Source organism: Vidua chalybeata, chromosome 2 (genome assembly GCF_026979565.1).
Source record: "Vidua chalybeata isolate OUT-0048 chromosome 2, bVidCha1 merged haplotype, whole genome shotgun sequence".
In the NCBI taxonomy this organism is placed as follows: Eukaryota; Metazoa; Chordata; class Aves; order Passeriformes; family Viduidae; genus Vidua; species Vidua chalybeata.
The window spans coordinates 83,147,799-83,436,156 of NC_071531.1; the positions used below are offsets into that span (position 1 = coordinate 83,147,799).

At 42.4% G+C, this 288,358-nt stretch overlaps 3 protein-coding genes across 6 annotated transcripts; all 3 read right to left on the minus strand.

The window, feature by feature from the left end:
* Positions 1 to 11,433: 11,433 nt before the first annotated feature.
* MAML2 (mastermind like transcriptional coactivator 2) lies at positions 11,434 to 222,642 on the minus strand. Its single transcript, XM_053935768.1, has 5 exons — positions 222,205 to 222,642; positions 75,281 to 76,729; positions 24,552 to 24,755; positions 22,006 to 22,117; positions 11,434 to 16,190 (listed from the first exon to the last, which is right to left on the minus strand). Exons 1-5 carry the CDS (start codon positions 222,598 to 222,600, stop codon positions 15,208 to 15,210), a joined length of 3,144 nt encoding a protein of 1,047 aa, XP_053791743.1. The 5' UTR covers positions 222,601 to 222,642; the 3' UTR covers positions 11,434 to 15,207.
* Positions 222,643 to 222,812: 170 nt separating this feature from the next.
* LOC128784298 (multifunctional 2-oxoglutarate metabolism enzyme-like) lies at positions 222,813 to 224,470 on the minus strand. Of its 2 annotated transcripts, none has more exons than XM_053935770.1 (2): positions 223,723 to 224,470; positions 222,813 to 223,390 (listed from the first exon to the last, which is right to left on the minus strand). In XM_053935770.1, exons 1-2 carry the CDS (start codon positions 224,037 to 224,039, stop codon positions 223,375 to 223,377), a joined length of 333 nt encoding a protein of 110 aa, XP_053791745.1. In that variant the 5' UTR covers positions 224,040 to 224,470; the 3' UTR covers positions 222,813 to 223,374. The 2 variants fall into 2 exon arrangements, with proteins under 2 accessions (XP_053791745.1, XP_053791744.1); XM_053935769.1 differs by having other exon boundaries at positions 222,813 to 223,537.
* A 4,025-nt stretch (positions 224,471 to 228,495) lies between these two features.
* Positions 228,496 to 241,600, minus strand: CCDC82 (coiled-coil domain containing 82). Of its 3 annotated transcripts, none has more exons than XM_053936009.1 (8): positions 241,459 to 241,600; positions 240,702 to 241,274; positions 240,016 to 240,250; positions 238,821 to 238,913; positions 236,742 to 236,866; positions 236,033 to 236,203; positions 231,772 to 231,957; positions 228,496 to 231,213 (listed from the first exon to the last, which is right to left on the minus strand). In XM_053936009.1, exons 2-8 carry the CDS (start codon positions 241,251 to 241,253, stop codon positions 231,148 to 231,150), a joined length of 1,428 nt encoding a protein of 475 aa, XP_053791984.1. In that variant the 5' UTR covers positions 241,254 to 241,274; positions 241,459 to 241,600; the 3' UTR covers positions 228,496 to 231,147. The 3 variants fall into 3 exon arrangements, with proteins under 3 accessions (XP_053791984.1, XP_053791983.1, XP_053791981.1); XM_053936008.1 differs by having other exon boundaries at positions 241,436 to 241,600; XM_053936006.1 differs by having other exon boundaries at positions 241,401 to 241,600.
* Positions 241,601 to 288,358: the final 46,758 nt, after the last annotated feature.

Consider the following 288,358-nt stretch of genomic DNA (forward strand, 5'->3'; position numbering starts at 1 on the left):
GGGCAGTGGGCAGGCGATAAAAGATTCTCAGTGCCTTGGGAAGGGTGGATTGTCACTGGTGAGATCCCACTGTGATGTATGATCATCAAATCACACTGGAGGTGGCATGTGTTCCTTTTGTCAAGCCCCATCAGCTGATAAAGTATGAGGTCAGAAACAGCAACAGCACAGACGGAGAGGTTGATGAAGAACAACTCACTGTGGCTGTGATTTGGAGCTAGAGCTGCTTGTGGTTGCAAGAACATCTGTTACAAGATGGTCATAGGGTACATGCACAGATTTGGTCCTGCTGATGCATAATGCCTGTGCTGTTGAAGTTGGAAACTAGTCAAAACAAAGAGAGGGACTTAGGACTTACAGCTACACTGAAATTGTCATTGTGCCTCCAAAGTTACTATACTTCTGGTTAATGTGATCACAGTGGTTACCTCAGCTCACCCACAGTCTGGTTCTGTACTGGCTATGATGGCACCCTGACAGTGCTTTTGCTTTGCATCCCCTCTGTGTTTGACAGAAACAGAAGGTAATGATCATGACCCTTTAACACTTTTTTTTGGTCGCTTTTTTTTTTTAATGCAGTTATGCACGTATTGATACAAAGTGCTACAGACGTGGGGCTCTGGACTCAACCTGGACCTAATCCTGTACACTATAGCTTGTTACCTGTTTATGAAGCACTTTTGATGGGCATACTGTTTTGTTCTTCCTGCTACTCTGTCTGTATACTGCTTTCTTGTCCTCACTCCCAACACCAGCTCATGGCTGCCCACAGAACAGCCAGGCATTAAATATGCCACAGGCTAATCAGGTTCCATCCATGTGTGCTCAGCGTGCACAGTCCGCTGGAGTCACCATGCAATTCACCTGGCTTTTAATTGCCTGATGCTTTTAATTCTCAATGGCCTGTGCATTATTGAAGTGCTCCGTAGCCTGTGTTTGCTTACAGCTATGTGATGGTACCAGCACAGTCCAAGGCACGGACTGTAGTGCTGAGCAGACAGGGAGCCTGAGGGCTGTGGGCACCTGGAGAGCTGCAGGCCTTGGGCTCTAGGGGCAGGACTTCCACTGCATGCTGCAGAACACACAGATCAATTTTTTGTGCCAATTCAAATAAAGCATCTTTTCTCCTGAAGGACTAAATACATCACAGCAGCTGTCTGGCTGTTTGGGCTGTTGTACTCCAGCAGCTCCTTGGCATCTGTGTAATGGTCTTCAATCTGGCAAACATGAAGTAAGAAAGAATTACTCACAGGAGTTAAACTTGAAAATTATGATGCTTGTTAAACCACTACTGCTGGAAATAAATGCATTTCCAGAAGTTGTAGGGTGATCAGGCAGGAAGGAATTATGTGGGGGTAAGAATTGGTTTGGTACTGTCAGACATTAGGAAGGTGTCTGAAGTCTCAGCACTTGCAGTCTCTGAGATGGGAAAAGGTGTTCATATGGAGGAGAAAAATCTCTGTACCTCTTAGATCTCAAATTTGTGTTTTAGAGTCCTGATTTATACACCAATTTTCAAGAAAACATTCATTTAGAATTTAGCAATTTTATGTCTACATTGTCTGAAATACTACTGTCTATATTGCCGATGTGCACACAGACTCCTTAAAGTGAGATTTTAATCTGCAGCTGCTATGTTTAATAGCTACAATTAGGGAAATGGTTAAGAACACTTGATTTTATTGCATTTATACTTCCTTTTCTGTTAAGGAAGATGCACATTTGTGGTAGTGTTTTAATGAAACACAATAATGTTGATGGTAAGATCTAGAGATGACATTAAAATGAGAAGGACACTTCTAGAATATAAAACACAGTAGAAATTAATTCATTTTGGTTTTCCTTTTATTTACCTTGATGGCTCAAATTTCCATGTGGAAGGCTCATACTTTCTTTTAAAAGCAATAAGGTGTTATACTCTAGTGATGAAAGGGCTGGGGAGTTGCAAGCTTAACAGTGACTGCAATAAAAATGAAGTATCTGAGAGTGTTTGATTGTCTGCTCTGTGTAAGTTACCTGTCTCCAGTGAGTGAGCTGTAGAAAATGTTCAGGAAGCTACTGAAGACACATTTAGCCTACGGATGCAATGAGGGAAGAAGCTTATTGCCATTTCCAATGGAACTAAAATCTGGAAAAGGCAGATCACAGGGCTTTAATGGGGCTGGAGGAGAACCAAGCTGGGTATTGCAGGGATTAGGCAAGACTGCTCCGGAAGGAACTGGTTCTGGTGTGAGCAGAAGACAATATGCTCCACCTGGCTCCATGGCCGGCGTCCCCCTGACCACTTTTTATTTCAGCAATGTGGATCTACCCATGGAGTTGTTTCTCATTGACTCCAGAACCATTACACGCCCACTATGAGGATAGTGGGCAATGTTTCTCAGGGCACCAGACAGCTGGAAAGGAGAGTGTGCACTTCTCCCAAGAAGGTGGTAGTGGGTGGCTAGTCAGGGAAGTGCACAACTGCAGGAGCCTGCAGTGTCCTACAAGTGGTCTCAGTCTCTAATTGTGACATGAGCTGAAAGCACTAGTTGCTGTTCTTGTTCTCCTAGGCATGAAAAGCACTGCCCTCCTCTTGAAGCTGGCTTTAGACCATGAAAGGAGCAGACAGCTTTTATCCATTCTGCCACTTGTTTGATTGATGAAAACATCAATCTGTGTTGTATTCATCAAAGTAATGCATGAAAGAAATATTCAGGATGCAATGCCACGTGTACCAAAAGTTAGGAAATGCCTGGTTCTCAAATTTCCCTATATAACCTAAAGGGATCCCACTCACACATCCCATCTCAGTGCTGGATGCAGGGAAAGCAAATATGCCACTTCTGGTCATAGTTCAGCATTTGGTTATCAACTGCTTTTACCTTGTACTGAATTATAAGCTCCTGCAGTTTTTGAAGGCCAAAATTAAGCATTAATTATCTTACATGAATGTAATAAGTTACCTTGCTGTTATCTGCAGTGAGTCACCTCTGAACCTTCAGTACGGTAACTCAGAGACTTTGATGATCTTAATACCCTCATTCTGCTTGTGCACATATGTATGATCGGGGTCTGGGATGTTTGAAAAGGATTGCTATCTCATGTGTTTGGCTCAAAAGATAAGGAGAAGGAGCACAATCCAGTATCCTCTTTCCTGCCCTTGAAGGACAGGGGCCTCAGGTCCCTGCAGTTTGGAAATTAAGAGGGACATACACTGCTGGTGGTGAGTGTATGAAGGAAATTGCTAGCCCTCATTTCTTAGCTGGGGAATTTTTGACCCTGACAAGGAAGGAGAAGGGTGAGAAGTGAGTTTTAGTGCTGGATATGTTGGCACTGCTGTGGAGGAAGAACAAAGAAGCCTAAGGCAATTCTTCTTTTTTTTTGCCCTGCTCAAGGATGTCATGGGGGCCCCAGGGTGGTGTGACAGGGTGGTGACATGATGCCCAGTCCTCCACCATCTCCCAGCTGTAACTGCTCTGGCAGCTCGGCTGTGTCTCTGCGCAATATCTGCTGCTGCTCTGCCAACAGGTTCAGCCCATCCTCAGCATGCTGACAGACAAGCTCAGGTGGTTCGGGAGCAGAGACAGTTTGGAGGCTGATGCTTTGGCTGGGATATGTTTGCTTTGGCCAGCTCTGCTACAAAAGCAACTGCAGAGAGCAGAGGTGTTTTGTGGTGTTGGCAGTGCCTGAAGTCAGCAGGAATTCAGAATGAGCCCTGACTTGAACCATCAGCAGATGCCTCATAGCTCCCTCAATGCTTCAGTCATTCTGGAGTGTTGCCAACATGCTTTCCAACTTAAAGAAACTGAGAAGTGAAATAACAGAGGTTTAACATTCAATGTCTCAACCAAAGCAGAGAGGAATTTCCAAGTCAAAGATACTTTTTTACCCCAAAGGCATTCCCTGTGCAGCGTATGAATATGTGCTTCCAAAAAAATGGAGGTCTGATCCCTTCACAGAAAAGGATCACAAGGGTCCATTGCAAAGGCAAGGGTTAAGTAACCCTAAAGTAGGATGGACCAGTGTCCCCAGTAAGAGATGTTAATTCACTTTTAAAAAGGAAAAGATGGAGAGAAATGTCCTTGTTCTGCTCCAGCATTCTTTATGGACACGGTATAAGGCCTTTGGCTGTATGAACATGGTGCTCAATAACCTGAATATCTGTTATCTGAGTGCACATTGTAAAAGTACTTGTACAATGTTCTAGGGAGCACATTCCCACTCTCATTAAACATAACACAAACCCGAATGAATACATTTCAAATTTATACTATGATGACAGTGAAGATGAATAAAGTTACCTTCTTCACTGTGAGGCCTCTGAAGTCACAAATAATGCAGCTGTTTTAGGTGATGGTCAGCCTAGGAAGTCAGGGCTGTGTTTGCTCAGAATGAGATTTGGTGTTACAAAGAATTTTCCTTTATTCTCTAAGGATGATATAAATTGCTACTAGTCCCAATTAACTGTTTCAGTGATGACATCTTTCAGAGAAATAGGCTAGAACAGGAGAGAAGAAATATATAATGAGTGAGGTTTTTGCCTTTGCTCTGCCTTTTCTATAATGAATCAAATAAGAATGAGTAGTGAAGAAGAATAATCCATAAAACTCCCAAATGCAGTTAAGAGATGTTCCCTCATGCAGAAAACAGCCATCGGTCTGCCTTCTAAAGATACTTCCAGAAGCACTGGACCTGGAATTTTGAGAGGATGATGCTGGAGACAGAAGGGCCTGGAGTCAGAGTGCAGCCACAGCCTCAGTGCGGAGCAGAGTGGCTGCCCTGGGCAGAGCTCTGGTGCCTGAGGGCAGGTACTGCAGGCTGTGAGGCACAGCTTAGCTGGTGTCCCCAAAGCTGGCTAAGCTGTGCAGAATAGTTTGGTATCAGGGGCATGCCAAGGTATCTTAAAACCCCTTTAGCCCTATTTGTGGAGCTGCAAATTTCTCAGTTCAGTAAAAAATCTGATTTAATGTCATAACCTCTCTGAGAAAGACTCTCCATTTCTCCCCTTGCCAGCTAAGGCACTGAATTTACTTGAATCCTTAATTAAGCTTTCCCCCAGAAAGCACCTGCTGGCTGAGAATCCCTGCAAAGGTATTTCTCTTTCAGACTTGCCTTTTCCTAAAAGGTTATAGAGAAAGTTCCCAGAAACTTGAGAGCTTTGATTATTGGTACAAGGTAGATTTAACAGCAGCAGATGAACTGGTGACCACCCCTGGCTGCTCAAGAGAAACTGCTTTGAGGAGAGGCCATGGCAAGCACCTCTCTGCCCTTGGCCAGTTAACCCACAGCCCAGTGCAGAGGGGTGAATTGAAACCACCAGCCAGGGTGCTTGCCTTCTGTTTCCCAGGAATCCTGTGCCAGCTCTTCTGTCCATGTTAGGGATTGTTCACCAGTGTTTGAAATTGTGAACTTCATATCACTATTTTATACTGCAGAATAGCATGCTCTTCACCTATCCAATAAGAATCATCCAGCATCTTTGTGTATAAATCTGTTAGGTCATGCCTGCATTTCCCTGCTATTGTTTTAGGAGTCTCCTTCCGGTACTTAAAGACGGGAAATATCTTCTTTAATATCTATCATCTTCCAGCTTTGGAGCTGTGCTGAGCAACAAAGACAGACAAACATTTAATTCTCCCCTAATCCTTTAAATACCTCTACAAGCACATGGCGTTCACACGCTGTTAAGCCCCTCTCCTCCAGCAGCATACATCTTCTTTTAACTCTGCCTCTAAAGCCTGCAGCTTCAACTGGGGTGGAACAGGAGCCTGTGGTACCCCGTCATCCTGTGGTGGCTGTCTTTCTGGGTGGTATAGAGAGGGATGGTTTTCCATAATAAAGCAAAAATCTGGATTGAATTGCAGATACCTAATCCTCTCACAAGGTACTCCTGTTTAGTTTTGTGAAGTGAACAAAGACATCAACTTAGACATGCTCCAGGCTGGATTCGGGTATCTCTGAGAGCTTCTGATCATTCCTGTGATTAGCCAGCCTGATCTGGTAACTTTAACACAAAAGTGCAAGCACAGGATCAAAATTTTTTTCTTGAGGAAAGGGAGCTGAAATAGAAAATTTCTTTAACTTTGCTCCTCAGGAAAACATTTAAAGGAGCAGACATGACAGCTTGGACAAACCTATCTCTCTCAAGCCTCCTGCTGTTTTTTTATGGGGTGAAAGCAGAGTGGGATTTGAATAGTTGCCTTACAGGATGGGAAGTCGGCTGGGATGCATTGCTGTTCATATGAATTGGTAAGTATTCACTGACTTAAGCCCCACAAACCATTTCCCCCCTCCCCCCTTTCCTTCCTCAACATGAAAACTTTTCACTTCTTTTCAATATTTTTGTTGCCTTTCTGTGAGGACCCACAAAGACATTTAATGTGTTCTGCTGGCTGAAGAGAGAGAACCACACCAGTATAATTTCTGACGGTTGCCCAAAGCAGGTCCTGAGGACCTTCAGACCCCATACCCGCCTCAAACAGTCCATCCTCATCCTTCCTGTTACAAAATTCCGCCTGGCATCTAAACTGAAGCCATGATTTCTTGGCCTGTTAGAGATCATTATGGAAAATACCCAATTTTTTTTTATCCTGGAGCAGTGCATTCAAAGACTCTCTTTCCGCTTCCCACTCAAATCTCCTCTCCTTCAGGCTAAAGAACCTTCTAGATTTCTGTTCATTTGCGTTGCTTATTTCTGCCTGGACATCATATTCCCAGGGTGGCACTATTCTACAAGCTAAAAGCTGAGGGCCAGACATCATCATTTCGATCAATGTAGGCATGGGAGCTGGGTTTTGGGCTTCTTATCGAAAATCTTGCCTTTTATCAAAGGCTGTAATAGCCTGGTGAAAGCATTCTCGGATGAAAGCTTAGATAATTTAATAAAAAGTAGCACTTCTGGAGCTAATCTATCATCCAAGTGCACAGCTACACTGTGCTGCGGAGTTGGTGGCCATTGGGAAATTTTTCTTTATTGCACACTCTTACTTGCTGAAAGCTAAAACCGATCTAATAGCAGGAGGCTTTGGAGGCACAGTAAAGTGTATAAAAAAGACTCAATTCTAAATTTTTTGTAAAAGAAAACCAAAAGGGGAAGCCAAAATAGGCCACTACTGAGGGTTAAAAAGACAGATGTAACAAAAGAATATTTCTGAGGTTTTGTGCTGTTTTGTGCACTTGAGTCACTTATGAAAAGACTATATTCAATGTTGAGAAACTAATGAAATGTTCTTCATGAAGGGTTTTAATTACATTTTTTAATGGTTTATTTCTTTAAACAGCACTATCTTGTTATCTGTTGAAAGCTTCTCTTTGTAACCTTCTAAAGCACTCCGTATATTTTCTGTGAGAAGATTTTAAACTCCCCAGTATAAACAGATGGTCTGTTGGTATTTGTATGTCAGAAGCTAGCAGTTTATATGGTAAAACACACTAGATTAAGTCTTTGGCATTGGAGGGAAAGTTAATGAATAAGATTATCATGTGATGGCTTTACTCTGGTAAGATCCACACAATTAATCAAGACCAGTGTGGCTATAAAAACCTAAAGATGCCATGTAACTATGGACAAACTCTTTGGTTAGTGGATTTGTTACTGAAATGAAGGGAAAAGTTGGCTTTCAGGGTGTGTTATGCACAAAATCCTGATTTTAGCTGTACTAATGCAGTTAACTTGTGGCTCATGTGTAAATGGGGACACCACATAACCCTGCAGCTCTCATCAGCCTTTTGAAAACACACGTGGGGTGCCTGCCTCTGCTGTACACATCCTGTGAGCCTGATTATCCAACAGGCCAAGGCTAACATGTTCACACTAAGGAAATCAGTGGGAGTACAACGGGTTTCTTTACACCAATTTTAAATTTAAAATTAAATTGCTGTAGAGTTAGGTTATTCATAGAGTACTATGAATAACATTATGCTAGCTAGAAGTCTTGCTGAAGGACAAGTAACATGGAAAAAAAGCACAATCATTAAGAGGAGAAGAAACTCAATAAAGGAATAAACTTTCATTAACAAAGCTGTTGTGTAGATTCACAAAGGGTTATATTGCCCAACACACGTATTTTTAGACATTCTTCAGTATTTACCTTAAAGACATTGCTAAATTTGAGGAATCAAGTAATATGTCAGGTGTGTTCTTACACATTTCTCTTTTTAAAAACTGAACTTTGGGAAAACTCATCAGCTTCCTTCTCAAATAAATTTGAAGAGATGCAGCCAAATTACAGAATTCCCCATACACTTTTCTTTGAAAAAGTTAGATGTCTTTCACTGATGGAAATTTCATTGGTATACAAATTATATATTAACCTTACTGTTATGTGTGCCCACTTGTTCATGAAATCAGCTTATGGAACTAACCCTATAGGCCACATCTACAAGAAGGAGCTTCCCATATCAGATCCTTAAACAATACCACAATAATTTCTAATAAATATTTCTCAGCAGCTAGTACTCTAGATCTCCTCAGAAACTAATTAAATTAAAAAAAAAAAAAATTGTAGGCCTCTAGATTGGAACGTCCCTGTTGTACTTATAGGCCAGGTAAGCACAAAAGGTGATTTGAATACATTCTCTGGTTTTATTTTCACCATGACACTCCAATATAGTGGTACCAAGGACAAGCCCTGACATTTGACCTTCACAACAACCAGGAACTTTACCTTTCATCTCAAATTGATTTTGAGGGTTAGGTTTTGCCATCAGATCTGTTAACTTCAACAGGAGTGCATGGATGCACCTATACTCAGCATTTCACCCAAACACTGAACAGCACCACAGGGTTTTCCTCATGTTCCTGGACAAGAAGGATAAAACAAAGCACCTGTGTCCTGTCAAATAAGGCAGACCAGTCAACCAGAGTGAAAACATGTCGGGCAGCCCTCCAAAATAAGATTGAGCATCTTTGTTGTCTGAAGCCACATACAGGAATGCAGGACAAGTCTGGGGAGGGCGAGCTACTTGCCAGGCATGTGGCAGCGCAGCCAAGCGGGGCTTTATCCCTGCTGCTCTGGGAGGCTCAGGCTGCCCCTGCCACTGCTTGTCCTGAGGATGCTGGAGCAGCTCATCCAGCCTTTGTACCCAGGCACACAGCACACCAGCAACACAGAGATCCACACGTGTCCACCCACAAGGGCTGTCGCTTGCTGGGTGCTCATTCTTCAGCACACAGGAGGCTGGGTCGTTACAGGAAGAACAATCGTCTAAGTTTCAGCTCTTTTAAAGAAGCTTCTTGTAATGAAAATGCCAGTTTGCCAAATGAGACTTCATGTTGAGCTTCTTTTGTTTGTTTTGGTTTTGACTTGGTTTTGTTTTGTTTTGCTTTGTTTGTTTTGTTTTTGTAGGTTTTTGTGGGGTTGTTTGTTTGTTTTTTGCTCCATTTTGTTTGGCTTTGTTTTTGGTTTTTTAAAGATGAAATTTCTAAGTCCTAATCAGACTGCTTTTTTCAGCTTGCTTGACCTTTTCTGGACCCAGAATGCCTAATTTAAAAATTAGAATAAAGCAAGCTTTTACCATGGTTGAAACTTTTATTGTGGCAGGAGGAATCCTGTCTGTGTCATCCCTGTCCCTGCAGCTGCCAGATGTCCATGCTGCCGTGGGAGGGAGCAGCGCTCTTGGCTGTGCTGCCCAAGCTGGTAGTGGTTCCCACCAAATGATTTGGATGCAGTGGGAAAGGTCAGCCCTTGCCTGGACCTGGTGCAATTCCTGCTGTGCTGCATCTGGCCGGCAGGGAAAATATTCACTGCCACTCATGTCTCACACCCCCTCCACATGGCCTCACTGGCTGGATCTCCCTGGGCACAGGAGACAGGCCTGGGGACATTTTCTGGCATGGAAGCCATGTGCTAAGGGTGACTTGTATTTTATACTGTGTTTTCCCTCTTGTTCCGCACCCACAGTGGGAATGGCTTTTGATTGTGAGACCTGTAGGAGGGTGGTCACAGCCCCCAAGCACTGCCAGGGACTCAGAGCCTGGTGGCACAGACAACCACACTCCAGGGACAGGCAGGGGTCCCAGGCTGTTTTTCAGCTCACTGACAAAGATGTACCTTCTGCTGGTGGGCAGCAGCCCTGCCTGAGGCTCCCACGTCCTGCCTGCCTTGCCTTTTGCCTTTGCAGCTGAGATAGAAAAGACACACTTGTAGGACATGAGTTTCTTGATTTGTTTCAGATTCACCTTTGGGTGAGCAGGACTGTGCCTTATCTTCCCCCTTGAGTGCAAGGGAAGCACTTTCCATCACCCTTGCTGGAAATGCTGAAGTGAGGAGAGAGCCACACATCTCCTGGGCACCTCCTCACTTCAGCATGTCCACCCAGGATCGGGAGGATGGGCACAGCCTCTGCAGTGGGACACCAGACATCTGCCAGCATCCTCCCCCATCCCTCCTGTGAGAGCACCAGATTCCAGGGCAGGACAAAGGAGCCATTTGTGGGTAGGAGTCAGATACAATGGAGGCACCAAGCAACATAACCAAATTACCTGAGAGGCCAGCAGCCAGTAGAGTTGGTGTTGTGAGGGGCAGCCAAGGGAGGTGCCTTCCCACTTACCCTGTAGGGGAAGGTGAGCAGACGGCTCTGGGTGTGCTGCACGGCAGTCACTCATCATCACCACCAGCAGTGAAGCAGTTAAGATGTGGGGAGCCCTATTTTTTTCCTACATCTCAAAATAGCACAAGGCAGCCTTTGAGCACAGGCAGTGATGTGCTGACATTTGTCCCTTGGAAACATCCCCTCCACCACCCCTTCTGCTCAGTTCATGGGGCAGGAAGAGCCACCCATTTGGAGATAGAGCCCGGAAAGCCTCTCGAGGAACAGAACACTTCCTCAGGGCTGACCTTCTAAAAATAGCCTGGTAGGGATGAATGCTTGTGTGAAACATCCCACAACCCAACGTGATGTTGTACATGCTGGAATCTCTATAGGCTGGAATCTCCTTAGGCTAGAACGAGGTGTAATGTGAAGGAGGCAAGGAGGAAAGGAGAAGCCAGTTGTCTGATTTCTGGCTTCTCATTAGGAGTCTCTGATAGTGAGTGGAGTGGGGCAAATGTCTCCAGAGTATGATCCGGGGCAGGGCACGGGCTTGGGGACCTAGCCAGCCGTCTTGGGGTAACTGACTCTTGGGGGTACACAGTTCTCAGCTTCAATTTTTACAGAATCTCAGAGCTAATTGCTCTGCTAGAAGATTCTATCAACCCATTCACCAGGAGCTAAAATAGCATTTTTTGTTGACCATTATTTGTTACCCTTTCTGGTATGTCTTCAGTCAGTAAGAAAATGTCACAGCTCTCTGGCAAAGAGGCAGGCTGAGCTCCTGGAAGCTGCCAGATGTTCTTTTTTATCACCCCCCCACTCCTAAAATATCAAAATTTTAATTTACTCAGATGAATGAGCAGTTGACTAAAGAGACATTCAATATAAAATTCATAGTAAGAAAAGAGACACTTGGGATAATTTTGATTGATTTACTTGGCAGAGTTTTGATAGCTACTGAAAAACATACTATTCATGTTTAGGTGAAAAATAAATGGAGTCAAATAAGTGTCACTGCATAGTACTAGGAGGTATATACAGCCACATGTAAAAATGCATAAACACAAACATTTCTGTACAGCAACTTTTCTTTTCAGTCTGTATAGAGAAACACTGGTTTATAATATGGGGAAAATATAAAGCAGACATACATGCAACAAGGACATGACAGTTACATAGATCCCACCTGCCTCCCAACAGCTGAAATAACAATAATAACAATAATTATAATAATAAAAGCCTTTTTTGGGGAAAAAATTTGAAACCTGGAATGTTTTCATATTGAGGTTTCCAGAGAGCTTCAGATGTGAAACATATCTGAAGGTGATTTAAAGGCTTGATTCAAAGCCCTGTGAAGGCAATGGAAAAACTCCATTGGTTTCAGTGAGCTTGGGGTCAGACCCAGCTATTTAACCATGATCCCGTTCTGCCCTCCCCCAAAACCAAAGTTGAAATCTGCAGATAAAAATAAACAATCATATCATACAAAACTTTGTATATAGAATACAAAAGGTAACAGTTGACTTTTTGTATAAAATACAACTTTTTGATAGTATATTTATTTCACATATGTATAAATATAACCCAAATAATATGATTTTTATTATTCCTAGCAAAATATTATTACTTTTCGTTGCTGTTTTTACAAAAGTTTACAAAACAAATAGTTCTTTATATTTACAACCCAATACTGTGAAGAGTGCCCAGTCAGTGATGAAAAATAGACTTTAGGGGTAGTGCACTTAGCCATTGCAAACAAAGGAAAAAAAATATACTAGCTCCATTCAGATGCAAGTGTTCTGAAGAAAAGATACTGAATTCAAGTTTTGGTTGCAAGAGTCTTTCAAAAGCTCGCATTTCAAATGCATCAGGCAAATATATACAGGACTGGAAATGGCCTCTACCTTTTTTGAATTTACTCAAGACAGGATGTAATTTTGCTTCCAGGGATGGCACTCACAGCCCAGGGTCTTTCACACTCCAGGCTGAGGCCAACAGGACAACATTCAGCATTGAGTCCACCACTGCATGATATCATAGAACCATAGAATCGTAGAATATCCTGAGTTGGAAGGGAGCCACAAAAATCATTGGGTCCAACTCCTGACTCCTTGGGACCAGCTCCTCAGCTGAACATTTTTTTTACATCATTTGAGGAAATGATGGAAAAACTGGAAATCAGTCTGGCCCTAATACAGAAACCAGTGGTGGCTTTTTCATTGGCATGTGAGGGTAGTTGAAGTTACCAGACTACAATGCCCATTGCTCATGGTGATACTAACTCAGCCATGGCCTCAGTGCCATCCATCGCAGTTGTCTGTTCCTACCCGTGCACTGACACTCACTCTTGACCTGCTCATAGACAGGGAGTGTGTGAGGCAGAGAAGCCAATCTTCCTTTCACTTCAAACTCGTGCAGCTACTACTTCAGTCTAGTTTTGCATGATTTACATGGGACACATTTGTTATATCACATCTGTATCTCTCCAAGCTTAGGTGGGACCCCCGTGGACTGAGCTGAAAAGCTCTTCAAACACTTGGCAAAACTTGTACTGACATATCCAAGAGACTGCATGCACCCCAACCAAAACTGGGGAGAAGAGGGAGCTTTCTGGGCAGCTGAGTCACCATTACACAATGCAGAGGTGTGCAATGATCACTAGCTGGGTTGGCAGAAGGGACTCTTCAGCAGGCTTTCTTGTTCCTCTTATTTCTCTGGGAATGAACAGTCTCAACTGGCATATCTAACTAAATGCCCATGTTACACCTTTTGTGCAGGTGCTGGTTCTCGTTTGTGCGACAATGCTTCTTGAAACATCCTGAAAAATTGTGCCCATTTGAAATGACAGGGTGAAATAACTGGAAAAGCCTTATTAAATCCTCTCACAAGAAGTAGGTCAGATAAGTGCCGAGGCTATTGTCAAATAGTCTACTCATCCCACTGCCACTAACAAGGATGAATAAAGCACTTGCACGGGCTGAGCAATGCCTCTTAGCACCAAAGCATGGGAACGTAGGCATTGTATTCCTTTGCCACATCTAGTTTTAGCTAATTCAGAGGAGGCTGTGAAACACATTGCACTGCATCATTTGAAAGAACAGCATTTTCATTTGAATTTCCAGGTCTCATCCATGAATGCTGTCTGAATCACTGTGCAGCTGTTTTATAGTGACATAGCATATCCTTCTGATGCCATTACTGACCAAATCTATAGCAAAAATTTTAATATAGTCAAGACTATTTCCTGGCAGGTGTGGGACAGCCTGGATGCTCTGTGGGACAGACTGCTCTGTTCTGAGAGCCTTCAAGGCAAGGTGGCTGCAAACTGCTCATGGGAATGGTCCTTGCCCCAGTATATCTTCCTAGTGATACACAGAAATTGCTCAGGGCAATATTAGCTTGTCCATCCCCAAACCCAGAACAGATGATTGAGTCCAGTGCCCAGAAATAATCCCCAGAACTTTTTCATGTACAAGCACAGATGTGGCTGATGGAGCCTCCCGCTGTGAGTTATAATTGATGTGCATGCTAGTTTCAGGGGCAGAGCCTCTTGTACTCCAGAGAGAGGCTGTGGGGACCTGGGCCATCACCAGAACTCTTTCAACTCCCTCCACATGGCGAAGAAGAAAACAAGATGGAAGCAAAATGCTGTGCAATCAAAATGGCAGCTTCCCCCCAGGCAGGTAGATGATGGCATTTTGTCTGGGCTAAACCTGTTTGAGAGAAGATCAGGCTGAACTACCTGATTGATACTTGCCATGATTTGAGATGAAAACAAGGACAGTGGCTTAGCTGAGCCACTTTAGGTATTTGCCCTCCTCTAAGCTGGACTGAGAGAGTAGTCAGGGACAAATCATGAGCACCCTTCTCACTCAAGTTTCTATTAAGCCACTGGAGTTCCTGGGGAAGGGCAAGGTGGCAAAGTGAGGATCCTGAGCTTTGGTAGTAGTTCATCTCATGTTTCCCTCAATGCCCAGAATGACTGTGCTGCTGGCAGAACAGCAGCATCCTCTAATACTCACTGCAAACACTGACAAAAGGGAGAACACAAATGCTAGAGCACAGTGAGTAACACGGTGGATGATCTGTTTCCTTCTTCCCTTGGATGAGACTACTTACCCTGCTGTGTGCTACAAAAGGTACAGGGTTTATAACAAAATCATTGGGAAAGCAAGTGTAAGTTTGTACTGTGCAGAAGTAAACAGTTTTTGTAATGCCATGAGATTTACACAGGGCCTTGATGCTGTCAGGGCTGAGCAGTCCCAAGGAAGTTAAGGGCTGTGAACATGATGACTGAAGAGCTGTGGACCACTTGGGGTCTTACTTGCACTCAGAGAAATTATATTCCACAGCCCATACCACTGTCTGGTGCTTCCATGTGTGGGAAGATGAACACGTTTTTTTCCCGGAGCCCCTCTGAGAAGAACCAATGAGTTTACAATCGGCTGGGCATAGGTGTGGGGAACAGACCCTTCACATGCTTTCACTCCTTTGTGGCAGGCAGGAATATCACTAACACTGTCACTTCAGTTTTGTTCCTAGAGCTACTCTTCAAACAGGGCAGTTGCTCTATGTTGTATTTTAAAGGACAGCCCATTTACTGGAGTGTAAATTAATGAAGCAGGTTGTTGGCATCTAAAGAGAAAGCTAATGTCCTTGCTGCCTCTTCATCTGGCTCCCTTCATCTGTCACTTAGGAGTGGTTCCCTAAAATTTCATCAAGGTTGATGTCTTTCATCCAGTCATCATTACCAGGTTCTGTTTTCAGTAAAGAATCTATAAAATCCGAGTCACTGTTGAGCGCAGGTCCTATACTGTCACCTTGCTGGTTCAGAAAGTCAAACGCTAGGTCATTACCATGGTCACTTCCTTGGTAAGCCCGGGAGGTTTGGTTGGTACTTGTGAAACCTGTTGACGGCAGAGATGACGGCGGTGTCATACTTGTTCCTGGCTGATTCAAGGTAGGCACAGTCTGTCCTCTCAGCTGATTGGGTCTTATGCTGAGCCCTCGTAGTGAGCCAGCAGATTGTCCATTTAGAGTCTGGTGCATTTGGTTTAGAGGGGGCCTCATTTGGACTGCCGCCGTTAACTGGTTAGGAGGTGCCAATGCACGCTGAGGAAAATGCTGGTTGCCTACATTGCGCTGCAAAGACTGGTTAGGATATGGAGTGCCGGTAGGGAAACGGACCCCTGCAGGTTTCAGTGCATCCTGCTGCTTCACTGCAGCCTCCTGTGGGGCCCAATTCTGGGCATTGGCAGTAGCCGTGATCATCACATTGGCCGGCCGTTGAGCAGGGATACCTGTCGCTCCATGGGTCAAGCTTGGCCTTATTTGCTGAGAGTTGACCACTGACCCCGTCCCAAAAGCTGCCCCGTTGTTCCCCTGTGTCATGGTTTGCTGTCGAGACACCATGGGGTTATTCTGGCTGGGCAGAACTTGATTTTGGTTTCTGTGTGGCTGCATTTGGTTCATTCCTGAAGTCACATTGTATGTGCTTGGTTGGTTGCAAGGAAGGTTCCCGTAGCAGCCCATACTCCGAGCAGCAGGGACGGAAGGCATTCGGGTTCCAGCAGGGGTGGACATGAGGCTGGAGCTCTGGGGCATAATGCTATGAGTTGAAATTGGGTTGGATAAGGACATGTTGTTGGAGCTCATGCTCACAGCTGGTGAACCACCTGGAAGGAAGAAAACAGAAGTGTTACAACAAGCGTGGGTGCATGAATATGTGGTGTCATTCAAATACCAACAGCTCAAAAATCTAGTTTTCTATGAGCAGAGTTTCTTGAAGAAGACACTTTGCTCTTAAGAGGACTTATATGAACTTGCTCAAGGCCTTGAAGATGCCTCTCATCCAAAGGGTGCTTTGGTCTATACTAATCTACCTGTGGGCTTTCCATCCCTTCAGAGGAGAGCACATGAGTCAAGACTGGTGTTCACTGTAAGAGAAATATTGGAACAGGGAAGGACAGACAGAACCACTGGGCAGGAGAGAAGACTTTCTTGCCTTCCTTTACAGAAGCACTAGACACATCAGACAGGACAAAGCCTCTCTATGTGATCAGAGATCAAGAACTCTACTGCATCTCACACATTTGCAGCCATTTGCTGGGACAGGAGCTCAGTCCAGTCTGTGACGTGCCTGTCCTGCCACATGGTGGCCAAGCAGGCATGAGGACATGACTCGGTGCTGTGCCTGGTGACCCCCACACATGCTCTTTCTGAACTCTTTTCCCAGCTATTTGCCCCTGCAGAAACAGACTTCCCAGTGAGGGAACCACACATGATGTGCCAGCACTTGCTGCACCTGAACATCCCCTTTTGTGCATCAGAAAATAACAAGTTATGAGTTGGCACGAATTTATCACTCCTGGCTGATTCTGTCTTATGGAGGATTTTCCTGTACTTAACATCTGCCAATGGATGACAAGAAGAAAGGATTTTCTTGCCTTCAGCTGCCAAACCTCAACACAAACTCACTTCTTTGGCTACACAGCCTCTAGTTTGAGGCCACAGTAGGTCATTTATACCATGAAGTCTGAGTGCTTATGCAGTGCAAGACTGAATTAATCCCTGAGAGACTGGTTAAAAAAGGCCAACCACTTTTTACACACAGCCAGTGTAGATGGCACTGTGGAGAACCCTCTCTGCACACAATCAGCTGCTCCATAGTGTAATTCCCTTTGCTACTGTTGCTTCCAATACAAACCCTACAAGAAGCACAGCTTGAAAAAGTCAGGTTCAAGGCAAATGAAAGGAGATGTTTCTTCACACAATGTGTGGGTCAGCTGAGGAAATCTGTGCCACGTGGCACAGTAGAAGCTAAATTCTCACACCTCTTTGGGTGGCCCCCAAAGTGTGAGAAAAGCTGTCAAATGAGCTTGCTACCAAGGTACCACTGCATTTCAGGAATTCTCTGAGCCTTTCCCAGAGGAGGAACAAGGAGATCTGCTATTTCATAGGGTGCAACTAATAGCAATTGTTGGGCATGAGACACTGCCTTGGTTTGATCCTTCGTACATATGGCAAAACCAGATGGAATTTGACTAACTTTGGCTTCATCACCAAATCTTATATATTGGTCTGTGTGACTAATTTTATTAGTTGGTCCATCATAAATTCTTTCCTACTACACAGTGTTTCAAGACTGTCATGCTTGCAGCATTCTCCAAATACTTCAGTCTCAGAGTGTGGCATGTTTTCCAGTCCTTTGGTCCTTTGCAGCTCCTTTCAGAACTTGACAGTTTTTGATGTTTGATTTCAGAGCTGTATATCATAGCTTGTCACAGTAATAACTTTTGCACATCTCCAATGTGGATGTAAAGTAAGCTCTATTTTTCCAGTTCAGCATCATCTCAAACAATGTTTGCCTATCCAGTTTCAATCACACAGCCTGCTTACAGTGAGTGATACCTGGAGACCTGTCAGCCATTTCCTTTGAGATATGTTAATTTTGTGTCACTCAGGTTTCTTAACCAAAATAGGCAGTAAGAAATCAGATGCTTTAAGGGACATAACCTGAACAACTATTGCCTCTAAGTTGTGGTTTCATTGAAAGAGATACCATGTAAGTCTGGAAAGATTCTTCTAACATTAGCTCATGTTGCTTGAAATTAATTACATCTTCCCCTTCTGAAATTCTTTATTTGGGCTGTATCTGCTCCCCAGTAGTTTTGCTGAACTCTGCATTAGGCTACTAGGGCTGCTATTACCTACTTAGACTTTTAATTTTTACCATGGCATTAGCAGTCTCCCTTGGTATTTCAAGACTAAATAAAAGGTGACACTAAGAATTTGGAGAACCTCTTAGCCAATTCTTTTAAAATTCTTTTAGACAAATGATGGGCATACATATTTAAAAAGTTTATGTTTAGGAACATCTGTTTATTATACTGCTCCTGTTAAAATTTCACCATAATGATGTTCAGCTCCCACAGACTGGAACCAAAGAAAAAAATTGTATATTTCTGCTTTTTCTGCATTATTTTTATACATATGCTATTTCCATTTAGTAATGGATGCAAAAGATGTATTTTTTCCCCTTAAGGACTTAAAAAAATAACTCTTCCCAAATTATTATTAACACTGAGTGTGACTCCACAACTAGAGTGCTTGTTTCAAATCAATATAAACATAGATACCTAAATTAAGAAGCTCCCCCTATCCAGGCAGCCTGTTCCACAAACAAGCTCCAATTATCCTAAGAATTGTATTGTTCTAACTTAAGCACCTAAATTCAGTCCCTGAGCTGGGCAGCCCCTGGGACAGGATATGTTATGGGGAGTCCACCTGGTTTCAGCCCAACAGGGACAACCACATCCCCACAATCAGTGCTCAGTTGGCAACCACATGATTAGCCCCATCTTTGGCTTTGCTGCTAAACTGTGTGTTTTTGGAATGACTGTAACATCTCCTATGAAGAGAGGCTGAGAGAGTTGGGGTTGTTAAGGTGGGAGAAGAGAAGGCTCTGAGGTGATCTAGTACTTTCCAGTACCTGAAGGTGGCTACAAGAGAGAGAGAGAAAAAGGGACTTTTTACTAGGATATGCAGTGACAGGACAAGGGGGAATGACTTTAAATTGACAGAGAATAGGTTTAGATTAGACATAGGGAAGAAATTTACTCAAGGGTGGTGAAGCACTGGACTGAAAGTGAAAGAGTTGTGAATGTCCCATCCCTGAAAGTATTCAAGGCCAGGTTAGGTGGCACTCTGAATAACCTGGTTTAGTGACAGGTGTCCCTGCCCATGGCAGAAGGTTTGGAACTAGATGATCTTTAAGGTCCCTTCCAACCCAAACCTTTCTGTGATCCTGTCATTTTTTTTCAGGGATGATAGGGATGGATTTTTTGCTCCCATAAGGCCATATTAAAGAGGAGGAATGGTACAGAATTCAGTGGCATTTCAAGAGATGGTTCTCTCCCTCCACCTGAACTACAAGTTTGTAGAGTCACTTCATTGCCACTGGGATGAAGCCCCTCCTGCGGTGACCCTGCCAGCTGTTGAGGAGACCCCAGGGCTACCATCACACTGCCCCTGCAAATACTACACTTTTTAAAGAACACAAGTGTTTGGGAAGGGGTTGTACTTGTTGCCAAAAGACAAAGCTTCATCTTTCTTTGTTTTGCTATTTTTATGCTTTTATTTTTAACGCAAGTATTTTCCATTCTTATTTTTTACAGATGGGAAGAAATGCCTTCCTCAGAAGCACTGTGTAAAGCAGCTGGGCACCCCAGGCTATGGCAGTTTGGAGAAACAGCTTCCCTACCCCATTCACCTGCTCCTTTCTTGGGGTTTCTTGCCATGGCATGTCACTGTGGGGAAAAGTATAGAGAAATAAAATACTCAACCAAGCTTCTCCAGCCTGTGCAATTTTATTCAGCTTTTTGTTTCTTCTTCCCTGATCTGAGCAAAGCTATTCCCAGAAAAATGGAACAGTTTCCCTACTGTTACTCCCTTATGCAAGAGTTTCCTAATCGCTCCCTCTGGTAGCTTTGCTGGAAGCTCCCAGCACAGCCCCTTTCTCCCAGGCTTGCCTGAAAGGCTGCTGTCCTCCTGGGGCTCACTCAGCAGGGACTTGAGATTTGAATGGACAAGTGCTGCCATTCCCACATGTTTCAAACTGAGGAGATGGGACTCCAAATACCACAAGATTGGCAAAGAGTCCATCAGATTAACAACAGGAGCCGCCACATAACAATGGTGATCTACTCACTTTGGCGCCTTTCACACATGTGGCTGCACTCGCTTCCATTTTCTCTCTCAGGCTAGAAATGGATTGTTTTTAAGTAAAAGCCAAGAGTCTCAGTTAATCATCTGGTTCCAGGAACAAACCATTAAACAATACAGCAAATCACAAGATTCCTCAGCAAAATGCTGGGGTTGCCAAAGCATTTATTTTGGAAGTACAGGAGGTACCAAGCTAGCAAGCAGAACCCTCACTGTGGGCTATTACACTTGAGCCAGTTTACTGGAGAAGATGAACACCCAGGTCCATTAGAAAGCAGCAGTTTCCAGCAGCAGTTTCCAGGTTGCAGCAAGCTTATCACTGCTAGAAATTGTAAGCAGAGCAAAGGAGTGCATGAATGATGCTTGAGCAGCCCAACCTGGCCCATCCCTACAGAGCTGGGCTGGGCATCCCACATAGCCAGCAGACTGGGCAGAGGGGTGGCATGTGAGTAAGCTGCACTCCAGAGCTCATTAAAATCATAATAGAAGCTGAAAAAGTTGTGCTACAAAGGACAGCTAGGAAGGAAAGACTCAAATCACTAGCTGAATCTGCAGAGCCAACAATTATGGGAAAAAAAAACCAAACCCACCCTCTTCTTTTTCTTTAGCATGTTGCATACAAAAATATACTAGAAGGCAAAGAATTCTTTTTATACTTACATGCACAGACACTTTTGCACTATAGAAAACATCCTTTGGTCCCATCTGCTGCATTTCCCCCACCTCCTCTCTCCTCAGCATTTTTTCCTTACTCTGCCTTTGCTCTCTGAGTGGCCTTCAGCCAATCAGCAAGGTGAACAGTATGAAAAGCCAAACAAATAATCCTGTGCTTCAAAAACTAGATTCTCCCAGGAGGCCAGGGCACAAGAGCTGAAGCGAAGGACTAATCCTGAAGTGTTGGGCATTTCCTGGCCTGGGCAGTTCTGGCAGAAAGCAAGGGCTTTTTATCTACTGTTTGACTGATCTGTTGAAATGCTGCTTGTAGAGCAGCACTAAGGCCACAACCACAGCCTATTAAACAGACCAAAAGTACCACCCATGATGGTGCCATGTGGGGTACTTAAAAATCCTATGAGGGTCCTCACACTGTACATGAACTGCCATTTGAAGGGAGGGATGGTTCTCATGTCAGTCTCTGAGCCAAGATGCAGCATATATGTGAAAGAAGCATCTGAACACAGTGAGATTGCATAGTCAAGAGGACACCTCTGCATCAGGTATTTGGGTGCACATCTGCCCCAGATAGTGCTAATGGGAGGGGTGCCAACTCCTCCTTCCCTAAGTCTGAGGGAGGCAGTATCAGCCTGGATAAAGCACCAGATCATACACCAGCACTTCTCAGTGGTGCAGGACAGTGAGGTAAATAGCACACGAGGGCAGCAGCCACCCCTGACTGCCTCTGCAGTGATGGAAGCAGATATCCAGAAAATCATGCCCCAGTCATCCCATGCATACACGGCTCTTACAGGTGGCTTTTGGGAAGGGAAGGGAAGGGAAGGGAAGGGAAGGGAAGGGAAGGGAAGGGAAGGGAAGGGAAGGGAAGGGAAGGGAAGGGAAGGGAAGGGAAGGGAAGGGAAGGGAAGGGAAGGAAGGGAAGGGAAGGGAAGGGAAGGGAAGGGAAGGGAAGGGAAGGGAAGGGAAGGGAAGGGAAGGGAAGGGAAGGGAAGGGAAGGGAAGGGAAGGGAAGGGAAGGGAAGGGAAGGGAAGGGAAGGGAAGGGAAGGGAAGGGAAGGGAAGGGGAGTTGCATTGAACCCATGGATACTTACCAGGATATTGGTTTGCTTGTTGCATGTTGACCACATTCCTTCTTTGGTCTTTATAATCTGGTGGTGGTCTTGTCAAGTGTCTGTTCAGCTGGTCTTGTGGAGTTATTTTCTCCTAGAGGATTAGAGTAGAAGTACATTAATTTGCTTTTCTTTATGCTTTCCTGGTTCTGTGTTTTGCCAATCTCTTTCTTTTCTCAGTAGGTAAAAAACTGAAGTATTTCTTCCTTTCAGTCTGTCTGGTCCACAGGACAGTCACTTGTGAAACTGTGCCATCACCTATTGAAGTCTACATGGAAATCTTTTTGCTGGTTGCATTGTGTTTGAGCCTGGTTCAACTTTCCTCTCAGCCTCTGAGAACAATGTCCATGTCTGCACTGCAGTACAAAGTGTATTCCAATTTCAGCTTGTCATCTCCATCCACAGCCATGCCCTTCCCTCCCTCACTCTGCCTTCCTACACTAGAGGGGTGACCACAAAACCCAGAAAAATCCTTGCTTTTTCTCCCCCCAGGTCTCCTCAGTAGGGATGCCAGCAGGATACATGGTTTAGCAAGGATGGTGCTGGGTTGGCTGTTTCCATGCCACTCAACAATGCCCTGTGCTTCCCTGTACATGTACAGCTCGAGGTGCTGACTTTCCTCTTACATTCGGAGTACAAGAACTGGGGCAAGGACAGCAAGGAAACATTGCAAGAAAAATATATTAGCTGGGGAGTTTGTTTTTTTTTTTTTTGTTGTTGTTTTGAGCTTGCAGGGACATGTCTCTGGTGAGAGGAAGATAAAAATCCAAATCCTTGAATGGAAATCTGACTAACTGCCCTGTGCTCATAAAGATCTGGAAAGAGCAGGCACCAGAATCAATGCCAAATCTCTCATCACCATCACTGTGGATTAATGCCTCCAGAGTGCTACTGCTCACCCATGAGACGTGGTTCCTTGGAATAAATGCCCCCATGGCAGAAAATTGTGAGTTTGGTACACATGTGCCTTTATTGGACAGCTGCTGGGACAGCATCACACCTCTTCTGCAATGTGCACAGGTTTTGGGCTCAACTGCCAGAATGAAAAATCAGCTTGTCAGTGTGAAAAAGTCAGGCCCTGGCTGATGATGCAAGTCCATTGGAGTAATTTGGGGATAATCTGCCTGAAAACAACATGCATATGGACTTTCTAGTGAAAAATCTGTATTTTCTGTGGCAGCAGCTCTCTGGCCACAGAGAGCAGGCACAACTTTCCCAGGCATTGTCCTGGAAAAGGCTGTGAGAAGATCAGAGAAAAGAATGGTAAACAATTCTTATCTTCACTTGCTGCACCTGTTGTTGTGAATGTGTGGAATGTGTTATGGAGATTTGTTTACCAAAGGGTGATTTCTTAATTGGTCAGTGGTGATGGTGTTTAGATTGAAGGACCAGTTGGGTCCATCTGTATTGTGACTGTCTGTGAGTGCGATGGGTTTCTTCCTAAGTATAGTATAATAAAGTGATTGATCAGCCTTCTGAGAATCATGGAGTCAATGCCAATTATTACCTGGCTGGGGGCCTGCAATGACAATTTTCTTCTCCCAGGAGCACTTAAAAACACTGGGAGGAGACCCCTTCTTGTGTTATTTAGGGCATTTCCACAATTCATGTTGGGAGGGAGGGCTCTGATTAAGATTTGTAAGGTTTGTTTTTATATCCTACTCAACTTGAATCCTTGTGAGGAAGACAGACTCCCATGAAATCCCCACAATTGATGTAAAAATTGTAGGCAAACTTTATGTGTATTTCTGTGCACAAAATACAAAAGCAAAGCCAAGCTGATTAAATTTCCATTTTTGTTTAAGAGAAGATATTTGAGCAATTAAGTTTTTGCTCTGCTAAAACTTCTGACAGAAAACTGCAGCACAGAGAGCTGACTTTGAACTTCTTTTTTCTTCTGCATGAATCGAAAAGTCAAGAAATATTTCCTCTATAGAATCCCCCATGTCTCCTAAAATGACCAGAAACTCAGTTTCTCAGATACCAAAGGACAGAGAACTGGCTACAGATACCTAGAAATGCAAGAATAAAACCACAGAAAATAGGACTCATATGCGATCCCAGTGAAGCACAAACAAACTTGTGAAGCACATGAACAAACTTGTGTTGAACCCCAAAATCAAGGCACCTGATCCTTGTTTACACACAGGCATTTTACACTGTGCTGACTTGGTGACAGATCCTGGAAGTAAACTTTCCTCTGAGGTGAAAGTAGCGTAGCAGTGCACCTTGGTTTATCTTGCAAAGAAAACTATGGACAATATTCATATGCCTCAAAGCCAAGCATATGCTTGGACCGTTCTTGTAATGAAACTGCAGTAGCTTGGAAACTTGTTTCATACAGATTGAAGAAGGTTTCAAAAAGGCTTAGAAAAGTGCTGAAAAATACAAGGCGCACTCTTGAGGTTCTAGGCATTGCCAAAACCACCTTGAAGTTTTAGGGGGCTTTCTTCTCCCTGTCTTAGCTTTCTTTTCTCTTGTTTTTATGACAATATTTTCCATGTAAAATAAGAAATTAGTAAACTTACAGCTTCTGCCAACATCTGCTGCTGTAGAAGGAGTTGTTTTTGCTCCATCATTTGCCGTTGCAGAGCCTGTTTCTTTTCCATCAGCTGCTGATTCAACAATGATTGCTGGGATGAGTTCATGTAACCACTTCCAGTGTTTGGATTTGAGCAAGAACTGGAGCTTGGAGTGGAGCCAGCTCCCTGGCCTACCACAGAGTGCTGTTCCTGAAACAGAAGAAAAGGCTCGTGAAGGATGAAAATAATAACAAGCATCAAGAAAAGAAAATAATCCTTTTCATGTAATTAGCTGAAGCTCAGGACACAGCCCACAGACTCTCAGGACAAGTGACCGATACAAAGGCTATGACAAAGTAAGAAGATGATTAAGTAACTTCATCCCTCAGGAAAGACTCTGAAAATGTGACAGGTGGTTCCAGTGGAAAACCTCAATATTGTACCAGGAGCTTGGGAAACATTAACAGAAGTAACAGAGCTGTCCTGGGGATCTTTCAGGGAACGTGCATCGGGCTGTACATCAGTTTGTTTGACCACAAGGGAACAAACTCGGCGTCTGCTGGTCCCTACCATCTGGTGAACAGCAGCGAAAAGCTGCAGACTTATTGGTAGAAGTGGCATCTATTCTTAGAAAATACAGAGGTGGGAAGTTAATACTTCACAGTGGGGTGAATGGTGCTGCTTTCATTTGTCCCGTCATCTCCCTGACAAGAGCAATCTCTGAGAGACTGCTAATTGAATCCCATTAGTAACACGCTTAAATAGGCTTAGAGTGTATAAACTTCCTCAATAAAATAAATGTGTAACTAGGAAGGACCTTGAAGAGTGTTTTAGGGTCTCTCTGGTCTTTGTGAGGGATCTTGATCTGCTTCCTCTTCCCAGTGTGCAGCTCCATAATGAAGGGATGGCAAAAAGTCATCTTAGAGGGCAGTGGGGAAGGTACATGAGAACTCAAACCATGCTCATACAAGATGAGAATGTACATGGAATGACAGTATGCTGCTTCTTCTCCCTTGGCCATTATTCCCCTTGGCAACAATGTGTTTTTTGCCTACTTGCTCTAGCAGTGCTTAGTACTTGGGACTTAACCAAATGTAGCTTTCTCAGGACACACACTAAAATATTCAGCCTATGTTGGATCACTTGATACCCACGTATTTCTTAGCCACACAGCTACAAAGAAAATGGGATACACTGAAGAGGTCACAACAGTCAAGAGACACATCCATTCTCTGACCCCATTTGGCTGCAATTCACCATAAGAACCAACCACATAACTCTGTATAACTTAAGAGGCAGCAGCATTTTTGCCTTGCAACACAAGACCCCACAGCAGGAGTCTGATGCTCCCTGTTGCACAGTGATTCTCTCAATACCGAGGTGTAGAGCCAGGATCTGGGCTACTATCCTAGTAAAGCTCTGCTCCATGGCCATTGTCCCCCGGGGCATTTAGGCAAATACAGACTGACCAACACTGAAACAAGGATTGCTAGCCTACCCATGTCCTGAAGACCATGGAGCACTGATGTTTAGCACTTTGGAAACTCCAGGAAAGCTCATTCCTGTGCCTTAGCTTTTGCATCCCTCCCCTCCCCAGTAACACACAGACTCAGTACAGACTAATCCCACTTATCTTTTTACCATCTGGCATGGAAGATGCACAATGATTGTTATGGGTATTTCTTTTTTAAAATAACTCAGTGGCTTCTAGATGGGGCCACATGAGTGCGTAGCTAGTTAGATAAAGTATTCAAAGACTGTTACTGAAATAAAAACCTTGACTTTCTTCTGGAGCCACCTGCAGCCCCCAAGGCAGTGTTACAAACCCACCCTTCAAATTTATTGGGCTCTTACACAATTATATCCTGCACACTTTCTTTCAGTTCCAGAAGGAATCTAGGATTGCTCGGCACTGCCACATTTTTCAGCCCTTATGTTAGCTGCAAGATAGAAAATACCTCCTCTCAACAGACCTGCTTGCCAAGTTGTTGCGCAAACTTTTTTGTCTTTCCTAAAATATTTTGAAAAGAAAAATATGTTACAATAAATTGGCTTTGACTTCTATATTCAAATGACAACTCTAGCTTGAACCCAGCCACATGTTCCATCCATTAATAGAATTCATCTGTTGTGTTTTTGCACAGATAGTGCAGGCTCCCCAGAATGTGCTTTCAGTCCTACGTAAAAAAACCAACAAAGCCTAAGTTTTTCTTTCTCTCATTCCCTACCAGCCCATATAAGCAGTGGGGAGGATTTTGTTTTAAGATAAACTGTGTAGTGTTCATTCACAGTATCTATCAAAGAAAGCTCTTCTGTAATAGCCATTGGCACAAAACACCAGCTGCTTGGCAAACAGACCCTGAGAAAACAGTGTAAATCATCAGCTTGGAGCCAGGTTGGGGTTTTTTGCATTTGGTCCTTTCTCTGCTGTTCATGAAATGTCAGTGTGATCCTATGAATCTACGATGTGTTACTTCTCCTGCCTGCTGATCTTCCCTGTGCAATAGGAGAAGGAAGAGCAGTTTCCTAATAAATCAGGAGACTAGCAGCACAGCAGTTTGACCCTTCATGAACCAGTGCTATCGAGCCTTGCTCTCACCCTGTGCTCCCATTGCTGCAAATCAGACAGCAGAAAGGCTACATTGCTGTCAGGGATGTGGGGCTCTGCCCCTGGGCAGGACAAAGTGCACCTTCTGACATCCCTGAGAGGAAGGGCAGGTTTGGATGGAGTTACCCTGCTTTGTTAAACTGTTTCATCCTGCTCTAAGCCCAGCTTTACTGCAGCAGCTTTACTACAACTCCACACATCTAGAGCTGCTGGTTTTTAATGTCATTCCTGGGTTCCCATGCTGCAGTTCATGTGGTTTAACTTTAAAAAGCCCTGACCAAAGAAAATCTGGAGTGGGACATGCCTGTCCCCGTGCTCAGGGGCACCCCTGCCCAGCCGGCTGCAGAGGCAGCCCAGCATCCTTGCAGCTGGGGAGCCCCGAGTGCTTGCCTGCACGGTGTCACCACATTGTTTCCCTGCATGAGGAAGGTAACCTGTCCCCTTGGTCTCCAAGGAGGGAACATGATGGGGAGCACATCCCTGCAGCCAGCCAGGTGTCAGGGACAGGCTGGAAGCATCACACCTCCAACAGGTACAAATGTCCACCTGGGTTTACCCCCAGTTTCTGCCCCACTTGTTGGCATCACTCATGCATGTTCCATGTTCTTCCAGCCCTGCAAATGACCTACAGTCCTTTTAGGCCCATCCTGGTGCCAGCTAGGGCTGGGTTAGTGTTCACCAACCACCACAAAACTCCATCTGCACTGCCAGAGCTGAAGCTTCAGCATGGTGATGCTCGACATACAAAGCAGATGTGTTGCACCACATTATCTGATGTTACAGTGACATATAAAACCTATGAGATGCAGAAAAGTAGACAGTGAGAGCTCCTCAGAGCTGGTAGCACAACTGCAGTTTTATTCATAAGCATCACAAAGAACATTACATTCAAATGTTTAAATGAGCAGTAAAACAAAGCATTGAAGACCGAGTTTGCCTTTCACTACCCCTGCTGCAGCTGATTTGTCCTGTCCTGTCCTGTCCTGTCCTGTCCTGTCCTGTCCTGTCCTCTCCTCTCCTCTCCTCTCCTCTCCTCTCCTCTCCTCTCCTCTCCTCTCCTCTTTCCCTACAAAGCTTGTCATGAGCTCTGAAAGCCTTTTGCAAGCTTATGTCTCTGCATTCTTAGTTCAGAAGTGGTTTAAGGACAGCTGGCTGGAAAAGGATGTGCAAACCTTTCCCCTCTTTCTCCTGGAAATGCTTTGAATTGATGAATAATTTTGATGGGACAGAAGAGAAACAATGGTCAATTTTGTATGAAACCACAATGCCCGCAGAGGCTGTTTTCTTCCCAGCCAGGAGCCCTGACATCTGTGCCACAAGATGAGCTTCTGCTTCTTGCAGATTTTTTCCCTCAAAAGGAGATGGGGAATCTTTCCATCTTTCTGTTCCTCTGTGGGGCAACTCATTCTGTGCCCTGCATCAGATCGGGAGTGACAGCTCTGACTTTTGCTCTTCTTTTGCATCAGTTCTGGCTTAAAGAAACAAAGAATTAAAAGAAGAAAGCAAAATTCTTCAGATCCATTTATGGAAGTCTACTCAGTGACAGATGCCTGCCTTACAAAAAGCTGCTTCCAGGGGAAAGGATGTGCAAAGGATGTCCTCACCCATAAGCAGTTTGTGTTAATTGGCATCATGGGCTTGTACAGCTCTTTACTGCAGGTTTAGAGTGAGGATGGTGAAGGAAAAGGCTCCTCTGTGGGCTTCTCCAAGTGATCAGTGGCTGTCCCCACACTGTGAGCTTCTCAGAGGCTTTCTGGTTTGACTGCAAACCACCCTGGACAACTGAGCACTTTGAAAAGGAGAAGGAGGAAGAGGGAGAGGAGAAGGATGAGGAGGAGGAGAAGGGGAATGGTTCAACCATGTCCTGCACTGTTTCAGAGTAGTGCAAGGCTGATAGCAAAGCCCAGATCACTGTGAGCCCCTGATGCGAGCCTCCACAGCCCCAGCTGGCATGCTCCTTTCCACAGGCACAAACTGAGGCTCTCCTGCAGCTGCTGGGCCAAGCACTTGGGCTTATTGAGAAGAGCTGGTCTGACTCATGCATCTTTAGGAAGCTGAGCACAGGGTGCTTTGCTGAACAGCCAGTCTTAGTACCTACCAGCCCTCTTCTGAGCCACCTCCTTTTGCTGCATCTAATGGAAGCAGATACACCCCTTTTTGCTAAATACTGGGCTTTTCATGGTTGTCTGAACTCCAAGGACTGCCTGCTTGTGTCATTGCCTCAGAAAAGAAAATTAAACTCCATCAGGACCACAGCAGAGTGTCTGTCAAGTAAGAACTCTTTCAGCTCTAGTGAAAAAGCTAGAGTTTTCATATTTTTAGGAATAACTCCCACTCTTGACTGGAGTGCAGAGTGCTGCTTTCTATGACACTGTGAGAGCACCAAGAAGTTCCTGAGGTTAAACTCATCTGCAACGGCTGAGGATATGATCTGTCTATAAGGAAACAAGACAGACTGGGGAGAGACACAGCCAAGCAGATTCTCCCTTGCCTTACTGCTAGTCCAGCTTGATGGAAGTGAAAAACAGTATCTTCCTGAGCAATGCAAACTCATTCAACCTTTTTTCATGTCTGGAATACACAACATAAAAGTGAGTCTCCTCAGTTTAGGCCTCTAACAAAAAACTTAGAGCAGATTCTCTCTAAACTGTCTGCTGCAGCTGTCCCTTCACTATACCGGGAGATGGGGCTGTATAATTAGGCTTCAGATGTTTAATTTAGACAACTGAGCTAGGAACCCAGATTAGATGATAGGAACATTCCCTTACACTCCTCATCTTGGATGCTTCTAGTCACACTGGAGTAAGATGGCTGGAAGAGTGAGTGTGAACACCCTATGATTTGTCAAGCAAAAGTGGATGACTTTCTAAGGGTGTTGTATAGAGTGACCTAAAAGCCTCTCAAATTAACCAGGTGGAAGATACTATCATAAGCTGAATTTCCCCTAATATCTGTCAGAGAATGTTTTTATGCATCCCAGGAAGATCACTTTTATATGTATGGACAGCATTTGAAAAACCTGAATATTGTAAGATCCCAAGAGCTGGTTTTGCTGTGTCTAATATCCAGAGATACAGCTGGGTGAAGGCTGCAAAATAGTTCCTTTCAGTAATTTTGTGGTGTTTATAAGAAGCTGGCTCAGCCACATGGGACTATCTCCTTGTGTTTTTCTCCTGAGAACATCTGAGCTCTCAGGACAAAAATTTCAGGCCCAACCATGTTTCCAAGGCACATACACAAGGAAACATGGACACTAGCATTGCAATTTCACAAGCCCAGGCTGTCTGCCAGAAAGACTTCTGCCTTCATCCAACCAGGGAAAAGAAGCAAATGCACCATTCAGCAAACTGAATGGTGGAGCCCGAACAAGAAATGCGGACTAATCCCTTCAGACACTGAAAGTGGAACCGCTCCTGATGGTAGGGAGCACACACCTGATTTCTGCATCCTCATGGTGTAAGTCACCCATTGGAGTAATATGTTTGGACATCAAGTGATGCAGCAGGTACTCAGCATGCATAGGAATAAGTATTGCAGCAAACCCAACTGCTGCAGCTCTCACTGGAAGATCCAGGGAGTTCAGGCTTTTAAAAAATACATTTTTTTGCACATTGAAATTTAAGTGCACCCCAGAACTATTTTCAGAAATAGGTAACACTGTGCACAATCTCAAACTTAAAAATGAGTGAGTAAATCCCTGAAAGGAACCAATCCTTACTTTGACAGATAGTTAATTATTTGTGCAATTCTTAATAGAAAGCTATTACAGCACTTTGCCTGTTCAACACCAACAGGGAAGCTGCTTATAGCCAAGATCCTTGTGAAAGTATTTTCAGATTTATTTGTACCCCTGCCATAATCCTCTGCCAGAGAGCTGCACAGCCCCATAGCCACTAGCAGGCACTCTTAGAACAATGTTCCCAACCCCAACTCCTTAACTTGGGCCAAGTGGGAGCTGCATCTTGCAGGGTGTAAGGCTCAGATTCAGCCCTTGCACAATCACATAGCAACAGACCCAGGAACAGCGCCTCATTACCAGCCTCGTCTGACAATCAAGTCTTTAATGAGAACAAAGGTTGACAGTGATTAATCATTAAGACATTTCTTGTTCCTTGCTGCACGTGTTGAAGGCAGACTCCTGCCGAGGCAGTCTGGCAGATTTCCTGTCTGCTCTATACCAGGGCCCATGTCCGGACACACAGGGATGTCTTTTCCCAAAGCCAAGCACACAGATGAATGTCTTGTCTCAATTTCTGAGCACGGCAAATTTGGAATGCATGTGCATTCTGCAAAAATAATAAACCCTCAGCTGTAAATTTGATTGCTGTATATTCAGGCAAAATGACCTAAAGGAGATTTATTCATGTCAGAATTTTTCCCAGATACATCAAGGATGGATTATTAGTATTTTACCATGTGCACCATGATGAACTTTTAATGTCATCTTCTGGCATACTGTATATATGAAGGTGTGCATTTTAGAAATATTTTGTTTATTTGTAATGAAAATAACATGCACGTGTTGAAAGTTCAACAGAAGAGGTTATTGTGAAATGTCTGCATCAGAAGAGGAATGTTGGCTCCATCAAAGTCAATGGCAAAACTCCAGCTGACTTCAACGGGGCTAGAATTTCCTCCCAGATCTCCATCCAGCCACAGGGGCACAGTGGCACTCTTGGCTTGCAGTGACCTCATCTTACATTTTTGGACAAAATACCTGGTTCAGAGAGACCAGTAGAGAGCCTCCACTGATGTACTTGTGCAGAGGCTACCCTGCGCTCTGTATGGAGCTCTGTTTTTGAATGCCTCATGAGCTCTTATTCTGAAATAAGTTTGCCAATAAGCACGAATGATGAATACTCCTATCTGGTTTTGGACAAAACCAAACACATAATGATTTGTTCTACTTCAGCATTACAATTTGCAATGGCTGCAATATGCAATTTCTACACTACACTAATCTATACTACAACAAGCCAAGCCCTTTAGTTTATCATCACACAATTGCAGGAAACCAAATGAGGGAGGTTTAAGAAACTGCCCCTCCTCCAACTGGAACAAGGGTTGGTGTGAGGGGACCTGTTTTGCCTAGTACTACAGGACAAGGTACGTGCATACTTGCAGGCTCTGTGCTTCCACTAAGGAGTAGTAATTTCCAGCTGAGGCAGTGAAAACTTCCGAAACTGGTTGAATTAGACACTTGTGATTATCCATCTGTATCTTTACTATGAGTATATATTATCTGTGTATATATGTATACCTTATTCATCTAATAAGTGTTCTTGTCTCACTGCCATATGTTTATTATCTTTCACAAAAATTAGCTAGCCTGAGGTCAATACAGAAAATTTCAGCCCACTTAGAAAGCCATAATCAATTGAAACAAGAGTATTGCAAGGGGAAGCACTGGGTAAATTCAGTAATAGGTGACTCTCTCATACATACATTTCTATTTCAACGTTCAGTTTACAAAACATCACTAAGAAAGACACTAGTAGCAGGCTTATATATAGTGTATCTTTCTTGGCATCTTGCCTTATCCTCATGTTTCCCCCTGGCAGTGACTCTGACAGTCACAGTAAACCAAAGGGTATGTGGGCACTGTACAGGGAGGCGTGCTCCAGAGGCTGCTGTGGAGACCCGGGCTGGGATTCCATGGAGCCAAGTGAATGAGGTATGTCATATATGATTCACCCTCCCTATTAATTGTCTGTAGTTTAAACAAATGTGTGTCACTTCTAATTAACAAGCACCAAAAAAAAAGAAAGAGAGAAAAAAATGATGGTATAATATGGAAATTTTCCTCAAGAAATAAAAAAAGCAAAGCAAATACCATAAATGCCAATTTTTCTGCAGGAGAAGTGAGCAGGCAACCTGAACAAAATATTTAATGAAGAAGGAAAAAATAATTAAACACACAGAACAATAACAACAACAGAAAAACCACATCATTGGGGCCAAACACTTCAATTCAAATGAGCACAACATGGGTGACATGACTGTCAGACACATACTAAGATCAAAGCTCTCCTGCTGGGAATACACAGCAAGAACATGAGCATCCTTAAACTGGAGCCTCCTGGGATCAGCTTTCTAACACCAACAGTTCCAAACTCTGATGGCAGACAATGGCCAACACTGAAAAGCAATGTGTGAAAAATGGCCTTGACCTGTGTCTCCCTGCAATGATTGAAGCTGCAGGAGTGACATGCCTCAGGTAGAACTGGATCTCTTTGTTCCCAGTTACCTGTCCCAGGACAATGACGGCTGCTAACCAAAATCAGCATCTAGGGCTGGTAGCCAAGTGTCACTGGGCACAGAAGCAGGGAGTGGGATGAAACCAAATGGTTTCCAACTGGGACAGTCCATGGCACTGGTGCAAGTGCACAACACATAGTTTAACAGGGCAGCTTTGACTGCCCATTTACACAATTTTAAATGAGTCCTTATCACACAACCCCAACTATGGTCTTCCCTCTCCTTCTTTTATAACAAGAACTGTTTTTGTCACAAAACAACTTAATTTGATGGGAGTTAATTTGCAGGAATTGACATAAACCTAAGCTCCTGTCATCCCCTCACAGTCTTGATGAGTGTGATAAAATGGTGCCAGTGGCTGCAGCACCCTGAGGGTTTGACAAATCTACCTATCCCTCATCTTTCTGTGCCAACAGCAGTTTCATTAAAATGTGAAAATACTAGGTTTCCTAAAAAGCACTCCTGGAATTTGACTGATTTTTCATTATGATCTCAAGATGTAGGAAGCAGTGTGGTTTTCTCAGGTAACCCAGCAGTTCCAAATACTTCTCTGGGTCAGGCAAAGAGTAAAGTCAGGACCCTGAATTTTAGGAAAGCAAAATTCCATCCATTTAAAGGGTTAGTCAATAGAACCCCATGATAAACTACCCTCAGGGACAAGGGAGCACAACAGAGTTGGCAGATCTTTAAGAAGGCTTTCAAGAGCTCTCAGTCTCCAGATATAAGAAGTCAGGAAAGGGACGTGAGAGACCAACATGGATAAGTCAGGATCTGCTGGTCAAATTAAAGGGCAAGAAAGAACTGCACAGGTAGTAGAAGCAAGAACAAGGATCCCAGGAAAAGTACAGGAATGGTTCTCAGCTGTGTAGGGATGGGGTCAGGAAGGCAAGTGTGGCTGGAGCTGAACTTGGCAAGGGATGCAAAGAGTAACAAGAAAGGCTTTTACAGCTATGTGAGCTAGAAAAGGAAAGATAAGGAAATCTTTATCCCCTCAATGAACATGACTGGCAAACTGGTAAGAATGGATTATGAGATACTCAGCAACCTTTTGCCCCAGTCTTCACTGGCAATCTCTATTCGCACTTCTAGTTTTAAACGAAAAGAGTGCAGATTCAGTCTAGATATAATGAAGAAATTTTTTTATGAGATTGGTGAATCACTGGAACAGGTTCCCCAGGGAAGCTGTGAATGCCCCAGCCCTGGAAATGTTAACCATCAGGTTGGACGACACTCTGAGCAACAAGGCCTAGTGGAAGGTGTCCCTGCCTATTGCAGGAGAGTTGGACTAGATGATCTTTAAAGGTACCTTCCAACTCAATTTTATGGTACTAAGATTCTTTTTCTTGGAGGGGTAACAGAGTTAGACAGAGCTTCTGCTTTCAGTCCTGCAGAGTTTAGGTCTTTGCCTGGCCCAGGATCCCCATCATGGGAGTTGATCTGTTGCCTCTTTACCCCTCTGGTAGCATTACCAGGCATGGTGGTTACCTGCTGCAGGAGTAAAAGGTTATTTTAAAGGTGACATAGGGCCACTAATACTGTATAATGACACAGGCCCTTCAAGGAGCACCTGGCATCTCACTAAGCTCACAGAAAAATGCAACTGTGCTTGGATATAGTGAGTTGTTTCTTCTGTTATCTCCAACCTTTACAAAGCTGAAATGGAGGCAGCTAGAGAGGTCAAAATAGCTTGATCCACCAGGGACCAGTTCTGCCTTGGACAGTATGCCTGGGAGGAATTATCTGAGGAAAGTTTCCCTTAAATCAGATGAAGTAAAAAGTGAATTATACTTCTAGCATTTATTTAAGCTATTTACTGCCCAAATCTTGCAGCGTGGGAAAGAATAACAGACTATCCAGAGCCTGCCGTATGCCAGCTATCAGATAACGCACGATTCTGGAGAATGGGAAGGTTGGTGCCAACAAAAACTTTCTTGGACAACTTCTGCTCATTTTGTATTATTCTTGTGCAAGAGCAGTAAAAACCTGTTTTGCATCCCTGTTTTTAAAAAAGAACAGGTGGACAGGGTATCACTGTCCTGTTTTCTTTCTCTGAGCAAGGGAAAGCACAAATGCAATTGCCTTTGCTAAATCACTCTCATATTTTACTGTGGTATTTCCCAAATTTGGGATATGGCAAAGGCAAATACCCCAGAGAGCAAGGAGTAGGGGGCTCTGGATAGCCTTTTATACTCACACTGTCTGCCCTGACAAGGAAGCCCTGGGCTTTGCTGAGTGGGGACACTCTGCTGTCTTCCAGCAATACTTTGAGGAGACATTGGGGAGATGTAAGTTCTGACCTCATCTTCACATGGTTGGTCTCAGCTACACAGTTAAATAAACACATAAACTAAGAAAAGACCTTGTTTATTGGTATCAGACTTTTTAGGGACCAGAGTGTATCCTTCTCACTGTCTGGTGGCAGACCTGAGGTGATAAAAAGTATAGTAAGGAGCTTTCACTGGCACCTGCAATGCCCACTGAGCTGTGTTGGACCAGACAGCTCAAACAAAACAGTGAAATAGAAACACCCAGCTGACCACTTCACTTACAAGGAGAGAAAGCAAAAGGGGAAACCAGCTGAACTAAATGAACTACATGAGTTATACCACATTCTGCAAACAGTTGGTTAGATACCACTGAGTTAAAAAAAAAAAAAGTAATTGGCTTGGTTTGATTTTAATTCCCTGTAGAGGTCATCCCTTTGCAGTCCTGGCAGTTGGACAACAATAGAAGCAAGGGAGAAGTGCTCATTTATTGCAAGCTTGGATTATTTTGGATTTTAGATATTCTAAACCCGCATATTTGCTCTACAGCAAAACCATCTTAATCTGTGACATCCTTTTCCTATCCTAAAAAGCAAAAGTTGGATTCATTCTTGGGCCATAGACAGCACATGTCTCCTTTAACTTAAAAATAAGGTTTAAATGGAACTTACTTGGCTCACTGGTTTGTACTATCTGGCACAGAGAAACATTTTATCCAATGACTGCTTTTTGCAGGCTATTCCTGCAAGTGACCTTCCCTTACCAGTTTCTGGTAAATTTTTAGAACTCATAGGCAGGAGAAGCCTACCAGGACACTATGTGGATTCAAACAATAGAAGGAGATTGACACAGAAGGCTTTACTTACCTTTGTTAATTAGGAGAAGGGCAAAAATATTTTGATGGGTCAAGCCGTGGATTCAAATATTCAAAATATCATGGCAGAAGTTTGATACTGGATAGCAAGGAGTTGTGATATGACATTTGTGGGGCTTGACATCAAAACTCTTGATAAATTGTACTGAGGTTACAGTACAGGTAACCTAGAGGTCTTGATAAGACATCTCTAAAATACTGTGTCCCTCTTGTTATTACAAATCTAGCAGTGATGGAAAATAATGAGAATTTTAACCAATGACATAAAGTGTCTCAAATGGGTGTTGAAATATGTATGATCATGTAAATTAGATTGCTTGAGCTAGAAAGGGCAGGGTTACACAGTAGTTGGTTGGTGGGTTAAAGAACTCTTTCCATGTACATCTTGTTCTCCAGACAAAAGAGGTGTCAAATTCAGGGAATAACCACTTACTACCAAGGTCTTGCTCTGTAAAAATGCTTCCTTGAGTTTTAATAATGTTAGTTATGCCTCTTGATTTCTGCCCCCATTCTCTGTAATATTTTTTATGTGACTAATCAGAGTTGAATCTTACAAAAACAAAGTGTTAATTAAGCTTTATCTAATCTCAATCTAATCTGACAGCAGCAACCCCCATCTGCTGCTCTGCTGTGCGCTCTTATTTGGACCACCTACTATACATGGATAATTAGGTGTCGCAACTACTATGGCATCTGAATTCAGGAGAGTGCTGAGTGATTCCGACAGCCATCTTTACAGTGGGCCACCAGTCCTTGCTTTCCCAGACATGCAGTGGACAGGACTTACTATATTATCCCACCTAGGAGCCAGAAAAAGGCTTGTTTCGTGCCATCAGAAAGTTTGGTACCAAATCCAATCACCAGGGCTCTCCTGGCTGTTCATGGAGTGAAGGCAAATCATTGTCTCCAGAGGACTACTGGCCAAGTCCGGCCTCTGAAATGAATGGGATGACTCTGGAGGTGCCTCTCTTCTCCTGCTGACTGGCTAATTTTGGGCATACACTGAAATGAGACAATTCTCATCTGATGGTAAGAAATCTGACTAAGAAAGTACATGGGCACCAAGTCTGTAGTAACAGAGTCAGGATCCAAATGCAAATGCATTGGAAAGATCCCACTGGGCTTTGGACCAGGCTCTGTCATACAGACAAGTTAATGAGTGTGGGACATGGAGAGCAACGCACAGAGAAGTACAAATCCAAACACCTTCATGGTTAGACATATTTACTTCTGGCCTGCACCTCTCAAATCCTCTGGGGAAATTACTCCAACCAGTGTTCACCTTGTACACACAGTCATTTTGCAAGGATAAGGGATGATTTAATGTAGTCTTCTTCCTTGCCCAAATCAGTTATCTAGTCTTTGTCCACACACACTGCATGACCTGATTTTCCTCTCTGAGATAAGTCTTCCTAAGCTGCTAAAAGCTAGTCTGAAAAGCCAGCTCAGAGGTCAAGTGAGAAGGATTTCATCATTTCACTGGATATCTTTAAGGAGAAAATGAAAACTTTGTGTTACACTGATAGTCTGACAGCATTAGACATAATCTAGGTCCAAAGAAATCTTGCAATGCTCACTCCACTGGTGGAAAGCACAACTTCTTGAAATATCAGTGGTTCCCTAGCCAGGGCAGCTATCAGTTTAAATAAATAATAACAAACAAAATGAAAAAGAAACATTAAATTAATCATAAGGGTCAGGTAGATACCGTGCAATCTAGTTTAAGTAATGGTCCCCAGGTAGCCACCAAAAGGACTTTGCCTTTTCTTTGCTCCATGAACTCAGACAGAAATTCTCTGCTGAAATTAGGAGCAAAACTCCCAGCAGCTTAAGTGGGGCCATGGGCTCCCCAAGAGTTTGCACAGCTCTGCATGCAGAAGGATATCTGGCTTCTGCAAGGAGCAGACGTTTAAAGGCACGCATACTGAAAATCTGTGGCATAAATGGCACAATGGAGACATAGATAAGCAGACAGCAGCTGATCTATTCCTTCCTAACAAAGAAGGACAGCCCTCTTTACAGCTGAGGGACCTATCAGCATCTTTGATATCATTGTTCTTGGGGGAACTGCTGAATAAAGGGTCTCTGTCTTTTTGAGCATAATTACAACTGATTTTTTTTTCCCTGATAAAGAATGTAGTCATTGAGCCATAATGGCATTATTTGATGACTTAAATTCATCCTCTAATCTCTCCAAAATGGTATAAATTATTGAACAAGTCACTCAACCCTATAAAAGCACTTTAAAAACATTTTGTTCAGCATGATAATGATCAGACAGAATGTAGCAAGAGTTACAGTAAATTAGACTCATGCTCCAAGCTGGCTGCCACTCAATATACTCATAACTAAATTCTCACCTACTGAGTAAGACACTCTGTCATGGATAAATTAAGACATAGTCAGTTCTAAAGTGTGTTGGCAAGGACCCTTAGTTCCTTCCCATTTTTTTACAGAGAACATCCATGTGATTTCTGGAGGTACTATCAGAGACCTACACAATGTTATGCCTTGAAGAGATGCTGTGGTACCTCTGAGCAAGCTCAGAAACAAGGAAAATTAGTTTGGGTAGAGATAATGTTCCCAGAACACCATTTCCAGCAAGATTAGCTTCTCAGCTTTTGCCTGAGTTTCTCTATTGCCAGCCTCAAGTGGTGTGACAAGTTAACCCTAAGGTGCCTGGAGGTGAACCTCCCTGCTTAGCAAACCACCCCCACCAGCCTCAGAGCGACTCCTGCAGTGTTACTGTGCTGTGAGTGAGCAGATCTACCCCAAATCCAAGGCCAACACCAATGAAAGCCTTGCTGTGCAAGGCTGTGGAAGGCTGATCATGTCTCACCCTACCACTTGCCCTTACATGGCAACCATGATGCCCCAGTACAGCGAGGCCTCTCAGTGTCATGATACTGGGATAAAAAAAGTGGGATTCTCATCTCCACTGATGTCCCTCATGATCACATATCATTGGTGATCACAGCAACTGCAAATAATACACCTGAAATACTCAGCTGAGGACATGGTTCGACAGTGCTTGTAATCATCCAAAATTTGTTAGTTTTTATTAGTAATATCAGTGTGACAAAGCAGTTATTCATGATGCTGCTTAACCCTGCTTGAGTGTTATCACTGACAGTGACAAATAATGCATACCAATAATTACAACAACAGTGCTGCAAAATCTGCATTTCTCTGAATTACTAATAGGTGGCTGGCAATTTTACAAAACTGAATTGTCTTCACTAAGCATCAGAATGTGATTCCCTGTACTCCTGTCTAGGAGAGGTGCTACAATCCTTAGATGTAGCACTGTTCATGGACTAGCAGATACTTTTGAACCAGGTCAATTTTGAGGAATTTGACCTGGAAATCTTATGAAACACTGTCTAGGTTTGTTCCTCTGCTGGAATGGAGAGCCAGTGTGCTTGAGAGCCAAGCCAAAGCACTGATTCTGCCCAGTTGCCAATGTATTCTGGGAAATTTCTCCCCAGAAGCTAAACTTCATCTTGTTTCTCTTCATTGTAACTGGTGCCTCAGCAGAAACTCTGGTCTGACCTACTCTGCTGCCCTTAATTCTTTGCAAAAATCAGTGATACATCCACAACACAGCAAGATCTAGTACAAGTTTCCCCATATGAGTAATAGTGGGTTACAACAGCTTTCTCCTATCCCAGATTCTACTCTATTCTATTCTATTCTATTCTATTCTATTCTATTCTATATAAATGAGCATAAGGGCTGGCAAACAGCTCCAGTTACCTGAGTATCCTGTTTCCAACAGCAACTGGTAATAAATACCTGGAAACAGAGGGCAAATAGAATGCTTCTTCCCCTCATATAACTTCTTCATGTCAATAATACCTGCATGCCTTCATCAGGCCCTCCCAGATTTCTCTTGATCACCTTTGCTGCCTTTCTCTGATCCTCTTCTAGAGAGAACAGAACTGTACTGCAGCAGTCAAAATGGGAGTGAATTGTGAATCATGGGTTGAAACACTGGGGTAATAATGTTTTGTAGTCTGCTTTCTAGTCCCTTGCCAATATTTTGTACCTGCTATTTGCCTTTCCACTAACTGTTGACCTGATATTTTCAGAGAACTACTCATAACAACCCAATATATCTCTGTGCAGTGGCAGTTAAGTCAGAGCTCATGATTGTGTACATAGACACAGGATTGTTTCTTTTAACCGTATCTATTACTTTGTATTTCTAGACATTAGGCATTTTATAGTCATCTATTTGACAGGAACCCTTTTTTTTCTTTTTTCTTTTTTTTACAGCTGGCTTTTAGTTTTACACTGAGTAATTTCTCCTATGAGCAAATTTTTCACTCTGTTATGCCTTTTAATAGATGTATTTGTCTGTTACACATCAAAGATCTTGGCTTTAGTCTCAATGATAAAATTCCTTTATTAAGAACCTGACAATTTATTCACACAGTTTTTTTCCTAACTTGATTTGGCTGTCTCTTAGCCCATTGATAGTCTGCACTTTGTTAGATAAGAGTCTCCACATTTCCATATTTATATAGCAACCAAAAGGAAATGGAAGTTCTTTTTAAGCGAGACAGGGAGCAGAAAACAGGTGTATGCTAAAACAGACCCAAAATCCACCCACACTGACTCTTCCAACTAACATTCCTGGCTCTACATTCTCTAACCAACCAGCAGACCACATCCAAAACACAGAGAAAAGACCCAAGGATCCCAATATCCATATGTTCTGGTACTTAGAAATGCCCAAACAATCCTACACAGCTGGAATTGTCCTGCAGGGACCTACTGGCTCTGTCCAAGACCCTCCTGGAGTGACCCTGTCCATGAACCGGCCCTGTGCGTCCACAACAGCGGAAAGTATAAACCTGGTTATGCTGGATTTGGCCTACTTGGGGATGCCTGTGCTTGAAAATTCTCAGTTGCCTTTTGAGGACAAACGCCCATAGCTTCCATAGGATTGGAGCAAGACATTTAATACTCTCTCTCCTCATCTTCCACTTGGAAGCCAAGTGAGGCACTGACACAATGGACACAATCCTAATGTTCGTATCTTGGGGAGAAACAAAGCTATCACACTTGAATTATTACCTTAAGGCTTAGGTTAATACCTTAAGGTTCCTTATTATCACAAGCATGTTTTAGGAAGAGAGGAAAATAAAAGGATCATAGAGAAATTCCTGTCATCATGATCTTTCCTGCAATCTTCTGGGGACCAAAACAAGCATACAGCTGGTGTCTGTGCAGGGAAGACATGGACTGGAGACTGAAGCAGGGTCACTTTCATAAGCTCTGAAAAGGTAAAGACTGACATAGGCTTTTTTTTGCCTCTGTAGATATATCAGACTGGAGCATCATTGCATTCAGAGGAAGAGGTGAAAAAAGAGATTACAGATTTATAGGAGAAATGGAAAGATTTGGAAGGCAAGCTTCTGCCTCTTGGAGAAATAATCTTTCAAAGAAAGCTTACAGTGATAGTAATAGAAAGGAAAACTTCTGGATTTGCTTTCTAAGACCTCAATGAGCTTTTCCTCAAAAGACAGAGTCCCATATTTCAAGGCCATCACAAGACCCAGCATTGTTGTACCAGAGGGCAAGGTCAACCTAACAAACACCTGTGCCAGACATTCCCAGCATGGAAGTGTGCAGGACCTTTTTACTGGTTGCCAGACATTTCATTTAGGAAGATTTGCTAAATGACCCTATCAAATCCTGTAATCAGGAATGCGAGGCACCAGAACTATACTTTTCTGTGGCTTTTCCTGGAGTTGTGCTGTCCGTAGCTAATGCTTTGACCTGGCAAGGAACAAGCTTTCTTTTCATCATTTCTCTGATACTTTGAGATTTGCATCAGTAATGCTGGGAGAGCAAAGTGTGACTCATATGAAGCAAGAATGGAAAACTGGCTGTGCATCTCCTGGAGAAGACAGAAGTCATCTGATCCACTGTGCTCACCCTTGCTTTCCATCAACCACCTGCTATCCCCTCCCCAGTTCTGTCTTGTTCTACCCTGTTGAGTTTTGAACATTCTTCACATTTAGATGGGAGAGGATTTGTTCAGTGGGATATTCCCTGAAAACTGGCCTTTGCTAAAGTCCTCTGTGAAACAGCAGCACTCCCCCCTTTCTGTAATGACTCAGATGAGTAGGCCCAGTGACTCAGTGGCTTGGAGAGCTTAAATATCAAGGGACTATTGACAATAGCCTTCCCTAGCTTGAGTAAGGATTACAAATCTCAGTGCTTTGGGATTGAAAGATTCCCTCAGCACCCTTATGCCTCTTTAAGTTGTTTGTACCCTCCCTCCCTTGTCTTGCAAAGCCATAATCAGGTAGTACACCAATAAAAACAGTGGAAATAAAAACTTTCTAATTTCCTGTGGCTGCTTAGGCATCCCTTCGGGATCCTCAGGGAACTAAGTTAGCATGAAGAGATAGATGTTATCCCACAGTTTCTGACCTCACAAAACTCAGAAGTATTTCAGCATTTTCTAAAACTGCAACTCCTCAGTCTGTTTTCTCCAAGAAAAGAGACTATATGCTCCTAAAATTGTTGCCATATTTCTACTGAAATGCAAAGGACTGAATTGCCATAAAACCCTGGACTAACCAGCAATGGAAGTCTGAAAGCTGCAGATGAGAGCAGCATGCCATTGTCTCCATGCCAGGTCCTCCCTCCTGCCCACCACAATGAATGCACATGGCAGCATTAGGCTGCACTAACAGAGAACAGGCAGCAGAAAAACAGATATCCAGGAGGTGGAAAAGCACATAATGGAGATGAGAGACTGAGCAAAGAGAGAGCGGTTGCTAAATGGACCAAAACAAAAAAAATGTAAAGAATTACTATTGATTTCCCTAATGTCCCTGTCCATATACACATGGGAAGCACCCAGAACCAGAATTACATTTTTATGAAATAAAAATGCTATACAGATAAATACATGCTTACATGTTTGTTGTGATGTAGGTTAACAATAAGGAGAAGAGGGGATCAAAACATTCTCAAATAATCACACTCTTAAAAGATTACATTAAGCTCTGATACACTGTTGATACATTCAGGCAGGAAGAAAAGATTATTTAAACTGAATGTGATTTTTACATATGTAAGTAATTTCATTTGTGCACATTTTTGTTCTGCTTTCTTGGGGAAGGAAAATGTGATGCACTTTGAGTGCCTAAAGACTTCGACTTGACATTTATCTCATTTGTTGAAAACAGATCCCTCTGAACTGATTTAATAAAAGCTTCTAATGCCAAGTTTCCTGCTTGGAGCAATTGTTTTAAATAGTGAATGAAGGTATTTCAGTACCCTTCCCCCTTTTTTATTCCAGTCCCACAAAATCCCATTTTTTTACTTTCAGATGTTGACTCTGGATTATTTTTAAAAATTATCAAGTTTGACAATGTGATTGTGACTACTTTGTTTTGTCCTAAATGCTGTCTATTCCTTCTCCTGCCAAACTGACAAGCAATGAAATGAAGACGGGAAAGAATTATCCCCAAACTTTGTTGGAGCTTTTTGGCAGTATGTGTGTTCACAGTGAAAGTAAAAAAATATTATTTGTACGTATTTGCAAAAAGCTATCAAATTTTATGACAATAAGAAGGCAGCTGCTTAACTACTCCCCTGGCATTCCAGACAGGATTTCAGAGCTCTTGGACTGACTCACATGTCACTTAGCACATTTAGTAGAGGGTACCTTATTTTTCACTAGGAGGGTGGTGAAGCGTTGCAGCACTGAAAACAGCAATATTGATCAGTGGCTCTGAGTACATGCAGAATTCTTCAAACAGTAGCATTTACAGCCTTACTTCTTATTCTAGCTACTATTATTATTTGAGCTGTAATTAGTATTGTAATTGTTTAATTTAATTACATTTAGGTGTATTATTGCATTCTGACAAATAAGTCCTTGGGTGTTTTTGTCTTCAATGGTGTTAAAGTATTGGGACAAGTACAAAGAAAACTTTACAGGTATGAAAACTAAATGCATGAAGCTTGGAGAGCTTTGAATTTCAGTAGTAGTTAAATCTCAAGAGACACAAATTTGTCCTCCCTCTTCTTCCCAGAAGTCCACTTCCTTTCTCTGAACTGGAACATTCCCTTAGTTTCCCAGGGTTCTGCTATCTGGAGCTCACTTGAAATTTATGGTGACAAGAATGGTGAAAATGATCTTACTTTTCCATCTTCATATTTTTGGAAGAAATCACCCAAACTATGTTTCCTTGTTTTTGAGAGGAGCTGGCAATGGTGCTTCTGATAGCACAGATTCCCTCTGCAGGAGCAGGTCCATCCCCTCACCTCAAGCAGAGGAGTAGGTGTGCCCTTGCCCAAGGGTGAGATGCTTCATGGAGTGAGCCCTCATGGAGACCAGCATAAAAGTCCCAGCAAGATGCAAATCCTTCAGTGGCCAGTTTCAGGACCCAGTTAAGGGAGAATAGATTTGAACTTTCAAGCAAAGGAAACATAGGTCATCCATGTTCTTAAACCCCCTGGCCAACTGGCTGCCTGATTAGCCACTTATGCATCCATCTACCCAGCCACCTCTGTGACTGCTTATTATTTTTCATCACCTTATCTCCCCTAGGTCTTTGAGAAATGATCTTTGAAGAACTTGAACGGTACAAGTCTCTAATGATTCGTGGTCTTGCAAGTCATTACTAAGTCCCTGACTGGCTTCCTTGTAGGTCCCCTTCAAATACTGGAAGGAATCCCCATCAATATGTGCATTCTCCTTTCCTATGACAAAATGATACAGATATCTTTGTTACTGTCAGCTCATCCAACTCCAGTTTATAGAGAACTTCTCTTTAATGACTGCAGCTCAATGACTCTTATTTAAATGGGCCCCCATGTGTGTTCTGCTTGTTTTCTTTTTCTTTTTTAATCATCTGGCATAGCCCCAGATACTTCCTGATAAATCATATCTAATGTCTGTCTTGTGGTTTTCTGATGTGAACAACAACAACAGCAAAATAAAAAATCAAAGTGGTAAAAAGCAATATTAAAAACACATTTAGTGCAATCATGCACTGGGGAGAAATGAAAAAAGCACTAAACTCTACCTTCTTCTCTACAACCACCTTGAAAGTTTGAAAGTTACAGTGAAAACGCAGCGGGTTGTAGAGTGAAGCAGTAATGAGAATCAGAGGATTAAATCAAAAAACAATTAACAGTTTTATTCCTGACATGCTGTTTCCTGCTTTTGGTTTAAATTTATATTTATCATTCAAGCATTTGCATAACTGCTTAACTAAGGTGTTAGTAGCATTACTCAAGGAAGTTCAACATTTTGCTGGATTAGAGACATGCATTTTTCAGTCCCCAATGATGACAATTATTGTTATCGTGGTTCCTGCTATTAAGAGCTTTCCCTTCCAAAGCTTCTTTAGGGTCATTTATCTTTCCACTTACTTACATTTCTAGATTTTTAACCTATTTTCCTTTATACCAACTCCTACTGATTGCCTTAAATCTTCCTGTTTGACCTTTTTCTCTCTTCCCCCTCACATGCGCCTTCCCAGCCTCATATGGCCACAAAGAGCAGTGGTGGCTGTGATTCAGCAGCTGCCTGGCCAACAAGGGCTGGACAACCATCCCACTGGGAGGAAAGCAGTCATTTCAGTGCTCCAAGCTGCGGAGAAAGTGGGAGGTGGCATTCACCCCTAGCTAGTGGCTAGACATAGAGCATTAATTTAATCTTCCGTATCATTTGATCACAGCTGCTTCCAACGCGGCTTTTCCTTCTGACAATGTCTGCACTTCCCAGCAGATGGCATCTCTTCCCAACTTCTACCTGAGCTCATCATGTGCCCAAAGACAGAGCCTGCACCCGCTTTCTTTTGAAACAACCAGTTTTACATTCTATCTGTGCAGGAAACATGCCCAAGGGAAGTGCAAGCAGGAATGAATCTACACCATTACATGTTTATTTTGCAGCTCAAGCTACTTGTGTTTCTCTCAATGTTCAGACAATTACAGATTTTTCACCACTGGAGAACACCCAATGTTTATTTGCAGACCACCTCTAAAAAGCAACCAAAGAGTGCAAATAATTTGCATCTATTACAACAGGAACTCTAAAATGGAGTACCATCTTTTTCTTGGCAAAGCCAAATGGAAGCTACAATAACAAGGCCAATGAGGCTGATATACAAGACCTTTCCTTTTAAGCAGCTGCTGGAAAACTGGAATAGTTGCAACCCTCAACCATTAGCCAGACACTGCATGAACACATACAGTAGAAGAACACTTCCTTGTCCTTCCCCATATAGCAGCATAGTGTCTTTCCATTTCATCTCTGAGGACAATGTGAGTGTGACTGTATGACACCAAGACCTTTGTCCTAATGGTTTGGTAAGTTTAGATAGGCAGGTTTTGGATAAAGCTTTGACTGGCACAGCCATAGCAGCACTGTCACCTCTGCACATCTGCAGGTCCAGCTCCAAATGCTCCTCAGAGCCCAGTTCCTTTGTAGGTTGTGAAGTAAACACGGAGGGATAGGTGACAGAGAGCTGAGGAGAAGAGGTTTGGAGGAGGATGGTGGGAGATGCTTTCAGGAAAAATGTGAAGGATGTACTGATGGAATGCACTGCAAGAAGAATTTAGGACAATACCTCTTCTTGGGACACCATGCTGGCTATGTCTAGCTCTATTCTATCTCTTCTTGGCATTGCCTCACTGACCAGTGAAAACCTGAAATGGCTACCAAATGGACAAACAGAAATTATGCTACTGGGCTCATGTGACCACAAATGAATTAGCTATCCCAACTTAGCTGTGAAAAGCTGAGAATTCTACATGAATAGTCCAAAGTTCAAAACATGCCTCCAGGTAAAATAAAGCAAGGCAATTATCTGATATCGGGATTTGCATCAATGCCCTGCAAACAGAAAATGAGATAAGCATGTAGAGCAAATGAGCCACTTTCTCAGATCTAACTTTTGACAAGATCGTCCCCCTGAATGCAGTCTGCTGAGAATACCAGTGAGTCACTGGTGTTTCATCCATTCAGAAGTGGATTTAAGAAGTAAATAAAACAACAAATACAGAAATTATAGTAAATGAGGAGCTGAATCAAAGACAATTTTTTTTCCTGCATTAAGGCTTAAGAAGCCTGCTCATATGAAATGTGATTAGCACTGGCACATTTATTGTGTTTTTTATATTTATTATTGTTAATAAACTACACCACTTGTGTTCACAATGCTGCAGAGATGGTGATCTTAGAGTGCTTTCAGCTGCAAGTTGACCTAAAGCTTTTATAATCAGAAGTCTCCTTCTTAGAAAGGCAGACAGAGCCAAGACAGAAATTGAAGATGAAAACTATATGCATAATTTAGTTCAAAATCTTGCAAAAATAAAATCTATATATATAGCATATAAAGCTCTATAGCTTGTTGGTTTTCTGTTCAGTCACATTTCTAGGTAACAAGTGAGATTTAATAAAAGCTTGAAACAGCCAGAACCTGTTCCTGTTGCAATCACTGATCATTTTTTAAGTTGAAGAGGGGCAGATAAACTGAAATTCGGTATTTTTGAAACTACCACCTTGTCATTTAGCTGGAGTGGCAATTTCCTTTAACATTTTGGACATGAATTTCATTCTCAAAGAGAGATCAGCCCAGCAGCAAGGCCTGCTAATGCAACACGTGCCAGTTTCAAAGCACCCTCATTTGAAGTAGTAGTCTAAAATCCCCTGAATTTCTGGGGAAACTCTCTCAGTGAGGAATTTCAAAACATAAATTATTATTTTCGTTAAAATGTGCCTTTTTCTCTTTCTTAAATGTCCTGTTTGAATTCTAATTAATCTCAAATTTCAGATTTCATGCCAATAGTAAATGGTCAGGAGGACATTCATTTGCTGGGCAATTTTCCCCACCATAGGCAGTTTTGTGCCTTAGGCAAAAGACAGAGGGGAGGATTAGAGCACCACAGGACCCTTTTTCATCCCCCAGCAGAACAGCAGGAGGTGGTGACTTGGTGCCTGGGTCTCTGAGAGAAAGGCAGGCTGCAGCAGGGACCTTCGAGAAGAAACATGTCTGGGAGGTTTAACAGAGAAGGCTACAGTCCCCAGGACTCTGGGAAACAGCCACAGGTTTTCAACAGCCCTTGGTTTGGGCTTTTCTGTGACATCGAGAAGACTCCTACCCTAGACTGGCACAAAGCTGAGCGGTTCATGCAGGAGACATGGCAGCAGGAGACTCCAAATCCAAGGGAAGCCAAGCTCAAGCCAGGGGCTCACGTGAGACAGCAGTTGCTGAGCTAGGGATGACAGCCCTGGCCCAAGTGAAGTCCTACCTGTTATTTATGCAAATACATGGGGCTCTCAGTTCCTTACTGAGGAAACAACCAAAAGCAGGGTAATATGGAACTATGTAGGCTGTGCATGTGTGGGTGTGTGTGTGCTGCTACCCACCCAGGTTCAGCATCCACCCCTCACCAAGACAGGGTTGGCAAGGTCTGGAGCACTCAGGAAGGAAGAAAACCACCAGAATCTCAGCCTCTTTTCCCCCCAGGCATTGGCTAAAATCCAAAGACACAGGTTCGCCTTCATTCACAGATGTGGTGGAGACCATGGGGGATTTCAGTCTTGGACAACTAAGATCCCCTTCTGCCTATTCACTAAGACTACAGGCTGCTCTGAGAAATGCCTTTGTGCTGGGATTGTAAGGGGCAGCCTTAATTATTCCCGTTCCTCTTAAATCGTCTCTTTGTGCTACAGGCTCAGTTGTGATGATTTTTCATTTGAGAGGATTGCAACACATCAGACTTGGGGCCATAAATCCCCCTGAACGGGCAAACTAGTGACAGCACTGGCCTGTTTTACAGCAGGAAAGTGTAAAGTTTATTGTCATTTTTAGAAGTGAAATTATTTTAAAGTGACATAATCTTAAAGGGGGAAAAAACCCCACACCACACTAAGAGCTACACTGCAGAAAGCTAATGTCTTCCCCAAACAAAGTGACCAGGTTATGGGAAGGGGTGGGAGTGGGTGGGTTGGTGGAAGTGGCCAGAGATTAATGAAAACAGGAAAGGAGAGTAACTCTGATGTGGCTGCGATGGCCTGAACTCCTTAACCCTTTGTTGTCCCTTTCTGACACTCCTGTGGCTTGGGCTGCCTTGCCTAACAAAATCCATGAGTGCACTCCATCTATGAAAAGGACAGGCTCAATACCCCCCCCGCCCCCCCGCCCAGGAGCTACATCCTGGAGCATATCCCTCCAAGGCTGTCCCTTTCTTGGGGACTGCCAGCCATCAACACACGGGAGGCCCTGGGATCATGCTTTATTTTGATGAAATGTTTAGAAAGGACATACCGAGATTTGGTGGGAGGGATAGCAAAGCACAGCCCAAAGATCTGACTTGGCACTGTGCCTGGCTGCAGTGTTTCAGATTTAGAGGGGGAGGATTTTTCCCATGTGCTCTGTACTGGCTTTGCGCTGCTCCTCTGGAGCCAACTGCCCCCACCCCACACTGAGAGCTTCAAAAGCCCCAGCTTGGGCTTTCGGTTCCCTTGTTGCCCAGCCATGCTGGATGGGAGCATCTCCTCTGTCACATGGGATTTGCTGAGCTACCAAAGTGGGGAAAGAGGTGGCCCAAGGAAAAGCAGGGGCATAGAGGAAGAGGAACTGGCCCCTGCTCTGCTTTCTCCAGTATCACATAGGGAAGTTGTGTCCTTGGTTGAAAAAGAATTCAAAGGCTCTCTTCTGCTGTGCTAAAAGTTGTGTCTAACACTCAAAGGCCCTTTGTGATCATAACACGAGAGCAAAGCAGGACTGAAACCTCCAAGGAACTTGCTACCATCCCAAAAACGCTGACAGCAGTCCTGGAGGACAGCACACCAGTCGGTCTGAATAAGCAGAGCAAAGCTGCAGGGTCTTCAGGGAGCCCTGTAGCCCTAAGCGTTCCAAGCAATATTTGAAGCTAATGATGGTATCAGAAAGGAGTCTGTATTCTGTGTGTCTGAAGAGATGGAGCCCTGGCATAGAAATATTTCCAAAGCCTGCTCTTGGGGACAGCTGCCCACATAACTCCACAGTGCTCCTGCAAATCCAGCTCCTTGCTCAGTGCCCATTACCTCAGTTAGCAACATCCCAAAAGCCAGCTTTCCTCATACACCCTGCCTCCAGTCTGCGAGAGTGGGGTTGCATTGTCAATTCAAAAGGGCTCATGAACATAGGTCCCTTCTCTAAGCGCATCACCCCCGTGTCTCCAGAGGCTCTGGTGTCTTGTGATCCTAACACAAATATGTCAGTGTATGTCCTCCCCAAAAGGCTCGACTTCCACGCTCAGAGCAAGTGTTTCAGTAAGTTACAAGGGACATTTCTGTTCAGACAAATGCATTTCTGCAGCCAGCTGCAAATCCATCTCACAGTAATGTTTCTATTTCAGTAGGCAAGTCTATTATGTCAGAAACTGTCTAGCCACAATCGTTCAGAACACAAAAGCAATCGCATAATCCCCTTACTCTGTGCGAGATAAGCAAGGCTCCAATAAATGGAACACTTCTCTTGCGGATTTAATCCCCATTTGAGGTTTTTTTTTTATTGTTATTATTATCCTTTCTAATCATCCAGGAGTAAGCAAGGATTTCAAATGAAAACTGCACCTAAAGATTCCTCTCTTTATATACATGTACATATATGTAACAAATATGCATGAATAACACATAAAGATACACATACACTTTTGCCTGTATATATCAATACATTCACTGGTGAGATTCACAAGAACTTCTTTTATTCTGATTCCACAAGCAGGATTCCTTCCCAGCAGAAATATGAAGTGCCGCAGCTTCGTGCCAGTGGTTTCAAGTTGCAGGCTTTAAGCTTTCTCTGACCTTTGTACAGAATTTTAATTCTTTCTTTTCTTCCTTGCATTTCTAGCTCAAGGGTGATGAAGGAGATCTACTGACTCATTGGGGTCCCATCACCCCAAAAAGCAACTAAAAAAATAAAAGTTGTGAGCTTCATAAGAATTTTCACCCAGCCAGCAAACTAAGTAATAAAACAAACTTTATGGAAAATAATTCATCAGATTTCTCTTCTGTTTTGACAGTAAAAGGGGAGATCCGTTCTTCTTCTTAAGCAACAAGACATTTGCAGCCTGGGAAAGACTTCATCTCCTCAGTTCTTGTCATGGGCTTGAACACATTTGTCCCTGTTGGGACTCTGTGTCTGACACTCAGCAGTGAGTTTCTGAACTTGCTTGTCCTGTCTGCAGGCTGGGGAGAAGGAAAAAGCAGCTTCATACCATTTCCTTTGTCCTGGAAAGAACTGCTTTTAGGATAAGTAGCAGATTGCTACTTCAAATGAGGAGTGAGATAGAATAAAAAGTCTGGAGATGAGAGGGTGAATCCAGTTTACAAGAAACCTCTTGGTCATGAATGATTAAGTGAAAAGTTATTCCTTGCTGTACTAATGCCTCAGAATTAATGAAGCATTTAAAGGATACTTAAGACATGATATATATGAAACAGATCTTACTGGGAATGCTTTGTCTTTGGCTCAACCTTCAAAGCCCAAAATAGTTTTGCTTAGGCATACATGGCTGGCAGGTAGACCCTGCTCCCTCATCACAGCAAGAATATGAAAGAACAGAAGTAAAGAAATGCAAAACACTGAGAGCCACAGAGTGCCTGGGACCACTTCTAAAAGCTACTAAAAGCAGGAGTGCAAAATGAGGGTAAGAAAAATCAAGTCATTTAAGCTATTTCCCATAGCTTGGGAAACACACAGATGCCAGAGGGGGCATGGCAATAGAACAGCAGTGCCCTACAAGAGCATCTGGTCAGGCCATGGGCAGACAACAGGTAGCAAGAGATCAACTTGCTGCTATTTAAGAAATTATTGTCCCCTCAACTGGATACCACCTCAATGTTAGTTTTAATGAGGTGATTCTATTTGCCATTCCCAGCTGAGATCTTGGACTCCTGTGGTTACTAAATACAAGCCAAGAGATCAGGCTGAAGATGTTAAAGAGCTATTTCACAATGGAAAAGATATCAGCCTTGAAATCTGGTTGAAGAACAACTAAGTTAAAGTTGATGAAGAGCAATCTTTGGAACTGTTCTGACTTGTCTTGTAGTTTTCTGTAGGTAAAAAGTAACATCAATTTTTTTGCTCTAAACAAGTGTATTTGAGGCACTTTCCACTAAAGAAATATATGCATGAATAGTTCTAGTTGTTACATACATATGAAATATCACAATAGCATGTCCCAGTTTACAAATGAGAAAAGAACATGTACCATTTTTAGGCACAGACAGCCTTTTACTTTGTCATTGAGTGCACGGAGGACAACACATCTGTGATCTGGCTTGCCTTTATCTGCTTTTACAACGTAAGTGTGAAATAACTTGCAATAATTACTTACTACAAGTTATACTGTGAACCAAAGAATTCTGATAGTAGTTGGATTATTCTTGGGGGAAAGTTAGCTAAGTGTAAAAATACTAGCATGAAGATATTAATCACAAGCTTCCAGCCTATGTGCACTGATCCATGATTCAGTGATGTCAATGGGAGAGATAAGTGTCTTGCCAGATTTTGGGCTGCTACAAAAATAAAAGCGTAGGAGTGAGGTTGCACATTTTGAAAGGGTCAAGCATATTGTTTTCAAATTATCAGTGTTTTGTGGAGACACTGATATTTTAATTGTTTTTTTTTTGTTGTTGGGGGTTTTTCTTTAGTCGTTTTGGCAGGACTAAATTAAATGCTTATTAAAGTGCAGAAAAAATGCAGAGTGAAACTTCAAATTCTAGTCCTGAGAGAAAGGAATTTTTATTTTATTTTTATTGCTTATTCAAACTGTATCTAGATTTGATAAGCATTAGAAGAGCTCAGACATCATGGATGCTTCATTTGGTTTGATGATAGAATGAAGTCTTTCATTGACATATGACTTTTAGGAGTAGAGTGAGCATTAAATTTAAATTCAGAAAGCATGAGATTTTTTTTCCTGTGCCAGAAATCTTTACTACAACTAAATAAATTAAATAAATATAATTAAAAAATGTGTTTTATAGAAACAAAATCATTGAAGTCACTGTATGGGTTCCCATTGACTCCAATGGGTCTGTAGGATTATAATGCAGATTTAAGTGCATTTAATTGAATGAATTAAAACCTTTTTGTTAAACTAAATTAAATAACTAACAAGTCAAATCCTATCCTGCAAAGGGAGCTACCTGAAGAGTAGATTTGCCTGAGCTTCACTTCTAACTGATTCTTTAAGGAGCTACTGGAAGCCTCTTCCTTCAAACTGTTAATTCAATGGATGCACAGCATGAGCTCTCCCATCCCTCCCCGCTCCACTGCCAGAGGTCTGGCATTAGCTGAGGAGGAACCACGAGACAATAACAGTGACAGGAAATGATAAATGCTTTTTGTCTCCATCCCTGTTTTTGCCTCAAGGGCAAAACTTTTTATTGCAGCCTGGTGGTTTCTCCTCTGCTATGTGCTGGCAGCACACTCAGAGCAACTCCACTGGGAGTGCTTCCTTGTGTGTGTAAGTAAGTGTACATAGCATACACGTGAAAAGCTCTGCAGAAACTGGAGGGAAAAAAGACTGCTGGCACCAGTATCCATCCACACGTAATAAACTTACAGAAAGCTCAAATGATAGAAGTAGGAAAATAAGTATAGGAGTATAAAAGGTTCATGCAAAATTGGCACCTACTAGTCCAGCATAATTCCCTGGTTAAATGAAATCTGTTTTGGTTAGCAACAAATACTAGAGACAGATACAACACTGTGAAATGCATTGCCATAATCCCAGTTTAGCAAGCCTGTTGGATTAAATCTTGTTTTCTGACACTGGAAACAGACTGGAGTATTTGGCCCTTAGGCTTTTAATGCAGAGTCATGGCACATGTAGGAGACTGAACAGGATTTCCTTGGCATGAACTTCCTCAACTGACAAATCAGCCAAACAGTTATTTTATCATTAACAAAATCATTTACACAGCCCAAATCCAGCCAGGGTGATTTTATTGTGAAGGGAGCAGAGGGTACCCTCCCACAGCATGTCCCAGCTAGTGATGCCTGGTGTGGTGAACAAACACCTGGCCTTGGGGCAGTAAAACTCCATGTTTTCTATATGGCCTCTTGCTGTGCCCCACTGCCTTCCCTTTCAGCTTTATTTCTGTCCCCCAAGACCACATCTCCATTCTCAAAAAGGCCTTGGGCTGGCTTAGGGTTTACTAAGGGTCAGACTTGTTCCACAGTTTTCTTTTTTTCTGAATAGTCTGTTGATATGACCATGGGGTTTTTCAGAGCCGTGCTTTTGTATAGCATTTGCTGTGAACATGGACACTCAAAGGGCTGGGCTCACATTTTCTTTCCATTGCAAGACCCCTCATTTGTTTCTTCCAGCTGCCAGGAATGTGAACACTACCTGTGGCTTGAAAGTCAGGCTGTGTTCTTCTAGGCTGTGCATCATTGCAGCAATAAAAACGTAGTTAACTCTGCTGCTAGTGACCTGAGAGCCAGAGTGTGGGCCATCCAGTCCTCCCTTAGCTGTCAGTGCTATGTGTTGCTAATAGGAAGGGGAAACAAAGAGTAAAAACTTGTTTCTTACAGTGAAATGAGCAGCTATGACTCAATGCACACCAGGGACGGATCAGTTGAGTAAGAAGGTATCTTTTTCATTCCCTTCTTTTCTCTCCAGAACCAATGACACTTGGCCTCAAAATGAGTATCACAATAATGCTACATAGAGCCAAAGGCTTATCTTTGATGTTTTTCCCCAAAAACTTTAGAAGTTGGAAAGCAAATGGAAATTTAGACAAAACAGATATTCTTTTTATTCTTCTGCTCCATTATTTTACCTACTCTTCTCCTCCTATGCTTCTGACAGATCTCAGTCTAACTAAAAGGGATAGAGGTGAGCATATCATGTTTTGATAGAGACCTGCTGCCAAGGGCTGGAATTGATTTATGTTTTGACTTCAAGATTCCTGTCAGCTTGGATCACAGAACTTTTCTGGCTGAAGGAATCAGTCAATAATCCAAACCCCTCTCTGAAGGGACTTCAGTGCAGTCCAAACTGGGTGCTTAGGCAGCAGCAAGTAGTCTGTAGCTAATGCCTCTGTAGCAGTTCTCAGTTACACGAACCAATCATCCATCCACCCTTTCAAACTGCAGCTACTCAACATCAAACCTGGGATGACAGCCACCAGCAACTCTCAAAATCAGATTCTCAAAATCCCCCATTTTTGACATTTGGCACCAAAGTCTTTGGAAAAGGTGGAGGTGGCAGGTGCATGCTGACTGCTAAAATCAACTTACATGCATCTGACAGACAGCTGTCAAGTGAAGAGCTTTAGAATACCTGACCTCCAGCTTGCCTAAGCAATTTCATGAAAAAAAATGTACTGTCTGAGTTCTTGTTTCTGCAACTTTTAACACAGAACAGCTCTCATGTTGTGCTCCTTCCATCATTAGCAGTTCTGCCGAGCTGAATCATGCAGGACTCATCTGGTGTGTTGGTCATGTGCCTGAGTCACATGGAGGGAGGAGGCTCGAAGCAGTGACCCAGGTCACAGAGATGGCTCACAGTGCCAACTCAGGCCATGGCGTGGCCTCTGACCAGGCTGCTGGAGGAGGCAAGCTCACAGTGTGGAGCATCCCCAGCAGCACAGCTTCCCTGGGGCTTGTTTTCTGTCTCAGACCCTCTGGCCCACTGTGCAGACAGGCCTTGAGGGATCACAAATCCATCCAAGCCACTCTGTCAGGCATGGGCTCTCCTGAGATATGGCAGAGGCCACCACGGTCCCTGAAATGGAGGTCTGCCTCTAAGAAAGCATGACACAGAAGCTCATAAGACTAGTGAGGGCTAAATTTGGGCATCTCTATGACACTGATGAGATGCAGTAGGTGCTGTGACCCAGTGCCCTGCATTGTTCTAGTGAGAAATCCAGTGGATCTGAGCAGGATTAGGTCCTAGACAGGCATTTGTCAATTCCATTGCACAGCCTGAGAAGCTGCTTCTGGAATCACAATCACTTCTGGAGATCTGGCTACCACCATGCAAGCTGAGGGCTTGGGAAGTCTACCTGCACTTTTGCTGACTTGGACACATGTTGAGATACCTTCAAATCCCTCTATTGTGTATAGGAGAGGGTGATATAACCAGGGAATGCCCCAAAGCTCCTTCAGGATGGCAGAAGGCCTCCCAGGCTTGCCCACAGCAGGATGTTTCTCTTGCAGCAGACACCCCAGCATTGTGTCCAGTGGAGACTCACTGTATTCTGACAGGAGTAATTCTGATAGCAGCATTACTGCTGCTGAATGACAGAAACGAAGCTGATAAGAGTGCTTGTCTGACAGCAGAGGTGTGTCCACCCCAGGGCTTTAGCCAGCTCTGTGACCAGCAAGGAGAGGGAATGGCAGCAACCACCCACTCCTGCAGCTGGGACTGCTGTGCTGTGGAACTGTGGGGCAGGCCACTGTGTATGTGGATTTCATGGGTCTGGGTTCTTTATTTCCCCTATGGCACTCTCATATCATTCTGGGAGCATCAAGAGCTGTAAAAGGAGGAGTGACTGTGATTTCTACAACAATTTAATGCCCTTGTACATGGTCACCATGGCAGCCTCAGTGTGGATACTGCTGGGCACATTTCTGAGTCATGGCTTTATGTCATGACACAACACGTTTGGATCACCTATGTAAAGTTCTTGGGTTACAGCCACTAGCAAGATGAACAAGAACAAATTCTCATCCTTCCTCTCTGGTGATGTTAAGGGAAATATGCCTTTTCTTCAGTAAAAAGTGAAATTTCCCACTAGGAGAACAGGTTTTGTGTGTATGAGTATTCCACACAGCTTTATTAGCTGTCAACTGTACAAGCTAATCAAACACACTTTCATAACAGAAATTATTTTTTAATTGCATAAAAATTATAAATTTGCATGATGAATGTGGAATCATATTGCAAAAGAGACAACGTTCAAAACATCATTTTAGATCTCATCCTGCTCTAGCATCTTTTTTCTGGCATCTTCCATGAACCTAAGCTCTTTGATTATTCCCCCCAAACACATGGTCACTAGGCTGCAAATGGGACCTGGTGCAGCTCCAGCTGGCTTTCTGCCATCTACATCCATGGGAGCAGAAACAGCCCTGTTTGTGAACGTGTTTGAACACAAGAGATACACTCTAGTATAATTAGAAAAGATTAACACATCACTCAATCCTACAGGATCATATAATAATTTAGGACATGGGAATGGTGTCAATTCCTGATTTAAGGGCCTCAGTTACAAATATGACAAACTAGCTGTAAAGTAGCAGGAAAAAAACCCCACAGTGCAATCTATCTTTCTTTCTGAACCATAGCTGCCAGTAGGTACCCAACAAAATGTCCACCAGAACATGTAAAATTCATGTCTGCCAGATCACACTTGGGTCCAGTGCTTTGACTGTGCAGTTTCATTTCTGTTCTGTGTAAGAACACAGCCCAAATTCCACTCCAACTGCTGCTACAGCAGCACTAAACTAAAGGCAAAAAAGGATTTTCCCCATATCCTGTAAGCATGGTAAGGACCCCTTTTTCCCTCTCCAAAGACAATGTGGTCAGAGAAATTTTTAGAAGAGCTGTATTTTTCTGGCAGATGTACCCTTTCTCCTTCAGATCTCCTAAATCCTGTTTTCAGCATAAAATCAGATGCCCGGGAGCCTACAGATTACTTTTGAGGGTCAAAAGGTAACTGAGGAAGACAAAGGAGGGGAGGGGAGGGAGGGGAGGGAAGGGAAGGGAAGGGAAGGGAAGGGAAGGGAAGGGAAGGGAAGGGAAGGGAAGGGAAGGGAAGGGAAGGGAAGGGAAGGGAAGGGAAGGGAAGGGAAGGGAAGGGAAGGGAAGGGAAGGGAAGGGAAGGGAAGGGAAGGGAAGGGAAGGGAAGGGAAGGGAAGGGAAGGGAAGGGAAGGGAAGGGAAGGGAAGGGAAGGGAAGGGAAGGGAAGGGAAGGGAAGGGAAGGGAAGGGAAGGGAAGGGAAGGGAAGGGAAGGGAACAGTCTACACTGGATCTGTTATCTGTGAATAATAAGGGCAGTTACGGTGAGAAAACTGTCCCTTGCAATTACTAAGTGCACCTTTCATCTTCATCACAAAACTTTGGTAATGAGATTATGCCATTTGGCTATGAAAAACATCATTTTAGCTCCACGGTATCCTTTCCCTGAGGATTTCTGCAAACATTGCCTCAAACATCAAACATGCATATTTTAATGAACTGTGTTAGTCTGCTTTCTATTAAACTGCAGTTCAAAACACTAGTGTTAATGAGTTCTCCCCATTTCTGATAAAATAAAAATAGCTAGGGAAAAAATTACTTTTTTCTGACAGGGGGGTTGAAATGAATTGTGTTTAACAAATCAAACAAAACTAGTTTTGTTTTTACACTCATTTCTACTGTGTAGCTTGGGAGATGAAGCTCAGTGCTGGCATCAGTGAAATCTTCCTGATTTTCCCCTGTAGGGACTGTCCAGTGTGCCATGTCATGCTGTGCTGCCTTGTGTGTGCAGGTTGAACTCTGCTCTGTCACAGCAGCCTGCAAAGTGCAAGTGAGAGTGAGTTTCAGTGTGATTACTTTGGATCTGCACCCAGGTATAAGTGGGAGCAAACCCAGGCACTGGAAAGAGCAAGCAGTGGTTTGGGCAATATTTGCCGGCATGTGAGGGCAGGGACACCAGGCTGTCAGCCTCACCTTGTGCCAGGCTTGCTGCATCTGCTGCCAAGGGTGGAGCTGCTCCTCCATCCTTACAAACAGGCTGCCACAAACGCGCACGATCATTCCTGCTATCTGCTCTGACTGCTCACAGCAGCTCTCTCCATTCCTTCCATACTAGGATGAAGTCCCACAGGGGAGCTGAGGCATCTCGTTTTTGGCAAAGAACCTCATTCCCATGAAAGTAAGCACAGTTTTTACACTGCCATTTAATAACAGGGCAACAATCTCATGCATTAGACTCATTTTCTTGCTGCCATGACTTGGGAAATACACACTGCTGCAAAGCAAACTTTCAAAAAGTGGAGTGGTTTGTCAAACTTGCTATCTCTTCTGTGACAATGGTTTAAAAATACCCAAACATACTTTTGCCTGCAATATTTAGTGCAGACTCTGCACCTTTCTTCAATATACACTACACAATATCAACCAGCTTAGCTAGAGGGAAAAAATTCCTGGGAAGCAGAAGCGTATGTGTGCAAAGTTTTGTCCTGGCCAAAGTGCACAGCCAAAAGTGGAAAGAGTTCACACAGATAAAGACAAACCAAACTGCAGGAGTCTAACTTGGGCTTAAAAGACTGTGCCCACTGACGCTGGGTTTGAAAGCAGTTTGAAAAGCAGCCTGTGAAATACCAGCCAGATGTGGTTGCATAGCCTATGCTGGCTGCCCAGGTCTAAATTTCTTCTCCACCTTAGCCAGGGACCAAACTCTCGATGTTCCTTTCTGGTTGCTCAGAGGCCAGGACTGTGCTCACAGGCTGACCCCACAGCTGAGCTCATGCCTCTCTGTTCACCACCCTGATGGGCCATCCACCTCACCTGCCTCAGCTCTCTAGAGCAGGGTAAGCCTCTTGGCACATCCTGGGGGACAGAGTCACTCATTCCCTAGAGGTTCTTGTCTCTCCTATGGCTGCTGAGGCAATGGGGATTATAAGCATAAGTGAGAAGCATTATATTTAGGTAAGTATAGTTCAGTGAGGCAGCTGGGAACCTGAGTGATAAGTAGGTAAAATTCTTCCTCCAGGCCTTTTATATCATATTCTCTGAAATGCAGGAAATACCAGAGACCTTCATTTGTTGAGATGAAAAAGCACTGCATAAAGGTTCTACAGCATCAAACCTTTCAGTCACCATCAGAGTGTAGTGACAATTTTTACTGATTTTTATATGTATGGCATATAAAATTAACAAACATAATTTATTGCCCTCTCACACTGTAGCTGAATGTTTTACACAGAGGACCTATTCATCACTCTCTAACTAGAACAAACAAACAGGCTTCCACAGTGTTGATTGATGGATATATTGGGTTTCTTTACTGCTGCTGCTGCTCAGACTACTCTTGAATTAATAACTTGGAGTTTACTTTGCACATTGTTATGTTATTTTTAAAGAGCATTTGGAACACCTAAAGCCTGATTCTTATTAACACTAAGTCCTTGTTACACCAAAGTGGTCTGAAGATGTAATTAAAGTTTTCTTCTACTAAAAATTCTTTCCTATGGTCATAATGATATAGAGGGGATCTCCACGTGATTCAGAATCAGAGTCAAAATTTTTGCTTAAAAACTTGCGATGGCAGGGAGGAATAAATGGTTTTGTTGTCACTATTTCCCCAGATCACCCTAGTGATCAACAGAAATCTTTTGAACATAATGCAAAAAAGCAGACATTAGTATTATGGTGGCTTTACATACTCTCCTTGAAGAAGATCCTGCAATATTTACTTTATAAATCTAATTTCCTTCATTTCTTGCAAGAAATATTTGGAAGCGAGCAAGGCCTTGACACTATTGCTTTTGGCTTCTCCATGACATGCCATTCCAGTTTGGATAAGGTATAAATGACTGAAAATCACTATTTCCCTTCTGTTGTTTGTGCTCCTTAGGATATTTGTGTCACCCTGTGAAAACAGTCATTAAATTTGCCCTGAAGACAGCAGCAGAAAGAGCACATAAGGCAGTGTGCACATACTTCTGGGGCTGCTGAGCTCTCCTAGAGCTGCCGTCTCTGAAAAAACTTTCCAAGAGGTGCAGCTCCTGAACACATCGCTGTGCCTGCTCCAGAGCTGAAAAGCCAACAGTACATCTACTTTCACAAAGTCTGGGGCTGCTGGGCCAAAATGGACCAGGTCAACTTGAGACCAATCAAGTGAAAAAAATATACTGCCACAGTGAGGGTCTGGTAGCTCAGGTGATTGTAAACTTCTTTGGGGGAGACATGGCTAAGATAAATTTCCTCCAAACCAGCAGACATTGTATCAGTAATCTTTTCTGCTGTGATCAAGCAGCCTTATTTCTGTGGCTCCAAACAGAACTGTGTGTTATAGTGGTCACTCTCAAAGTGATCAAGAGATGTTCAAAGATGGACGATAGGAACAGAGCCACTATATGCTGGGACTGTGTCCAATTCATCTTCCAGATTCTGCCATGTAGGCATTTTGAGTGCAGCTTTGCCTCTACATCATACTGTCTGACTGCCCTCCATAAATATTTCTTCTGAATTTGCCCAGCTCCAGGTTTCAATCCATGCTGACTTTTTGTATCCACAATGTTGTGTAGCAAAGATGCCTACAGGAAGCACTCCCAGATATTAGGGATAAGATGCCTTCCTCCTGCTTGTTTTGCTGCCTTATGATATCAATAGGTGCCTACAATTTTCCTGCTGGAAGACAGTGATAATTTCTTCACAGTTTGTCTTCCCCATGTCACTCATGATCTTTGTCCACATGTCCTCTCTCATACTCATTGTCTGAAAAGTCTCAGATTAATTGCAGGAAGACATTTCTTCCCTGCCATGTGTTGCCTGAGAGGGACCCATAGGTTGTGTGGGATGCAAACACTTAGAGGTGCAGAATATCTATGTACATACATGTGTGTTTGTGTGTACACTTCCCACTTCTACACACTGACTCCTGCCCTTTATATCACTGTTTTGAACAAAACTGGGGAGGGAATTTGAGGTGAGTACAGGCTTTGTTTCCTTCTCATTCACTACAGGACGTTTCTCACAGGAACTCAGTAACACTCTGAACCGATGGCAAAAAAAAAGGCAGACCTGAGTCTGAACAGGAACAAAAATCTGATTTCTTCCCAATGTTTGAGAGCATTGGCTAGGAAATTAAAATATTTAAATGTACCTTTTGTTTTAAACAGTTGCTTATGGAATATAGCAATTATGAACAATATTTTGATTAACATTTCAATAAAGACAGAGTTGCCCTCTTCATCATCACACATGAAAATATATTCACTTTTGTGTAAATAGACATACATGAAGTAGTTGAGATGCAAATTCAGAAGCCTTGGTGTGAAATCAATTTCTCCTGTGCTCTACATTTGAAGTATAGCTCTTACCTTGCATCTATTTGTCATTTTGTGAAGTGCTAAGGTTCTACTGTAGTGTGCATTAGCTCATTTCCATCATAGACAAATATCAACAGATACAGCCTCCCTCAGCATAGAATGTAAACCTATGAAATTTTAAAATGGTTTAAGCCGTACATATTTAAATATTAATGAAATTAAATTCTGACCACTTTGGCTGCTGAAACCTCTAAATCTTAAAAAGGAAGTTTCCTCAAAATACTTTGACATTTGTAGAAATCTTTGCCTGTCTGTAGTTTTAACAGGAGAGTGCTTAGTCAAAACATTTTAATTTGAAGAATTTCTTTAAAACCTGCAAAATTTATGCTAATTTTGAATCCAACCCTATTTTGAACACCATAATTAAAGTCTTTAAATAGTTATGTATTTAAATTGATGGCCTGTTTTCACAAATACTGATCTACTTCATCTCTCCTCAACTCAGCCACCTTGTATGAAGACACCTTTTTAGAAGCACCACATGTATAGCAAATGCTTTCACTTCATCAGCTGTGTTAGAAAAAATGTTGATCTCACCATCCCAATTTTTAACCTTTAAAGAACAGTTAATAGTTGTTCACTTCACAGAAGATTTACGGATGCATTAGTGTGTAGAAAATAATTAGCAAATATTACATTATTTCATTACTTCTGCTATCACTACTATCTCTGTTCCTACTGATATTTGTGCATGAACTCAACTTGGTTTAGTTTTTGCTTGTAGCATTTGCATGGCTAAAATAACATAAAATCTGGGCATTCTGTCTTTTTTTTTTTTTTTAATTGTTAAGTAACATTTAGCCTAATTCCAGCTTCTGCATTGTTTTGTTGCCACAAAAAAAACAGAGATGTAAGAAAAATTTGGGAAAAGCACAATAATGAGTATTCCAAATATTTACCCTGGGGGACAGAGACAGCAAAAGGCACCTTGGAAACGTCATTCGAGAGGACATGGGGCAGTGACCATTTGTTTGCTTCCTGCCCTGAGAGTAATACACTATGTTGTCCAGATCCATAGGCTCAAATGCAAATATCAAGACAAAGTTATCTAATTAGCAGCCTCACAACTGCCTCTGGGTTTTATATGTTGTTTTTCTCAGGGTTGGTTTTCTACAGTAGTCTCCTCTGTTTGAAAGAACATAATGAAGGTGATTAAAATTATTCATTAACATTGTGCCCATTTGAGCAAACAGTCCAAACATTTCTATATTCCTGGGTATCAAGCACAGTGATCTTCACACAAATGTCCAAAGTTCTTTTAGCTTTTAAAATTTTTCCTCAGCTTGACTTTAATTAATGTTTCATGTGCAGATTTATATACAATTACTGTACCAACTGACTAGCTTTCGATTTGATTTGGATTCTTTTGGAGGAGGAGAGGGAAGATATCCTTACAACAGACCGTATATTTAAATGAATAAATAAATAAATGCCTATAAGTCTATCTGGTGTCCCATAAGACATCTACTCCTCTTCACTTGGAGGAGTTCTCCACAGATCCCCACTTCGTTCCAACAAAGAAAGGGACATATGAGGTGCCAGTCAGAGGACTAGTTTGTATTTCCAGTCAGAGGACTAGTTTGTATTTTGCTGTGAAAGCAGAGGAGTAGAAAAGAATTCCATTATTAAACTGAGTGCCTGGCACTGACATATCTAACATTTATTCTAAATTTTACCTTAAAAGCAGTAAGATTTTTGGCCACCAGCACTCTCCTCAGGAAAGCCAAACAATTGGGAATGTGCTGTTAATTTTGAGCCTGAGTTTACTTATTGCTAATATCAAAAGTGGTTACTAGGTGCACTGGTTGGAAAACTTGTCAGAAGAAAAACAGATATGGATATGTTAAAGCTATATGGTTTTTGGATGAACATTCTCTAGATCTGCATAAATAATTTGGCTATGGACACATAAGTCCTGCTCTGCAGCTTTAAAAATATAGAGAGATGAAGGTTTGTACCTCCAAAAATTCAATTTCCTTAGTATTTTCAGATGGTGAGTCCAACACTCCAGGTAGCATTTCTGGAGGATTAAAAGCCTGAGGCCCTGGAGTTTGGCCCACCAAGAAGTGCTTCTGAAAAGGATGGGTGGCCTTTATATAATTTCAAATACGAAGCAAGATTTTGACCACACAGCTGTACTTAGCCCACGAACAAGCTTTCATATGGACCACAGAAGACTGTAATTTGTGGACCAAGAGTTATTTACTTCTCTTAAAAATAAACTCAGCAGTGAAAGCCCTACATGAAGAAGAGAAAATGCCAAAATCAAGGACTATGGCACACTTGGGTTTCCTGCATAGACGTGGTAGGTGCTGCTGTTTTCTCACTGTGTTCATCAGCCCATGTGGCTGTGAGATATTTCTCGACGCTGTTTCAGCTCTTCAGCTCCCCAGAGGTGGGTGCTGAAGAGGAAGAAGGGCTGAAAAGGGACAGTCAGTGGGCTGGAAACACAGGATGAGTGCTGCAGGATTCACAGTAATGATAGGGCTGAGAGGAAGACAGCAAAAGAGGACTTTGCACGCTCCTTGTGCCATGAGGCTGGCATGGCACAACAGGCCAAAATGGAAGAGTATCTTTGGTTGTTTTTTTAGGAATCCCTTGCCAAAGATAAAAAAAGCCAGTTTGTATGCCTTTGCTAGGAATATGTTAGTGAAACAAGTGAGCTGGTCATGCAAACAACTTGTTTGACAGAAAGCAAACCAAGTGGCAAAAGCCAGGCAGAGTTCAACAGCTAAGCCTGGAAATGAGACACTCAGATTGCTCTGGATTTGCTCTGGTTCAGTTGATGGAGCAGATAAACAGTTAATGCCATTAGTGAACAAATGGCAGTGATCAAAAACCAACAGGAAAAGGCTACCTCTTGCCATAATGTGAGCGAAATGATTGCGCTGGGAGGTGGCAACACTAGATAAAAGCAAATGGAAAAAAGAAGTATTTTGGAAAAAAACTCTCCCTGCCCCAAATACATTTCTTCCTGATGGAAATTTTTAAAGTCCAGTTATTATTGTTAAGCCAGCTTTGTTCACAGGAAAAACAGAGAGTGATGGAGCTGAAGAAAGTCTCAATTCTTAGCCTGTGAAATACTCATAAGACCCACTTTAGTGTTCATAGATCCCATGCATAACAAGACCCATGGAGTCTGTTGTAGGGAGAAAACAGTGAAGACAGACAGGTAGCATACTTAGCATGCTGCAGAAAGGGTTAAGAGTGGTCAGTTCCTCACTCTCCTGTGTGGTGCCTTGGAAGTTTTCACAACACCAGATGTGTGAAAAAAAAAAAGAAGAAAGCAAGCCCAGTGAGCACCAGTAGACATCCTGGTGCCCTGGAAGCAGTTAAATTAACACCCAGCAGGGACAAATTTGCAGCTTTGGGAACAAGCTTAAAGTTAGTCTGTTTTCATTCCTGGAGTGAATTTGCAAGTGTATGACAGTGAAGTACAGCCTGGGAAGGAGCAGGCGGCTTTGGATTAAGGATGGATAGCCAGAATTTGCTCCCACCCTCCCTCCTCCCACTCTGTTTTGCACTTAGGCTGTGAAGCTCCCAATACTTCTGCTAGTCCCTCTGTCTTCCCATGTCTTTTACCAGTTCCAGTAGGAAAGAAAAAAAAAATTTTTCCCATTCTAGATGAAACCAGACAAGACTGGAGTCACCCCAGCAAAACCTGCTTTAGCTGGGATTGCAGTTAACAGTCCTTTGGAGAAATCTAGTTCTGCAATGGATAAAGTTGGATGCTTTTCTAACTAGAACCAAAGCACTAAATCCTTTAGTAATTCATCACTCAGTTGGAGCTGGGCTGTGGCCCGGCTTGCAACCACTGCAAATTATAGAAAAGACTGGAAAAAGAAAAGTCTGTGAGAGTACATCTAAACCATCTTCACAGAATTACAGAAAGCCCTCACAGTCCCTCTCCTTCATACAAGTTACATAACAAATTGGATCCACAAAAATACCATCTTTCCTCATTTTCACACCTTGGTTATTGCAAATATTTTGGCATCAGTCAATCACAGGGAACTTTTCAACCAAGGTGAATTACACAGCTTCTTATGAAGGCCTGAGAAGGCCAATCTCCATCATTCTTCCTTGTGTATATCTTTAGCAAGGTAGGAAGAAACTTCAAACCCTGAAACAGCCTTCTCAGAGAGGTGGTTGATACCCCAAGCCTGTCAGTGTTTAAGAGGAATTTGAACCTTATATAAACGTTGGTCAGCTCTGATTTGGTGAGGCAGATTTGGACTACATGATCATTGTAGCTCCCTTCCAACTAAACTGTTCTATATATTCTATTCTGTTCTGTTCCATAAGTTAGTTATGCAATGGCAATGGCTACACTTGCAGCTGTGGATGGTGGAGGAGCTGTAGGGTCCCCTGAAGGAAGAAAACCAGAGAAAGGGTTGTATTAGTTGCTTCCCAGTGGGGCATATATGCTGCTTATTCTGTCTCCCTGACTGATGGAGACCGACAGGATGAACAGCACGGCCTGAAATGTGTCATGTGTCCTTTCAGCTGGCAATTTGAAAGGCTCAGGGCTGCATTTTCTGCCCTGTTCTGAAGACTTCCTGCAGACACTTTGGGAATTACTGGACACAAAGCCCTTATGCTCCTTCACTTATTCCTAGCATAGGATACAGAAACAGTTCTTAAGTGTTACCAATCTTCCACTTCCCCATTCCAAAGACTGTAGGTTCTTGTTCCCTGTGTATCAGTAGCTCCTATTCTGCTCCATTTTCTCCCACGCTATTTCCCTTGGATGCCCTGTCTTCCTCCACTTTCACCCAGACTCACTCTCAGCTTTCTCCTCCCAAGCTCCCAATCCTTCTCTCTCATTCCCTCTCACCCAAGCCCAATTTGCACTCTGTATTACCACCTTCCATGGTTCTTCCTACCCTCAGACCCTCACTCTTCCTGTGCTTCACTCCTTTACCACCTGCTCTTACAGCTCTGTCCATCCCATCCAATTGCTCTACTCCGGATCCAGTCTCATCTGGCAGTTTCTTTCCCTTGCACTAAACTTTCTGCTCCCTGACTCTCCTGAAGCAATCCCATCTCTGCTTCTGGCCTCCACCTATGTGCTCCTGCCTCTTCCCTTGTGCTGGTGTTGGCTTTGCCTGACCCCACAAGCTGAAGAAAACCTACATAGAGAGAAAAAGGATAGTTCTCTGCTGGCCTTTTGAGAGCTCAGACAAGTGCCAGAGCTGGTGCCAGAGGAAGAAGTGGACACAAGGCTAGGGTGGGGAAGGACTTCTTGCCACTTTCTGAAGCTTCTAGTCTTTAGATCAGCTCTTCCACCCTCTGAAACCTCACGTAAGAGAGTTGAAAGCCTCTGTCCTACCCTTCTTTTGACATATTGCCACATAACTCAATGTGAGAAAGCAAGTTTTAGTCTGCACACGTCTTTCAGGCTGAGTAGCAGAGCTGGGCTGACAGGTGCTGAGAGTCTTCTGCAGAGAGGTTATTCCCCACCATGTGCCTCACTTGGGTACTCTGAGAGAGCCTTCCTCACTGGTTACGTAGAAGGCTTAGGGAGTTCACATGAAATACACATAACTGGTATGAAAGAGAGGAATAAATATCCTTCCTTTTACTCAATTCCTGTGTTTTCTACTGATTCACTGGGTCTGGTTCAACTCCAGACTCTGTCAGAGGATTTTTCTGCAATGGTAAGTGCATCCAACAACTCCAGTGGATTGATTGTAATGGCTTTGAATGACATCTTCCTTCTTTCCTTCTTTCCCCAAATGCATAAGAATATATAAAATATACAGTAAGATTTCCTTCATCTCAAGGTTTGGCTGGCTTTCTTATTTGGATTATAAATTCTTCAGGGCAAAACCTGTCTCTTACACTGTGTATGTACAGTACCAGAAACAAGCATGCAGCAAATGAAGCAGGCAGATGGTTCTGGAATAGTTCTGTTGGAGCATCTGGCTGATTTTCTGGAGCAGCATCACATTCAAATGGTAAACTCACCCGTGAAAACTCACATTAAAGGAACATTACTAGGTCTGTTGCTGTCTTAACAACAGTCATCTGTGGCCTGGGGCAGGTCTCCACCATAAAAACACCAGCAGTAAAAGTGGCTGAGTGGATGAATAAATATTTGCCATTAAAATATTCCTTCATTCTGAACCCCTAGAGAGACAAATTACTGGGACTAAGCACTCTTGAGCACTTTGGGGAATTAAAATAATAGGAAGACTCTAGGGAGAACTGGGGCTTGTTAATTTTTTTTGTTGTTCCTTGACTTCTTGAGGTATTCATAAATTGCCTACAAACAAGTAAAAACTTACAGGAAAGGGGTTTTCACCATGCCAGCTCCAAATGGTTGTGGAATTACATTGTTTTTCCAACCTGCCTTTCCAAAATCCCTGCAGGAAGTTGACTCAGGGCTTGACTCTGGCCTCAGATGCATGCACAGCAATAGCAGGAATCCTCGCTTCAACCAGGTAAGAAGCCCTGGCGGACATCATAACTTTGTGGACAAGTTCACAGGTCAAGATAGACAACTTGCTCCTTAGCAGAGAACCAGACCTGAAGCATCCTTAGCCCCTTTTCTTCTGGTCAGCATGTCATCTTCACAGTTCCTTATCTCAGACTTGTCCTGTTACACTTCCTTTCCAGTTAATCTAATAAGCACAAACTCATGTCCTGTTTTTAATGATGATTCCTCACTTTACCCTAGCACGCTGGGCCTGTAAACTGTAATCTCAGCCACCAGTACTGTGGATCTTCTTAGTTGCCATTTCTTCCTTGCAGCCATCCTCATCTTCTATATACACACTCAGTACCCTGGCTGTCCCTCTGCTTTCCTTCCCTAGCCCATGCCTTCCGGGTGGTGGTGGAGTATAATCAGAGGGCTGAAGCAGCTAACAAGCTTACTGTACCCTCTGTCTCCAACAGCAGTATTTTCCCCCCACACCCGAGACAACTAAGTTATGAAGGGTCTCTTGGATCATTGCAGTTCTCAAACCAGCATCCTGAGACATGCAGGTAGGGAGAAGTTCATATCTATCAAATTCTTTCCATAATACCCATCTTATCTTTGATCTTACAGAAGTCAGATCAACACTATCCCATTGAAACAGGTGCCATTTTTAATCCGAATTTATACAGTTCTTCACAGAATTACATTTTGCCCTCTCACTGGACCTCCCAGGCACTTTCACAATGTTCATAGACAATGAATGAGACTTCAGGTGCACTGACATTAGCAAAGAACTCATCCAGGAAAGCTCAATGATGTTTTTCATTGATACCTTCATGGAAGTACCTTCAAAAAGCAGTTCAAAAGAGATGTCAGGAACTGTCTCATCTACCTCCCAAATCCCCCAATCCAGAAGACTTTGACCATGGATAATAAGCTACTATTCTTCCAGTGTAAATGCTTCATGGAACCTTATGGAACTTGGAGTGTCTCTGAGACTTTGAATTACAATATCCTCAGGGACTTACTGTCCACAGTGAGACTGTGTATGTTTTTTGTTCAGCAAACTGAGCATGAATGATATAAGGCACCACAAAGAAAACTGTCCATAATGACAATACAGGAACTTACAGCATTTTCTCTCTGGTTTCACACTCATAAATCAGCTATGACCCTGCAATTGATGGTGGTTACTGGGACATGCTCAAATTTTTATCCAGAGTATTTAATTCAGAAGTCCTCGTACGAGGGAATGTGACCAAAATGGAGCTATCAAGAAAAGCTGTCATCTAAATATTATTTTTATAGAGAGCTTTGAGAGAAAGGTCACATTGTTATTTTCTTACAGTATGGAACAGTTTCTATTATTACAGATTCCAAAAGCCTGGAATCATTGTCATTTATGATCTAAGTCAAATTCAAGACCTGGTTTGTACCAATTACCAAAAGCTACTCTAGGGTTTCTCTCTTAATTTCACAAATATTTGTAAAATACCTCCTTCACACTTGAAAAGAGAGAGGCTGCCTCACCAAAATGTGTTCTTCTTTTCTTCCATAGTGATAAAAACAGAGGTTTAGGAAAATACTCTTTTGATAAAGAACACACATTTTCTTTGAGAAATTTCAGGGGCTAAATTAGAAATGTAAGTTACTACTCAGCAGTGAATGGTAATAAGAGTTTTTTTATATCTGCACTTTCAAAAAGGACATTAGTTCTTTTGGTCCTGGTGCTTCTTCCTCACATAGCATCCTAACAATATGAGAGTTTAACATATACTTTTTATTGAATCCACATGGTGCCCATGCTTTAAAAAAAAAAAGGTAGAAGGTCATATTCTGCTTCTTACTGTGAGTTCAGTTACACTCTTCTGAAAATAAATGAAATTTCCCTGGGTTTACACCAGAGAAAATGAGAGGAGAATCTGTTTCAGGGTCTCTGCAGAGCTGCCAGTTTAGTTGAAATACCACCTCTGTCACTTGGAGATATTTCAGATGATGAATGCATATTAAGCTGTGGGCATTGGAAGGGCTGGTGTAATGGAATGGTTTGCAAGGAGGGGGGGGGTCACATGAGCACCCAGAGCTCCTCTGTGGTGGCACATCCCTTGGTGCAGTGCTGATCAGTAATCCTACAGGGAAAACACGCTGGGGGCTGGTACTGGAGAAGGGACTGCTCAGTATTCAGTAGGAAGGAAGACTGGTTGGACTTAAAAGGAGCCTGTTAAGATCTGGTAAAGAAAATTATCTAAGGTGTGCTCCAATTAGGACAAGTAAGGGCAAATACCACTGCCACCCCTTAAACTGTGACTAACCACAATTCTTGGGTTATTGAAAAAGAGTGTAGAGATGTGAAAATGGAGAGGGTGATCCCATCCTCAAAGCATCTCTTAAAGAACAAGGATTAACAAGCCCCTGAGTTTTCCATAAGCAAACACTGTTGTGGGTTGTATCTACACAGGTGTATCCAGAGCCTTAAAAAAAATGGACTACTGGTTGTTCATGTAAAGTGGGAGGGAAGCTCTCACGATCCCTTGCCTCCAAAGCCAACACTAAATAGGACACATGCCCCCATGTAGCAGATGGAGTGGCCTTGCTCTGTTAGTGTTCCTGTTCTCATGAGCTCAGCCTTCTATTCTCCCTTCCCTTGAGCAAAAGAAGTTGAATAAAAACAATTGGAGAAAAATTCAATTTGAAATCCTTGAGTTTAATTTGGCTTTAGGTCAAAACCAGAAGGGGATAAATAATATTTTATTTAGTAGATACAGGCCTTTTTGTTGTTGTTGTTGTGGGGGTTTTTGTTGATTTTTTTTTGTTTGTTTGTTTGTTGCATTTTTAATTCTTCACAGAAAAGTAATAGATCTTATTGAACATGTATAATGGCTGATCAAAAACTTTGAAAATGTGTGTGGAATTTCTTGGACTAGTTAAAAACATCAAGTCTTCAGTTCAAAAATCTTAAGTCTTACTTCAGGAGCATTTCTCACTGACTGCACTACATTCCTTCAAAAGGGTAAAGGTAGATTTCTACCCAGGCCCAGTTACAGATTTTCAACTGAGGCTCTGTAGAAGTATCACAAACCTGATTAAACCTGTATAGAATGTGGAGCTTCTAAGTATTTCCTAAACAAAGAGTGTTGAATTTCTATGAGTTTTTTCATGACTGTGTATGTTTCATTCAGATAGACAATAGAAAGGAATCTTTCCCAGAACAATGGAGAATAAAGGAGAGATGCAAACAAACCCTTCATTCAGATCAACCTTCCAGGAAACCAAGATGATTTCCATCATTTTTATGACTTTTCCCTAGAGGCAAAAGACATCTAATTAGCAAATCCCTCTGTAAATCTGTTTTGATTTGACATACAGGGAATATGACAAGCAGAGAAATTATAAGCCTTGCATTTCCAGTTAGCCAGTTTGGACTGACAAAACCAAGCTCAGATGGCTTTTGGGGATCTTAAAGCTTGGGGAGCAAAAAATCCAGAGAGTGAGCTAGTTCTGCTAAAAATGTGAACTTACAGTGTTTCAGTTAGTGATTTCTGATGGCAGTGTCACAGCAGTCCTTTGTGAATGTGCCCTCACATTACCAGCTACAAAGCATTGCAGTGAGTTGTGAGATGGTCCTATAATGATCTGAGGAGGAGTTGAATGATACCAAGCAGAATCAAATCTTGATTCCTCATGCAGAAATAGAGCATGAATAAAACAAATATTAATCATGAAGTTAATTAGTAAATGCTGGTAATTAATCAAGCATTACTTTTAATGATATACTAATAGAAATACTCATAGGTGGGAGATGATCCTTCAGGAAAGCAGGCTGTGCAGCCTAAATGAGATAATGTCCCCATTGCTAAAATCAGCAGCAGTCGACCCACAAGGTCGCTTTGACCTTTGTTGTCTTTACTGGAAGATAATACTAGCAGTGTCTCCTCCCCCTCTGATTTAATATCTAGATTTATGTGGCAAGCAGGCGCTGTCCAATGGGTTAGTGGGCTCTTGCAGCAGTGCAGGCAGGTGCTAAAGGGTCCACAGGACTCATAAATACTGCCAGGTAAACAGTTACATTTAAACCTCTTAAAAACCCTGTAATTCATGGACCAATTATACTTTTAAGTATTGTTCCAGCAACTACAAAATACTCTAATTGAGAGGGACATAATTGATGTTCTGAACTTCATCAGCACTTTGGAACAACTGCTAAGGATCTCTAAAAAAACCAGTTATCTCTCTAGAGCATAGAAAAACCAGCATCCTTACTGCAAAAGCCCCGTAATCTCTGTCTAAAAAGCTTCCAAGCTTCTCAACTGTGCTGTGGGTCAGGTAGCCACATCTTGCAGAAACAGCTGTGAGAAGTGGTCAGATGACAAGAAACACTGGAAAATTAGTTGGTAGAAAGAAATCTGTGGTGATAGGCAAAACCCCTTCCTTGGTGTGATATCTAAAGTTTGGCATTCAGCAAAGTTCACTTAGGACAAGTTTCGTAAACCAAAGATCTTGTGGCAGTACAGGTGAGAAATCCTGCTACACTCATGGTAATTCATGCAAGTACTACTAGGGCTGAGGTGCCAAGTCTCATCTTGTTGGCTGGCCCCCCTGAGCAGCAGCCCAAGAGGACACAGAGCAAATAGTCAATACTACCTCTAGCGTAGTTGCTCTCATGTTTGTTTTTTTTTTTTTTTCTTTTTGCCTTTCTAGACTGTGACCTTGCAATTTTTTTCAGAAAAGCAGTAGTGTTTGCAGAAGTCTTGCCTGTCTCCCCTGTGGTGACAGATTGCTGGAAGGTTCACGATGGCTGAATGAAGAAATTGATAAAATTCATCTGTCTGCCAGTCTATTAAGAGAATGGGAAAATGCACCTAAAAAGAGAGCACACAGTGGCTCAAGAAGAAGAGGAACAGCTTGCAGACACCTCCCATAAAAGAGCAAAACTGTGCTTGCATCCTGCAAAAGCTCATTCTACAAAGCAATTTCTCCCACCTGTCCATAGGTTTCACCTGGTACCTCTTGCTAAGGGACTTGTTGGGAGTAAGTGATGGTAAGTTGCTCAGGAATTTAAAAGAGTTAAAAGGAGAAAGGTGTGCAGGTATACAACTGTATTTACTCTTTTTAAAGCATCCGCCAGTTCACCCAGTTTGGAGAAGAAACTCCAGCTCGGAATAATTAGTTCACAGTGCTACTTTCTGGGAGTCCATGGAAAGCTTAGGCTTTCAATTTTAGGTAGCTTCTTATAGCTTTTTTTCACATCTACAAATGATCTCCACACCTATAATGCAATTACATATCTTCAAATATGCTGAGACGAAATCCCACCTAAACTACACAAAGTTGCCTAAACATTCCATGGTCAAATATGTTTTACTTGTTTTGCACCCGGTTTTCAGACTCTGGGGTACAGCAAATTTGCACATTCTCACTTTGATTGGCAGGTCTGAAACTTGGGATCTGAGACCTGGGTGCACAGAGACTTGGCATAGCACAACTAAGCTAAAACAGCAGATCTTGTCAGTGTACTGTCTCATGATAACACAGTGGGAGCTGGCTACATGGAATATAATTGTAGACATATCTGTGGCAAACTTCTCCTTCATCTCTAAGCATGTATTTTATCCACAGAATATTCCCAGAAGTGTGATGGGTGTTTAGAAAGCTCACAGATAAATCTTAGTTTCTCTCTGCCAAAGCGATAGCAAATGTGCAAACAGTATTTTTTGTCATATCAGTCAAAAGATATCTAAAAACAGAATTTCCTAACCCTGCCTCCCTGAGAAAAAAATGATGGCATGAAAATTAACATTGTAAAACACATTGTCTAAGATAACATAGGAATTCATTAAAATTTTTACTTTTAATAGACCCTAAATTTTTGAAGCTAGAAAAGCTTAGATGGGAGTCCAAAATACACTTGCATCTGCCCTACTATCTCACCTTTCTGACAAGTATCTACATAATATATAGCAGTGACATATTCATTCCATTGCATAAAAAGAAAAGGGTTATGAGCATGTGTTTCTTGAAATTCTTCTAAATGTGCATCCATAATACACCTGAATAAGTGCTAAACGTGCCATCACCAGCTCTGCATAAGTGCATGCTGAGAGGGTCACTAAGTGCCACCAGGACACATTTCCTGCAGGAATGAAGCCAGGCTGGAAAAACCTTTTTATTACTTGGACCAGAACAATTCTGTAGCAAAGAAGAAGGAATTTGTCTTACCTGTCTGTGCTGCTGAGAGACTGGATACTGCAAACCTGAGATTTGCTGGCTTTGCTGCATTTTCTGAAGCATCATTTTTTGCTGCATTGCTAGGGTTACATTAGGTGGCCTCTGGAGAGACTGGTTTGGGAGTGGCGGAGCAGCTTGCGGCTGTGGCTGTTGTTGCTGCTGTTGCTGTGGCTGCTGCACGGGAGCTGAACCCTGTGCCTGCTGGGTGTAGTGCAGAAGGGCAGGCTTGTTTTGGGAACCCAAAACCGAAGGCATCTGCTGGTTTGTTTGCTCTGAGTTAAAGTGAAACAAAGGCTTTGTGTTGCCATGATGCTGCTCTAGAGGTGGCTGAGCACTGTTGATAAAGTTTCTGTTGAGGTCCTGAGGCTTCTGTTGCATGATTATGTCCATGGGATTGCTCTGGGGAGTGGTTGGTTTATAAACATAGTTGTTCATCCCTTTTGTCTGGTTTCCATTCACTGGCACCCCAAGCATTGCTGAGCTTTGTGGGCTGAACTGCTGCTGGCGAAAAGAGGGACTGGGGATTTTCTCTTGCACAAAGGGTCCAGGGGAAGGTCCTGATGGAGACAGAGTGGACCAGTTGGCTGTCTGGTTCTGCTGCTGCTGTTGCTGCTGAATCAAGGCATGCTGCTGCCGATTGGCTGCGATCTGTTTGAGCTGCTGTGCATGAGACACCTCCTGCCAGTTAGGCAATGGCCGACTGGATGCAGAAGAAACCTGTGATACCTGTGTTTGAGGCACCGAGGGGATGGGTGAAGAGGCAGACATGGCAGTTGTAGCCATAGTGAAAGCTGGACCTGTAGAAGAAGGCCTCATCTGTGGGGAGCCCACAGGAGCCTGATTCATGCCTGCTGCATACTCACTTTTTATCACCATCTTATCCATCTGCAGAGATCTCACGGGGCCCCTCTGGCTCTGCTGCCCAAGGTCAATGTTGAATGGCTCATCTTGTTTTATCGTGGCATTTATCATATTCTCTAGCTCGACATCACTCATTGGTGGCACCGATATGTTAGTCAGTTCATTAAACAGCTCCTGAAGCTCAAGATCCATCATTTGGTCCCATGAGTCTTCCCCATATCTGTTAGGGAACATGTTCTCATGGGATGTCTGGCCATCTAAGTGTTTGCTGCAGGACATTGTTTCTCCTGGTTCTTTCTTTACCTCTTTCAAAGTCATATTAAACATGTCATTCCCACTAGCATGGGTATTGTTTGCTAGGCTGCTGACCTTTCTTTGTGATCCTTGCCCCACAGTCATAGCTCCTGACATTGACTGGCTTTGGCAATTGTTAACATGTTGTCCACCTTGTCCCACTGGGATATTCTCACCCACTCTTATCCTCTTAATGTCAAGGAAAGAGCTCTCTGAAACACCATTGGGCCTCTTGTTGACAGGCGACAGATTTACCACCAACTTTCTCTTCAAGGAGCCTTGAAGCTGAAAGAAGCAGAGACAAAAAAAAAATCATTAGATGATACCAAAGATATAATTTAATTGCTTGAAAGGCAACAAGCAGGTAAGCATTGCTTAGTTCAGAAAGCTCCTCTGGGCTTTTTTTTTTTGGTCAATGAAGCTGTGCAGAACTGTAGGCAAATAGGCTTTAAGAGGTGAATCTCCCTGCCATTACCACCCTTGCCATTTTTTGAGCACTGCTGCCTCCTGTTCATCACAGACTCCCTTCCCCTCACAGGTGTGATGAGGGAGGGAGGTAGCCAGAGCTGTAGTTGGTAAAGCCCCTTTGCTCCAGATCTACTCCAATCTAGCTGTGCCAGACAGATCTAAAGTATTTTAGACATCAGAGACAAATGCAGTCATGAAATCTGCCCTTGTGCCTATCCGGTGGTGCAGGTTTTCATTCTCACAATTTTGGTATATGATCCAAAAAAACATTTTTGACACCTGTAGAGTACAAGAGTCCATATTATGATGGCACATACAAGATCAAGGCATCCTTAGCTCAAGTAGGTTTATACTGGCCAGAGATGTGTATAATTAAAAATGTTAGATATTAACTTGTTGAAAACTGAGAATGAGTTCACTGGAGCCATGTCAGGTTATGTCAGCCAAGGGTCTGACCCATTATGTACTGACAGATGATTTCCCAAAGATGTATATTAATACATTAAGCCCTTGTTGTTTATGTTCTGAAACATCTCTTATAAAACGTACAGTCCACTCAACACTGCTCTGAGAGTTGCAACTCTATTTTCTTTTCCTTGAATATTTACTTCCATTTGCTCACCAGACCCGTGGGCCTACTGAAAGAAAAGAGGTTCATGGCTCTGTCTGCCTGATCTACTCATCTGCTGTGGTTGTACACACAAATTCCCATCCCATGCACAGAAAACAGAGATGTCAGTCCTATGAGCTGAAAAGCCTGGACTTGGTACATATGTCCTCAAGTAAGATTCAGATGCCCTCAAGAAGAGTTGCTTTGAACACAGTTCATAAAAGAACAGATCACTTTAAAACAAGGGCAGCTGTCCTATATTTAGCCCTGTACATTTGATCTTAGAGGTCTTTTCCAACCTTAAAAATTCTATGATTCCATGACCAAAGGGGCACGTAGTGAGAAGCAGACACATGCACATGCAGCCCTTGCAGAGCCAGCACACATTGTCCCTTTCAGCCATGAACAGTGCCAAGAAAATAAGCACAGAAGTACGATGCCCGGAGGCATCAGGACAATGCCATCTGAGAAATAACTGTGTGTGCCAGTGAGAAAATAATGCCTGTACAAGCTGCGATACCTTGGGAGGCTGCGAAGGGCAGAGAGAACTGAGAACTCTAATTTTCCAGAGGAAGAATGATTTATGAGATCTTCCAGCCACATTATTTTCATCATGCTGCTTCAGGTACAGAAGTCCATGGACATGTATGTACAGAAGTGCCATGGACGCTCTGTTGTGGCCTCTTTGCCCCTTAGTTTTGGGCTTACCTATAGGTAAAAGCTCTTTCCAGATAACTTCAGATGTGAAAAATTTTATTCTGGTGTGAATATCAATTAATTGCTTGAAAAGAGTTTAACTGAGAAATACATATTTCCTCCAAACCCACATATTCTTCCATTGCATCATCAGGCCACTGAGTTTAGCCCTTAAAAATAAAGTTTGTAATTTCTGTCTCTGATACTAAAAATCCAATTTCATATTTCAAGTTAACTTTCCAGTATAGCTTTTAAATCACAGATTCGTGTTTTCATAAGGACAAACATGTTGATGCCTTTTTGTATAAGTCTACAGACTGTGTGCATGCAAGAGTAATTAATTGTCACTAGGTGTCCCTCACTGGGGAGAGGTTTTGGTGGTCACTGCAAAGAGCACAGACTGTCTTGGATTAGCATGTTCCTTCTGACGCATGAGTCACTGTACTTTCCTCTGGAACAAAAAAAAAGGTAAGTTGCACTTCCTTTTACCATCATCTTTGCTGTCAATGTGTTTATTAGAAACCATGCTTGTACACTCAAATTCATCTTCCTGGGAAATGGGGAAGTCCGCAGGTCATTAGAATACATGACTTGGCAGCACATTTTGCTTTCAGATGTGTTGCTGACAGAAAGCCTGAACAGATAATGAAGAGTACATCCCTTGCATATGTATATGTTTTATGTGGTTAATATGACTTTCTGAGTTCATTTGGATTTGTTTGACATTTTGAAGCAGAGGGAGCTGTTTAAAAAACTCCACATTTTCAGGGCACCTGCACTAAGCTTTCTGACACATGTAAAAATGCAAGTGTTACATTGTGCTGTGTGTAGTATCTGCTTCTCTCCTGCATTTGAAGTAGCTTCTAGCAGATAGCAGCATGAGGTGGGTGAGCTGGGAAGTGGTTTGCCACACACAAGTCAACAGCAGAGCCAGGCAGAGCACCATGATCTCCAGACACATCCCTTAACCAAGTGCTCCCTCCCTTAACATGGCCTGGAGCACTCCTGGTTTCATGACATCTGCCCACCAGAAAGGGGACTGTACATTTCTAAAGAATAACAAGTGCTAACTTATTACATCTCCCCAAAACCTTGCACACATAACCCTTGGAATGCTGACAACACCATCAGTCAATAGATGTCCACACCTTAAAGCAGAAATGAGAGCAAGTGAGGCTGCAAAGGTGCAGGGAACTGAGGGGACTTCACTGAGGCTGCTACAAAGGTCCTGATTTCAACATCCCCCATGGGAGAGGACATGGGAAGGATGTGAGCAGCCCACAGGGATGAAGCCCCCTCTACCTCCTTGCACTGAGCTGTTACCAATTATATGTCAGGGAGGGACTCCAGGGGACTGGTCTGTGTTTGCTCAGGAAGATGAGCAGCATTCATCACAAGCCTCTCTGAACACTGCCTTTTGTGGAGCACTGCTGCCCCAGCATTATGCCTCTTTTGTTTTTAGAAGGGAAAGGACCAGGGTACCATCACTGAAATCTTTGCATTTTTCTAGTAATCACATTTTTCATTTTCTGACTAAAAGTCAGTACACAAGCCCTTTTTACCCAAGCAAAGCAGACTCTTCAGAAGGAAAAAAAAAAAACAAACAACTTGCCAGATTTCAGGCTCCATCTCTTTCAATTTGCAAGCTAGGATTGATTTGGGTCAGTAAACATAAAGCAAAAGTTCCTATAACATACACAGGCACATTCCTCAGATCAAAGAGGCTTGTGATTACACATCTCAAACTGCTTGAACTGTCTCATACTGGAAGACCCTGTGATGGGAAACAAGTGACATGACAGTAAGTGGGAGAGGAGGAAGCCCTCCATGCCCAGCTCCATCCCACAGGTAGGTGGGCAGCACTGGGTGAACCATCACAGAGCCCAGGCATTTCCTGGCAGCATGTGTTACTGTGAGACCTTTTGCTGAGCAGGCTCTGGTGAGTCACTGTGAGGTCATGTACTTACAGCAAGGCAGTGCTGGATGATTGATCTTCTGAAGGTAAAACTGAGCCTCTGGAGATCATTTCTATGAGACAGCCCAGTGATGTTCCTGGACAAAATGCTTGGGGACAGCACAGGGTAAACTCTAGAGATGAGTTGATCTAAGTGACCCAGTGCGATACCATGTCCTTTGCAGAGGGACATATATAATATTTATAAGTTTTGTATTTAAAACTCATTCAGAGTCTTAAAGGAATTTAAGAGAGGCAGTTTTTTGTCTAATGCTTTCTGACACCAGGCCAAATCAGCAGGAAATCCACTGAACTAATAATTAGGGCTCATCAAATCCTGGTACCAAATAATTTCTCTTTTGGGAAAACAGAAAAGCTTTTCCTTCACCTTTCTTTCAGTTGATTTTTTTTACTGAATATAAAATTAGAGATTTTGCTGATTTTTTTTTTTTCCTGGCTTATTTTCTTTTTCCAGAAAATGGAAACAAAGAAAGTTTTGGTACAAAAGCACAGCTTGTCAATGAGAAATTTTACAGATTGTTTTCTCAAAAATATCCATCTCTAACAATATTTTTATCACATCATTGATACATTTCTGACATTACTCATGTGTATTCACCTTATATATCTTTCCACAGGGTCTATCCAATATGGGCAAGAAAAGAATTGTCTGTGTCAGCAGGAAACAATACTGCCTATCAGGTTTCTCTTTCAATGAAAATCTTATTTTTTGTGCATTTCATACAACTTCTGCAGTTGGACTTCCTTTAGAAATTGCTCTTTATGTCATTTAACACTGTGTAGGAAGGAGCACAGTGCTCAACAGAATTCCTAGACTAACCATCCAGCACCTTGAGTTTCACAGCTCTCAGGACAAGTAAAACACAAGCTGTCCCTCTGACTTGCCCAGGTAACTCCATAGTGCCTGCAGATCAAGGCCTTGTACAGAGATGTTAGTTCTGTATCAGACTGTCATTTTGAAATGTTTATAGCTGGTCACTTAAGACTGGGCCAAAACACCAGAATACCCCAAGGAAACTACAGAGAAAATACCACAGCTTGATAGTCTTAAGTCCCCACTAAGCCTTTTAGTGGAAGACATAAAAGGAAGAATCCTCCCACTTTTGTTCTCCCAGCTCTCACAGTTTCCTACAAAGGTTTGCAGTGTTCTTACATTGTGTGGTGGAACAACAGGGATGAAACTCCCAAGGTGCTACTGACTGAGACCCCACACTGTGAAGCAGGCAGTGTGGTAGTGCTAGCAGTTCCTGTGGAGTGATACCTCTGATGATAGAAAAAACAGCTCTGGATTTTGTGCTTTAGATGTAGAAGCAGCAAACAAATCCACTTTAAAAGGTCCATTTTGGATTATCTAGACTTTCTCACAGTATGTGTTGACTGCGCTGGAAACAAAACACTCCACATAGCTGGGGAAGCAAAAGGATAAAGAAATTACAGGAAAAATATGAAAAATATTCAAACAATGAAAATTGGGGAAAAAAATCCCTTTCAAAGGAGCAAAAGATGCTGAATGATACTTATTTGTGCTGGACCTAGCAAGCCGCTCTTGAGGCTTAGAGCCTGATTCTGAATGGCAGCAACTCTCAGTTTTTAAAATAGTGGTTGGCAGTGTTTGCTGCCAGCAGTATCACTTCCTGTGGTGTTCAGAGCTGTGCCAAGCTGGGGAGCACCTTTCCAGGCAGGGACCAGGGCACACCAGTGCAGAGCCTCCCTGTTGCAGGCATCTCCCAGCATACAGGAGGACCAGATGCCTCTGTCCTTTTTTTCTTACCCCTTTAGCCAGACAGGATGGTCATGGTGACTCACACCATGGCCAGCTTCGAAGCCACAGAGGCACCCTGGGGCTGACACAGAGATGATGAAGGGCCATCTCTGAGATGCCATCTCTGGGGCCACCACAGCTCCTAATGCCACAATCACACAGGCACCCTCAAGGCCCATTTCTGACTACAGACTCAGTTTTGAGGGTTCCCATCACCACTATTTCTACACATCTGAAATCCATTGGCTCTGATTGTTCCCCCTCCTTCCCACACCCAAGAGAATCAGGTTCACCCTGGTGTCTCTCCTGAAAATCTCAGTAGTGTGATCCTCTTCTGAGAACCTCTCCCCAGCCCTTCTGCTCTTCACTTTCTCTGTACTACTCAAGTACATTTATTTTTAATATTTTGTTTTCAGCTGCAGTATCTACCTGACATGGCTGAGGATGCCATGTCAAATCTCTTCAGAGAGATTTTAGCACTCTGAGTTGACAAAGCCCAATCTGCTGGATGATGCTGATTTGATAAGGACCATTAATTTTTCATGCAGGACTGAGTGACAGAGTGGAGGCCTGGGCACTGCACAATGGAGAGCAGCCCTGAGAGCTGGCATGTCCTCACAGCACCATGGCTAGGACAAGGTGGCTCTTCCAGGGGTGCAAAGAGCTGTGCAGGGGTAGCAGAAGCTGTTTCTTGCTCTGGTCAGGTTGCAGAGGCTCAGCTCCGGGTGTCCTCTGCCACCCACCCTGTGTTCATAAGAAGGGGACCAATTGTTCTCTCTGAGCCTGACGAGGAGGAGGCACAGGTGCCTTCAGCCCCACACTGTTGGTGAGCATGGCAGCTTGAGACAGCTCACCTCCACTCTGCCTCACTCGCCTCCTATTTAGCTAACCAGCTCCAGGGACCACTTGGATGACCAGGGTTTACTGCCATGAGAATTTTGCTCTACACATCCCAAACTTCCCCACTGTCCTTGCCTGTCCTTCTGATCCAGGTGTCCATACAGACCTCTTGCAGTGGTGTCCTGACTCTGGTTCATCCTTAGATGTAGGCACCACTGGCAATAATAAAGCTGACTGAGAGGCAACACAATTTTCCTCCCTGTTTACTGCAATGTTTAGTGCCACTAAAACTGAATTTATAGTAAAAAATAAGGATGTTCCTTGGCTGACAAGTATCCACTTAATTTTCATTATCTGGGACACGGCTGGAATAGCAATCAGTATGTTAGAAATCCCACAATTTACCTTTGCTTATTGAAAAATTATGTATCTTGCCAACTGAACATACCAACCTAAAAATGCATCCATATTATTCACAGTGTATTGCCTAGAAACATAATGTCAGGGCTTTGGTCCAAGTTGCTGAAGCACAATAATTATATTTTTTATGCAGATTTTACATCTGATGGATTATAAAATATCATGTCTAGTCACAGTCTTTTAGAAAAATAGGAACACAGAAAAACAATAGCATTTTAACTAGGTCAAGATTGCTAATCAGAGTGTAGCAGTCATTACTGTGTGCAAAACAAATAGGCATAAAAGATCTGTATTTTTTATCTTGCAAGCTGTGTATCTGTCTTCTGGAGGAGTCTTTTCTGCTTGCTCTTTCTTTCTTTCTTTCTTTTTCTTTTCCTTTTCAACCATGAATAAATTAACAATCACTTTGTGTGAAATCTACAGAAATTTATGTCAACGTTTATTACCATGAAATGTGGAACAAAGCATAATGCAACCTGAGCTTTGAGAAATAGGACTGCTTAACTGATCCTATCCTGATGAGAAGGAAATATCAAATGCATTATAAATGCTGACAGGATGATCAGGCATGTAAAAGAGGTCATCCAATACTACCCTCCACATTGTTTACCAGTTTCATAAGTCAGCTTAAGGTATTAAAAACACATACTGTCTTGCACAGGAAGCTCCTAATCCTTAAAAATGTGGCTGCTGTTATTTGATTTGCCTTTTAGAGATCAATAGCACAGCAGATTTCACCTAAGGAAAGACTGCTGAGAGCAGTTTGGTCCTGGTATTCTGCTCAGCGCTGCTTCCAAACTGTTGCTCTGTAGGTTCATTAGAGCACATATCCATGCCCACATGTGGGCTTTTATTACCTGTCTAAGCAACCATCCCCTCTGCAACACTCTGTTATCAGAAGTCCAGTCCTAGGAGGACAGTAGCCCTCCATCCAGACTTGGAAAATAAGGAAATATTTAGACTGTTTCTCTCTTCCCGCAAATCAATGCGTCACACAGGACACTCAAGTCAACTGTTTGGCCTTGAGGTCTTCTTCTTCAGGGTACATTACAGTTCACAGGAGATACAGTCACCACTTGTCAATTGGAAAAGAAACATCCCTTCAGCTTATTACCCAGTCATGCTTCCAGCATCAGACTCCATCAGCCAGGACAAGGAGGGCCCACGTCAATGAGAGCTGCCTTCCATCATGCATCAACTAATACACTTAATGAGCAACTGGCAAAATGGCTTCTTGTTAGAAAGAAGGAGTCCTGACCTTCTGCCAAAACTTTAGTGAGGAAGTGATATTTAGGATCAAATCCAGGCCTGTGGTAAGAGGTCTTCTACAAAATTGCTGCACTTACTTGATGGTTGGGTTTGACCTGTATTAGCATATTCCCCCTGGCTCTCACCCATCATGCACGGTCACCCCTCTAAGGACATGAAGTAAGAGCAGTACTTAAGAGCCTTTTTCAAAATCTTCAGCTTAAACATTCAGTGTCAGGACAGGCCAAGATTTGGACATATTTGAGCAAAACGGGCAAAAATTTCAAGGGCTTTGGAGGGTTTTGAAACAACAATTGGAGAGCTTTTAAGATAGTCCTATGAAGAGAATGGACAATGGAAAGGACAAATAAAAGAAAATTATGAAAGTTTATATATTAAGACTAACTGATTAACTGCAGATCAAGAGATTATTTAGCAAACTTGAGCAGCAATAAAATTCAATCCCAATGAAATGATACACTTTCTTATCCAAAGTGGATAGAGTCTGAGGAACTGCATGAGAGATTCAGAGCTCATCAAGGTCTAAAGAGGGACTGGTCATTTTTTAGGAAATGGGAAGATGCTGACTTATAAAAGGTAATGATGACTTAATTAGAAGGGGATGAAAAATATGAAACATCAAGGCTCAAACTAGTCTGTGGTTACTGGGGACTGGTGGTGCAGGGGAAAAAAAGAGGTAATGGGGTGGAGTGGTGATCTTTGTAGGCATGTCAAGGTGACTGTGTATCTTCCCCCAATATATTTGTCATTGATATTGATGAGATACCTCCAGGTTTAGTAAGGATATAAGTTCACAGCTCCTCTATTTCTAACACTTTAGGAGTCGGGAGGAAAACTGTAAAAATGGGATTAATTTGACCAGCAACTAGGTCATTCTGGAATATGAAGATCAATATGGAATTGTGATCATTATGGAAGGTCATTAGCAGGTTACAAGAAGCCCAAATGCTTTGTTATCTTGGACTGGCACATGTTCAGGTGAATTTTTGTTATTTGGTCTTTCGTTAAGTACCATCTTGATGAGAAGGTTGAAAGAGTCCAAACCCATGAAAATGGCCAGAGAGACTGAATGGAAAGATTTGGAACCAAGGAATCATGCAGGAAGGAAAGCTTCAGGAGCCGGAAAAGGTCAGTGTGAATAGAGGGGACCAGAGCAGTGTAGGGTAAGAAAAAGGCACCTATAAGCTAAAAGGAAACCTCAGCAATCCAGGTACTGAAAAGCTTACAAGATCATGTTTAAAAGGAATGTGAGAAATGACAAGCAGAGTGGAGAGGATGAATTTGCACAGGAGGCTGAGAGGATGGTTGCATAAGTAGACAAGTCAAATGCATGGAGACATCTCTGAAGAAAGTGAAAATAAGTTTTCAAGTTTTCTCTCTGGTTAACAATGAGAATATTTTATAGAACAGATCAGCTAGCAAAAACCTGGTTTTTACAAAAAGATTTGATTTGGCTAAAGAGGTTCAAGGAGATTGCATCTAGGCAGGACTTTCAAACCTTCTCAGGGATGGGGTGATGCTGTTTGTACACTTCAGCCCTCAGGTCCTTTGTCCTGCCCCTCTGAGGCAAAGCCCAGCTGCTGAGCACCCACTATGGTTTGTGCTTGGAGCAGCAATGCCAGTGACTGTTGGCGCTCTGGGTAGCCACAGTCAGCAGCCCATCTCCACCAGCTGTGGCAATAAATGACAGTCACCACAAACTTTCAGGTATTTTTGGCTGCTATGATAGTTTTTGTTTGGTTTTTTTTTTTTTTTTTTTTTTTTTTTTTTTTGTGAAAGAGGTGTGAGTGGATTAATTACCACTGATGCTTCCTATATGGCTTATTTCCCTATGTGCACCGATCACTTGTTGAGTGAACTCATGCAAATAGAAACAGCACTGAAAAAGTCAATAGTTCTAGGCCTTTCAAATATAACAGACTATCTCAATGTCACATTTTCCTCCACAGCAGCCTTGAATCTGTTTCTAGTCAATTGTGATTGTTGACTTTGAAAATTCAAAATGAGAAAAAAATCCTTGTTTGGAAATGACTGAGTAGAATAGCATGTCCTTCCTGACACAACACACTGTGACAAGGGGACACATGCCTACAAGAATGGACACAGGTACCAGAATCATCCCAAGAAACAGCATTCCTCTGGCTATTCAGTGAAAACATCTCAGCCAAAGACTCTAAGGCTCTCTAAACTGCAACCAAGATTCGTTGCATCACAGCTGCATCACTTTTGTAGAAAACACACCAATGATGCACCAAGTGTACACAAGCTGAACTCTTCAACTCTGCTATCCAAGCTCTGCTGGCTTGGATAAGGGAGTCCAGGCCCCTGGAGTAAGTCCCCCACCTGGATTCACACAGCAGAAACCCTCTGCAGTTGTACAGCTCCAGTGCTGTGTCCCTAAACTTGATTTCTGCAGGCCATTAACACAGTAAAGAGTTCACTAGCTACTTACATGTTCATTTACCATGTTACTCACAGAATGAAAACAGAAGTATTGTGGCAGAGGCCTTAGTGGAGAGTTTCCTAGAAGACCTTTGGGATCACAAAATGATGGAGTTGTGAAGGGACCTCTGAACATAGAATCAGAGAATCATAGAATGGCTTGGGTTGGAAAGGACCTTAGAGATCATCTTATTTCAACCCCCCTGCCATGGGCAGGGATACCTTTCACTAGATCATGTTGTTCAGAGTTCCACCCAACCTGGCCTTAAAAACGTTCAGGGATGGGGCACCCACAACTTCTCTCAGCAACCTGTTCCAGTGCCTCACCACCCTCACAGTAAGGAATTTTTTCCTAATTTCTAATGTAAATCCACTCTTTTTCAACTCGAAGCCATTCCCCCTTGTCTTGTCACTGCATGCTCTGCTTTCAGCAGAGCTACCAACAAAGTTACATCAGGTTGCTCAGGACATTGTCCAGGCAAGTGTTAACTGCTTCGAAGGATGAAGACTCCACAACCTTCCTGGGCCCCCTTCCAGCTCCCTTGTTTTACTTTACCTTTGTATTCCTTCCTTCTCACCCTTTTGTTGTTCACTTCTAGGATAGATCTGGTATGTAACTGGAAAATTTTGAACATACAGCAAATTGAGGGAATGTATAAATTTGACTTGTCTCCAAGTTAATGACATATATGATGAGGGAGGAGGAGGAGATGAAAGCAATAAATGACAATGTACACGAGAAATGTCAGTCTCTGTTTCTACAGAGATTCCTTCAGGGAAGGTATCAGATCAGTAGTTTTTAAATGACATAAACAATCAAAGGGTTGACTGAGCAAAGTGATGCTCCATCAGATGAATCTGAGTTGCTAAATAATGCTTTTGCCTAAGCCTGATCTAAAGTTCATTAAGATATACAGGTCTTTAAATGGACTTCGCTGGACTTTGTTTCTCTGTTCTTGATTATAAGATTCCATGACAAGGACTTTATCTCTATATATTTTTTTGAAAAATACTCTTCATGCATTTAGACACTGTCAAACACATTAATAACGAGCCCTATTTTCCAGCTAAATTTCAAAAGACACTGATGCACATTCAGCACCTCTGAAAAGCAGACATCTATTTAGGTGTCAAAATATGGATCCCAGCATACTTTTGAAAATACTAGCCAGGATAAATATAATTTTCTATTTTATAACTAATGTGAAACCTTTCACCTTTACAGTACCATTTAATGGTGACTAGAAATCATTACAGATGAAAGGCTGTACAGCAAGCTACTATATTTGAAACTCTGGAGGTAGCAGACTGGTTCCTAGTGGACAAATGGCCATATCAATCTTGGATCTAATTAGCTCATTTTGCCCTTTGTATGCTTTTCTTTCCTTCATAGTCCTTAGCTAGGAAGCTCTGGGTCAAATGTGCTCAGAGGGCACTCACCAACTTCCCACTGTCAGAAAGAGCAACCAAAAACTCAGGGTTGTCAAAGCACTTCAGTGAAACTTTCCTTGCATATTACTTAGACTAGGCTGGTTTTGGTAGATACATATTTATTCTCATTTATGGTGTGGAAATAAGCATTTTACAGTCTATTAAAATATCTGAAAAAAGAATCAAAGGTATTTCTGTCTAGAAATAAAGTCATTGTTCTCATTCTGTCTATGGTGGTCTGTACTTGGGAGAAGCCTTTGGGAAGGACATGTAGTCTTTCTTGGGATATGGACCAAATCAGAGCAGCCTCCAGGGCAGCTCTTGCTCTGGCAGGCACGGATGAGTTCAGTCTTTAAGTCATCCATCAGGCACGTTTCACACACACTGCAAAATACAGAGGTACATTCCCCAAGCAAAATTCAAATTCCAGGGACCCCCAAAATACTGATGTTTGTCTGCATATATGACCTTGTTTGTGAATCTGTACTGAAGCCCAATACAACAGTGAGCCAAATCTTCTGTTGCTGTAAACAGATGCAGCTATACTGACCTGTATCAGTGTTCTATTAAGAACCAACCCTGAAGCCTGAAATCTGGATTACAAACCAGCATTTACTGGAAGCGCAGATTGCAGCAGGAACTTTTGTTGGATGTCTATTGCAACAGATTCCTCACTCCTTTTCAAAGTGCCTCTAGTGTTGCAGTCTTTTACTGAGGGAATACAATGGAGCTGGCAGGAAAGCCATAGCTCTTCAGCATCTCCGAAAAGCAGGGAAAAAAAAAAAGAAGAAGAAAAAAAAAAAAAAAAGTCCAGCAGTCCTTAAGGATACAGCACTGCTAGGTAGCTGGGACAATGAATTAACAAGGACTGACTTTTCCCTCCCCCTGTTTTCAAGGATAGTAAGTAACAAAATCTGGCAGGCTGAAAAGCCCCTGCTCGGAGGAGAGAGACAAAGAGGCAGGGCTGAAATTCATCGTGTCAGTTTAAAAAGGCAGAGTTTTGCATTTACACAATATGCCCATTCTTGTTCTCTTTGACTCATGGAAAAATATTGAACATTGGACAAGAATGTAGGAATGTGTCTGGTGTCTGATCTCCACAAAAATCTAAATGCTGTTTGCATTCACGTAAGAAATTAAGACTGGCTGTCCAGGCTCCATTGATGTGTAAAGAAAATAACAGTAGTGATAGCAATATCATTATAATAACAGCAGTAACACAATTTTTAAAACTGGCTATGTAACTAGTACAAATAGAGCACGAACCCAGGCGCTCCCGGCCCTTAATCCCAAACACAGCTCAGTAGAGCTTTCTAGACCATTTGCCTGTCACAAGCATCACAAAGGCTCCTCTCCACCAACAGCATCTGAAACTACTGCTAGTTTTCCTGGTTAGCAGAGGTTAAAGCTTTTTATTGGCTTTTTTTTGCCTTTAGATGCTGCAATAGTTGCAGTGCCTATACTACCATCTATGGCAGACAGGCTGTGTGTCTGCCAGCTGTCAGGCAGCCTATTCATCTCCAGTTGCCTTTTGCCTACTTTCTGCTGCAAAAGAATTTCTCTTCACTGGATTTCATGTGCTGGAGTCCTGTTCCTGCCGACGTTCTTGCTGCTTGTTTTTAAACCCCAGCTGGCTACAAGCCTGGGGAGCATGGGAGCCCGCAGCCCTGAAGAACCTGGGGCTCCTGTGTCACGTGCAGCTTGCCAGCCAGCCAGCTATGGCTCTGGGCCAGGGCAACATCATAAAACTGGCACTATGTGAGTGGGGGTTGCTGGCTAAACCCAGTCATTTTCCTCTCTTATTGGCTGGAGGGAGAGGCAACCAATAGCGTCACCATGGCCTCCTCTAGGGTACACCAAAACACCCTCCCTCTGTGTGTCCCATGGCAGAGATGTGTAATCTGGCTTCTTATCCTCTGCCTAGAACCCCCTCTTCTTTCCTCTTCTCATCTATCTAAGTTATGAGGTCTGTGTATAGGGAATACATGTAATGTCTGGCTGCTCCTGACCCAGATGTTCCTAGAAATTCCCTCAGGTACCCACCAGCATCATTAGGCACCGGTATACCTCTACTACTGCGGTATTTTACAATTCTACCAGGGCCTGATCTTTAAGTAGAGCTGTGCAGGAAGATAGGATGGCCAGGTGTCCAGGCCATAAAGTCCAGACCCTATAATCATAGCCCTATGCTATATCATCTTTTGCCTAAACAAATCATGTTCCCATTTAAGAGACGCCCTGAAATCATGAGAGGCAATGATTGTATCTAGTGGTTGCCACTTTTTTCCTCCCAGAAGGTTAGTGATCTGAAAATCTGCAGACCTGCATATTTTCTGACCCACAGCATGAGCTAGTGACTCACTCATAGGAGGTGGAGAAAGGATGAAGAGCTCTGCCAGACCTTGTGACAGGGGTAAAATAGATCATTCAGTTGCATGATGTTTGTCAAATTGGTGTGTTTATTTTAAATTTTCCTAGGTGTGACCCAACTCATCACCTCCTTACCCAGGCTGTGAGAAACCACTTGAAATTTTGCTTAAAACTCTAAGGCTCAGTCTCATAGCTCACAGTTATCAAACCCTGAGTCATGGGATGCTCTTCCTACCTTTGCTGCTATATGAAACGCCTACAGAAGAGAAATGGCACTCCCTCACAGGCCAGCCAGGAAGCCCACAGCCAGAGGTATTTGCCCACCTCCTTGCTCCCCAAGGAGCCTAGGTTTTGAGCTTCTGAATTTAACAGAAAGACTGCTGTAGGCATCAGTGTGTCTTGGATCAGGCTCCAGCTACCCAAGAGAAAAGATGGGCTTTGCAGCCCATCCAGATGGTTAACAGCTTTACATACAACCACTGCCTTATTAAATCTACAGTAAATTAAATGAACACTTAAGACACTCAACTGAAAGTGCTATTGACTGCAGTAATTAAACTGAAATACCTAATTAACCACACCAGAATAGGAAATGAATATATCATGGGGCACCACTCTGTAGTGACTGAGCCAATCAGATGCTGTCTTTACCTTAATTTGTGCTGAAATAATTTTTAAGGGGTGTTTATGATTACTTAAAGATGTGTTTATATAGCACATGCATATATATGTCTATATATATGTGTGTGTGTATATATATACACATACACACATACAGACACATATTCTATTATTATATTTAAGTCTTCTGTCTGAGTTTTTAGCCTTACACTGGCAGAGACATTAATTCCAGGTCAGCCACCATCCTCCAAGATAAACTCACACATTATTAAAACATCTAAATCAGAAGAATTACAAATGTCCTGCAGCGGATTTTTTTTTCCTTTATTAAGAACATTTACATGAAGGTGTCTGCATTTTCAAAGCCATTTCAGACTGAGGCCAAAGTGAATGTTGGGGAAAAAAAAAAAAAAAAAAGAAAAAAATAAAGAGTCTTTATTTCTCTCTATTTAGCCTGTGCTGTCAGGTCTCTCTGCCTGCTGCTCTAACCACAGCCGCCCTAAAGGAAAAGTTTACATTTAATTAAGACATCTAAGTGTTAGGATTCTTAGGCTCTGAGCCTCTCTCCCTTTCCTCACCCTCCTTTTTTCAGTCAGGAGTGGAAACTTTATCTCACCTACAAAGGCACACTTTGTGCAAATCTTGATAGAATGCAGCAATAAACCTTCACTCCAGAGGAGTATGGAAGGTTCTCAGCCATACCCTCTGATAGGCCCTCCCCCAAAATGTGGTGATTTTGGGGTTGCCTCAGCTCAGAGAGAACTTGGGCATGGCCACTCTACTCTGCTCTCCCAGACATGTGCACAACACCCTGGCTCTGGTTTTGCCTTTGTTTGGAGGGGAATTTGCTCCCCACAAATCATGAAACTGCAGCCTCACAATAGTAGTACTTGGAATGACAAAAGGTCAAACTGGGTTACAGTCACTCAACCCTACTGAGTTATTTGGGTAGTGGCAAGAGGAGTTATTTTTATTGACTTCATGTCTTGGTCTCATAGACAATAACCAGAGAGTGTCTATGAGCCTGCAAGTCTTAATCTTCAGCTCAGGAACCAACAAATCCCAGGAAAACAGCAATATGACAGGGCAGAAGGCATCTTCCAAATTTGGAGGTTTCAGCAGGGAACACATTTCCTTTCATTTCCTCAGTCATCCCACTCATCCTGGCATTGTCCATGGCATTTCCCCTGCCTTGTCCTGGGGTGGTGACCAGGTTCTGTTCCTGCCTGGTGCTGCTAATGGCTTCATTATCCTGATAACCAATGGACAAAGCTGAGGCACGTGCTTCTCCTCAATGACACTGGACCCTGCATCCTTGTGGGACCACATTCAGAGGGTCTGAGATGCTGTCCTCCCACCAGGCTATGGGGCTGGGGAAGACAGAGGTGACTCTACCAGAGTTCTGCAGTATTTTGGAGATATCATACAGGTACCATTTTTGTAGATCCTCTCTTTGCTTTTGTCATGCCTCCATTTTATCCACTTCCATATGTTTTCTGGACCAAACTGATCTCTTATTGTTCCTCTCCTCATAAGTGGAATTGCAGCCCCTGTGGCCCTCTGCCACTGTTTATGCTGGCAGAGACCAGTAGATATTGGCAGGCAAACTTGGATGGGATTCACACAGGGAGAGGGCAGGGAGGGAGGAAAGGGCACACTGTGGCCCTCAGTGCCTTTGCCTTCTTTGCAGAGAGCATGCCCATGGACAGAGGGAAAGGAGGTCACCAGGTGGGGTGAGAGCTCTCCTAGCTGGTCAGGACAGGTTTTAAAGTGCTTAGATCTGAAAGGTACCTTAGATCCTGTCAGGTATCTGTAAGACCTGTAAGACCCTCTCTGTGGAAGTCGCTCAGCTGGCCCCAGAAGCTTTCTTCTATTTATTTGACAACACTTCTGAATACATTGTGCTGCCTACCCCATCTCATGAAGAAGAGGTCATACAGCCAAGTACAAAATGTGTGCTGGAACAGAGACAGCTCAGCCTTCAAAATACATGGACATGCCTGAGCAGCAGGGCAAAGCTGTGCTGCTTTGGCCAGTCCTCCTTCACTCCACTGCAGGGAGAGGCAGGAGAAACGAGTCTGCTGCTGACCAAGGTGTCCCGCCTTTATGCCTCTGAGATGCCCAAGTGACCCAACCCTGGCTGAAGCCAACAGAAAACTTGTAAGAGGCCCTAAGGCCCATCCTTGCTGCATCAGAGCCTAAAAGAACCTGGCCTGGACTGCCTGGCTACTATTCAAAATGGCTCTTAGTTATAAAGAACAAATTGTAAGTTCCTATGTAATGTCCCTGGCAGAATCCAAACTTGTAAAAGAAAAGTCTATAAACATCATTCCCACTCAGGAACTGTGCAGGGTTATTTTCTGACCCCAATGCACTTTGATATATTGCAGAACTACACAGGTTGAATCTCCCCCTGATGGTCTTGAATGAAAAATTTTAAAAGGCTTCTCTCCTTTTCACTACCTCACAACCTAATACCAAAAAAAAAAAAAAAAAAAAAAAAAAAAAAAAAAAAATCTCATTTTGCTCATGTAGATCTAAAATTATGACATATAGCTTAGAAAATACTTCAAGTGCAGCATGGGGATTACAAGCAAAAGCAGTTCATGAGCTCTAATTCTGCATTTACCTGCTGTGAGGAGCAGGTCCCAAAGCCTGTATCTCTTCGATGAGCCTCGGGAGTGCGTGAGGGATTTGTTTACATGCCCGGGGAACAAAGTCATGTCATAGAAATTCTGAAAAAGGCTTTGCTGAATTTTACTTTTCTATTTTCCAGCCTAGTTGAAAGGAAGCACAGCTTCTCTGAACCTGAATCCTCCTCCACTGGCAGATTATTTATTAAACAGTGATGGTAGGTTGGAGCTGTTTTCACTTAAGGACAATTCTTTCAAAGCCTAACAGAGAAGCAGAGTTGCCATAGTTACCTGAGCAAGCCCTCAGCACAGCACAGTTCCTTCCTACAACCCAAGACTTTAGGTCAACTTGCAAGTTTGTCAGACAAAGCTTAATGGTTTGCTATTTCATGCAAGTGAATTGCATTTATCAAGCAAGAAGGTGACATGCAAACCACGGATAGGATTGCCCCCCTTCCCCTCTTCCTTTTTGTGCTGATCCAGAAGCCCATGGGGTTCACACCAGCTGGAAATTCTGCAGGGTATCTGGACAGCTGGGGAGGAGTTTGGAGTAAAAACACATTTAGATCTTGGCACTGGTTTCAGCTATCCAATCCAGACCATCATTAACAGCTTCTGTACAGCACTACTCTCCTCTAGGGGCTGTAAAAATGAACAAAACCTTTGTTCAACCTAAACTTCCTTTCCTTGTCTGCTGTTCCTGCAGACTTTCCATTCTAGTGGTCCTATTGTTTCATTTGGAAATGTCAGAGAGCTGCACAGTGTGCCCATTTTATAGGGAATATGTTCCATTTTAGGATGCCAAAATCATACATTGTGTTGTTCCACAATTAATTTACTCGAAATTTGCTTGGGTTCACTATGGCTTGTCTTTCTCTTTCTTTTTAATTTTTTTCTTTTATTTCCTTTCTTTTTTTAGACCCCAGTATCTGTATTTAGACTGATGGCTACTGCAGACACTTGTTTTGCACCTGAACAAATAGGATTGCTGAGGACAAGATTAGCTCTTCGTGCAAGCCAATTTGGACACTGGGCATCCCAATGAATGGGCATTTTGCTTTTGAACATCCCTTACTGGAAGCAGTAAAAAAGAGCAAATACCCTGATTGTATCATCTGCTAAGTGGGTCATTCCTACAAAGGGAACTGGAAAATCTGCCTTCCTACTCACAGTTTCCTTCAGTTCTCCTTGTTGTAGTGTTGGACAGAGCAAAAGGGAGAAGAATGTGCATAGAGACATAATTCTTCTGAGAACCTGCTGAAATCATGCAATCCACAAACTGGCAGTCTTTCATCCCCACAGTGCCCAGGTTTCCATATTTCTCTGACCTTTTCCCCTCTCAGCTTCTTCCCCCAGCAGCTTTTTATCATGGTTTCAGGCACAAGTACATCCCCACCAATCAGCACAACTGCAATTTAATTAGGAAGCAGGCAAGATGGTGTAAGCCCAGCAAAAAGGGGCTACATATATTGGCCACTTCTGTCATTTATAGCATAAGTTTTGTGAGGGTCTTGCTAAGGTGCTGCAATGTGGGATGGATAATGTTGCTGACCTGGGACCAGAGGCTCAGAGGGATTTAGACCCCTTAATCCTACTCAAAATTAATGGGGATTAAGTGTCAAAGCTGAGCAGCTGTTTAAACTCCACTGGAAAACTCGAGCCTGAGTTAATATGGTGCCCACTCAAGCAGTCCTGTTGGCCTCAACTCCCCTTTCTGACCAAAACAGATGAAATGCATTTTAGAAGGCATGAGTTCATGCAGGCATAGTGCAATTCAAGTAGAAGATAGCAAGGAGGATCAGAGGACAGAGAATAAAAGAGTAAATTATGAGGCAGGGAGATAAGGATGAGAAGGAAACATGACAGGGGTAGAAGAGCAGAGAGAAAAGAGGAGATGATGACAAAGTTGGACATGGAAGGAAAAGGAACAATATTAAGGACATAAAAAAAGAAAGGATGATCCATCTCAGAAAATGAGGAGGGAAGATCAACAGTGTATGATTTAGTCTGAAGAATAGTGGAGGACAGAACTCAATCTGTCCTTCATCAGCAAGATACTGGTGAACTAAAGAATAAAGAGAAATTGTAGCAAAGGAGTAAGGATGTTTTTTTCTCTCTATTGTGGAGCTTTAAGGGGCAGCTTATATGTGAAGTAGCTTGTCATTAGCGAACTTTAGCAGGATGCACCCATATTACAATCTACTTTTAAATAAAAGGTAATATTCAAATAGCATGTTCTTGGCTGGGTGATTGACACAGGGGACATTCGATTTCCAGAGACAATAAACATAAAAGAGCCCCACGCCATTGGAATTTGGGTTACTGAGGGTCTTTGCATTTTCCTCCTCTTCCTGCCAACACTGAGTGCATGCCAGCCAGATTTGACAGACTGGCAGGAGTCTCAGCAAAGCAAAACTCTTACAGTTTTCATGAAAATTAGTGTCTGGGAAGAGAACATCCAGTAGATAAGGGAGGTGCTGGTTGAACCCACATATATTTGCTCACCAGAGGCTGGCACAGGTACAAAAGTAACCCAGCTGGCATCTAATATCTTTTGCCTGGTGGTGATGTTATAGAACACAGAAGAAAGAACTGGGTGTGTTGTGGTTGGTAAAAAGAAGGAATGCAAAGGGACAATAATTCTAATCTGTAAGAAACCCAGGGTATTTTTTTGTTTGTTTGTTTGTTTTGTTTGTTTGTTTGTTTGTTTGTTTTCCTATTTCTTTACCATCTCAACTTTCAGAGGTAAATTACCCTGGATGATTTAGGCCATAAAAGCTTTTGAGTCATCTTCAGTATTTAGCTGTGAAAGATGAGACAGTTCAGTTCAAATCACTCATCTGAAGACATGTTAAATAATTAACAGTATATAGTTTGCAATGCCATTTACCATCCCACGGGGTTGCTAGTCCTCTGACCTTGTAACAGCCTTATTTCATAAACAACGCTCTGCAGGACTGCACATTGACAAAACTTCTTAAAATAAGGAACTGTAATTCAATATCAGCCTAATCAATATGTGTGGTGGAGCAGGTAGTTTGTGCCTGTTCTTTTGGGCCTCAAGTAAATAGAGTGAGTTGAACAATAGGGAAAACTGCAAAGGAAAGAAAGGGAATGTGCTATACACCAGTGCCAAAGCCTGAACACATTCATACTATGTAGTAAACTAAGGTCACTGCCTTTGTTAAGAAAATCTTGGCAAATTGCATCTGCTGTAGAGGTCAGGCAATTATGTTCACAAGGAAACACAAACTTGCACGTTATTTAATGTTTCCAGCCTCTGTAGCACAGTCCTACGTCAGTTTAAATATACAACATCCCTGATGAGTAACAGATACTGCTGAACAAGCTGCTTTCCTCCAAGCTCAGTTCTAACAGCGGTAGAAACATTTACAGCAAAGTTGGGTTTTCGCTGAGAACAGCAACCTCTTTGAAATGGAAAAATATTGATAACAACTCAAAATAAAATTGACTGCTTTATTTTGCCTCTTTTCAAGTTTTCTATTGTATGTGAGTTTTATTTTGCTTTGTTTCCTGATTACTGTTAGCTTTTTGTCTTTGTCATTTCATTTTTGGTTTCCCAGTGCTTGCAGCACAGGTTAGCTTCTCTACTCTCTGACTGGCCGAGTGTCCTTTATCACAATATTTGTCAAATAGTGAAAAGATAAACTAGCAGATAATCACTAAATGTTAGGGGTTGACATTAGCTGCAAACGAAAATGCCAGGTCATTCAGAAACTTGCAGAACTAAACTCTTTTCCAGTAAACTAAAAATAAATTTTTAAAAAATCACTATTTTTTCTGCTTCCATCTTTGTTTAGCTGAACTGCTACCTATAATGTGCAGCTGTTGGCTGAAAATTATCTTGGCATCAGAACACTGGAAAGTGGCAAATATGGCACCATTTTTAAAAAGGTTCAAGGGAAAACGCTTATACCAGGCAAAATGTATATATAAAATTTTTTTTTTAAAGAATAGCTTTAGGTGACACTGGGATAAATAGGATCTACTGGAGAGGTCTAGCTCAGCTTTTGCAAAGGAAAATTGTACTTCACAACTCTAGTAGGGATTTTGAAGTAGATAACAAGCATGTGAACAAGAGGTATTCATTTGACATAGCTTAACTGGAAAGCTTGTGCCCAAAGGCACTCAACAAGATCACTTGCTAGAGACGCTTAAAGAAATTAGGCTGTTGTGGGTAAGAGGGAAGCTCTTCACATTGCTTAAAAGGCAGAACAGAGGGTAAAAGCAAATTATGAGTGAAAACTCACAGGCAAAGAAGATTACCAGCATGAAGGTGAGAGAAGAGCAGACGAAGCTCAATATAGACAAATATAAAATCCAGCACATACAAAACAGTCCTTACTCTGCCTACAGTACTAGACCTAAACTCAGTCCTTGGGAATGAGATCCCAAGGTCAGAATAGACTGTGCTATAACACCATCTCAGTACTCAGAAATGCAAGTGCTCAGACAGCAAGCTGAATGCCAGCAAAGGAACAGAGAGCAAAGCAAAGACACATCATGCTGGCAGTGTCTAAAACCACCCCCATCGCAGAAAAAAAAAATAGTAGAAAGAAAAATATACAAAGAAGGGCAAAAAGGACTCTCAAAGGAAAAAAAAAACCAAAAACCACCATCCATAGAGGAATAAGTTAAATAGACTAAGATTTTTTCAGGCCAGAAAAGGAACATTTGAGAGAGAAATATGAACAGAAATCAATGAATCTTCCAATTCAGGAGTTGGAGAACATCCTGTGAAATGAGCACATGGCAAGGCAAAAGCAGACAAGCAGGTCCTGATGTGAAACACAACTACAGAACTATTTTTAGCAGGATGTCATTCATGCTGTAAGTTTAAATGTATTCAGAAAGCAACTGGATAAATTAATTGACAAAAAATTCATTCCAGTTATTGAATGCAAATACTCCATTTATTGATGCTTAGCCACAGATGGTTGGAGGCTAGGACAGCATTGTGGAGAAGGCAGTGTTTGCTTATCTGCTCATAATAATGACCACTAGGAGTGACCACATACAGAATCAGACAGACTTTTGATCTCAGCCAGTCCAGACTTGAAATCTGTGTTGTTTATGTAACGAAATGAAAAATTGTGCTTTTTTTCCACTCCCTCTGTTCATCTCAAGCTGCTCTTTGTTTGGGGATGAGTACTTAAGAAATACATTGGGAAGGAATACAAAAAGTTTTTTAAGATCTCATGTCTTCTGGTCTGCAAATGTCATTTGTTATAGTTATGTTCATATAACAGCCATGAAAATTGAGCTTTCATGTGGTAGGTATCATTGGCTGCTGGTGTAATAAAACAAACACTAATGAATGCTTATGGGATCTGTTTCTGGGTATTTCTGTCCCATACTGTTTCAAATGAAGCTTCCAAACTCCTCTCTCATTACTAAGCCCAAATTCATCCACACAGCAAACAAACCACTAGAAAACATAAGCACTGATCTGTCAGAAGCATCCCCCTACATAGTTCTGAGGCTGAGTCTACAGTGTTGCAGTCTTCACCTTCTAGAGAGCAACTCAGCCAAGACTTCCAGAATAAGCTGGAATGTTATTTCCCTTGGGTGAAATCTGCTGAAACTGACGGATATGTTGTTATTGGAAATCCCAGTGGGGCTGAGATTTTACTCCCAGTGCTAAAGTTTTGAGAACACCAAATTACTTAGCTGTAATTGTGCAATCCTGAACTGGAGGCAGGGAATGGATGAACTAAGAACAGGATTGTCATCTCCAGGCTAACTAACTAACTACTGGCAGGTTAAAACTTACTTTAAGCACAAAGGATAGAGAAAAATGTATTATTGTTCTGCACTAAAAATGAGCGGGTAGATTGAGCTGGGGGGAGAGGGTGGTCCCCAGCTCTCTCCTCCTAGTGGGGAGGAACTGACACAGTCCTTGGTCTCTCTTCTTGCCTCATGTTTTCATCCTTCATGCTCCCTGTTTCTCCTGATAAAGCTAACAATGCCACACTTGTTTTGCTCTCTGCCACTGCTGAGGGCTCTATTTTTAATCACAATTAATATGGAGACCAAAACAAAGCAAAACTTATCTCTCCCCCCCCCCCCCCCGCATTGTTTGTAAAGGGGCTGTTTAGTCTGAGGTCACAGGACCTGCCTCTGGCCAGGCAGCTTCCCAGCCTCCCCCAAAGTCAAACCATGCTCAGGCCCTGCATGACTCTGCCAACCAAAACTGCCTTGCAGCTTTACTTTAACACTACAATTTTTTTTTTTTTTTTAATCACTTGAGGCCTTCCAGATACTCCCTGCAGCTGTCTGTGCAGGTGTGTGGCAGGGCATGGGTGGATGGTGGGGAGATAGCACTGCTTCTGGACTGTCTGTCCCTGCCATGACCACCTTGGACCTTTTGGGCAAGAGTCCATTTTTAAGTAAGGATTCCTTACATAGACATCAGCAGCTCCTCTCCTGACCATGAGTTACTTTGGCAGGAATCAAACCACCTTGACCACTATAGACTTAATGTACCTGACAAAGAGGGATGCAGATGGGTTGACTAAAGTGACATCTGACTTGTGATGATGCCTAAGAGCTGAAGCTTCTGAGAATGCATTTTCTTGGGTACCAAAGGCTCAGTGAATATGCCCCAAAGAATCCTAGTGCATATATAAAAGCAGAGATCTCAGCACCATTATGATTTCAGAGAGAGTTCAGCTTTCTGTAATTCACTACAGAGTTCCCTTCAGTTCATGTGTCCTGGCCTTCCTCACATACCTGATCAGTTCTGAATACAATACAAGACATGGCAAACAGCCTTCAGAGTTCACTATGCAGGCAGGCAGCTTTGGTATTGCACCACCCTGCAGGGAGTCCTACAGCAATCTCAGAGGAATAATTATAATATTTAATCGTATTTATTCATTAAATATAAATATTTTCCTTGAATCTTTTTTTATTATTAATTCCTAAACTGCTTATTTATCTAATTTACAAGAACTGGTTGTATTCCAATTTTGTATACAAAGAAATAATAAAACCGTCTTAATTTCAAAATTTGCTTATCAAATGCATTTTTCATAGATTTGTTGAGCATTAGTATCAAGACAGTTTTCTGTGCCTGTGCCAACAGTCACTTCTCCCTCAAGAACTGAATGTATTTGAAATATTTTTAACCCCCACTTTCTGCTTCATTTGCTAAATAATTTCACTTTTTTTTCCCAAAAGCTGATATTCTTTCATCAGATAGCAATCCATATTATTGCAACTTCCTGGAAAAGTGGAATGCTACTGACAGAATGAATATTTGGGTACCGAAGTAATTTTTTGCTTCTTTCACTGCAGGAAAAGGCTAAATTTGCACAATTCTAACTAGCATATGTGTAGATATGCACTTATTGCTCAAGCTGCCCAAACCAGGTTATGTCCTAACTAGTCCTCGGGGCTATTTTCTTCTACTTGCTTTTAGCATACCAACAGACAAAAATACAGCTGAAGGTCAGCTTTAACAGACTTCCATGCATTTGACTTTCCATGTATTCAGGCAACCTTATGTGCATCACTAACAGATTCTAAAGGCATACAAAATTGCACAAGGGAAGTTTTATTAGAAGATGCCTATACTATTAACTGCTTGCAGCTGCCCTGTTAAGAAACAACGTTATCAGCCTCAGAAATTCTGAAGCTAGTTACTAAAATGGTTACAGACTAAGCTGTCTACTTAGTTTGAGTATATATTTTATTTGAGCAAATGAAGTGAATAAGCTTGTGTGCAAATGATCAGACATGCTAATTTGTGTGTGATTACTCAAGTCAAATGTTTAATTTGCATAACTGAATGCAAATTAGATACAGAACTGCAGGCTAATGTGAAGCATGCCATTTGGCGCCTGAGAGTTCTAAAAATCAGACTCAAAACCTCCATGCCTAGTGTAACTAAATCAGAACAGTGGAATTCAGCACAGCAGATATCTATCATTTGATTCTACTTAAAATTATTTACCATTAAGGGAGGTGACACATAAACAAGCACCAGAACCACAAGTCTGCTTCATTTTCTATCTCTCCAAGAGAAACCACTGTTCTCAGCTTCCAGCATATTCTTTCTTATCTTATATTTTAAACAAAAATATCTGACAAAGGAAAACCTACAACTATACAAAGATTTGAAAGGGCTTCCTCAGAGTAGCTTTTTGGTAGTTTTTTTGGAAGTGGAAGGTTTCCACTGTACATGGTCCTGAAATTATTTTTAGCTTTGTTTGTTTACAATCTGGAATGACATATTCAATGTGATTTGATGTTTCCTAGTATTCTTGATCCACTCTTTTCCAAGGGAAGCAGTGGAAAGTCTACACTGAATGCAAGACCTATGAGGAAAATATTTGTAGTGAACAATCTGACAGGGATTGGGAGCTGAACTGGATGATCTAATGGGCATTACATTGCTGGAGCCTAATGATTCATAGTAGCAGAATGGCAAAATGGCAATTCTAATGCTATTTAAGACCACAGTGAATAGGGTTTTCTGCTGTATTTGAAATTCTGGCTTACTGTAATGTACAAGAGATCACATAAGCTCTGCTCAGGATGTCTTTCTATAATGTTTATTGGTTTCTTATAAACCCAAACATTTCAAAGGCCAGACTTGGGAGCCAAAATATAGTCAAGAGATCAAACAGTGGCTGAGGAAACCCCATAGCCCAGCCTACACATTTACCCCAATTTATTGCCTTATATTTGAAGATGCAATCTGGCTGAGACTGCTGCTAAACATGGAACTGCTACCTGCTTAAACTGGGAACTTCAAAAGAAGGTTTTAAAAGGAGACACGCTAAGCTCCTGCAACCTAGGAGGCAAAAGATACAGAGCTAAAAAACACAACAGCCCTAAAAGCCCCAAATGGCATGATTTTGCATGCCCAATTAACGACTTATGAGTGAAGGAGGTTGGCAGCACTAAGGAACTGACTCATGAATGCTCTGCTTTCTCCATCAAGGAAAAAAGAAGCAGAGGGAAATGTCAGAGCTGCCCTTTGGCTCTCTTCCTCACAGTGGGCAGAGCCCCCTGCCACCCTGCTGTGTGGTGCACAGGGGAGAAGGAGTGAGCAGCCCTGGGACGTCACCGGTGCCACAGCACACATGTGGCCTTAAAGAACTGCTAATTCACTGCCTAGGTGGAAACTGAAGTCTGTACACGTGCCTTGACCAGATGATAACTCTGGCAGTGTAGCCACTGGAGGAGCAAACATGGAGGAATTCTGGAGAAAGGAATTCTCACTTATCTGCTGGACAATATCAAGTCTCATGCACAAGTCTTCTAAGATAAAATCCAAACCGTGAAAACATAAACAAGCTCTATTTGTTCAAACATGCTAAAAATATCTCTTACTACCATTCCACATAATGTGAAAACCTAGAAGAGAGGCAAGTATTAATCATGTGAGATTCACTGGTAGAAGTTTTCTGAGAGAGCTGTGTGAGCCTTAAACACACATATTCACTGTGCACACGCATTTTTGGGAACACACTGTATGCTAGCCAGCAAATCCCACTGCTTCACTCTAGGTGAAACCGAGCTAACATCAAGGACAAGGATTGTTTTTCAATACCAATAGAGTAAGCAAGTCTGTTCCTGAAGGACCAAGATATTACCAACTGTGAGAGAAATGCAGATATGCCAGGGAGTAGCTGAAAATTAATGGAATCGCACTTCATTATAAATTAACTAAGAATTTGACCCTCTGTCAATACAAGTTCAGTGGTAGATTCATAAAGATCAATATTTATGTACATATACATCACATTCAGCCTGGAGATGGATCTGTCTCAATACAGTTTCCATCCATTACAGATCATTCTAATGCTGCCTGTGTGGCTGCAGGGCTTTCTACCCATCTGTGGTACCTCATGCAGCAGCACACAGGACTAACAGAGCCAGTGCTCAACCTCCTCTTTCATAATAGAAACAGAATGAGAACCAAAATTCAATTCAGGAGCAGTTACTTCAGTTTTCTCAGACCCAGCATGGATATATACTGATTCTCCTCCAGTAGAACATATCCATATGAGTTCACATAACAGCGTTGCAGCTTGACACATTGGCATGTGCTGGCTCAGTCACGGCCACTCCGTATGCGTGTGTTTGCATGTGTGCATGTGGTCACAGTCCCTCACAAATGGGGTATAACTCAAGTCATCGTAAACTAAGTTATACTTCAGTGGCAGTGGGTTATGCTAAGTCACAATTCCATGTATCTGTCAGGAACTGGGAGTGTGTGCACATGGACTATTACCAATGGCAACCAGAAGAGCACAATTACTGGAGTTGTACTACTTGAGAGCCTAAATTCACAATAGGTAACAGGCCATGGAAGAAGTGTTTGATGATATAAGTCAAATTTCCCTGTCTTGACAACTACTTTATTCCTTTTTCAGTGATAATACACAGGTCTTCAGCAGTTGCCAAATTTCAAGCACTGATTGTAACCTCACTTACAGAAAAAAAAAAAAACCCAAAATTCTTTTGGCCAGGAACTGCTAACTGAAATAGCTCAATGATTTCAGTGTACTTTGTTAGGATTTATAATCCCCAGAGTAAAACACAATCAGCATTTGAAATGCAATGTAAGTATACAAAAAAGCAAGTAGAAATAGGAATATTCCCCCAGATAAGAATTCTTCCAGGCTGGATCTGCTGATGCGCTGGCAGCTGCAGAGGCTTGCAGGCAAGGGGCTTGCAGAAGAGCATGTAGGATGTCTGAACTCCTAGAGCAGGAAGAGACAGACAGCCTGGGAGACTTAATAGAGGCAGGATATTCATTCTGGCATTTTCAAATCTTAGGTTGTGGCTCTGTAGGGAAACTATTCTGATTTAAACAATAGTCACCACTGAAAATGGTGCCTGCTCCTCTCCTCCCACTTTCCCTCATGCACTGGCATTTTTCTGGTCTCAGATGAGCCAGGTTGGAGATCTAAGCCAGCTGACACCTCTCGGCTCCTTTCTGTAGGGCCAATTTTCTGCTTATCTAGCTTTCTGAACACACTTGCTGGTGGGGGCAGAACACTCAGTGCCAGCAGAAGGGGAGTGGTTGGGGGACAGACAGGGGAAGGGAGAGAAGCAGAGCCCTCCTTGGCTGCAGCAGTTGAGCACTGAGTGGCATCTAAGTATGACACCATTAGCATTCCTGTCCCATAAAAGAATACCAATCAATTCAACTCCACTTCTTATGGCTTCAAATCTGATTTTTCTAGCAAATAGTTTGCTTGATTGTGAGCTACTTCCCATTGCTTACTGCAAGTAGAGCTGGCAGATGATGCTGCAACAGGACAGCACTTTGAACCTTTCTTTTCCCGAAATCCTGTTCCTGGTTGCATTTGTGCAAGCCCTCTGGGAACAGTGTTATAGGGAAGAGACCAGCCATGTTTGTACATATGGATCCATGTGGGTGCCTTGGTCCTGGGCAGGTGGGCCAGGCTTTGTTGACCCTCTGAGATAATCAGCATAGCCCAAACTGCCACAAGAGAAGGACAATGAGGGGAGGGAAGACACGGGGAAGGGGAGGCATGAGGTCACAGGGCTGAGATGGGAACTCAGGCATCCTGACTGCAGGCAACAGGGCCTGGCCAAGCTGTCCAATGGCTTCAGCGCACACTATGCATTCCCTTGAATGCAGAGGAGCTGTGCTGTGGACCTGTCATCTCATGGCCACAGTGACCTCAGAAAGCTGTTTGTATGGGGCCTGGCCCCCTCGGTTCAAACACTGCTTTAAACAGGTCCAAACAGCACAGAAAGTGGGCCAAAATTAACCAAACCCAACCAGGCAGTAACCATCACTCACCCCTTTCTCAAGCTAACCCAGCGGAAAGGCTGTCTAATTGAATTCCCATATGTCTAATACAAAATGAATACAAAACTCCAGCTTCAGAAACACAGAGGCTGTAAGTGATGTAAGGCATCTGGAGATGAGTTTAGTGCTGCTCTCTTCTCTAATCTACCATGCTGTCCTGGTCTCACCCCAACGTGTACACAGTCACTTTGGGGGTGCCAAGACTATTCCATTAGCGCTGCATGGTGCATGTGGAGTGGTTTCAACAGGGCGAACTAAGAGAACATAAATCATCCCTAACACAGCAGCTAATTAGGCCAGAGAGAGCCAAACAACTTCAGTGAAGGACCACATGAACAACTTTGTTTTATTTTGACACTCCAGGCTTGTGGGTCTCCTCAGCTTCTGTTGAGCTTTCTTAGCTCAACAGACTTTACATGGAGCAAGCGGCACATCAGCGTCTACATATCCAACAAATATAAAACCAGAGAATTAAAAGGTCCCAAGTCTCCACTCTGCACCTTTATTCTCCCCCTCCCAGACTGTAATACTATTTTTTGTTATCAACTGGTAATTTGCTGACCTCTCAATTCTTCCCAACAGCTGCAGCTTACAGACTTCTTCTAATGTTATTCCAATGAAAGTTTAATGAGATCTTTGCTTTAAATAACCTAATGAAATAAGGGTACCAATTAATCCCTTTGGGCTAAAGTCAGTTCCTCTTTATTTTTGTTCTCTAAAAGAGGCTGTAAAAGTCCCTCCTGCAGACGGTGGTCCTGTGGAACTTCATGGAGATTAACCCATGAGTTTCAACTCAAGTGTGGTGGTGAGTTTGAAATTTTTCCGTCAGAAAGAGTTTTCCATTGCAGAAATGATGGTTTGTTAAAAGCCATATATTTTGCAGGAAGTATTTCCAAAGAAAAAATAATTACAGAATTTCAGCACTACAGGAAACCAAAAAAATCTTCCAAAGTAAAATGAAAACAAATGACAAAATATAAAAATTCACCATGACATGGAAATTCCAATTTTCAGCTGGTGTAGCAGAAATTTTCAACTATGCAAATTGCTTGACCTTCAACTTCTGAGTACCTTCTCCACAGGTGCTCAACAGTGTCCATTTTATGTAACCATGCAGAATTCCCAAAACCAGAAAGGGCTCTTCATGTAAAACCTGTCTACATCTTATGTGCAAAGCAAGACACAGCACGCCACTCACTAATTTCGGCATTCCTTGATGAGATGTTGCAATATTCGCTGGACGTGCTCTTGACAAGGCCAGGTTGGAAAGGGCTCTGATCAACCTGGACTAGGGGAAGGTGTCTCAGCCTATGAGAGGGGGATGGGAACGAGATGATCTTTAAGGTCCTTTCCAACCCAAACCCTTCTGTGCTTCTGTGACATGGGCTACGCCTCCAGTACAGATCACAGGCCAAGATCTGGGATGCTTGGTGAGGCTAAACGCTCGCTGCATAGCTGGGAATGGCTGGGCTGCAGTAGCATGGACCTCTGAGCAGGCTCTTTTATTCCCTTGAGCAATATCAATCTGGGATCTCCCTGCCACTGCTGTTGGATGGCTTTTGCTCTCTGAATTAGCTCTGAACTTAATGTTCATGTATCTTAACACTGCACTGTAATCTGCAGTGTAGACAGAGCATTACTTCTCATCTAAATTTATCCAGCTTCAATTTTCAGCCGCTGGATCCTGTTATGCCTCTGTCTATCCATCCTAAAAACCTTCTATTATTAGAAATATGCTACAGAGTTGAACAGATCACATCCATCATTGCTTTGTGATCCTCCCACCGTTTTCCTCACTTTTAAACCACAGTCCTGTCTCTGCATAGGGGTGTTCTTTTTTCAGCCTCTATTTTACAGTGGGGAAGCAAGTGCAAGGGTGTGAGCGTGGCACAGGTTGTGGATGCAGCTCGTACTGGAAGAGGACGATCAGAGGGCAGAAAATACTGGCAAGTGCATCTGCTGTGTTGCTGTGTCCAGCATCACTGCGGGCACACTTGCATTATGTCAGTGTTTCACATGGTTGGCGTTGCCTGAAAGACTATTCTGGCTTTGGCTTGATCTCTCACCTGATAGGTATTTAGCTTCTGTCCTGCCCTGCTTTGTTCTCACAGTTATACACCAATGAAAGTACCTTCTCTTCTCCTCTAAACTGTTCTCCAAACCTTTAAGTAAACCAGCTACAGAAAACAGGCTCTGTCGTTCACCTGGCTGTCAAATCACGGCTGGTTTTGGAAAGAGCTCAGATACGGATCTCATCATGCATGATCAGGTTCATCCACAGGGATAAGGAGAATCCTTTGTCTGCAAAAAGCAGCTTTCAAAGTTCAGTGCAAGTTTCCTGCTTAGTCCTGACGTTTGTGCACTGCCCACACAACCGAAGTGAACAATGAACTGTGGGAAACATTCCTCTGCCGCTCTTGCCGAGCTGTCAGAGCGGGATGCAGAGCTAGGATTTATAGAGTTAAGAATTACACAAGGTTATACTGCTATATAAAATGCAATTAAGATGCAAAGAATATTTTATAGCCTGACTGCATCAGTGTCATAGAATTTCATAGCTGACTGTGTGTTTTTCCATTTCCTAGAGCACTCTTTAAAAGCTGAAGGAAATGTATTAAAAGCCAACAAGATTAAATTATACATAGTTCCTATTACTTTGCTCTTATAAAAGGACCTCACATGGACACCTCAACCTAAAACACAGGAATGATGAGGTTATTTTTGCCATAAGCCAAACATATGTCCTTTAGATTATGTAAGACATATTTGTGGTCCCTGCTGGTGTTGTCAGAATGTACATCATATATTAGATTCCCGAATACACAGAAATACCCTGCTATTAAAGCTAAACAAAAGGGATTTAACTGGTTGGACTAATGAATTTCAGGAACTGATTATCCATGGCAGTATGATACTGGCTGATGTGTTAAAAACAGTGAAATCATGTAGGACCTTGCCTAAATAAGATTTCTACTTAGTGCCAGCTAGCTGGTAAAAAATAGCAATAACCTTTTAAAACATTAATTTAGGCTTTTATTAGAATACAAAGAACCTCCAGTTTTTGAAAGCAGGCATTGTCTCCCCTTTTAATTTCAACAGCACCATGGCTTGAATACAACACAGCAGGGTGTGTGTTTTCTAAAGTTGGGTTATTATCAGAGTGCTCAACGCAGTTTGCCAATAAGCCTTTATTTGGCAAAGCTTAAAACTGCTGACAAATGAGATTCTTCCTCCAGCAGTAAAACAAGGCACAGTTAAATATGCCTAATTACAAAAACACACCGAGAACCACTGTGAAGTATGTACATCGCTGAAAAATCAAATGATCTCTGCATCACAACCAAGGGGCTGGCATCCCAATGCCATCTAATCTCATGGAATAAAAATCTATAAACACAAAAGACCGAGAGACAAGATCCTTGGTTTATTCCTTAGGCCATCCCATTACACTCAACAGACTCCATCAAGTCCTTCCTCAGAGTGCAGTGATCCACTGCCTTAAGACAGCCTGCTTCTGCTCCTGCAGTCACACTGGCCCTTAGGAGCCATCGAACCATGCTAAGATGAGCATCCTGTAAGATCAGAAGCAAGTTTTAGCTTATAGAGAGAGAAATCTGAAAATAAATTTCTCATCTTGAACCACAAATTCAGTGAACTGATTGTTTGCCTACAAAAGGATGGCAGTGCTTTTTCTTCAGTATCTCTGCTACTTTCTCTCCATTGGTCTGAATTGATGCAGAGTTGAGGGTGCAATAAAAACCTTCAAACTAAATGAAAAGATAAATCTGTTTAAAGTGAAGTAGCTATTTATATCTTTCTCCAGCATAAGACTGGATCACTAACAGACTTGTTTCTTTTCTCTAAGAGTGTAGGATAGTGTGCACTTTGAGTTCAGATGTGAATCTCATTCCATGACAACTATAAGTAGGCACCAGTAGCACTGATGAACTCTCTTCTAATTCCAGTGGAATTAGTACTGGCCTGTGGGAGATTAATTTGACCACATGGGCTAGAGGTTGTTTCTAATGTACATCCATCAGCATTTCAGTAGCTCTTCGTGAGCAGTATGAAGAACCACAGTGAGCAAGACAGAAAAACAGAAAATTATTTTAAAATTGCATTTTCATTGAGGAACATAGATAATTTAGTTGACATAGTATAAAACTTTTGAGCAGAAAATTCTCTTGACCTCAATTTCATGGTACTTAATAATATTCCCAGGCAAAACTCAGACAAAGAGGAGTAAATTGGTAGTACCATAAGCAATATTGCTGTTTTGTGTATATGGTGCATTTTGTTGCATATTTTTAATATTTTAAAATATGTGCCTATTTTAAATGTTTCTTATTTACCAGAAATAATTATAAAACATCATTACAGCAAAGGCACGTACAGAGTAAAAATGCCAGAGACTCAAATAAAATGTTCTCTAATATAATGGAGTGTCTTATTTGTTGCTGTGTCCTGTCACTTCCTTCAGCTGCACTGAGTGTCCCTGAATGGGGATTTACAGCAGCCATCAGAGTGTGTCTAGTTGCTTAGTCTGTGACTACATTTAAGCCAGGACTGAAGGGTTTTATGTTTATTTTCACTGCTTTCAGGATTGAATTGTCTTAGTTTCCAGAGTAGGTTTTCTGGCCATTACAGCCAGCCCTAAAGTCAAATTTCAGTTTGAAAATTAAACTTGGTACTTCCCAGTTTTTCTGTGCTAGCTGAGGTCTGATACACTTGCACCTAAATAACATTAGGAATCTTGTCAGAAATGCCTGAAATACCAAATTAACTCTAAATTCCCTTTTCAAAAGCATTTAAATTATAAGAGAGGCCCAATTTAATAGATAACTAATTCACTTAGGCTTCTGAGTGCACCAAGTCACTTTTGAAAATAAGCCCCAGCCTCTAAGGTCATGTGAGCCCTTTTGAAAACTTTACACGGCAGCTCAAATTCACCTTAATTGTATTGATAATAGAGCTCAGGCTCAGGCTGAAACAGGATTCCTGGGAATCATGTATAACCAAAGAAAGATCCTAGTTTCATTGTGAGATCCCAGGTTAGGCTTGCAGAGCTGGCAGGGCAAAGAGAAGAACTTTTCATTGATCATATGTGATCTGTAGATAACTGAGACACAACAACAGACCTCTAGATGTGTATCTTTCTGAAAAGGACAGTTGTTAAAAGGAAAAGAGGAAACCTTAGGAGAACAATACACAATATACTGGTATAGAAATTAACAGCTGCCCATAGCAGAACTGGTACGTGGTGCACGGAAAGTGCACCGTTCAGGTCACTCAAAGCTGTGCTCATACCTAACACTAAACTGCTGTTCACGATGCACTCAGAAAGGGCTGTGATGTGAGCATGTGAAATAGTGTGCTGTACTGCCCAGAGCCAGAGGAGCAGGGAAACCGCAGGGAATTCAGAAGACAGCAGCAAATGAGATGAGGAAGACAGAAGGACCAAAGCATGAGAAAGGATTAAGACTTAACTGTACATAGCTTGCCTGAGCGCTGAATTAAAGTGCCCAGATAATATAAATGCCTTGGGAACAGAGTTATTATTTACAGGGGTATTTTAATCATAGTATCACAGAATATGATGAGTTACAAGGGACCAAACAGGATCATCAAGTCTTGCAGGAGGCCTGCAGGAGACCATCCTCAAAAATCACACCATGTGCCTGAGAGCGTTGTCCAAATACTTCTTGAACTCTGTCAGGCTGGTGCTGTGGCCACTTCCCTGGGGAGCCTTTTCCAGTGCCTGACCACCCTCTGAGTGAAAAAACTTTTTCTGCTATCCAACCTAAACCTCCCCTGACTCAGCTTCATGCTGTTTCCTCAAGCTCAATCACCACAGAGCAGAGATCAGTGCCTGTCCCTCCTTTTCCCCTCGTAAGGAAGCTGTGACTGCAATGAGCTCTCCCCTCAGTCTCCTCCAGGCTGAACAGACTGAGTGCCCTCAGCCACTTCTCATAGGGCTTCTCCTCAAGGCCCTTCACCATCCTTGTTTCCCTCCTTTGGATGATCTCTAAGAGCTTAATGTCTTTTTTATATGGTGGCACCCAGAACTGCCCCCAGCACTGGAGGCGAGGCCGCCCCAGTGCAGAGCAGAGCAGGACAATCCCCTCCCTTGCCTGGCTGGCCATGCTGTGCCTGATGCCCCCCAGGACAAGGTTGGCCCTCCTGGCTGCCAGGGCACTGCTGGCTCATGTTCAACTTGTCATTGACCAGGACCCACAAGTCCCTTTCTGTGGCACTGGTTTCCAGGATCTCATTCCCCGGTCTGTCCACACAACTAGGATTGCCCTGTCCCAGGTGCAGACTCCAGCACTTGCCCTTGTTAAACTGAATATGGTTAGTGCTTGCCCAGGCCTCTGATTTTTTGAGGTCCTCTCTGCAGGGTCTCTTTGCCCTTAAGGGAGTCAACAGCTCCTCCCAATTTAGTATTGCCAGCAAACCTAAGTGTTCCTTTGAGTCTTACATTCAAGTCGTTAATGAAGATGTTGAAGAGACCTGGGCCAACCAGTTAAACTGGGGAACATCAGGAATGGATTTAAAAACTTGGACACATGTAAGGCATACATCAACTTGACAAGTTACTGTGTGTAAGCAGAGCCATGGTAACTCTTTACCTGTGCACTTTTAGCCCAAAAGCTCATTTTCACTTAAATACCCTGAAATAGGTTAGAGCAGGCTGAAATTTTCCAGTGCTACAAGGGAGAACAAAGCTACCACCAGAGCTGAGCTCAGCTGGGATAACTTGTTAATGAGGCCAAGTGCTAACGAAAAAAGAAAAATAAATAATCTGGATATCAGGAAAAAAATCTTAACTCTGAGATCTACTGACTTTATTGTTGTGTCTTCAGGAAGAAGGGGAAGGCTTATTATTTGGGTTGCCTAAAAGTAGACTGACAAAATAAAAGACAGTGTACTACAAGGAATAACATAACCAGCACAGAGAATACTCAGATGTCCCAAAAGTCTGGTCAGCTTTCTTCACCTCTTATTTCTGCAACTGTCAAATTTCTTTCTGTGGAGTACTGAGGGAAAGAGTCTAAATAGAACCAAAGCCCCTCAACATCCCTTTTGTTCCAGGATTCAGTTTACTAGACCATTTTTTCAACCTCTCTGATGTTAGAATAAATGTTTTCCCACTTGCTGTCTGAAACTGAGAGTGACAAAATACCCAAGAAAAAATGTTTTCATAGCATTTTCAGCTGGGACAAGACACAAAGGTTGCTAAAAATCTCATGCGAAAGTTTATTATCAAGAGACTTCCAACCCCATCTTTGAATGTTCTGCTCAATGCTACACTGTTGCCAAAACTGACTCTAAGCTTTGCCTCTCCTGAAAGCTGTCTGTCAGTGACCACTGCAATTTTAGGTGTAACTACCAAAAATATAGGTAGGTATATTGCAATTAGGTGTAACTGCAAGAATTGAGGCTGATGGGCAGTGTCAGTGGGTATGAGATTCGGGAGCTCTTCCCTGGAAGGCAGTGGGGAGCTCAGTGCAGGGAACAGGTAGGTCGGAAGACCCCTCAGTCCTGCACTTCAGTCCTGCACTGCCTTCCCAGCATGGAAGGCCATGGTTTAGCCCATGCAATTGCATAAGATTTCACTGGATCACAGGACAGGTCAGGTCGGAGGGGATCCCAGTGGGTCATCTGGTCCAACCTCCCTGCTCAAGCAGGGTCATCCCAGAGTGCGTGGCACAGGATTGAGCAGTTGCAAGAATAGCAAGGACTTGGTCCAAAGCAAAACCACACATAACATGTACAGGTGAAGGCTGGGGTCCTTGGCACCCACAGAACCCTCTGTCCCACCACATTGCTTGCTAATCCTTGCTAAGAATGTGATCACTTGCATTTCTACTTGTGCAAGCATCTTGGTGATGGCACCCCTCTCTGTCTTACTTCATGGACTTCACTGAGTGTGGTGCATCCCCACCAGATAGAGTATTAAAGATCACCTTCCTGGAAAGTGCCTTGAGTTCTTCAAACAAAAGACATCCTGCAAAATATTACAGAAAGGCTTCAATCAGTACCAAAGTGCCTCAGCGCTTGGGCGTTGTCTCATGATTTTTCTTTATATAAATATATATATATATATATATATATATATATATATATATATATATATATATATATATATATAATTCGAAAAGGAAACTGTGATCTCCCAAATGTTCTTATATTCAGTAAAATAACAAAGCTCTTTTTTTGTTCAACATGAAATAGAAAGGCTTTTGGTCTTCACAGTATTTTTTCTCACATCCCTTTCATTGAGATGACATGAGGGAAAAAAAAGAAGAGGGAGGGAAAAGGGGGAAAAATAAAAGATGAAGAAATTTCATTTATCAGCTTCAGATTTTTTGCTTTTTATCTTTCCATCCCAATCTGAAAGTGTAAACATAACTTTCTTATAAGATTCTTATTTTTGCAAGAGACCTTTTCCCTAAAAAATTAACATATACATTTTAAAAAAATCAGTTATGAACAATATACAGCCAAAGCCTTGGCCTTGGGGCTTGCACAGGTTTTAGTTTACAAGCATGAGAAGTTTAAATACAAGTCTGTAGGCGTTCTTTGATACTGGACTGATTGGAAAAATTCCAAAAGCTTTGAAGTGGAGAGAAAAGACGTATATTTAGGAAAAGAGCAATTAAATAAAGTAAACAATAATTAAAATATTGCAATGGATGTTGAAAACTTGTATTGACTAAAGAATATATGAGAAGAGTGCTTTATTTGGCTCAAACCACAATGCCCAAGATATCATTAAACTTAAAACAATGGGAAGAAAACTGTTTTACATCCATGTTACTAATTTCATGACAGTGTCATGATTTAGTTATAAGTGATTCCAGTGTAAGCACTGGTTTCAGCACTGGTTTAAAGCTAGGGGAATGGGAAATAAGGTTTATTTTAGGTTTTAGTTCCTGATAAGAAAGCATCTGACTTTTTAGAAATATGACGGGACTGATCTGTTCCTTGTCTCTATGGGTTTATCCTGATGCAGACCACCTGCAAATCCTGCCCAAAAAACTTTGTATCACTTGAATTTAATTAGAGGATGAGAAAGTCATGATCTGATTGAGTCAGTCTTGTGACTGAGATGAACAGAAAAGTTATCAATAAAAAAATCTGAGAAAAACCAAAACCCTCAATTCTAATTGGACTTGTAAGTTTGACAACAAAAAGTAGACACTCTCAGCTCGAGGCCATGTAGCCTTTGATTGCCAGCTCTGGGAATGCGCAGGTGTTGGATCACCCGGCAGTGCTGCCCCGCAGCTCCCCTCAGGCAAAACCCCTGCTCTTTGATCCCTCCCCAGATCTCAATGGGAGTTCCCCCCTCCCTGGGTCCAGGTGGACTAGGGAAACTGGGAAAGCTCTCTCTGAAAATGAAATCCACTTTGCAGATCCTGTACCTCATCCTCTCCACGTGAGTGAACTGGAGCATGGAGAACAAGAGTTCCACCCATTTTTCCAGAGGTTTCCATCTGTCCAAATGCCTGAAGGGAGATGCACCATGGACAGGCATTGGGAAGGAGATGTCTAGATTACCTGTGCAGTACAGACCAGGACAGATGGTGACAAATTGGCATATTCCCACTGTGGAAGAGCAGATACACCTTTCATCACTGCTCTTCCCTGAGACAATACCCACATGTCAAAGGTTTGGGCATAAACTTTGATCTGATGGATTCTCCTGATGTGTTCATATACAAGCAGGAGCATTTTCCAGGAAAGTATCTTGCAATGTTATATGACAACTTTACCATAGTCTTTGAAAGAGCCCAGGTCCATTTCCCAGGTCAGACTTGTGCAGATCACTACAGGGATCAGGCTCACACTTTCTGCAGCACCTACACTGCACTGGCAGTCAGATTCAGTCAGATTTCAGACCTTTACAGTGTCTGAAAAAATTTAGAGGACTGACTACATTTGCTACAGTAACAAGTTGTCAGAGACGTCATGTGGACGCACACAGGGGGAGCCAGGAATGAGAAACAAATAGAAAGAAAGAGGAAGTTGCGGAAGTTGTGGAAGTTGGAGAAGGAAGGAAGAGAGGGAGAGAAAGAGAGAAAGAAAGAGAGAAAAGGAAGGAAGGAAGGAAGGAAGGAAGGAAGGAAGGAAGGAAGGAAGGAAGGAAGGAAGGAAGGAAGGAAGGAAGGAAGGAAGGAAGGAAGGAAGGAAGGAAGGAAGGAAGGAAGGAAGGAAGGAAGGAAGGAAGGAAGGAAGGAAGGAAGGAAGGAAGGAAGGAAGGAAGGAAGGAAGGAAGGAAGGAAGGAAGGAAGGAAGGAAGGAAGGAAGGAAGGAAGGAAGGAAGGAAGGAAGGAAGGAAGGAAGGAAGGAAGGAAGGAAGGAAGGAAGGAAGGAAGGAAGGAAGGAAGGAAGGAAGGAAGGAAGGAAGGAAGGAAGGAAGGAAGGAAGGAAGGAAGGAAGGAAGGAAGGAAGGAAGGAAGGAAGGAAGGAAGGAAGGAAGGAAGGAAGGAAGGAAGGAAGGAAGGAAGGAAGGAAGGAAGGAAGGAAGGAAGGAAGGAAGGAAGGAAGGAAGGAAGGAAGGAAGGAAGGAAGGAAGGAAGGAAGGAAGGAAGGAAGGAAGGAAGGAAGGAAGGAAGGAAGGAAGGAAGGAAGGAAGGAAGGAAGGAAGGAAGGAAGAAGGAAGGAAGGAAGGAAGGAAGGAAGGAAGAAAGAAAGAAAGAAAGAAAGAAAGAAAGAAAGAAAGAAAGAAAGAAAGAAAGAAAGAAAGAAAGAAAGAAAGAAAGAAAGAAAGAAAGAAAGAAAGAAAGAAAGAAAGAAAGAAAGAAAGAAAAGAAAGAAAGAAAGAAAGAAAGAAAGAAAGAAAGAAAGAAAGAAAGAAAGAAAGAAAGAAAGAAAGAAAGAAAGAAAGAAAGAAAGAATGTTTCAAGCTTTTAGTGACTAGCAAGTCAACACCACAGTCTCAGCAGGGGCCCATGGCAAAGGTAAGGCCTGACTAAGCCAGACGCTGGACATGATGTGAGACAGAACATGTCTATGGAGTGGGTTCTCTGGAATGACTCTGAAGTCCAAGGCTTTGTCACATTACTCTTTCACACAATAAGGGTGCAACACAATCTGCAAAACCATACCTCCAAAAATGCAGAACAGCTGGAATAACTAATTGCTCAAAAAGGAAAATAGTCACCTCTGCCATGGGCTAATGCCATGGCTTAAAGTGCTCAGAGTACCATGAAGACAGTAGAGCATGAAAACCTGAGATGGAGAAAGGAAACAGTGAAGGAGAGAAGTAAGGAATGCCAAAACTTGGCTATTTTTATCTACTTTGGAGATTTTAAAATTATATCCATTTTTGTGCTGATAATCTTGAGACAAATGCAGGCATACAATTGCAGCCCACAGGAGGGAAAAGAAATCAGGAATATCAGCATCAGTTTTCATTTGTGGTCTTCAATTCAAGTCTGATGCCTGTCACAAGAACAAGAACACCAAATGCTGACCTGAATCCCCTCTCCATCAGCTTTTATTTCTTATCTTTTAATTCTTGCTCCTCTGAATTCTAAAGAAGAGAATCAGAGTCTTGAATCTCTGAATGTGGCATCTTCTATAGCTACTGATTCAGTGGTTTAATTCTTCTGTGGCACTACGGTGTGAATAAATGTGGGTATGTGTTTAAGCATTCAACACAAGGATGTTTGGCAGGCTCACTTATAACTGTCTGCCCTGAAGGTTATTCAGTTTGTTTGTTTGCACCTTTTCCTGTAATACCTCCAATAGGCACTGTCATGGAGAGGATGTTTCAGTAAATCTATGTTCCCCTGAATTAGCAAGTTAATTTCTAGGCAGTAGGAAATATTCTGATGAGCATTCAGTCATCACTACCCTAACAAATGACAGTAGCAAAAAAAGCCAGATGAGCTGCACGGCCAAAGACCCCGGAGTATTTTAGAAGTGAGTTGAAAGCCTACAGGGCCAGATCCTCCTCTCCCCTTTACATTTACACAGTAAACCACATCCTGTCATTGAGAACCTGGTGAAAGCGAAAGTTTGCTGAGCAGAAGAGCCCCTGTGCACCCATTAACAGCTCTGAGCAGGAATCTGACCCTGCTTCTGCCTGAGAGGCAGCAGGAAAAAATACAGTCCTCTCAGGAGCATGAGGCAGGTTACAAGTTGCTACCTTGACAGCAAATCTGCCTTCAACTCCCTTTGAATGTGGGAGAAGACAAGAAATGCTGTATACTTAGTAGAAATGCTTTTTTGATGTTTGGAACCCATCCCCAGCAGGGAATAATGCAAAACCAGCAATATAAACCACAGGCAAAGGGATTGATCTGCAAGTGGTATAAACTGATAGGGTTGAGAGAACCCAGCTGACGGATACTTAGAGGCTACCTGGGACTTATACTTCTGTTTACTGAAAAATTCATAAGTAATTTTCACATAGCTTAGTGAGTTTATTTTTCTGCCTTCCTTTTCCAGCAAACCTGAACTGGACTACACACAAAGGGTTTGCATGCACTGGAAACAAAGCCAAATTACAGGCGTGGATTTCAAGTAGATCATTTGAAGGACGTTAAATAATAATATGGCAGGATTAATTCTGAAATAAGTAACTAAAACTTGTTTTAACACTGAATCAAGCAAATTAAAAGCTCCTTTATGTATGAACAAAAGCATGTACCCATAGGTTTAATAGGTTTACCTCAAGCACTTTAAATTCACATTTTAGTTATTTCACACTATCTTCCATGCAGATAAACCCAAGCAGTACCACTTTAATGGAGGTTTTATGCCAGCTTACCCTCTGCAGCCACTCCTAAACCAAAATATGAGTATCTCTACAGGAGTTAACACTAGCTTTCCTAAGATGGTTTACAAAATAAACCTAATTCAGCTACTGTGTGGAGATAAGGTCTAAATAGCTGAAAGAACGGGATTTATAGATAAATGAGAAGGGATGGCATAAAAGCTTCATCGATTTCTGCCTGTGCTTCTGTTCTAAATCCCATTCTCTCCTAGTCTGCTGCATCTGTTGAAGACTCTAGGATCTTTTTTAATTTAAAACTTCAGCTGAGTTTCAACTTACTTCACTAGTCTGACAATGAAGACTTAATCCCTCTTGGAATCTGCAAGATGCAAAAGACTATGAGTTAGCCAGGCTTGATAGGACTTTGACTGGGAAATTGCCAGTGCTTTTTGCTGTTACAAGTTGTTCCCATTCATCAGAGCCATCCCCACCTTCAGCTAGGACTCTGCAGAACCAAGGCACCTAAAAATGGGGTGGTAGTGCATGGGGCAACAGAATCCCCTTCTTTTGCATATCAATCCAATCTCATTTCATCTTTTGGTTAGATGCAGACTTCTATATGGCCACAATACCACTCCATGGTCACATGGTTTGCACACTCTGTGCAAAATACTCCAGATTGACACATTTTGGCTTGTTGGATGGGGCCAGTGGAAGGTGTCGCTGCCCATGGCAGCGGGGTTGGAGCTAGATGATCTTTAAGGACCCTTCCAACCCAAACTATTATATGATTATAAGATTATCAGTAGAATAAAAACACATACAAAAACGAATCCCATCCCATCCAGACACTTTGGTCATGCTTGGTAGAGATGGAGTCCTCGTTATGCACAACCCAACAGCTGGTAAAGCATTTAGAAAATGCTAATGACTAACGACAGTGACAAACATCTTTTAGGAGGATATAATTTGCAATCAACTAAGGCAAATATTTATACATGCCATTATCACTTCCTGGTGGGATTACTGTAATCCATTATTTGCAGGTCTTCATGCTACCGTACTTCCTTTGGGGATTTGAATTTTTGCAGAACTGTGGCTCCAAAATGCTCATCCTAGCCAAGATTCATTACTCACGTTACAGGCAAAGCTCCACCAACTTCCTCTGCAGCACAGAACTGACTTAAAAGACTTTTTGCTTATATGCAGAACCAAATGGTGATTAATCCATCATGCCTTTAGTGCAAAACTGGTTTGGGTCTTAATTCCAAAGATTTTCCATAAATTGCTGTCATTTTGCATAGAATCTAAGGGTTTACTCATAATCTAAACATGTTAAGGACCAAAATAAATGTTGTTAACACAAAAATCACTTCACTAGCTATGCCTGTAAAAAGTGTCCAGAGCCTTTTTCAAGGGCCTTGATTAACTGAGAAGTAATTACATTCTGAAAGCTGGTGAGTAATTTCACATTTGTGGCACTTGGAGACCTGCCTCTGTTCCCTTTTGCTTTAGTGCAGATAAATGCTAACCCCACAAGTTTCCACAGATGTCAGGGGTTGCTGCTCAGCACTCTGAGAGATCATGCTGCTTCCCAAGGTGCAGTTAAGAGCAATTCCAGAGCCAAGAGGCTTTGAGTCACAGCCACTCAGCACATGGCAGCAGGAGTGTCAAGACAGTGCCACCAGTTTTTCTTATTTCTCAGCAACAAACCACTGTCTCTGGCCCAAAACTGCAGACAGGACCACAGGAGAAGTGTTCAGCCTAAAGGACAGAGCAAAGCTGGTCTTACGCAGCTGCTGAACAGTGCATGGCAGAGGCTGAGCCAGAGGCTCCAGAGCTGGCTCCTGCCAGTGCTGAGCCAAGGCTGGTTGGTAATCCTGACACAAGAGTCAGCAGAGAGCTGCAAGAGGGAGGTGCTTTCATTTTTGCAGTGAATTTTGACAGGACTTTTTCTGTCATCACCTTGATTTTTGCAAACGTCAGCCTACAGAAATAGCTGATGTTGGGCAAGACAGCCCTGATGTTTCATCCTCCCCAGTAGAGGCCCACCAAGCACCACTGCATCACCTGGCCACCTCCCAGAAGAGGCTTTGACAAGCTAAAAAGGGAGGGGTTAATTTCCAGGCAACCTCCAGCGACTAATACAAGGCTGTCATCAGCTCAGTGCTAAGCAAATGACTCTGAACACCTTAAAAAGAAGACACTATTTCTGCAACAGTAGCAGGGGGATAATAGCTTACAGAAATCACCTTTAAACTGTAAAACATAGATGACAAACAACAATTTTTGGAACATCCTCCCTAGCATTATCTGAAGTGGGATAAAAACAACATCACTTATTATAAATTTTGACTGACAGTCCCAAACCCCATCACTCCCGAAGAACACATAATTTTGAGGCTGATTAATCATTAGAGCACAACAATGTGATAAACAAAGCTCTTCAGTGGAGTTGCTGCTGCCAGCTCTGCACTGCAGAGCAGTTTTACATGGAGTGTGTGTCTTGGGGTGAAACTGAGTCCTTCTGACAATTTTATTTGTCTGCAAGATGTGACTCCTTAGATATTTAAGCAGGAGACAGCATGTACTCTAGTCCATAGGGTGCTACAAACCTCCCCAACAATCACTGAATATCAAAGGCCTCACCACTGTTTGTTCTACAGGCAGAATGTCACTCTTCAACCTCATCTTGAAAGGATGTTTAAGGTATGTGTTGGCATGTTCATTTAACAAACAGGTAATTAAACTCCCTTCTAAGATCTCAAGAACTGAGGTTTCTCTCCTGGAAGAGGCTGGCAGAACAAACAGCATGTGTCCAAGGGACAGTCCCTGTTGCACAACACACTACTCAAAGGTGGTCAGATGCAACAGCAGTGAGCAGGCAACTGGTAAGAAATGAGCAGAGGCAATGATGAAACTTAACTAATTTGTGAGCAGTAGTGATGTTCTGAAGTTTTTCCAAGTCTAGCTCAGGTCCATGTCTTTCTTCAAAAGAAAAAGGGAGACAGACCAAAACACCCAAGGGCTAATGGTACTTGGAAAGAAAGATGGAGCTGTAATCAAGCTGACTTTAGCAGCATGGAGAGCTGCATCGCTGCCTCTGTTTTCTGCACAGACAGAAAAGGTCAGATTTCTAGCTACTAATCAGTAGCTAGAAAGCAGCCTCAGGATTTAGTCTTGGCATCATTTCTGGAAAAGGTTTATTATTGTGACATTCTCAAACAATTAACTTATGGACGAGACATGATTTTTTAACAAGTGTAAACTGAACAAGATCTTCTTGTACACTCAGCAAGCCACAGTAATAGAAAACTCTGGTAAATAGTTTACACTGCTTTGGTGTGTCAATCCAAGACCATGAGAAAATGAGGAAACCGAAAGAGGCAAGGTCTCTCCTGGTACCTGAAGAAATAACAGAGCAATGGTAGCTGCAAAAGGTAAATCTCTCTCCAGAAGATGGAGATAGTTTGCAGGTGCCCTTTTCCTTGAAGAAGGCAATGTAACAGGCTCTGGGAAGAAATTATTCCACTTTAAAGGCTAAAACTGGTGAATAACACTTCAAACCTCACATCCTAAGGAAGTGCAACTTTGGTTCATAATAAGTGAGCAAAATAAGTAGTCTGCAATGGAGCAAGGACATCAGACACGGTGGTAGGTCTTACCTCAGACAGCAGCAAAAAAAGCAGTGGACATTAGAGAGATTTGATATGAGATAGGCTGCATTGTTTATATGTTGTTACTTTAAGTCCTTTTTGGAACTCTAAAAGCTCCCTCTGCATTTCTAGGAGTTTGGAAACATAACTCCAAGCATGTTGATATCTAGCATTTCACCAAAGCTAGCATTTCCTCCTCATTTTAATAGCATAGCTTGAGATTCAGGCTACGTTAGCAACTTCTGTGTGCAGTCCTGCTGTGTACTGCATGCATCTTATCTAATGCAGAATTCATCTGCTGGGCTTGGGGTAAATAAGGTTTGAATGTGTCTTCATAAGCCCCTTTCACCCACAGCTATCTGGCACAATGATGACAAGGAGGTCTTTAATCATTACTTCTGGTTGCTGTCATTGCTGTAGTCAGTGACTCAAATTTTCTCCTAGGTGAAACCTGACAGCAAAGCAAGTTGGAGAATGATTTTTGTGTGGAAAACAGTAGGGGGGCATAGAGTAAGGTTGTGTATCACATAACATTAAATCATCTCCTGGTGGCAGACAGTGACTCTGTCTCATGTAATAACAGTCTGTTTGGTCTTAAATCTCAATGAAGCAGTCAGCTGTGCTGACAGAAAAAACAAAAAACCAAGAGGGCAGGTGGGGCAAAGCGAAAGTTCCTCTGACTGCCTGAATATTAAGCCTGTGTTTCATGAAGGTAACACGAACAGTTAACACACAAGCATCGTTTCCTTCTCCCTGTTGCTCTTGACCTGGTAGCCAAAAAACACAGAGCACATGTGGCAAATCTGATCTGTAGATAACTGCACTCAGTAGAATTGTAACAGTGCATTAGCATGAAAAATAACATACTGCACAGCTGCGTGAAAGTGGATCTGGTGCTTGTCACATATATTTTAATAGAAGATGCCTAGAAGGTGATCTCAGAACAAACATGTCACAAAGCAAAAGACAGAAAAGAGAAAAAACACCCCCAAATCTCTGCATGTTCTTAATGGGATTTTAATATACAAAGTGTAGGTTTACAAGGGTTGAAATAAAATTGTTTTAAGGTAGAAATCTGTCTAATCCTTTTTATACAGTAAACCTCAGGCACCAAGGGCTTTGGCAGATGGGCTCTGGAGAATCTTGCTGGGGTGGTGCAAGAGAAGCATCTTGCTGGCACCCCATCCCTTCCCTCTAGCAGCTGATGGAGGGGAGTGTGGGTCAGTGCCTTGGCCAGCTACCTCACTGTTTGCTACTGTGGACTGAGCTCACCTTCATCAAGCTATTGAGGGCAGGAGTGGGAGAAGACCCTCCCTTCTGCAAATTCATTTCCCAGGCAGGACAATCTCCCCAGGGCACTGGGGTAGATGGCTGAGGCAACAACAACTTACCAGCCCAGCAAGGTTCACTGAAGATTAGTACCCTTAGAGAAATAAACACACTGGACTGTCATGGCTTGGACTAGATTTTGGCTGTAACCTTAAATGTGCAGCATTTTTTGTGAGTCCCTAATCAGAACCATCTATGTATGAGCTTTTTATTTTAAATTCTTGCAAAATGATTCCTCCCTTGTAAAAGATGGATGGTAGTTACATGTAAACAATAAATATTGCTATGGCTTCTTATCTTTGGAAGGTTCCAAAGCTAACCTCCTCCAGTGTCTTTCCAGCAAATATTTTAGAGCTGTATCTTCCCCACAAAACCTTGCATTCCTCAACTGTTTATTGTCGGTGAGCTGATAACCTTGACAGTCCATTTTTACAAGGTCTCAGCTAAAACTTTGAGGGAGGTTGGCAATCTGTGTGAGCTTTCCAAAACCGTTGTTTTCCACACTCATGCATTTTCCAGCATAACAAATCACTGACTCTTTAAAAAATCCCTTGTCATTAGCATTTTGGCATGTTTCACTTCAAGAAGAAGACAAGCCAAGAAAACTCAGTGATGATGTTATTAAGCTAGACAGGGAGCACCTGAGGATTTCAGCTCCTCTGCAGTATTAGATGAGATTTTATTTTATTGAATGCCATGAGTGTATTAGGATGAATACCTCTGTTTGCATCCTAGAAAGCTCCCTTAACTACCAGACAAAGGCTTCATCTGGCAACTTTAACTCAAGCCCCAGTAAATATTTTTCATGGATAGAAAACTAAACATAAATGACAGATTTAGCTCAGGGGAGTAATGGTCAGGCCTGAACTGCACTGACAGAGCTCTGCTGGGAAGCCTGCATGCTGCCTGCATATAGCCAATATAATAAGCCCTGTGACCTTCTCAGTTCTGAGCATTTGACAAGGGGATGAAAGTACTGCATGAAAAGCAAATCTCTAAAAGCAAAATCCAGTACTCTCTTCCCGGGATGCACATGATCAGGCACTTCTATTTGGTGGGATAGCAGGCACCTCAGATGGTTTCTCTCTATTCTCTCTAGGATGCACACTCAGATACTGGGCTGATGGGTGATCTCCTTAAAAGAAAAAAAAAAAAAAAAAAAAAAAAAAAAAAGGAGGGCAATAGCCACCAAACTGAGGTCATTTAGACTACTTTACTACTCCTGAAAGATAATGAAAGTCTCCTTTTGCTTAGGGAGACAGTGGGGAGAGGAACTTCTTCCAAGATTCAGAGCTCCCTTGCAGAGGACAGGAGTGGCACATGCTTCCAGCCCCCAAACCTTTCTTATTTCCAACAGGAAGAGACTGCAGCCACCATAATTTCAATGAGGAGAGGACAAAGACCTTTGTTGCAGTGTTGCAAAGGTGGCTGAGGGATCAGTAAGAGAAGAGGTGGGGGAAGGAAGGAGCCAGCATCCCCCGATTGTACCTACAGCTGCACCCCTTTGGGGAGATCTAGGCCCCTGTCAGATTCTCAGCGTGATTAGGGCTGTCACATTGGCTGTGTGAGAGCCGAAGGCACTGAGCAGCGTGTGAGTCCTGCCAAACCTCAGCCCCTCCGGGGCACAAAGCCCTGGAAAGCTGGACCAAGCTCCCATGTCAGAGGGGAAAGGCCCCATCCTGCGTAGTGTGGAGAGGAGCTGGGCAGCCTCAGGCAGGATTTTGCTCTTTGGACTTCCATAAGGGATTTAGAAGCAAAGTCTACACTTTTCAAAATGCTCCAGGAGGTGAAGCTGGGCTGTGGGTCCAGCTGGGATTCATGGCCTCAGATAGCCCAGGAGAGCTGGTTCTGTCTGTCCTGCTGGTGAAGTAGGGGAATGAAATGGGAGGAGGTAGTGAGTCCACCACATTCTAGCAGAACCATGTCGAAATCAAAGTGTCTCCTTTAGGCTGCTCAGCTTTGCTGAGTCAGCAAATTCCAACAGAAAAGCACCATTTCCTGTGTTTTCTTAGCCTGGTGCTGAGGTCCCTTATCCAAGATGAAAGTCCCACATGGATCTTGGAGCCAGGAATGTAGTATTGCAAACCCAACCAGTAATGAGTGTGAAAAGAAGAGAGTGTGGGCATTGTGCAAAGAGTTGTCACGGGGGTAAAGCTAAAGAGAACAGATGAGTGGTACTGCTGGAAAATCAGATTACTGCAAGCCTCACTCCTGGTTCATGTCTTCATCCTTTCCCTACACATGGAACACAACTGATGCCAACGACCACCACAAGTTTCCCAAGTGAGCAAAGCTCATAATTAAATAAACAGCAAAGTGTTATTCCATGCACGACCATAAGTGTGGCCATGCAGGGAGACACCACGTTCTGCTGAACAAGCATGGGAACCTCTGTGGAAGTGGAAGGACCAATACCCCCAGCCTCTGAGGAAACTCACAGCCATACAACACCAGAGCACATATCTGTGGGCAGATCCCCACAGCTTGGGCTCTTAACTCCAATACAAACAAGGTATCATAGCCTTCTGAAATGATCCTCAATCACTGTATAGCAATAGTTTTGTACGTTAAAGCCTTTGCGTCATTGTCTTTTATCCCCTTCATTTAAGTGTATTTATTTTCAGAAGGCAGCAGGGAATCCTTGCTGGATCTGTGTGTGATGGTCAGCATGCTGGGACTGAGCTCATTTGGAAGTCAGGGCTCATTTCAAAATCAGGCTTCGCAATAAGCAATAGCATTGATGAAGGACAAGGTGTGGGAGAAGGGGTCAGATCTGTGTTTGCTGAACATGCCAACTAAAGCTATGTTTGAGGAAGAGATCCAGGGCTCAAAGCCTGAACTCAGCTCTGCTAAAGTTAATTCCTGCTCCAGTTAGTGGAGGAAGGGGTTGGGAGCTCAGCAAAAGCAGGTCTAGCTGCCTGCACAAAGTGGGACAAGTCCCTCTGTTGTACATGCACTTTTGGGAATGTGCCATCCCACCCAAAAAACACCTGAAGCCCTGCCCTGCAGACTTTACTCAGGAACAGAATTTCTCACAGCTCAACAGCCAGCAAATTCATGGGCAAAACATTGCAGCTCATGCAATATTAAGTGGCATCTACATTTACACAGCTATCATGTAGCTGAGTAACAAATAATTTAATTTCAGAATGGATGCAAGGACTCTTTGCTCCTGGAGAACCCAGACTTATATCTAGGTGCAAGATATCACATTGACTTCAAGAGGAGAAGGATCATGGCCTTTTGACCATTTATCCCCCATCCCTCATCCCCCCATGAGCAGCTCCAAGGACATGCTGTTTTTTCTGGTTTTTTTTCTCCCATCAGGGACCACTGCCCCATCACTACATGTAGGGATTGCCTGCCCAGTTGCATCAGCCCTCACTGCTGCAGTCCAAATGTTACTGCATCCAATGCAGAGCTCACCAAAGTCATCGCACAAAATCTCATTAAGCTCAGCTCAGTTTACTTTACAAATAAAGAAATGGCTGTAGAGATGTTCAGAACCCACAGATAGCATAAATCAGCCCCTCACTCAAGTGAGCTGGAGGTTTGGCTCCCAGATTTTTATAAGGCTAATTAAAAAGGCAGTGGAGCCAGGGTAGGAATTGGGTGAAGGATGCCCTGGTACCATTGCCTCTCCAGTGCTGGGACTGGCAAGCTGCTGCTGAGCACCAGGCTGCTCACCCATGTGACCATACAGATGGACATGTCTGCTGGGACCAGCAGCAGGTCTGCTCAGCCCAAGGAATCGGCATGGACACTGTTTTTCAGTGGCTTCATCACTCCACAGGTTATCAGAGGGCTTCCCCAGCTGCCTGCATGGTCCCTGCTCATGTGGTGCTCAGATATCACTTTCCTGCCACAGCAGAAATAGTTTCTATTTAACTGATAGGGAATTGCAAAAACTTTGGAGACAAAATAGAGAATAAGCACAAGACAACACTCAACTCCACAGTTAAGTGTCATTCCAGCTGCTTCTCACTCATGGTTGTTTAAATTAGGGCTGCATTTTAAAGCTATTCTGTAATTAGTTATGAATTTGAAAGTGACCTGGAAAATGGAGAAATTAATCTCTTCTCTTAGAATGTGGGAGAGAGGTATCAAGTTCTGGGATTTTCACATTTTCTTTTTTTTCTTGTCACCTTATTTCATTCAAAAGTGATAGCTTTAAAACACCATGATGAAAAAGTTACACTGTTCTGGTGTCTTCTAAAATAAATTTCACATGAAATACAGTATGTGTTAAAGGCATTTGGATTCCCAGGGAATGTGGGTATACATTTCACTTGTCCTGTTACAACTTCCTATGAATTTACTCAGCTGGCTTCAATAAAAAAAAAAAAAAAGAAAAAGAAAGGAAAAATCTGTGGGAATCTTTCTGTGTGTACATTACGAAGCTACTAGGCCTTTACACTGATAATTTAAAACCAGCTAAGCACATGTGCACAGATGGGAAAATCTGAGTAATTTGGTTTCATGTGCTTTCCAGCTTACTGTAGATTTGGATGCTGAGCCCTGCCTGAGTGCTGAACTCCCAAGTACTTCTTCAGAGACTTAGCATGGCTCTTGCAGAAGATAAAGCCAGGCTATGGGACAGTCTTGTGGCAGAACCTTTCTAGGTAAGGAACCCATAAGCTGAATGCTGCTGCTAACATTTATCTCCTTGAAAGGGTCCAGCTAATACCAGGTAGAGGTGCACAACTGAGCTGTTTCTCCAGCAGTGCCTGCCAGCAGCATTTTGCTCTTGCTTTCAGATGAGTTTTCCAGGGAGGGAGCTGTCAGTACTTGCTGTGATGGGAGCATCCCTGCTCACTGTGCTCCAGGAGGAAGCCAGCTCATGTGCAAGGGGAGTAAGGCCCCTTTTGTGAGACCCAGCCAAGCAGCCTGAGTTTGACATTACAAAAGCTACTGAGTGCTGTAGGAGCCGAGATTCCATTTTCAAGAGGACCTTTCAGCTTTGACTGATAACTCTGATAATTTGTGCAGGGGTAATAGATTCATCTGTGTGCAGAGCCCCAGAGTCAAGGGCTCTGGCTCTGAAGCAGCACTGGTGTGCCTGCCCTGCACCCTGCTCAGTGCAGGGTGTTCAGCTCTTCTGGACTTTATTTGGCACTTAATACAAGGGCAGGGAGCTGGTGGTGCTGGTGCACAGTCCAGGTTGGGTTTAACCTGAATGGCTCAACAGGTGACTGTGCCCAGCATTGCTGCTCTCCAACCATTTCTGATAGGTCAGACAGGTGTCACAAATTATATCCCTCAGGTACATAGGGTTAGCCTTCCAAAAGTTCTGGGAATCTGCAATGTAAATAGGCAACTGCAGCCTAAGAGGTGCTTTACACTTCTAGTCTGGAGTGTACTGGCTCCTTCAGAATGGGTCTTTACAAAAGCTCTGTGCCAGCTGGCACTTAAAACCCCTTGGTGTCAACAACATTTGACTAAAGACCTCTTAAATCCTAGCAGCTCTCTACACCTTTAGGAAATTAAAGCTCATAGCAGATGTAGACTGGAGGAGGTTAAATCTTGTGGAAGGAGGTTCCAATTGGCTGTGGAGCTGATGTGGCCAGGACACACCAATTTCCCTGGCTGGTGGCAGGTGGGATGCTGTGGTTAGCATCACGTTGACTGGCAGCTGGCTCATTGCTCCTAATAAGGAGGTGCAGCTGGGCTAATTGGAGGCAGCTTTCAGCACCAAACAATGCTGGAACGCGCTCCACGGTAGCGGCTGCGAGACAGCACCACTGCTCTGCCCCACATCATACTCTGGGTGGGAGAGAGGCACAAGAACATTAATGTTAGGAAGAGTGGTCAGCTGTTACCTGACTGGGTGACAGGCGTTTCTGTGGCAGCTGCCACCTTGCCAGCACACTGAGGAGCGCAGACCTCCGTGGATGAACCTGGGAGGTAGCTGTGCTGCAAGCCAACAGACTGAGTGTCTTGTCCTGGCAGCAGCCTCATATGGAAACCTACAACACACAGCATCTTGGCAGTGTGCTGGCAACATTCTTCAATGACCTCTAGTAGTGTTATAAAAGGGTAAAAGCACATCTGTAAAATGCACTGCCTCTGGTTCTCTGCTGTAGTCCAAAACAAGCTATTGAGCAGCTGGAGCTCTTGAAGGAGCACATATCCAGGTATAACTTCTCCTTTAATAATTCTTAGGCCTTAAAAAACTATTTATAGATCTCCCATTTACCAAATGTATGATTTCACTATATGGCATGGCTTCCATTTGGTTGTATTACCATTCTCAGCCAGACATATAACTGTTTTACAGTTCTAAACCCTCATGGAGAAACTCATCTAAGCTTGAACAGTGGGGAAGGTCATTCCACTTCCTCTGATATTTTTGCAACATTCATGAATTCTCTATTCTTTTCAGCATTGCCCTACTTTTTGGGAGTGTAGGAATCTGGGATACTCTCAGCTGTGCTTTTGGCGGTGGCAACACTGCCCCTTGTAAAAACTAAAAATTAACTTGTGAGCCTCAATTATATTTTCTAGCATCTTAGTGAGTTATGTGCAAGGCTTATGTTGGCTTTTTAAATTACACTAGGAAGACAACCTCATATACCACAAAACATAAGCTTCTTCTCCGTTTCTAAACATTGGAACTACTCAACAGAATAGCAAAATCCTTTCTATCAAAAAACATAAAGAAATCTCAAAGAATATTTAATGTCCATAAAACATCTTTCTGGAAAAAAAGAAAAAAATACATTTTTCAGCCCTGTTTAACATTTTACAGAAATAATAGGAATTGGTCTTTCATTTGTCTCTGTCTTTCTGAGGTCTTTACAGTGTTTTAGCTGTTATTTGCTGAATTGAAAGCATTGCTTTGACCAGAGGCTGGGTGGTGTCACTTGTCTAGCTGCAGATGTCACAGCAGGGGCCGTATTTTCACTACATGACCACAAACAACACAGTTCAAACTGCATTTAATTAGTGGGTACCAAATATTGCTGCCTGCCTTCTCTTACAGCCCAGGAAACAGCCACGGGTAAATATTTCACAAAACAGCGCAGGATGAATTTAGATTTTCATAAGCTACTTCAGCTGAGGGACCATCAGAGGGACCATCTCAACCCCCTGCACAGATATGGACATGGATAGATGTGGATATACACAAAGAGCAATGAAGTGGATAGAAAGGAAGGAGACTGGTGTTCTTCAGCTTGGTAAGAGAGGACTGGGGGGATCTGTCTACCAACAATGCCAGCAAATGGAGTTGGGAAGGTAGGACAGGTCATCATGTCTAGAATGCTGGGGTTTGATATCACAGATTGTGCTAGAGCATAAACACTGTAAATCTTTAAGATGTATATTCATTTAAGTAAAATTTAAAAGCAGCTGAAAGCATTCTTTCTGGGGCTTGACAACTGCTGAAGCCTCATCCAATCTCACTACAGGCTAAAACTTCTGGAGCTGTTTGTGAACACCCAGGTAAGCACCTCCTTCTGCAGCACCTTCCCTGACATCTTCCTCTTTGGCAAGTGCAATCTTTCTAATCCCCTCCTCTAGCCATCTCTACTGGTTCTCACAAACAAATGACAAGTTGTTCCCTAAAGACAAGCTATCCCCTCAAGAGACTTCTTCCTAATGCCAGACTTCCACTTTGGATCATTAAATTCTTCCCCATGATAAGTAGGAGAAGGAGGCCTTAAGATAACTATCACAGAACTCACATAAACCAAAACCAATTTTCATGGGATCCTACTGAAGAACAGCCACAATTGAGGATGTGTCCTCAGTTTCCTGAGCACATAACTGGTGGTTTCCTGAAAAGGAGACTATTCAATCCCAAGCTTACTGCCATAGCAGAGCTGGGGGTGAGTCTGAGAACTTTAAGATAAAGAACTGTAGAAGTTGGCAGAGGATGCTGCATGGTTTTTGGGTAAATCTGAAACCACAAGAGGACTGAATACTCCTCTGACCACCTTCCCATCAAAATATAAAGATATTTCAAATACCTCCATGAAGGGAAATTAAGTAACTATATATTCCTAATCAGTACCTGCTTTCATGATAGTGCTATACAAAAAAGGTGTTTCCTTTTCAGAAGCAAAAAAGGTTTCCAAATGACAATACCACCATAACTTGACTGTATGTACAGCTCTACAATAATGTATGTAGCATGACAGCGAACAGCTATGTGCCCACGGTATAATATTGACATGCGCTTCATAAAAATCTATGATTTGAGAATCTGCCTTCCAGACAGTTGCAAGCCTTAATATAACCCTTGAAAAGCCTCAGAGGAAAGAGGCTTCAGTGTTTTTAAGCCATTTGGCATAAAAGTGGTGGGAAAAAACCCAAACCCACCAACTGCACAAATCAACCAAATAATAGTCAAGTCATCACCTAAGATTTTCATTTGAAGGTGAAACCATTTGGATTTTTATCTGTCATGCATGTGCAAGACAAATAACACTATGCATGCATGTTGCCCCTTTGGGGAATCATTAAATCTCAAAACACCTTACAGTGTTTATAGTCAGTCCTGCAGAAACGGTATTGGAAACTGTCAAGCAAAGGGATGTGTCAGCCACCTTCGTGAAAAACAATAGTAAGTAACAGTGCACAATGTGGATTTGGTTATTCAGTTAATCTGGCTGCAATTCACCAATTTTCTGCCCCTGAATAAGAAACATATAACTACTTTTATGTCAAGCATTAACAATTGGGGCTACCTTATATTAGGGAAGACAACAGATCCGTTTTTAAACAGAGAAAATAAGAAACTCCTGTCTCAGTCACATTGTGACTCAAAGCCAAGAGAAGCCAAAAAATTCAAAGATATTGGCTAACTCCCACAGAACTGCTTGCAAAGCCAACTTTTAGCCCCAAGTGAAATTCTTCAGTGAGTTATAAGTCCCTTAACTTGGCTTTTAAATGTTACTTGCTGACACAACCTTAATCACAATGCTGTAAAAGCCATATGTGCATAACAACAACAACAGCAACAACAACAATAATCTTAAACTAAATGTTTCTAGTGTTCAGAACTTTTCAGAACTCCCACAGACACCAATATCTGAAATAAAATATTTAGGGAAGAGCAATTTAACTTGGCTGTGGTGACTAAGGTAGTATATGCAGCAGTGGTTCTGTATATCTGTTTGAATAAAAAAAAAAAAAAACATCTGTTTAAATTAAAACAAACAAACAAAAAACCAAAGGTCAAAATATACAGACTAAGGATTCATTTCTGATGAGATGAGAATAAATATTTGTCCATTTGCAATGCTGTCAGTTAAATGTTAGTGCTCACAGCAAAGACTGTGTACCCTGACTTTGGGGTCTTTGTCTCACATGAGTCTGTTCTTAGTGCTGGAAATTATTAAAAATTATCTTAAACACGTCCTTGAAGGGTCCTAGGTGCAAAGCATTACTGAGGTAGACTCATATTTTTAAAAAGCTTAAGAGATTTTTCCCAAACAAGTTGATCATCAGGCCAAGATTTTCTCCTTATCTGAATAAAACTGAAAAACCTGTGCTCCATTACCTCAGTACTCTCCTAGTCTGGGATTTGCATGGTCATACAACCAGGGAGAGACTTTACACTCCAGAACTGACAAATTTCTGAACGTTCTCAGAACCCTGGGACTTAACTGGAGTCTTGCTTCCCAAGTACTTCTGAAAATGAAGCTTCTTTTTAATTGTCCTACAGCATTTCTCATGCCAAAAACATCTGTGAAAGGCAAGAGCTGACAAAAATGCACCAACTTTTTTTTTCTTTTTTTTCACTCTTGCACATTGTTTGAAAAAGGTTTAAAGCTAAAATAAACTTCTCTGAAGCAACGTGCAGTTCACAGACAATGGCAGCAGCTGCAGATAGCAGAAGTTCATTCCTGTTTATTATATTCATTAAAACTGAAGGGAGAACTGTGGCAGCACCAACTTAATGGTCATCTGAACATAATTATTGAGAAAGCATTGTTCTTCGGAAAGATGCAAAGTGTCAGAAGGAACTTCACACCCTTGTCATAAAACCCCCACTTATTTCCTACCATTAATTGGATAAAATGGGCATTGTAGGATCAGAGGTGGAGGGAAATGGGTTAATGAGCATGTGTAGGAGGCAAATGACACTGGAAACTCAGTGTCTACAGAGAGTGGGCAGAGGAAACAAAATCAGATGTGAGCAAATTTCTGGAAGGGAATTGGGTCGACCAAACTCATGAGACAGCACTTTGTGTTTCTATGTGTTTCTATCATCCTTGAACAGTATGAAAAGCAAAACTCTGGCCAGTTTGCACATGTGTTTCAAACAACAAGTCAAGAGAGAAAGAAAACCAAGTTGTGAATCAAGAGACTGCAATGACAGCCGCAAAGCAAACTCCTTTTGGAATCCAGCCACATCTTTGCATCCTACAGCGTGCACCGCGCAGGAGTTCCCATGGTGCCTTTTGGTACCGTGAAATTCCCTCCAACTCTCTAGAAGCTGGGGCAATTCCTCTCCATAAGCCCAGTGAGACTCCTCAGTGTTCACTGTCAGTCTGTCTTTTCTTTAGTTTCCTTCCTCGTTTCCAAATCAATGTTTACTGCCTTTTATTGGTTGTCTGATGCTAAAGGGGGAGGGAGTTCTCATTGCTCCCCATAAGCAGGCTTGATGCCGAGAGCAGCACATGGGTTGGACTCCATTCCCTCCTTGAGCAGGCAGTGGGTGGATTTGCTCTTCAGGCTCTTTTGGTCAGTGTGCAAGCGCCTGTGGCTGTCCCTGAAATCTGTGTGTCCCTCCATGGGCAGGCATGGATGGTAAATAATTTTTGAGTCTATAGGCCACCTCTCAGCTCATCTATTAGCCAGTGTTCTTCAGTGGACAGATCTATGGGGCAGCAGTGTGGGAACACATGTCCAGACCAAGTGCATCAGCATTAGTCTGTACAGCCCACCACATCCCATGGTTCAGGAACTGTATGTGAACCATGAAGTCCATCCATGACCTTGCCTGCCCAAACACAGATCTGCAGCATGTTACACGCCAGTGTTGCATGGGGCTACAAGCTCAACCATGAATTCCACTCCCTTCTCAGCCAGGACCCCCACTGATTCCTGTGAATGTTTTATGCTTCAGAGAAGGAACTGTTGAGCTGTTCCTGGACTATAAAACTTATTTTCCTTAGCTGCTAAAAAAAAGTGGCCTTCAGACTTCAGCTGGCCAACACCAACTCTCATTCCATAGCTATTCCCAATGTTCACTGCTATATAACAGCAAAAGCAAATTTTTGGACCCTTTGGAAAAATACATTCTATCTTTCATCAAAAAGAACAGTGATTCTTTTAACAAAATGTACTCCCTTTTTCTGAGGCTGATCTTCCTTTGTGCTCTGTCCTTTCCTGTGAGTACCTGGGACTTTTTGGTACAAGGATAATTAGCATCACCTTTCATTCTTATATTAGCTGGTAATTTTTGTTTGTTTGTTTAATTTTACTCCTGCTAATCCTCATGCATATGTAGTTGGTGCATCTAAATCAAGGACATCCAAAACCCACTTTTTGAGCCTGGTCTTCCAGTGCAATGATATTTATATGATTGTGTGCTCACCTGCCTGAAAAATTGCCTTCTCATCTCTTCCAGGAGTTTTAGAACACTTGGATAATTTCTTTAGTGGGAGGCTGGAGTCTCAGAGGTCACAGCTGAAGCTCTAGGAGGGCTTCCAAGCCTCTGTGAATGACCATCATGGCCCCTCCTGACCATGCACAAAGATAAAGCCCAGGCACACACCATTTCCCATTCTAATGCCGATCCCCTGATTTCATTGTGAGGGCCCATTGGGCTGTCCGCAGAGAGGTGCCCCATTAGATGGCTGGAGAGCCAGGACTGCAGGTTGCCTCCTCAGGTGCTTTAGAAAATGTGATCAAATATAACTTTTGCATCTCCAGTTGCTTTGGTTTTATCTCATTCGTCAGTTCAGATAAAATTCTGCTTGCTCCAGCAATCCTAGGGAGGAGAATGCATTCCTCCACTCGGCCGGATTTACAGGGAGCCTCGCCGTCGTCACTGCTCTTGGCCTTCTCACTAGATCTCAGGAAGTCGTTACATGTTATACAAGTAATTAACAGTGCTACAAACGCTGGGTGATTCCTAATTCCTTGCTGCCTTTGCTTACTGGGTTGGGTGTTGACAGTACTTGGAGCAAGAGACCCACACTTCGAGTGTAAAACTAAACCAAAAGCTCTGTTTAAGGTTCAGATTTTAGGAAATTACAGATTGCAGTCCAAAACTTTGTGCTTTGAGCTGCTCTGTAGTCTGTGTGTTTCACAGCACTGGGAAATAAGAGTTCGTTCACCATAATTCTTTCACAGATGACAAAGTGGGAAATTCACCCTTCAGTCCTTCTGAAAGCACACTCTGTGCTCCACATGCCAATTAGTACTTCTGAAGGCTGCTATAATGCTGGAAAATTGCCAGCCAGACTCAGAGAAGGGCATCACCTATGCAACAATCTCAAAGTGACCAAGCTTACTAGAAGTAGTCACAAACTTGTCTTCCCAGTCAAATGCCCTTCTTAGATTGTGTATTATGGTTTCCATCAAAAGTAATTCAAGTTTTTCAGTGGCATCCAAAAATCTCTCAGTGACATTGGGACAAGCAGAAATTTATAGTATTTCTTTTATACCATTTAACCATCTGGCTCAGAAGCTGAATGAGAACTTACCACCAAAACAAGAAGTGAGCTCAGACAGGTTCACACAGGAACAGACCTGGTGGTGTCCACAGGTGGTGTCGATTCCTTGGTGACTACTGCAAACTGGCAATGTTCACCAAGGGAATGATCATCTATTTCCTGCACTCTGGTCTAAATATTCACTCCTGGTCATTACTTGACACAGGGACTAGGTTTGATACACTTTGCCTGCTACCTCCTGTGGTAGCAAGCAGGATGTTGTAGTCAGATGAGTTCACAACTTCTTACAAGGAAAAATGACTCAAAGAAAAATCTGAAATTAGGGCTCACTTTCAGCACATGTAGTGAGGGGAATGCTTTACAAACTATCATCTGAATTCCCTCAATATATTTCCCCAAAATAAGAGTATTTTGAATTTTTTTTTCTTTTTTTTTTTCTATAAATCATAGCCAAGAGGCCTCTGGGTACTTCAAAAACTGACTTAAAATTTTAATAATGTATTAATAAACTAAGTCAAGGAGATACAAAATTATTCAGTAACTCATACATTCCTTCCATTGACTTAAACTACATTTTAAAGAACATTTTCAAGAAAAATGTTATTTCATTCTCTTCTTTAAAAGGAATGTATGAGTTATTGGGAATTTTTGTACCTTTATCACTCACTTTATTCAGATAGCGTTGCTTTGTTAATCCAATTTAAATACAGTGTGCTTTTCTTTAAGAATAAACGTGTATATGTTACATTTAAAAGCTTTTTTTCAGTCTTTTATGTGAGACTGAACCAATCTATTTCTATAATTTAAATTAAACACAAATAGCTTTCAGGCAGTGCATGCTGTTACTGAAGTTTTAAGAAAGTACAACAACAAGCTTCGGGGAAGTCACTTGCTTAGCACCTGGAACAAGAATTTGCTGAAGTGATAAACCAGCACTTGACAGCTGCAACTTGTTCTGCAGGTGCAGAAAGCACTTCTTCCTCTCAGTTCCTTCAGCTTAGTTCAGTTGAGTAATTACTTCATTCAATGCTAAAGACACCACTTGAGAAATACAAAAAAACCCAGCAAACCTATTTTCCCTTTCAAGTCTAGGAATAAAAACTATATACAAGATATTTTCACTCATGAGTTCTAAACTGAAGGATAGGACAGCCTGAAATAATCTGTCCAATCCCATCCCTAAAGAAATGTTTTCTATCATTTAATACATTAAACAGTTTAAAAAATAGATTAGTTTTGACATACTTATTTTTTAATTACCTATCATATTCCCTTAATAACAGGTAACTTATTATGGTTTTCCAAATGTATTTTTGTATTCCGATTCTGTGCATGTGCCATTTGGTACAAATTACCAGAAAAATATCAATAATAAAAATGGCCCTATTTCATAGTGTTAAGTAGAAGTATTGAAATCTGAATATATATGTGATAAAGTATTCTATGGCTTCAATCTGTATGCATTATACATCCTCCAAATTGTTAAAACCTCATCAGTATTTTAGCTGTTGTGAAGCAAAGACTTCAATTTTTCATTCGGAAAATATCTAAATTAGACAAAGCAAACCAAGACTTAAAAAATATATATTTTGATTAAAAGTTTTTACTTGCTGATTTAAATAACAATTGTGACCAGTACTTTCACTCATTCTGCCTTACATACTTACAATAATATTGGCAAACCTTTAGCTTATAGAAGAGGCAAAATTTCTAGTGCAGCCAGTAGGTACATAAGACAGAATTTATAAAAAAAAACAGATAACATGAGCTCAAAATTGTTGTGTCTTTCTATCTACCACTGGCTATGAAGGAAATTCTTGAAGGAATGAATTTATGTTAATACTGGAGCATATATGAAGAATAAAAATGTTATAGTTAATTCTATATTAAAGATTTAAAAATGAAAATGGTGAAGAGGGGAAAATAATGTTTCCACATGCATTTGGGAAAGGCAGAGATGATGAGGTAAGGGGAAAAAAGGGTTTACATGACCTTTGCTTCTGTTGCATGGTATAGAGAGCCATCTCACAGAGGAAGAAGAAAAGGTAGGGATTTAAAAAACTATTTCCCCCACTAAAAAGCTTCATCATCTAGAAATGTGTGCATGAGAATTTCAAGCTGCTACATCTTTTCTTTTCACTGTTTCATAAATCACTCTGCTCTGATCTCACAAATGCTTCTTGCTTCCTTACAATATGCAGCACTTTTTTTTTTTTCACTGCAGCTGCAAAATCTGTAACTCCAAAATCATTGAGGCGCTGCCCTTTGAGGGGTGAGGGGAAGGAGGGAGGGGAAAGCTATTTGCTTTGAAGCCCTGTGCTCCAGAGGATGTCATCCTGGTTCCTTGCTGGCCTATCTCTTAAGCCTGTTAATGGGCACTAAAAGAACTGTCAAAACTTCCAGTGCAGTGCAGCAGCACATTCTCCAAATCCCATGAATGTAGCTGGTTTGGTGTGATAAAACAAGCTGGAAACAGAAATGCTCTTAGTTAAATCGAGCTGAGATTGATGATGCTTCGCATTGTCCCCTTTCCCCAACCATACTGCTCCTTCCTGGAAGCATTGGTGATTATAAAGATGACTCTTGAATCACCTAATTGGATCTTCTGGTTTATTGTTGCCCAAATCCTCCTACACTGACCCCAAGGATTTCAGTTCACTGGTGTCCTCAGGAAAGACCAGCGGGTGCCCCAGAAGGACAGAAGAATGCTGCTGGTGGTGACTCATGAAATGACACCTTGCGTCATGACTGCATGATTCAAAAAGCCACTTACACTTCCTCAAGCGTGAGCATCAAGTCTTACTTTCATCCATCTCCCCATCTCTGCTATAATGTCACATACACTTTATGGTCACCAGTTTGCAAGGTGGTCCCTCAGGAACAGACCCACCAGGCAGACAGGTAAAACTCATGGTTAGAAATAAAGCATGTAATAAAGAACAATCAGTGCCTAGAAGTAAGATGAGAGAATCCATCACAAGAGAAGATATCCACTGCACAGGTTAAAAGTGGGAAAATAGTCCCTCTTGCAAACACAGTATTCAGAACTGCTCAGCAAGAATGTCATAGAGGAAATGTAGGGGCAATGCACATATTCACAAGGCAAAGGATAAAGTCCCCAGAGTCAGAAAGATATAGAGAAAACCAAAGACCAAAGATAGTTGCAGTACAACCAATTTGTGATTTTTTTTTTTACTGCCCCCCTGGGATATATTTGCACAAAGATCAACTTTCCATCATATTTGGCCTCCTTTTTCTCCTCAAAACATAAAACTACAATGACAGACAGAAATCAAATGCTTCATGGCATGCTTTTAAATGCAAGATTTGACTCTGGTTTACAGAGTCAGGATTTAGTGGGTTTCTTTCTCTCCTCACACCTACCAAATTAGATAACAGCAGACTATGCTAAGAAGAGCCTGATTTTACAGGTAAGGTGAAAATGCAGCATTGCCCATGTTACAGCACCCAGCACAGCATGATATCGAGTTCAGTGCACTTTGGGAATTCAAAGCCTCAGTTTCTCATGGAATCAGCCTGGGGACTGGAGCAACATGCTGTGGGCTTTTGGATTAAATGCTAACTACTGACAATATCAACATCCAGCCTCACTCAGGAGTGTTCAGCAGAGAAGCATGCAGATCCTCTGAAAGCAAAGGACCACCCCTGCTCTCCTCTAGCAGCACTTAGGCTGCTTTCAGCCCCCATTAAAAAGTAAATGCTATCATAGGCTCTCCATAGTATAATGCCATGCTGTTCCTCCTCCTTTTAAACAACATTTTAAGCAATAAACCTGTGGTGTTCACTGAGTTAAAGCCAGCCAGCACACTTCCACCTAGATGAGCAGGCAGCAAGACATGCTTAGAGATGTAGAGGCCACACCTCAGAGCAACAGGCTAAGGTCATAAAGAGAAATCAAATTAGCTAATTAAGGAGGTTCTTTGTTTTGTTTCATGGAAGTTTAGGAGGCACCTCATCTTTCTGCAAAGCTGGAAATATGATCATAAAAGTGACACTGCCAATACCCCTACATTAGATTGTATCCTCGCCACAAAACAAAGAAATCCATGCATCCTCCATCCTTTTATAGGGGAAGCAGAAGTCTCTCAAAAGTATAGTTAGAGTCATTGTGGGGAGTGGAGAAGGGTGATTTTTACCACTGATGTCACAGCCAGCTTAAGCCTTTTATGGTCATGGCTTAGTAGTTGTCTCTCTGCTTCAAAATCAACAAAGAGCAGAGAAAAAAGGCTTGCTTCCTCCTTGGGAAATGGTGCACATTCAGGGAGGAAGCTGCCTTCCTGTTTTCTCTGTAATTGCAGCTTTGCATGGTTTTAGCAAGTTCCACAATTTTAAGCCTCTTCCATATGGAACATGTTCCTCTAAACATCTGGCTTCTTTTTTATTGCAGTGATAAAACAGATTTATTTTCTACAAACCATGTAAAATATTACTTTCTCAGTGTACCATCTACTGTGCTTTTAAAAGTAAAACTATGCAAAGAGATCAATAGTCTTGCTTTTTTTTTTTTTTCTTTTACTAGTACCAAATCCTTTTCTAAAGTGGACTTAAGGATTAAGAAAGAAAGAAAGAAAGAAAGAAAGAAAGAAAGAAAGAAAGAAAGAAAGAAAGAAAGAAAGAAAGAAAGAAAGAAAGAAAGAAAGAAAGAAAGAAAGAAAGAAAGAAAGAAAGAAAGAAAGAAAGAAAGAAAGAAAGAAAGAAAGCCTGAACACCTACATTTATTACATCCAAGTTTCTTGATGCAGACCTTGATACAAACTCAAATCAAAAAGAACTATAAATCCAGACAAAGCAAATTTCTTAGGTACAGGTCAGATTAGAATGCGTATCCCTTACACTGGTCCTTAGCCCATATATATCATCTTGTAACTAATCACTGGAAGAGAATTAAATGCTTTGATTCATTTAGAAGTCATCTGTCTAATTTGCCTGAATGGTATTAGAAAATAATGTCTCATGCAAAGAAAATTCAGAGGCCTGTATAGTAAGGAACAGAAGAGTATTTGATTTTCTAATGGCAGTTGGGCAGCAATGTCAAATTTCAGTGGGCAAGGCACTCAAGCACTAAACCAGGAAAAAACCCATTATAAATCAACAGATTGTCTTGGCTTCCCATTCCATTAGCTGTTATTTTTAGCTGTACCACATGCACAGCTGAGCAACAATGCAGCAGAGTGCTTCTCTGGAAGTTTTAATCTTTTCCTCTTTTCCGTACTTCACTTGCTGCTGTCCGAAATAACACAAGGATTCACTGCATGAAACAAGCCTAAAAATGAGCTGTAAACAATATTGTGAAAGATCTGGCCAATACTTGATACAGGGATGTAGTCCAACAGTGGCTTCTGTAGAGAGCTGGAAAAAAATGAGTCATTTTCTAGATGCTTTGACAAATACTAAAGTGAGCAAAGTCTGGCTTCATGCATCAAAAAATGGTGATGCTTGATTCCTTAGCTGGCAGCTTGATACCGTTTCCAGATTTATGCTGTCTGCAAAGCCCATCTGCCCCTGTGGGATGAAACCAGGAAGGGGAAAAATGACTAGGGCTGGGTGATTTACTTGGGAGAAGAACAGGGATGAGAAACAGTGATAAAGAAAAGGGTCAAGAAATGGGAAAAGGCTTCATAAGACATGCAAGGTGTGTGAGCAATGCTGTCTGGAGGTCCCTGTGGTGCATTCCTGTGCCTCACCACAGCCTAAATGAAGTCAATAAACCTAACCAGCTGTGCTTGCTACACCTCACATGCCAGACCTGCTCCTCTGGTCAGGAGGAGCAGGACTGGGGTGGTCCTCACCATCAAGACTAGGTGTTTGTTCCTGTTCAAACACCTGTGTGGGACAGCACCCTGGTCAGTGTCCTTTCCAGGTCCTTCTGCACTGGCATCCATCACCTCACAACAGAAAGTTTGCTCCAAAATGTTAAGGAAAGAGAGCATAGCTCTTCATTTCAAGGAATGCTGCATCCTTGAACGTGCAAGGGTTAAATTTGCCTCTTTTGAGTCCACGATCAAAGCCAAATGCAGGCCACCCAGGTTAGAGAATGACTTGAAGCTGAAGTGAAACCAATTACTTGGTGTCCTTGCTCAGCCTGAGAGAGGGATGTAACCCTAAACCATTTCAGAAAGGGTTAAATCCCATCAAAAAGGCACTGGTCACATCAACTGTGATGGCTCCAAGGGCCACCTCATTTTCACAGATGAGATTTTGTGCATTTTTAGGTGGCACAGCCACAGGTCATCTGTGCTCCTCTGGCCTCACTGTCCTACTGAAGGGAGGAGACAGGGCAGAGACTTGGCTTTGGTTCTCCACCATCACATGCCAGAGAGGATCCCTGATGACAGACACAGATCTGCAGATGCAGATCTGCCTGGAGGGGTCACAGTCTTCCTCCTGTTATTTCCAATCAATAATTAACTCCCCATCTAATCAGTGTGAAGATGTTTTCTTGCAAATACTTGCTATTTTTTGGGTGTCTAACAGTAACTGTGTAGTGCAGCAGAATAACATGAAACTTGAAGTAAGTAACACCCCTTTCTCCTTAAATGGCTTTTGCTATCTTCTCCACATAACTGTTTCATTTCAAAATTAATATATATATTGCATGAAAGATTTATTAAAAGCCATTAGATATCCTTGTACTAAACACAGCCATTTTTAGAATTACCTCAAATTTACTTAAGTTCACAGTACAGACGAGGAAGCTACTGGTGGAAAATTACCAGACATGGAGATACCTCATTACAAAGTTTACACTTATATTTATCGTAATCACTTTGGATATCAATACAATTTTTTCTAATGTTCTGATAAAAGTAAATGCATGTACCCCCAAAAAACACCCTTACACCTTAGTGGTTTGGAATCGCCAGTACTTAGAACCTTGTTTCTGTGTGAAGTAGGTGAATGAGTAAAACCACACATAAGCCTACTCTTTTTAATGTAATATCCTATAATTTCTTTTAATCTGGTCCCAAGCAATCAAAGGAAACTGCAACACAGTTAAGTACCATAGGACAGGTTGCCTTCAGAAGATTAGGAATCTTGTTGGAGGTTTGCAGGAGCAGGCTATACAAGTATCTGATTCAGAAGTTGACGATCTTGCCTTGAGATAAGACAGGGCTTTCCCTTGCAGGAGAGGCAATGAGCAGAGAGGTTTACATCTACTGCATGGGCTTTCTCCCAGTCTGAGTCAGAAACCCTTGCTGTGACCAGAAGGAAATCACCTGCACTAATGAGTGGTTTTGTTTAGACTGTACAGTTTTAACCATCAGCTGCACTAGAGAGGTAATATCCATTTTCCTCATCCTCACACAAAGCCAGATGTGCACACTCCATTTAATTAACAAAAAGTATAGATTTAACTCCTGAGCGTCTCTTTCTCAAACTGGGGAATTTCCTGAAGTCATACAAATTGTTTCCTACCTGACACAAAGCTTACATCCCAAGGGAAAGCCCAAGTCCTCTCTCTCCTCTCTTTTAATTTCAAAACCCAGCACTCCCTTGAGTCCCAGGTTGGTTTACGCATTTCAGGAGCAAAACTACTTGTGTCATCCTGAGAAGAAACCTAGGAAGAAATGACTCAGCTTGGTGCTCCAGTGTGCCAACTCCTTCCTAGCTACAACTGCAAAAGACAGGACCTGAAAAGTGATTCTTCTAAACATTAGTAGCACTGTCAGAAAAACAAACAAACAAAATGAACTACATCCCCAAAAACCAAACAACCAAACAAATGCAAAGAAACAAAAAAAAAAACCCCAAAGAGCTATACTTTTGTGTGTAGCTGTGTTATTTTAGGTGATGCAGTTCCTAACGACCAGGGACAAGGTAGGGGGCATTTCCAGTTCAATCCCAGTTTGCACAGGGTGAATGTGGGTAGATTTAGCTTCTCCGTGCCTCATTTTACATTTTGACAAACTTGCTCTGAGGCTGTCATTCTGATAAACTTATTAACATAAGGAGAGATCTTTGTGTTTCTTGGATAAAATGACTGGGGAAGTGGGAGCATGCCGTTATCATGTTTAGGTAATGAAGTAAAGGGTCCTCAGCTGGTGTCAATGGCAGGGATTAGCAGGTGTACGTAGAGCTATTTTTACATAAACTGGCTCTCAGAAGCCTGTAGAGTCAGATGCCATTGATCGCTTCACTATATTTGAGATGTGTGTTTTAATTCATGTACAATGATACGCAATTAGGAAACGCAATTTAAAAGGCTGGATCCTGAGTCTTTGCTGCAAGTGCAAAAGGAAAACCAAGAGCCTGTATAATGAAGCCCTCCACTTTGCTAGTGCTTCATAGTTCCTTAGTATCAGCAACAGTGAGCTGGGTTCTAAGGCCAAGTGAAGCAGCTGCCCAAGACCCGCATTTCTAAACACAGGAGATTTTGGATGGATCATATGAGCAGAAAGCTGGCTGGTGAGACAACATCAAGTTGACCAAGTCACTGAAAAGTTTCTGTGTGCAAGAGGTCCCTGAGACCTGTCACAGTCTCTCCCTTCCTGAGGAACAGCACTGCCCAAGCTCTTTTTGCAAAGCAGATCATGGAGGAATCCATGACTTCAATCAAGCAAGATATATTCTATGCTGTTGCAGGCAAAGATTGACTGTGTTTTTACCCATTTCTTTCCTTAGAAGACCAAGTATTTTTATTCAAAGTGCTAAACCCTTCCACAAATTAGCTGTTTTGGTGAGAAAAATACCCCATTTTTTAAAGACACTTCAAGAATTTAGGCAAATTAAAGCACCTTAAAAATAAAGGCTACTAAGTCTAAAGGAAGTCTGGAGGGCAGTCAAAAGTGCAACATGCTGAAAAGTTGTTTGTTGTGTTGGTTTTTCTCCTTCCCCTCAGTCATTCTACTGGTTAATCTTCCTGGGAACAGACTGATATTTACTCATCCCATGAGAGAGTGGAGTTGTCAAACAGCCAACTGATACTAAGGGATAAGGTTTAAGGAACTCTATTCATAGTCATCAAACATGAGGGAGCAACACAGCTCTTTGGTGATGTACATATTACATACTAGCTGAATTTCTCCAGATTAAATGGGGAAATGTTATATATTGTCTGTGGGTAAACAAATTACAAGCTCAGAGAATGATCCCCCTGGGAGTCCTAGGGAAAAAGTCTGTGGCCATGAAGGCTGTATGACAGGAAAAAAAAAATTCAATTAGAAAATAATGTATGGAAAGATTCAACCACCATATTTTCCATACTAGCTTCCCCTGACACTCTCATGGCTCCCAGATAGCTCCCAGCATTGTTCCATGCTGTGCTGTGCAGAGATCACCACCAGCCTGGGCACCACCATTGCAATCTTCTCCAAGAGGAGAAAGTGCTGTAGCTTTTTCCATTTCTTTACAAGCCATGCTTTGCTTTCTTCTCATCTGGTTGCCAGGTATGTTAAACTGCTGTTAAATCAAGGGTTTAGAAGGCACAAGATGTGAGTTTGTTTTCTTGCTCTGTGCTAATTCATGTGCAACTTTATGGAGAACCAATATACCAGTGTTTCTGCTAGGAAATTGAATACTGCTGGGGTCATTCTCCATTGTTCACTGCCACCAACACACCAAAAACTGCATTCAAATCCTTACACTCTTCTGACTTCCAAAGTAGGGTTTCAATATGCATTCAAATTGTCTGTTGGGGATGGTGAGCTGATGGTGAGTGAAACATTTGAGTTGGTTTGAGACAGAAATCAATCACAGGCCATTTAAACAGGTGATCCCATTTGTACAGGCAATCACGTCCCACTAGCTTGCCTCACTTTTTGTAGTGCTTGGTCCATGGCTCTCTGCACTCCATCTATCAATGAATGATCACATCAGTTCTGTCCCTATGACATGGAGTTAAGATGCAATAATTCATCATCTCACTGTAACAGAAGTCATCACAGTATAAAAGATCAATGTGAGTATAATCTTATGAAAAACTGTATTCTTCCAATATGCCTCTAATTTATTTTGTCCAGTGAGTCAACAAAGGCTGCTTGCAGTTTTGACCCCAATGATGCAAAGCACTGATAATGCAGCCCTTTGGAAACAGACCCAAGATGAATGTACCTTGCAAGAGTACTTCACATGTCACTATTTCAGTGCATTTCATACCCTAACCCAGGATCTATAGAGCCTTCTTCCAAAAATGGTCCCAATGGCAGTTAAGTGACATGAACTGACACCTCAGAGATTGGACAGGCTCTAAGATGCACAATGTGCTAACATGGATGAACACAGGTCTGTTCATATTTAGGAAAAGGCAATGTTACATCAGGTGAAATGCTCCTGACAACTAATTGCATTACTTAGGTCTCCATCGAGTAAAGAAGACGTTTAGATACTAGATGTGTTAATAATCTGGAGCTTGATCCTACAGCATGGGTCAGCTGAGCCATGGTAATTCACCTTGCACTTACTGGAAGACTGAAGCAAGGTAATTTGTCATATTTTAGCCTGTAATTAGCTGGGGTTGAGATTAGTCTTTTACTCTGGCCCCAGGCTAAGAGCCTGTATGCACATGGTAAACTCTACAGCTCAGCTAAGGTGTTGTGGCTTCAAAAATGCTAATTTGGGCCTAAATCTGACCATAGCATCTTTTGAACTAGATCCAAGTAGAAACTGCAAGGGGTAAAGTTTTTGCCTAATTGCTGTGAAATATAAAATGGGCGTTGCAATCACATGTTTCTTAACTCACCAAGATTTATCATACTTATTACCACTTCATTGCCTTCCACAGAATTATTTCTAGTTCACCACAGCATATGTCAAAGAAAAATCAGGAGCACTGTTTCCCCTGATAGTTCTCAGCTACTAATTCATTAGTATTAGACTCAGAAAGGTAAGAGACAGAGAAAATAACCCCTCTGTGAAAAATAATCCACTTGAGGATACCTGTATTTCATAATCATATTGTTGTTGTAAATGAACCTCCAGTAACTCAAGGTAAAGCATCCATGTAAGTGGTAAATGTAGTTCCTCCTGAGAGACAAAGGTCTGTACAAAGCCTGCGACAATTCGGACAACTCAGTCAGTCTTATTGCTTACTGCATGAATATATTTTTGTTCTTCTTCCATATGTCTTTGCCGAAGTTGAAGAATATTTTTGGACATGTGTATATGGCTGTGTGAAGTGAGGCCAGTCCAACCCAGTGGGTGGGAGCCAGCTCTAGTCCAGAATTACGCTTCAGTTAATGTGTCCTGCTGATCTGCTGACAGCAAGGAGGAAATAAACAAGAGATGACAAAGAGAAGACCCACAGAGCAAGGAGGCCTTGGAGAAGGACTTCAACCTCTGAGACTGGTTACACATGCATGGACAACTGAGTCTCTCCTCAAACACATAAAATACCTGGACAGAGCTTGTCTGTTCCTACACACTCAGGTTTGTCCAGTGCTGTCAGATTGGCTGATAACAGATGGGGGTGAAGTGGCCACACGTCAAGTGTTTGTGCAGAAAAAGCAGCACACTGCTTTTCCACAGAACAGCCGTGGAGATCCAGCTATCTGAGGCATGGAGCTCACCACCAGCCTGCCAGGCTGGTACCACCTGAAGGCAACCAGGATGTGCAATGTCTCCTCAAATGTTTGATTGCTATTTAAGAAACCCTGTGCTCACCATCACTCCCAAGAGATCACTTGTGCAGCTCCCAAGAGGGCTGACCCATGGACAGAAGCTGCACTGCTTCAGCTAGGAGGGAACACGGATAACCATTCCCAATGTGCATTACAGCAAGGGCTATGCCATGGCAAGTCGCTTAAGCTAGGATGTCTGTGTGAGCTGACATCGATGATGAACAAGTTGAACACTGGAGAAAGCTCACTGAGAGCCAAAGCAGTTTAATGGACCCTGGGAAATGTCTCACTGTCACCGAAACCAGGATAAGCTCTGCACACAAAATCAGGACAAGCTTCCCTTGGGAGACAGAGGGGACAGCACACTGACAAATACAGAGTCCACAATGCAATCAACAGCTGCCTTTTCCTGTTCAAACACACACCAATACTCAGATCCTCAGGTGTGGACACACCAAAAGCCCACACCAAGCTCTGCAGTACTTTGGGAAATCCAACACAGGGGCACAGTTGGGTTGTAACCTTGTTAATTTCAGACAGGCAACTAAAATAACTAAGCGTGGCTGCCAAAACTGTATAATTGCAGATTTGGCTCATGAAACCACACCATGGTTTCACCATCTTTCCCTTAACACCCTTGACATCACTGCAGGTTGCGCTGATTAAATCCACTCTCTGCACTCCACAGCTCTATTCAGGCATTAATTTCACACCACCATGGCATGGTAGACAGCAAATGGTTACTAACACTAAGCACAGTGTGGTGAAGCTTGGCATTGTCTTTCTCAACTCCTTATCTGTGTTTCATCTACTAAGGCAACCAGCTCTACCTCATGGTGATGACATCACCACACTGATGCAAGGAGTTGTTATTACAGCCTTCTGCATGGTCACTGCTTGTCCCATCACACAAAGTGGAGACTGCATGAACATCAACAAGTGCTTGGAACAGGTTTTCTCTGCACAGCTTGGCTTTCACACAGCTGTGGAGAATGAATTTCTGTGGTCCCTTGTAAGGAAGCAGTGCTCTTCCAAAACAAACAAAAACCTCAAACCAAATGAAACCAAAAAGATGTTTTTTTCCCCCTAAATAAACCCCAAACTGGAAACTTGCATTGTCATAAAAGAAGTGCTGACTGGTTCCCAAGAAGGTAACAAAAATGTTTACCCTCTGGTAAAGCAAATTGTTTTGATCATAGAGAAATACAGCACAGCATGAACTTGTTCTCAAGGTCAGAGCCTTCCCTCCAGCATATTTCTGCTCAGGGCAGGCACAGCATTGCCTTAGACTCCTCCAGACTTTCCTGATGGACCCCTAATATTTCAGTTAGCTGAATGTAATGCAAAGGCAAATACCTCCCCACATTGGTGTCTGGCACGGTAAACAAAGCAGCCACTGAGCAGAGGGGCACTGTCCTGTAGAACACAGTTCCATCTCCAGAGCAGAGATATCCCCTGGCAGCTCCCCACACCAGCCACACTCCAGCTCTCCTGGCCACACGGGAGGATCGGATTCAGCTTTCCAGCTTGCAGATGGCACCCCTTGGAGCAGGCTGCTGGGGACTTGTGGGGACTCTCAGAGCCATATTCCATTCATCTCGAGTATGGCCCCAATGCCTCTCTGCATCAGCACGGGTGCTCCTGAAGCTGGTCACTGTGAGCAGTTGGAGGCAGCATGCATTGTAAGGGCTGTCAGCACTGTAACCAGTTCCAGGGACACACTTTTTGATTTACATTTTCTACATCCTTTCTGAGAAACCTCAATTGTCTATTTAATCCCATAGCACTGGGCAATGGGGCAAAAGCATTCAGCTGTGCAACCCAGTACAGCAGGCGCAAATTTGATACCCATTGAAACTGAGAATTTACCAGGCATAAAACCCCATATGGGGACAATATAATCTCTGGTGTAATTCCATTTCATTTTCATGTACCAGTGATGAATCTGACTCAGCAATCAGTATTTCCATCTCACACCAGCTTCCCACATCCCTCTACTGTGTTCAGTAGAAGCGATTCCATCTTGCATTTATATGTGTGTGAGAGGAATTAGGTTTACTCTGCTGATGTTCTCTGATGTTCCCCTGCATACTCTGGTCACAAGCAAGGAACACAGCTTTGCTGTCTCTGTGCACAGTTTTCCATACCAAATAGATCTCTTTTCAACCACATAATTTTCAACTCTGCTTACTTTCAAAGTGTGATGGGAGCAGGGTTGGGAGTAGGCATACAAGACAATGACATGAAACACTACGCTGCAGCAAGATTCAATTAGGGCAACCATGGTGCTTGAGTCGAGCACTGCTCTCTTCAAAGGGCAGAGCCATGCTTCAAAAGACCGTCACAGAGAAAGTCCAAAGGTGACAACTTGGCCTGATGGTTTGTAATATACTTACCAGTGGGTGCAGCTGAACATGTGTGTCTCTTGTGAAGTTTTATTGTCCGGATAACAAATTACACATCAGGATGTATGAAAGTCACAAGCATTATACCCTGACTTTATAGGTCTGGCACTAATGTATGCATTTGGATTTAAAGCACTTTCTTGCAAGTTAAAACCCAGCTCTACTAAGAATTGGTGTAATTCAATACTTCCTTTGAAAAACCTCCCATAGGAAGATTAGAACAATCTTAGTGATTACAGTCTATCTGGGGTCCACAGATGCCACTAATCTATGGAAATTGTGAACTCAAAGGATTTATGTCTAAATGTGATTTAAAAACCACTACCAAATCTCCATCATGGTGAGGTTTTTTTAAATGATTTCTTTCTTTCTGCACTCTCTTCCTTCTTTCCCCCTGCCCCCAGACTGGATTTCTGTATGTGGCTGCAATGTCTGACTGAAGGACAAACAGGCACAAGCTGAACAAGTGCCTGCCTCTTCTGTGGCTCATAGTTTGTGTGCATCATCCTCCACAGCAGTAGCAGTAATTGCCCCAGACGAAGGCTGGACCCTAGAACCTGTCTGCAGCCCTTGCCCTGTTGAGAGGCAGCTGTGGACAGATTTTGGTTTATTCCGTGTAAAGAACTATCATGGACTCCCACATGAATGGGAATGTAAAAAGAAGTCACAAATCAAACCTGAACTGTGCAGGCCACTTCGGCGAACGCTATTTGGGCCATATGTTTTGCAGGTTCATTTCATTGGAATAGTAAATTGGTCTGAAATTAGAGCCAGATTTTAGAAGGCAGCACCGAAGATGTGTCCCTTCAGTACGCATGCACGTGAACTCAAATAAAGGGACAGATCACTCCAAACCTGCAAACAGGCTGGGTAAATGGACATGTACATGCAGGTCACAGGGATGGGCATATCCCATGGGCTTTGTGTTTGGTGTGCTCATTTATAGCCCTTCCACGTGACTCCTCAGGGTCTGTCTCCAGAACTCTGACTTTGGCACCATGTCTTCCCTTTATGGACACAGTTTTTACTTCCAACATTGGATACTCCACACACAGACCCTTACATACTTCTCTGGGCATACATCCACAAATCGTTACTACAAACTTTTAAATTACAGGGCTTTCAAACTACAACAATGACCTTGTCTTCCCAGCCTGTGCAAATAAACTATTGCAGATTACGGTCCTGAGTTTTTGTCAAGTCTAAACAAACACGTAGAGCACCAGAACTCTGCAGTATTGCAGTACCGTGACAGCCAGCTTCCAGCAACTCTCTGAGGCGGAGCAACACACTCATGGGATTCCTCACCCACTAGCTCCCCTCTCACCAGTTCAGAGGATGCAGATCCAGCAGGTCCTTAATCCAAACCAGGGTTTATGTTTTACAGCTCTGGAACAAGGAGGTTTTGCCTACCCCAAACCTGGCTTCAATTTTATCTCATTTCCATAAATAGCACTAGGAACCTTTGGCAATGTTTTGCCACATTTTTCCAGTGGAGGACAGGCAAAGACTCAAGGCCAGTGCTATATAAGGGTATCTGAACAGTGTTTCTTCTGCCTCTTTGCACCTAAGAGCCTTTCAAGCCTCCTGCCCAAACGCTTTATCCTCTTCTGCCTTTCAGTCCATATTTTCGAACTGTCATTCCCTTGTATTTCACCTCGTGTCCTCTGTTTCCACCTCCATTTTGTCACTTAATCATGTGGGCCTCTATAACTTCTCATTTGCTTATGGTAAATCTGGCATCTTTAGTAAATCCAGACTGTTTCACTCAGGGGGCACATTCACAGGTAAATCTCCTTACAGGAAGCCACCTCTGACTCAATAGTACATTTAATCCTGCAACTGTCAAACAGAAGGTAATAAATCATCTATCTCTGATCAAATAAATCCTGACTCTTTTCATTCACCCATTAAACTTCTCCCGTATTACTGAGGATGGAGTGTTGGATTGGGTCCTGATAGCCATGGACTGAACTTTTCAACTTAAAAATCCTCTCTCTCATCAGCAACATCTAAACACTGTTTGTTTTATCAGTGGTGAATCAGTGCCTGAAAAAAAAGTGAGATTTGCTTTGTTTGGTTTCTCTGTGTTTTTTTGGAAGGTGTTTTGTGAGGGTTTTTGAGTGGTTTTGAGGTTCTTGGTTGGGCTTTTGTTCTTTTTTTTTTTTTTTTTTTCATCTGCTTGGAAGAAGGAAAAGAATCCTAAAAGGCATTCTTCGACCAAAATCCTGCCCTAGAGCTAGGAAAGGGTTAAAAGCAGCCTGTCTACATTTCAGGGAGAGAAAAAGGAGGCTGCTCTGCTGGGCAGCCCCTGCTCTACACAAAGCCCCATTGAGCCAGGGCAGGATGGGGCAGGAGGGGTGTGTGGAGCAGTTGTAACTCCACAAGCCCCTTCTTTTCACTGCAAAGACCCAGCAAGCACCATTGGCAGCTCCCGCCGAGTTCGCAGGCTCTGCCAGCCAACTGCTCCCTGTTTGTTCCTTTTTCTTGAAACAACAAGGCACACAGGGAAAATAAATACAAAAAGCCCCCAGTATGTGTGTACATTAAGCTGCAAGAGCTGCTGCTCCAGTCCAAGGATTTTAAAAACCTATGGTTTCTTCTACCATGCTAATTTGGCTGTGTTGCACCTGCAAAGTATTTTTTACTCCACCATCTTTCTTAAACACAGATGTACATGCTGAGCCAGGAGCCTTCAAAAGTGCTCTGTGTTGATTTAACTCTTTCCCTCTGGCCCCCAGCAATTTCAATAAGATCACTCATGCCAAGGCTGAATGCTTTGAAAACCCTCGCTCTCAGGTGCAGGGTCCATGTGCTCCAATTTGTGTGCCTAAATTTCAGCCACCTATATCTACCTCTTGACTTCCAAATATAGGCTGAACTATATAGCCCATAAGTTTTGATTTCAGTAAGGCTGTTCAGTACCTATAAAAGAATCAGGCCACTTGTTTTGAAGTGCTCAGACATGGATTTAGGCCCCAGGTGCTCAAAAACTACAGCTTAAATTTAGACATCTGCATCTGTACCACTGGCAAAGTGTTTTTATTTTTGGAAGCACTGAGCCCCAGCAGCTCCCATTAATTTCAGTAAGAGCTGCTGGGAGCAGAGAGTCTTGGAAAACTCTTCTAGGGAAGCTGTGCTAACATTAGATTCTTGTTTTCAAAAGCGTTGGCTTGAAAAGAAATGACACACAATCAGGAGGAAGGAAAATGTTTGTTTAGCCTTCCTATTTAATAAAGCCATTCCATGAGCAATGGTTCTGGTAAACTCCAGTTTCTTGAGGAATGGTGCCCAGTGTCCTCAAAATCCCACCACCAAAAAGCAGTCTGCACAATTCCCTCTAATACTGCCAGACTGTTTAGTGGGACAAACTCCCGTGGCCAGATCCTGATGGCTGGCTGTGCAGTTGGCTGCTGCCACAGAAAACTGAGTGACAGCTGCCTTTCCTCCAGTGCCAGCTTAATTTCTCCCTCTTTCTTCTAACCAAATTAATTTTCATGGAAACTGCAGGAACTTATGTGTTGCAGACCTTTAACCTTCGATCAAATTTGGTTGAAAAATTGTCCAGAACTTATTACAGACAAGAAACACAATTGGATGAGATTTGTTTCCTTAGGAATGTAGACTAAAAGGAAAAATTAATCAGATACTTGTGGATACCTGAAAAATTCAGGCTGGAGAAATGAGTTATAGACAATGAAAACGGAAAAAAAAACCTACAAAAGACAGAGCCAAAAAGGTTTATAAGGCTATGAGACCTGATGGCAATTAGAAGTCTAAATGCAGGCACAAACCTGAAGAAAAGGCATAGAATAGACAATGTGTGGCATTCTATTCCATTTAACCTGTTCCTGTGCAAGATAGGTGAGAGTGGTGGTGTTTGTGGTTCCTCTAGATGGAAACCACATGGCTTACATGAAGTGTACAATTCAAGAAAGCATCACATGCAGGTAAATCTCTAAGCAACATGCAGAAATAGCTACAAAAGCAGAAATTCACACCAGCTCGAGGATCCCTGCCTTGGGTGCCACAGTAGTCGCGAAGTGCGTGGTGCCTGGGGAAGAAACAGCCTAGCAGGAGTCTTAGATGGCATTTGCTATGCCTTTAAAACAGTTATAAATACAACCCCAAAAATCATAAATTCCATCTGTGTTCACAGCTGAAGGAGACACCAGTAACTCCATCTCCTCTTCCATGAGACAGGAGAAGATGTCAAAGAAGAACACTGTGATTTTCTAGAAAGCAATGAAATGAGGAAGAGAAATACACGGCAGAAGTAGTTCAAGTATTTTTACAAAACAATGCTTGGGAAATGAAGCCTGTCAGGATAGTGGAACTTCATTGAAAAATATAGGAAATGCCCATCTCAGGAAGGGCAGAAGAGCTGCAAGGCTGAATCCATGGCCTTGTATTGCTCTTTAAACCATGACAACTCTGGATATAATCTCCAGGACCAGCAAGTTGCAAGATGGGAGAAATTTCACTCTCCTTCCCCTTTTATCTTTCACATAAGAAGAAATTGATTGTAAAATTTTGCTACTACATCTTTGTAACACGAGACAAACAGAAGTTGTATATGCCAGACATAAGGGCTCGGCTGCCCTTGCTGTCAGGAAATATCATTAACCCCTTTGGCTGCAGATAGTGATACAGTAGGCAGGTTAACCCAGCTGAGAGGATGGCAGTGCTGAGAGGGTCAGGGGAACAGCACAAGGCAAGTCCTGGGATGGATTGGAATAACATGCAGGGGTTTAATCAACTTCATACGTGACCCTTCCAAACTCTTTCTACAAGAATTGTGAAGGAAATTCACCAAAGAACACATTTTTACAAATCTTGCAGCATTTCCTTTTGACAGCTGTCAAATGCAATGCCTCCAAAGCACACGGTGTGGCTGCTGGGGATGGGTGTCCCAGGTACCCTGGCTGAGAGGTGTCATGCCTGCTGTTACAGGGAGGTTGTTGGGGCTTCCCTCATTTCTGCCCACCTGCTCACTGCATTGGGAAGAGAAGCTAGGAAAGCTTGTGGACACCTTCCCAAGCTTTAAGGCTCCCTGAAATCTTTCATTCTGCCCAACAAACTGGAAGGATGCAGCAAAAGGCAGCCTTGGGGCTCCTAGTCGCCAAGGCTCTATAGTCAGGCAAGAGGCGCCCCACCTGCAGGAAGCCAGCAAATCCATCACCAGTGAAGCACTGACACCTTTGCTACTCTTCTCCCATATTTCTGATCAAGAAATCTAGTGCTAAACCTGTCAATAAGCCCACAGAACACCTCTAGTCTCCAGTTTCTGGACAGTAGCTGGACACATTTTAATTCCTCTCTAGGTTTTAGATTAGCAAATTCCACATGAAACCTGTCAAGAACATATTTTCTCCTCACCTTCTCTCAGGGCAGTGAGGTGGTAGGGAACATGACATGGTAGAGAGTCCTGCCTCACAGAGTTTTCCTATCTGCCTGCGTTTGTTTAGTTTTGTGGCAACATGGAAGAAGTTTTGGCCAGTCTCATGTCACTCTAACCAGATTGCTGAGAGCTGTTCAAAGAAGGCAACTGAAGGAACAGACAACATGAAAATTTTCTAACTATGGCAACGGACTAAGATTCTGAAATGGGTGATGAAATACCGCAATGTGAAAAAAGGGCTACACAACAATAAAATATGACAGTAAATTCAGAGTGTGAACCCAAGATTTTTTCTCATTCAGGTTTTGTAGACTGTCCTCAGAAATGCATAGCACAGGGTTAACAAAAAGTACTGAAATACAGACCAATTCTTTCTCTTACTGGGGGCCTGCACCCTGCCATCCTGATTTATTTCTTATTCATAGGGTGAAAAACACCCATTGGTTTCAGAAGATGTTTCAGATCAAAGACTGAAGCATTTGTGCCTACATTTTCAGTCCACGTATTTTACACACTTCTGAATGCTAACAACAATGCTGTGACTCTGTCGGGATACACGCATTTAAACCAGCATCAAAACTCCTTTATGAGCAGGATTTAAAATGTTGAATGCATTAGAGAAGAGAAACGTTTGCACTGTGTTTCTTATTGTTGGTTGCTTTTCTGTAAGTGCTTTCAACACCACCAAATTAGTCCAGAAGTGGTTAAAAGCAGCTAAAGGCAGCTTTGGAGGACTCAGTGTCAGCTGGCATTCTAATGAGAATTAGACAATCGGAAATAGACAGCTCTGAGGCCAAACAATTAGCCAGACAATTAAAAGGCTCTACTGTACAGGGTTTTATGTGGGATAGGATAATGCAGCTGCAATATTTGTGCTAATAAGCTAGGCGGATAAGAATGAAGTTAATTTCCCTTCTCAGCAGCTAAATGAACAGATTGCTCCATTTTCGCCTAGCCCAAAAGGACATGATTTTTCCCTGATTGGAGAAAAAGGTAAGAGAAAGAAATAAAAATGTTCTATCCAGTCTCTGTCTGGATAGCCAACTGGTGTGGAGCTTGCAGTGGTCCAGCAGCAAAGCCACCCTGCTCTTCTCTCTCTTCTGCCATCTGCAAATGCCACTTTCACCTTGGTCACAGCTGGCTCTACCCTGGAGCTGGATTTTTCTGGAAATTCTGGATTTTTTCCATATGTACAGGGTAAGATTAAACACATCCATTTTGGCATTTTTGATATTATTTTGCTCAATACAGATCAGAGGTATGACAATTTAATGTGAGAAATGAAAACAGGAAAGATTATAAACCCAAGCTGTCACTACCCCAAAATATACACGTTAAGTTTTTTATATTTGGAGAAATTGCAGTGTGTTAGCACCCCATGGGGTGCAGAGAATGAGCCTCCCTATGGTAAACCTCCCTTCATGGTAGTATCCCTCTGTGAAAGCTGTACACTGAACTATGGAAATGACATCTGTGGGAGGTCAGAGTGATGCAGAAACATGCCTGACTTCATAAGGCTTATCTTTCGCTATTCTGAAATCCTATACCTCTCTAAACCCATAGCATACCAATGACATGCCAAGTGACTGCCAAAGATCCAAACCTCATCACCCATCCAGTTTTGCATGGTGCTAGCACAGTTACTGCAGCAGCATCTCACACTGGTTATCTCCCTCAAGGCAAAACCCTCTGAAATTTAACATCTAGCTGGGCTATGCAGAACTGTACCCAAACCCCAAGGCCTAAAGCAGATGATATCAGCTGGGTGCAATGGGACATGGTCCATTCCCCTGGACATTCTCCTGGGCAGCTGGCTCCAGATGGCTCTGCTTGAGCAGGAGGGTTGGACCAGGTGACCTCCAGAGATCCCTGATGACCTCAGCTACTCTCTGATTGTGTGGCTCTGTGGTGTGCCATGAACCAATGGTGTAAAACACCACTGAGACTTCCTCCACTTTCTCCTGCACTGAAAGGGTCACATGTGGGAGGGAGTGCTGGGAGTTTGTGGAGATGTGTCTAGGATCCCCTCTGAAAGCACAGACACAGAAAAGACCATTGGAGGTTTCTGGTTCCCTGTCCTTCAGGCTGCTGCCAGAGGCTGCTGTCCCACTTTGCATTAAATTACTGGCTTCCATGGTGGACCAGCAGTCACGTGCTGCTATTTAGCAGAAAGCATCCCCAAAAGAGTGAAAATGAGCATTTTGGTTTGGTGGCTCCTTGCAGTTACAAAAGGCCAGAAGCAAGTGTCATGCACAGGATAATTGATTCCCCAGGAAAACAAGCCACTTGGATCACAAGCCACTGGTCCATTTTACAGTGGTCACAGTGATGTTTTTCTTCTGTGACAGCAGTGGTTTTGTATCTTTGAGGCTTACCGCACTTGCACAAGATAGATCAGATGTGGTCAGCTTTCCACATTGCCCCTCTCTCCTCCCTCTTCCCTCAAAACGCCATCTATCTGAAAGGACATGTGACAGTATCACACACTCAGAGGCAAATGCATTTACACTGCACTGGCATGGCTCAGTTCAGTCTGTAATTACCATATTATGGTTTCAGTCAAGCCATTTCTCCAATAACACCCAGATGTACCAATTACTGCTCCTCTGTAATGAAAATAGATGGGAAACAGGTGACAAGCCCGGTTTGTAGCAGAGGGAGGGAAAGAAAGTTTTTGCTAATGAAAAAATGGCCCTGGTAAGAATCCTGTATCAGAAGAGCATGGTGAAGCTGCTCTAAAGTCTTTGCTTTCTTCAGATCTGACGTGGAAGACCACAGAGCTAACTATCACTTTAATACAGCCATCTGCATTCTTAACCAAAATCTCTTTTTGGCCACTGGAAACTGGAAGCATGTGTTTGAGGTTGTGCTCCCACCTCGCCAGACCTGGCACCATGAACACTGGCCAAGTTCTGCTCTACCAAGTGCCTCACTTTCCAGACCAACCCTGAACAAGTGGCCCCTTTGGAGGGTCATGTGTACGTTGGATTCCTTAGCCCTTCTCTACCCTGTTTTAAATGGTCCTTTTTGTATGACTGCTCTCTGGTTCTTGCTGTTTTTCTGAGCAGGCACACATGGAGTCAAGGATCTCCACATTGCAAAGATCACTGACCAATATAAGCTGCAGGGCCTCAGTTGCCTCTTCCCTGGGCAACCTGACACCAGAGACCAGGGCAGGGATGTAAGATGCAAACAGCATCCCTCTGGATGATTGGAAGTGGCATTTTTGACCAAAAAGTCTTTTCCAATAACCACCATATCACAATATTCTAGGTAAGCAATCTTGTCCAAAAATTCCAGAACATACCAAAGCTCCCAGAAAACAGGCAGTGGCTTTCTCCACTTGAGATCGTTCTGCATTTGCCAGCAGCAATAGGGGAAGGTGTGCAGAACACTCTTATTGATACTAGCACTGTTGCTTACAAACCACAGCATAGAAAAACAGTAGTTGCACACAGCTTCATCAAAGGGCTTCAAGGATGCATTTGCTCTGTCTGGGATATACAACTGAAAGCTACTTAATTCTACTTTTATGCTTCATGTACATAACACCGTCCCTAATCACAGTGAGATACAGTGATGTAGCGCTGGTGGAGAGGCAAACAGACTTACATTAGTCTGTAAAAGAACAAATTCTTTAGAACCATAAACAACAGCCGTTGCCTCCCAGCAGAGAGTGAGGGCTTTTTCTGCTATGACTTCATTAAGATTACAAATGATGCTGTAGCACTTTTACTAGTATGTGGGGAAGTGTCAATCACATATGACTAATAGACAGTTGTTAATCATTTACACGATTAATGTGTTAGTGCTTCCCCCCACACTGATTCAGTCACATTTGCCAACTTGCTTTTGTTTATTTTATTTTAAGCAGCTCTAGCAACAAGATGTGCAAAACAGCACAGTTATCTGAAGGACTGAATCACAAGTCCTCTGTGAGCATTGCTGAAGGATTTCACTGGTGACACGGGTGCAGAGCTCAGGCAATCAGCAGTGGTTTCTAGATGGGTTTTGACATACTGCCTGTAACCAGCTGAGACCCAAGTCCTCCTGAAATCATTGGAAGGTCCCACACAGCTACAATTTCACCCAGTAAGATCCAGGAATGTCTGTTACTCCAGGGTATTTACTACAAGGAGGGCCAAGCTGCCCAGCTTTTGTTTTCTATTGAATTTAGCTATGATTTTCTAGGTTTCCGCATTGTGTGGCTTTGGCTTCTGAGCCCATCTGCTACACTTCAGGGTATGTTTTCATTGTGGTGCGTGGGCTCTTGGCTCATTAACATGGTGTTAATGGAGTATGGCAGCGAGAGCCTTCCTCCACTCACTGATAAGATGCTCCTTCCGGAAGGAGGTTTGCTCACAGCAGATTCAGCAGCTGAAGCATTTATCTGCCATGGAGTGTTAACAACTGTCGGGTTATAATTACCAAATCTCAATATTTACAGAAAACCAGCCTCTCTATTGTGCAGCTAATAGCACAATCCTGAATGTACAAAATGCCAATTTGCTATGAATGAGGAGCTGCTTGCTAAAATTCAAAAGCAATTAAACTGTAAGCAGTAGCTGACATTTAACGATTATACTGTTTGCCAAGGAGTCACCACTTACTGGGTGTAATTCTGGCAGTGAAGATGTTTTATGGGACAGAAGGACCTGAGGACCCTCCTCCTTAGCTATAACACAGAGAGGATTAGTGCATGCTGTGCCTCTGCTGGGAGACTGGAAAGCTCAAACCATTCTCAAATCTCTAGCTATAAAGAAGAATTTTTTTATGATGAGAGTAGTGAAACACTGGCACAGGTTCCCCAGAGAAGTTCTGGATGTCCCATCCCTGGAAACCTTCAAGGCCAGGCTGAACAGGGCTCTGAGCAACCTGGTCAAGTGAAAGATGTCCCTGCTTATTGCCATTGGTTTGGAATTATATGACCTTCAAAGGTCCCTTCCAACCAAAATAATTCTATGCTTCTATGATTTGAGTGGCTTCAAACAGCTGGCTGGCAGCAGATCCCACCACACCTTCTTTAGCTCTTCTGATGTGGGATCAGGTTGTACACTGAAAGATGAGGCAGCTCCTCTGTTTTCTGCTACTGGAAGAGAGGAAAGGTAATTTTGTTCCTCTATTCTTTAGCTCGACTGGTTAAAGTGTGTAAATCCAGAAATGTATGTTGTATCCTCTCTGCATGAGTAAGGGACCTGGTCCTCCCCATCTGATCTGCTTTCTCCTATCAGTAATGATACTGCACATTGAATTATACAGAAATTGGGAAATATTTATTATTATTATTATATTAAAATAATAATTATTATTACATTCCACTCCTTGGGCAGTGGAAAAATCCACTTTTGTTAATACTTAAAGAAGTGAAAAGATCTATTCAGCATGGGTTGAACAGAAAAAATATACATTCAACTTAAACTAAAATTGTGAAGTTGAATTTAGTTTCTCTGGAATTATTTTTCTCTCTTACCATACTCTATTATTACAAAGCTGAGACAAACTGCAAAACAAAACTTTGTTTCCCAGCAAAAAAAAAAAAAAACCAAAAACCAAAAGAAACAAAAAAAAACTTGCTATTTCAAAAATGTCAAGAAATGCCTGTTTTGCCGTCACTAAAACCACTTGCTAAATTTCACAAGTATTGTTAAGAGGTTTTGGTTGATCCAAAGCACTTTTTTTTTCAGCAAAGAAAATCTGTGCTGTGTAATTTCTTCCCAACCTCCAGAAAGCAGCCTTTATCCACATTGTCCCAGAGCACCCTGGAAGTCATGACTGCAGGGCTTCCCCCAATACATTGATATAATGAGACAGTCACCTGTAGAATTTTACAGAGGATTAAATGGGGCAGAGAAAGCCTGCCTGGTAATCACAGCAGATCTATGGATATTGTGCTTATCAGCCAAGGACTAAGGCCAGCACAGGGCACACTTGGTGCAGGATGAGGCCCTGACCCAGCCAGCAGCCAAGCCATGCTGACTGCAGCCCTGCTGGGGAGGAAACCTGGCAGAGGCTGCTTTTGTGTCCTCATCCCTCCTCTGAGAGCCTGGCCAAGGGGGATGGAGGGCAGCTGGTGTCTGTGCATGGGGCCCATCTTGGTTATTATTTCTCAGCTTCAGCCAGGTCCTGTGTTTGCCCTGAGAAATGTAAATCCATTTTGTGTCCCTAAGTCTTAGGCAGCTTTTGCAACCCCTCTTTTCCATTTTCCCTGCTCTCCTACAGCCCAGTGCTGTGTCCCAGAAGTACATCCCAGCATCTGACCCTTCCTGACAGGGAGTAGTGTAAGGATAAACAGTTCCTGTGCCTACTCTAAGTTTTTGGATAGGAAAAAAATTCACTTTTGCTAATATTCATTACAGCTAGGGATAAAGTTCTCTATCTCTCAGCACATTTGGTAACTATTTACTTAACTAAATGGTGAAAAAGAGAGGCCTCAATTCTCCAGAGTTGCCTCCCTCAGCTTGTTTATCACTGTGTTGCAATGGTTCTGTGGTTGTGAAATCTTGAGCTGAAAACTTAAAAGGAAATTTCTAGTGACAAGCTTTCCTTGAGGCTGTAAACAAATAGAATTCATTAGGAGGATGGGAGAGAAGCAGGAAACATCAAAATCAACACTTGCAGCGTGCATACACATACACACACACTCACCAGCTTGATCTAATGCTCCCGCAATTGGTAGGAAACTGAGTTTTCTCTGACTGCAGTGCAAGTGGGATTGTATTTTCAGGCAGCCTATTTCATCTGCCATGCCCTGAAAGTGCTTTACCCTTTCTATACCTGCTCATGCATACTCCAAAGCATGGCTCTCTAGGAGCTCTCAGGTGTTTGCTGATAGACAAAGTATTTGCTTAAAAGCAAAAGAATGAACAATGCTTTAAAAAGAAGCTTCTGAGCCAAATGTACTAATGGCTTTTTACCTATAGCACCAAGAACTTGTATATCCTGGCTTCGTGTTAAAAAGCGTGCTGATTAAACCATAATATTATGTTTTGATCTAGCCTACAGCTGAATGAATTACTGGCAGGAAATACAGCTCATGAATTCAATCAAAAATCCTTTCATTTGTCACAGCCGCTTCCTGTCCGTCTTTTAAACATCTGCTTCTCTTGTTCACGACAGAAAAAGTCTTTGTTAAAATAATAAGCATTTACCAATCCTTCTCTTGAATAAAGTGCATGGCTCCTCAATGAAACACACTTTCCTCCCTGCTCCAAGTTTATTTTAGATATCTTTAATAGCTTCCTCACACCCCTATCTTTCTTTCTGCTTGGAAATTCTGGAAAATCTCAAGCTGACAAAAGATGGCACTTCCAAAGCGTGAGCTCAAGCTGCCCCTGGCCTTTCTGCCAACGGGATCCAGAGTTTGAGATGCTTTGCTGCAATCCATGCCAAGAACCTCTCCAGCTCCTTAAATGGAAGCTACTTCCTCCCTGAGAAAGACAAGCAGCCATCTAGTCCCAGGGAGAGGTGTTTCTCCAAGGTGCTTGCTGTCCCATGCATGTGAAGCTGCAGCTGGGAGGAGCATACAATCGTGGAAAGTGTCACCAGTCCCTTCTCATCAGCACCTGAGCACCACAGCTCCTCCTGGCCAGAGGGTCAGGCTAGAAGAGAAACACAGAGCAACTGCTTCCTTAACTTTCCATTTCCAGTCATTGCAGTGACTGCTTGGACCATGGCTCTTTAGTGATAGTATCAGTTGTGCAGCCCCCTCCAGCTGTCTCAAAAATCCACAATCTACACACTGGGGTTTATGTGCATGTTTGGCACTATCAGCAGCTCCACACTTCTTTACAAGCATCTACAAGTAGGAACACTAGCCTACCAGATAAGTTTTAAATCCCTACTTTGATGCAAACCTCTTTCTGTGCTAATTATTTCTTAAGAATTAATTACCTACTTCCTGCAGCTCTTCTGAAAGCACTCTGTGTGTTCACTTCTAAACTCGATGATCCATTGCCCAGCACCAAAATGAAGCTAAATGTGTGGTGACGCCTAAGAATTGTCTAACAAATCTTAATAGCAGCCAGAAAACCTGTCAGTGCAGGCATCAGACTGAAAAGTTTAGGGTTGGAGAAGAAGCAGCTCCATTAGAAAAAAACAGAATCTACAAGGGTCAGCCTGCAAGATGGCTTACCCTGTGTGCCAACCCTGTGCCTCTTCCTAAAGCTATCCCAGGAAGGAAGACCTGAGTGACTGCAGTGGTGAGAGTAGGGACAGATGGCTGTCTATGGGAAGTGGAATTAAAGTGTTCTTCCCTATTCTCAGGAGCTGGAAAATCCAAGCCAGTGCAATCAACATATTTTCATTGTTTTTTGCATCACGTGAACCTTCAAAATGTGAGACATGACTGAAAGCTAAGATCATATGTGAAATAAGCTGATGACAGACAGAAGCAGAAAATTATTAGGGAGACTTGCATGATGCTTTTCCAATGCTCAAATGACTACTTTTTAAATTTCCAATTTCTCACTGGATTCTTCTTCCAAAAAAATTATTTTAATGTAATCCTTTTAATGTAATCTGAAGCATGGATTACTTTTCTTGCAGGAGAATCTCACTTTCAGTCTGATTCTTTATGACTCATCTCATGATCTGAATAAAATTGGTATAAATAAGTGTTATGACAAACTTAAGAATTTTAGTCATGAGTCAGCCCAAAGGTCAATTTGTCTCAATGTCTTATCTCCATCTCAGACTGACAGAAGGTACATGGGGAAGAGGATGGGAATGAGGTAAACACACAGGAATAAATCCTTGTATTTTCCATCCATTGCCAGATGTTTCTAGTTTAGGGATCTCCTGAGACAGAGCTGGGGTGTTTACACTTCATGGCTGTCATTTTTTTTTTGTTCTTCCTGAGATACATTTAATTGCTTTTTACCTTGCAAATTGTTAGCAGCACAGAATCATGTGGGAGAGAGTTCTGCAGTTTAACTGCAACTATTCCTTCTGCTTGTCCAAAGCCCAGCACCACCATCACCATACTGGATGCCCCATAGGTCTTGTGTGAAAAGAAACAGCCCAAATAATTTCCAGCAGACTCGCTGGAGGGCATTCATGGTTGTCAACACCTCTACACTTTTCTTTCACTCCCTTTTCTGACAAGGGCGCCCCAGATATGTAGAAATTGTCCTGTGCTTTGGGTTATCCTCACAAATTTTGTGCCTTTTTATTTCTAATACACCCTTTTTGAGATGGAAAGGCAGAATTAGCAAATTTGTATAGCTCTGTTTTTTCTCTTTTTCCTGATAACTCCTGATGTTTGATTTGTTTTGCACTGCTGTCAAGGAAAAAAAAAGCTGTTTTTACAGAGTTATTACAACTCAGGGATCTCATTCCAGAACAGACACAGCTAACTCAGTCTATCACAACTGGCATCTACAGTTAGGAGTTTTTCCCATGCACAATAGCCCAAATTTATCTAGAGGTTTTACCTTAAGTTTATCTAAATTATCTGCTTTTTTATTGCCTCACTACAGTGAATGCCTTCTGCAAGTCTTTGCAGTCAGCTTTCATTTTTATTACCCATAATAACTTACTATCAACAGCAAACATTGCCACCTCACTATCCACCCTCTTTCCCCCCCCTGCCCCCCCCCACCCCGATCATGGGAGATGAGATCTTCCATCCTGCCTGGAGCCATTTCTCCCCTCACCTCAGTTACAGTGACAAACCCGCACTTGTTCTAGTAGAACTTGTTTTGTTTGTGAAAAGAGGTTTTCCACTACCAGTACAGCTTTGCCAGACGTGTCCACACTATAAGTACTTTGCCAGATTAAGTATTTGTGTATTATTTATTTAGTATTTATATGATGATATTTTTATCATATCATTCTGCCAATAAAAAGAAAAAAATCCTTTCATATGGTTTACAAGTATCTTTCAAACACAGTATATGAAACTTGTGGGTGAAGTGCATCCCTCCCAAAGGAGGGGACAGTTTAAACAGGATGATATCACAGTACTGCATGACTTGAGATACTTAACCTTGGCTTGGGGTTTAAATCAGGATGGCAGTTTCTACTAGTCAATGAGAAAAGAGCTTCTCCAGGGATATAAATTAAGAAAGAAAAAAACGGAGCTGACAGAGAGCTTTGGAGCATTAATTATTCTCTGGAAGTAAATAAGCAGACAGTTGGTGTCAGAGCTTCTGGTGCACATCCCCACATGGCCACACTAAGTTTTTTTGTGATGGTACTTGGATGGCATTTGAAAACTGGCTACTTCAGATCTTCATAATTTTTTTGTTCCAGCTGACCCAAGCTGGAGCACTTGAGCGTTTCATTTTCCTGCCCTCTGCATTATTTGGCATCCAAGGGGTGTGGGATAGCTGACTGTAGTGACTGAGTGCAAAGCTTGCATATGAAGGAATCCCAGGCAATATCAACTTGACTTTGAGCTAGAAATTATAAAAGACATAATGGAGCAAGAGGAGAGCCTGGGTCACTGTCCATTCACCTGCTGAGCTGCAGCAAGCAGGCCTGCACAGGGGCTTTGCCTGCTGGAAGCTGCTGGTGAGATCACAGTTTACCAGACAGTGCCAGGGCAGGAGGCTGAGCCATGCAGCGACTGCGTGAGGTGAAGCATGAGCCAGATGGGGCACCTGTCACCTGGTGAGTTTGGAGCTTCCCATCCCTCCTTTTTGTCCAAGGAGGACATTAAATGCAATTTGCAGGCATCAGGTTTCGAGCAAACCAAAGTAAGCAGGTTTCTATCCAATGCAAAATTAAACTGTGGGATTCATTGCCATCAGCCGTTGCTGAGGCCAGAAATTAAAACAAACTTGTGGAGGGAAAGAAAGTCCATTGGAATTATTAAACAGAAAGATATTGTCTGTGACTGAGGAACTCCCAGTCCAACAACTGCATCAGGAAATGACTGTGCCATGTTTGCCTGTTTTCATATGTTTTTTCTCCAGCATCCACTCCTGGCCAGAACTAGGACAGGATCCTGGAGTTGACATACTCATTTCAGACCTAGTATAGCTATTCTTCAGCCACGTGCAGAAGTCCTCATTTTACAGTTATGTATGCTGCTCATTTTACAATTGTGTGTGCTCCAAAAAAATACCTATTGCTTTTAATTTTGAAGGTTCGACTACAGACCAGGCAAAGTAAGCCCTCCAAAATCTGATTCATCTAATGCACAAGGTCCTAGATATATCAGTGATGCCTGTGTTTCTCCTCCCATATTGTTCTTGTGTTGTGTATCATCTGATTGAAAAAGGCAGGGCAATCCACTGGAATGAGAGCTGTGCAGTGCCAGGGCAAACATGGCAGATTCAGAGCATGCAAGTGTCTGGCTTTTTGTACTAGATGTATGTATGTCAGCCTGGAGTTCAGAGGTGACTATTCAGACTAAAGAATTACTCTCCCTCTCTATTAAGCATCTATTTTGTCTCACTAATTGTTAAATGCCATAAACTAATTTTGTTTTAAATTATCTTTAATACCATGAATTTTTAAAAAGGCTATAGAGCTCCTACGCTTCAGAATTACAACTTGACACCCAATTCCCATCTGTCTCCTATTAATAAAAACAATCTAGATAATCTACAGTCTCATGTGGAAAAAGATATGAAAAACTGATACAGTGTAGACCACCAAGCAGTCCTCAGCATCTTAACAGTACCCATCTGACCTGGTGCTAGTTTAAAGAATAACTGAATGAAGAAGAGATAAAATGAATAGATGAGGTCAAGTATGTACATAGACAAAGTAAGACTCCATTTTGCAAGGTATAGAGGGTGATTTGTTTGAGCTTCAGACCACTCCAAAACTCCATGCCCAGGCATCAGTTACATGGGCAATCTTGGCTTGAGATGCTCATCCTAAGTGCCTAACTGGAAAGAGACAAGACCATGCCAGGAATAGTTTAGATGAGAGACATGCACGATGAAATGCAGACTGGACCAGCATCTGCACTGCTGCCTCCCAGGCATGCACTTCAGCAGGGATTTCAGGTGAGCTTTATCAGTGAGCATCTCTAGGGATTTCCTACAGAGCTTGTGTCGTCTGGGTAAAGCAGATGCAGGTAGACTGCAATGGAGTGGCTGGATGCCCCAGCAATAATCCTGCAAGCTGGAAGCTTTGGGCTTGAACAACAGCCAAGGATGTAGCAGAAGAGTGTTGGAGTCAAGGGGCTCAATGACTTTCAGCTCAGCCCATATGGCTCAAACGCCCTGGTGGCCTGGTGCTGACCCACTTCAGGCCACCAGAGAAACCTTTTCCACTCCAGGAGAGGTTCCGCTTCCCTGTGGCCACACAAGCCCTCCCTTTCCTGGACACACTACACTATGCTGACTTCTGAGGGGTAGAAAAAACAGTTCCGTGGATGAAGAAAAGGCTGATTTCTGATTTGCAGCTCCTAGAAGAGATGGGAGAGGTACAAAGTGAGAGACCATGAGCAAAATCCGCTGCTGAAGCACAGCACCTTGCAGTATTTCCCATCAGGACCTGTAGAGCTCACTTTGCTGTTGCTAGGGCCCAGGGTGCCTGTTGCTGCTGTTGCTTCTATAAATAAAGTTTCCATTCCAGGATAAACTAAGCAAGCAGTAGTTGATTTTTAGGAAAATATCCCCTTCATCCTCTGAATACACAGAGAAACAAAGGACCTCCACATCCCCCTGCCACTAGGGCAGCCCAAAAGCAGGGAGTGAGCTTACACAGTGAAAGGCAGCTGAGGAAGAGCTTTGTGGTGGCAGGCAGGGACAGTCCCTGGCTGTAACCTGGGACTGCCTGTCTGCAGAGCAAATGGGAGCTTTCTGCAGACACGCAGCCGGTTCCTCATGCCGGGTGGATCACACGCGATTGTTGTGTTTGGAGAATTCCACTGCATATAATTATTCCTTTGATCATGTTGAAAGAGCAGTCACCGTGCACTTGAATTGTGGCTTTGCTGGGAATTACCAATTTGAGCAGGGAAAGGAGGCTGTGAGAACAAGCAGTCTGAGGAAGGACCTCTCTTACAAATTCCTCTTTTATTCTTTTTTGGGTTTTTTTTAAATTTGTACATATTTCAACCAAACTGTGCTGCTGTCAGGACAAGCAAATCATTCCAGGAACCACTTTCATTATTGTTAGCAAAGTGGAACTCCTGTGCAGTGTTTGCTTTTGGCCCAGGCAACTGCCCAAAGACTGCACTTCAAAGGTCCCTCCTCACAGCAGCACCACCTCGGTCTCCTCCAGCTCAGGACCTGCTTCTCCTTGAAAATCTCCTCATGGTTTGGGCTCACCAAACACCAGTGACGTCTGTCATGTGCAAATATCTTGCAGCAGAAAATGAAGTGTCTAAGGCAGCTGACTTTCATTACCTCACTGGGTTACTAATCCATGAGGACAGCCTGTAGCTAGCAAGTGTCAAGAACTGGGCTTTATAGTAAAAAAAAAAAAAAAAAAAAAAAAGAAAAACAACAACAACTAATAGGATTTTCCTGGAGGATAAGGAAAGCTCCCTTCTGGGGAATTCTCCAATGTCCAAAGGACTCAGAGTCAACAGAAGGTCAATGCTATCAAGTCCCTGGCAACAAAGCCAGGAGTCCCTAAGTCCCATCAGCACCTCACATCATGGTCTATTCCAGGTAGACACTGAGACAGAAAAAATTGAGCCTGGCTTTGGTGCACTATGCTTCATTCCTCACTGAACCAGACTATCCAGCTATGAGAAAGAGAAATCAGTGGCTCTCGGGGCTTGCCCACTAACCTCCAAGGCTTGCCTCTGACACACTGGCACTCGCTGCACACAGCCACTGGAGAACAGTAAACCAGACAAGCAAGCATTTCAGCTAGAGTTGCCCAAATCTGAGCCAGGCTGGATTTGACAAAGTAGTACTGACTCCATTAAGCTCTTTAGGGCGTTCAGACGCTGCCTTCTGTTTTTGCTGCCTACCAACCCTGCTGCTTTAGGGCATGACTCTGTTTTGTGCCTGTGTTTGAGCAGCTTTGCATTCCGAATGCTGGCATGTCCCCCTGGGCTGATGGGCGCATGAGCTCTAAAGCCACTATGGCCTCTGCTACAGTCAGATCACTGCAGACACTGCTCTGCTGCTCTGCCAGCTCCTGGCTTATATTCACTCCAATAATTAATTGCTTTTTCTATTTTTAAATATGAAAGGGTCTCTGTTTGGCTGTCAAGTGTAGTTATCGCAGGCATGAAAGAGCCAGTTTTCAGCTGAAATTTATCCAGAGGTTGTTTGCGATTTGTAGAGTAGATGTAGGGGCTGCATTTCTCTCCTGAGTACAGTTCCTCTGTGGCTTCATGAAGATTTGCCAAGTCTCACACAGTTTCACCCTCCCTTTCCCTGCAGCATTAGGGCTGGGATGGAGCACCACAGCCTCAGGTGCTGTTTTAGCTGAGCTTGCAGGAGCTCTGTCCTGGAGCGCTTGCCCACCTTGAAGGTGAATCCTTCCTGATCATAATTCACATTTTCTGGAAAGGGAAATATATATGTATTTAATCTCTTTGTGCCAGACTACACTTGAGGGCCATGAAAGCATCACCATCCTGATCTGGGAAATGTCCCAGTGGTGGAGAAGCAGCACAGGTGTCAGCTGGTGTCACAGCAACACCTGCTTGTCTTTACTGAAGCAGGATCACAGTTGCCTCTAGGGACGGTGGTTTAAACTGTAGCTTTATTTTTTTTTTTCTAATGGGATCCAAACAAATGTAAGCCAGAAACTTTAAAGTAATAGGAAAAACAAGACCAATGTGACCTGGGTTGACTGGAGGCTGTAACAGGGATGAGTAGGACAGTGTTGGAGCAAGATAAAGCCTTCACAACACCTTCCCCCTGCTGCTGTTTATTGAAAGTTACTTGGGCAAGTAGTTAAGGGTATTCCTGTTGTATAAATTAAAAAAAAATAGTGAAGTTTACTAATTTTTTTTTATTGATCTTGACTTGCAAAGTGAGTTAACCATAGACTAGCAGGCTGTTTACCCAGGCTACATTGACAATGCTGTTTCTCTCTCTGGAGGAGCACTGACCTTGCTGCACCTCAGCACACTGGCTATGGCCACGGGATACCACCTGCTCCCACTGAAGTGTGGGGCTGGCATAAGCCATGGTGCTTGCTGGATTAGAAACCATCAGCTGATGCCTTGGGGATCTGTTTGGGTCACAGAAAAGCCAGACAGGACTTTTCATAGGGCTGTTATGGCCCATCCCACTGCAGGGACAAAACCAGCTTCTCCTGGCAAGGTGTCATAGTGCCTGCCAGGTCTTGCCATGGACAGCCATAGGACACCACCTTTCACCAGTGATAGCCTCACTCAGCCATTTACAGAAAATGCCTCTCCAGAAGCAGCTGCAAGTTGCTGTGCCTACCCCAGATAAAAGGCTGCGGTCAAATCAGGTTTGCTAGCTCATGTTAGCCAAACCCAATGGAAGACAGACTCACTTTTGGTAAACAGATGGGTTTGTTTGAGATATTTACCACCCTGGGTGTTTGACTCTGTCAGAATCACTGCCCTTGTCCAAACTGGTGGATAAAACAAGTAAACATGCCTCAGGCTTCTCAGTTCACTGCCTGGCGTGAAGCAGCTTCCATGTGTCTATCTCGGCCTTGGGCTGCTGGGATGCCTGTGGCTCAGGTATGTGTTGCTTTCTGGAAGGCTGGGGAGAAATAATCTAGTAGGCAACTGAGGACTGATGACACCACAGCACAAATTCCTAGAGCTAGACTTTCAGATTGAGGGTGGTACTTGAGGGGCAACTCAAGCCACTCAGATCTGACAGTTCTCTCTCCATTCAGCCTAGTGTTAGGGGAGAAGGCAAGGAATAGAGCCATAGCTGAGCTATCAGGAAGTCACAGGGACATCCATGGTGTGCACAGGTTCCCTCGCTTTGTGCACCTGGCATAATGACTCCCCAGCACGCGCCCAATGGCTCACACCAACCAAAGCAGCCTCCAAGACTAGTGCAAGGCTTTGGCAATATAATAGGGGAAAATTCTTCCTTCCACTCTGGAAAACTTGGCAGCAGGCATAAGAAGCCAGACATGCCACAAAAGCAGCAATCAAATAGTTTTCTTAATCAGGGCTGACTTTGTAAGAGGTCTAGCAGGTTCCTGCATTTTGCTGTCTGTTATGGAGAGCTGTTGGTATTTCTCAGGAGTCTGGAGAAAACATCCAGCAAATAACACGGGTAATGGGTATTTCTTAATTTTTGTGCAGCATGTGGTACCTCTTTCTAGCCCCATCTGCATAACCCAGGAGCAATTCCCACGCCAGGCAGTGGAGACTCACAGCCTCTCATTTTCTCTTTGCTTCACCCTGACTATCAAGACAAAGCAGGCACTGAGATAGCAGTCCTTATGTTTTTCCACTGAATACTTCCTTTCCAAGACACTTATGCACCGAGTCCCACAGAAGCCAAAGCCAACAGTGTAATAATACCTGTGCAGCACTGCTGAGCAAAAAGGTCAAAATCAGGTTCACTGTATCACTCATGCTCCCTGTCTGAGGAAGTGAAGGTAGTCTTAAAGATTATGTTAGGGCTTGTGGAGATTTATGATATAATTCCAGGCTGTCTATGGGCTTTCTACCCACCTTGTCTGGTTGCCTACAAATGATAGTAAATTGGAAGCACTGAATGCCTGAATATCCAATATCCAGGGTCCCTGACACACCGATGACTGATGTTTGGAGTTTTACTTCTCAAAGTGAATAATGTCAACGTGTGTGACCATGGTCAATTTATCACTGTGACAAAGACCCAGCTATAGTGATTGGGGACAAGAATGTAACAAACCCCAAAGATTTAATCCTGGATATATATCTCCACCCTTATTTCATGTTACACTATTGTAAAATGGGAGAGCTGACTCTACAGGCTGGAGACTGTGATTCCATTATTGACCCGCTCCTCCTTGTCTCCTCACAGGATTTTTTACTGGGAGCAACACAAAACCTTTGTGGATTTTGTAAGCTATGCATTTTCTGAACCAATTTATGCACTATGCTCTTCTCTCGTCAGCACCATAGTTAATTCTGCAGTGATTTCATTTCTTATTTATTAGCAGGGCAGAGAAATCACTGCTCCAATATCATTCTGCCTTTAGGGTTGCAGCATGGTGGTTTTCACAAGTAAATGAGAAGGTTGCAGGAAAATACAAATGTTGACTCTGGTGGGAGAATTTTACTTACTAAACAAGTCCTCAGCAACTGACCAAATCTGTAAAGTACCAGAGGGAAACAAATTTTGTTTCCACACAAACAAGAGTGATATTTTCAAACATGTATCTAAAGTAAAAAAAAAAAAAAGAAAAAAGAAACCAACAACCTCAGGAGCAGCACAAAACATCCTTTGTTGCCGGACGTGAGAAAAACACTACAGTTCTAAAAAAAGCCAAAGGAAGGAAATGGAAGAACCTCAGAGGCGAGTGGGAGTGCGAAAGGAATGTGACTGCATTTTTCCCCCTCCCTGCATGTAAGCTCGCTGTTTGCAGGCAAAGGGAGAGCTGTTGGGAGAGTTTTACTATTTGGGAACTTTGCTGTTTAGAAGTGCAGTTCATATTAAAGCAACTGACTCTTCTGTGTTCTCTTTCTGAACTTTGTAGTTAAAAATCCCAACATCCCAAATGACTGCCAGGTTTAGCATCCAAGTTCTGCTCTTGGTTCTACTTCTGTAAGCTCAAAAGGATCTAATTTCTTCTGATTACTATATTCTTGCATTTGAATTTTACCAACCTGATGCCCCCATTCTTTGCAGTTTCCTTGCTACATCCAAACCAAATAAAACAAGGGGGGGAGCAAGCATTGACAACTCAGTCTGTGAAACATTTGGAGACACTCTGAATTACATTTTGTGTAGCTCCCAAGCCACTGAGATTGCCAAAAACCAAGCATAAGAAAACAGAAGAGTCATTTGAAAACAATGTCATGAAAAGGAAATCAATTTCGTATGCATTTCTGAGACTAACGACCAGCATAAAAGAGAAAGAATTCATGGACCACAGTTATAGGAGGACTTTATGTCATACTATGGCAGAGATTTTTGGGCAGGTACTGTATCTCTAAAGCATCTATCTGGACCACTGGGCCAGAAAGTAGTGTGATGGCCCTGGATAATGAATGACTTGCTAAGCCACAGTCCCTGCTGGCAGGATGTCTCCAAGAGACATGCATTTCCTGAGCAGTGCTATATGGGCCTTATTTGCTTTACCAGAGAAAAGGGCTTGTCATTTCAGCATGAATTTGAATTCTCTGGAGAGCCAGCAGTAAGAAAGAAAATTTGAGATGTTGAACTAAAATAGAAAAAAACCCAAAAACCAAAAGAATCTGAGATAGTAAAAATCTTGACATAAAATTATTTCTTTGTTTATTTTTAGGATGTTTGTCATCCCACTGCCTGGCTAAATGTTGCAGTAACTGTGAAATAGCCTGAAGTTTGTTTTATGGAGAGTGATGTAAACTCTGAAAGCCTTCACCTTTCACATTCCCTCTTTGCAGCATGTTCCCTCTCTTTCCAACGAGAAATATCTTGTTTTTTGTACCATTTCATTAGCTCTCCATTATTAATGAGGTTTGCATGAGAACATACTTTCTGTTTTGTTCTAGAGCTTGTTTCCTTCTCCTCTGCCCACAGCCACTCTGTGTATGTCTGTACACTGCTGCAGAGAGCAAAGGCAGCCAAAGGGCACAGGGAGGACAAGAAGTAGTAGCAACAACACTCCTGACAAGTCAAGCCAACCATCTGTCTCCTCTTTCCCAGGAAGGTGAGAGGAAAAGCAATTTTGCTTCTCCATAAAAAATGTGACAGAGCCCTCACATGCCCCATGGCTATGGTGGCTGCCATGCTTCACATTCCTACTTGTTAAAGATTTGCTGTTATCCCAGTGTTAACTTGGATGAGCTTATCTCTGTATCCAGCATTTCCTGTGGAAAAGCATGAACCCAACTGCTGCCTTGCATTTAGCAGAATTTTTATGCTGGTGCAAAACAGGTGGGAAACCATATCCCACAAAAAGATTTCTCAGCCATATCTGTGCAGCAGTGGGGAGCAGGAACCTTGTGTCTTTTTCTTATGTGGGCTCCTTCCAAGTACTGAGACCAAGTAGGGGTCCAAAAGATGGTTTGCTTTAAGCTGACTTTTTAAAGTTACTTGGATAAGTGACTGTGAGAGCCCCTTACAACTCTCTGGTGAGACAGAGTAAGGGAATACTTCCATCTTACACAGGCAGCTGAAAAGAGCTGAAGGATGTGCTTAAAGCACATGTGGGAAGTCTGTGGCAGAGCAAAAGGAGTCAAGACTTCCAAACCGACAGGATAAGTCCTTTCTGACATAGGCCTTTCTTCCCACCCTTCATAGCAAAAGCTGACTCAGGCCCATGGCTCTGGGGCCTCTGCACTGACCCACTCTTCACCCAGACCTTTCTCCAGGGGTGGTCAGAGCTCCTGGGTTTTGGTGTGAACTTTTCAGTGCTGGTATTTGAGAGCCGCCCAGGGCATACCAGGGCATACCAGATGCCAGGGTGATGAGTTCCTTCCAAACATGCCAACTGACAGTTCCTGTGGTTCTGCTTTTTTGTTAATGTGTGCAAAACCAGCCCTGACTCTTCTTCAGCTACTTCTGCACTGAGGGACATATGGAACCCTGATGGCCAGGGAGAGCAATGGCAGGACAGTTCTGGTGGAATGTGTGGTCACAACACTGAGCTGTGATTGAGGAGCTCAGTGACCAACTCTGTCTGCATCTTTCTGAGTTATCTGAATAAACCTCAGTGGACTTGATCCACAGCTCCTCTCTTTTCTGCTGTTGCCTTCAAAGTCTACCAGGTTTGAATTCATCTTTCTCTCTGACTATGGGCCCCTGTCACCATGACCATTATATCCTTTCACCAAGCCCAAGAAGAGATCCAAGCTGTCTGCAGAGACCACTGGTGCCTGTACCACTAATGAAGATGGACAGGATTGACATCTCACGAGCATTTCTAGAAGGCAACATGAATGCTGCCTTCCGTTCTCAGCTCGCTTGCTCAGTGGGGCAGCTTTCTTCCATCTTAGTTCTGCAGCTCTTCAAGGTAGCACCTCTCTCCTACAGCCTGTGGTACAGCAGGGACTCCCTCTCAGCTGGGGGCCCACCATTCCTGCTGTAATGCCGAGACTCATAACAGGACGAGACTCATAACAGGACGCTGCCTCCGTGGTGGGAGGCAACACCCACACACGCAGGGAGCGACGCTGGGAAAATTCCTCGGTGCTCCTCCCATGGCCCATGTGTCCCGGCTCTGCCGGCAGACATCTGCGGGGGGCCCGGGGCTGCCTGTGCACTGCAGCCCCTGTGCTCCCACCCCTCCCTCCAGCAGACAGCAAGACCAGTATGGCGTGCTGGTGAGGATGCACATGTGCTGGTACAAGGCTGCCCCGCATCACTGGCTCTCGTACGACCAGCAGCGGCCACTCAGAATACGGCTGTTCCCAGAAATCACTCTGCTCTCACCTTAATGAGACCACTCTTTAGAAAACAGCATGAAAAGTTAGATCGGATGTGTTTTTCACTGTGGGAAATGCACTGCTATTTTGCATTCACAGGATGACAGTGCAAAGAACTATGTGCACTCTTCCCCTTCACTTTCCATCTCCACTTGGGTGAATGGGGTGTTTTCTCTGTACCTTCCACCATAACCAGAGGTTTTTTTTAACTCACTGGCTGTCACTGTGCCTATTTGGTGACTTGAAGTGCTAACAGCTCGAAATTGGCTGTTACAAAGCTGATACTCGAGTTATTACCAACCAATTCAGTTTTTGGTTCCTGCTCAGCGGCGCTGAGCAAGGTGAAAGTGCTGTAACCCATTACCCAACCCCTCAGTTAGCCCAGGCAATTTTTTTTTTGTTTGTTTTCTTTACAGCAATCTCTTGAGTGGTTGCAGAAATGCAAACAGAAAGCGTTCCTGACAGATTGAAAACAATTAGGAACGTCTCAGAGTCACTGGAGCAGAGATTTTGTTATGATAATAAAGAATGTTCTTAGCTGGTGTATTATTTTAAAAGGAGAAAATTAAAAAGAAATATATCATGAAGGAGCTGACAGTGCTCAAAACCCACATCCTGTTGTTATCCATGGGCCTGGTACTATATACTGCTGGCAGCTGTGAGATGAACTTTCCCATTAGGCCCCTTCCAAGCCCTTAACCCTGACCCAAAGGGACCTCCTTTCCCTCTTTTAAAGGGAGAGAGAGAAATCAATCTCCCTGCTGATTCAGCTGTGGGCCTCTTATGTCCAAAGAATATCACCACTGCAAAAAGAAGAAGGGAAAAAAAAGTGTACATTGAAGTTTTTTTAATGATGTGGATCAGTGATATTTATGGACTAAGGTTCCTATTCCTGGGATCCATTGATGCAATCAAATTACTTTCCTAAAGCATCAAAGACTCAGATTCTAAACTGAAACCCCTTGTTTGGTCTTAATTCCTTCCAGCATGCTTAGAACTAGTAATTTCCAAGACCAGATTAAAGTCACGGATACTACTACTCCTAGACCTTGTAAACTTCCTCCTGCAGGACTGCCTTGCTTGAGAATCATAGACACTTTTCTCAGGCTTTTTAACAGCTACACACATGTCTTTTTAATTTCCTAAGATAAGGCTAGTTCCTTTCAAGATGTTCCACTGGCTCACTGCTATTACTGTCAAAACTTGCTTGCTCTCCCTCTCTTGCCTGTTTTTTCTCCATTTACATGCTTCTAGGAATATATTTAGCTGCATTTTTTAAAACAGCAGTGCTTCCCTCTTCTTACCTGCTTTGTTTTGCACAAAAAAAGGAGGAAAACTTAAAATACTCAGAAGGCAAAAAAGAAAAGAAAAATAGAGAGAGAAACACAGAGAAAGAGAGAAAGAGAGAAACACAGAGAAAGAGAAAGAAAGAAAGAAGAAAGAAAGAAAGAAAGAAAGAAAGAAAGAAAGAAAGAAAGAAAGAAAGAAAGAAAGAAAGAAAGAAAGAAAGAAAGAAAGAAAGAAAGAAAGAAAGAAAGAAAGAAAGAAAGAAAAAGAAAGAAAGAAAGAAAGAAGAAAGAAAGAAAGAAAGAAAGAAAGAAAGAAAAAAAGAAAGAAAGAAAAAAAGAAAAAAAGAAAGAAGGAAAGAAAGAAAGAAAGAAGAAAGAAAGAAAGAAAGAAAGGAAAAAGGAAAGAAAGGAAAGGAAAGAAAGAAAGGAAAGAAAAAGAAAGGAAGGAAGGAAAGGAAAAGGAAAGGAAAAAGGAAAGGAAAGGAAAGGAAAAAAGGAAAGGAAAAAGGAAAGGAAAAAAAGGAAAAAGGAAAGGAAAAAAAGGAAAAGGGAAAAGGGAAAGGAAAAGGAAAGGAAAAAGGGAAAGGAAAAAGGAAAGGAAAGGGAAAGGAAAGGAAAGGAAAAGGAAAGGAAAAAAGGAAAGGAAAAAAAGGAAAGGAAAAAAGGAAAGGAAAAAGGGAAAGGAAAAAGGAAAGGAAAAAGGAAAGGAAAAAGGAGAAAGGAAAAAGGAAAGGAAAAAGGAAAGGAAAAAGGAAAAGGAAAGGAAAAAAGGAAAGGAAAGGAAAGGAAAGGAAAAAAGGAAAGGAAAGGAAAGGAAAGGAAAGGAAAGGAAAGGAAAGGAAAAGGAAAGGAAAGGAAGGAAAGGAAAGGAAAGGAAAGGAAAGGAAAGGAAAAAGGAAAGGAAAGGAAAGAAAGGAAAGGAAAGGAAAGGAAAGGAAAGGAAAGGAAAGGAAAGGGAAAGGAAAGGAAAGGAAAGGAAAGGAAAGGAAAGGAAAAAGGAAAGGAAAGGAAAGGAAAGGAAAGGAAAGGAAAGGAAAGGAAAGGAAAACTCCCACCACACTTAACTCTACCTAAGGCTCAAATCTTTTCAATCTTTGTATAAAGCTAACAGTGCCTCATTAGAGGCAGAAGTAAAAAGTTCACCAGAAATGCCCCCATCTGGAAGCATTTACTGGCTTAAGGTATCTCTGTCTTTTGCCATGTTTCTGTGAAGTCACATTTACAAGCTAAGCCAGCCTTTCTGCTCAGACAGTTGGGATACAGAGGCAAAATAAACTTTAGCTCAGAGCCTTAAGGATACTCATAGTGCCTTGCAATATGCTACTGTCACAAAAGTCCCCTTAGAGCAGCACTGCCTGCAAGACACACACTTTTGAAGAAGAGAACCCAGACATCTCAGCAGGTCTTGTGCTCTGCCAAAGGTTTGTGCCTGGTCCTGTATACCCTAGAGTGACTACTCAGAAGCTACTGAGCACAGATTTCGATGGAGGTACCTTAGCTTGTGCCAGGACAAGCTGGGGCAGGTCCAGGCAAGGAAGCTGGAGGTGGATAAAAGGAGGCAGCTCTCTGGAGAACTCCAGCCCTGGTGAGCAGCCTCACTGAGACAGTTCAGTGAAGATCAGTTGGTTAGCAGACCCCAGCCTTGCCACACAGGCAGCTCAAGGAGTGCTCCAGGTCCTTGAAGTCTCATTCAAGGCTCATAGCCCAGAACGGTTCCAAGGTAACTCACTTAACTTTGGCTGGTTTCCCATAGATTTCCCCTGACTTAACTGTGTCCAAGCCATTGTTTTGTTGTGCAAATTCATGGCAATTTTCTTATCCTCTGTGTGCAGACGGTGACTCGACAGGGCTGGCTTCTTCAGTGCAAGAGCTCTGAGAAGTAGAAGGAACGAGAACCTGATGGTAGGAATCTCTGGAGCTGAAGGTGCTGAAGGCTCCAATATCTCTAATGCTTTTACCGTGGTTCTGGACCCAGAAAACCAGAGGGAAGGAAGATGAGAGGGAAGAAGGGAGGATGCTACTACTTTGTAGAGTGAGAAACCCTCCCTTCAGCAGAAAATAGCAAATCTGCCTCCTCTTCAGCCTTTTATAGATAATCCTGGTGGAGGCAGAGGAGGTATCTGGCATTACCAGATCAGAAGTAGGCTACTGAATCCCACAGTCTGATTAAATAAAAAATAATTCCAGATACTTCTTTGGTACTGTGGCAGTAGAAGCATGGAGAAATGCACTTTAAACCCACTACATTTTGAAGTTATTTCTAGCTTTGGTATCTAACATGAAGTATCCAGGTTGGAAAACTCTGACCTAAAGACTTGCTCCATTTCATCTGTGGATGAACTCAGCAAAGGTTTTCCTGGCCTGACTAGGAAGTGGTGAAATTTAACTCATTCATATGTCAAAACCACTTTAAAATCCTTGGTGATTAAGCATTATGGAAGAGCTGAGTGCTCAGAAATTGTGACTCAGCCTTTCCTCTTTCTTGTCCCACCCCAAAAAACTACAATCAAGAACTGGCTCAAATAGTGAAAGAGTACCTTTTTTTTTTTTTTTTTTTTTTTTTTTTTTTTTTTTTTTTTTTGTTATGAGTGGTAATGGAGAAGGGAAGCGTTTTATTGGACTCCTAGGTTTAAAGTGATTGTTTGTCTTTTCCAGCTCTTCTCTGCTCCTGATTTTTTCTTCCTCTTGACGCAGATCTAGACATAAGGTATAGGATGTGACCTAGGAGGAGCCACAATACCTCCAGTGATGGGGAAGGGCTGTGCAGTCTGTGTGTCTCCTAAAGCACTCTCTCTTACAGCAATACAACTTCACAGTTTCTCTTCTTGCCTGTGATCCCTGAGAGAGCCACAGAGCAGTGATGAGCTGGACTTGATATTGGGATCTCAGAGAGGGAGGGAGGCCACAGCACCCCAGGTGTGGGGTTAGAATGGACCATGGTGGGATACCTACACCTTTGGAGCAATCACAGCACTCAAGGGCCTGGAGATTGAAATGAGATCAAACTCTAAGGCAAGACCACTGCTGCAGTCAGGCGAGCTGGCAAGTTGCCAAGGATAGGGTGCTATCATCATTCTAATTAGCTGCTGAGTTATGTTCCCTGATTTCATCGTTTTGAGAAGTGCACAAAAAAGACTCCAGGGGGAAGAGCCTTAGCACAAAGCACACTTTCAACACAAAAACTGGGCTGCCAGGATCACATCATCCTTTGGCTTGTGGACTTACACAGTGGAATGTGCTGAAGAAGGAAAGCCCGCTCTACATCTGAGTAGCCCCTAAGTTTAGAGATGTGACTGAAGCTTTAAGGGGAATGAAAATAAAAAAAAAAACAGCTAGCTATTTGTTAAAAAAAAAAAAAAGAAAAATGAATATAACCATATATAATCAACTATTCTTGTGAACACTTCTCTGTGGCCATCAGATATAATTTGCAAAGTGGACACTACTGCACATCACAAACCTGATAAAAATTGTTACAGGAAATAGGAAGAGTGCGTTTCTGTAGACTTCACATTTGGAGAGAGGAAATATAGAAATGAGAGAGAGGAGCTAGCAACAGAAAGGACAGTCTGGGAGCTGGAAGTTATAACTATGTGATGTTGTGACCTTTCAGGCCTTAGACTTCAAGTGAACCCTGGCAAAACAAGACTCTGTCCAGAGGGCCAGGCACAATGGCAACAGGGTCATGTCACATGAGATGTGAGAAAATTCTGTATTGGACAAATAAGAATCAGCGAGCTCTGCAGCTGGCCTCATCAGCACAGCTTTCCACCCCAGGGCAAGCTCTGGCATCTGCCACCGCCTCCTCAGACTTGTTTGTTGGTACCCACAGCTCTGGCAAGCACTGAGAGACCTTTGCTCTCATTTTCTTGTTTTTCCTAACTATGTACAAACTGTGTTAGAAAAGAAAAGGTGAATGTAATTAGTCTTCCCTAGTGACTGTCTGAAAGAAAATTAGTTTTCCTCAAGTATGCAGATATGGCATCCTATCTGTCATTCTGTAAATGGTGGAGCCTTTTAAGCCTATGTGTCTGCCCTGCAAAAATCCCAGTGAACACAGGGCCATGGTGGTTTCATGGAGACACAGGCACCTACACCAGAGTCCTCTGCAGCTCTGTCTCACAGTCAGCAGGGGCTGAAAAGGGGGTCTTACAAGAAGCTGTTCCTATCACACATAGTTAGCTACTGTAACCACCAGGTTTCAACCAGGTGTTCAACAACAAAGGTACAAGAAGCTCTAATAAAAAGCTTACAATTGCCTTGGGAATAATAACCCTTCCTGCTATTATCAGTGGGGAAACTGAGGTACAGAGAAGCAGCTCGTGGCCACACAGAGAGTGAATGGCCAGACTCCAATCTCTTCCACTGACACTCTCAGCTGCAATCACCCCTTTAGGCCATGCTGGCTGCCACCAGGAAAAAAAAAGAAGCAGGTTGCAACTTGGCAGCTTACAAGACTATAAATATAGTTCAAGGTTGTGCCGATACAATAATAATCCACAGGAGTGAAACTTGAGCCATTTATGTGTGTGTGCATAACCAGAGCTGGAAGATATGTTTATAATGTTACTCAGAGATTTCCTTTCCATTATACTCTGAGCAAATGCACACTGTGCTAAAGACAAAATATTCTCTTTACATGACTGTTCTTTCCTGGACCTTTCCCACCTTCCAGATGCAGTTTTCTGTTCTATTTCTCCCTTCCACTTGTTCTCCTTGTCATCAGAATCCTTCTTGCTCATCTGGATGGGACAATAGGAGCAGAGAGACACCAGACTTACCCAGCTGGGAATAATGCAGAGTCTTTCTTTCTTGCAGAATCAGTAACAGGATACAGAGGAATAAGAGGCAAGTGTAAGAGAAGGGAAGAAACTAAAGATAGTAAAAGGATAATTTGGTCCTCAGAACACTACCTGGAAAGTCTCTAGTTTGCACAGTTGGTGTATAGCTGTACACCAAACTGTAATCTATAATATGGAGTAATAATGGCTATCCCTGCCTTCTCACCAGCACAGTCTGGGAGTCAGCTGAGAAGAAAGGTCACTACCTCCTTTTGCTCACGTACGTCCCTCCAGAGATGTCCTTCTTGCAACTTTCTTTTCCTCTCGCCCTGGCTGCCTTGCTTTGTTCAAGTCACAGGGCACAAATAGACTCAGGGACAGGCAACTGGGCCAGCACTTCTCCCACTTTTTTGGTTGATTTTTCTCCCACCTTCATGTGTTTTCAACATACTCATCAACTCTGCTTTCTGTAAATAAGTCAAGGCTTCACTTCTACCCATTCACAGTTTTTGTTTTGTGAGCTTCTCCTGTGAATTCACCCCACGTATTATAATGCTGGATCATGTTTAATTTATGCCATTCAGTCTTTCCTTCAGACCTGCTTCCCTGGCCAGCAGCCCCAGACTTTTCATACCACTATCCCAGTGCAAGGGCTTGGAAAGTGGACCCTTCCCTGTAGAGCTCTCTTGGCTTTTCTATTCTGGTTGGCTCAGCTCCTTTCCTTCCCAGCCTACCAGCTGTTCTGGGAACAGCAGTTATTTCAGAGCACCACAGGCAATGGCCCAAACTGCTTTGTGCCCTTAGGATAATCAAAGTATGCTCTAGTTTAGGGTGCTTTCATGTACCAAATCCCTGTGGGGCCTGACTTCTCAGAGCTGGAAACTCATGTCAAAGTCAGTGGGTAACAAGAGGTTCAGCATCCCTAGGCATCACAGCCAGGCATGTGGGAAACAGTAGCACCCCAACCGAGAGGACAGATTAGACCACAGGGCCTCATTCAATTCCCAGGGGAATGAGCTGAAATCTTTAGTTGAAGGTTATAACTAGTCCTAGTCATGTCAAATAAGTAACTCCCACAAGTACAGTTTGCACCAACTGGCTCAAATGCATCACATTCCTACTCTAATCACTGATTAAAGAGCAGGAAACTGCACATAAATTCTTTTATTGCAGAGGCTGGACTTAAACCCCTATCAGTTCATATCTTACTGCAACCATAAATCTTTTTTAGTGACAGCAAGTTTTTATCAAGAAGACTCATATATTCCTAATATCTGGCAGCCAGCCTAAGATCCATAGTTTATAAAATTTGTTTTAAAATAGGCCATAAAAATCATTACATATATTACTGTAAATATCCAGAGTTAAAATGCAAATTTTGGACCCTAAAATCATAAGACTGGATTAAAAAACCCAAACAATCCAGGCGATTTAAGAAAGAAAATAATGAAAAGAATCCAACATTCATTCACTACCATGTTTTTGAAGCTATATTAAAGATTGACTAAATGTTCACAATATTTTTCCCCATAGACATTATGGGGTTAAATATTTTTGAACAAACTTGAGATTTCTACTTTCTCACTTTCTTTCAGGACTGCTGGTTTAACAGAGAAATGGTATTTTTAGAACCTGCCATCATAAATGTATGAATTCACTGCAAAAAACAAATGAAGTTGGTCATTATGGAGTAAATATTTTTTCTAATAGTGACACTAAGTATGACGGAGCCATGCCAGAAGTCTGATGCCATTTTGGTTAAGATGAGAACTTTATATTATCCCAGAGATACTAGCAGACATTTGAATTAGCTGTCATAGTTGGCAGTAAATGAGACCTGCCCAATCCAACACATTCTTTAGCTTACGAAATGGACCAAAATGATACAATGGGATCTTCATGGGCATTAGAAGGAGTTGGAAAGGGTGAGGCGATTTGGCAGGTGTAGAAATGAGATTGGGAAAAACAAGATAAATATTTTCCCTGTGAATAATTGTCCACAAAATGTGCAAATGAGACAATAAAACCCAGCTTTACTGGAATAACTTTGGTCTGTGAAAGAAAGGTCTTTGGTGAAGGGGATTCAGAACGATAAGGGAGAGCAAAGGAGCATCCCATACAAATGCAGCTGTGAGGCAGAACTGTGTGAGGGCAGAGTGGCTTTGGGAACACCAGTAGTCTGCTGGTGTTCTGCTGGACTGTGCTGACCAAATACTGTTCACTTCTGGAAGTGGAATAGCACAGTCAGGAGCTTCCAGTGGTTCCTCTGGGAAAGGCAAGAAGCTTCAGGTGTTTTTACATGGCATTCCCACTAAAAAGGCTACTAATTTTTCATAAAGGTTTTGGACTATAGTCAGACCACTGCCTCTAAGTATCTAACGTATCACTCTACCACTTTGGTACCTAAGATCAAGAAAGGGGCTCATATTGTTTACTACTTGCATTGCCTAGCTCTTGGCAAAATCAACACATAATCTGTTCCTCTGGTACTTACAGGCATCATGTCTGAGCTAAGAAACCTCTCTGCAGAGTGGTAGTGATTTGGCCTGGTAGTGTTTGGATTGCCCAAGGATATGAGTGGAGAAAGCTTAAAGCTGCCCACAAGTCATTGGAACATTTAAATAAGGCACAAACCACAAATGGCCTTCTGCTATCCTACTCTTTCTGCAGACTGTACAAGGAGCTGGAGGAAGTCAACCCTACCTTGTCACAATCCAGAAACAGGCATGATGTTTGCTATCAGTTCTCACTGCTGAACAAAAAACAAAAACACCAGTCCACATGTCTTATCCTCCACACATGTAGAAGATGCCTGTTGCAGAAAGACTTAAGATGACCATTTTATTATTGATTCTGATAATTTTCATGTCAAAATTGATCTTCAAGCCTCCACAGATCTCTGGTACAACTGGTATTCAAAGATGAATGAAGAGGGAAAAGATTTGTGCTTGCTGAGAGAAATACTGACTTGAATACTTGCAGTTATGCCTGTAGAAACTTCTGAGCAGCATTTGGCCCTAAAATGTCTGGCTGGGACTCGAAATGTTTCTAGAACAATACATCTAAATAATCTTTTTTTCTAGGCCATGAGATGATGGTTATGTAGCTCCCCTGAGGGTGGTGTAGCCCTGAACCAACCAAAGGCTTTGTAAGCCTTTTTGGAAAGACTGAAGAACAAGTAGAAGGCAAGTCTGGCCCAGGTCTGTCTGGAGCAAATGTGCTCAGTCCTGAGCAAGCAGGACTCAAAGAAGGGATGCTGTCCTGCAAGGGCAGCTTGCAGAGGACTATTCATCCTCCCCTCCACTGTATAAGAGGAGAGCACGAAGCCATACAACCAAAATTAAGGATTTTGCCCCTACAGTAAGCCTTAAGATCTGTATTAGAAATATATCCTGAAGACGACACATTTACAAACAGGCAGAAAGCACACAAAGGGAATATCACTATGTAGTCAGCTACAAAGGGTCTGAGATTCCCTTGATTTCATAAAGTACAGAAAGATTTATTTTATCCATTGCATGGTGTCAGAGGTTTTGGATATTTGGCCATACTTAAACTTTTACTTTTGACAGGACAGAGGGAAAAAAAATGCTTCCAAATGGCTCTGGTAGACACCAGTGGTCCCTCCTGAATACTCAAACAACATGAAGGCTGTGACACAAACTGACGAAAGAAAGAAAATTTATAGATGTTGCTGCACCATAAAGCCAACCCAAACATGTCCTCTGTGACACGCAGCTGAAGGAGGTCACTTGCATATTTTGATTCCCAAAACAACAAAACAATCCAAACTCCCTGCCCTCAGACTCCCAGTGCCTGCTGATGAGCAAACCATGGAGTGCCTGCATGTACACAGATGGGGCAGGTTTTCCATCTGAGTGTGTGGTCCAGCTGCTCCTTGCAGTGGAAAGAACAGCCTGGTCATCTTCTACCATTCAGGACTTGGGAGTAGGATGGGTAAGTGTTGCATGGGTTCTCATTGCACAATGGAACCTGTGAGATTCTCCTGGGCTTGAGGCCAGGATTTTCACATGGAGCAGAGGGAGCAGGGTAAGCTGCTCTGAACATCATTCCAACTGATGGCTAAAATTCTGTCTTAAGCTATATCCCCTTGGTAAGGGCTCCTGGATATGCAGGGTTTGAGTCAGCTGGTTTAGCAAAGTTTATCCCATTCCCTTCTCACAGGAGGGCTGTTAAATAGAAATTGTAGGGATGGAAGGTGGTAATGTAGCCACGTCTTTCCTCATTCTTCCTTACTCCCCTATCTCTGCCCCGCTTCCAGAACTTTGTTTCGGTGGATGTACCTTGTTCTCAGAATTGCTTGAATTTCCTGTGGCTTTAAAAAAAACCAAAACAAAACAAAAAAAATCAAACCAAACCAAACCAAACCCACCCCACAACAAACAAAAAAGCCCAAACAAACAAAACAAAACAAAAAAAACCACAAAAAAAACAAACAAACAAACAACAAAAAAAAAAAAAAAAAAAAAAAAAAAAAAAAAAACCAAACATAAAAAAAACTAAGAAAACCCCCCAGTGTTTTCAGGAGTATGCAGAGAGAAAGAATCCAGAGCTTTTGCTCATCTGTGACCTGTAGAGACATATTCTCTCTTCAGACCAACCTAAATACATAAGAAACTCCAATGCTTGTCACCAGTGTAACTGGAAGAATTCAGCTATATGACATTTAACAGGCACTCTCTCAGACATGCAGGTATAACCTGTATGTGGTAATTGTGCCAATGTACAATCCTCCTTGTCTCTGGGGATTTTGCTACAGAAATTAAAACACATCAGCATTTCTGTTGCCTGAACCTTTCCTTACTAGGGTTATGCATTTGCTGCAAACCTTTATTCTGAAACTAGCTGTAAGTTTATTCTTCTGTATGTGCTTTTAATAATTGAAAACCAGCTATGATCTCCTCAGTTAAGTGGCATTTTGCAGCACATTTGTCCATATTGAGAACTGTGTCTGCTTCATATTTGCAAACCAAGATAAACAGAAACAAAAAAAAGGCAAAACAATTTGCAGCTTTCCCGTGCAGACACATCCAGCAACATTTTTCTCTACCAGGAAATACATCATAGACACATTAGGCCAGGAGTGGCAGATGTGAGGAGTGCCAGTTCTTTGAAACAGTTTATTTTACAACCAATTAGACCACAATATAAAAATTCTCAAAGTGGGGAGTCACACCAGGGAAGTAGAGACCTCTGATAAAATGGCCTCCAAAGATGTGGAGGTAAACATAATAGCTAAGTCTGTTTCTTTTACATAGAAAAGGATAATTTATGCACAAAATTCTGCTGCTTTCTCTTTTTTCCCCCTTAAGTATGCTCACATAGAGTTTTATAGCACAGAGCCATCTGATTACTGTATTTGTGTATGCACTGAAAGGTTTGGGGAGGAAACTATGATCTATATGGTCTGCTCAGCCTCTGCAGTTTTGTACTTTCTCTGTAGCTCAGGGACATGGGAACAGAGCTGCTTGTCTCAAAGGCACTTCAAAGAAGTGGTCACTGGAGCTCCACTTTCAGGAGAGTATTTTGATAAGACCCCAGAATTCACAGTTCTTACTGATCCTGCAAACATCGCCAACCCTCATAACTCTTGCCTTTCTTTATGTATTTTTTGTATTTTTTTTTTATGTTATGCTACCATATGAGAAAGATGATGGCAAAGCAGCAGCCTCCCAAAAATTTTTCCTGTCTGTTGAAGGTGGACTGTCTACAATGGACAGCAAAGGAAACCACCAGACAAGGAGACCACCATGGCCAGGAAAATGGAAAGCTGTCTTGGCTCCTTCATGGTTGTTGAACTGCATTTAAGGATCTGTCCATGACAGTTCTATAGAGAACTTGAAGATAAAAAGAGAAAATATGCTTGATGTTTGGTTAATTTGAAAAATTCCTCCTCAAATGTGCAGACCAAATTTCTCAAAAATTCTATTAGTGGCCAAGAGGCCTCTACAAAATCTAGTAGTGGCAGCAGAACCAGAGCACATAGGGAATGACTACAGAGTCCACAAAGCAAAGACAAGTAGCTTGTGTCTGGAGTGGGTAAGAAGTAGAAATCAGTCATGAGGCAGAAAGACAATGGTGTAGTCAAAGCAACCCTTGAGGAAAATTCTCCTTTTGACACAATTTTGAATAAATTCATTTGCCTTTCTATTCTCACTGCCTTAACATTTGGAGGCTTTCTAGAGATGAGTTTTCAGAGTGCACTCTCAGCACTCTCAAATTACAGTAATCATGAATTACTCCTTTCAGACAGAACTGAGATTTTACACAAGATTTTTAACTCACGCCTTTGCCAAGTTCTCATATGTCTACATTTCAGGCATGGATATGAAGGCTATGAAGTCTCAGAAAAGTTGTTCCAGTTTTGATTTCTTACACCAAGAAATGCTCACCAGCAGGACTGGGCTATATAATGAAGGTCAGAACTGTGAAGAAGCAAGTAATCCCCAAGTTTTCAAGGTGACACTTACAATGATTTTACCCAAAGTTCTGACTTGCTCCCAAGACCAGGAACATTCCCAGGAGTACACATCCAGGGTACATTAGTCACTGTTGGACTAAACAGCAAAACACACTGTGTATTTAATGAGTTATCCTCAATTTAAGGCCTATAAAGAGCCTAGTTTTCCAATAGACCTTTTTTAATTTAGCCCCATTCGCTGAAGATTGCCCATTTAATGCAACACATCATTATGTTTTTATTGTTAGCTTTTTATGAACTGTACCAGATTAGCTGCAGAGAATTTACACTAGATGCTCTAATTAGACCTTTATAGGTAGCCATAATTTTCTTTTCATGTGCCCATAAAGACTGATAAATTAATCTGCAGGAACATGAACTCCGTCATCTTTTCTCCCTCTTCACCACTCACTCCTTGTTATGATAAAGCCCTAATGAACCCACTTGCACAATTCCCTTCTGTTTTGTTTTCCTTTAAAGGCTAATTTCAACTAGACAATTCAACCAGCTGCAATATTTTTCCATATATGATGCCAGAGAATAAGCGGCAAGCATGATCCTTTCTTATATGGTTTAATCATTTCCATTCTGAGTGGAAAATGATCCGTCAACAATGGCAAACAAAGAGGTGTGATCCATAAAACTTAACTTTGGATCATTTGTTTAACAAAGGGGAAAATAAAGCAAAAAGATAAACAATAAACTCTAGGACTGCTAATTGTCAGTTAATTAGCAAAAATTGTCAGAATAGGACAAAAACCAGTAGCAAGGGGAAGAGTTTTCTCATTTACAGTTTGGAATATGTTCCTCACACAAAGGACAGAGCTCTTAAAGGATTCAGTCTCTGATTCAGCTAAAACCATTCTTAAGCAGCAAAATCTTTAAAACTGACTTAAATATATACTAAAAACTTTGTTAACTAGAAGAGATGTTCTGCTTTAGATGGGATGCCAATCTACTCTACCTACCCTTGATCCTATTGCAGGACCTCTATTCAATATTTTCTGTCTTTCTCAAGACAAAAATCTGTGAAGACAAATCATGTGGTCTTTTCATTAGTGCTGGCACTCCCTTGCAAACTGAAGACCATAGTTTTTGCTGCAGTAAGTCCTTTACAGTAGCTTGTCTTCTTAAATATTGGCTCAGATTCAGCAATTGAAGAAGAGGCTTTGCATTGGTATCTACAAAAAGGTTAACTGCATTCCCAAACACATGTACAATTTCCTTCTTGGGTACTGAAAAGAGAGAAGTTATACTACCAATATCAGCCATCAGCAATAATGTGGAAGCAGCAAGCTTGCTAAAGAACTATTCAAGCTGTATCAGGTAAAAATGTGACTTAAGGTTATTAAATGAATGAAAACTGTCATAGTGAGGGAATGTGGAGTTCAAGAGGTCTTGGGCATGTTTCAAAATGGACACTATACCAAAGTGCCTACTGCAGTCCATTATACCAAATACTAAGGAAGAAAAATGTAATTTAAAAAGGCCTGCGTGGGGAGGATTCATCAAAGGCAGTACCCACAGCAAGTGGTAAAGGAGCTGAGTCACTGCTGATCCTCTGTGGGATTATGTTGTGTGGAGGAAGTCAGGATGAGGTCCTCATGCACCCTGGAACCAGAAAGACCCACCACAAAGCTCTCCTTAACACAGGGCATTGTAGTTTTCCTTGGCTTCCTCTCTTACTAGGGTCTGTTTTTTCTTGCTTTTTTTCCTAAGGAAAAGTACATGTGGTCCTATGTGTCCTCATATGTGAATCACAGAATTGTAGAATTGTTTAGGTTGGAAAAAACCTCCAAGATTATCAGGCCTACCATTAACCTACACTGCCAAGTTCACCACTTGAACCATGTCATTAAGTGCCACATCTACATGTCTTTTAAATACCTCCAGGGATGATGACTCCACCACTTCCCTGGGCAGCCTGTTCCAATGCCTGATGGTCCTTTCAGAGAAGAAATGTTTCCTAATGTATGGTCTAAGCCTCTCCTGGTGCAATTTGAGGCAGTTTCTTCTTGTCCTTCACCCTTGTTCTTTGGGTGAAGAGACCGAAACCCACCTGGCTACGCCCTCCTTTCAGGAAGCTGTAGAGACTGATAAGGTCCCCTCAGAGCCTTTTTTTCTGTGGCTAAACAACTCCAGCTCTCTAAGATGCTCCTCATCAGACTTGTGCTCCAGACCCTTGCCTAGCTCCATTGCCCTTCTCTGGACTTGCTCCAGCCCCTCAACGTCCTTCTTGTAGTGAGGGGCCCAGAACTGGACACAACACTCGAGGTGTGACCTCACCAGTGCTGAGTACAGGGGGACAATCACTGCCCTGGTCCTGCTGGCCACACTATCGCTGATGCAGACCAGGATGCCACTGGCCTTCTTGGCCACCTAGGTATACTCTTGCTCATGTTCAGCTGCTATAGACCAGCACTCCCAGGGCCTTTTCCCACCAGGCAGTTTCCTAGCCCTTTCCCCCAGCCTGTAGCACTGCCTGGGGTTGTTGTGACTCAAGTGCAGGACCTAGCCAGCACCTGGCATCAATGCACCTCATACAAATGGCTTTGGCTCACTGATCCAGCCTGTCCAATGCCTCTGCAGAGCCTTTCTACTCTCCAGTAGATTGACACTCCTGCCCAAATTGGTATTTTCTGCAAAGTGACTGAGGCTGCACTCGATCCCCTCTCCCAGATTATGGATAAAGATATTAAATAAAACTGGTCCCAACACTAAGCCCTGGGGAACACCATGTATGACCAGCCACCAGCTGGAGTTCACTCCTGCTCACCACTCCATTCAGCACCACTATCAGTGCCCAGCCATCCACCCAGTTTTTCACCCAGTGGACAGTGCACACATCCAAGTATGGGCAGCCAGTTTGTCCAAGAGAATATTGTGGGAAAGGGTGTCAAAGGCTTTGCTAAGTCCAGGTAGATAACATCCACAGCATTTCCCTCACCAACTAAGTGGGTCTCCTTATCTTAAAAGGAGATCAAGTTAGTCAAAAATACTTGCATTTGCCTGGCCTTAAGCACTAATTCTTATATTTGCTGGCCAATTTTACCAAACACTGAGATATTAAAGAACATATAAAAGAATTTGAAAACATTTTAGGTAACTGCATGACTATTGACAATAGACAGAGAAAACAGAAGTATATTCATGATCTCACTGAGGCAAAGGTGCGAGATTATTTACTCTTTAGTAGACATCAGTAAATCCACTCAAGGCAGCCAGGACTCACTTATTCCCATTCCACAAAACAACTAGATGGGTTTCAAGGGGATGCTTCCCCTGCATCTATTGTTACAGTGTTAATCTGGCCCTAATCTGCCCTCACAGTGACACCTGTGAGCCTACATCAATTGAGGGCAGGGGTTTCTTGCCTCGGCCCCTCTCATACCTCTCTTCTGATTTTCCTGTGAAGGGGGAAAAGGTACCTTGCACCATGCTGGGACCCTCATCCATCTCGTACTGTCTTCAGCCACTCATTTCCTGCAGATCTCAGCAGATCTGCTTTTGCTGTGTGCTAAGCAACCAGCACCTCTACTGTTAGCAACACAGCAAAATTTAAACATCCCAAATCTCACAATCTTGGATTATGCAATCTTGCTCCTAATTTGTGGCTCTTATTAACTTCTTATATTTTTTATCAAACCAACAAAGCTAAAAAGGAGTAATAAAAAAGGACACGAAGAAGGGAGTGAGATTGGAAAACGTAGTTCAAATTCCCCCTAGATATAATCATTCCAACAGAGCAATGAATTTTATACCAAGCACCAGTCTTGGCAGTTTCATTTAATTATGGGACCCTATACACAACCCCATCGAATAAGTAATCGGGGACAAAGTTTGGCTCATGGACTCAGCCAGTGTCTTTCAATTACACTGGGGGAAAGAACATTAGGCCTTTGGAACAGCTAAAGCCTGTGTGTGATTTTTCACCTTACTACTGGCAAGCATGCAGGATGTGTTTTTGCAAATGCATGGTTCATCAAAAAAATCTGAAAGGACTGTGGAGGCCTCAACAAGAAAAATGCTCCTTAATCCCATTTTACAGGTAATTCTGAAGGGAGTTTGCTCAAGTAAAAATATGCTAACAATGAATAAACGATTGAAGATATTTTAGTAGTGCTTGCATGCATGGCAGCAATGCCAGACCTACCATGTGTTCTGGACAAACACTGGCATGCCAGTGAATGGCATCATCTACCAGGTGCTGACACTGTGTTACAGGGCTCCCAGAGGGAGTAGGTTCATTAGCCATGTCTCCTATTGCTATCATCTGCCTTTGTTTAAACCCAGAAACTGAAAAATGATGCCCTAACAAAGAATAATTACTACTGCCCTCAAAAGCACCAGCCTTTACTTTCTAACACCTGACCCACCACAAGGTGCTCAGCCCTGCCCAGGTCCCAACAAACTGTGTGCTCAAGGAGCCTCCTCTGGGCTGGCCACGGACATTTAGAGGCAGGGGTTCAAGGGGAACGGCTTGGCTCACAGCCTCGGTTAGAGCTAAGCTACGGACACGTGAGCTGGTGCATCCTATCATGGCAATTAACACCAAAGCTGCCTCCCCAGGCAGCACTGCTGCCTAACCGAGACAGCAGTGAATTATGGTGCCCAAAAGGAGCATTTACACAGTCTTCATGAGGTGCTCTAACTCTGAAAGGGGTAGAGGGGGCTTTTTAGGAAGTACAAAAGTCCCACAAGCTCAGTATCCCTAAAGGAACTGAATATACACAGGACAGGACCTTTTGATCAAGTCCATGTTGTGGTGAACTCGGATACTCTCTGTGCATACCAAAAGGCATTATGATTCATCTTTAGGGATTTCCATGGGATCTGCTCAATGTTTCTGCTGCTCAGGAAAAAAAAAAAAAACAAAACACAAAAGCATGTTCTATACATTTTTAAAGCAGGATCTTTCCTATACATCTTACCAAATAACAACATTTCTTTGCTTTAAGGAGCTAAAGCATTCTGTGTAAGAAATCATTCAACAGATTTGGAAACACCAGTGGTATCCCCAGTGTAATAGCACCACTCCCCAAGCATTCAGAAATCATGAGTCAGATGTCTAACTCCAAAAGAAAAATACAACTGACTTCAAACCATGCACATAAAAAGTGTAATCAATTCCAAACATGTTTTTTAATTTCTTAGTATATAATTGGGGTCATGTTTCAATCATCTTTCTGACACAAAAAAGCACTAGAAATTTTCTTTGCTTTTCAAACAGAGCTGAGAGATTCTCACATAATCCATTGTTTCTAGGAGCTGGGATTTTAAGCAAAATAGAAAACACTGTCTCATGACAAAATCATAAAGCTGGCAGCGTGATATAGTGTCATACTTTTCTCCTACCATTAAAAGCCTGGCAAGGAAGGAAAAAATACTGGAATGTTCAAAAGGCTCTAAACAAACTCTGCTTTTGCATATCAAAAAGTACCTTTACTTCAATTTCTGCTCTGTGCATTTAATTCGATAGGGATCAAATTCTGTTTATCAAACCATCACTGCTGACTAGCATAGTCATCTACAGCAAGAGCTGCACTGGAGACCTCTATTTGTGACATCTTCAGTGTCCCTATAGAGGTGTCACTGGGATGTGAGGGCATTCAAGTCCCGAAACCAAGGCACTGGGATAAATCCCAAGTTTGCAGTGCCAAGAGCTCTGTGCTGTGCCCCACGACCACCTCCTGACCCTTCGGCTGGCACGCAGCTTGGTCTGGCTACGTGTAGTGGTTTGCTGAGCCACAGGGCAAGCACAGGCAGGGGACAGCCCAGAAGATTTGAAAGTTGGCCTTACATGTGAGCCCTCAGGGGCTGCCTCCAGGGCCTGTTTGACTTATATTATAGAAGTACTCTGAAAGCTTTCACCTCTATCTTAAATGGTCATGTTTATCTTTCTTCTCCTGTGGCAAACACTAACAGGCAGGCCATGTTTCGCCTATTTTGTAGAGCTCTAAGAAAGAGTCATTATTTCTAAACATTTTTTGTTTTATTCAATGGAAAAGAATATGCGCTTTTTAAGGTATAATTTTTCTGACGTATTTTCAATGTTCATAGATCAAATACTACCCAAAATATTCTTATTTTACTCCACAGACACAACAGGATCCAGGAAGATCAGTTTTGCTATAGATGTCTAAGATTTGTTTTGGAGAAGGGCACTGGAGAACTCAATAGGTGCATGTAAAACAGGATTTCCTTATTAAAGCCAAAGCTCCTGCAAGGTTTTATGATAGGACAGGCATCTGCCTTATTAAGAAACAAGAAGGGATGACCATTTCCCAGATCACCATTCAAACCCTATGGTCCCCCCCAACCACAGGGAAAACCAAGCCTGTAACCACTAACAAACCATGTTTTGCATCCAGCTCAGATATAGACTGTTTCTGCACTCAAAAAAAACAATGCTATACCTAAAATGTCAATGGCATCATATGTTTCTTATTGGACTCTTTGGACAACACCAAAACCACTGTCACCAGCCAGTTTTTAGCCAGATTTGACTAAAGCCAGTGAGAATTTGGCCACAGCTGTGTGAATTATGGGTTCATAGTTTGCTTCCTAAAGAAAAGACAAAAACATGCTTGATCATAGCCTCTGCTTCTTGTAGAGACATTGTAAAGGTCTATAGGAGTTCTCTACAGAAATAAACAATGTGTGTCATACTGGGAGGCCATTTCTCACTACACTTCCCAAAAGTAACTCCTGTCCAATTTGGTCCCATGTAATGGCAGTGAGCTCAGTTAAAGGTTGTTGATACTCACTAGGAATAGTGGTTTTGAAGATGCACTTGAAACTTAGTGAACACATTTCACTGCAGAATATAACCTTGCCTTCCTCTGCACCTCAATTCCCTTCAGACCTAGGAACAAACATAACAATTAACTCTGACATGAAGAGTAAGTAATTATTCTCATGGGGCCAAAACTGGAATCTGTATCACCAGGAAGATCAAAATACGGATACTCCCGTTTTCCTGAGAGAGGGAGCTAACACAGTTCTCATGGAGAATGTTAAGCCAGGAACACTAAGCCTTTGAATGAAAGGCAGTTGTTCTGAATCCCCTAACGCTGGGCTCAACTGCAGAGCCGACTGCCCTGCTCGGTGGGAAGGAAGTGAAAGACCAAAGAAAAGCAAGCATAGTAGTGCTTTTTGATCCTGGAGTGATTGTAGGAATTGTAATCTTTTACATCTAGCCACTTTTCACAGTAAAATAATGAAAACTATATCAAGATGTAATAATTTGCTAAACATCCAGAGGGAAAAGGAAACCCAAATAATAAGCAGCATAGATTTAAAATTAGTGTTTCCTTTTATTTTAAAACACACACTATTACCAATGGATAAAATCTTAAAAGAGAAATAATTCAGTATGCCAGAATAGAGCCACTGTGATGTGGTTTGAAAACTGACTGAAGGTTCATAACCAAAGGCTAATTCGCATGTAAATGTAATGAGTTCTGCCCTGTGAGGCAATGCATGAATCAGTGTATTAAAGTGTAATTTTTTTTAGTACTTACAAATAATCTGAAAGAAGAAATAAACAGTTCAGGAATTAAATAACCAACTGCTAACAGAACTGGAGAAACATCAAGAAACAATGAAAACAGCAGAATATTGCAAATGGAAAGAAACCTGCAGTTAAAAAGTGTAAGAAGCTGACGTTTAATTCAGGCACAAAAATGGCAGCTTGTTGCCTGTGGGAAACACTTGGCTCACATACATTCAGCAAGGTGGAGTCCAAGTCCAGATGAGAGTACAGAGGAAGAGCAGATGAGTCCCATAAACATGTACAACCAGAGCCTCAGCAGTATCCACATTCTCATTTCACACTTTTTACAGGAAGTAGGTATCTCTGTCCTCCTGAGAAATCAGTCCTACAGCACAGCATCACCAACCAGAGGGTGGGACTTCGCAGGTGTGTAAGCCCAACCCATGGAACACAGGCTTCCACCTCCTGGCATTGCTGGGCTAGGAGGAGACAGACACCAAGGGGACTGAGCATGGACACACAGTAGTGGTCAAGCAGCCAAGTACCGCTGATATCAGGTGTCTGGGAGGGCATTCTCAGCTGACAGTGAGCTAACAGGGTTGCCCTGCCCAGAGCTGGTGTCACTGGGTTTGCTAGGGCTCAGCATCTGTGGCTCCAGCCCTTAAGGCTTTGGGTGGCCTGTAAGGTGGTGCTGTCTTGGATAGAAGACAGGGTGAGAGAGATGGGGGCGGTTTGTTCCCTGGCAAGAACAGGACGGAAAGAAGCAATGTGTCCAGGAGGCAAGATAGCATGATTTATGAGGAAAACTCATGCACTGTATGGAGAATCTGGCAATAAATAATCAGGAGAAGCAAGCATAGATGACAACAACCTCAAAATGCTTAAAGGATGCAAAAATCTGAAAGCTAAGAGTTTATGGCCTGTTTTCCACAAAGGATTCAGAATTTTGCAATTTGCATCTGTCCGTGGCTAGTACTTGCAAAGAAATGAGAGCTGAGGCCTTCTGAAAATCAATTACATAAATATAATGAGAAATTGAATCAGGAATTAAATCCATGCTGAATCTCAGAAAAAGACACCCTGATGCTGTGAAGCTGTGGAATGGTATCCTGAGGCATGCTTCTTCACCTGGGCCTTTCTAAACTGGACTGAAGAAAGCTTTAGCACTAGTCCTGCAAAGAATCTGTGCTTCTGTGGGTAAAGATGAAAGCTGCTTGCACCAGCAGGTGTTTTCCTCGTCAGTGTCAAACTTAATTACACAGCACAGGTTCACTTTTGAGCATGTTACAGGAAAAGAACATTTTGAGCTGAAACCCATAGTTTCCCAGCCTCCTAAAGCTCTCACCCATTTGCAAACAATTGCGAAGGTGGAAGAATTCAGGGAACAGATGTAGCCTGCCCCCCTAGTCCCATCTGTTCACATCAGAGAACCACCACGCAATCTGGCAGGGAGAACTCTCTCCACTCAAGATAAACGCTGGCCTGGGCTGAGAGGGGAGAGGGAAGGGGGGTCAGGAAGGGGCGGTGGTCGCAGGTCACATCCGAGAGGCACTGCCAGTGCTGCGTGGGAAGCTTGCACGGCATCTGCCAGTACCACGTCTGGCTTGAGTCAGAGCAAAATCCTTCAGCAGAGTCTGTCAAAACACAAAGAACTTGCCTGAAGCTTTTTGCATCCCCCTGAGCACACATCTTCCCACGAACACCACTGTGGCGAGGAAATGTCTCTCGCTCCCCAGTCAGCCAGAGGAGGCTTATGAATTTGGGGATGTAGGCATGAGAGGATGTGCCAAACACACAGTGTGGAAGGGAAGACTGAAGTAAATGGGTGTTCAGAGGTATAAACATGAAAGGCAGGGGAATATGGCTTGCAGAGGATTTATATATTTGCTTTCCTGCCCTGTGAATCAACAGCAGTGCTGGACACCCTTGACTGGGATAAAATCCCTGTGATTTAGGAGCCTCAGTGATATAGGCTTAGATCCTGTGTATCTAGCAGTCCTTGCTTCTTCTCTTGAAGCCTGACTCAAGGCATGGCCTGATCACCCTTCCCTTCTTCATGACCAGCATGTCCTGCAGCCTTTCTGCTCATGTGGAGCTACTCCAGATCTCCAGGGAGCACACAAGGCAGTGGTGGGGTGAGGGAGCTATGGTGTGACAGCCACCGGTGCTGGGCAGAGAGCAGAGTTCAGCTGCCAGTTCACACTCCTCCCAAGCCTCCTCCTTCTTTCTCTGTGGAAACAGGCTGTCATGACTTTTCTTCTCCTTTTCAAGGCTGTTGCAAAGATCTAGATCCATGAAGCATTCAGCTAGTGCACCTTCAGGCAAGTATCCAGGCTGTAACATGGCCTCAGCACTGCCCTAACTAAGCTATCCTCCAGTTTTCCCTATGGCAAAAGTAGTGTAAAAAAAGCACACGGACAAGGTACAGCAATAAAATGATGCGAAAAGTACACAGCCTGCTTATAAGTAAATAGGGAGATCTAACATCAGTGAAAAACAGCAAAGTTGATCCTCCTCCACTATTGGTGTAATTCAGCACTTCAGATGTGAGATCATAAAATATTAATGGAAAAAGCAAAGTCATAATGCTTTTCTACTGATAGCCGAGGTGCAAACTATTTTTAATCTTTTTTTTTTTTTTTAATAGATGTTCTTGTGGTGGTGTTTGGGGGTGCTTAATATCCTCTGGGAAAGATAAACATCAGTGATTATTTTAGGCCTGTATGACCTTGCTGAGGAGTAACATGACTCCTTGCAGGGCTAAGAGCAGACTTGGCAGAGCCCACTTGTAAGGAAGTCTTCTATTGTGCAGACTTGCTTTGACTGTGAAGCAATATGTTTTTTTGTCTTGCAGAGTGGAGCTCAGAGAAAAGGCTCAGCCTGCACCAAATTCTAGCAGAAAAATGACTGACTCATTTTCAGAAAATCAAACAGGATCACAGGAGGAAGTAATAACTGGCCTTCAGAGCTGAACACTTTAAAATCCTGATCTTGATTCACACTTCCAATGGCAAGGGAAGAAGATAGCAAGTGACAGTGGAAAGCAAGGCATATTCTGTTCAGTTTCAATCAATCTTTGATTTATGACAGATTTCACTAAATGTTAAAAAAAATGCCCACCCTAACATGTCCAGCAATGTTTTCATTTAAACTAACAAAGCAGCGTTTCAAATTGCTGACCAGGTCTTGATTGGCCAACAGCAGAGCCTCTTTCCTGAACAAAATGATTTGTTGTAGCAGAGTGGAGTAAGCCACAACAGCTGTAAATCTGTGTTTGCTTCCCTGCACAGCTCTGCTGCACCTGCAGATGAACTTTCAGTTCTGAATTTGAAAAAAACAGCCCTCGCAATAAATGAATTTATTGGCTGTCACATGTCCAGACTTCTGCAGGGCACTTGAGTCACGGATAGAGTTATGAACAAGGGACACGTTATAACCAAAGCAGCAGAATGCAATTATTTTTAATGCTGCTTCCACTTAGTCTGTCACTCCTTTTAAGTCCTCTACAGTTTTGCCAGGGTACTGTAGTGGTCTGATCTTTTCTCCTTCCCCTCTCCCCTCCTACTCACATATAGCTGTGTGTGCCATACACACTTGCACTATGTGGCATGTGGCTGCAGTCCTACGCAACATCTCTTGCCCCTTCCCCTCAGCCAGCTGCTGCAGCCAGCACTTAACAAAAAGTAACCCATTTGGGGTTAGTGAGTGTGGCAGTTCAGAATCCTTTCTAGATTAAATTTAAGATTATGCTTTTGGGTTGATCTGCTATTTTAAAATGGCACAAAGAAATGCAGGACTGCTGTTGCCATCCCTGAATTCAGCAGTCTCTGCAATACCCTGAGTGAAGAATTTGGCAGGATCCAAAGAGCTTCAGTTTACATATGGGTCAACCTCTAAGAAGCAGCTCTTCCATATAGCACAGTGAAGCTCCCAGGCATCTGCAGACTCCATAATATCCACTTCACAAGCTTATCTTTGCTATGTCCTCCCCATTACAGTGATTTAGATATTATCAAGTAGGCTGAAAATCTGCCTTGGTCAGCTTGATGAGACGTGTAGGAGAAGGAAGGTGCCCTCTTGCAGGTGTGTTGATGTTTAGTGCGAACTAGTCTGCCTCTACAGAGCTTCCACCTGGCTGAGACAGAGGTAAGGAAACACCACAGGAATTCACAGCCCTTGCATAAGTTTGTAGTAGCCACATGAAGAAGTAAGGCTCTGTTAACAGGAGGCTGGGGAACCATGGGTATATCCTCATCCCTCTTTTCACCAGGCTGTCCACATAATTGCCAGCACCCTTGATTAGTCCCTCTAATTAGTCTCTACCTAACCATGGCCTTTCCTTCTCATTTGGCTAGCCTGAAACACTGATAGCTGGTAAAAGTTATGACTTTAGCGAGAAGACACCACTAAGCCAAGTGGAGGGTACTTCACTGTGTACAGGGAAGCTTTGTATACCACTGCCTAATAAAGAGGCATCAGGATGAGGATGCAGTTAAGTTTGAGGTGAGTTTACAGCTTCACTCCAACTTCCTCTCTGCCCACTGCCCTGAAGCTCAGACAAGCCCAATGCAAACAGAACAAATCCCCTGGGGCCAGAGGAAGGAGTGTGCAGAGGTTTCCTTCCCTTTTCTTCCCACCTCACCCCAGTTCTGCCAGTTTAACTTCCATGATACTTGTAGAAGAACATAAGCACCATAGACACCCATATCTGGGGGACTGAAAATGTTATACAGTAACATAGCAAGACCTGCTGTAGGACGTATCCTTAGCTGGGTCTCGCTCAATACTCTTAAGACCATTTTTGCCTCAGGGGAAGAAAATAAAACAGGAACTCTGGAAGCTGACTTCCCAGATTTCTCTGACACCACAGCATGCATAACCCCAGAAAATCACTGCTGCATTTTATACCAGCCAGTTCCTCTCCGGCTAGTGGAGAAAAAGTTGAGAAACATTAGGATCCTTAAGGAAGGAATCTTCAGTAGCTTCTCAGATGGCGCAGCATTCAAAAAATATCCATTATCAAGACATGGTTCAGTTTAAGGATGACTCCCTGAATGATAAACAACTTTGTGGACACTTTTGCTGTGCACTCAGCAGTAGCTTTTCCTTTGGAAAAACAGTGGTAGAACTGGGTTCAAATGTCATTAAGAAGCCCAGCCTTCATACACACCAACTATTATAAACAATCCCTTCATTTCATAAGACCTCACTGGCCTTGGATTCATCCACATCTGTTGTTCTCTTGGTTTTGTTGCTGAAAAGACTTGGAACAAGTTATCTCCTGGAGTAAACCGGTGTGTTGTCAGCTGATGTCAGTAGTGCTGCGCCAGTTTGCGCCAGTAGCAAATCTGGCCCCAGCCACACGAGAATCAGGAAACTGAGGTTACAGAAAGGGTTTTTTGTACTACAGGAATGAATGACAGTGCAGTTTCAGTTTCCTGTGTGACTACATTTCTCGCATCCCTCACTTTTGGTCTTTCTCACACACTGCATCCCAAGCACAGCATGCTGCAAGGAAAGATTAAAGATGCTGCAGATCTCATTAATCTGGAGTGTCCCTGAACATGTATTTACTACAGCTCTGTGGGTAGGACAGAAATTTCTGTACTGAATCAGTAATGTCACAGAAATAAGTAAGAAAAAATTGCAGCATAAAAGCAACTCTTTTGAGCAGACATTTAGCTTTAAAGCAGCAACCTTTCATCTCCCTGGCTAAGTCCTCTGCTGGTGTAAGCTGTCACATCATCATCAAGCCATATTATTTACACTAGTTGATTTGTCCTGCTGTATTTGGAACACAAAGTTAATCTACTTTGTGTTGTAACTTCTTGAGATATCACAACCACCAAGTAGCTAGACAATCATCTCCAAAGACCAATCCTGTTAAATGCAATGAGATACAGAAAAGGGACAATGGCTTCACTGACAAAATGTGGGTGGATCCTGTGGTAATACCTAACCTTTAGACCTTACCTAGATCACAGTGAAACCAAAATAAGTTTCTGACACCTTATATTGGCAAGATCTGTCCCCAGCTTCTCAGCTGGAGATCCCAACTCAATCACAGAACACTGCAAGTCAGCGTAACATCAGAGACTGTGATGGTACCCAGGCAGCTTTTTACCTTTGGAAGTAAACAGGTGGTGATGCTGTTGGCTGCAGTTAGTGGGAGTCTCACATGGTCAGAGGTTTTGCAGTATTCACCTCCTGAGTATGATCAGAGGGGGACTGCAAGCTCCAGAAGTTTGTTACTGACTCATGCAGAGTCAAGATTTCCCTGTGTGTTCCCCGGCCAAACCCTATAGGAAGTAATTTTGCTTTTTCTGTTCTTTTAGAAAGCAGAGCTTTGCTAGATGACAATTTATGATGAACATTTATAACACCTTTCCCTGAGAAGTGTATGTTAAAATAGGACACCTAGGTCCATCTATTATACCACTGAACAGTCAGGTAGGAAATTCTAATTCAAAAAAGAAAACCAGAAAATTACCCCTGCAACCGTTCTTTCCTATAAAAATGGATTTTTTGAAACATCCAGAAGTCCTGAAAGCAAGAAGAGTCCATAACAAAATCCTGTTATTTCCCACATTCTCAAATACATTTCAGGAAGAGGCAGTTGTCTCTATCTCAATTAAATACAACACAAGAACCTGACATGGCAGCCAGGGTTGTAGAAAATAGTCAGGTACAACAAATTATACTACGCAGTGGTGTTTTAATGCTTCAGAATAACCCTGACTTCTCACACTTAGTTTCTGTACACACAGAGGGAGCGTAGTGAGAAGGCAGTGGCTAGCCAGGGATTCAGGCAGGACCTGCTCTCCTGGATGAGTCCTGTGGCCCCAGTTATTCATTCTCCAATGTGGGAGTAATGGAACTGGCTGGTTTGGTAAATTGCTTTGAGATCTGCCCATAGAAAGTGATTTGTAGAGAGCATGCATTGCTTTTAATTCTACCTCCAGGGAATAATGGTACTACTCAGAGTATGGGAAGCTCAGTATGAAGATAGCTTTTTGCTGGACCTAGGCCTTGATTAATTTTTTTCCCTGTTTACACTGTGTATTTACTTTTTGCACTTCATTCAGAGTAGATAATGAAAACAGTATAGTCTGCTTCCACTTTTGTTTCTGGAATAGATCAAAGACTTTAATGGACTCAGACTCAGCAGAACTCCAAATGCTCCTTTCAGTACAGATACAGCCAATTAAATGGCTCTGTTCACTTTCAGGAGGATTACTTGAGATTTTATTATTTGCACTGCTCTAAATTCAGTCCTTAGAAGAGAATGGACACATTCCGTCAAAAAAAAAAAAAAAGGTGGAAAATAGCAAAGGATTTTTTTTGCATCTCTGTATTTCATGCAATCAGCCTTAGCAAAGTGCACTGCACTCCTCCTTATTAAAGCAGTCCTGTCATTTTCTTTTTCTCCCTGCATTGGAATTGCTACAGAGGATAAAGTTCTGCATGGCTCACTCACTCACACAGTTGTAATAAGTCAGAGCAGGCTGGCTCCCTGCCCAACAAAACACAAACTCCCCTGAAGTCTCCAGCTTTTCCATGGCAACACCACAGTCATCAACACAGCAAATAATCTCTCCAACCCCTTCTATTTCTCCTCTTGTAGCACAATGAAGAGATAGCATTGCACCCAGCCCGTGGACCAGTGCTAATTATTGGGCATGAAAGGAGATAGTGATGGATATCATGTAACCCTCTGCATGGAGCTTTACGTGAGATCAAAGGAAAGAAAAGGCACTGAAACACTTAACACTTCTCACGGTATTTGCTTAAACGAAAAGATTGTTGCTCCATGATCAAGACATGAAACACCAATAAGAGTAAGCACATTGAGACTGAACATGGGTGCAAACAGCACTACAAAGCAAGAGTCTAACCCTGAGCAGAGTCCCTTGGCCCGAGAGAACCACCTGTCACTCCAAGGTGTGTAATGGCCTGATCCTTGCCATGGTTATTGATGTGCTGGTTCAGTGCCTGGCTTTCAGGGAATAACAGCAGAATGATGGTTCTACAAATAGAATTGTTCCCCAGCTCCACTGTGAGTAGTGCTGCTCAAGATCTTCATGGAGGAGGGAGCAGTTACTGGTGTTCAAGCAGATACAGTGCTGGGGCTCTGATCTGTCACTGCTTTGCACTGGCATCCTTCACACCTGTCCAAATAAAAGCCAACGCCAGAGCCATTCTCATCTGGTAGCATTTTACTCACACTTTGCATAGGTATATAAGACCTCACAAGCTGCAAGGCTATAGAAAATTAGGCCCAAAAGGCCCCCAAGTATCTTGTTTAAACTAACAGCTAGTGGTTTTCAAGCTGTGGTCTGCAGACCCATGAGGGTCTGAGGACTACTTCTGAAGGGTCTGTGAAAGCTAAGTAAGAAAAGCAATTCAATTGCCACGAGGCTTAAATTAGTTGTAAATGAACCTTCATATGTATTGGAAAACTTTTAGAGGATCTGTAGTTTATAAAAGATTGACAGGTATGTCCACAGACTTTATACTCCCCTGTAGACATGGTAAGAACCTGCTCTGTTCAAGAAAAGCTACCTTGTTTTTGGATAATTTGAGGGTATGTGTGACAGCATGGATAAGCATATGGGCAGTTCTCTGCCACTAAACCTCAGCAGTGTAAACTCAAGAATGGATATAGTTTTCCTGGCATAAGCAATATTGGAATTTCTTTGGACTAAGAATTTTTTGTTGAGCTTTTAGGCCCTCGTTAAAGTAAAAAAAAGCTTTGTAGGCTGGAAATACCATAGGGCAACTAGCTCCTTGTGGACAAAGTCGTTTTTAAAGTATATTGGCCCCCAAACAGCCATTTCCAGTTCAAATCCTGATGCAAAAGAATGTTCTTTAGGCTTTACAAAATTATTTAACTATTTTTGTAACATTTGAAAAAATTATTTATTTGGAAAAAGTTCAAAATGGCAATAATACTCCCAGTATTCAAGCTTAAATGTAGGCTGAGGTAGCCCTGTGCTTTCAATGTGCCTGGCCCTGGAGTAAGCCTGTAGGAAGGTGTGAACCTCTGCTGCAGGACAAGTGACCTTAGGGTGTCACTCCCGACTGCAAAATCCTGCCACCGTCCTTTCTTCACTGACATGCGTGTGACTGAGGCACTGCAGGGCCACAGGCCCTTGTACGGAGCTCTGCAGTTTGTCTTGGTCCAGTAGAACCTGTGGGAGAATTCATCCTTCTTTTGGGGAGAATGGTACAAACAAGGATTGTGGGGGACTAACAGCCTTCAGTTACATGTGTTTCAGTCCAAGTTAGTGCAGAACCACTCTGAACCATATCCCCAGCCAGAATAATTTGTTCAAACTTACATTAGAGACATTCTGGTGTGGATAACTTAAGAAAGAGGGTGAGTTTTCTACACAATAGACATACACATAGCTCGGGCAAGATTTGTTGCAACTAACACAAATCTTGACATCCTAACACTGAGCTGAACTCTCATTGGCAAGAGAAGCACTTCATTTGATACCCACAGTGTGATGAGGTCCTAATGATGATATGTTCCATGTCATTTTAAGATTGCTTCACCCTGGCTGCTGGGTTACATCTGCACAGTACAGGCCAAAATGTAACCCGCTGGTCAGTGTGTGTTATGCATCCATTTCTGTGGCTCATCCACAGAGGAAATGAGTCTCTCAGCTACTACCCTGAAAGAGCTGGTTTGTCCACCCACACTATGATAGCTCGTATGTTTAATTCTAGAGGTCCCTGACCTCTAGAATTTGGTGGTGGTGAAAACAGTGGTTAGCATGCAAGTTTCTGTGTGTTAACATGAACTAGAACACAAAAAAAGAAGTTACTCTATGATTATGTAATGATGACCTGAACCAAGCCAGTCAACCCAAACTGAGTTCTTCTGTGAAAATGATTTTTAATTTGATTTTTCCTTATCTTAAGAACATAGCATTACACTTTAAGGTTGGGGCCAATAGTTTTTTCTTCAGTGGCAACATGAACACTTGTCTTCTGTATAAATAGGCTCACTAGTACAACCCCAGTGGCTCCTATGGAGATACAACAATAAAACTTCCTCCTGGGACTCTGTGATGCACTGCCACAGCAGTCTCAGAACCTACAGACCCAGAAAAGCAACCTAGAGCTTTGTACTAGTCTGTCTCAGCTGTGATAAGATTCCTTTCAATAGGCTGGAGAGCCTTAGGATGAACGTGACATTCCCTCTGTCACTCCCTCATGTGCCACTGGTGATGGCTGCAGATGTGTGTTAGGATGTCAGTCCCATGGGGCAGCCTCAGCTGGAGGAGGTCAGACTGGTTTCCAGCAAGACCAGTAAAGCAAAGATCAAATGGCTTATTAACCAAAGGTGAAATTACAGCCTGTTGCTACTGGTACAGATTGTCTTCTTCCTCTCAGTGGTGTTAATCAGAAGAAATTTATGAGATTGGGTATAAAACTCAAGGGCCCTGCCCTAGCCAAGGGTCTACATGCTCATCTTCTGCTTTCTATCCAGCTGCTCATGTGCCTTTCTGCATGCAAAGCCATTGTCTGTCAGTAGCTCAGACCTTTTCAATGTGCAACACCAGGTACTCCTTCCCTTCATAGAGAGATGGGGTGGAAGTTCTCAACCATCTGCCTAGTGTTCCTTGCAAGCCAAGGAATCACTTAGCCCACACTAGGAAAGCAAATGTGAAGCCCTTCATATCACCATCCTACATTATGGTGCATCCCTGCCCAGTCAGAAATGTCCCTTGCCATTAGCCACAGCAGCCCAGGTACGAGTCACTCTGGTTTGCATGCCTGCACCCCCACAGGTGGTGTGCTGTCTTCTGCTGGCTGACAGCCTTTAGACACCAGTGGGCATCATCACCAGCACAAGCTGCAAGTGTTCCAATAGGAACTAAACACTCCAGCTTAACTTTGCTTTCTCTTTTTCAGGACTGTTCTCATGAATAAACAGACATTCTTCTGCCTGTTGTGAGTGGAAAAAGCACTCACTGTGTTTCCTGATAAGTAGCCCATCCTGGCTAAAACTAAGGGCCTTAATGGGCCCTCATAAGCACCTCTGGGTGCCTCCCTGTTGTGCTTGGTTTGGGAACTACTTGTGAGAAGAATGCGTGTTTCTTATCAGTTGAGTTTCTCACTGGAACAGGTAGCCTGGAGAGGTTGTGGAGTCTCTCTCACTCAAGTTATTAAAGAACCATCTGGATGCAATCCTGTGCCATAGGACACACAATCCTGCATCTAGGACAGTCCTATTTGAGTAGGGGGGTTGGATCAGATGACCCACTGTGGTCCCTTTCAACCTTATCCATTTTGGGATTCTGAGTTTCTGCATAACTAGACAGCCCTTTCCTCAGTAACTGCTATGTAAAGGGAATTGCTGGAAATGTTTCTGTGATGCAAGAGCAGGCAAAACAAAGAGGGAGGCAGCAAGGAGGAGGATTGATTAACTGGACCATCCTAACCATGTGTTACTGAGCAGTGCCACCAATAAAACTAACTGAAAATAAACATTGACAGTAGCTGTAGCTCATTCCCATCAAGGAAACCAAATGAAATCTGATGGTGTAGAAACTACAGGATGTCTTCAGAAAAATGGTCTAATTAATAATGTTTCTGAGTGGTGATCAGAGTTATCCATGGCCTTGCATTTGAATTTTGCTGGAGGAACTCTCTAAGTCACAGGAAACCTTTGAATGATCCATTTCTGTGCTATAACGTCTCAGTCACCCACACCAAGTCTCTGCCACCAGGTCCTCACCACCTCAAAGTCAGTGGGATGGGAGAAGGACAAGAAGGTCTGCTGTTTGCTATGCTCATTGCGTAATAGAAGAGCTTGTACAGCTTTTTTAACCTTTGCTCAATATTATGTCTCATGCCTCTCTGCCTCATGCTCTTACCAAGGCCCCAATCTCCTTCCTGCCATTCCTTGATAAAAAGATAATAAATGCAGTAAAGATACTAATGTGTTAGGTTAGATTAGATTAGATAAGAGATGGTTACAAAAGACTGGCAGAGTTGTTCATGCAGGACTTAAATGTCTCTGGCTGTAAGCAGCTTTGTTTTGTTTTCAAATCCATTGCTCCTGTAATATTGCACCTTTAAAGACCATTTCAGAAGCAGCCAGGTCCTAACATGTAGTTCATTGCCCCTGAGAGAGGCAATGGCTTCGGCCTCCCTGACAAAGCACTCCCATTAATTTGGTGCCTACACAACCTTCAAAGTGCACACACAGAGTGGTCTGTAAGGCAGGAAAAGGTGATGGCTAGAGAGGGATTAAGTGCTGAGGGAGAAAACCTGTTCTGAGGAGACAAAGCACATCAAGAATCAGAAGAGCACAAGTTTTAGATGTGCAATTGTCTTGTAATAGGCCTGATAAAACAGGAGGTCTGGCCACTGGCTCCTGTTGCACTATTAGAGTGGAGTCAGTCAAATTCGATCAGTTTTTCCCTTGGAAAATGACAAAAAATAATTTTACTCCTTCAAAGAATGGCTATCCTGCTCTGCATCAATTTGCTTTCCTAGTCCCAGGGTAACTTTTTCAAGCTTCCTTTGCTTATGTGTCATAGGATTGCACAAAGCTAAACACTCAAGAACTGACAGCAAAATTTCACTCTCTTCCTTTGCCCTTCACCTCTTATTCTTCCTTCAGCTCCTAGCACTGGCCTCTCAAGACCACACTGAGATCAATGGTTACCATGTGTGCTGGGAAGTCCAGTCATCCCACCACCCTGCAAGGACCGTGAGAAACAGTGAGTCTGAGAGACAGAGTTTCAGCCTTAATACTGCATTTCCCAGCTGGGACCTGCCTGTGTGTGGTATGCCTAGAGTCCTTTACAGGTAAAGACCTTTTCAATAAAAAATTGCCTTTAATTTTTTAAAATACATTTTCAGTAATATATCTATAGAATGAAAAGCCAAAACAGAAGGAAAACAGAAAGAGTGACAGATCAGAAGGAAATGATAATAACTCAGCCTTCTCTAAAGGCCCAACACTTACATCACTTTCAAGAAATGAGACTGAACTGTCTCCTACTAACACCATTCAGGATTTTTCCTAGACCACACTTACAAGCAAGGAAGGAAATTGGCCTTTTACATTTGTTCTCTAGTATTTCTAACTGTTCAAGAAACAAGAAAGCCTGTCTTTATACAAGGCATTTAAAATAGTGTTTTCACTGTACAGCAAACCAAAATGTCAAGTTAGTACTACAATTTCAGAAAGTAAATAGGTAACTACTTCTTAGGTAAATACAAAGAATACTTTGTCCTCTGGCACTGATGGATGACTCATTGACTGATGCACTGATGTCACATGTCGGCATTTTTTTTTCAGCCATGGCTCCAGTCTGTATTCTCGACTCCAAAAGTCTCCAGAGATTTTAGGCTGAGAGTCAAAAATACAATTAGATGTTCAGTTCTCCTTGGTTTCAGTTCAGTACAGAGAAGATTTGATGTCTACATGTTTTAAGTCAAAAAGATTTGGATTCCTAACTGTTCCCAGACTGGTCATCGTGAGAGTCCAAGGGTCCAGCTACCTATCAAACACAGTCATAGAAATAATGCCAACTCTGTATGAAGAGTTACCTTACTAAGGTAGAACTGCTCTTAATTTAATGGCAGTTGCTTTAAATAAACTGCACCTGGGTATGCAATACAGTCAAGCAGCAAATAGGTGGCATCACTACCAAAATGTGTTTACAGTTCAGAGACACACAGATTCCAGAGTGAGTGAAAATGTAAGAGGTGACCAGCAGAGCTTCCACATTTTCTGCCTTCCCTGCACCATCCAGCCCTATTTAAGAGTCACTAAAAATACAAGATCGTGGATGAACTACTATTCTTAAAACTTTGGTATACTCTTAAGCATTTTCTGAATCAGACCAATAACGATGCCTCCTCGAATGGGGTCCACTTCAATGAAGCAGCACTCAAAGAGAAAAGTATTTAATAATATGTTTTATGTCATACATATTCTTTTAGTATTTTTCTGAACTGAAGCCTAAGCATTCACAACTGTATGCCTAGTCTGTGACTGCTCATGGCCTGTGGTGAAGGGCCAAAGAACCTACCAATGCCTTGTCAACTCACAGAAGCTTTTGCTCCAAATTTCTTATGACAGTGAGGAGAGGAACTCTGAGCTCATCCTTTATAAAACTAGTAAGAGAAGAGAATATGCTCATGGTCATTAGATGTCCTGTTTAATCAAAAAGCTAAAGACAGCTAGAGAAGCAGTATGAGGGATGAGGAGAACATGTGGAAAACATGTGTTCAGCATGTCTCTCTTAACCTGGCCCTCTGGCCTTTCCAAGCTAGAAAAACAACATTACGAAGCAGCAGTGTCAGAAGCATGAAAGAAGAGATGGGAGGGCAATAACCCAGGTGAGAGGGGGTGAATGTGGAGGAGGAGATGTGGCTTATAGCTTTAGGAAGTGGAGGAGGGGGACAGCAGAGAAGAACTTTACCAGGGGAAAGGGGTGAGTGTGACTTCAGTGACCAAAAGTGGCAATGCAAGGCTGACCCGTGTCAGATGGCAGCCTGGGAGACCCAAGCACAGACAGTACGTCCCGGGAGAGGGCTGCAAGAACCACATAATAAAGTGTTGCAGTAAATAGCCCTTTTGGTACAGCCTTCATCCAAAGGCTGTTATCCTTCAGAGGCATGGCAGAATGAACACACATTCAGTACACTGGCAAGGGGGTTATCAACCTCACTAGCCATCCTGGCTCTAGCAGGGTCCCTCAGATGTATTGTGTGTGGTACAAATGCATGCCAAAGGCCTTACATATGGTTGGTTTATACAGAAAGTTTTAGAAGTACATACTGTTTACTCAAGGGACTGGATTAACTTCTGGAGAGCTATTCTTGTCCACCTGTAAACACATGGACTAAAGGGCCTTATGAAAAGCAGTTACTGTGTATTTCCAAGTGGCACCTTTTAAAACCTGGATATCTTGTGTTATGAATGCTGGGGGTTTGTTTTGGTTCTTAAGTACCAAAAATGACAGGATCATGCTATACAACTACTGGATACAGTTATTTTTTCCCCCAGTTCAAAGCTGTTTTTTTTTCCCACCAGTCCCCAAGGGCTGAAAAAGTTGTGTGTTAAACTTGCAGTATAAACTGCTGCTGGCAATTGCCCTCATCCCAATGCCCCTGCTTAGATGAATAGCAAGGTCTGTATGGGATTGTCCAAGGGGACAAGAGGGGAGAGGGCTGTGGTGCTCCCAGGCCTGCTTACACAGGAGCCTCACAGACATCAGCCCAGACACATCTACAGCTTCCTTAGCTGCTGAGAGTGACACTGATGGCATTATAGGAGCTCCTACATGAAGGACGGTCATGCCTAGTTTGAGGATGGCCTTCACACTGTACCTGGGGCTGTGCTCTCAGCTTCATCATCCACACACAGACAGTAGATTGTGCCTTCAGGTTGCCTCAGGGCACCCCTCGAAGGACAGTCTTGACTTACCCAAAGGGATGGCTCAGAATTAACTGAGCCTGGAATTAGCCATTAGCTCTGTTTTCTAAACTATGACTTCGACGGAAAGCAAGAAGATTTTGTAGTAAATGGGAAAAAAAGCAGGAAGCTGGGGGTTGGGGGGGCGGGGAATGGAGTCAGAGTGTGTTTGCAGCTGCTGGCCATCACATTTCAATTCAATCAACATGACTGAGTTCCAGCTCCTGAAAAAGAGAGCTTTTGATGACATATTGACATAGCCTGAACTACAGTGGTCCAAGTGGCAGTGCTATAATTATCAGGAATATATTTAATACTGCACTTAGAAATGAAGGCCTGAAACACTGTGACACTCTCTCTCCCCCTGAAAGCTGGCCAAAATATGTCCTCTGAACCATTATAGTAATACAAAAAGTTTGTAGGAAAAAAGAAATGTCAGAACTCAAATCGTTATAGAAGGGGATCATGTGGCTGGCAGCTCAGGTCTGTTGAGAGTTGAGCAGTATAGAGGAAGAAGGAGTGTGAAAGGAAGGGCAATTGGATTTGCAGGAAAAATGGCAAGTAGTTTTTAAAAGTACAGAATTAACTGGTTTAAGGAAATAAGTCAATTGATAATTAATACACTACTTACTTGTGAATTTGGATTCTTTTTGTAGCATGTTGTGGACTTCAGCCAGGCTGAGGCCTGTTTGTTGAACAAAGACCAAACCCTGCAAATATTTCTTGACTTGCTTAATTCAACACATCTTGATTTCAGTGCGATTACCCATGTGTGCACAATTAAGCACACACATAAGTGTTTCCGGGAACTGGGCCATGGAGGTAAGTGGCCGCATGTTGAACACCAAGTCTATCTAGCTTGGAAGGATGCTGAACCAAAAGCTTTCAGAGAAGCAGAGAGAATGCATTTCTTTGGAAAACAAAATAATTGACTATAAACAAGCATAATGATCAGAAATAAAAGGCCTGATCCTACCTTAGTGCCACAATGCCACGTCCACAGTATTTCCCATAGGCAGTTTCAGGAGGGGCAAATCAGATCATAATCAAGACTAAAATTGTGGATGTTGAGATACCATAAAAATGAGCAAAAGGGAAAAAAAAGAAAAAAAGGGAAGGGAAGGGAAGGGAAGGAAGGGAAGGGAAGGGAAGGGAAGGGAAGGGAAGGGAAGGGAAGGGAAGGGAAGGGAAGGAAGGGAAGGGAAGGGAAGGAAGGGAAGGGAAGGGAAGGGAAGGGAAGGGAAGGGAAGGGAAGGGAAGGGAAGGGAAGGGAAGGGAAGGGAAGGGAAGGGAAGGGAAGGGAAGGGAAGGGAAGGGAAGGGAAGGGAAGGGAAGGGAAGGGAAGGGAAGGGAAGGGAAGGGAAGGAAGGGAAGGAAAGGAAAGGAAAGGAAAGGAAAGGAAAGGAAAGGAAAGGAAAGGAAAGGAAAGGAAAGGAAAGGAAAGGAAAGGAAAGGAAAGGAAAGGAAAGGAAAGGAAAGGAAAGGAAAGGAAAGGAAAGGAAAGGAAAGGAAAGGAAAGGAAAGGAAAGGAAAGGAAAGGAAAGGAAAGGAAAGGAAAGGAAACTGGAGATGGTTTCTAAAGCAACAGAACCCTAAATAAATGGTCTGATTTTCCAAAGTGAAAAACATAAACTGAACAGCCCATGCAGCATTTTTGCCAACTGTCACTGAGGTGGTATTTCTAAAATCTGGTGGAATGACTCATCCCAGAACAACTGCTGCCAACAAGGTCTTTCCTTCAGGTCTAGATATTTGAATAAGAGAGATACAAAAACAAAATAAACAGAAAAATCAGGGACAGCTTCTTGTCTTGGGATTCAACTCTGAAGCTACCCATGAAGTTGCCCATCTCTAAGGTGCCTCCCCAACCTACTGAGTAGGCATCCAGGTGATACTCTGGGCCAAGGAAGGGATTGAGTAAACCTCCTGTTTATTAAACCAAATTCTTCCTTCTGCACCTAGCTGCCGCCTCTCACACCATGGATATGTGCAGGATGCATCCTCCTGATCCATTCTGCACTCCACAGCAGCAAACATTACCAGGAGAAGCATGACCCTGCCAAACAGGTAACACAGTCCTCAAGTGGTTTGAGACAGACACCCTTAAACTCCGTGGGAGCAAGCCTGGACCAAAGACTCCACTGTTATGCAGTAACTAAACACAGCCTTGTCAGCACCAATGAACGTCCTTCTTTGGCTAGTACAGAATGCAACAATTTCAAAGATGCTTTCTGAAGCAGTGTTATTTTGCTGAATAATTTATGTCTCTGAGTCTTCTGAAAATGAGCAGCATACACTTCAGTGCTGCAATAATACTATTCAGTGGAGACAGTGCACATTATGTTCAGTAAGCTCATTGCTTAAACACTGTTGCCATGACTATAAGAAAGTGATTATACTATTGTTTACAAGAGACTCTCAGTAAGTCATTACCACAGTAGCCAGAGTTTTGCCTCAAGTCAAAATTTTTCAGAAGGAAAAAAAAAACCTCACAGGTATAATTAACTTTGTGATCAAGATAATCCATTGAAAGGCTTTGGAAACTGAACACATCCTCCAGTGGGGAATGAAAATAAGTAAGGATCACCAGTGTCTCAGGACTGTTGACTTACTGGTTTTCAGACTGTTTCATGGGTAAATTCCATTGAGAAGAAAAGCCCTGCTAACTAAATAACTGTTATAACTAATTTAAGCACCAATATAGGAGTTCAACTGTTATGGGTAATGCTATAAAAACAAACCACTTTGTACATAACATAAGGGGGGAAAAAAGACTTTAAAATTTTGACTTAGAATAAACATTTGGGATTATGAAATATGGCTTTTCAGTGTCCTGGATTGAAATCAATACCCAGAACACTTAGTTCTGAGTCCTCTAGTGCATATACATGTACAAGAGTCCAGTACATGACCTCTTTATCTCAATAATGTGCTGATGATCAATAGTTTCCAAAACTAAGAAGCGATTCTGAAGCTGTCGGAAAGTCATCCTCACATTTCCTATGATCAGTAACAGGCCAGGAACACAAAGCAAAGAGATGATTAATAGAGTGCTGGACTAGGAGTCAGGAAATCTGGGCTCTGTTCCCAGCTCTGCCACTGACCTGCTGTTTGGCCTTGGGCAAGACACTTGACCTTTCTGTGCTTCTGTTCCTCCTTCCATTCTTTGTCTATCTTGTCTCTTGAGGCACTGAGCTACGCAGGGAAGGGCACAGATCTCACTGGGTGTTTGTATAACACCTACTCTAGGGAGGTGGCTGCAGAGATCTACAATAAAGCCAGGGTACCACCAGGATGACTGTTGCACAATAGCATGTTTTATTTCAAAACAGAATGGCCGTGATGAACCCTCTTGGGGTTTCATCTGCTAGTCCAGGATCTTACCAAGTCTTTTAACCAGCTTCAGGCTCAGGCAGGAGGTAAATGGATTTGCAAGATCGACATCCTCACTTGTCAGAAGCACTTTCACATTGATTCCTAATTGATACTAATTTCTCTCCACCTTGATTCAGCTGGGTTTGCAAGCACATCAGAATTATAACTGAGTGACACAGATAAAAATAGCTACAGGAGCCATTTCTGAATACAAGGAATTTCTTCAGGGAAATGCCAACACCTGTAGGTGAAACCACAGGCATGAGGGTGTTTTCAAATTAAAACTAAAATAAATTATAATTTTTAGGTAAGTGTGTTGGAATTTTGCATACATTATTCAATTAAGCAGTATTTCTCAGTGTTTTTCTCACCCTGAGCCATAAATGTGAACCATCTTCCATTACTACTAGATGGGAGGCAACACATGCAGGGCAAGGTAGCCCCCACCTGCTTTCACTGGGGAGCAGCTGCAGCCTCAGAAAGAGCTGATGGGTTGTGTATATGCTCTCAGTTCCAGTCCCACTCTGCTCCCAGTTAGCTGAAGCATCAAGTACATGAAACTTGGACACAGAAGACTTAAGTGGGAGATTAATTTGAGCACATATTGATGCAGAATCAGGAGCAAGTAAATCAAGAAAATATAAAGCATACACATTCATGATTATGAATAGAAAGTAAAAAAATGCTTTTCTCTGCTAAAAAGAAGGGTCACTGCCACATCTTGCACTTTTATTGTGAATAATGGCAACATGAGGCCATGAAAACCTAGGTTTGGAGTCATGTGATTATTGAAAACACTCATTCTGGTTTATATTTCCAATACTCAGATCTATGGGTCAAAGGCTGAAAAGGTGATTTGAAGCTCCTCAAAGGCTTTGTCAAAGCAAACATTCAGGCTCCATCAATAATGAATTTAGCTTCTCAGCAATAAAACTCACCATCACATCTCAATTCACTTTACAGAAGTGATAAATAGTATCTTTCATAGAAGAAACTGAGGTTTATGGAAGTGAAATAATAGGAGTAATCTGTTGAATAGATCCTAGAGTCAGAGTGGAAACACTTAGATTTCAGTTTACAGCATGCTAACCTAAAAGCTGTTGCTTGAGAGTTGCAGGTATTTTGGTTTAGGTATTAGTGTTGGCACTACAGTACAAATATGGACTGATTATCTGCATCTAAAAATACTTTGGAAGAACTGGACAAAGTAAAACAAATTTACAAGTTGGCTCTCAAGTGGCTATAGGAAGCTTTCCAATGGGAATCTAGGGCATAAATAGTTTATGCTTTTATTTAAAAGAAAAGAAAGCACAGAAAAAAAATCTGTATCGTAGTACTGCTAAGTTGAAAATTTGATCCAAATCTCACTCAGCACCAGCTCCTTCTTTTCTGCAGCCCAGACTACTGCCTCTTTCACTGCTCAAAGATGCTCCAAACTGAAGCAGCATGATATAGGTAAGGCCCTTTTCAGGTTTACAGATGATGATTAAGATTTGTGGAAAATACAGGCCTGTCAAGAATCCCATCAGCCTCATCTTACTCCTGCTGGGAGTACCAGCACTGGGAATTCATACAGGGGAATACTGACATGCGGACACCAGAGAGAGGTCAAAGAGCAAAGACCTTGTTCTTCTTCTCTTCAGAGCAGCCAGGTGGCCAAAGCTCTTTTAGGCACCATGCAGCTGATTGTGTGCCCTCTAAGAAGTTACATAGTGGTTGCTTTAATCACCTGCTTGAATTCCAGGACGTGATCCTGTCAGGTCATTGTCATGTAGGGTTAAGCATTCAGCAGAACCCAAGGTCCCATGTGCTAGTGAGACTGTACCACCAGAAAAGCTAAAGCATAGAAGGGAAATAGTGGTACAGCAGGAGACACTTGCAAGACCACAGAGACACTTCCTGGCAGAGCTGGCACCTCTATGCCAGTGCTTTGTTAGCTGGAGCAGCTTGCCAGCTTCCAGCTCTTCCTACACCACATAGGGAATGCAATATAAATGAAGCAGTGGAGATATCACCCTTCCCAAAGTAGTCAAAAGGACCTGGATTGAGCAATTCTTTTCCAATAATGAGATAGTAGTTTCAGTTTTATAAAGCAGCAGACTTAATAAGAAAAGCAAACTACAACTGGCCTCTGAAGACAATATCTTGGTAGAAGGGACGGTTGACAGCAGTTAGGAAGAGGAAGAGAGGCACTGTGGTCTTTCTTAACCTGCTGACTAGCCCAACTGCTGGGGCTTTTTATGGTCACTGCAGCCTAACTGAACCCCACATACTCCTTCTGCAGGGAGTGCTCTTTTCAAGGGGAGAAGTAGCAATAGTGATGCGAGTCAAAGTTTCAGCAAAACAGCTTCCCTGACTCAGACATACCTTTCTAAGCTTCAGATTTCCCCACAGAACAGCTCACATTTTTGCTGGAGTCACACTTTCAAAGTAGAGCAAACAGAAGCTGAATATCACTTTCCTTTGTTGTGGTGCTACAGAAAAGGGACTCAATTTTAGTACTGCAGGGGATGCAAGAACTCTGTCAGAGGACATGCCACAGCAGCCACAGATGTTAAAAAGCCCACAGGATGGCCTTGGAGAGCACATCAAGTCCAGGCAGAGACATTGCTCCTCTGCTCACTGCCTACAGAAACTTTGGTGGTGGAAACAGTCTGTTAAACAGTTTCAGAATGGAGGAGACTTTCATTAAATATATTCAAAGCTGAAAAAGCTTTAAAGGGTGCAATTGATTTGATGGGAGACCTAGGCCTGAAAAGACTCCTACATACTAGCATAAATTTAACAAATTCACTTGTTGAAATCCTCATTAAAAACAGCTTCTATGCAGCTTCCAGGGAGTCTTCTTGATTATGATCTGGAAAGTATTCTTACAGTTAAGGGGAACAAAGATTTTAAAATGGCACCCATGTCCATCGAAAGCAAATGGCTCTCAGCAGGCCAGAGGGCCCATAAAAGCAGATCAGTGTTTTCCACCCACATAGGCAATGTGACTTACTCCTTTTACCTGACTCAGCTACATAAACTGTGATCATCAGAACACAGCTTTGCTCCTGCAGAAGCCCAAGAAGAAGAGAGCAGTCCTTTATCTCACAAGCAGAACATTTCCATTGCTTTGGCACCAAACTTTGTGTCAGTGAAAAGATTGCATTCTAGCTTTGCAGAATGGTTTGTGCTTTAATCCACCTGTCCTCACCACACCATAATGTCACTTCACCCCACAGCTGGTCACCTTATCTTGCTTGCTTCAGAGCACTTCCAAATATTATGTACATCCACAAAAAATGAACATATTTCTGCAGGGTACCCTGGCAGCCAAGCAGCAAACAAAACAAAGAACTTGGGAGATGGGGGTAAGTGTCAGCTTGGGCAAAGATACCAGAGCACAATCATTCCTTTTAAAACACTCAAGGATCTTTAACATTAGCACAGAGGGGGCCAAACCTCAGCAAACACAGTGTGGATCATTAAAAAAAAAAAAAAAAAAAGGTCCTAATTAAATTAATTTAGGATCTCCACATTAAATAACTACCTAAATTGAGGTTTTATAAGTCAGTCTTGGCTCTTAGTACCAGTCAGGCAGCCCTGTTTTTCACTGAGATCTTCTGGGAACTGGGACAAACCCATTGACTCTTCTAGATTTGTACAGCTGTGGATGAGAATTTAGGGGAACAGGAGGAATCAATGCATTCTCATCTTCCTTGGATACATCACTTTTTGGGATGGTTTTCCCTTTTCTTTTTTCACCTGCTTGCAGACTGCATCTGGGGAGCAGACCACTTTCACAGTCACTTTTCCAAGTACAGAAAATATTAATGTATTTAATTGCTATTTTAAATGAATTCTTGTAATGATACATTCAGCACAACCGTGAGATGGGTGCAAGTAGAACAAGTCACCTGTGACTGATGACAAACATCGCTTAACACACTCAGAGCCACCGGGGCGATGGCTGCAATGAAAGAACCTGACCAGAATAATACACTAATGCCCATGAGACAGAATTCCCAGCTCTCACAGAGCAAAATGAGCAGTGCTCAGCCTGTGTCAGAAGGATGATGGAATGAATTGGCTGCCAGAAACTTGAAACTGCAATGCAAGAAGTTTGGTATTACCAGTTCAGTGCTTAAGGCACTGAGGAATGCCCTCCAGAACTAACTGTTTACATATAACATAAATAGTATAAACAGCTAAGTGCTGGAGGGCATATACATACATATAGATGTATGTATAAAAGAAAGACAGAATATTTTATCCGTTCCACTCTGCACCATGAAAAGTAACAACACCATATAAATAAACAAATGTCAGCTCTTGGGAAATGCACGAAGGCAGAAAGTACAAAAGCTTCCCTAGCTGTGTCCTGAAGAATAAATTTCTCATTCACACACACCCACATCCATTGGTCCAGCTAAAAAAATCTGAACCCCTGTCTCCAATTAGAAAATGCTGTTGCTAAAGATACTTTCTCAAGAATCAAAGTAACAATGTTAATTTAAGGCCAAACCAAACTCCTCTAAAAACTCTCTCTTCTGCCAGTTTTAAACTGCCCACTGGGAAAAGATAATTATCAAATAATAGTATCAACAATGTCAGATAATCACTTCAAGCTCTTTGATATTTTCAAGGAAACATTGTTTCAAATGTTACCAAGTGTCAAATATTTACTTTTGAGTCCAACTGTGTAAATGACCCCTCCAGTGCCACTAAACACGGCAGGCACATGTGTAACAAGAGCAGTGGGACCTGCAAAGCAGAGGAAACAACCCAGCTGGGTTTTGCAGACAAAAGAGCATCCTGGTAGCCAGAGAACCCCAGCGAGAGTTATGACTGCTTTTGCACTTTTCTGTGTGGAGTTGTGGGGTGTTTTTTAAAGTGGTGGACCTACAGCAAGGCACATGGAGCTTTACATTCCCCTTGGAGTCGGCTGTGTGTCCAGTCTCACATGCTCAGTGTGAGACTTGCACCCATGGTCCTGTCTTGTACTTCCCTGTGCTACAGCTGTACCTGCCACAACTGAAACTCAGAGCTGCCCCCTGTTCCAGGACCCTGTGCACCTCATGTCTGCTGTAAGGAATAAATCTGGAATTAGAGGAATAGCACATATAAGGATTTCACTGGATTTCCTCTTGAGAATCACCCCAGAGAGGATGAATTCTGCTTAGAGATTGTTCTCTTCCCATCCATTTATAATGCACAGGACAACAGGATTAGTCTACCTCGTCCTTCCTCTTCAAGTCCTTCACCCTTGGAAAAACTGGCAGAGGTAATTCCTTTTCCAGCTATGCCTGGAGGAAAAGCAAGACTCTGTTCTTTCCTGGTCCATCTCTGCCCTCTAAATTTTCAAGAACAGGAACACAAAGCGGTACTACCTTAAAGCTGCATGCTCCTCAGCCACTTGAATTCACCCCGCTCAGACACCGTGTGTTTTGCTATTCCTTGTTAATATTTGCAACATTGTTGTAAGGAGCTCTTGGTAAGGAGCAGGGTTACCTCCATGACACAGAGGTGTGACTTTGAACCAATTACTTCCTCTGTTTCTTGATCAGAGCAGCGAATGAGGAATGTCAGTGTCAAGCACAGATAGAGTGGGAGGATGTGCAGTGACACCATTACAACGATGCTGTTTCATGAGCCAGCATTTACTCGGTGTCAAAACATGGTTCAGGGCCCCAAACATCATGCTCACTTAAGTCACACACCTTGTCAGCACGATTACTGAAGGCTGGCGTGCAAAAATGATGGGGACTTTGTCAGACCTTTTGCTTCTCAAGGACACGTGTCTGTGGAGTTTCCTGGGAGGTAACGCAACATGCAACATAGAGTGAGGGCCGTGCATAGCATCTCCAGCAAGCAGCAGGCTAATAGCCATTAGTGATATTTCAGAAACAAGGAAAACCTCTCCACACTTAGATGAAAATCTTTCAGTATTTCCTTGGGAGTTCTTTCATTTCACATTTCCAAACATCTGTCTCCAGCTATTTCATAATAATAGTAACAACTAGCAAAAAAATAAAATTCAAAACAAACAAACAAAACAAAACAAAAAAAAAACCACATAGGCCTGTTGCCTGATTTCAGAAAGTGACTTTTTCTGGGATGTACACTATTAGGCAAAAGCCATTTTTTTTCTTTTCCAATAAGGCAAGTGTAAAGCATTACATTAATACACACTGGAAAAATAAGATAATGGCTTTCTTGATTGTGACGAGGAATGTGGGGAGATTTAATCTGAGCACGGAGTCAGGTGGAAGCGCCTAAACTCCCCTCGGACACAATGTTATCGCATTTAACGCTTACATCATCACCCTCACGAATGATGCTGAGTAACGCAGCGCCAAACGTCGATCCACGCACCGCACGGGTAAGAAGGGAGAAACGACCACAAAGGTCCCGTTTTAGCATACGTCAGGCACTAAGAAAGATAAGTTTGATGTCTGGAGCAGAGGGAGCGATCTATTTTCAGCCGTTCGAATAGCAGCCGGGGGCCTATCAGGATGCAATCACTCCTCTCAATGTTTCGTATGTGTGCCGAGAATTAAGAGTTGGGAGGCAGCACAGCGGAGCATACGCCTTCAAAAGCGTGGTGCACTGACTGCTCGTAATAAAGTAACAGGAGACAAGGCTTCGCCTCCTTGACACGTTCAGAGCAATTTCCAGTTGAAAAAGGTCAGCGTATCATTTACAGAGCGGCAGTGCCTGGAAAACTCTCGTAAGTGTGCTCCGCGAAACACTGGGTGACAATAACAACCTGAGCATCGCTGGCGAGGCCGGCGCTCGGAGCTGCCCCGCAGGAGCGGGCGCTCCGCTCCGGGCAGTGCCCGCTGCCCCGGGTAGACGCACTGCCCGAGTTCCAGGGGCACGGCTGCGAAATGACCTGAAATAGGTGCCTGAAGCCGTGGCGAACGGGATGGAGTGGGGCAAGGGGAACAATTCTGAACGCAGGTGATACTCGAGCGCTTCTTTTCACCCTTGCTCGGGGACGCGCTGACAGCGCCGGCTGCCCAATGCCCTCCTCGAGGATGCCGCTGTCACCGCCTTGTCAAGGCGCGACGGCAGAGGCGCGCGACGCGTTTTTAGGTGCACAGCGTGATGTAAAAAAGACCCCAAAGCAACAGCCCAAGCCGTCCCAAAATCCCTTCGAAGAGCACACACACACGCCCTCAGCCCCCCGAGCTCGGCGCCTGCCCACCGCTCCTCACACACTGGATGCCACCGCGGGTCCGGCGCCTGGCGGGGCCCACCCCGCGGCGCAGCGGGCCGAGCCCACGGACACCGCCGGGCCCGCGGGACGGCGCGGGCAGGGCGGGCGCCCCGCGGAGCGAGCGGGGGCTCGGCGCGGCGCCTCCCCGCCGGCAGCGGGCGCTGTGACTCACCGCCAGGAGCGCCGAGGCGCGCTGCTCCCCCGCCGGCTGCTCCCCGTTGATGCCGCCGTTGCCGAGGAGGTGCTGGTGGTAGTCCGGGGGCGCCGCGCCGGCGGCAGCGGCGGCGGCGGGGGCGGCGGCCGCCTTGGGCTGCTTGCCGGCCTTGCGGGCGCCCTGCCCCTGCTGCACGAGGTGGAGGAGCTGCAAGGTGCTCTCCCGCTCGCGGTCGGAGCTCTCGGCGCGGCCCCGCTCGTAGCGCCCCTCGCAGCTGAGGTGGTGCTGGCGGCAGACGGCGATGCGGGCCCGCAGCCGCTCCACGATGGCGCTGTGCACCCGGGGCGCCGCCGGGCCCCCCCCCAGCAGCCCGGCCCCCAGCCCCGCGGCCTGGGGGGGAGCCGTGTCGCCCATCGCTGGCTGCCGGTCCTGGCCCTCCGGATGGGTCGGTCCTCACTGCCGCATGGAGGAGGGCGGGGGGGATGGGGGGGGAGGCGGGGGCAGCGGCGGGAGCCCGAGCCCGGGGGCTGGCGGCGGGGCGGAGGGCGGTCAGCCCCGCGCCCCCAGCCCACCCCCGCCCGGCCCCCGGGCGGTGACGGCCCCGCGGGGGGTTGACAGATCGGGGGGCGGGAGGGGGTCGCTAGGGCTGCGCCAGCATCGGCCGGCGGGAGGGGCGGGGGTCGGGACCGGGCAGCCCCGGTCGAGGGGCGCCCGGTGAGGGGGGACGGCGGGGCTCCGCCGGGGGAGGAGAAGGGGAAAAAAAAAAAAGCCAAATAAAGCGAGCCGCTGCCTTCAAAATTAATCCCTGGACGAAGGAGCTCTCCGTCGGGAATGAGTGAGACTTGGCAGGTTTATTTGGTTTATTTTATTTCGGGGGAGCGGGGGGTGTTATTCCTTGAAGTGAAAATTTAAGGCATTGCCGTGGTCGGCGGCGCGGAGAAACCCCCGGTGGACCGAAAATCTCGTAGGTTAGCTGGAGTGGGTTTGTTGGGGTTTCTCTCTCTCTCTCTTTTTTTTTTTTTTTTTTTTTTTCTTTTAAGTCTTTAGTAAATGTGCAAATAAAGAGCCGGGGAAGGAGGAGAAAGAGGAGGAGGGTCGGGTTAGTTCAGTCTTTGTGCTTTCTCGTTTCTCTCGCCCGCTCGTTGCTGGCCACTCTGCGGCGTGGTGACTGTGTCCGGCTGGCTGCCACTAAACTGTAGTTCCTCTAAAAATCAGAGAGACAGATTCCCCGGTCCGGAACAATGTCAGTCAGTGGACTTCCAAATCACGCTTCGCCTTCACTTAATTCAGCCACTGGATAAATCCGTATTGCTTTCAGTGCTCATCTCCCCCCTTAGTATTAAGCAGCAAGCTACGGACACAGGCAAAGAACTCCTCTCGCGTACTTTCCCTTTTACTCCCAGATATTGAACAGTTTCAAGTACAGTTTCAAGAAAAGCACGGAGTAGGGGGGAGAAGGGGAAGAGGGAAAAAAACCCCAAACGAGCAACCCAGCCCCTCTTCAGACAGTAATTACAAACGGAGAGTTGCACTTACAAACTTCCAGCATTTTGCCCCCAGAACAGTCCAGCAGCCACTTTTCCTTTGTGTTTTTGTATATTCCATGCCCGCGCTGGGGGGCGGGTGTTTGCCGGTGGGCTGTCGGCGCTGCCGGTGCCGGAGCTGCCCGCGGCCCCTCCGTGCGGCGCGGCGCGGCGCGGCGCGGAGCGGAGCGGGGGCGGGAGGCGGGTGTCACCGACAGAGAGCGCGGCCGGGGACGCGGCGCCCGGGAGGCCGGGGCGAGGCGCGGAGCCTCCCAGCGGCCGCCGAGGGGAGTCGGGCTGCCGCTGCCGCTCCCCGGGAGGTATGTGCATGGGAGGAAGCCAAGGAAATCCCCGCTCCCCTCTTCGCCCTCTACCTGGGTGCCGGGCCGGGCGCGGAGCAGCTGCCGAGGAGCGCAGCCTCCCGCGCTCTCCCTCCTCCCCCGGCGGCGAGACCTTCAGGCGAGTACGAGGGAGTTCTCAAATAAATCACGGCGCTGTGCTCCTCTACCAGCTGGATTTCTCTGGAACAGACGGTATAAAAACAAGCAGCGCGTTCTAGGGCGCTCGCATGCACGGGACGAGTGCACGACACGAGGTCAGGCTCGGGATGTGGGAGCTCCGTGTGCTGACAGGAGCTTCTTGGGTGTCCAGGGCAAGTCACGTAGCGCCTGCACTGTGGTTCCTCCCCGGGAAAGCCGCAGGCTTGGTCCTTCTCTCACCCGGATCCTCTATTTAGAGCACGGCAATTTTAGACTGCGAGATCTGGCCTCTGGAACTAGCCTTGCTGCAACTGGCAGCCGTCAGGTTATGCGTGTTGTTGTAGGTGAGCTGTAAAGGAGGATGCAGAAATAGCTGGGAGCTGGCTGGCTTTATTAAAGCAATATGCTGTTGTACTACTGTGGCTGCATTAGCCAAATTCCCAAATACCTCTGGGAATAAAAATGGCCCCCAAGAATGCAGAAACACATCCCTGATGGAGAACCTCCAAGGTCTTTTGGGACTGTACAGCCCTTAGTAGGTGGGTGCATTATCTCTCTTTCAGTTCTGCAACGGGTCTAGTCAGAAAAATACACTAATTTCATCTCAGCACACTGAGACCATTAAGCTGAGGATGAGGAACCCTCTCAGGTGTTTTTATCCATTTCCAAAGTCATGCAGATAAATACTTTGAATGCCAGTGAAGTGACACATTCCTGGAATATCCCCCAGAATATAAAAGATATGCAGCATTAGACATACGGAAAATATAAAACCCCCCACTTCTATGACCTCCTTCATGTGGCAACAAACATGAAGGTTTATTGCAAGATGTGGGTTTCCAGGTTCTGGCTTGGTGAGCACCAGCCAGAGCCTCCAGCACATTCAGACCCATGTTTGTCTCAGCAAATGTTTTGAGACTTTGCTGAGGGATAAGGTCTGTGGGAGAAGGTTTGGGGCTGTGCTGCCTTCAGAGGAAGGCATTATTGCTAACAGGAAAAAGTTTTTTGTTGTTGTTTAACCTTGAACAACTGAGGAAGAGTGGGTTATTATTTGATATGAAACAGTAGCTTGAATCTGTTTAGAACAGTGGGTTGGCACAGCTGGAAAATTAAATGAAATTATAATGTTTGTAAAATAGTAGACAATGTTACCTTTGCTTCAGGCCTTGCTTGGTCTTTTATTTGTTCTGTACAGCTGAGATGTCATTGCTGTGTTTAAGGGGGTCAGTCACAGAACACATGTGCAACAGTAAAACACGAATCTCATGGAGAATAAGCGAGAGTGTTTTAAATGATGGCTTAGCTGTGTTTTTCAAAGTGACTGTGGGAATATGAAATCCATGGTGCTGCTCCAGAAGCTACCAAGACAGCTGGAGGAATTCTTTCTCTCTCTCTTACAAGACTTCGTAGAACTCAGAGAATGATCTTTCGAAACAAAGATTTTTTTTTTTTTTCGTTTTAACTTGAGACGTTTAAGATGCGCTTTTTGCCAAGCAGCATCTCGAGAGTTCGGTTTGCAGTTTGATCTCTCCCTTCCGAGGCGAGAGGCAGCCGGCTGCGGGGCTGCGCTGCGAGCTCCGCTCGCTCAATCCGCAGCAAATGCTGCCCCTGGTGTTTCCGAGCAGGAAATACCCCACAGCCATCCCTCGGCTTTCTAAGTTTTGTTCAGAAGACCCTGGCGAATGTCACCAACCCCTGGATACTGCCATCAGTTTTGGACTGGTTGGTTGTCAATTTTCTTAAAAGCAAACGGTTCTTAACACGTTGTAACATCCCTTGTGATTAGTGGCATTCTCATAAGCACACTCAGGATAAAACAACATAACAGGTCCTTGAGCAATTAATTACTTTATTCCTTCTGTTGACACTAATTTGTGACCTTTTTACCTGACATTGTAATCTCATATGAACTGTCATGCTTGAGCATTTTTTCTGTTTGAATTCCCTACTGCTGTTGAAGCTCTGAGTTTCAGCAAAAAGCAGCAGCCCCCTGCAGATGAGAAAAGCACTTAGTTGTGCTGGGTTCATAGCCAGGAATTCTCACCATAGACATCCCATCATGATAATAACTTTCCAAATATTGAACAAAAAGACTGTGCTGAACTTGTGTCACCTAAAATCTTGAGTGCATGCTTCAGTATCAGCACATGCCTCGTTCATCTGTGTTTAGAAACCACATATTAAATTGCTTCAAAGTTACATTAACTCCACTGGAACGGCATATTAAGTATACTTAATACCAACCTTACAGAGGATTTTCTGAACTTGAAACTTTGAATTTTCAGCCATTTCTATTATTTACTTTTCAGTGAGGGTTCTTTGCCCTTTGCCATTTTGATTTCCTGGGGTATTCCCAGCTAGGCTTATGTATGATGCTGCTCACCTGGCAAATCGTTTAACTTTGAAGCACAGTCTGACTGCACCTGAGCCAGTTTTCTAGTCTTTAAATTTTGGGCACAAGGTGCTTGCAATTGCTGCTCAGTTTAAACTGTAAAGTAAGCAATTGTTAATAGAGCATTTCTGGTTGGTTTTGTTTGTTCGTTTGTTTTGGTTTTTTAAACTAATAATAATTAATCCAAGGAAACTGTGTTTATATCTTACTTAATAAACAATAGGGAAAGAAACCCCAAACAATCCCATGCCACCACTGACTACCTAGACAATTACCAACATTCACATCAATTATTTAGGGATGTGGAGCCACTGACGGGGTTAGTATCAGGTTCTTTTAATATAATTTCACATATTTCTCATATTATTCCTTGGCTGGTAGATCATACTTTTCTACATTCTTCTGTCTAGTCTCTAAATTCAGATTAGAAATTGGTATTTCTTCTCAAAGCAGAATCAGAAAGGCAACTTTTTAAACTCTACTTTATGTGTGCTGGATATTTCTCTTGGAATGGTATTGTATTTGCAAGTGTTTGTGTAGCACACATGCACACTAGCCCACTCTGTTTATCCAGACTTAAAAAAGGATAAAACTAGAAGTCTTTTGTTTATCCAAATAAATGTAAACTAGAGGAGTTAAGCATGGGAATTGCCTGTAATTGCCTGCTGAAGTGCTAAAAATAGCTGCTTTTTGGAAACAGAAGCCTTCACTGTCAAAAAAGTGGCAGTAACAGCTATCTACTATTAGCAAACAACTTTCTTTCCAAAAACAGAAGGACACAGGGAGAAAAATAGCTTCTTTTCATACTTCACTGCAAGAACTGGACAGAATATAGACCAAAAAGAACCTCCTGTCCCAGAAGTACATTGTGTTAGTGAGCCTGATCCTGTGCATAAATACCTTGTGTGAACTTCATCATTATCACCGTCTCTAGTTACAGTTAAACTAGAGCAGATTATCAAAACATTACAGGAACTAAAGTAATTTCCAAGTATGATCATTAATCACCCGTGCAAAGTCTCATCGCATACTGAGCTCTCTTCATTGTTCCATTAAGACAGGTACTTTATCTTAATTAGAGCTACTGCTTCAAAAATTAACACTAAAAACAATTTAAAATATCCTACTGGAACAAACATTTTATACTCTCACCTCCTAACTCCATTCAGCTTCTCTGATGTGGGAAAAAAAGCATGAAAGACTGGTCAGATTTCTATCTTCTCCCATCATTAGGTATTTGCACATTTTTTTTTTTTCTGCTAGAAATATTCTTACTGATTGTTTCTTTATAAAGAAAGTCTTAGGGCTAAGAGTCTGCTTTGTGCTTCATGCTGTACTAGCATTTGCAGACAAACCTGGAAAATTTGATCTAAATTTTTACATATTTACTCTTCTAAACAATTTTTTAACTTCCTGTGGTGAAGACAAATGTAAAAGTGATGTAATGACACTTCATATTTGCTGTCTTTTAGAAACACTTCAGATACAACAACAGCCACAAAAGTATTATCACTTCCTCCCATCTCAGTGAGGCAAATATCAGAGTTTAAGAGACACAATACACACAAAAACATCAGCTCCTGCCAAATCAACTATCTGTTTCTTACCGAAGCAGAAATGAGTGCTTTCAATTTACAGCATTTTCTTAGTCCCACTAGTGATACCACAGCCGAGACTAGTAAACCTATGGAAGTACTTTCTACCTAGAAGTTCCACCAGAATACTTTTGTTTACCTGCTAGCAACAGAAAAAACAATGATCTGGAAAAAAAATGCTGTAGATAGTACACGCTTTTTAGGTGAATAAAGAGGAGGTGAGAAACAAGTCTGGGATATAAAAAAATGAATAGCATGGACCATTTCAATTTCCAATCAAACTGTATGTATCCTTGAAATATTACCCGTAATCAGGAAGCCAGAGTTTCACAAACTTATTCTTTATTTTGGTAGTGAATTGTTTTAATGTAGCAAAATGAGAGATCAGCCATTCATTTTGACAACAAAATTTTAAAGCAAAGTCATAGACTTGAGAGTTTTCAGAATATTCATATGGTAGCAAAAGTCAGGACCAGCCAGGAAGGCTCTAAGAGGACATATTCTATTACATGGTACAGAACTCATTTCATAATGGTTTTCTCCTTTGTAAGAATTAAGGTACACCAAATGTATGTTATGTTCTAGAGAAGCAAACCAAACTATACAGAGATTTTGTTAACAGAAAGAAGTGAGGTATCAATAACTAAAAGGGATATATTCAAGATAGATTCCTGAGTACTTTTAAGTTGATGGGTGTGTTCCCACCAATATTCCCAGAACAGAGAATAGGGAGGGAAACCTTCAGCTTTGGTAATCAGAGAGATAGATATAAGACATACCAAACCTCAGTAGGTATGGAAAAATATCTTCAATGTAAGTTTACTTGAGAGCAATTCTCAATCTGTTTACTAGGAATTTTCATCTTGGTTTTGTGTATCTTGTATCTACATGTGGTAAAAACGAGTACTGATGCTACTAACTCAGCCTAATAGCATTTAAAGCATTGCTGAATTTCAAATCCTTAAAAAAGTAAAAGCAGTTAATTTCTCACAATGAATGCTAGAAAAAAAAGAGTAGTGAATGATAAATCTAAGGAACGATATGTAAAAAAGGCAGCAGATATTCATTGTTAAGCAATACATCTGGTAGCAGTTGCCTACCCAACTGGCATATCTGTTCCCAGTAAAGTGGCAAAACAAATGTGGTGACTTCTTATGGACAAATCTATGAGAAATCAGGTTCCATTAGTTTTACTGCTGAGAGTAACATGTTAAAAGGATTCAGTGTGTTAACAGTATCTTTCACTAAGTTGTTCAGCCACAAAAGACTAATAGAGTATGCGCATACAGCAAGATGTAGGATTCAAAACACTGTGCCCTGCATTTTATCTTAGGCTATATCTGATTCTTTTTATATGCAGCCCAAAATACAGGGACAGAAACACTGAGTAATTTGGGTTGGAAGGGACCTTTAAGGATCATAAGGGCCAGGAATATCTTCCAGTATACCAGGTTTCTCAAAGCCCCATCCTGACCTAACCTTAACACCCTTCCAGGGGCGGGCACGCACATCTTCTTTGGGTAATCTGTGCCAGTGCCTCATAAACCTCACAGTAAAAAATTTCTCCCCCTATGGCCATCTATACCTACCTTCTTTGAGTTTAAAACTTGTTGTCCTGTCACTACAGGCCTTGGTAAAAAGTCCCTCTCCATCTTCCTTGTAGGCCCCCTTTAAATAGTTAAAGGTTGCAATAAGGTCCCCCAGAGCCTTCCCTTCTCCAGACTGAACAACCCCAACTCTCTCAGCCTATGTACAGCCAGCCCTGTGATCAATTTAGTGACCCTCCTCTGGGTCACATGCTGAGCCATTGCTCCAGCATGTCCTGTCTTTCCTGTGGTGGGACCCTACAGCTGGATGCAGCTCTCCAGGTAGGGTTTCATAAGAGCAGAGGGGCAGAATCACCTCCCTCAGCCTGCTGGCCATGCTGTTTTGGATGCAGCCCAGGACACAGTTGGCTTTCTGGGCTGTGAGCACATATTTACAGTTCTTGTCCAATTTTTCAGAATGGGCAGTACCATACTTAGCCCTTCCAAAATCCTTCAAAATCTACTCTGATTTGGGTTTCATGCAATTCTGGCATGCCATGCATCTTGTTTCTGACTAACTCCTTCTTTCTGTTAAGTTACACTGGAAGAATTCTTGCTTATCTTGCATGGGCATATTAATCCATTCTCCTAGGACTGCAGTTACTCCAAGTTGCTGCCATTACGTTTGCACAATGTAACCTGATGTTTAAAATCTCAGTAAATTGCCCCAGCCACTTATCAGAGACAGCAATGTGGGCCCATGTGTTCATTTAGATGGCTAAGCCAGGCTCAGTCTGTATGACGCCCATGCTGTGACTCATCACCTACTTTCTCAAGAGAGGAATGACTACTGTGGTGCAAATGCAGTCAGGACTGCAGAGCATTTCCTCTGTTGCCTTGCAACTGTCTATAGTGATTCCCTCAGAGGAGAGGAGAAATACTGATTCCCCAGAGGACCAAATTGCATTTGGGTCCTGTTTGTTGTAACTATCATTCTAACTGACTGGACTTACTTGCACATAATGAGCAATAAGGAAGGTAAGATACAAGTCTTAAGTTCTAGTATAAGAAAGCCTTACCTTTCCAATATGCCCACTTCAAAAGATCTCAGCATCTCCTCTGTTCTCTACAAAGCTGCTCAATCTGAATAGGTGGGAATTTTATTTCACAAGTAAATAGATATTGAACTGATATTACTAACAGTAGTAAACTTAAAGTGATTAATGCAGTAAGACTGGAAGGACTGATTTGGTAAAACTTTGGATTTGTATTGATACAGATAAGAAAAAAAAGATACAGCACATTATCAAACTAATTTAAAGGCATATGAATTTAGGTGTAACAGCCTACATAGAAATCTTGAAGTCCGGGCAGAGATAAAGTGCATGCAGATGAAGTAGGCCATTCACATTTTTAAAGATGTCTTTCAAAGAGCTATATGACCTCTTAATCAATTTTTTCTTCTTGAAAATTGTCTGCATCTTCCATGTAATCTTCAAGTTCATTGTATCTCTGTGAATGAAATAACATTTGTACAATTTATCCATATTTAATAACTGTATTATGTAAAGACTGCTTTTTCTCATTCAACACATGACCAAGCATGCCAATAACAATTTAGAAGCTGTATCCAAAAGCATACTAAATGCAATTGTACTACAAATTGTCTTAAAATAGTTCATTAAGTGGTTCTGAGCAATTAAAAGTTCTTCAGTGTAACAGAATTCTAAAATATTCTTGCTGTGGCTCATGTACATCTTTCCCGTCTTTCCAAGTTACAGCTCAAGTTTGTTGTGTTGCTGCTTTCAAATTAAACAGGGGCCTGCCCACTACAGCCCAGAGATCACGCAGCTGTCAAAAAGCTTCATGTCAAAAGCTGATACAAACTCTGCGTGAGCACAGCAGCAGATCACTGTTTGAAACACTGGGTCAGCAGAAATGGGGGAATGGTTGAGCTGAGTTGTATTATTGATGAACAGTAATTCAGAACTGATCCATTAAATGAGACATTTTTATCTGAACTTACTTTCATCTGCTTAGAAAAGAATACAGGGAATAACCCAGTCATACCTTCTGAATCCACCCAGTCTCTTCCAAGTGGCTGAAAAGCCGCTCTACAGTGTCTTTGACTGGTTCATCCTCAACACCATCTGATTCAACAATGGAGCAGCAATTCATGTATAACTTGTACTTGAAGTGTTTCAAGTTGTGATAAACTCTTGTACGATTTGCACACACCGTGCCAACCTTCAAAACCTAGGCCAGAGCAAACAAATCATTCCCTTGGATAGAACAATGATTATCTTTACAATATACAGAATTGGTGGGCTAATCTAATAAAATTTAATCAGTGAGTCCAGGAAACTGTTTGGAATAATGAAATAAACAGAATGACACTACATGAATAAATACATTTTGAGATTAAAAATGCCTATTACTATATTTTAATTCTCTACTGATCATATAAATGTTATACCTATATACAGCTCAATTTTTTAGTATCCCCCAAACTGAAAAACTAAGGCTTGTGTTTGGTGCTGCAGGTGCTTCTGAAGTGCAAGACCTACCAACTGCTGCTGAGCCTTGATTAATTCAAATTTCCAGAAGCACTATTTCAAATACTGCAGCAATGAAGAACCGAGCTGCACTGTTTTGTAGAGCATTGCACAACTTTTCAAGTATCCCAAACAATGAGGTGTGGCATTTGAACACGATGTGATATGAAATAGGAGATACCATCTTACATCAAACTGATGGCCCAGTGCTCTCCCCTGTGACAGCTAGCAGGAGATATGTAGAAAGTTAGTATAAGACCTAGCACAAACATTAGAATGATCATAAGATTACCACACATTTTCTGGCAGTTAAGAGTTAAGATTGTCTGCATCATCCCAAATACCATGTTCCATAGTGTGAAAGAACCTTCCCCAAGAACCTGTCTAATTCATTTTGGGACCCAATACTATTTTTCTCTTCCAAAATATCCTGTGGCAGTGGGTTTCATAGCTTATTTATGTATGACATGGAGAAATGCCAAAGGCAAATAGCTAGATATCGTATAAATGTAACTATGTATTGTGTTTTTAAGCAAGAAAGATAGTCTAAAAATACAATGCTATTTCAGCATGCAGCTTTGGAAAGAATCTCAGCACTGTACTCTATTTTTTTCCCCTCACAGTTCTTAGTCTCTCTGTGTTAATGCTTAACTTATCTACTCAAGCTGGCCCTATCAGCCAAAGTTGTGTTAAATCACTTTGTATGGAATGTAGGAGCATGGTTGAACAATAGCACAACATGTAGTGACTGAATCCATGTCCTCTAAGCATGTTTATAAACAGAACACCAAGACTGAGGACTAGGAAACAGTTTATAACCCAGGTGACATAAGGAAGTGTGGGGGACACTTAATATCGCTAAACCTTGTGATTGTCCATGATCAGAGGGAAATGAGAATTGGCACCTAAACAGTGAATCATCACTGCAAGCCTAAGCAAAATTGGAACAGCTGTTTCTCTTCTCTTTCTACTGGCAAAGCAGAATACTTCAGAGATGAGAGAAAAGCAAAGTTTTATGCAGAAGAAGGAGGTTGAAGGTCTGGTTTTGTTCTCTTCACATCCACTTTTCTTGGGTATTTTCAAACAAATCTATAGAAAATAGTCCAACTATGTGTTTCCATTCAATTTGATCTGTCAGTCCTGAACTGCATTCTCTATCAGTCAATTAGGCTTGTGAAATGGCAGTTTTATGTAGTTCTGTGAAACTTTTTTTCTTTTATCTTTGTTTCTAAATTGGCAGGACAAGTTGTTCAATGCATTGCCAGCAGAGCTTTAAAGACAACTTGAGAACAGTACTTCTAGCAGTCTAAACTGCAGGTCACCGTAAGAACACAAATGTTACATTACAAGACACTATCCAACATGTCTGGAAAGTGCTCAATTACTCTCTCTCCTGAGCCTCCTTAGCAGCCACTGAGCTATACTGAGCAGGCACATAGCAGATGTCCCCAGATGCTGGTGTACACAGGGTAAAAAAAGCTCTCATTTTGTCCTGCTAAGCCAAAGAAGACAAAAATGAACTAGCAAGCTAGTTCAGTATTCCATAGGATATTTCAAGTTTTTTCCAAAGTGAAATATAGCCAACACTTTATGCAGGACAACATTTGGTCAGCAGTGAGGGAACTGCTACTGTTATTTCCAAAGTTAAGCTGAAAGTTAGGTAAAGATTAAATTCTTGTGCTAGTTCACTAATTATTTCTGGTTAGGTAAGCCACACACTTCCCATGGAAAACTAAGTATTTTTAAATTAGTGATCTGTATGTAGGGAAGAATGCCTATGACAGACTGCAATATCAGTCTTGGCATGATTACAGAGGACTTACTGTTTTCCTACAATAAACAGGATTAAAAAGGGGAAAAGCCTAGCTTTCTTGACTGTCATGCACATACATACTTTTCAAAACAGACTATCAGCAACTGCTGCTCAGAAGGGTCTGTAATATAAGAAAAACTCTGTCACAATTTTCAAGCTCCTGCATTACATGCAGAGCCTGCATGATGACAAAATGATAATCCTGGTGACAGCTCTCAAATCTGAAAGTTAAAGGATTCGCAAAAACCCAGACAATACAGGTTTGAGCTTCAGTAAGGTACACGTCCTGTTTGACATGGGCTTCACTTCATTTTTACTTAAGAAATCCTATTATACCTCATTACCAAATATACTGAAAAAAACCCCTTGTTATGGAACTTTTTTATTTTCAACAAATACTGTGAAGAACTTGTTGAAAATAAAAAAGTTCCATAACAAGGGGTTTTTCTCACAAGCTGTGTTCAGAAATTTTACACTCACAAATAAAATACCATCTGTGTCTCCTGAAAGGGAAGAAAGGCAGAACTTGGATATCAGCTTGGTAAAACAACTGTAGCAATATTTTATTCTTGACAAATGAAGTGCTTTGAATTTATCGTAAGAGGTCATGAATTACATTACTGAAGTTCATATGCATACCAAATCATAACAATTACGTGTAGCTGTAATTTTGAAGGGAAGATCTCTAAATATTAGAAACATTCAGGTTCTTGAAAGTCAAGGTTTTCAAAAGGCTCAGCTGTGAAATAAATCTGTATTAGGCTATTATTAAATTATTTTAGGTGACTTCTTAAATCACCTAAAATGACTGCCTAATGGAATATTACGTAACAACATGAAAGATGCCTTTTAGTTAAAAAAAAAAATCTAACCCAAAATGTTCTACAATGTCACACTACGACAGGAAATAACTCACACAAGCAGGCTAGATGTAAAAGGGAAGAAAAAAAACCAAAAAAGCAAACTTTATTTTCTGACTCCACTATATATAGAATAGCAAAAGTGACAGTGGATTGGAGGGTGAAATTACCACCTCTCCAACCACACTGGTCAAAGCAACAATCCACCCAACAATTCTCTCCACCCACAAAGAAGAATGCAAAACAATCATTGTTTATATGAACAGTGTGAGAAAATTCAGTAGAAATATGTAAACATCAGAAGGCATAGAAAACTTTTAGAAGAACTTTAAAACTCTCAAAAGAACAGGGTGACACTAGAAGTGACAACTGAGGGAGAAACAGATGCAAGACTACCTAAATGGAAGTGATCTCTAGTTCGGACAAGTAATTCTGATAATGCAGTAATGGAGGAAGGGTTCTAATAAAATGTATTGATGTAGGTAGGAACAAGTTTTCTTGAAAGGAGATCAGCAACCTCAAGTGTAAATGCATCTGAGATGCCAAGATAATTTGTCTTGAGTGAATGAATAGCTATGTGGGAAATAGCAGATGTGGGAAAAAAAATCTGAAGAATGAAGCAATAAATTTTGACAAGGTCACACTTGGACTGCTAGAATGACCATTGCACTGTTTCACTCAGTGTTTGAACCTAGAGCAAACAAGAACTGTTGGGAGTGCAGGTTGACCTTCCAAGTGCTAGAGGCAGAGCAGGCACAGAATTAGCAAACCTAGTGACCCAATATTGAAAAAACCTTACATGCAACAAAATAGAAAACACAATCATTCAGTGGTAAAGATTGTCCCTCATACAGAAAGTTACTTTTACAACATTTCTGACCACCAATCAATGCAAGATTCCTGCCTGGAAAGTGTTAAGGACATTATAGGCACACACTAAGGTAAAGGTAGGGCTTTTTCATTAAGGGGTAGATGTGAGGGAGTAAACAGCACAAGGGTCATTGTGATGCAGGCAAAACCAAAGGTCATAGAAAAACATCTGATTTATTTTCTTGATAAAAGAAAAACTTAAAAATAAAAATATAGTGCTGGTTTGAAATTACCTGTTTATCTTCTGACATGAAGTCATCCACTTCCAAAGTTTCACTATTATAAAGCCTTCCAGAGAGCAACATGTTGAACTTACACCACCGCTTCAGCTCACAGGCCTGACAAGACATATTTTCTGCATTTTGCAAGCTTATGCGAACATCTGGGTAACAATCCACACGGTCCTGAAAAACAGATTCCAAATAACATTAAAGAACCTCTGTAAACTGAATGATGCCTCAAACAGGCTGCTGAGTACTCTGCACTCACACAAAATTAGTCCTAGAGAAATGAAAGAGATCCAAATGTCATGATTACAGTGATCATTAAATCATCACACCCATGACACTAATTCTCTTCTAGTAATATATATACAATAACTAATTGCTCTATACGGACTTATTTTTTGTAGTAGTAGAAGGTTCATGATGAACATACTGTTTACCTTTTTGTGGGAGGAGGAAAAAATCTTGTTAGAACGTTTATCAAATGACAAAAAAATCCTCAAATGTCAACTGCTGAAGTTAGCAGGAGACAGATTCTGTTCTGCTACCTGAATGTTTGTCTGGTTATCAACACGTAAAATATTTCTGATATTTATATAAGCACCAAAACAAATTATTTAAGTCAAAGAACAACAGTTGCTATTAAAAAGGATATATAATTATAGTGATTGTTGCACCTCTACAGAGAGTTTCAGCATTTAAAGTAGAATCTACATACCTTGTATCGATCCTTCCAGCGACTTCTACAGATTAAGTTCTCAAGACGAGGCTGAATGAAGCGGTTGTCCAAATAATGAAGCGAGAGCAGCATTTCTTGTGCATACTTCTTTTGTCTCGTTCCATCTGTTCAGTGAGACTCATCACTAATTTGCTGACCACACTATGTTGTACAAGTTCCTTAGATATAATTTTCAAGGACTTTATGCTTCTGCATACTAAGAACTATGAATGATTTTACTAAACTGTTATTGAATACTGTTATTTGCTACTGTTACCCATAAAAGTGATCTATGCAATCCATGTATCTTGATAAAGGGATATATTTCATTATTTAAAAGGGGTACAAGAATAAACTCCACAATCAAGTCAAAAGCTCTCATTCCAAATGGAGATTGAATCACTCAATCCTATTTAAAAGAATGGAAAAGGAGGAAGCATGTGGGGGAATGTCGTGCTTTTCAATCCATGAAAACAAACTGCTCTGAGCTACTTCAGAGCAGAAATCCTGACAACCCTCTTTGTCACCTATAAAGGTCTCAGAGAAACTGACTTTTACTTCAGTAGCATAGTCAGATGCCTTGAGTACTTCCAAGTACTTCCAAATACTTACTCAAGCAAAATAAATAAAAAAGCATGAGGATGAGTAAAACTACCACTATTACTGTTTCCCAAATACATGCTGGACTCCAGGAATTAAACAGGACTTCCCCTAGATGGAAGCCAATGCACACTGCCCTGGAACTTCAGTGTGCACAGACATAAAACTTAATTCAGCTATCTTCCCATGCCTTCTAGTAAAGCTGTTATCCAAAAAAAGACAGACATGAGAAGGACCACTGGCTATCCAGCTTTCTATATAAAAGTAGTTAATTGTCATTATAGCCACTATAATTGCAATTAACTGTTTTCCACATTCACTTTACACACACTTTTGCAGTATGAGCTTGAAGAGGCTGTGCTAGACCACAAAACAAAATCCCTCCCAATAAAAAACACGTGTGAACTCCAATACGATAGTAGCTGCTCTTGAGTCAAAAGTAATGAAGAGATTCACTTTCATTAACTCAGAACAATCCATTCTATGTTACAAAAATACATTTTTGTAATGCAAGGCTATGTTCACACAATGTTCATGTACAACCTTTAGCTCACCTGCAAAGCTCATTTACTTCCAGCGACTTGGCAGTAAATTCTTACATTTTATTGAGCAGTTATCATTTGAAATAGAAGAAAGCTATTACAACATTAATCTGGCAGTGTTTAGTTATTGCTTTTCAAAGGCTTGTTTTTACTCATTGAAACAAAACAAACCAAACACCTGAAAGAACCAGCAGTGGTACATGAAAGACATTTTTAGCTCCAAGAGTATTCTGAGGTCTGTGGTGTACATCAGTTTCTCCATTCCCTCTTAGTTTCTGATGACATCAAAACCTCCACTCTTGGCATTTCACTAACTCCTTCCATAATCTGACACTGAGAGGCCTCTCCTTAATCCCATCTTTACAGTGCTTATGAAACTATGTGTGAGGCTGTTATTCAGCCCCACTAGGACAAATGCCAAAAAGCACTTCCTCAGAAAGAATAAGACAAGTACTGACTGCAGCTGAAGCTTATTTATCTGATGTGTTAAAAAAAAAAAAAGGAAAAAAATATGATATAGAGTCATCTCCATAACTAAAAGCATTTATTATCTATCAATTTCCTAAGAGAAAAAGCTGTGAAGCACAAGAGATTTTGACAAACCAGCTGACCTTGCAATGTTTTCATTGAGATATCTCCTTTGAAACTAATTTGGTTTTCATGCTGGAAAGTTTACTACTGATTAGTAAGACAGAAACACATTCCTAGATCTCAAGAAGGAATTTCAAGCCTTCTGTGCTCAAGAATTGAGTCTACACATTTTTCCAAGATTACGGTATCATTTTCAGATAGAGTCCCCTCTGCTCTCCCCCACCAAAGTTATATAGCAGATTTCAGGACCCTCAGTTCTATAATCAAAAGAAACACCCTTCCCTAGAACAAATGGCTTTATATAACTTTGAATGCATTAATATATTATTTAATGAAATTTACTTACCATATAATGAGCTCAGAAAAGAGTCATCAATTGCATTTATGAGGAAAGCCTTTACTATTCTTTTGAAGTGTACATAATGATCACAGCGAGATACTGGGAAGAAAGCAATACAACCAAAATTTACCAAAAGAAAGAAAGAAAAAAAAAAAAAAGTAAGTCACGTTAGAAGTCCTGTAAGAATTCTTCTTCTCCAGTATTGTAAGTTTATAATTTTAAAGTTATTAAAATGTAGGTTTAGAAATAACTTCAATGCACAACATCCACACCCATAGGATTTTGACTTTAAATTGTGCTTTTTATCCCAATGATCCTACAGAATTTTAACATTCTAAAATCACATGTGCTTCCAGCAAGAAGAGTCCACAGTAAGACCTACAAACACGAAGAGAAGTGAAGAATTTGTTCTACAAATAGCAGAAAATAATATAAATCAGAGAAGACCAAGCTTATGTTGTGGTCATGGGTTTTTTGCTTGTGTTTTGTTTGTTATGTTCATGTTTTTCTGTCTTTCAAATACAGTTCTACTGAGGTCTTCACTGGGGAAGAAATACCACAAATGCTTGTGACTACCTACACTAGCAGTGACTGTCCAGTTACTACATACCTACTTCTGAACAACAAAATATAGAAGAAATTAACTTGCAAAAGGTTCTGCTTCAAATCTCTCTGCTCCATCTAGAAACTGGTTTTCATAAAAGAATGACTTGAAGAGTTTTCTTGCTCTGTGTAATTTGGCCAAGATTAGCCAGTGAAGTCAGAAACCCATCTAGACCTCTGGTCCCAAGTCTTCCCACCACAGAATAAAAATACATAAAAAAGACCAAAACAAAACAAAAAAACCAACCAAACAAAAAATTCAAAAAATAAAATCCCAAGCCCCAGACTCATAGTGAGAACAGAATTTGGACAGGTTAACATAGCTGCTCTTAGCATAAACCACAAGATCGTAGGATGAAGGATGATGCCTTCAGGCCTCCAAAGGAATGAACTTATACCCTCTCTTTAATTAGATATTTAAAGACTGCAGAAGTTTACTGTGGAAATCAGAATGCTTTCATAATAAATTGAAATCTTTTAGGTATCTGCTTTTAAATATCATATCCTATTCCTTAGCATTTGCATTCAGCCCATTAATTTTTATTACAGTACTACAAGCTAGTTATACATGAAGAATTATCACTAATTTTGATCTTACACTGTGGGATGTAGTGTGCCAGCAGCTCACTGTTTGATGGATTTGGTTGCTTTTGATGTGGCTGATTTTCATTCTTCACATGCTCTGTGTTGTCAATGTCATCACCATCATCATTTTCCTCTTCCTCTACTATAAAATCTTTCATGCTGTCACCGTCAGTTTCACTGCCTTCTGATGATGTGAGAGGCAACTGACAGAATGGCTCCTCTTCTACTGCTGCTTCACTATTAGAATCCTGATTAGAATTTAAAAAGTACTTCAAACACAAGAATTTTCAGTATTTGCACACTACATACACCAGTTAAGATTTTTGACCATCGAATAACACCATTTGTTCAATTAACAAGAGAGGGCACATTTCCAAAAAATACATTATTCTGTACTAGACAACAATTACTTTCAGCTTTAAATTAGCCATTTCCATGTAGCTCCCTTCAGTCTACTTCTAGGAATTAAGCTAACATGAGATCTCTAAGACACTTCATCAGGTATTCTGCTTCCTGATAAAAATAACTTGATAGATTTTCAGCAGTCAATAGTTATCCAGTTAACGTGACTGTTAAAATATTACAGAACTACTAATTTGTCATGCATTCAAACCCCAAAAATGCAACTGATTTGTACCTCTTAACCTTTCCTGAGATTAAATATTTCTTCCAATTAAATTTCAAAGACAAAACCCCGACCTCACAATTTGCACTGCTGCAGGATCCGCGAGCTGTGCTTTGTCTCACAAGTTCTTTCAATTTTGCAAGCACTTTCTGTTTCCTACTAGTAGAAACATTCTCTGTAGGGCATGTTTTATCAGGCTGCTGTTCTTCAGAATTCTGGTCGTCATCCAGGATACAGCGGCGTTTGGCAGAAACCTTTCTAACAAGTATGTCACTGCCCTCACTTTCATCGCTGTCGTACATGACAGAGGTGCTCAACCTCTTACGCTTCCCAGGCACAACGCACTCATCATCACCATCTTCTGCAACTTCCCCACGGCGGTCTTTCTCCTCCTGATCTGAAGGACTGCTCTCCACAGCCGTTTGATCTTTCTCATCTATTTCACTTTCGGATGTGGCAGACTCCTCCTCCTCCTCAGAGGTGGCTGAGGATTCGTCATTGCTGTCAAGAAGTATGAGCGCTCTTCTAGTGCGTCTCCAATCGACTCGGGATTTGGATGATGCCACTTCTGTCCCTGCCGTCTTATTTCTCGTTTCATATCTTTTGACAGCTGGTTTTAGCCCCATCGGAAAGCTGTAGCAACACACCTAAATATAAATCGGTAGAACAAAGCACTTATTACATTGTGCTATTCAAAGGGGAAAAAAAAAAAAAAAAAAGAGTACACCCTGCTCCGCATGCTTATGACTTAGCAGCACCACTAAGAGACTCACGCGGAAACCAGCACCAAACAGAACTCAGCACGCACAGCAACTTCTCGAGAGGCTGCACCTCACTCAGGACGAGCAGAAGTGCCCGCGCCCGGCGTGGCTGCACTGAAGGAATCGGGTCTGGGGCGCCGCTGCCGCTCCCAGGGCCGCCTCCCGACCCGGCGCCGTTCGGGGCCGTTCCGGCCCGGGATTCCGCGGCTCGCGCGCCGCCGTTTCCCGCCGCGCGCCGCCTGAGCCGCCCAGCGCGGGCTCCCGCCCCCTCCACAGCTCCGCGCACCGCGATTGGCCGCTGCCCCTGTCACTCATCCTCAAGCGCTGTTTACGGAAGTGCGGTCACGCCGCGGTGAGGGTCGGGAGGAGGGTTATGTTTGCGGTGGCGCGCAGTGGCTGGCGGAACGGAGGTTGCAGGTTCGAGTCCCGCCTCGGCGCCTCACTCGGAGGTGTCAGGCAGCGCTGTCGTGCGGTGCTTTAATTGTTTGTGCCCGTCCTCGGTGCATCCCCGAGAAAAGTGTGCGTGGGCTTGTGGGCTATGGCACCTCCACAGCGGGGCTGGCAGGGGCCGCCGCTGGTCTGAGGCGCTCCCCGCCAGAGCACCTTCCTCAGCAGTCGTGGGAGCAAACCCGGTGGGTTTGTGAGGAGTGCCTGCGGGGGCTGGGAGTGTCTGACCGGGAGAAAAGTGGGCTCGGGGGGCCTTACCGTTCTCTACAGCTGCCTGAAAGGAGGGCGTGGCAAGGATGGGGCAAGAGGAAATGGCCTCAAGTTGTGCCAGGGGAGGTTTAGGTCGTACATTAGGAAAAAAATTCTTCCCTGAAAGGATGGCCAAGCATTGGAACAGGCTGCTCGGGGAAGTGGTGGAGTCACCATCCCTGGAAATGTTCAAAAGGCGTGTGGATGTAGCACTTGAGGACAGGTTTTAATGGTGAACGGGATGGTGCTGCTGGGCCAGTGATCGGGCTTGATGATCCTAAAGGTCTTTTCCAGCCTTAACGATTCTAGGGTGCTGTGAATGATGAGCTTCTGCTGCTTTTCTGCATAAAGCATCTTTGAATAGGATGCTGGATTCTGTTCAGAGCTAATAAACTTGGAGATGCATTTTAATAACAGGATTCATGTCTTAGTTTTTCTCCGCTTTGCTTGGTCTGTGGCAGAAAATTGCTGTTACCTTGGAACTTATTCTACTGACATACTTTGGTACTCTTTTAACAAGATCTTGTAATTTCTTCCATATATTTCTTTAAAAATAGCTGCTAACAAAATAAGGAGAGGAAATCCTAGAAAGGAAAGACAATTATCTTATTTACATAATGAATTTGATATGTTGAAAGGTGTGTACAGGTGTGTTGAATTCCCACCAAAATGTTTATATTGAAAGGATTATAATGGTTATAATTCAAGGATTATATTGCATTAGGGGATTTATAGTCCTGGGCTGACATTTGCTTTACATTTAAAGTCAGTACGTGGATTTTCACATAAATATACGGATCAGAGTTTACCCATGATTTATTATTATCTCCAAAGTGTGGTGAAAGTCAGCATTTTAAGGTGCTGCTCTGTCCCTGGTCTCCATCATATTTCTTGCTTCCAACATCGCCACCTTGTGACAAAAAGCATAAAGGAACCCTGGTGGTGTTAACTCCTGTAGTACAGCGGACGGAAAAAATGTAATTGCATTGAAAATATTGTATATAACTAAAGAAAATATCTAGTAAATATATTTTTTTCCTACTTCAATAACATGAAGAGTTTCAGTTATGAATACTGATGTCTGAAGGACAGCAAGAAGTTTTTACTATTCACAATACTTATATCCTGATGATTTTTCAGGTGAGCCCCAGTCCCAGGGGAATCGACAGCATGGGGTCATGTGAGACTTTAGATTTTAGCAGAATTCAGTCAAAAGACAGAAGTTTTCCAAAGTGACAAATTTTCATCAAAACTTCTCTCTAACTATCTTAATATGTTCTGTACACATTAAGCAAACTCATTTGTCTCATAGAAAATAAACACAGTTGATTTTCTTGTGTACTATAGCATTTTTCCTGACTTTGTGCAGTTACTATGCCATGTGATGGCAGCAGCATCTCCCCAGTACAGAGGTTTATATTTTTCTGGGGTATTCCAGTCCCATATGATTTTAAATAATAAATTATTGTATGAAACCTTTATTTTAAGTGGCAGCCCCCAGGAACCCCTTCTGTTGCTGGCTGCTGTAGCCACTGAGTATTTGCTCTGCTGCTTTCCAGCTGGTCTGTTAGTTGTCTGGCTGTTGCTGTGTTCACATAGCAGTTTCTCTGGAGCTTTAGCTCTTCTGGGGTTCAGTGATGTACAAGGTTATATGAACATTCCTTCCACAAAACAGACCCTTCCTGCTTGGGGTATTCTCCTTTCCCTAAGGTAAGCAATGGGAAGCTCAGAGCCTGCAGTTCCCAGGGACTGCTTCCTGCAGCAGTGCAGCATTTACAAACACCCCATGACTCCCAGGCATACTGAGCATTAGGCTGGCTCATGCCCAAATAGTAGTGTTGGAACTTACCCCAACTTAAAAAAAGAAAAATACCAAAACAAAACAACTTTAAAAGCTCTTTTTGACTTTTAAACTGATGAAGCGCTTCAGTCTGGCTGGGACTGGCACAGGCACCAAAGTTGCTCTTGTTCTCAGACAGATTGCAATAGCTCAACAGCGTGTTAGAGCAGAAGTGGCAAGCCACCTCTGAGTTTGACAAATGGTTTAGGCAGTGGCACACATGACAATGAGCTTTACTGATTTTGAAATAAACTTTCAGCATTGCAATTCCTTAGAAAGGACTTTTTACTGGTCACCAGCTTACATCACCAGGGACTCCCTGTCCCTTCATTAAATGCACTGTTCAGTCCATTTATATCATACATTAAATAGAGACATAAATTAACCACACAATAACAGCTTCATCACAAGAAAGAGCTGCTAGCACTCATAGGGAAGTCCCCAAGTTAGACTATACCTGAAGTGTAGAAATTGAATGTAAGGTTGTCTTCTTTTCATTTTTTTTATTCTTTTATTCTTTCTCTCTGTCTTCCTTGAACTCAACCTCCTGCAGGGTACATGAAGAGCATGTTACAGGGGACTCACTAGCTGGCATTTCTCTGCCTCCTATTTCTTGGAAGACCATTTCCCTAATTTTAGGGAGAATCCCTGCAAATGGTAAGCCGCCCCAAAAGCTCTTTTAGATGTTGGCTGACTTTGACCTGATTCTTGTAGTTTTTTGTTATCACCTTGTAGTCAGTAGCAACAGAGAAATTGACTTTAATAATTACAATTTTTTACATGAAAACATTTTAAGATTCCATTTTCAATGCCTTTTTAAAAGAACATGCATCTCCATTTAGAAGAAGTATATTTCCAAAAAAAGTTTAAAAAGTTTCCTGGAGCACAGTTTTCATAGTAATTCTAAAGCCCCCGCCCCCCCCCGCTTTTGTGAATAGTACAACTTTTTTCAGAGACTGGAATTCATTTCTGCACAGAAGCCTTTTTAAGGAATTAAATGAGGTTTATGCGATCCTTAATCCTGATTCTGGCTCTTTGTGTGGTGTTGAATTTCATAGAAAGAGTGAATTTCAGACAAAAGAGACCAACGGATTTAACATTTAATCTCTTTTTGAAATGCTGAGAGCTTTCTGGTCTTGTGAGATTTTGAAATGATGTTTCATATATAAAAGTTTTCTTTGTGTGTCTTGTAAGCTGGATCACGATTACTAGATGACTTGCATGATGTTGTCAGCAGTGCCTTTGGGAGCTCTCGTCCCTGCTGTTTAAAAGACCTAACAGTTGATAAAATGTGTTGTTTACCTTGCCCTTTGTATATGTAAGTTAAAATATTTTATCTTCAGTGCCTGAAGTATATACAGTCTAATAGTAGCAGGATACAAGGCTGCATGTAGTTAATAACGAACTATTTGAAGATCACCTCTCTTTTGATCCAGTTTCACTCTAGTAAAACTCAGTTTATTCTATCTTCACTGCCTTAAGATTTCAGAAATACCTTGGTCTTTCAAAGTTACATAGAGTATGAATTACATCTGTCTGTGTTGAAGTAAGAGACTGGGGAATAAATAGGATTTGATGTTTATCTGGTGCTGGTATAAAGGTGAGGCATTCCTGAAAAATCTTGGAAAGATTGTTTGAATGATGTCAATGTTTAGATAATGCTGGCTATTACTCAACCATGTTGATGTGCTGAATTTTGAGCAAGAGCAAACCAAGGCATAACTTACTAGCATCCCCAAGAACTATGTAATGAAGCTCAGCAGTTTTGTGCATTGAGGGGAGGGCTATTTCATCCTACTTTCAGAGTTTTTCACCTTCATTTTAACATTTCCTGGAGAATTGAACTTTAACTTTTGTGTGGTTTAATTTCTCTTGGTCACAAGTCAAATGTAAACTCTTGGCAGCATTTCTCTAGCTGGAGTACAGTCTTTTGCCAGGAGGAATGTGATGAGTCATGATGTGTGACCAGAATAGTTGTGGTGTTAAAATTGCCAAGAGTTGATGGAGTTCCACCCACAAAACTGTGCTTAGGTACTTGAATATATTCCATCTATGGCAACAGAAACAAGAAACTCTTAAAATGAATTGGAGTGGCAAAAGCATTCATCTGCCTGTTAGTGCATGTGCACTAACATCTTAGCATGTTATATACCAGATCTCTGGACCTGCAAAAGCCTTTCAGCTTTAACTTAGCCTTCATTTTTGGCCTGGCTTGATGAATGGCTATTAAAAGCCTTCCTTTGTGTTTTCATTGCATTATAGAGATAAAAAGTAAGTATGTAAACTATAATGAAGAGAACACCTGCCTGGTTAACCCAACCTGCACGTACTGCAAAGAGGATACCAAAGTATACACAAACAGACATCCCTACGTTTCTTGTTATGTACATTTCTTACTTAATTAAGGGAATGAAGGTGACATAACCATGCTTGTAAGGAGGTGCAGTTTTCATGTTCTATCTGTAAGGATTAGAAACCTGTTAAATTATTTCCATAATAGCAAAGTCAGAATAAATGACTGTGTCATCCCAGGGCTGATGGTGATTCTCCAAGATTTACTGTTTGAGTAAAGCATCTTTCATGTGAAGGTATTGCTTCTATTCAGATCCTTGGCAAAAAGAAGAGGTACAGGTATCAGGACAACTGCAGACAAATAGAGTTTAGAGTCCTAACCTGCTCCGGTGGAGCCAACAACAAAAGTTCAGCTGACTTCAGCCACACAGATTCAGATCCTTAAAGATCAACAGAGGAAAAAGAAGTTTGAAAAGGTACACAACAGAAAAAGAGAAAGCAGGTTTGCCTGGATGTTCTTTGAAATAGATATATGTTTTAAAATGTAATTTTAATTCTAGATTTACATGTTTCAACCATATGAAAAATATAATCACATGGAGAGTTCTTTCATTGTTAAAATAATTAAAATAGAAGATAGATTTTCACTTTACATATTCACCTCTGAAATTCTTTTACTTTTTTTATTATTGTAAAATTTGCACAGCTGCTCTGGTTCAGTATTCTCCAAGCCTTCCCTGATATTCTTTTGTATCTGCTTACTACTGGCCTGTTGCACAGCAATGCTGAAGGGCTTATTTTTCATTGTTAAAATCCTTGACTCCTTCAGCATAATTGGGGATATATATACAAAATAACAGTATTAACAACGTGTATTATGTATCAAAAGTACCCAGAAGTAAATGGTAGACAAGACAGACACAAATGCTGGTACCTGGTAAGTAATCAAATGTGTTCCTAAGCACAAGCCCTTTTTAAGTACGGTAACTTCTTGTTTTCTTAACAAGCTGTGTTCATCCAATGTCCTTAGCACAGGTATGGTCTTTGCAGACACCAGATGGTGCAGTGGGGTCTTTCCTCACCCTAACTCTCTATTTAAAGTTTACCATCCCCTCTACTCTGTGCTTGTTCTGTCCCTCCAGAAATAGCCTTTGAGTTCACACAAGCCCAGCTTACATGGTACAGAGGTTGGGATGTGGTCTCTGGTAAGCCAAAAGGAAAAGACGAATGAAAGAGTGTTACACAAACCTCCTGTCTTGAAATTCTGCCTAGAAATTATCAAAACCACAGACAAGCAGAGCACAGGATCTCAGCTGCTGAGGTCATCCACTTCCTTTGAGTATATATTATTATATAGATCAGAAATATTCGAACCTCTACCACCTTTCCTCACACATCCAAGCAGTACTTAGTGCAGAATAGCAGTATTTCCAGCAAGGTGAAATGGGCCTGAAAGAAAGAGAGCTGTTTACTAAGTAAGCAGTCCCAGACTGAATTGTCCCTAAACACTGTGAATGATGAAATAATTTGGCCATGTGAAAGACCTTAAAGACCTGTGCCCTAAGAGGTCTGGGCTAGATTTTTATCTTAGATTTCTTAGGCTGATGTAGTTTCTCAGTTCCTTTCCCATGACTTCTTTATTTCTGATGTTATCTAAGTATATATGACATACTTTCCCATTCAGATCTAGGGGTACATAGTTCATTAACTGAAATTAGCTTTACAACATTTTTCATTAGCTTTACAACATGCTTAGGAATTGTCATGGCTACTTTTTAAGCATATGGGGATATTGGTGGAGGGAAAGAAAGTTCTTGGTGGAAAGTGTTGGTAAAGTTTCTTTTATTAGATATGGATGTTTGCCAGTAGCTTAACTTTAAAACTAGTGCTGACTGAAATTTTCATTTGTTAAAAGGCTTTTGCATCCCCCTCCTCTCTTGACTTTGGCTTATTAAAACAAAATATGATTACTATTCTTTATATGTTCCAATAAAAGGTTTAAACAACTTCTTTCTGTCTGAAATCTCTCTACCCTATGAATATATTGGTTATGTAACCAATTTTGAGCAAAACTGGTCACAATGAAAAGTTTACTTGAGCTTTCTATGATTGGTTATACCAAACACTTTGGAATTTCTTATGTTGGGATATAATAATATGCAATGACAGGGATTTTTGCCTTCACATAATGTACCTCCTTCAGTAATAGAGCATAATGTATTTTGAGATGATGCTTTTATTTTGAGATTATGCATTTTCTTACAGTATTCATTTTTAAAATTTCCATTAAACTTAAGTACCCCACACTTGAAGTTGGTAAAATGGTAGTTAAAATGGCATGTTAAATTCCAAGCATCAAATTGCAAACTGCTTAATATTGTTTGAAAACAGAAGAGTGCAGAGCAGAACACTAGAATGCAATTGTACGATTGCTGGGTCTCTGTTTTGCCCACATACCTTCTGCAGCTCAAACCACAGTGACCTGAGGTTAGCTGCTCGCAACAGAGGCACAGGAGGGGTGTTAGAGTTTCCACTCACTGTTGCTGTTCTGAGTAGTCATTACTTGCGTTAGAGAAGAACCTATCAGCTCACACATAGTCCTGCACTGTTGATTATTGTGAAAAGATGGTCTCTGTTCCTTAGAACATATGATTTAAGGATGAAGTAAGAGACAGAGGGTGGATAATGGGAAACAAAAAAAGAACAGAGGGAGACAGCCAGTTATTTATGATTGAAAAGACAAGTGGAGGTCACAGAACCACAGTTTTGTAAACAACATGAATCAAATCTCAGAACTTTGGAATTTGATTGTTGTTTTGGCTGAAAACACTGCTGTAGCCTTAAGTTATTAAATCATTCCCTTCTTCCTCTGATGGTGCCAGGAAAGTAGGACCATGGGCAGTTATCTCAGCATTTCAGCTGGGAAGCTGAAGAAAGTAAAAGAAGTCGAGAGAAACACCTAAAAACTTAATACAGACAGGAGACCACTGCTGTGCTTATTTAAAAAAAAAATTCAGGCAAAACAAGCTTTGTTCACATATGCATTCAGGCAAACTCAGGGTGACCACTTTCTCCACCTTAGCATGATTAAATGATTAGTGCTGAGAAGTGTTTTGCAGCTGGAGAGATTTGCACTCTAAAGTGGCTGTAGTTTCTGCCCTCCTTTAGACCCCCTAGGGTATTTTGCTTAGTCAAAATTGACAGCATTGTTGTAGTCCAAAGATATATTTAAGCAAACAGCAAAATTCTGTGGAGCGCCCTTCAGAAGGATTGTGGTGATCAGTGGTGGTGGTGGGAGCAGGAACGATGGATATTTTATAGAAATACAGCATAATAAGATTGCTGTGGGCTCCAGGTCTTCTAGCCTGCTCTGGGTGCAAGGCTCACAGGGCTCACTTGCTCGCACCTAAACCAGGGTGCAAAAGGAAGCAGTGGAGGAGGAAACAGGGATGAAATAATGGAGAATGGTAAGGAAGAATATGCAATGGTTCCCTTGTACATTTATCTAAAATTAAGGGTGTGTGGTCAGGGGTAGAGGATGATGCTGCTTGACTGGAAAGCAAAGTTGCAAAATAAATAGGTGCACTTGCAGTAAACACCTGACCCATGGACTGGGGCCAAACCTCTCGTGAACTTCAAAATTCGGGAATGTGTTCTCCTCTTCTGTGACAGTGGTTCAGAAGCATCTGGCAGATCTTTGCTTACGCTGCCTCTGCTGTGTCAACAGAAACAGAATAACTGACCCAGAACAAGCCCTTTTCTTAACTGCCAAAGTACGGTATTTTTATCTTTCATAAAGTATGCAGTTTTACTGCTTTCTTGTTAGAAAGTGGTTCTAGAGAAAGAATCTTAAGAGATTTTTTAGCATGAGGATTTATATTTTATAACAGCAATCTTTTCAAATAGGCATTTAAAGCAGGTTTTTAAAAGTGATTTTTGAGGAAAGGAGAAAGAGCTGTTACTATGTCATAATGTAATAATAATCCTTCCTCATTAGTTGACAGGTGCTGATTTATCTTTTTCTGTGGAATTGTGGATTATGTAACACTGAGTATATTTTGGGACAGAGATGGGTTTCTGGATTTATCCAGTATGGTCTCAGGAAATTGCTTTCTTGATGGCTTTGCTTTTATTCTGATCTGATGAAAAATCACTAGTTGCTAAAAAGCTGTAGTCATTTGGTAACTATCTGAGAAACTGGTTTATTAAAAAAGTTAAATTTTTTTGGTACAAAACACGTCACAGAAATGGGTTAGTTGAAATGACCCTCTGAAGTTAAAGATTGCTCACAGCAATTTTCAAAATTGTGAATATATTAATATTTTCAAAATTGAGAAATATCTGCCTCATATTTCAAAATAATTTTGTTTTAAACTATAAATTAATGACAATTTTTTATAAATTATACATATGTCTATATTAGAAATCACACACTTAAATTTACCCAAATAAAATGGTTAGTACCTTGCATCAGTGTGCCACTTTGGTTAAACTTTTGGTTCAGATTTAAGGGAGTTTGTAATTTTTTCCCCAGTTCTACCTATTCCTCACAGTTTAGAATAAGATTAATTTAAACAAAAAGTTTCAAAGCTTCTCTCATTAAGTAGGCCAATTCCCACTGGTCCTATTAAAATGAAACAACACTGAAAAGAAACCAACAAAAAAAAGCCTGATTGTTTGTCTATATATCTACAGCCTTAGGAGATGTGTGTGTGGGAGAGAGAGATGGAGAAGGGGAAGGATAGAGGAAATTACGATATGTGTACTATTAATCTGATGCAATGGAAGATAAATTAATTTAAGCTGCATGGTAGCTTTGCTTTGTAGCTTATCAAAGAAACTTAGAAGGGGCCTGAAAGCCAGAACTGTATCTTGTAAAAGACTGCTTAATTTGCAGAATAATCTGAGATTTTATTAGTCCAGGACCCCAAAAAATCCTGTTCTGCTAACACTGTCCTAAAGGTACCTGCTTCCTCAAATTCAGGCTGTGTGCTGTGAGCTCCCCAGGTAGGGACTCTCACTTTATTTAAGGGCTTGATCCTTCTGGTTCTGGTGCAGTGCTGAAACAAAGTCATTGAAAAAGAGACTCCAAGTCATCAGTTGTGAAGGATGCTTACTCAGAAAAGCCAGGTAGGACTGCCAGACTGACTCCAGCCCAAAACCTGAAGTGGACAGAAAGCCCTGCTGACTGCAGTGCACTTGCCTTGCATGGCTCATGCTGTGAGCCAAAGTTGTGATGCATTCCTGTTTCCTTTAGGCTTCTTTTGGTTTGTACTTCTGGGGTTGCAGGGGGGCAGGAGAGGTAGGGTGGTGTTGAAGTTTTCTGTTTGTATCTTTTTTTATTGTCCCAGGTAATTATTTTGCTTTTCTGCACAGAATATCCTTTTCCAAGGTGACCTATGATTTTTAGGTGCTTGGGCGTGGTGTTCCTGACATGAATCATGCTTGTACTCTATTATGCTGTACTTACATGCCAAAACACCTGTCTCTCTTAAGTGTCTGCAGAGAACTTCGTAAGATTGTGTGTATATTTTCACACGAAACCTTTAACACACTGCAATGGGCAACTCTGTCCCTTTCCGGCATGGGATATGCCCAGTAGATGGCACCTGGAACCTGCACACTGACAACTGCTTGCCCTAAATTCCAATGTATCTTAATTTGCTATGCTGAAGTGATTTTTAGTTAACACACCCCCTATGTTTTCATTAAGACTGGCCAAAGGAGGTTACTTTAACCTCGATTAATAAAACGTATAATCATTTTGGAAATATTTGGAGTCGGAGAGCTGCCAACTGCTTTTTTCTTTTTTTTTTTTTTTTTCACCCCCTGGCTCTCGCAATAATCAATACAAGAAACTAAAAATGCAAATCACGGAAAGTGTCTTGCATTTCACATCTCTCAGCCTCCCTTCCTGCCTCTCCCTGCATAATTTAACCCATCCTTGAAATCACGGTTGTCAGTGCACTGGTGAACAGTGAGGGAACCATCAGACAAACTTGCTCTTGCTTGGTATTTTTCAAGGAGAATAAGTGAGGCAAATGCACAGAAAAGCACCGCTGCACCACCACCCGCGGCATTACTGGGGGGAAGGAAGAGCCGGACCCTCGCACAGTCCCGGCCTATCTGGGGGCTTCTACTGACAAAAAAATGTTTGTGACCCCAGGACGAGAGCGCGAGTCGGGGCCAGCAGGGGCCGCTGCCGCCCCGCGGGAGCCGCTGGCCTGAGCCCCCCACATCCCCCGCATCCTCCGCATCCCCCCACCGCATCCCCCTCCCCGCGAACGGCAGGGGGGCCTGCGAGAGTGTCCTCAGCGGGCAGGACCCCAGCATGGGTTCCTGCCCATACTTCGCAGGAAAAAAAAACCCCAACAAATCAAACCCAGCATATTTTATTTTATTTTATTTTATTTTATTTTATTTTATTTTATTTTATTTTATTTTATTTTATTTTATTTTATTTTATTTTATTTTATTTTATTTTATTTTATTTTATTTTATTTTTCACTACTGGCCCCTTCTCTAACAAATGTTTCAATACTCTGTAATTAACTACCAGCATCTGTTGAATTTCATTAGTTTATTTATTTTACAGTTATTCTGTGGGAAGCAGGCACATCTTGGAAGCAGGTGAAGTGTATTCCTGTTTTGCATGTTGAGTCCATCGTGGTCTTCTATAATAGTCAAATATCCTCTCGGATAAAGGTGCACCTGAAGCCAAGATTTGCTGTTACTGCTCCAGGAGATGTATTCTGCAGTACACCTGTGGTTGTGTCATCTCCACGTTGCTGTGTTGCAGGTATTTAATGATAATTAACTGAACTGTGAAGCACCTGAGTGCATTTTAACTCCAAGTATACAAGCAGCACTCCTGAAGTCAGCAATTTCCTTCAAGCACTTTAGGTTAATCATGTGCTTAAATGCTTGACTATGTCTTCAGTCACCACATCACAGCCTGCAGAGGAGTTGTGAAAAGTATCATGATTAAATATGAGGTAGAGGAGTCCAGGCTGAGATCAAGGACTGTGGCTCTGGAACAAGCTTATTCCGTCACAGTCCTGCTGGGCACAGGATCCTGGATTTGGGGATCTGAACACAAAATCAGTGCTGATCTCAGTAGGTCTGCCTGAAGATTAATGGCACTGTCCTGCTGGAGGGGCTGTCACAGCATGTTGTAAATCCACTGTCAGGTCATATGTAGACACTAAAGAAGCTGCAAAATGCTTTAACAGAGCCTGGATCTACGCTAATGGCCAACTTTCAGCATGAAATTCCCTGCTTACACACATTCTTCCTGCAGCTTCAAATACCACCAGACTTTGAGTAAGCTGATCTGAGTTTAAGTCAGCTGACATTGATTTAAAAGGATAATCTCTACAAAAGTATTGACCTCTGTATATGAAAGAACTAAAAAAAAAACCAGCAGGGAATACACAGTGAAACTAGCTCCTGAGGCACTTAAAAGCTTTGTCTTGCCTAAACTAAACCCAGCCATGCACTGAGCCCACTTGGGATAAACAACTACTGCCTATATGAAGGCTGCATCATCAGCTTGGCAAAGCAGTGGCCTGAAGTATGCTGCTCATATGCTCAAATCCTGATGAGATGTCAGGAATAGCAAAACTTGGGGGAAGGTGGAAGGGGAAAGGAAAGGAATCATTGATAAGGCTACACAATATGCAGGGGATAACACTAAATTTTACATATGATTTTAAACATCACAGTAATGCAGTGCAGAGGCAGACAGCTGGGAAAGAGCAAGCAGTGTCTGCTTCCCCCTGATTTAGATGTGGACAGGATGTGAAGGTCCTCAGCTAGACAGCTGGAGCAGTGAGTCATGGTAGGCTAAAGTTCTTTCTCAGTCACTTAAAATTATTATTTGGACCTTAGCAGTTTCAGTAATAACTGAAAATATGTTCATAATGTATGTAAGATTGTAGGAATTCCCTTTTGTCCCCTCTGATCACGGGGTGGGAATCCTCATGGACACAGGTAAAAGATGAAAGGCGCTCTTCTCCTCAGGACTAAATCCTGTTTATTGTCAGGAGCCACTTAGATCCAGGCAACACCTCAGGGGGTAACAGAGGCCCAGAGGCCAAAGAGCCGAGGGGCCACATCCAATGGGACACAGGTGAGGAAAAGGGGAGGGGAGAGCAGGTCAGGGAGAGCCCATCGCACCTGAGGCTTGGGCGGGGGGGGGGGGGGGGTGGTGGGGGGGAGGGGAAAGGTGTGTGGAGTAGACCAATGTGACATAGTGCAATAGAAAAACTACTCAGTGCAAATTCCCAACCACCCAGTGCAAAACAACAACTTAATTACTACTTAGTGCATCACAACATAAGATAATGCCTATCTCAGTCTAACTCAATCCAGTCAAATGGCTGGTCTGTCAAATGGAAGTTAAATGAAATAGAATTATTTGGCTCAGTGCTGGAGCCAGTCCTATTTAATATGTGTACGAAGGATCTGGACAAGGGGATCAATTGCACCCCCAGTCAGTTTGCAGATGACCAAGATGGACAGGAGTGTTGATTTGCTGGAGGACAGGAAGGCTCTGCAGAAAGATCTGGACAGGCTGGATTGATGGTCTGAGGCCATTTTCATGAGGTTCAACAAGGCCAAGTGCAGCTGTGTCACAGCAGCCCCAGGCAGTGCTCCAAGCTGGGGGCAGGGCCTGAAAGCTGTCAGGCTGAAAAGGACCTGTGGGTGCTGGTGACAGCAGCTGAACATGAGCCAGGGTGTGCCCAGGTGGCCAAGAAGGCCAGTGGCATCCTGGCCTGGATCAGCACTGGTGTGGCCAGCAGGAGCAGGGCAGTGGCCATCCCCCTGTACTCAGCACTGGCGCAGCTGCACCTGGAATCCTGTGTGCTGGTTTGGGGCCCTCATGCTAGAAAGAGAAGAGGTGCGGAATCACCCATCTGGAGACGTGAGGCACTCTCCTTAAAGAGGTGTGCTGCTTACGGGTGGCTCATATCAGGGATGCCACTGGGAGACTACCAAACCTTGTACAGGACACTGACTATTGCCCACTGCTGCTGTTTCATGTGGCACAGTCAGGAGCAGTCTGAGGAATATCAAGAAGGGTAACACAACCCTAGGACTGTTGATAAGGGATGCTGGAGCAAAAGTAGTAGACTCTATGATTTTATTGGATTCTCTTGAATTTAGTCAGAGAGAGGCATCTGGTAAACATCAATAAACTCAGTAAACACCAGTTTTATTATTGGAAAACAATTTATTGGGTATTGTTTTCTACTCCTTTAAAGTTAACTCAAAAGGTAAATTAGAAACAGTCTTGAAATATTTTGCTTTGTAGATAAACACTTCAAAAACAACAAAAATGCTAAATAGATTTAATGAATATATTTTTAGCAAACCCATTGAGTACAGTCTTTTGAGTCAAATGGATAGCTCTGAACTCACAAATGTCACCTTTTTCTGCCTCTACTTCTATTTTTGTTGTAATATTTTGTTTAGAAAGTGAAAACAGATTTCACACTGCTGAAAAGCCAAGCCAAACTCCTAAGGGAGTTCTTTTCAATGATGTGTGAAGTTCCAGAGCCTTTTTTCCCCCCCTTAATTTTAGGTAGTACAATATGTAAATTGGCCAGAATACTCTAGAGAGTTTCTTTTGGGAGTTCTCCTGAAACCTGTGATGTCTCACACTTTTGATTCTCTCCTGTCTGCAAGTGCATGTGCAGCACAGTGCCACAGCCTCTCTCCCTGACTGGTATTTTTTTAACCTAACTTCAAGCACCTATCCTGCAGATAATTTTTTTTCTCTGCTGAGCTCTCCAGGCTTTCCTGGTCGATGCAAATAAGAGAAAGGCATTTCTAAGGCATGAGTCACCTTACTGTAATGTATGCAATTAAATCAGGTAGAGTGCTTTTGACTTAAACGGAAATGTGAAATGTTCCAGGTTCAAGGCATTAAGAATCAGTGAAATTAGGATTTCAGCATTATAGTTTGATTTCTTTCTGCAAAGGGAATGCATTTGAGTACTGCTTCCTTATGGCTCTATGTTGAAAGCATAATTCATTAATAATTCTGAAGTGTTTGGATAGTAGGGTCACACTGGGTAGGTAACTATAGGGATATCTAGGCAGCATAAACATTCAGAATGAATCATGAGTCTGTGCATCAAAAGTGAGGTTCATTAATCTCAGAATTGAAATTAAACTAATGTACTTAATGAACAGACAGATTAATTTTAACAATGTCATTGCCACTCTGTGTTTTTTCCTTGAGGACAGGTAGAAACCCAAGGCAAATCATTTTCCTAAGCCACGAGCCATTAGGGAGAGAAAATGCTGCTCTCAGATCCCTGGACTCTCCATTGTGCACACTTTGCTGCCAGGGTGTTAGCAAGCCAGCATTCCCGTGCTATATTAGGGGGAAAAAAAACTTTCACTCATATCATTGAGGCTTAAAATGAAACACAGTCTTTTGGCAAAGATACATGACTAAGTATTCTGAGTAAGGGATCTGTGATCCCTTCCCAGCTCTCCCTCAAGTCTCTACAGATATCTCTCACTTTTTCAGATATAAGTGACTTAAGTACCTAATGCTGTAGGCAGGGAACACAGACAAATGATTGTTTTTTTAGGACTGCTGAGTCACCAAAGCTGAGTTTGAAAATTAACCTCTAGCTTGTTAATTCTTTGAACTTGTTATGAAAGCCGATGGAAGGCACTGTTTGAGTACCAGGAATAATTATTCTGTAAGTGTAACTATTACAGTGTCAGAGAAAGAATATTCTGAAAGATCCTCAGCCTATTTTTTTTTAAGTATGGAAAAGGCACCAGTAATCATAAAATGCCTCCTAAATCTCCTTGAAGTGCTATAAAGCCAAAAAAGACATCTCCAGCTAAACCTGGAGTGGTTCAGCCAATAAGATATTCAAAGACTGACTTCCAGCAGATTTAGGTTTATTATAGCCCCAGCTAACTCACCCACTGAGAATCTCACTTTTCTGGCCCACCTGGTAAAGCTGCTGTATGTGGACCACAAAATGTCCCAGATCACATCTCAGTTGTTCTAAATGTGAATTTTGGTTGGTGCAGGGGACAGCTCTAATTGGTTAAGTATGTTCTAGTGTCTGGCCACCAGCTGCCAGCCACAACATCGCACAGTGTTGCCTTAATGCTGTTTGTTCCAATCAGTTAATTTGTCTAGATTATGAACTCTTCTGCCATCCGGAAGAGAAAAGCACTTTAAGGCTATTTCAACCCGTCTGCTCTGCTTTCCCCTGTCAAAAGTCTAATTTGCAATTAGGAATTTCAGCAGCACTTTCATGTGCTCAGAAAGCAGCAGAGCAAAGCTTCCAGGGAGATTTGTTTCCCATAGAAATAGAGGCATCAGCAATTCCCAAGAAGCTGGTCTTTATCAGAAGTTAGTAAATTGTTAGTATTGTCATTTATGGGGCTATAAAAGTGCACAGAGCTGAACTGTCCCCTCCAGAGACCGGCATGGTAACGTGTGCCTAACATGGTTGGTTCCTCTCAGGCAGCCATGCTGCTGGGGGTTCACTAAAGAACTCTCTGCTGGGAAGCCCCAAGCTCAGGGTAGGCCTGTCCTTTATAATGCACTAATAATGTGTTGGTCAGTATAAAATAGGGATGAGGTACATGAAGTCCTCCTCGTTTCCTATGGGACTTGCTGCAAAAGATCTCCCTCTACTTATGTAGCTGTGCCTTAACTTTTGCTCGTAGCTGAGCTTCCTCATCCCCCAATTTAAATATTATTTTCCTAATAAGACCTTAATTCAGGAAGATGTTGAATTGCCTTCTGGAAAGGCATTGATTTTTCTACAGTTCCCATCTACTTCTTCCAGCAATACCCTTGAAATTATGGCCTTTGTTTATTAGTTCTGTTGTTGTTATTATTGGTACAATGCAAGATTCTTCCAAATGAATGATCCGTACTTCCAACAGTGTTATTTTATAATTAAAACCCGGGGCCATGCTTTCTAAGGGATTTCAGTCCAATGAGTAATTGCTCAGTGAAATAATCTGTAAATGAAGAAGGCAGGGATGAACAGACTGGCATGAATACAGAAGGAATCATATTCTTACAGGTAGAAGTCCTGGTAACTCTCCCTCTCTGAATTAGTTGCCTTGAACCATTTTATAGTCAATGTAGGAAGATGAATTATTCTAGGGTGCAATTCCTGTCAGCTCAAAACAGATTAGATAATTCATGCCCTAAAAGTAAACCTGGTTTACTCAAGTGACTATAAAAAGAGCCCAGAATGGCTAGATCAAATGTAGATGTCTACATGGTAAATACCTAAAGGGAAGTTAAATGAATCTTAGGGTTAATATGTTTTGAGGAAAAAAGCCATTGTCTTTCTTCTCAGGTTGTGGGGCAGTTGCAAAGAAGTCCCATGTTAAGCCCTGAATCCTATTAACTTCAAAATTAGAGTATTTTCCTCTTTTCTCTGGTGTTGCTCCATCCTTCCCATGTCCATCTCAGTCCTGTGGCTGACAGCAGTGGGGCTGGTGGGACTGTCAGGAGCCACCAGGAATGTCCTCAGTTCTTATCCAGCAGGGTTTGATGTCTGGAGATCCCTTCTTCATCTATTTTAGGGTCACTTTGGGTTTATGTTTCACTATTTTCTTAATACAGCCTGCACTACATGGACTTTATTTCCTTTAGTCCTCAATTATTCAATTTTGCAGTCTCTTTGTTATACCTAAAGTGGTTTAGATAGTTGCCTGCCCATAGGAACCACTGACTGACCACTGGGATTTGTGTTTACAGTCTGGGACCTCCAGTACACACTGTATTTGCATTCTTGCAAGCTGTATTTTATTCTAGGATTGCAGGTAGTTTAATCTACACAGAAAATCTACTTGTTATCACTATAAACTAGAGCTAACTCTAAGCAAACTCAACTGCTGGACATTTCCTCCCCCAGTTAAATAAAACAAGCTCATTATCAGCTCAGGCCAGGACAAGCCCAAACAAACCCCAACACCCTTTTCTGTCAGGTCAATAAAAAACATGTGGCCTTTTAGTAAGAATGGCAAAAAAAAAGTAATATTTACTGGGCTACACCAAACACCATCCAGGAGCTGTTTGGCTGTGTTTGCACAGTGCTGTGCCTCATCTGTTGTGCTCCAGAAGTCGTGTAGCTGTGTTGACACTGCTGTGCTAATACAGCTACACAACTGAGCGGTGTTTAGCTTGTGTGTGCCCAGCTCAGCACACGGACAGAGAGAGCTTCCATCTGTCTCCAGCCGTCTTCAGAGGCAGGTCCACAGTCTGTCTGCCTCCTGTAAAAATGCAAGGAAGGAGATCCTGGAACTGTTTCTTACAGTGATGGCTTAGTGTTTAGGATTAGGAAAGTCATCTGAGTAATTCTTAATGCCTGGGTATTTGGAACACCTTTTTGGAACACGTTTGGAACATCTGATGTCCTGATCATTGACCACCTTGAAAGTGGTTTCAGCAGGCATTGGCTGACTGATGAAACACAGATCATTAGTCCCCTAAAAAAGTTTATTTGTGCTTCTAGTTATTCAGTAGCAAAAATCAAGAATCCATTCAAAAAATTAGGCATCTTCTTCAGTAATTATAATTTCCAATGTCCTGGCATGACATTTTTAAATGTAAGTATGGGATTACTGTACTCACAAACCAGAATCTTTCTAATTGTTTAAAGTACTCCACACTACCAATCAGAACAGAATACATACCCTAATAAGTTGACAATTACCATATATTTGAGCATTTCACAGTCCACTTAGTCTCCTGATAGAGTTCCCTGAATGATCTCCCCCTCTCATTTCTTCCTGTCTAGCAGATTGTTTTAAGAAGTGTTTAAACATCAGAGCAGGTGATAAAATATTTCTGGTAATCCTTTAAGGTGAATTATAAGCTTCTGGGAAGAAGGGTTGACTTTTATTTAAGGGATAAAATATGGCCAAGTTCAACAACCATGGAAAAGTAGCAGCCACCTGACAGTAAACAGCCAGAGACGCGCTAAAGGGACTGGTGGTTTTCTAATTTTGTTGGATTCACTTGACTATATAAATATCGTAGAGATTACTACATTTCAGCTGGTTCTCTTTTAAATGAATGTGAAGAATGGTGGGTTCCAGGGCTGGAGTAATCATGTTGTGAAAAAGGGCTTCTAAACTAAACCCGGGGAGTCTTGTTCCATGTGTTGCGTTTTCTTTTTCTTTTTGCTAACCATGTTAGGCTCTGATGGCTAGCTTTGATGTAGATGCCTATGTTATTGGCATCTATAGTTAGATGAGATAAATTCCATATGCATCCTAAAGGCACTACCTCCTAGCTAGAGTTTCCAGTGATGAATAAGGACATTTATAAAATTCTGGTCACACATGACACAGAACTTGTAGCATGCAGCTTCATTTTAAGAAACTAAATCAGATGAAAACAACACAGACACATAGGACAGGAACATAACTGATGCAAGCTCATCCTGCCAATTCAAATGGAATGCTTTTCCCTTTTGAAGGGATGACTTTGTGCCAGTGGACTCTGTTCCAGGGCAGAAACTGTCTCATGTAACTCTCCTTTTACAGTGGACTGGGCATTGACTATCTTTTCCAAGTGGCAAGGAGTTGGTGTAAATACCTTATCATTTTTTTCTGACATGACATAAGTACAGTCACGTGCTCTTGTCTGACCCAGATCAAATTTCTAATGTTTGGTAATGCATAATATCAATGAAGGTGGAACCAAGGTTGTTCTGTAAGGGCTTTTATGCCTCAGCAATGACATCTGCCATCTGGCTTGTCTCCTGGGCTGATCTGTGCTGGCAGACCCCATTTTGAACAGTGAATAAACCTTATCAGGCGCAGACATATTTCTGTTCATTGATCCCAGTCACCTGCTTAAGTCTTATTTGTGCTGTCTGACATGTCTTTCAGCCCAAGGAGAGCTCTTTTCACATGATACACGAGGAATGGGGCTAACATGTTCTGGCATCTTCCAGTGCTGAGACTGGCTCCATAATACGCTTCGTACTCTGAGATGGCTGCTACTTTGAAAGCTTTATTGACCTGATAAATGTTCCTAGCTCATGTTAAATGGGCTGTGAGCCTGATCCAGATGGCTTGCTGGATACAGCTTTGAGGTCAGAAGCTGCTGACACTTGAGCCAGCAATGTGCATAAGCTACAGCATCTGGGATCAAAACCGTAATTCCCTTGCTAATCAAACCAGGCCTCTGTCAGTTGCTGGTGGTTTTGCAACATGAATTTCTCAATTGATACACTAACAAAAAGACAAATACTTGCGTCTAATAACTTCGGATAATTGATGCAGAGAAGACAAACTATCAGAAGATATTCTGCTTCTCTTTTTCATTTTCCTTTGCACTCAGAAAGGTATCCATGTCTACACTGAGCATCCTATAAATGGATGGTGCTATTTCTCATCAATGCTGAAACAGATTTCCCAGAGTTATACACATTTTTAAATCAAATGGAAGATTTGTGTTCAGACAAAATAAGACATCACACTTAAAATAAAGAATATAAAATTGGGCCAGCATACCCAATGTTTTTGCTGGCAGACATAATTTGTTTTGCTAGAAGGAGAGATGTCAAAGCTTTGGTGAGGACAGCACAAACTCTAGTCAATAGAGTAGAAATTCTTAGCAAGTTGTTTTTGATTTTGGTCACACCTTTCTTTCAGTACTGTAACAAAAAATGGACAGCTAGTAACTGGTGCAAGATAAAACAATATTTAAATCAAATAGCAAACAACTTTTGAAAAGTGCAGTTCTTATTCATAATCCTATGCTTGCACAACAGTACAATCTTTGTCTGAGAGAATCAGCTTTCCATGTGACTAGTGCATCTACTCAGAACACTTCATGTTTTAAGTATGATAAAAATTACTAAACTGATTTGGTTGGGATGAAGGGGGTGGTGGTGGTGGTCAAATTTCTTGGCAAAATTAGACAGCTACCAAGACCAGTGTTTTTTTGGAAGTGCTGCTGAATGGCCCCTTTAAAAATAGATCTTTACCACAGTTAAAGTGTCACTTTTGACTCTGTACTGTCCACCTATATACCAGTTTTCCAAGAGCCGTGAGCCTTCCAAATAGTGATTCTAAACCTTGGGGAAAAAAATAAAATCAGTAACTAGTCAAGGTACTTGCACCTAGAGCAAAAATTGATATAAGTTCCATAGAGATCATGGCACTTCTGCTGTGGTGGGGCAGAAGGGAAAATCCCCCAGTAAGTGAGGACTAATGTGACCATGTCTGACTGCGGATCGGGTGTGAGCAGGGAGTAAGTGCAGCCCCACCGGATCGAGGGCACTTCCCTTGGGTGGAGACACCGCGCAAGGGAACTCCTGGAGGTTGAGAGCCGTGAGGGACGGGCTCGTACCCCGCTGAAACCTTCAGGATTCTGAAGCCAGTGGGGTCGTACCGATTGCCTTGGAGCCAAATCCGGCTCAGTAATGAGACAGAAACCGAGCAGAGGCCCGCGGGCCCCCGCCCCGCCGCCGGCGGAGGTGCCGCACGCGCCGCGGCCGCGGGGTGGCGCCCTCGGGAAGGCGAAGAAGCGCGCGCGGGGTCCGGGCCGGGGCCGCCTCTGGCGCCTTGGGCGGGGAGCGGTGGGCGCTGCTCCCGGCGCCGGAGCAGCGGGCTCTGCTTGGCTTCCAGGCTCCTGCACGCCATCCCGGCGTTCGCACAGCCTGGGGTGGCTGAGAGGACGCCGCCACGCAGACGGGATGGCGGTGGGGGCGGGCGCGCCGCCGATAGTCCTGCCGGCTCCTCTGGTTCTGATACAAGGCGGCGCTGCCGCGGGCTGGGCAGTGCCCAGCGGGGTGTGAAGATCATCGTCCTCCTCCTGTTCCCTCCCGTAGCATCCTCAGAGTCTGCCCGTCCCGCCGAGACCATCCGGGGAAGAGCCCGTCCCGCGGGCTCCGTCAGCTGGCAGCCCCGGTTTCCGTGGTGATGTTGCAGCCCCTCCTGAGCCCCTCGCCTCTGTGCCCCCGACAGTGCGGACGGGCTGGCACCGGGCCCCACTGGTACCCCAGACCCGGGGTAGCCCCTGGCATCCCAGCGGGTGTGCTGGCGCCAGGGGCGCTGTGGGCGGGGGAAACACCTGCAGGCAGGGAAACAGCTGCCAAGGGGATGAGGCCGGCTGCGGCCAGTGATGCCCACTGCCCGGGCGCCAGGCTGCCCAGGACGATGGAGGTGAGCTGTGCGGTGGTGAAGAATCGCTTTCCCTTCCGTGGCTGCGGTCAAGCAGGGCTCCTGTCCAAGCACATCCGAAAGAGGAAGTGGGGCTCCGCTCCCCCGGGCCAGCAGGGACAGGTGCCAGGCACTCTGGAGTAGTGGCAGCAGTTCGGGGCACTGCTGGTTTCATAGTTGGGCTTCGGGGAATATGAGACCCCTGAAGGGGTAATCTCAATTGGAATTCCACGGTAATCAGAGGCTGAGGGAGGGTCTGGCATGGAGGATAATTGCGTTTAATGGTAGGAATGGGTTCATGTGGCTGAAAGACTCCTGTCTGGGAAGTAGCCCTGCGTGCTGAGATAAGGAGCAGTCTCAGCACTGTCTTGTAGCCATCCTGGAGGGGGAGTACTCTGGGCCCCGGGCTCTGGGACCACCATTGGGCAGCAGCTGGTCAATGTGATGGACCAAGGGCTGAGCTGAGGTGCTGTGTACCCCAACCTGCCCTTTTCTCCCTTGGCCCAGCATCTCCTTCCCTCCCTTTGACCTGCACAGGCCTCAGCTGCATCCTCCCTCGCCTTTGTGTGACCCAGGCTGTCTTCTCCAGGACAACCAAACCAAAACTTTTGTCCCTTCCTGACCCTCCTTCCCTATCCCTTTGCTAAACCTCCACTTCCTGTCCTTTGCTGAACCTTTTCTAACATCTGATCTACAAGTGGGGTCTCAGCAGAGCTGAGTGGAAGGGGAAAATCACCCCCCCACCCTTGACCTGCTCGCCAGGCTGCTGGGGACGCAGCCCTGAACATAGTTGGCATTGATCTATAATGAGGATGATTCTAGATTGTAGGCAGAGATTTTTATTTGTCCTGGCCTTTTGCAAAGGTGACACTTTTTGACTGACATTTGAGAGCCTCTGGTAGACCATAAGAACATCTGCTGAAGCAGTGAGGAGGCCTCATGACTCTTTTATTCTGTTGCCCAATTAATCTGGATGTCCTCTTCCACTTTAGTAATTTCAGGATTCTGAGGCATGCTCTAATGTAATCTAGTTTGAATATTTAAATGTCCTGTGGATCTCCTCTCTTTAAGGAAAAGGCAGAGGAAAGTCCATCTTAGAGCATCATTGAAGTGTGGCTTGGTTCAAGCTAAAGTGGGTATGTGCACAGCATCAGCATCTCAGCTGATATCAATAGGCCTCTTCAGTCATTAGGATGATACCAGTCTGTGCAAGAAGTATGGGATAATTCAGTTCTGTGGCATGGGAAAGATTTGATGTTCTTCATGCTCCCAGTGTGGTTTCAGCAACAAAGGACATTCCTTTATTAACTTGCATTGTGTTTAAGTATGTTGAGTGTTTTAATACTCAGCTTTGCTGTTGGAGTGTGTGCCTAGAGGAGAGTATGGCTATCAGAAGGAACCATTTAGCTGAAAAAAGTAAGTATTCTGTGAAAAGTGGAACCAGTTTTCCTTACCTGATAGGAATTTCAAATATATGGGATGTCCTTTCATTTCCAAACTGGAAAAAAAAAACATGGTTGACAAATGAAATGTAATGTGAGTAAAGCTATCACATGGGCATGTTTATTTCAGATTTACAGTTTAGACTATATTTTCTGTGATGTAAAAATGTTTTTAAGCAATATTTGCAAACAATACTTCAACATATTATAAAGGATTTTCCATTTTTTTCTTCCAAGCAAGGTTTAGACTTTGTTAGGAAGTTGTCCCAAGACATTCTGGCTTAAAAAGACCTGGCATTTCCAAAGGGGTGAAATGCTTCATTAGTTTTGTAACTAAATGTAATTACTTACATTTTTATTTCTTATGATCTGCATTTCACTAATTTTGAACTCCTATGTATCTTATTCAGAGGATATTTTCAGCATTAGCTGTTTTAGTGGGAATTTTTACCTAGGTGTCATAGATGGGAAGTAAATGTAAAAGGTACTTCAGATGTAAAATAAACATTCATTTAATTCCTATGGTAGGAACACATTTATATTTCATGGTTTCTAAATTGAGAGTACTGTAATATCTAGATCTGGATGGCTGCTTTCGAGGGGAAATGATAAACAACATTGTCCCTTGCAGTTAGATAGCAATATTGAGAACAGTCCATTCAGCAACAAATCAAAAGATTTATATTAAAAAGGAAAGTCATATTAATCTTGCCTCAGTTGCACCAGTGTATGAAACTTATTTGAAATAGAAGGTAGAAACAGTAACCTGCAAAAAATGGTGATTACACTTCAGCCTAGAGAAGTGATGATAACATGGCGATAGAAAAGGAGCTGTCTGTAACTTGGAACTATTTTTTTATTCTGCATTGAAACAGAAAACTCAGTATCTGCAGTAACTGATGGAAAGGATGGTCTTGTCTGATGTTGTGTGTGTATGCTGCTTCATAGAATACATGGGGAGAGATGCATTGCAGTATGCAAAAAGTCTTTGTCAGATATAGAGTGCTTTTGATCTTGTTTTTTTATCTTGTGTGAATTTTTGTGTAGTGGGCCTTTCATATATATGGCATGGAATGGTGTGTTTTACTGATAGTGCAGGCAAAGTAAATATCTAATGCAGTGTGCTAAATGATGTGGATATGTGGATATACAGCTATTTGTGAGATTTCTGCTTTTATTTAGGTATTCCTGAGTGCAGAAGAGCAAATAAAAAATTGTTACTGGTAGCTAGATTTATTTGAACTCACTGTTTCATAGTAGCAGATACAGATAGCAGGTTTATGGTTGTTTTCCTTAGATACTCCCAAATTCAGGTAAGTTAAAATATTTTCATGGTCTCTGTTGACCAGGACTTGGGAGCTTTAGGCTAAACTTTGACTTAAATACTGCGACCAGGCAATTGGCTTTATGGGCGTGACACAATCTTTTATTTTCCATTTGTAAAATGGATGAAACCACTGAGAGCAATGGCTGATCAGCCATAAGTCAGTCTGCCACGCATCTCCAAATGGATCAGATGACCTCTTGAGGTCTTTGGCAGTCTTATTTGCTGATTATTTTTTCCCTGAGTTTTGCCATTTAAAGTGCAGTGCATCTGATTGGTCATATCAATGGGTGTGTCTTATCCTGTATATGCTCAATTTCAACACAGTGACATCTAGTGCCAGCAAGAGGCTCCCAGCATTATTACAGTACAAATAATAAAAAAATACAGCCTTGGTGTGAGTTGGTTATTACTGCTCAAAAGCAATACAGCAGATATTTTTTATCTCCCAGGAAAAAGTTTTCACTGAGACAAAGAGAGAATTATCACTTTGTGAATAAACAACTGTATAGACTTTTCAGATAAAAAAAAGCAGAGATTGCAAAGGGCTTTCCAGGAACAGTATAATTTCTTTTGTTAAGTTGCTTTAAAGGACACTATGTTCCTTGCTGTTTTACCTCAAAAATATATTTCTCCATCTGTGGGGAAATTTGTTGTCCAACTTGGTGAAGTATGGTCGGGTTTTAGAGCTGATATGAATCTTGTGCAGGAAACATGGGAACGGTTCTGATATATGACAGATGTAGTGCAACTACTATGATGAAAACCATTCAAGGAACTCATATTTTTTCTTTCTCCTCTGCTGTGTTCAGAGAACCCTTCACTGTTTATCATCAGTCTGGAATTACAGAGCTCCAAAGCTGGATGTCAGAAAACTCAGAAAACGTCACTGGTTCCAGCTCATCCCTCATGTAACTCTATGGATTTGGATGAGATTATACCAGGAGTAAGCTGAGCCCAGTGATCTTCACTGAGCCTGCTTGACTTCATGAGATTCAGCATGAGGATTTGTAATGCTAAACTGTCAGTAGAGGCCAAAGAATTGTGTAAGTGGAGTGGAGGAGTTAGGAAGTGGGGAGGGGGAAGAGGAAGAAAAAGTAAAGAGGGAAGAGAATGCTGATTTCGTATGACTGTCAGTTCTGCCTATATCCTTGCCCTTTATATTTCCTCTGCTTTTATTTGGTATTCTTTTTGCCATTCTTTTATTCATTTTATTTTCATGGTTTGGTTATTTTAGCCAGCCTTTTTTCTGTGGTGCTTGTTCAGTTTTTTAGCACTGTCATTTGAACAGCTTCTAACAGCTACACGTATTAATCAAGTGACAGGGACCCCCTGGGGGAAGCGATTCAGCCTTTTAGCAGCACTTGGGAAATCTCCTTTACTCTGATTCCATATGCATATGCTTAGTAGCAAAAAGGAGCTGTGAAAAAGGGAACTTCGGTAGGTCTAGCACAGGGCAGGTGGAGACCTTGGGCTGTGGATCTGCTTGAAAAGAATAAACTCTCTCCATTAAAGGAGAAAATCTGGAATGGCTGCAGAATTTACTCATATTTGTGAATATTGTGCTGTTGTGGTTGTTATTTCCCTATTAAGTGCATTACTGCAGTGCCCAGACATAACAGACTGGACTATGACCTGTACTTGGTACACGCACTGGTCTTAAAGCTGAACTCTTATTTTGGGAAAGGCTCTCCTGGATGAAGATTATGTTTTTGAAGTGTACAAGAGGGGAAAAAAAATAGTAGGTTTGCAGCTCTTCTCTGAGTTTCTTTTATCATCAGGTCTTGGTGACATTTTCAGGAGCCGATAGGAAAAGTCAAATTAGAAAGCAATTTGAGATTTCCACTCTGCACAGATACGAAATTTAAGCTCTTGTTTGACTCAGAGTTATGATCTTGAAAGTAGTTTTCAGGAAATACCTTTTTAAAGATCACTTTACTACTTGAAATCATAATTTACAAGAGAAATCTTTTACAAGATCAAATGAGCATTTTTTCTTTTGCAGTGGGAACTTTTGAGAACACAGGAAAAAAGTGAAGGCTTTTTGTGTTGTGTTTTGCTTTCTGTAACTTTAGAGAGATCGTGGAGGTAGTGAAAGCTGTGCTCTCAATAAAAATAAGAGGCAAGCAGAGTGTTCTGTGAAAGACTCTTGTTCTGTTTTGAAGTCCAGAGGCTAAAGACAGTTGAGGAAATAATATTTAACACTATGCAAGGAGATTTAATAACATACAGTTCCCACTGCAGCAAAGTCTCCATGTCGTGTTTGAGAACCTGTTTCCTCCAGGAGGAGGCAGTTTCTGTAACAAAACAAAGGCAGTTTTTCTCCTAACAAAACAAATGATTATGTTGGTGAGTGTAGGTAGGAAATGGTGAAGATGTCATTTTTGACAGTACAGGCATTACCTGAATATTTTTTCTATATGAAGGTTCAGCGATGCTAAATGTAAAATAAAAAATCTTACTAGCATTGCTGTATTGATTGAAGACACAAAATATTCTGGTTTAGCTGATGCTTGGATTCATCATATGTTTAGTCTTTATTCTCTCTGACTATATATATTTGTAAATGCATTTTTGTTAAAATTAAAAACAAGTTATTGATCTGTCAAGCTGCTTCTAAAAACTTTTCCTCTGTCAAGAGCTGTGCTGTACAGCACAATTTACAAAGTAGCCAATTTACAAAAGACAGATAATTTAGAAGCAAAGTTGTCATGATGACTTTAACTCCATATCCACCTTTTCCATGCACATATTATGAATGAAGGCATGAAGGGGTTGTCAAGGGAACTTAAACTGAACATCCTAATTTCTGGGATTCACATTTTAGTCTAAGCATTAATTTTGTTGGGTTTTAATTACTGCTTTGTATTGAGATTTCTAGTCCTGTATTTAGACTTTTAGATTATTTTGGGGTTTTACAGATGAAGGGCATGCATAATATGCAAGAAGAAAAAAAGAAAATACTCCTAACACTTCTGTTGAAATTTGCATAGAATTCCACGTATAGCATTGTGCTAAACCTCACTTTCAGAAGTATTTCCTGTGCAGAGAGGGACCTTGGATACCTTTATTCTAGATATGTGTCAGTTTCACCTTGGGATAGCACCACAGAGCTAAATGACACTGTTTCTAATGCACAGCAGTGTAAGTAAAACAAATCCAGATAAGCCTGTTCTTTAAGAAACATAACAGACTTTCCTTCCTTTTTTCTTGTATAAACAAAGTGAAATATGTACAGGGATCTTTTACTCTGGTCAGTCACTGGAGCACTAATGGCTACCTCGAGTCCAACAAGGAACCATCTTCCTTGGATCTCACTTATGGGTACAGTTAATGTGGAAGAAGAAGTGATGTTGGATGTCTGACTTGTTTTGTCAGAGCAGAAACCACTCCCTAATGATTTACAATAATATCTTCAGTGAGAAAGCAGTGGATAGATGGCTGTTTCTTTCCTGTGCTACCATCAGTAAAGCATGTTCACCAACACTGTTTTGGAAAAAGCTTGTGCTGCTTGTCACCCCCAGGGGCCTGCAAGCCCACCTTCTCTCCATGCATTCAGCTGACTTTCCCAGTCTGTCCCTGATTGTGCACTGTCAGGCTGTAGCACTGCTGCAGGTACACAGGAAATTTGGTATAACGTCCAAATACACATTGTTACATGCTGGAAGCAGATTGATGAGCTGTTTCATTTCAGTCCACTGTTCAAGGCTCCAATGTGTAGGAGAGAAATTGCCGTAGTCTGCACTGATTCATCTGGACCTGAGCTTTGAACTTCGTGCCAGATGTTGGCACTAGCTGATATAAGTGATATGGAGCAAAAACTGCTGGAATGCAAGAGTCTAAGCATGAATTGCAAATTGAAGACATACCAATGAATGGTTTCAGCAATAACTTTTGACTAGAGATTCATGGGGCCCATCTGTGCTAGAAAGTGATCAGCTGCTGACCGCTGTTTTTAACAAGAGTGCAACAACATCAGAAAACTCTCCAGGGCAGGATTAAAATTCAGGCACTAGGAAGAAGCTTTCCCTGCTGTTGCCCTGGGTCATCTTTTCCATGGATAAGGACCTTCACTGCTGTGGTGCCTTGCCAAAGGCACCTATTGTGGAAAAGAAGGATACTCAGGGTAAAGCAGATGAGAGCTTGCACAAAGGAGAAAGAATCACTGAACAGAAGCAGGGCTGTATTCTGAAATGACCCCTTGGGGGAAACTGGTCAAAGCCAGACTCCTGGGCATATCTGAAAAGTTGCTGCCTCTCTCTGCAGGGATGAATGTTTGAGACAATCTGTGAAGTAAAGAGCTGTGTCAGGAGGAGAGGAAGAAGCACAAGCTGGAGAATATAGGGGCAGCAGTTGTCAGCTGAGTGGATGATTCTAATAAACTGAGTCTTATAAACACTTTAAGCATAATTCTGTACCTGCTTCTGGTCTGTGAATGTTCCATCCCTGTGTGATATCTCTTCCACACATCCTGTGCAGTTCCTATTAGCTTTAAGGATGAGTTTGGAATAATCAATCAGATCTTAAAATGTACCCAATTCACAGTGCAGGTAGCACACCTGTATTAAGAAAGGTCCATGCAGTGTTGCTGGCTGTGTGTTATTGTTGGGAGATGTGTAAATGCATTTTAAGTGGTTGGAAAGTTATTCATAGTCTGATAACTAAAGGAGATGAGAAAGACCTTTTACTATGAATTTTACTGTCTTAAGCACAGAAGGTTTCCCACCACCTTGAGGAAAACATTTGAATTATATTTAAAATAATTGAACAACTTGTCCAAGTATGGGGAGGAGTGGGAGCAAAGCCAAGAAAGCTTCACTGGCTAATTTTGAAGCATATGGCACAATTAATAATGGACAGAAACTGCAAAATTAGAGCTGGATTTTGGGAGTTTTGGATAGTTTGCTTTGATTCAAAATGAACCACACTTGAACACCACAGTGACACGTACATAGAAGGATCTAATAATGCATACATTCTGGAGATATAAAAGTGTAGAAATCTGCTGATGCACAGGGGAAATAAGTGAAATTCAGCTATTACTTTTATTGGCTATGAACACTTCACTAGAAAGGCTTCATTACCTACTAAGAGCTGACATAGAGACCCCTTATATTCTTAGTGGCTGTGAGCATTTTCCATATGATTGGGACATGTAATGTTAAAGCAACAGATTTGTTTGGACTCTTGACTCAAGAACTGTGGCCTCCAGGTCATACATTTTATGATTTCATAGCTTAAAAATCTCCGTTCCTCTCTTCCCCCAGCAAAGTTTGCTAGGAGTTCAAGTTCAAGGGCCATTTACCCTCTTTGAAAAGCAGGATCTTGAATGATCAGTTTTTATTGGCATGCATGATTTGTGTTGTTCATATTGGGATCCTGGATAGAAGACATGCAAAAGAATTCTGTTCCCTTGGTCTTTATGGACCATCCTTTCAAGATCAGCATTTTTGATGTGTGTACACTCATTTTTGGTGTCACTTAGCATCTTATCTGACATCACTCTGCAAATTGTTACCTGTGTGTGCTCTTGCTAACTTTGGGGGAAGCAGTTTCATCAATATGACTATGTATGCTTGAATAAAAATTTGGGGGAGGGGAGCTTTCCTTTGTTCCCCTTTATAAATACCACTATAAAGGTTAAATCTCTTGCTTTAACCAAAGAATGAAATGTAAGTTAATATATGATATTAAAAGATCACAAAATTGTGTGGCTGCATGGGAAAATGCCTTGTTTGAGTTTGATTTGTATTATGCCCTAATTCTCCCTCCCTTGTAGTGTCTTCTAAGGTTTATGGCCAGAGAAAGCGTGGGAATTGGAGCTAATCTGGTCCCATTATACAGGATTCATAAGCTTGCACAGAGAATCTGAAGTCAAGTCAGAGGGGCAAGAGCTGGCTGTTCTGTCTAATCTGCTTTGATAACATCTTTTGCAGATAAGCAACTACTGGCATCATGTACCATTTTTATTTTCTGTGTGATCAGGCATGCCTTTACCCACAAGAAGATTTCTATATAGCTTTTTAAAAGCAGTTTGATGTTTTTATTTGCTAGACCTACTGTTTCCCTGGTTTATTTTAGTGGCTTGGGTACAGGCTGTGGTACCTGCTCTAGGATGGGCATTTATTGGTTCTATTTTCATAGCAGAAATGGAAAGTCTGGAAATAATTTTCTATCTATAAAGGGTGTCTCAAGGTCCCTGCCAGAAGTTCATCCTTGTTGTGATGGGGGAATGAACATTCCTCTGAACTGTCTGACATTGGACACAACTGGAGTGGGGAAGTGGAAGTGGAGAAGAAAGGAATAAGCAAGTGTTTTTCAATCATGCAGTGAAATGCTTTCCCCTCTGAGCAAGAAAAAATAGGAACCTGTGATTGCCTCCCAAGGCTCCTTCCTAATGTGGCATAGCTAAATGTTACCCTCTATTGAGTACTGTGTCTGAGTGTCACTGTCAAGCCCCAAGGAAACAAATTCAGAGAAAACAATCAGCCTTCATGCCTCTGGATTGTAATGTTAATTGCCTGATTTAATGCAACTTAAGTTAAGAATTTCAGCTAGAGACAGTTCTGCTACCCTCAGTCTCTGTCTTAGATTCCTATTCCTTTCCTGAATTAAAGTGTCATCTCTAACTTTGAAATTTTTGGATTTGTCAGTTTGTGGTAGATCAAACAAAGTAAGATTTAAATGCAGAATTTTTAATATATGTGTCTTCTTATGCCTTATTAATGCAATCAGTCAGCTTAAGAAAAATATGCCAAAGATAACAAACTTGCAGAGCGCGTTCTTTCTTCCTCCTTCAGAAAATATAGGTTATGCTTATGAAGATTAACTGCTTGCTTTGGAAAGTGGAGTGATCTATTTTTATGCAGGTGAGGTAAAATATGGACAGCAACTGTTTATGCCTTTTATGTCCTTCAGGACCTAATTCCGTCAGGTTCAGAGCAATATTGCCCACAAAGCCTTAGCCTGGTACCGGCGGAGCCCAGGATGTCAGGGAGCAAAGCTAGGTAGGAGCAGGTCCAGAATGAGCTTTGGCTGGTCTGTACGTTCAGGGCACATTGTGCAGTGGGCACATGGCCTTCACAAACCTGTTTTTGCCCAGCACACAGGCAGGAGGGTTGAAAGGACAGCTGACAAATCCCACAAGCAGAGCAAAATTCACACTTGGGGGTGATACCTGGTGAGGAGGAGGAGGACACATCTTCAACTCTACCCTGGCTCTCTTCTCTCCTGCTGTTGTTTTGTCAGGTGAGCCAGATCAGCCATATGGTAAATAATAAATAACTAAATTATTTCCTTTTTATTATATTGGATATTTTTAACATTTGCACAGAAGATAAGCGAGACTTGATTATGCATCTTCATAACTGAGTGTGTTGAGGATTTTCAGGATGGAGCTCGCACTAAAATATTTCCTCTTTCTGGTTGTATTGCTGCATGATATGGTTCTTACTAGCACAGGGTTATTGTGGTTGATAGGCTGACAGGTAAGAGGGGTAAATGCAAATACTGCTTCAGTTAATTTGGTTACTTCTACAACTAGTCCTTGCTGGAGTGGTATTTTCAATGCCTGTTAACCCAGACCAATATTACAAGTGCAGAAGAAATGAGGACCTGATTTAATGCTTTTGCCATGTAGTAGCTTAAAACACATGCATCCTAAAATTATTTATTAATTGGATTTTACATGCTGAATATCTAAGCCTTGTTTGCAGCAGGAGGTGTGAGGATTGGCAATTTGGAAAACTTGTAGGTGGTGATTAGTCTGTTAAATCCTATTTAAAACTGGCCTGGCTTATTTCTCAGCTGTGAGAGAGATCTTTAGGCAAATGTCCTAATACGTTCGCCATATGAGCACTTTGCTGGTCAGTGACTGTACATTCAAAAGTATTTTACTTAGCGATAAAATCTTCATTACAGTTTCATTATCATAAACACGTGGTGCCAAAAGTAGTTCAGAGCTTTGCACACCATGTATTGGCTTTATATTAATTTTTAGTTGCAATTCTTCTGGGGTTACCCACAATGACTCAAGGTCTTGCATTAATTGAACAGAAGGAAAGAATAAAATTAATGGACTGCAAAGGTCAGGATGTGGCTTATGACTTATATAATAATTTATTGTAAATACATAAATACATGTATTTATTGTAAATACATGTACATGGCTGTACATGTGTAGTCAGATGGCAGCCTATGAAGGTCTGGCACCTGGGGTCCGCTGCCTGTTTTCATCTAGAAAACCCCCCTCTTAGTACTGCTTTGGTCATTCATGATATATTTAATTTCTTCTGCTTTGCTCATATATTGCACTTTTTGTTATTTTTGCTCTTTGTGCTTCTGGTCTTGCTAAAGAAAATGAGCAAAAGTTCTTCTGAAACAGTGCTGTGTTCCCAGTAGTAAATGCTTAAATTAGAAGAAACTGAGCAATAGTGGTGCATTTTTTCTCAGAAATCTGTCCTGACTTCCAATTCAAGTTTGCTGGATGCTGTTGGAAGTGTTATGTGTTTGGAAATACTTGTGTTGGACTGGTGTGGATTGCAAGGATCTGACCTCTGTGGCATAAAAGAGTCCTTGTAGCCCTTGGGTCCCATCATCACAGGCTTGCTGCAGGATGGATGAGGCTTGCTGTAAATACTCTGTAGAGCGGTTCTGCATATTAGCAGAACCACTGTGATTTCCAAATCTTGATGAAGCAGGGAAATATACTCAGCGGAGAGAGACATTATAAATGTCCTAGCTGTGGAAAATGCATTTCTTGTTCTTTTGCATTTTTTCAGACAGTGATTTTTTCACAGTGATTGCGTTATAAGACAGAAATCTCTAGAAAAGTAGATTCAAACATTAAAAAATGCTTTATGTTTTAGGTTTTTTAATATTGTTCTGTAATTTCCCAACAAATGTTCTAAGAGCTTCTCTTGAAAACACAGGAAAAAATTACTTTCAAAGCTTAATAATTTGAACTGGCAGGGATGTCAGATTGGCAGAAGTGAAATCTGGACCTGGTACCTTTCCTAGGTCTGTAATGCAATAATTGACTAATGCCAGCTGTGGCAGCAACTATTTGTCCACTGGAATGAGACCAGTCATTAAATACTAATGCTTTCTAGTCACTAATGTACTCTTCAAGATTTGAACCAATAATTTACAGGTTAATGACCTCAAATCTTATTACTAGGGTGCATGGAAATAATTGAGAATTCTGGAGCAAGGGGGACTGAACTGTTTGGTAACACTCCTTAAAACAGTAAGAAGCATTTTTCTTATAAATGGCTTGCCTTTAAAATGTTCTAAAATGATTGTACAAACTTCATATCATAATTATTCCCTTGATTTCCTGAGTACCAGAAGAATGATTGTTTTCCAAGTACCCAAAAGTGTAATCTGGGGTCAATAAATGAACAGAACCAAGATCAACCAAGCCATGCTTATTTTAAGTCCCTAACCATAGATCCTGAAAGTTCCTTTTCAACATCCAGTGTACCTGTGTAACCAATAATTCCAGTGTGACTTGTCTTCCTATGAAATTCTGTCTGTTGGTAGAAAATTTAGGCTCTTATCTCTGATTTAACCCCTATTCAGCAGTGTGAGCCATGGCTGGATGAAATTTTTTCCTTTGAGGTGATGGATAGAGCAATATATCTCAAACTCATTCCTCTGTACTGTATGACTTTGCTTGTTCTTACAATGAATGGTTTCCATATCCTGGGTCTCCAGTTCCTGTACCTGAAAACTATGAAAGATGGCATTTGGGTGAGACTGGGCTCTTGCCTTACATGTTAAGGTAAGACCCTTACTGTCACTAGGGCATTCTGAGGCATATACATTTTAAAATCATATCTGCAGAGTGTGAATGAGAACATGTGTGTGTAAGGCATTGGAATTAGTGGCAAAGTAGTATTTAAAGTAATGGTGTATACATGGTAGGTCAAAAAGACTGAGCAAAGGAAGATAAAGTAGAGGAATGATGTAAATAAAATTCTAAGTGTTGGAAGTAGTGATAATTGTTCCATGACCTCAGACCTCATCACAGTTACAAAGCTGGTGCAAAACAGCTCATACTGGATACGAGCTTTTTTCATCAAGAGAGGCTGCAAAGGCTCCAATGTTCATCACTACTCAGGATGAATCCAGAAGACTGGATAAGAACTTTCCAGCTGGTGTCTCTCACCCTCTATGTCACCATAAGGCATCCAGGACAAGGTACTTGAATACACAAACATCTCAGTTCTTATAACCATAGAGGAATGAGAGAATTTTGAGAGAATGCATGTGGGTGAGGCAAATCTTTTTCTTCAAAAATAAAAGTCTATTTCCCTATCTGTGTGGCCTTGCCTTGAGTTTTGCTTCTTTGACTGCTGTATAGGAACCCTTCTGAGGTATCTGAACCTGCTCCAGTCCTTGCTATAGCTTTCTTTACAAACCTCATGTTGTTATCCCACTCCTGGAGACACCTGGGCTTTATAAAAAGAATCTGCATCAGAACAGACACTTCTAGCAAAGACATAATCATCAGGTTTTCCTCTTCTAAAATGCTGTGAAATAGTTTGGCACTGGATAATGGGGGATAATACAGGACAAGATTATTGACCTACTATGAGGAAAGTTACATGATGAAGTTAACTAATTTCAAACCCAAGCTAATCCTGCACTGCTGCCAGTTGTGGAACGGCCTTGTCAAGGTATTATATTAGCTTAATTCTTGCCTCGTAACACACCACTTTGACCAGTTTTTTGACACCTTGTATAGACAAGAAATAAATAAAAACTTTAGAGATAAAGCATATATACAGCCTTTTTTTTTAAATTTTGTACAAATGCAGACCTAACATTAGGGAAGGGACTGCTAAATTATGGTACTGAAGTTTTATGAAATGTAATTACAAGTCCAAAGATATTTTGTGTGGAAGGAAAAAGCTTAGTGTACACTTTTAAAGTGTTTTATGTCCAGAGATGACTGACACAATGCATTATGGGGCTAGAATAAGCATAATTGTCCAGGAAGAAATAATTGAAAATAGTCCTTTAGATGTCAAAATAAAGCTATACATCATGTGAGACTGTCAGCAGTTATTACATATCTTTGGTTGTAGAGACAAGCTTCCTTGGGGGCTCATAATTTATGCTTCAAACAAAAATAACATTATTTAGGTCTTCTGCTTCAGCATGTCCATGTGGGCACTGCTGGACTGGTTGAGCTTCAAGTGGCTACACATTTTGCCATTACCCTGCTGGAGTAACTGGGGTCTGTGAATCGTGGGGAGGCAGGACACCCCATAAGTCCCCTGGTCTGCTGACCTTGGTTGTTCCCAGTGTCTCAGCAGGGTGGGAGCATGGGAAAAACGTGCTAATGCCTACAGCGGTGTGAGCTTGTATGTGCTGGCTGCAGCCCCAGCGGAGCTGAAGGGCACAGCCTTCTTTCTCTACAAGGATCATGTGCATCTGCTGTGCAGGATGGGAAGAATACTCTTCTAACATGAGAAGTCACAGCTCTGGCTGTGGTCTTGGGTTGGAGGGGCAGGCTCATCAGCAAACATTTTTAATTAATATTGTCTCTTAACTAAAAAAATCTATAAATGTGTGACTATCTTGAATTTTTTTTTTTTTGAAAGCTGAGAGTCTGAATGGGTGTATTCATGTATTTTACATACGGGTGATGTTAATTACTTCAGTGAGCTTGTTGTAAACTAGCAAAGTTTATTTTGTTTTTGAATAACAGCAATGTATCACACAGGAACACCCTAAGAGTTAATTAACATTGGGTAACCAATTTGATATTCCTTAGATAAAAGCTCTGTACAAGCTGAATACTCTTGCAGTTCAGGAAAGGCTGCAGTACCTTTGTTCACATGCAGCAGTAACTTCACAAGAAAGCCCAGTAGAGCTAATTTAACTTAATTCAGCAGCAGTGACATGCACTAAACATGAGCCAGCCCTCCCTTCTTCTGTGTTACCATTGATTAATACATATTCAGCACCATTGCAGTGAAGAAAAATCACAATAATTTTGTTTGTAAGTGTATGACTATATATTTAAAATACAAAAAAAACCCCAGGTTATTGAAATTATAGTCCATATCTGTGTATGAAGGCTGCTGTGAAAAGTGTGTTCCACTTTAAAATGCAAACCACATATAGACTGTAAGATGAATATTGCTGGGCTGTAGTTTTTCAGCCAGAATAATAATTATTCTTTCAGTGAGGATCTTGGCTAGGTGGAGAAGGAGGAGGAGAAGGAGAAGGAGAAGGAGAAGGAGAAGGAGAAGGAGAAGGAGAAGGAGAAGGAGAAGGAGAAGGAGGAGAAGGAGGCTAGCAGAGGAAGAGGGCTGTAGTTTGCTGAAAATGATTTTAAGAACTGGTTCATCATCTGCTGGTGATATTCATAGCTCCTTCCACTGAGTGAGGTAGAATCACACACCTTTCTGTATATATGTGCTTACTTACATAAATACAAACATAAGATGCAGTCTGTAAAACAGAAAAGGAGGCCTGTCCATGCTTACTTGAATATCCAGGAAGTGATGACAGGAGTTTTGAAAACATCTGGATGAAGGGAGTAATAATGGAAACATAAACACATGAAGAGGTTTACTGGAAATTACTGGATCAAGTTGAGAAGTATGTTAACTACCTGAGGAGCACTCCAAGACTGGTAACGGTGACAGCCCGGGAATAAAAGTCCTCTGGATAAAGCAACCTAACTGGACCCACACTACCCAACTGCAGGTTTGGAAATCTGCTGGAACAAATTTTCATGCATCTGTTTTGATTGAAATGGGCAGAATTAGTAATGTAACATGAACCAAAATTAGAAGCTATCTGGGGAAAGCTATCCCAAAACCTTGTCATTCCTAATCCTAAAGGAAAGAAGATAAAGAAGCATCTCACCAATCAATTTGGCATCTGAGGAGAAAAGCAGGTATGTATTAGAACTTGTTAAAGATCCAAGAGTCAAAGAACCTCACTTAAATTTGCAACAAATATTTCTGATTATAAATACTGCCATTGTTATGGTCAGAATAAAAGAACAGTGTGAAATACAGTGCAGATAGCAAGGAATATAAGAAATAAATCTATATAGCTATTAGAACAACAATCTGACAAGCATTTTGGAAGAAGGGCTTAAAACTGGAATGAATCCACTTCAGACAATAAATATAGTTTAAAATCACAAAAAGAGAATTTTACGAAGAGCAATCTGAAGAATATGTTTTCAGGAATAAAGCTCCAGTACAGTTTAGGGGAAAGTAGTAAATCCACAACGCTATACAAAACAATTTGGTGGTGGTACCAGATCATAAACTGGAGAAAGGTCAACAATGTAAAGTTGGCTTAAAAGGTACTTATGTCTCTCCTGAATGCATTGGCAGCCACATCCTAAGTGAAATATGATGTTAGCTAATTTAGTTTACCTCACATTTACAAAATCTGTGTTCAAGGAATGTTTTAGATGTTATATTTTAAGAAAATGCAGAAAGATCTTCTTAGATGAAATGGTGTAAGGAATCTAAAAGGATGAAAAAAATCTGGTTGTACCTGTAAGTCACTAAATACTTAATGAAATATGATTTAGTTGTACTTAGATTTAAATCAGTTTCCTTTATGGTAGTTTTAGGAAGGTTTGTCACAGAATCATAGAGTAGTAGAAGGATACAGACCGGGAGGTACCTGCTCTAGTCCAAGTCCCTCCTAACAGCAGGTCAGGATCTTATCAAGTTGTGAATATCTGCAAACACAAAGATTCCACATCCTCTCTATACAGCCTGTGCTGACGATTGACCACTTTTGTGTTCAAAATTTTTCCCTGATGCCTAATTACAATTCCTTATGTTGTCTCTCATGACTGTTGAGAAGTGCCCGCCTCTGGCTTCCTCACATCCTCTTATTAGGTATTTCTTTTAAGGGCAATAAAAAGATCCCCTGTGAGCCTTCTCTTCTCCAGCCTGAATGAACCTAATTCTCTCACAAGGCAAGAGCTGCATCCCTTCATTGGACATCCTCCAGCTTATTATTTCTTGTACAAATCTGGTCATAATACTCTAGATGTGATCTCATGAGTGCTGATAGAGAAGGATCGCACTTTTCAGTCTGACCAGGAGATTTTTTTTACCTTTGTTGCTACAATGACTTATTGCTGATTCATACTGTTTTCCACTGGGACACTCAAGTGCTTTTCTGCAAAACTACTTTCCAGCCAGTCCTCACTATGCCTGATTGTTATATAGGATTGTTGTGTCCCAGGTGCAATTTTAAAGGCAGATTTGAAATGCCATGTCAAAGAGCTCTGAGGCTATGTTTACACTAGTAAAAATAAATTTAAGCTTGCCAGAGGTCTAAGCATCAAAACCTTGTCATACTCTAGCTGAATGTTAATGGTCATTTTGTAATTCAGCATTTATAGGTGTATGATATTAGGAACATATCTAAAGGTACAAATGAATGTCTTCATACATTCTGAGGTTTAATTGTAGGACAAGGTGTGTGCATAGTGTCCAAATCAGTAAATATGAATCACTAGGAGTTGCAGGGTGTCATGCTTAGTAAACACCGTGTAAAAATGCAAAACTCAAAGAAACAGCTCATAAATGCTTAGTTCTGTTTGGGAGAGTTTAGGATCATTTTAACCATGGTTTTTGCCCAGTCTAGATAAACTTCATTGAATATAGGTAAGGATCAGAAGTTATTGCCTTTGTTGCCCTTCACCTTCTGGGGCTGAAGAGCTGAAGAAATGTGAAACAAGAGGGCTCTATGCTGCACAGAGGAGTCATCTTTCTGCATGGGGTTGGAGGGTCACTGGAAGGTACCACAGTTTAGGCATTTTGTTCACTGTGGGCAGGTGCCAGACATGGAAATCTGTGCCTGCCTGTGTTAGATAACTCTCCAAATGCAGCACTTTTTGATATTGTGTCAGCCTCTGTGGTCATCAGCATAAGAAGGATGTGGACTTCTTAAGTGGCTCCAGAGGAGGGCTGTATTCAGTGTGGTAGGTGTAACATGGAGTGTGTCTGGCATTGTTGGTTGCTTCTTTTTCATCCATGTTAACCCAAGTGACTGGAAAGGAAATACAGACATTCTTGACTGGAGTCTATTCCCCTGCTGAGGCATCCACATTAAAGAGCCAAGATACTTTATGTCAGGTTTTTAATTTTGCCCTATAAGCCTTACTGCAAGTTGTTTATTTTTAGAAATATTAGGGACTGACATTATGCAATATGGATGTTCAGCAATTACTGAGAGAGAAACAGAAATAATTAATCCTCTGGCTCCTTTTCTGGCTTTCATCCAGTCAATAGAATGTTCTTATAAGAGACAAGCAATGGGAACCCGATGTGGCCTCTCACAGCGTTTCAGGATTGCTCTGCCTGCAGTAAACAGATGTTTCCATACAGTCCACTCACAATGCCCCAGTGACATCCAGAAGGATTCTTCTCATCAAGAAGGACACATTCCAGTAGACCAGGTTGCTCAAAACCCCGTCCACCCTGGCCTTGAACACTCCCAGGAATGATGCATCCACCACTTCTCTGAGCAACCTGTGCCAGTCAGGTCCTCACAGTAACATCTAATCAAAACATGCCCACTATTCAGTTTAAAGCCATTCCCCCTTGTCCTGTTACTACTACATGCCTTATAAAAAGTCACCAGCTCTCTTGTAGCCCATTGAAGTACTCTAAGGTGTTCAAAGGTGTCCCTTTCCTTCTCTGTACTGAACTACCCCAACTCTCTCAGCCTCTCTTCATAGGAGGGGTATACCAGTCCTTTGATCATATTAATGACTCTCCTCTGGACCCACTTAAGAGGTCCACATCCTTCTTATGTTAGTGACCCCAGAGGTGGACACAATATCAAAAAGTGCTTCATTTGGAGGGTCTAACACAGTAACAGGCCAGATTAAGTCCTGAACCTGCCAGCATACATCTACAAAACAAAGCAGACAGTGTGGACTGGGTGGTGTGTACAGCTCTGTAGAACAGTCAGAGTCCTGACGGACAAGTTAAAGCAGAGCCAGCAACGTGCCCTTGTGGTGAAGAACAATTCAGAACCACATCGTGGACTGCCTTAATGAAAACACAGGCAGCAGGTTGAAGACTATTATTCTTTTCCTCTATTTGGGATTTACAAATGGCACTTGGAGCACTGTGTCTGGTTTTGGGCTCCCCAGTAACCAGGAATGTACCCATTTATTCCTCAGGTGGCTCCTATTTTGGCCTGTACACCTGCTCTACCTCAACTGAGAGAGCTAGTCACAGCTGAGGCTGGGCCAGTGCCCACATAACAGAAGGTCCAAAACACCTTGTGATTTTTAATGGGCAGGTTGTGCTGCACTTTCCTGTGAGCCTGTTTGATGATCACATCCATGCTAAGGAATGCTTAAGGCAGCCCTTGGGCAGAGACAAAGGTCTGTGTGTGCAGGCTCTGCAGGCAGAGGGGATAAAGGCAGAGAGAGACTGTGCCTCATCTTCACAGTTATTATCTCCATTAATAATTGTGTTCAGCTTGTGATTCACCCTGGGATTATTGGAAGAGCCTCCCTGGTGTGCCTTGACCCTTTAATTTGCCAACACTTTCTGCACCATGAGGCTTCAAGTGTAAGTTATGAGAGAATAAAGCATATAACAAACTCCTACACAAGCCATAGGTTTTGGGCTATTTAAATTACAGCTGGGAGAGGAGAAATTGTGCAAAATCTTTGGGGGGTACTTGCTCAAAGAGCTGGAAAGATTCAGCACAGTTTCTCTCTCTCAGTTTTATGGCTTCTTCACTCAGATGCAACAATAAAAATGTTCCACTGGATTAGCTAGGTGGCTGAACTGTGATTTCTCTGCAACGCTTTTTCACACTCTAAAAGCCTAATGACAAGCAATCAAGAACATGTTAATTGGGACGATTGCTCCTAGGGGACCCCAGAGTCCTGGGAAGTTGAAGGTTTTCTTTAATTCTGTAGAGCTGGCTGCAAAAAATAATATTTCTCATCCTCAGGAAATGTCTTAGAAATGTGGTAAAATATGAATTTCCAAGTAAAGGTAAAGCACTTCACCTTCTAGAGGATCTTTTTTAAACTTTTGTCACCAGGGCTTCCTTCCCTCTTGATGGTTCCTCACAGACTTGGCCTGAGTGGGGTTAGGAGGACACTGCCCATTAGTTCAGCCACACTGAAGGGGAGCTGATGACCAGCTTTCTTCTTTGTAGACCTGCAGCCTGTGACTGCAGTCACAGTCTGTGATCCCATGGACCAGATGTAGCTCGTCCTTTGACCACTTGGTCATCTCAGCCATCCCAGACAGCCTGACCAGCTAGAAGGTATGCTGTGGCTGGTTTGCCCATGCCATGCATCAGCCTCGGTCTCATGAAAAGAACATTAAATGAACTGGCTGGATTTTACTTTTATTTTTTTATTTTACATTCCTCATTGAAAATAATTGAAGAGCCTGTCATTTAAAATGCCATCAGTAAGCTTGTGGCAACAGCACGTTGAATCGACAGCTTGCTTCACACATCCTGAAGTCAGTGCCTTGGCTTGCCTGCCTGCCAGCCTCGGGGGCTTTGTCTAGATGAGAAGGACACCAACACAAAGCAGGTGGCTGCCTGCCCTGGGGGCGTTTTGTGGCAGTGTCTACAGGAGTTGCAAAGGTCTGCAGAAGTGGGGCTATGCTGTGTGTCTGAGGCAGCAGTAGTTGCCTCTTTTCTGTTCTGCACATTTGTAAGATTAATATGGATTTCCTAAGAGATGGGACTGTTATTTGCTCTCTGTAAAGTTAACGTACCAGGGGAATTCATGGGAAAAATGCTCCAAGAGTCATCACTCAATATAAGTGAATTCTGGCAACAGAAGCTTTATTACTGCCATGGCTTAGACAGATGATGATGTTTGTCTAAGTAAATGCTTTCTTTCTGAGTGTCTCATTACCATTAGGAGAGGATCCAGCTCCAGAAAGGGGAGGGATTTCTTACTCTCTCAGTGGCGGCTGGTACCATGGAGCTGGTGACCTCTGTGGTCACTTCAGCAGCCCTCCTGCTCCAAGCCTCAGTGGTTCACTCTCAGGGGCATCTCTCTGGCCTGCAATAAGCCATGCTCCCTATCAGCTCCACACTGAGGACCACTGATAACCTTTTGCTCCATTAAACAATACTATTTTCTGTATCTGGATGATGGTTTTTATGAGTCTTCCAGGAAGCCCAGACACTGCAGTAGATTCCCTGAAACATGTGTGACCTTGCTTGGCTACTGCAGTGGCTTGTGCTTTTCCAGCAAATGCACATCATGAAAGTGGGGCTCATTTGGCTAAAGCTCATGGTTAATAGGATGAGCAACCCTCAGGCTGTGCTGTACGTGTTGCTGAGTCTTGCTCCATGTTCTACCTCTCCTCTAGCATGGGACAGTCTCATCTCTGCAAATCAGTGCAAAGCTGAAGGATGAACCCTTGTGAACCCTGCAGGGTTTAATTTGGCACTTATTGCTATGTTGTGCTCTTCAGCTGTTGTGCCCTTCTTGTCTGCAGATATTTAACAGCAAATACTGCAGCAAGCTTGCCCAGCTGAAGATTAGTAAATCAACACTTCACTGGGGTCACCCAAGAGTGGCAGAGCAGGGATAAGAGCTCCTGTCTAGACTTCAAAAGCTCTTCCCTGATCCCTGGGCTGCTGTGTCTCTCAGCTGTACAGGAATCAGCCTTTTTTATCTTTTAACACAATCCTTCATGAGGGCTGAACTTCTGATTCCTTATTTCTGCTCTGTAACAATCCTTGGTATCCTGATGAGATGCTAGGTCCCCAGGAGTTGCCACTCGCAACCATTTCTGCACCATCCCACCTGGCCCTTTCTTCCTTGCACTCCTCTCCTGTCCTGAAAACGAAAAGCATAACAGGGGCAAATAAATATGCACTTACATGTAAGTAGTTCTTTAAATAAACTACCATAAAACAATATTTCAAAAGAAGGAATATTTCAAAATCTTAACATACACCTTTCTGCAGTCTGCTTGGTAGAGGCAAACCAATGAAATGCAAGAAAAACATACCTCTGAAAGAGAATATGGATATTTTGGATCCTGTCTGTAATATAGAAAAAAAAAAAAAAAAAAAAAAGAAAAAAAAGTGAAGTTTCTTATCTGTGCTAGAGAGTACTGACCATGAGCTGTGTTGGGAGGAAAGGGTTAGATGGTAGATTGCTCAGGTGACCTGTGACCTTGCAGCTAGGAATGCCAAGACCCTGAGGAAAACAGTATGGAAACCTGACGGTACCTGTGTCCTTGTGTTGCATGTCTCTGCAGCCCAATGTTTTGGCATCCTTTAGCCAGTGAGGTAGTGGGATGAATTTACTCTTTGCATTTCAGCTGTGGTTTTCTGGTTGCCCTCATTCGCCTGTCTGTGTTGATTCACACAAGCTGTGATTTATTTTTGTATTTGTATGTAATTATCATGGGGTTCCAGTCTCTAAGATGATTAATTCCTCCACTTGTTATCTATGCTGACAGTCAGGCAAGGTGGCTTTTGCTATCACTAAAGTGCAGGTTCGTATCAAGATCCAGATCAGCAACTTGCCTATCCAGAGTTCCCATCAGGACCTCAGGAAAGTCAGACAAGGGATAAGGTGCCTCTGGGCTCCTTGTGTGGACATTGGTGTGTTTTCTGAGTTATACCACACCTGAGTGCCTTCACAGATAACTGTGCTGCTCAGCACGTAGTACAGGAGACTTAATCCAGGTGAAGGCTTTGCACTGGAGCCTGGTTCTTCTCTGTACTGTTGATGAAATATTTTCACAAATATTTTACCCTTGTATTTTGTCTTTGAGGATCTAAAAAAAAAAAAAAGTGAATTCAGAAAAAGCAGGGTTAAAAACAACAGCAAAGATGTGCTTTCTGTTAAGAGAATTTCCTTCTCCCCCCTGTAGGTTTTGTCCCTCCACATTTTGTCTATCCCCCTGTTCTCCCTCTTTCCAAGCTCACTACATTCCCCTGCCTAGGGCGGGACTTGACCTGTGGTGAGTAACTCAAGGTATCTCACTGGCTGGGCTCGTGTCTCAGCTTGATCAGGGTGTGCAAGTTACTGTGAGAGAATTGTGCTGGGGTGGCCTGAGGCTCACCGGCCTCCAGGGGAGGATGCTGCAGTGTGTCTGTCTGCTGCAGGTGCCTTACTCCCTCTACCTGCACTTCAAAGAAACTCATTAACATCCTCTGTGACTCAGAAACACTTCATAGATGAGGCTGCAGCCAAGAAATTGTGCAAACTCAGCACCCTACTTTGTGTGCTGTACACGTGTATGAGGGGATCACGTTGGTGCAGGGCTGTGTGTACAGCAGAGCCATAGTCAGGAAGAATCTTCAAAGTTTTGCCTCTTCCTAAACTACAGTTTTTATTGCTCTGTTTAAACTTCACTGCTATTTTTTTTTTACAATGTTCTGACACATATATTACTGGGGATGTGCTGTATCAGAGCTGCAGAGCAGCCTGCAATTCCCCAGGTTCCTCTGTAGATTTTTATGCCAGTGCATCCATAAAGGAACCCCAGATCTTCCAAGTTTTCCCCATGGGAACAGAGTAACACCTTTCCTCTGGAAATACTGTAATAAAACAAAGGGAATACAACACTCCCATTATGAAGATCCCATGGATGGCCTTTATCATTTATCAAAAAGAAAAGGTGTTCTTGTAATATCTGCTAGAACTGTACACGAGGGAGGCTGCTTGGTGGAGCACATTAATAAAAAGTCAGGAACCTGAAAGATATGTCTTTTTTTCAGATTCACAATTGTGCATTAATTTATTTTTGTAGTTTTTTTCTCAATAGTCCAGTGGCTTCTGTCATGAAGCAATTTCATTAAGGGTTTGATCATAGTGGTAATATAAAGCCAAGATTCCTGCAAAGGCTTCATTGCCTTAAAGAGTGTGTAATTGGCCAAATGCCTTAGAAAGTTTTGCTTGGTTTCTCCAGAGCACAAGTAAAAATTAATTGCCCCAGCAGTAGCTGCAGTGCCATCATATAAGGGTGTCAAAACCAGTCTTTCCAAATGGCATATTCTAACTGAGCAATAGATATGAGACTTGCCATAAATGTGATTTGTGAACATCGTTAATGAAGTACTAGACCTAATTGACTTCTCCTGGCTTTATGACAGCATAAAAAAAGTTCTGCACCACCAATGATATTTCTTTTAAAATTCTCCAACTGAATCCTTAACACTGCAGAGCTCTCTTAAAAGCAAGCTCTCACTGATATTTGTTTGAACAAAAAAAGAAACTGACTGTTAGACAGCATTTCCAGTTCTTTAGAAGTAATAAGAACAGTCCCTCCATTGCACAATGAAATAAGGATGCTCTGCAAGTATTCCTGAAAACTCAAGCACCTTAGAGAAGATCAGCTGAGGGTAGTTGCTAGCCTGATCATTTGAGAATTCAAGAATGGACTAACAGATTCAGGCTCAAGTCCCTGCTGTGATTTGGTTCAGGGATTTACGTTTCTGATGTGATCATGTGTTGTTGATCTGAAATCATATCCATTATATTTTTGTCAATAATTATCATTCTAACAAGATGTTTTGTTTTTCAACTATCTTTTGTTCAGAGGTACTGAGGTCTGTGACAGCAAATGTCCCCATTCATACTAGTACTTGCAGTAAAATAGTATAGAACTTTTTATTGCTTCTGTAAGTCTAAAACAGCCCAGATACAGCTTTACCTAGTATTTTTAAGGGATATTTTACTATTTGGCTGTATATGAAGCTTATGCTCATAGCCCTAGAAAAAGAAAATTATTTCAATGTCCTGAAATTGATTTTTTTCATTTACCTTTTCTCCCTCCAAAAATTAAAAATTTTATGTGCTAAATTGTATGTTTTGGCTACAATTTTGCTCCACACTACTCAGAGTAACTTTTTGTGTGGTGTTATTAAAAGTGAGAATATGTGAAGGGTAAAATCAAGATGGAATGAAATGACTGACCTCTAAGTATTTGCTTGAAACATTTGTAGATTACCATTTCACACATTAAACCTTCACTTATGATGAAGGTTGCTGTAATGTCAGACATGGTAAACACCCCCAGCCACTGCTGAGTTAATGAACATTGAAAGAGGACCTTTGAGTTGATGGTAAATGATAAATCCATTTGACTTAAACAGTTCATGTTGATTAGTCTTGCTCCATTTTTGTTGGCAGTTTGGGTAGAGGTAGAAAGGACTTTATGTGGGTCTT

What these genes read in the sequence shown, in the direction of transcription:
- MAML2 (XM_053935768.1), bottom strand. Translation starts at nt 222,600, where the DNA reads ATGGGCGACACGGCTCCCCCCCAGGCCGCGGGGCTGGGGGCCGGGCTG. An exon ending in GCGCCTCGGCGCTCCTGGCG is followed by an intron (nt 76,730 to 222,204) that starts GTGAGTCACAGC and finishes TGCTTCTTTCAG; the next exon opens with CTTCAAGGCTCCTTGAAGAG. An exon ending in ACAAGCAAACCAATATCCTG is followed by an intron (nt 16,191 to 22,005) that starts GTAAGTATCCAT and finishes TCTTCCTTCCAG; the next exon opens with GTGGTTCACCAGCTGTGAGC.
- LOC128784298 (XM_053935769.1), bottom strand. Translation starts at nt 224,039, where the DNA reads ATGCACATACCTCCCGGGGAGCGGCAGCGGCAGCCCGACTCCCCTCGG. An exon ending in GGGCAAAATGCTGGAAGTTT is followed by an intron (nt 223,538 to 223,722) that starts GTAAGTGCAACT and finishes CTGTGTCCGTAG; the next exon opens with CTTGCTGCTTAATACTAAGG.
- CCDC82 (XM_053936009.1), bottom strand. Translation starts at nt 241,253, where the DNA reads ATGGGGCTAAAACCAGCTGTCAAAAGATATGAAACGAGAAATAAGACG. An exon ending in GCAGCAGTGCAAATTGTGAG is followed by an intron (nt 240,251 to 240,701) that starts GTCGGGGTTTTG and finishes AATTCTAATCAG; the next exon opens with GATTCTAATAGTGAAGCAGC. An exon ending in TCATGTCAGAAGATAAACAG is followed by an intron (nt 231,958 to 236,032) that starts GTAATTTCAAAC and finishes GCTCTGGCCTAG; the next exon opens with GTTTTGAAGGTTGGCACGGT.